A 288,358-nucleotide genomic window follows, 5' to 3' on the forward strand; every position below is an offset into this window, starting at 1 on the left:
AAGTTTTTACCTCCGGGATAATAGAATTGAATGAGTTCCTTATTATTTTCGTCACTCATCTCTTTATTAGGTATCAGACCATTAAATGTTGTTGACAGTTGCATATTTCTTTGTAAATTATCTAACATGGATGTTAATAGTAATTTGAGATTTTTATATCTAAAATCGTTTGGAATTTTTCTAAGCATATAGGAATTCATCTTGTATAAACTTTTGTAGCCAAACTTGCTTAGACGGAAATTTAATACAACCCTCACAACAAAAGGATATTCAGGATATCCTTGGGACGTCCTGGGGATATCGATTTGTTTTCGGCGGTTTGGATATCCCTGGGATATCTTAGAGATGTCCATGGATATCCAGAGGATATCTTAGGGATATCCGAATCGCCAAAAGCAAATGCATATCCCCAGGACGTCCCAGGGATATCCTGAATATCCTTGTGTTGTGAGGGAAATCTAGGATCTATTATTTGTAGGTAGGGAATATATAAGTTCTTTAATATTTTATATATAGGAATTTTCTCTATTTTATTCACTGCTAAACCAAGATAATAAAATAAATGTTTATATGCTTTAACTCAAAATATCTCTGTCATAAAATTTTGGGATATTTCACTGTGTGTATTGTTTTCCTTCAAAGCATGGATAAATACTGCAGGTGTTGAGAAAAGTACTAAAATTATTTCATAGATTTCTTTTTTGTGATATTTATTCTCTAAATCAAACTCTGGTGCAATAGAAACGTAATCACTAAAAGAAGCGTATAGTTTTTCTTTAAGTACAGATCTAACCAATTTTAAACCAGCCATTGCGTATATATAATTCACGTCCGTAATTTGCATATTTGAATCGTCTGGCACAGGAAACATTGGTAGAATATAGTCAGAAAAAGTTTTTATTCTTGACAGTAAATTAAGTTCTGGACTTTGGATTGATCCTAAGCAGAAATCATTACTGACGTATTTTTTATAGAACTCAGTTTTTACAAATTGTAAAAAATTTAAATAAGTTATAGAAGATGTCTTGCTTAATAGTCTTAATAAATATATGTTTATGTTGTCGTAGTGCGAAAAAGAGTTATTTTAATGATGTACTCATACGTTTCATCAACGTATGTCGCATCAAGTTTTTCATTTTCGCCACCACCATAAAGATCACTTCCCTTCAATATAGTTTGTAGAAGCTCAAGTTTTGTCTGAGCTTCATTGTTGGAATCGTCAAGATATTTAAAAAAAGTGTTCAGCACAGGGATAGTTTGATGTTTTTGATTGAATTGAATTAAGCCTTTGTCGTAAAATATAATTCCAAGAGAGGAAATGTAGTGACAAACAGATAAAAACTGGAAATTTAGTGAATTATTAACCAAAAGTGATGCGCCGTTCATCATGAGCCTATTCGTTTAATATTCTTATTTTCACTGCTATATCTCTTAACTTCCTTGGAGTTTTCTACGTTTTTTTAATAAACCTGAAATAAATGTATTTTTATTTATTTATTCGTATAAAAATTGTTTCCGCACCCTACACTCAAAAAAATAAGTGGTAGATTTGACTACTTTTTAACTACCCTGTATAGTACAACAGGTCCTGACCTCAATTTTAAAAGTTGTATTAACTACTAAAAAGTAGTTAAAATAACTAAGAATGTAGTTGATATAATAAGATTTTGCAGTTAGTTTTAAATTCTAACTACATTTTTAACCCAGTAAAAAAAAAGAATTAGGAGTAAGCGAAAAGAATTGGTGGTAACTTAAGCTGAATTCGGTTTGGCGAAAAAACCGAATTGGAACGTTACGGTGAATTATTTTTTTCTTACCGTGAATTCTTTTCTCTTAAACATTTGAATTGACGTTTGTTTATTCGAGTTTGCATTATAAATGAATAAGAATAAATGTTTCGAAGTCTAAAAAAGCCGATTTGGAATAAGAAATATATAATTTTTTAAAAAGAAATAAAAGTGAAATGTGATAGATTTACCGACAATTTTACCATGTGAGTATTACTCATATGGTAAATTTATCATATGAACACGCTTTCATTTATTTTTTTTAAATTATATATTTCTTATTCCAAATCGGCTTTTTTAGACTTCGAAGCATTTATTTTATTCATTTATAATGCAAACTCGAATAAACAACCGTCAATTCAAATGTTTAGGAAAAAATAATTCACGGTAAGAAAACAATAATTCACCCTAACGTTCCAATTCGGTTTTTTGGCCAAACCGAATTCAGCTTAAGTTACCACCAATTCTTATCGCTTACTCCCAATTCTTTTCATTTACTGGGAAGTTAATTGTAAACTATCAAAGTGTGACGGACTTGTCGCACATTCGTAATCAATGCATTTATTAATGGTGTGGGCGCGAATGTATTTTGCGTCCGCATCTATGACGTCAGCGGGCGGGAATGTACTTTGCGCCCGCTCACCCTATCTCTGGGGCTTTCCATTAACCACGTGGTTCCCCCCTACTAAAAATTCTCATATAGGATCTTATATAGGATCTCACATAAATTCATATTAAAATCCACATAAAATCCTATGTGTCATGTAAGAAACTATATAGGATCCTATGAAAAATCATATAGGAAATTGAGACATGATTTGAAGTAGGATTCGATGTAAATTCTTACAAACGTATTCTTAGGTAATAAATTATGTAAATTCCTATGTGAAATCCTACAATTTTTTCTGGTCACATTTTTTCTTTCAATTTCTTATGTCAATTTCCTTCGTGTTTTCTCACTAAAAAACATCCCAAAATTCATTGCTCAATCCTTAACCAGAAATTTTCCTATATCAAATCATACATCAAATCTTTTTTCGATTCTTGAATAAAAAATTATTACAAATAATCTGACATGAAATCATATTGAAAATCCTCACGTGAGATCATATATATGATTGATTTGAACATAAGAAATCATATAGGATTTCAGGTAGATTCTAAAATATTTATATTTAAGATTTCACATAGAATTATATAAAGGAAACAATATCGGATTTCATATAGGAATTTTGAGTTGGCAGACGGCAGTTTATAAAAATTAAAAATTATTTAATTAAAAATCAAATAATATTACTGCAATTCATCTGAAAAGAAAAGAAATTGTGCTTTGCAATACACCTTCTGAGTTAGAGTCTCAGCTTTTATAGTATTCAAGACTGATCTCAACTGTGAGAAAAAAAATTAGCACCATCTGGCGGCGTGAGAGTGGAACTATGGATCATATCAACTAATATAGTAAATGACGAATATTATTATTTTGCTAATAAATTAAAATTATCGATAGAAAAAGAATGAAAACATGTTGAAAAAATTGGAAGAATTATTATTTTGGCTGCATTGTAATTTTTCCATAAAAGAAAAGTTTTAAACTCGTTAAAAAATGCAAAAAATATTGTTACTTCATTCCGAAGATTATTATTAAATATTGTTGACTTTGGATTTTATGTTTCTTGTAATAAAAATATAGAAACGTGAAAAGATTAAAAAGAATTATTGTTGTCTTGCTCTTTTAAATTTCTTTTTTAAAAAAGTTTTGAAATCGTTAAAAAGTTTTTTTTTTAAATTATTTTGCCTAAAGGGGCCGTCCATAAACTACGTTACCTATTTTAGGGGAGGAGGAGATCTAAAAAGTATGAAAAATTGGTAACGTAGTTTATGGACGGTCCCAAAGTAGTTGCAATTATAAAATTAAGTAAATACTTCTTAACGAATTAATATAAGAATTGATTATTATCATAATAATTGATAACTATTAAAGTAATACTAATTCGTTAAAAATTATTTACTTAATCTTATAATTTCCTAGTCTTAACCCTCGTTTTTCAACTCATAAAAACAGTCGAGGGTTAAGAGCAAGATTTTTTTATTCTCTGATAGTTGGTCGAGTAGGTTCTCTGTTAGGGTCTTTGGTTAGTGTCTGTCGAACCCGGGTTCAATTCCCAGTCGCCTCAAATTTGTTTCGAAAATTTTCTCGTTAAGTTTCCAAATGAAAATAAACAGGACATAATTAATAATAATAAACGTCACAAGGATTTTCAAATTTAAAAAAAACAAACAAATTTTTTTTTAATTTAAAATGTATTTTTTTTAAATTGCAGCAACCTTGCAGCAACCTTTCCAGAAGCTTGTTGAAATTCTCCTGCAACCTTACAGCAATCTTTCACGGCAAGTTTGCCTCAATCATTCTTAGTATGGTTGCAGCAATCTTGTAGAAATCTTTCATGGCAAGATTGTAGCAACCTTTCCTGGAAAGCTTACAGCAAGCTTTCACGGCAAGCTTGCCCTGGGTGGGACATTTCGCTAGCTCAGACAAGCTTGCAGAAAGCTTGCGCGGCAAGCTTGGTAAGCTTGCACGGTGAACTTGCTGCAAGCTTGCTGCAAGTTTCCGTGCTATCTGGGAATACATATATAATTAATTTTATAATACCTTTTCACATAACCTTCAGTCATGGTTTTACATCATTATTTCAGTACACTTTTAATTTATATATGCACCTGCAATGTGAATAATCAGAATATTCAAATACCTCCGTGAAAAACCTTTTTAAATGAGCCCGCCCTTTTAGGTCGATAAGTAGGATTACTTGTCTATCAGCAAGTTGTAGAGCCTGTGGAAGATTTTTTTTTCTCAGCCAGATATCTGTAGTGTAGTGGTTAGGGTCTGTCCCTTTTTGGTCCTCGAGCTGAAAGGACATAAAACCCTAAATGGTTAGTCGCACCCGTTATTAACCATTTACGATCACAAAAAAAGAACATAGTCTTTTTTTCGGAAATGTACGGAATAGTCCATACAATATTTTTAATATTTAATTTTTATAATAAAACTACTACTTTATTTATGGTCAATAAAAACAATTGATAAAACTTGTGCCTTAATTGTACACTTAAAAAATAGAAAGACTTCATGTCTTCGCCAATTTCAGTGAACCAATCAATTAAAAGTGATGGTGATCGTTCACAACTTAGTGACTGTGAATCAGTGTCTTCAATAAACAGTGACTTACCTTTAGCAAGTGATAATGATTTATCTACAATTAGTGCGAAATCATTTTTAAAAGATAAAGAAACTAAAATAAGTGCTCTATCTAATAAAAGATCTATACGCTCCAAAAGAATCTTAGAAAAATCGTTGAAAAAACTAAAAACAATAAACAAATCGGGTCAAATTAATGACGATGAAGTTAATAAGATCCTCAAAAAACTCAACATTATCGAAGATTCTTCAAAAGTTCCAAATCTTGTCAACACATCGAGGTCGACATCAATGAACACGAAAAAACAACTAGGACCAAAGGATCCCATAAATCAAGAAAATAATATAATGGCTTCAGGCCAATCCAAAATGGAAATAGAAAATAACACAGACTTCATAGCAAGGATAAACCAACTGGAGATGTTATTAGAAAACCAAAGTAAAATAATTACAGATCTCCAAACCGAAAATCAAGAACAAAAAAAAATGATATTGAAATTACAAAATCAAATTACACAAACCAAAAATGTTAACAGCAAAGCAGAATTAACCAAAGCGCTCCACGAAAACAATTCAACAGACAACAAAACATCGAAATCTCTTCTATCAAAGCAAAACAGCAAGAAATTAACATCAACACCTAAAAAACAAAACCAGTCTGCTTCGGAAAAAAGTGAAAGCTTTGAAACCATGGACTTCACAACACCACCATTCAATACGAAGAACCAACGTCCTCCACCAATTAAAGTAATTGGCCACTCTAGCCAGGTAACAATTAATGCGATAAAAAAAATAACACAATTAACTTATCAGGCTCATTTGTGACAAAAAGAACAGGAGAAAACTCCTATTATATTAAGACAGAAAATATTAATGATTTTAAAAGTATAACATCCCTTTTGAAAAATGAAAACATTAATTTTTATTCAAACACGCCTAAATCAGAAAAAAATCAAATATTCCTTTTAAAATACATAGAAGGAGACTTCTCAGAAGTCGAAATTCTAAACGAATTAAAAAAACAAAACGTTAATGAAGTAGAATTCATCAAAGTAGCGCGATTTAAAACAAAAAAATCCATTGCAGAAAATAGAATCTTACCAATTTTCGTAGTTCATATCTCTGCAAATAGCAAATCAAACCATCTTTCAAATATTAAAGTTTTATTTTACCAATCAATAAAATGGGATAAACTAATAACAAATAACACAATTCAATGTTTTAATTGCCAAAGGCTTGACCATACGTCGACAAATTGTAACCTTCCGTCTAAATGTGTTACATGCGCGGAAAATCACCCTATAAATATGTGTAAAATTGACAGCTGTAATATTGCTTTAGCGGAAGAAAACAAATTAAAATTAAAATGTGCCCTTTGCAATGAAACAGGACATCCAGCCTCTTACAGGGGATGCCCAAAATTCATAGAATTCCAACAGAGAATAAAAACAAATCAAATCCAACAAAAAATTCTAAGAGAAAAAAAGCTTGAAAAAATTAACAGAACCATAAATCCTCAAATATCCTACAGTGAAGCCTTGAAACCAAAAATTCATTTAACTAACGAACATACACATACAATAACACAACAAATTAATAACCTTAACTCCCAAGAAAAATCTCAACTTTCTTCCTTAGAAAACAATATGAAAATTTTATCAGAATCTGTTCTTGCAACGTCACAAAGAATAGAAACTCTAGTAAATATCTTCTTAGGAAACCCCACTTCTGACAAATAAAAAACACCAAAAAATGTCTCGCCGAAACAATCCATCTACACATTTTTCCGAAACAGAACTTCTTTTTATCTCACTAAACATAAATTCACTCAGAACACATCACAAAAGATATAACTTATCACAACTTCTTAAACAACATAACCCTGATTTTGCATTGCTATGCGAAACTAAATTAATAAACAAATTTAACCCTTATTTTGAAAATTATTTCCTTATAAGAACAGACAGGCCAAACTCTACTCTAGGTGGAGGAACAGCCATTTTAATAAAAGAAAGATTTAATTACAACATCATATATCCAAAATGCCTCACCAATACTAAATGTATTGAAGCGACTGTAATAAAAATCAATCTTCCAGCATCACAATCCCTCTACATAATTTCAATTTATGCGCCCGGTAACCAAAAAAAAGAATTTAAAAATGAACTAGGATCTCTCTTTAACGAATTAAATTTAGATGATCCAGATAATTATTATTTGATAGCAGGTGATCTCAACGCGAGACATCAATCATGGAAAAATAAAAAAAACAACCCTCGCGGATCTTCATTAAAAAAATGGGTTGATAATAACTCAGTAAAATATAAAATTAATCTAATGAACTCCGATGAACCCTCCTACCCCGCAGGAGAATCTTACCTAGACCTCTGCTTAGCAGATTGCCGAATAGAATTTAAAAATTTAACAAATAATAATTTACAAACAATATTATTCGATAGCGATCACAATGCTCTTAAATTTAATATATCAATCTCAGATTGCACACAATTCGAATTTAACACACCAAAAATAAACTACAATTTCAATAAAATAAATTGGCAAACATTTAACAAAGCAATTCTAAATGAAACAATAGAAATACCTAAAGATCGTAACCTCTCCATTGACGAAATAGATGAAGGCTTAACATTATTAAATAATGCAATAACAAAAGCAATAACTACAGCAGTACCAAACATAAAAAAAATCAACCAAACATCAAACTATATAAACAATAAAACTAAAAAACTACAGAAACATAAAAGCTACATATTAACACAAATTAACGCACTCAGAAAAGCAGGTTATAAAAAAAATGACCCTCTTCTATGTGATTACCAGGAAACTCTCGCAACAATTAAAATTAAAATTAAAGAAGAAATTAGTAAAGTTATATCACAAAACTGGGGAAAAAAACTTAAAAGTATACCACCAAATGACCCGACCAAATCACTCCCACAAATAAACAGATTATTTAGATCAAAAAAACAATTACCCATTGATACACTAAAAATTCACAATTCAAAACAACACTTAATACATAAAGCTGACATACAGGCTTCAACACTTCACACAGACAATAACAATTTTATCACAATATCAGACCCGATCGACAAACTTAATTTATTAGGATCGCATTTCGAAAACACACATACTCAAAACGATGATTTAGGTAAAGAGGGACACAAAAGAATAATTAACAAACATGTCTCTGTAATAAAAAATAAAATTTTATCTGAAAAAATAAACAACAACACAATAATAACTTTTCCAAAACTTTAACATCTGACAATCCCCAACAAAAGGAAATTAATAACTTCTTCACCTCATATCTAGATTTGGCAAAAATATTCCGAAAACTAAACAACAAAAAATCAACAGGCCTAGACGGGGTCCCAAACATAATATTGAAAAATTTACCACCAAGAATTATACTACAATATACAATTTTATTCAATAACGCACTTAACCATGGCTATTTTCCCAACATATGGAAAATTGCTAAAGTAATTGCTTTAAAAAAAAAAGTAAAGATTCTAGTGACCCTTCGAGTTACCGCCCTATAAGCCTTCTTCCTAATATAGGAAAAGTTTTCGAAATAGTAATAAACAACTCAATATCTTCTTTTTGTAAAGAAAACAGTATAATCCCAAACGAACAATTCGGATTCAGATTTAAACATTCAACCATTCATGCCATCAATAAATTCACCTCGGACATATGCTGGGAACTAAACTCAAACAATTGTGTAGGAGCGTGTTTTATAGACATAGAAAAGGCATTTGACACAGTATGGTTAGAAGGTCTTTTCTTTAAATTATCGAAAAAAATTTTCCCTTTTACCTCATAAAAACCATATGGAATATGGTTTATGACAGAAAATTCACAATTACGGACGGCTTAAATTCATCCTCAAAAATATTTTTCGTAAAAAATGGCCTTCAACAAGGAACAGTAAATTCACCTTTACTACCCTGTTGAAAATTCCGACCTCGTTTACGACGTCGTATTCTAAGTAGTTTGCGACGTAGTAAACGACGTAGTAAACGAAGTAGTAAACGACGTCGTAAATGAAAGCGGAATTTGGGATAGCAAACTACGTCGTTTACTACGTCGTTTACTACGTCGTTTACGATGTCGTTTACTACGTCGTTTACGATGTCGTTTACTACGTCGTTTACTACGTCGTTTACGATGTTGCAAAAATTATTTTAATATTATTTATTTAGTAATTTAGTAAGTCCAATATCCAATATTAAAAATTTTAATAATAATTTAAAAAATCAATAATTTAAAAAAAAATTTATTTTTATTATTTTTTTATAGTTATTATTATTATTTTATTTTTAATATTTAAATTAAAATAAAAAAATGGTCATCAAAATATTAGTGAAACCATTTCTTCCAAAAAAGAATTTGTCTCAAATCCAATAAAGGAGAGACATCGGGCAGAAAAAAATTTCGACAAAAAAAAAATTTTCGATCACTGCTTATATACCAATCTAAAGGCACCTCAACTGCGAGAAACAGTTATGATGTTCGCCCTCCCTGTGGCGTTGAGCGAACTTAAGTCCAGAGCTGAGCCATCAGCGCAGCGCGGAAACATTTGAAAAATTTGATTTTATTAGATATTTTATTTTATTTTAAATATGACAAATAATTAACTTAATAAATAATTAATGTCATAAATAATTATTAATAACATAATGTCATACTTAATAATTCGTTAATTAATTATTTTTAACGAAAATTTGACAAAAACAAAATTTGTTGGCCAAAAAAAATATTACCATTAAAAAATAATTTTTTTGTTAAAATTTCGTAGTAAAAAAAATTTTTTCAAGACAATTATTTGTGACCTAAAAAAATATCACGATGAGAATATAATTAACAAAAAAAATTACTCGTAGCACAGAAAAAATTTCACCATGAGAAAATAATTTTTTTTAAATTTTATTTGTAAAAAATTTATTGGTAGCTCAAAAAAAATATCACGATGAGAAAATAATTTTTTGTCAAATTTTCTCTGTAAATAAATTAATTAACTAAATAACGTACCGTAAAACGGGGTTATTTCGCTCATTGCGGGTAAATTCGCTCACCCACTTTTATGCTTTATTTCAGCTTTAAAATAAAGTTTAATACCTTTATTAGCAGGTAAAAATGTTAAATTTGTTAATAGAAATACTAAATTTTAGTTTTTAATCAAATTTAAAGAAAAAAAATGGGTGAGCGACTTTACCCGCACTGAGCGAAATAACCCTGTTTTACGGTAATTATTATAGTTACTTAATTTTTTACTACGAAAATGTAACAAAAAAATATTTGTAGAACAAAAATAATATCAAGATGAGAAATTTAATTATCTTTAAATTTTCTCTGTAAAAAAAATATTTTGTGGCCTAAAAAAATTATATCACGATAAGAAAATAACTTTTTTGTCAAATTTTCTCTTAAAAACAATTAATTCACTAAATACCGTAATAAATCGTTGATTTTTTTTACTACGAAAATTTACCAAAAATTTATTCGTAGCACAAAAGAATATCACAATGATAAAATAATAATTTTTTTTCAAATTTTCTTTGAAAAAAAAAATTCGTGTTTTTAAAAAAAATCACGATGAAAAATAATTTTGTTGTAAAAATTTCTCTGTAAAAAAATTTAACAAAACAATTATACGTAGCACAAAAAAATATTACGATGAGAAATTTACTTATTTTAAAATTTTCTCAATAAAAAAATTATTTGTGGCCCAAATAAAATATCACGATGAGAAAATAATTTTATTTGTCAAAATTTCTCTGTAAAAAAAATTAATTAAATAATTATATAATAATAAAATGTTTGGTCTGTCTTTCTGTCCTAACTTGAAGTTGGCCTTTTCTGATTTCACGTATTTTTTTGAATATAGTAATCTTATGACGTGTCAAATTTTGACAATTCTTTTTCTCATTTTTGCCAAAATTGTATAATTGTGTTTCCAAATTTCGGAATAAGTTTCTTTAAAATTCCAAATTCGAAAATTCAATTCACGAAGCTGAAGTACACAACGTTTACCAACGAAAATTTTTTTAAAGTTGTATATTGATTCAAAAATTGTATACAAATACAAAAAATTTATAATGAGAAAAAAGATGCGCCAGGAAATTTCGTACAAGATAGTAATTTGAAAAAAATTTATTTTTAAGGTACCAGGGGCCAACGATTACCTATTAAATATTAATTATAAAAACACAGGCCTCGAATCAACTTAAAGACACAAAACAGTCGTTTTAGTCGATTTATATTCCAAAAAAAAGTGGATTTGTTTTTCATTTTAACAAAAATATTTTACAGATTTTTAAATAAAAATTTTTTTTTAATAATAATCCTTTTCGAAGGGTTAAAGTTGAAATTTTTAGAAATAATTAAATTTCAAAAGATATAGTTAATTTTCAAACAATTATTAAATTTTACAGATCTAAAAATAATTTATCAAACAATTTTTGGAAAACATTTTTTAAATTTAATTGAATTTTCAAAGATTTAAAATTGAGATTTTTGAAATTAATTGAAACTTTAAGTGTTTTGTAATTAAAATTTTAGATGATTTCACTAAAAATTTATTAGAAAATGCGGACAAAATACAATAATTTGAAAATCATTTTTAATTGAAAACTTGGTAAATAATTAAATTTTAAATTGAAAATTTTGGATAATTATTGAATTTTAATTGATTTTAAATTAAAATTTCTTGTAATAATAATTGAATTTTAGTTTATCTTGAATTGAAATTTTTAAAAAATAATTCAATTTTATTGTGATATTTTTTTTTAAATTATAAACAATTGTTAAATTTCATAAAAATTTTAATTGAAAAATAATTTTGATATAATTGAATTTGTAATGTATTTCATTAAAATTATTAAAAATAATTAATTTAGTGAAGAATCATTTTAGTTCAAAATTTGTTAAATAATTGAATTGAAGAAGATCTGAAGAAGATCTACATTTTATACCAAAAAAATGTATTTTATTTACATTTTCTTTTCAAATGTAAAAAACAAGTCGCATTTTATTAAAATAAGTTGATAAAAGTCGTATTTTTGAAAAAAGTCGGAAAAAGTCGTATAATCCGAGGCCTGTAAACATATAATTTTCATTATTATCATTTAATATGTTATAATATTCTAATAAATTAAATTATTATTAATAATATTAATCTTTAATTTCTTTATAACAAATAATTAAATCCTCAATTTGGCGCGCTTGCGAGCGTTTAATTTTGCTAGTTAGCTTAATAATAAATTAATTAATTTTTTTATTACGAAAATTTAACCTGGTAATAAATGTATTAAACTTTATTTTAAAGCTGAAATAAAGCATAAAAGTGGGTGAGCGAATTTACCCGCAATGAGCGAAATAACCCCGTTTTACGGTACGTTATTTAGTTAATTAATTTATTTACAGAGAAAATTTGACAAAAAATTATTTTCTCATCGTGATATTTTTTTTGAGCTACCAATAAATTTTTTACAAATAAAATTTAAAAAAAATTATTTTCTCATGGTGAAATTTTTTCTGTGCTACGAGTAATTTTTTTTGTTAATTATATTCTCATCGTGATATTTTTTTAGGTCACAAATAATTGTCTTGAAAAAATTTTTTTTACTACGAAATTTTAACAAAAAAATTATTTTTTAATGGTAATATTTTTTTTGGCCAACAAATTTTGTTTTTGTCAAATTTTCGTTAAAAATAATTAATTAACGAATTATTAAGTATGACATTATGTTATTAATAATTATTTATGACATTAATTATTTATTAAGTTAATTATTTGTCATATTTAAAATAAAATAAAATATCTAATAAAATCAAATTTTTCAAATGTTTCCGCGCTGCGCTGATGGCTCAGCTCTGGACTTAAGTTCGCTCAACGCCACAGGGAGGGCGAACATCATAACTGTTTCTCGCAGTTGAGGTGCCTTTAGATTGGTATATAAGCAGTGATCGAAAATTTTTTTTTTGTCGAAATTTTTTTCTGCCCGATGTCTCTCCTTTATTGGATTTGAGACAAATTCTTTTTTGGAAGAAATGGTTTCACTAATATTTTGATGACCATTTTTTTATTTTAATTTAAATATTAAAAATAAAATAATAATAATAACTATAAAAAAATAATAAAAATAAATTTTTTTTTAAATTATTGATTTTTTAAATTATTATTAAAATTTTTAATATTGGATATTGGACTTACTAAATTACTAAATAAATAATATTAAAATAATTTTTGCAACATCGTAAACGACGTAGTAAACGACATCGTAAACGACGTAGTAAACGACATCGTAAACGACGTAGTAAACGACGTAGTAAACGACGTAGTTTGCTATCCCAAATTCCGCTTTCATTTACGACGTCGTTTACTACTTCGTTTACTACGTCGTTTACTACGTCGCAAACTACTTAGAATACGACGTCGTAAACGAGGTCGGAATTTTCAACAGGGTATTTAATATTTACACAGCCGACTCCTTAAAAGCATTTAATCTTAACAACACCCATAATAAAAAAGCAATCGCATTTGCTGACGACTTACTATTATATTCGACAGGATCTAAAGTACCAGCATCAATGGAAAAAATAAGACTTTTCGAAAGATACTGCCTTAGAGCATGTCTTAATATGTTTAGAACACCTTATTCAAACCATACAAAACACTACAAAAACAAACAATTACTCGACAACGCTAATATCAACAGAATAGATACTCACATTCTCAGCCTTTGTAGAAAACACTTCGCAAAAGCATCTACATTAAAAATAAATGACCTTATATCACACCTCTTCTATCCTCAACAATTATACTTTGAAAAAGCAGCACAAAAAGGCTTCACACCACCAGAAATATTTCCTTACCTCGACAAAAACGGCTTCATCCAAGACAAAGAAAACATACCGATCATTTACCACTTGAAAAGAAAACCCAACCCCAAAACCTTCAACTATATCCCTAAGAACATCCTACCAATAGACCATAATTATTGCACCTCTCTTTCTAATAAGGACAGAAAATGAAATCGACTTAAAAATAAGAAATACTGGTGGTTACAATAATAGCACACTATTACCTTATTTACCCAAATAAACATTGCAGGGGGTACAAAACGTACACTCAGCGCACAAAGCCTAACACTACGACATTGTATTAACGCAATAAAACCCCCGCTTACTACCTGTAAGGATTGAACAAAAATTGCATGTATATAAGTAGGTATGTAAGTATGTGTGTGTACCTATGTATATATGTATGGATATATTTGTATTTATGTACGTAAAAAAAAAAAAAAAAAAAAAAAAATCGTATACATTAACTATAAAAAGTATATATTAATAATAATTAAAACAAAAAAGAATATAAATATAAATAAATAAATAATTTTCTTATTATAAAATTAAAATAATAATATCTATTAACGTATTACGCCATTATAACAATATTATAAACATTAAGAATAATTTTAATTTATATATCAAACCCATTCTCTATTTCTATCTCTATTTCCTGCGCCATTAGTATAAATAAATATTAGCCTTTTTTTTATTATTATACTTCACTTCTTTGCTAAACTTTTTTAGGCCCCTTTCCCATCAAAAAACAGATGGAAGACAAGATTTATTAGATAAACTATTCTAACTAGCTTACTAATCCACGAGCCTGATAAGTCATTATATACGTATATTTACAACAATGTCTTCGTCACATCAACTTTTACAATTGTAATACATCAATCTTCGAGTGCTAACCTAGCCATAGATCTTATACCATTATATATTAAGGTAATTCAACGTTTATACCTCTGTAATTAAGAAAATAATTCTTCGTTATTCTTTGTATATATTTGTATTGTAAATTTTAAATAAACGTTTTTCAAAAAAAAAAAAAAGTGGTTAGGGTCTTTAGCTAGCGCGCGGCGAATGTAGGTTCAATCCGCAGCACCCCATAATTTGTTTTCAAAAGTTCTTGCTCAACAAGCATGCAGTGCTTGATTCAATGTGAATCAAAGCAGAGCAACAATGTTTGTATATTATTTATTTTATTTTTAATCCCAGATAGTAAATTTTTTTATTGATAATAATAATAATAATAAAGATCTATCTATCTATTATTATTATTATTATTAATATTAATAATAATATTAATACTTCTTAAATATTATTTTTGTATTTTTTACAAATATTTTCGTCCAACCTTTTCTGAAAATTTAATTTAAATTTTTAGGAAATGTTCGTCACAAAAATTGACTGAATATTTAAATTAAATTTTCACTCAACTTTCGGTATAAATTTTTAATAAATATTTAATTTAAATTTTTAGTTAACTTTTACGCCAAACATTTCCCGAAAATTTCATTTAAATTTTTAGTCAACTTTTACGCCAAACATTTATTTTAGTGGGACATTTAAATCTTTATGCAGTTTTTATTAAACTTTGCAATTAAATATCCCCAAGATTTCAAGGAAATCTTTACGAAATTTTTAGTAAAGATTGGCTGCTGTGGGGGCGGTGTGAGGCAACACTTAAAGTTTCTTGAACGACCCAGACATACTGTACTGTCTATTATACAATAGATTGACGAATTTGTTAACATGTCTTTAATTTTATTTATATTTCCAATGAAGAATTTATCAGTACATGATACATCAACACGAAGATGTTTATTTGCAAACTCTAATTTTTCAACTCAGAATAACATCAATTATGTTATGAATGACATGTATGGATTGTATAGATATTATTTGCAAATAACTTTATTAACTTACGATAGTGAGCGCAAAGTAACGGTCAAATCAACTTTCGAAAAATTACCTATTATTATAGTCACTAGAATCCTTTTACCAATAATTGCTCTTATCAGATAATATCAGTCAAAAGTCAATGGTTTCCAAATAAATTATTGGATTTAAATGGAAAGGCATTGGAAATTTCTCAATTTAAGTTGGATTATTCTGAATTTGTAAGGATATATACTAATATTCTAGAGAAAGATAGAAACTGTCAGTCAAATATCCATGACTTATTATACGTTTTACTGTCTAAAAAAGATATATGTCAACTATTGTCCGATAAGATGCTAGCTTTTCTTAGAAACCAGTTTTCTAATTCAAATGTTCTACAGTTTTTAAATATAAAAGCTATATTATTCCACGAAATGCAAAACTTACCAATAAAATTGAACTTTGATCAGAATTTTGTAACATGATCCTGGCAACAATGGGAATAGTTGTAGTAATACGAATAACGGTATATTTATTAAAATTCAAATGGCAGACTTTGCATATCATTCAAATTCCCAAGCAGCACGGTATATCCCCTGAATATCCCTTGAATACCACCGTGGAATATTCCCATGATCTTCCAGGAAAATCAAAATGTCCGCATCATGGGAATATTCCACAGTGACATTCAGGGTATATTCCAGTGACATTGAGGGTAATATTAAAGGAATATTCCAGTGATATTGAGGGAATATTCCACGGTTATATTGAATTTTTTTTATGTGTTGAAATAATAGAAATGTGTTATAAATTGTTATTTGAATAAGCAGGAAGATTAAAAACACATTTTAAAAAAAAATTCAATGTAACCGTGGAATATTCCCTCAATATTACTGGAATATTTTCTCAATATCACCTGAATATCCCCTTAATGTCACTGGAATATTCCATGAATGTCACCGAGGAATATTCCCTCAATGTCACTGGAATATACCCTGAATGTCACTATGGAATATTCCCATGATGCGGATATTTTGATTTTCCTAGAAGATCATGAGAATATTCCACTGTGGTATTCAACGGATATTCAAGGAATATACCGTGCTGCTTGGGTTATAATTGAAATGGGTACTGAGAATAAACCCCAGTATTGGTCAGAAAGAATAATTTTCGGCTCACTCTTAATTGCATGTCTTGCCTATTCAAGTTATTTTTACACTATAATTCTTGATATCAGTTTTCAAACTGCTCCTAAAATTTCAACATTCGATGAACTTCTTCAGTCATCTTTGTTTCCAGTTACAAATTATAAAACTCGTTCTTTCCTACCTGATTCTAAAAACTCTGCTATTAATCAATTGTTAAACAAAACATCTGATCATTTCAATGATAAAGACTACTATGAAGATACGAATCAGACAAATACCTTTATAAACAATATTTACCATCTTGGGATTATTTCAATAAATTAATTCTAAGAATTTCAGAATTAGGATTACTTAAAAATCTTAATGAACCTAATGAACCTCCACTACCAAGTAATAATTTTGAACCTGATCTACTTACAAAAGGAAAACTCTTACCCATATTACTTGGTGTACTAATCACTGGATATTCTCTTTCGATAATTGTTTAATTTTCTCCTCGAAATAATAACAGCGAAGATAAAAAGAAAATATTTTAACAAGCCAAGATTTCGATTTGTACTCTAAGAAGATATAAATTTTATTGTGTCTGATAATGAGAAAAAAGAGCATCTTTAGGTGGGTAAGACAATTTTAATTTTTGTTCTATTAGAATCTATTTGTCCGATTAGAATATATTATTAAAAATACATGTAAAATAATTTTAAAAAAAATTAATTTCCTTTAATAAAGTAATCTTGCCCAATATTTTATGTTAATAAAGTAAGTTTGCCGCAAGCTTCAAATGTCCCACCTAACCCAAGTTTGCAAGGTAAGTTTGCCGAAAGATTGCAGTCTAAGGTTACGGCAAGTTTGCACAGTAAGATTATCGCAAGATTGCTCAGTAAGCTTGCACGGTAAGCTTGTCACAAGGTTGCCAAATAACCTTGCCAAACAGCATAGAAGGTTGCAGCAAACTTGCAGCAAGATTGCTCAGCAACCTTATGGCAAGCTTGCGGAATATAACAAAAAAATTTGGGGGGGGGGAGAATTTATTTTTGTACATACATTGAGCACCAGTTGCTGGGAGGTAAAAAAATTTACTGCGCAGCCGTAAGTGCTCATTTTCAATGCAAACTTCTGTGCTGATTGGGCAAGGTTATTGGCAACCTTGCACCAACCTTGCCACAAGCTTACCGTGCAAGCTTGCGATAATCTTATCATGCAATCTTGCCGTAACCTTACACTGCAATCTTTCGCAAATGCAAGCTTGGATTAGGTGGGACATTTAAAGCTTGCCGTGCAAGGTTGGCAATATTGCGTGGCAAGCTTGCCGCAAGGTTGCTACAAGCTTACGTGCTGTATGGGATCATTTAAAAAATAAAAATTTCTGATTAAAAATGATTTTTTCAGATAAAGGGATAAAGAATCCACTTAATAATTATTAGAGAATAAAAAAATGGATATCAGTTTTATTATGGACTACCCCAAGGAAAAAATATAAAATTCAAAGGAATTAATGTGAAATGTCTTTTTCATCATATTTGAATTTTATCTCATTCAAATCCGATTAAAATATATTTATACAGATTCTTACAAAAAAAAGTTTAAAATAAAAATTATCTTTTGAGGTTTTCAAAAAAAAGTTTTATTCTACACTAATTTAAATTAGTGAAAATTTCTACTATTATTTAATCATTGTTTTGCACTAGAAAATTTTCACTGCATTAATTTCAAATCAATGGAAAAATTGAAATAAAATTGTTTTTTGAGATTTTAAAAAATAAATTTTTTTCTTTCCTTTTTATATAAATTTGAGTCATTCACGAATTCGTAGTAAAAATTTTTACAAATGGTTTATATAAACAATTAAATTTGTTTTTTTATTAACAATTAAAATTTTTTAATTTTTTAAAATATTTTTTCCATGAAAAGAGCATCTAAATACGAGTAATTTAAAAAGAAATTCATTCCGATTGGTTAACATTTGCGGAAGTTATAATAAATCAAAAAAAAAATTACAAAAAATTTAAATTTGCAATATTTTAAAAATATTTTGAATTTTACAAAAATAATTCGGATTTCTTATTTTAACATTTAATGAACAATTATTAATTTCATACAAATTTATCAAAATAACTTAAATAGTCGCAATTACTTGACGTGCCGACCCACACAGCACCGAAAATTTCTTAAAGAATCTTACTCACTTTCATTTTTAGTAGGTGCCTTCATTTAATTTTTTTTTAGAAAAAACAAATATTTTACAAATAAAAAAAAAATTTTTTTAATGTCATTTTTTTGAATTCTTAATTTTAATACTAATCAAATTAATATATTGATTCCTCTATTATCGTTATCAAAGTCATCGATCACATTACTGTCATTGTTGATCATGATGATAGTTGAGTAATGTATCAATCGTAGGATCAAAATATGTTTAGTAGCGATTGTTACTCTCGCAGTATTGAAGTATATTTTATTTTCGTTCTTCGTATGTTTAAATCTTTATATTGTGTGTCAAAAATTTTAGTTGTTTAGAAAAATTGCAGAAATTAAAAAAGTATAATTGTATGTTAGCTGAGTGTACTCGTCCATAACATATTCCACTAAATAGTACAATGAATTAACTTTTAATAATTTCTAGAAATATTCGATACTATTAATTCGATATTATTAAATTGAAATTTTGAAAACGGAAATACATTCAAATAACAATGACTGTTAAGGAGTGGATTGTAACATTAAAACCTGTACAATTATACATAATTATGTTTACTACTTTAACATTCTTTATAATAGAAATGAGTGCAAGCTATATTACGCATTCTTTAACTCTTTTACTACATTCTTATTACATGCTATGTAATATTATAGCTCTTACTGGATACTTAGCGTCGACAAAGGTAAGTATAAAATTTAATCTTTCTACAACGATATATAATGACGAATCTATCCTGAGATTTTTATAATTCAAAATGTTATAGTTCTATTATGTCGGACATTTTATAAAAATTCTTTAGTATGAAAAATTGGTTATTTGAAAATTATATCAAATAATAATTTGAATAAATGAAAATTTATCTGAAAGAATAAAATGAAAATTCTATGCAATGAAATTTTACCCAATAAAAATTCTTTAAAATACCTATTATGTTATATGAAAATTCGAGAAAATTAAAATTTGAAGAAATAAAAATTCTGTGAAGTAAATTTTCGGTTATATAAAAATTCTGTAATATTAAAAATCGTTTTGATGCAAATTTTGCAAAATACTAATTCGAACAAATAAAAATTAGGCGCAAAAATAATTATAATAAATGAAATTCCATAAAATGAAAAACTTTGTCCGCTTATACGGTGTTGTTCGAAAGTTATACTTTTTTTGTCCGAATTCTGTACGATGTTATCCGATATAAGTAATCTGACGTTTGTGACTATTAAAATTGACTAATAGAAATAAAGGCATAAATTTAATTTAAGCTCTACTCTTTTAAATAAAAAAAAATTGTGAACGATTTATAACAGTGAGAATTAACACATGAAATTTTAAAATAAATCTTTTTAGAAATCATCTTCTGATAGACAAATAAGAAGCACTTTTGGATGGGCAAGAATTGACATTGTAACAATGTTAGTATGCTGTGTTCTTGTCGCTTCATTCTGTTTCTCTATTTTAATTGAAGCAGTACAAAAATTAATTCACATTGATCATTTAGATGCTATGCATCATCCAATACCAGTTATGTTCATAGGTTTTATTGGAATTATACTACATATATTATACTACATTTTTATTGGTGAATACTCATTGAATCAGGGAATTTACTTACAATTCTCTAAAGCTGGTTTAATTTTGCCTAGGTATGTATAAAGTTTTAAATAGAAATTTTATTTCTAATAAAAGGACAATTCCATGAAAAATGGAATACCTAGATAGATCAATGATTTTGTTTATATATACTTACCCACATAGCACCGAAGATTTAATAAATATTTATTAAATATTTATTTTCAATGTTCGCAGTATTTAGAATAAAGGTTAAGTAAAGCTTCTGTAAATATTTAAATGTCCGCACTTCAGCAAATGTTTAGCGCGAACCTTGAGTGAAGCTTAAAATTAAATATTCGTTAAATCACTTGTAGCTTAAGAGCAAGATTTTTTTTCCAATCATAGTTGCTCGTATATCTCGGTTGGTTAAGGTATTGCGTTTGCGTTCTTCGAACCCGTGTTCGATCCCCGGTCCCCCAAATTTATTTTCAAAATTAATTTCGTTATTTAAGGTCTTTAAATATTGCTTAATCAAGTATGAGTCCCTAAATTTAAGAAATTATTTTTTTTTCATTTTTGAAAACTAAAATTTCTTAAATCAATTTATTCATTAAACTGATTCAAATTAAAGATAAAATTATTTTAATTATATTATTATTATTATTAATACAATTAATACTTTATGATTAGATAATTTTAAAATACAGCTATCTGGGCGAACATTTAACGAATATTTTTTTCAAGCTTCAATCAAGGTTAGAACTGAACCTTTAACGAATATTTAATTTAAAGCTTCACTCAAGTTTCGAGCCGAACCTTTAACGAATATTCAATTTCAAGCTTCACTCAAGGTTCATGCTAAACATTTGCTCAAGTGCGGAAATTTAAATATTTACAGAAGCTTTACTTAACCTTTATTCTAAATACTGCGAACATTGAAAATAAATATTTAATAAATATTTATTAAATCTTCGGTGCTATGTGGGTACTCTGTGTAATTTTTTAGTATTCTTAGGGTGATAAATAACTATATCAAATGATTTTGCAAAAAAAATTATTTTGAAATATATTTAAAAACCAAAAAATAAAATTTTAAAAATAACTTTTTTCAAGAACTTTCGTCTTATTAAAGATTTTTTTTATTATTCCTCAATTTCCAGGCATGAAGACATAAATAATCGAGTTTAAAAAAATTATAAATTTTTTACTTTCAGATGCTTGAAACTGCAAGCAATGCATACTGACAGAGATCTGCGAAAATGTAATTCTCTTATTTTGACCAAAAGTAAAGGAATAAGAGAAATGTGTCGAGATTTTTTATGCTGCATATTTGTTATATTGGATTCGTTAATAGTATATCTTTCTAATTCTTCGTACAGTGCTCGCTTCATAGATCCAATATTTGCAATCCTGTCATCGATCTCACTATTTACCTTTAGTTACTCTTACAGTAAGTAAACAATACATGAATTATTTCCGTATTAATATCGCAAATACATTTTTATCTTTTTATTAGCTGTAAAATTTAAGTGTAACAAAATATAAATAATCAAGCTACATGAAGCTACCCATCACAAAATAAATGAATCTGTAATTAAAATTATATGAAACGTGTAAGAATTCACCTACTGAAAATTCCTATATAAGATCTTACATGGAATCCTATTAAGAATTATAGGAATTCATAAAAAATCGTATGTGAAATTGAGACACAATTTTGAGTATAAATTCCTGAATCTTGTGGAAATTTTCATTTGAGTTTTTACATAGAAATGCATGTTGATTCTTATTTAATTTTTAACATTTTAATAGTATTATAAATTTCCCATGCCAATATCCTTCATAATTACCCACATTAAATCTTACAAAACATATCATATGAAACCCTAAAGATTTCCTTATACATAAAATTTTTAAAAATGTAGGAAATTATGTATATGAGATTCCATGTGGATTCTTTCATATGATTTCACATGGAATTGAACGTACAAATTCATATGGGATTTCAAGTAGATTCTTCCATATTAACCAAAGATTTCACATGGATTTATATAAAGGTAACAATAAACGATTTCATATGGCAATTTCAAGATGGGGCGTTATGAAGACGACAATTTACAAAAATTAAAAAATATAATTAAAAATTGTAACGATGTAAATCGTTACTTATATTGATTAGTATCTGTCAGCGTTTTTACCGCCGTGGCGGCCCCGGCATCAGAATAGGGCCACCGTAGGTTACCGCGTAAGAGACGACTAAAGGGTACCCCCTGCTGGAACGAGAGCGGAGTCCCAGCTAGGGACTGGCAGTGCAAAGGCGTTCATGCAAGTCAAATATTTGTTCGTCCGTCTTCAATGCGATCCGTGCGAGTCGGATAATTGAGAATGCGTCCCAAAAGCCACGGCGATGATAGTGAATTCCCGTAATGGTAAAGGACGGTGGGCTGTGTTATACTTGAAACTGTTATTGTCTGAGGAGGTTTGCTTTAGAGTTTTTCTGGGATCAATCTCGCCGCTGCCAACAATTACCAAACCTGTGTAACATTGGTCAATAAGCATCCCAAAATGCCGAATAGTTCAATCGTGATGTTCCAATAGCCTAATGGTAAAGAATGGTGGCTTCGGCACGTGTTGCCACTTGCCTTGACCTGAAGTAGTTCCGAGTTTTACGGAAATCACTACCTTCCGGTTGGTCTTGGCATATATGTGGTGCATGTTGTCATATTTAAACGGTAATCGACCGCCAGTATGGCCTCCGGTTCCCCGGATACTGGAAAGTGGTACTCATACCTGAGTAGAATGGTACCACGGGACGTGTCTGGAGCCCAGGAGACCTTCGGGTCTCCGCCAGGCATTGGGTATGGATTCGTGGTGGCAGTAGTTACAACCCACATCGCTTGGGGTTAGCGTACGTTAGCACGTTGTGCACACGTCTTTCGCATTCGGTGTGTGAGTTGCATTAACTCAAATCGGGTGGAAACCTGCAGAGTTTCCAGGGATTGGAAAGGTTCCGGCTCTCACCAAGAGTGGCAATCGTGACTTAGGTCGGTCGCATTGTCAATTGGCAGGTGACTGGAAGAAATTCTGCGTCATCGGTGCTGGTCAGGCATTAACTCTTGACCTCGTGTCTCGTGGGGGACCGTGCTTGTATACCTGTACAGGGAGTTCTTGCTCGTTAAACATTTAGACTATGTCTGCGTGCCATGAACATGTGTTCTGGCAGTTTTTCTGCGTGAGGATCTGCGCATGTTCGTGCCGCCTAAAGGCCCGATTATCAACGTCGTTATCTAAGGTTTCCAGGGAGCTGCCGTCAAGGAGCGCTCCCCTCTTAACAGATTAGGAGATCTAGGGGAAGTCGGTGTCAATAGGCAGTCGATTTTAGTTCGTATTGAAAGGAAGACCCTTTCGCGGGACTCATAACTGATTATCGCGTTGCACGCTTAATTATTCTTTAAATAATTGTATGTGTTAAATAAATCTTTATTCGTTGTTAACTAAATGTGTGTTATTTGTCATTATCATATTTGGATTTATCAGCTTCAGGCAACGTCGTCTTAGTGTCAGCATTTCAACGTTGCTGAGTTCTTACATGGTTAATCTTGTTCTGAGATCATCAATGCACCGTTGGTTAGACTTGGTTGGAATCTCCCTTTGGTATTTTTCAGCGTAATTTGAGATAAGTATTTAGCGTTCGATTAATGTGGACGGTGCACGCGGGTTTTTATGAACACGTGAAAGTCCATCATTATAAAATCAAATAATATTACTGCAATTCATCTGAAAAGGAAAAAAAATTGAGCTTTTGCAATACATAATGTGGGTTAAAGTCTCAACTCGTATATAGGGGAGAATGGGGTAAGGATAGTTAGTTGATGTTATGCTTAGACGGCTTGCTCAAAAATCGCGTCATTCATGGTATATTTGCATCTTAATACCAATAGATGATAGTAAAAACTGGAAGTCAATCTGCCACCAATTGCGAAGTCAGGAGTTTATTTTTTTAAAAAGTCTGTTTTGCTAAAATGTCAACGTAGTGTTTATCATATTGTTTTCTATATTAGTGCTTCCGAATATTTATTTACATAAGTGTTTTCCAGAGTGGAATTTCCTGCTGAATACGAATATCGTATTTATTTTCAAATCAATTCACGTCGTTCCTTAAAATTTAGAAAAATCTGAAATATGGGCTCATGGGGCAAGGATAGTTAGAGCTGTTACGGCTCGATAAAATCCTGCTAATGCGACTGCAACTTATAAAAAATGTTTAATTGTTCTTTTTAGGTTGATATACATACTGATGCGTAATTATACGGAAAACGAAACTTATTGACCAAGAAATTGGTGATCATCTAAAGAAAATTGGTTAAATCTTAGATTTTAGTTTAGACGAATTTTAATGCGAGGTTTTCATTGGCCCCCGGAATAGCTGGAGACTCGCAGAACGCGGGGCCAATGAAAGTCACGCGTAAGCCTTTTTGGTCGCCGGCGGTTCAATTGATATTTAGAAAATGTTCAAAACATTTTGTTAATACTTAATATATCAATATTGAATAGTGTAAATCCAATAAAATAAAGAAAACGAAAAATTTACTAATTACTAATTCATATCTCGTAGGGATTACAGTCTACAGCAAAATAATGTATAAAAAAATTATAGCCAAATAACCAAGCTCTCCAAAAATACTACTCGTTTGCAGATACAAATTCAAGTTTGGTCGCTAGATTCAAAAACGTCTTAACTAACTATTCTTGCCCCATCCTCCTCTAGTATTCAAGACTATATTTATTAAGTTTGTCAGATACATTTTAAAATTTAAATAAAATAGCTTATTGCATATAATTCTATACTTTTTCAGTTAGAATTTTAAAGATGCCAGTTTACACTTAAAAGTAAAAAAATATTTAAAATAAGACTTAAGACAATTTCATTTTCAGTGAAGGAATCGGGTCTCATTCTTTTGCAAACCATTCCAAATCATATCAACATTCAATCACTTAAAAGAGAAGCGTTAGAAGCATTTCCTGGTATAGTAAACATACATGATTTACATGTTTGGCAACTAAGAAACGAACATGTTATATCTACTGTCCACATAATTTTTTTGGATTCAACTGTGAGTATCTAAAATGACATTTTATTTGATATTTTCAATCAGAATTATTTATTCTAAATAGATCACTATCCATTTAAAAATTTAATTCACAAAATATTTTAACGGTTGAACGCCCACAACAATTAATGTGTCATATTTGAAATGTTAATTAGAGGAACTTGTGTTTTTTATATTGATTGTAACATAGGTTTCAGGAAAACCACAAAAATTGTAAATAATCGCGGAAATCTGACAGAAACCTATATCTATTATTAAAATTAGGATGCAAAAGTTTTCACGAGACTCAAAAATGGAATTAATCCATTTTAAATTGATTAATTAAAGTTCCCAAGTAATAATAACTCCATTACAAAATTGTGCGTTGTATTTATAATTCTACATTACAGGTGTACAGAAATATCACAGATGAAGTAATATCATTCTTCGCTGAAATAGGTGTAACACAAGTAACTGTACAACCAGAATTTCATAAGGTAAATAAATCTAGGATTATTAATTGGTCCCCCCCTTGCCTACTAATGATTTTTCGATATTTCTTTAAATAAAAATGTTTTAAAGCTATTGTGAAAACTAAACTTTTTGACATAGAAAATCTATTGAATCAATTTAAAACAAATAAAATTCGTTTCAGAAAATATCAAATTTCAACAAATTAGAATGTCTGATCACTTGCAAAGATGATAGCTGCAAATCCTCTCAATGCTGCACAAAGCGGGAAAATGATGATTTTAACAATTTTGTTACTTGTTAGTTTAATTTAAAACTAGCGATGTATTCCTCGCTCGCTAACGCTCCCTCGGTTATAGTTGTACTTATTGTTGTTTACTTACTGTAGTTTATGTATATTATATACATAATTTATGTTTTAAAGTAATATATTATTAATATTGTATAAAATTTATCTTAATTTTGATCAGTATCATTCAAGGATGAAATGACAATTGTTAAATATTAAATGTTTTAATTTATTATAATTATAACAACAATATTCATTATATTATATTATATATTAATATATTATTTTATATTATATTATATTGCTGTAAATTGCCCCACAAACACATGGAAATTTTGCAAAAATGTTCATAATAAATCGAAAAACCTTTTAAAATATCGCTTTTTATTTTTATTATCCAGAGTAAACCTTTATAAAGAGATTTTAAAGGTATATATCCAAAAATTAGTAAAAAATTGCATAAAATTGAAAAATAAACCTTTTTTGGGAAGAAAATGCAAAATAACCCTTTTTCGGGTTAAAATTGAAAAAATTTGTTACAAAAAAAAGTATGTAAGATTTTCTAAAAGCATAAGGCAAAGTATTTTGATTTATTTGAAAATAAGTGAAAATAGATTTTCCAAGGATGGTGTCGAGGTCACGGTGTCGGTGTTGCTTTTGGAAATTAGTTAACTTAATATAATAGAAGATGTTTCGATTAAAAATAAGAAATGTTAAAATTATTAAGTTAAAAACAATTGATTTCAATGACACTTAAAATTAGGCACAATATTATAGGTTCCTAACTAAAAATTTAAAAAACAACAATAAATAATAAAAAAAACCAAAAAAAATTGTTTATAACTAATATTTTAAAAATAGAGTAATTTTAAAGGTATATATCCAAAAATTCGTAAAAAATTGCATAAAATTGCAAAATAACCCTTTTTTGGAATGAAAATGCAAAATAACCCTTTTTCGGGTTAAAAAATTGAAAAAACTTGTTTTTTAAAAAAAGTATGTAAGATTTTCTAAAAGCATATGGTAAAGTATTTTGCTTTATTTGAAAATAAGTCAAAATAGTTTTTCCAAGGATGGTGTCGAGGTCACGGTGTCGGTGTCGCTTTTGGAAATTTCTTAACTTAATATAATAGAAGAATTTTATTAATAAGCAAATAATATAAGTTGTGTATATAGAATTTAATTTTCGAGTTTAAAGAAATAAATTCAGCAAAAATTGTAAATAAAATGTAAAAATTTATTTAACAAACCAGAAATAATATTAACTTATTAATTTTTTTAAAATTTTTTTTCTGCAATATAATTTAGATGTTTACTTACGGCCTATAATAATTACGAAATTTATTTCGAATTTCTAGCGGAATTTAAAAAAAGATTATTAAGAAAATTCGTCAGTAATTCACACAAATATCAAAAAAAAATTTCTACAAAAAAGAAATGATTGAATTTAAAAAGAAAAATTTATAACAAAAATTACGAGAGTAATTCCTTTTAAAAAAACCTACGGAATTCGTACAAAAAATTGAACTTGAATTTTAAAAAATTTACCGTATATATTACGGACAGAATTCCATTCGAATTTCCATGTGGAATATTTTTTTTTTATCAATTCTGTATCCTTTTTTCTAATAAAATTTCACGAATTACGATTGAACTACGAACGAATTCAGTTTCAAAACGACACATGAATTCTTATAAGACTTTAACACAAATTCGAAACGAATTTCAAATTTCGTACGAATCATCCTGGATACTTAATTTCAACTTATTTTCGTTTTTTTAAAATAACTAGAGCTAGCCAAATTGTATAAATATTACCTAAATGATATTGCAAATGACATTTTAGACCATATTCTACAGAACCTGAAGATAAATGAATTTTAGTCGACAATAATGATTTGCATATATCTTCTGTGTTCATGTTTCGAAGTTTTAATATTATTCCATGAGTATAATATGCTCTATAGAGTGGCTTTAGTTCAGTTTTATCAAATTTTACATATGAATCTGAATTAATTTTTAAAAGAAATTCTTGCAAAATTGTGGATGCATGACGATTGAAAACTGTTGGCACACCCAATTTTTTACGAAGTTGACACAATTTCTCTTTTATCTGTTGTTCAATTTGATTTTGTAATTCTGAAAATTGTGTCTCGTGCGTTGTATGAAGCTCTAAGATTTGAATCGGTCGATCTTCGAAATGAATATTAAAAGTAAGCGGTCTCCAGTCCTTATTTAATTTTGGATTACAGTTCAAATCAACTGGTGATATGGTCGTTTGAGTGTTTTCCCAAATCTGAAAATTAAAATCCTAAAGATTAAAGCTGTTTATATTCTAAACAATAAGACAGGGCTTAACGATGAGAATAATGGTAATTAATTTATTATATTATAATTATTATTATTATTCACATTATATAGTTATAAAATTATACTTTTTAAGAAACTTTGAGAAGGCAATGGATATTGATGAGAAAAATGTGCACACGAATATTCTCTTACGTACATTCTCATGATTGATTAGGCGAAAACATTTTATCAATAAATTTCCGCTTTCTCCAAGCTCACTACAGCTTCCACTCTCTGGGTCCCATATAATAGTTTCGTTAGTATCTTCATTAAGAGTTAAAGTAAATGCAGACCATTTTCTTATCTGAGATGAACCTAAAAAAATAAAAAGTGAAAATTCAAGTGAATTTAAATTTTTAAGTGAACAACTAAGAACAGTTTTCAGATTGAAAAACTGAATAAAGACAATTATGCCTTGTGGAAGTTTAGAGTGAAGCAAATACTTGTAAATTTAGAAATATAGTCAGTGGTGAAAGCGAAGAAATTCAGAAGCAAAATTTTTTATTTTATGTAACTTTAAAAATAACACAGGACTACAAATTTTAGACCCAGTAACCAGAATAGCACATTTCCAATGTAATTTATATCACGCTGAATCTAAAAATGACTGCAAAATTGCTCCATCACGTCAGCATTTTGAGATATTCTAACGTAAAAGCGTGAAAAATGCCGTATTTGGCAATATTCGACACTATAAAATCTACAACATTTTTTTTAATCATTGATCCAAATTTCAAAAGAAATTACTATATTTCCCCTTTCAAAATTTTCTTGGCTCGATCCGATACAATTTTTATCTTTAAGATACAGCCATTAGAAATTTACGTTACACGACTTAAAAACTCTAAAAAAAGAAAAATAAAATTGCAAATTACTTTAAATAAAACTTTTTCTTGGTGGTTTTTAAGTTCTTTGATAACGAATCTGATGTCAGATTTTTTAAATCCAAAATGGCGGATCCAATATGGCGGGCATAAGTCATCCATTGCAAATCTAAAGTCAGATAAAATAAGATAACTGTCCGCCCTTTTGAATTTTGAAAAACTTTTATAAGATTTGTTATCATCGACCCCGAAAACTCCAAAGTAACGAGTTTCAAATGAATTGCATTAAATATTGAAAAAGTCACTTGCCATATTAGATCCGCCATTTTGAATTTTGAAAATTTCACATCGTATTCGTAATCAGCGACCTTAAAAACCGTTGAGTAACGAGTTTCAGTGCCAAGAGAATTTTGAAAGAGGAAATATAGTACTTTCTTTTGATATTTGGACCAATGAATAAAAAATTTTTTTTTGTAGATTTTATGGAGTTTCGAATATTTTTCCAAAAACGACATTTTTAACGCCATTAGTTTAGAATATCCTAAAATGCTGTCGTGATAAAGCAATTTTACTATCATTTTTGGATTCAGCTTGACAAATTACATCGGAAATGACTATTCCGTTTTCTGGGTCTGACAAAATCCAAAATTTTGTATAGGCCTGCTTGATAAGTTTTACCTAACAGCACGTATGCTTTTTGACCCAGTCCTTGTAGTAGTGATGTTAATAAAGCTGCTCGACCGTAATAATCAACTTTTCCTAAATTTAAAGATTGCCTTGGGGTAACAAGTCCACGATGAACTGACAACGATGATAATAGCATTGTTAATTGTGACGCTTCTTTGGCATTATTTATTTCAGATATCTTATGAGGTACTGCGAGACAACTTTGAATTTTTTTACATAATTTATCTATACTTCTTAAATCCACTTCATCATCTACATTCATGTTCTCCATTTTCATTAACATGGAAATTCTTGTCGACGATTGTCCGGGACTGGCCTAAACATAAAATATTATTTTGAATCAAATAGGACAAATTTTAATTAGAATATGTATGTTACAGCTTAATAGGCTTCTATTTTTGATATTTTTAATTAAATTTTTTTCTCTATTTTGATTTAAAAATTTTTTTTAAGTTTTTAAATTTAATTGTTATTTAATTAAAAATTTCTTCGTTCTTAGAGTTCCGTTCACGCAGTGAACCGAAACGGAACCCTTATGGTTTCACTCATGTCCGTCCACAAAATCTTGCCCCCCCTCTAAAATCTAGGCATTTTAACCGATAGGGCTCAAATTTAAAATACATACGTATTTTTGCGAGTAGATTAAAGGAAAATTATAGCGAACCCGATTGGAATCGAATTTAATATAATTATAGTACAAAAACTCGAAATTTTGGAAAAAAGCGTGTCTCCCATTCATTTTTACAGTTTTGGAGCTACACGGAGAAACTTTAGTTTGTAAAATTTGATATTATAATACTAAATTTTACAATAAGCCAATAGTAAACGAGGATATAGCGTTACCTTTGTGAAAATTACTATTTAAAAATTATACTTATTGAGTATTTGTAATTTGGAGAAAGTAATATAATAATTATGGATTTACATTTCTCCCTACTAAAAATCTCTGTACAAGATCTTGTACAATTTCCTGTACAGGATCAGCAACTGAACTTGTACAAGTTCTGACCAGTTCCTGTCCAGGAAAATGCATACGAATTTGGAACAAGTTCATGTGTGACATGTTGTACAAGATCTGGTGCAAGATCTTGTATAAGAAAGATACTTGTACAAGAAAATGTACATGATCTTGTACAATTTCATGTATAAGTACTTATTCATGAACACGTTCATGATCTTGTACATGTTAATTCATGTTTTTCTTAACTAAAAATTAAAAACTTCAAAGGTTGCGCAATAGTTTACTTTAACCTTTACAGCTGGGCAATAGTTTTTAGCATGCATGAGTTACGAATCTTAGTGGTTAAAAATTATCAAAATCTCAAATTTTATTAAAAAAAAAAAAAAAATTACAACTATACATGTGCAAGAACATGAACGTGTTCATGTACACGTACTTATACATGAAATTGTACAAGATCATGTACATTTTCTTGTACAAGATCTCACACATGAACTTGTTCCAAATTCGTATGCATTTTCCTGTACAGGAACTGGTCAGAACTTGTACAAGTTCAGTTGCTGATCCTGTACAGGAAATTGTACAAGATCTTGTACAGGGATTTTCAGTAGGGTATATACTTAATACATAATTTAATATTAATTATTATCACCATTGATTTTATTTTTCAGTACTATATATATATATTACATTATGTATATGTAATATATTATATTTATAATATAGTATATATATATATATATATATATATATATAAAGTATGTTTATTAATTATTTATTAATAAATATCTATAAAAACATTAATAAAAGTATATTTATATTCTAAAGAATTCAAAAGTTCGCGCGTGAAATTAACCGGTTGTCGGTAAAAACAGGCATAATCGCTCACCTGAAGCGGTCGAGTATGAGGAAAACGAAAAATAGGCACACCTACAAGAGTAAGCGCACGGTTTATATTTGTGTGTGTGGCCGTATGGAGGGAGGCGCATGGGCGGCATGGTGGGAGTGGAATTGGTGTGCAGCCTGGCATCACTGCCGTGTTGTACTGTTGAAGAGATCGGACGTCTTTCTCCGATTCACATATATTTCTGTGCTGTTAATATTGGCTTGAATTGTGAAAAAGCCTTACATAACAGTTTTGTGTGTATATTCGCTATGAATTTAGGCCACATTAAAAGTAAAGTGTTTCATTTTATTTAAATTGTTGGTTTTGCAACTGTAAAAGTTTAATAGAGGAGCTTGTTAGCCACGTGCTTGCCGGCATTTTAATACATTCTAGTGCCAATTAACTGCAGTATAATTGCTATGGTATCAAAGGGAATTGTGGTTGCTGTCTCGATTCTGAGGTGCTGAAAGCTGGCTTCCCAATGTGATCTGAATGATATTGATAATGTAATGTAATACTTGTCTGAAAGAACTAATTAAATGTGCGGCTACTAGCTCTGGAAGTTTGTTCGAACATTCTAAGAGAGGTCAATGTTCTTGACTCAGATACAAATCATCATAATGAAGGAAAAAACTCTGCCTTTGGTGCAGAGGAGGAAATGAATCCTCAGGATCCTGATATTTCTCGAATGGATGTAGCATTGACCGATTATCTCTTGGCTGCGGATCGTCCTCTTAATGGTGGTTTTAGTATTGATTTGGAGGAGGGTGTCTCTAACATGGGTGAATTTTCAGCAAATTTGCATGCATCTGATCAGCCAGGAAGGAATATGTCCAATCCTTGTTGCTTGCGTACGATCATCTCGCAATCACAAATTGAGAATATGTTTTTGGGGGATAATCCCTCTGGGGCAGTTCAAGGACATGAAAGGGAGAATCGGAGTTCGAATGAAATTGATGTGGTGAACACTCAGGCTATATGTCTTGTACCTGATGCTGATCATGTTGAAGATGTTCCTAGAAGGGATTCGGATTTGTAGATTTCACGATTTTGTCTCTATTCCATGTTGATCCCCTTTTTTGTCAATATTTAGACCAATTGAATTTATTTTAGTTATATCCTAAGTTGATTAACTTATTTAATTTATCGTTGATGGAGTAGTAAATTAGTTGTTGAAATTTTTATACTTATTATTCTAAATATTATTTAATTAATGGTTAATGGTAATTAGGGTACGGTCACACGACTTTTGGAAAAACCATTCTTGTCTTTCTCTCTCCTATTACAGACGCATAAGTTTGTCTCACTCTGCATTTTCCGTCTTTGGGAAATGTAAGAAAATGCAGAGTGAGACAATCTTATGCCTCTGTCTTAGGAGAGAGAAAGACATGAATGGTTTTTCCAAAAGTCGTGTGACCGTACCTTTAGTGGTATTCGTGTGAGGTATTTGCTTGAATTATTGATTTGTTGTTTTTGCATGAATTGGGAGGTTATAAATTTACAATGCGCTCAAAAAAGTTACAATATGGCAATTGGAATACACATAGCATACTTAATAAGAAAACGGAGGTGGAGGCATTGCTTTCTGCATACCGATTGGATCTTCTGGTTGTCTCGGAAACTTGGCTGTCGGATCGTGTTTCTGATTGGTCGATCTATGATTACTATACTTATCGCTGTGATAGGACTGGTAATAATTTGGGTGGTGGTGCAATGATTTTGGCGAAAAGAACCTCATTATCGCGCCAATACAACTGAGTGGTAGATATAGAAATATTATTGATGTGGTAGCAATTCGTGACCGGACTGAGGTGGGAAACGTTGTCTTTGTGTCGATTTATTCCCCCCTCTGGTGTTAATATTCCTCTAGATTATTGGCATGAAGTGATGCAGGACATAAATCCAGCTAATTTGATAATGTGGGGATTTTAATGCTCATGCAATGTCGTGGGGTGGCTGAAATCACTCGATTAGGGGCTGCATTTTTTGGAGATAATAGACACCTATATGAATGACTCAACTCCTACACTTGGGGATATCTCGAGTAGATATCGAAATAACTTAGACCTAGTTCTTGTATCGACGCAGTTGACATGTTTTTCAAGCATTGATGTAACTCAGGATTCGTATGGTTCAGATCATCTCTTGGTAAGTGCGGCCCTTGACGCTATGCCTAAGCATGTCAGAACGCTCTCTAAGAGACTGAAGCTCACACCTGTCTCCTGGGTTGATTTCTGGGGAGTATGTCTGATGTGGCGAACGATTTAGTGGCGGAGTTGGGTAGAGGAGAGGATCCTTGATTCTATGACTAAACAAATTGTCTCTAAACTTATTGAAAGTGGTGCTTATTATCCATCTGATAATCCGGGTAATCGCAAATCCCAGCCGCTGTGGTGGGACGACGAGTGTAACTCTATAATTGAGAGGAGAAGAGGGTCAAGACGAGATTTTCTTTCTGACCAGAGTCGGGAATCTAGTGAACGATATCGTGTTATAGACAATGAGGTCAAAAGAGAGCTGGGAAAGGTTTCCGACCTATTTCGCATACATCGAATATATGTAAGCTTTTTGAGAGACTCATCCATAGAAGGTTGGAAAACTTAGTAGAGAATAAAAATTGGTTGCCACCTAATCAGTTTGGATTTCGGAGGGGACAATCCTCGCTTGACTGTGTCTCGGTCTTGGTTACGGATGTATCAGATGGTTTCTTGGGTGGCGAGGAATTGACTGAAATTGTCCAGGTGGACCTGGAGACGGGAAACGAGATAAAGAATTGTTCTGATCCTAACTCAAGATTTGAAACAGTCATGGGAGACACTTACTCTGGTTTTACAGTTGTTTACACGGATGGGGCTAAGTCACAAGTTAATGGCATTGCTGGTGGTGCTTTTGTTCTTTCTGAAATTATTGATTTTGGTGTACGTATAAACGATTTTTCTACTTCCAAGACATGTGAGGCATATGCAATATTGTCTGCTTTAAAGTATATTTATTTCAATGGTATTGACTGGGCCTTGATTGTCTCAGATGGAAGGAATATACTAACTGACATTGCGGATAGGTTGAGTAATTCAAAAACACATCAGTTGGTGCTTCCAATTATTCTGATGATTGATAAGATTAAGAGTAAAGGTGGTGTACTGAGTTTCATGTGGATTCCTCACATTCTGGTATAAGAGGGAATGAATTGGTAGATAGAGTGGCTAAAGATGCATTAAAGTTTGAATTTTGCAAATTTCGTGGCCCCCGTGTCCTAAGTCTACTTCTGGGAATATATATTTCAGGAAAATAAGCCCTAAATCCTCTCGTCCTTGGTTTAATAATATAATAAATCCACGTAGATACATTAACTTGATCACCCGACTTAGATGTGGACATATCTGTACTAGGGATCATTTTTTACGAATGGGGTGGCAAATGAATGCGTATGTGAGTTGGGTCAGAAGAATTTAGTGCACTATCTGAGGGACTGCCCTGTCTTTTCGGTCGGCAGGTTCGCTCTCTTTGACTACTTGCGCGGAAGAATATCAGATTTCAACCCAGACATGCCTGATCTCTCACAATTGATATATGATCCTGACATACGAGATGTACGTAGATTAGGTAAATTTTTTGAGGGAGGAAGCATCATTGCAAAAAAGTTGAAGTAATCTTAATATTAAAATATTAATAAAAAATAAATAAATAGATAAATAAATGAAAAATAGAAATAATAATAAAAAATGAAAGATTAATAAATTAAATTAATTAGTTAAAGTTTAAACGAATAAATGAATTGGGAATTGATTAACTAGTTGGTTAACAAATAAAAAGAGGCATGCAATTTTTTTTGTTTTTTTTTGTTCTTCTAATAATAATTCTATAAACTCTCTAATATTATTGAATTGAGACAAAATTCTATTATAGGTAGAATTGGCAATATAAAATACCAAATAAAGCACAGATGTGGTTAAAATGTGATAAATATATCCTTAATTTTTCCTAACTAAATTGAATTCTCCCGCCACACTATTTTATACCGCATTCATATGTGACCACAACGAACGAGTCTTGTCGCGTGTGATGTGAACTGCTCTGTTAAAAAGTGCTTAAACCTAACTGTGCAATAAGAGCCGAAGAGTCTTGCTCATGGAACTGGTTGTATTCCGCTGTAACTTGAATAGCTGCTTATAGTGTATTTGACTTTTATACTACGTGAAATAGTATTGGCTATTTGTCCCTATGGGACCAGAGGCCATTAAAGTAAAAGAAAGAAGTTCGCTACAAGCATTCATACCTGTAGTATCGCTTAGCGATTATATTATCAAATAAATTGTCCTAATCTTAAAGTCGTGTCTCATTCTATCCATATGCCTAATTTCTAATCGCTCATTAAGAAGAATACGTGGATTTTAACAGAACGAATGATCCTGCGCAACAAAATGAATTCAGATGGCTCGATAAAAAGAAGAAAAGCAAGATTAATTGCTCAAGGCTTTTGCCAGCAACCTGGAATACACTTCAGTCAAACATTTGCTCCAGTAGCTCGTTTCATCACCATTCGACTGATGGCATCTGTCGCTGCAAAACTCGACCTAAAAATAAAACAATTCGACATCGAATCTGCATATTTCAACGGAGAATTAGATGAAGAAATCTTAATGCAGCCCCCGAAACATTTCAAAGATTATTTACAATATTTGATAGACATCAAAAGAGACAGTGAAATAAAAAAACATGCGAAGAAAATGTTGAGTGATTATAATACCGGTAATAAAATGTGCCTTTTAAGAAAATCTATTTATGGACTGAAACAGTCCGGAAGAACGTGGTATCAAAAACTCGACGGAATCCAGCGGAAGTTTGGTGCCAATCCAACGATGGGAGATCCTTGTCTATTTCAACCCGGAACAGGGGAAGACATTTTGCTGATTGTCATCTACGTCGATGACATTCTCCTGGCCGCTAAAAATGAACAACGAATAAGTGATTTTCAAAAAATGTTATCTTCCGAATTCGAAATTAAAGACCTCGGCGATGCAAAATATTGCCTGGGCGTAGAATTCACTCGCACGAAATACGAAGTAAAAATGTGTCAACAAGGATACGTTTATGAATTACTCGAAAGATTCGACATGACTAATTGCAATCCAGTTAGCACGCCAATGGACCTCGGAACCAAACTCCAGAAAAACGTAAAAGTAAGTGACTAATGAGAGACAACTTCTGTTGTCGCACCAAACCGTTAGATCCCCGAGGTTACCAAATCCAAGTTCCTGGACAATTCGTTGAAGATGGATAGCTTCTTTCACGCACTCGGCCATCCGTGAAGTGCTCCGAAAGAAATTATTCTCAGTGAAATATATTCCAAGTGAGAAACAAGTTGCTGATTTCCTTACGAAAGGACTTTCCAAAGCTAAATTAATGTTTTGTACGACGTCAGCTGGCTTGCAGCAGTTTAAGTAATTTATTTTTTTTAAATATAAATTTGTTTGAAGACTCTCACTCGAGGGGAAGTGTAAGAACTATAAAGTTCATAATATGTATTATTCGAGTTACAGTTTCAAAGAACTTTGAATACAAATAAAAAAACCCGCTCTTTTATTGTATCCAACCAATCAGGAAATTAATAGATAGGTCACGTGTTAAACTAAAATTCAGTACAGTCAGTTCGCTACAAGCATTCACACCTGTAGTATCGCTTAGCGATTATATTATAAAATAAATTGTCCTAATCTTAAAGTCGTGTCTCATTCTATCCATGTACCTAATTTCTAAGAAAATAAATTAATTAACCTATATAAAGTTTATATTTTATTTAAAATTTATAAATTATATCATTTTTTAATTTTTAAAAAAACCTTTTTTCGTATTTTTTAATAGAAATTTTTTCTTCATGTAAATTTTTAATAAATTTTGTCAAATCTGTATTCTTGGCATGAAAACGAATCGATTGATGTATATAAAGTTTACATTTTACCAATATTTATAAAAATGATCGCTTTTTCAGTTGCAATCCTTCTTTAATCTTGAATATAAGTGTATCATGTTGAGGAAGCTAAATGGTCATGAAATGAACACCTTGTTAATAAAGAATATAATATAATAATTAATATATATTAATTATTATTTGACACTACCTACATTTTCACTTAAAATAATTTGTTTTTAACCCCTTCGCTGTGAGGCGCAAAATCTTAAATGTGGATTCAAAATGTTAAGAAACTTTTTTACCATCAAAATTTTTGAAACTGAGTTAGACTTCGAAACATTTATTCTATTCATTTATAATGCAAACTCGAATAAACAAATGTCAATTCAAATATTCAAGAGAAAAGAATTCACGGTAAAAAAAAAAGTAGTTCACCGTAACGTTCCAATTCGGTTTTTTCGTCAAACCGAATTCAGCTTAAGTTACCACCAATTCTTTTCGCTTACTCCCAATTCTTTTTTTTTACTGGGAGTTTAACAGTTATATACAACCCCAGAGTGTACAACGTGGAGGTGTGCGGGAGGATTTTAGACTCCTTATGTTCTTTTCTAAATTTGTTTTTTATTTTTAGATTTTTTTTTGGTTTTTATTTTTTTTTAATAGAAATGTTAAAAAAGAAAAAAAATCCGATCAACTTTAATTTTGTCGTCCGCCATATTGGATCTGCCATTTTGAATTTTGAAAAACTAACATCAGTTTCGAATTCAGCGGCCTAGAAAACCCCCGAGTAACAATTTACAAGCGAATTCGATCAATTTTTAATTTTCCTGTCCGCCATATTGGATCCGCCATTTTGAATTTTCAAAATTTGACTTCAAATTCGGATCAGCGTTGAAAATACCATAAATAACGTATGTGTGATGTAAATCTACTTGTTTTTTGTGTCTTTCATCAATTTTTTTTTATGTACGTCTACAGACGAACCCTCACACTCAAAGGGTTAAAATTGTATAAATGAATCTTTGAAAAATTGATGAAATCAATTAATTTATAATTTAATTGATTATTAAAAACAACTTTTTAATAAAAATGTAGATTAAAATTGACCATCAAATTTTCAAAAATTGATTTATATAATTTTAAAAACAAATTATTTCATGAGAAAATTTGTTATATAACTTAATGGTCATGTGGGGTCAATTGGACCCCACGCAGCAGAACAGTTGTTATTTCCCTTCTACTTAATTCTTCGACTTAATTCTGTAACTGAATTTTAGATGAAGATCTAATCTATAAAATCCAATACTGTTATTCTACATTTAAAATTTTTTGCATATTGAAAAAAAGTAAAAAAAAATTGAAATTTCTTCTTAAATTCATTCATAGAAAATTTAATTCTTAAGAGAAAATAAATACAATTAAGGTTTTGAACTCGCTGGATATTATACTTTCAAAAAAATATGCAAAATAAAGTTAAAAAATTTATTTATTTTTATTAAAAATAATGGTCAATTTTATCATTTTGAACGACTAATTTTAAGAGACTTGGCCTAAAAATTTTTCTGGTGTCATTTTGAACCTATATATTACCTTAACGGGTTTAATAACTTGGGCTTTAAGAATTTAAAGATAAAAATGAGTTTGTAATAAATTTACGAAACAATTTTTTACTTTTTTAAAACATTGTGTTGAAAAAATATATTTATTTGAAAAGAACAATAAATAAGAAATTTAAGAAACTAATAAAATTTTGTGTAAAATTATTCAATTCTTTTTTTTATGTAAAATTTATATCCAAATTTATTTTTTAAAAGAAAAGTTTTGAAAAACGTGATTTTTTAATGTTTGTAAGTTGATAAAAAATAATAAAAATTTAATTTCAAAAGATGAAACAAAAGGAAATATGTATTGGAATATCATGTTCTTGTGGTCAGCAGTATTTTAATAGTCAATATAATAATATGTAAAAACGTGACTTTTTATGTAGCTTAGTTATTAAATTTTAATCTAAAGTTTTAATATACAGCTCTTGAACATGTTATTTGTCCTTTTGTAGAGAAGGATCCTTTTTGTGCTCATCAAATGAACACTTTCCTTCGCCATGGAGATTTTTTGTGATCAATTTATGGTAACTTATTTGATTTTATAATAATAGTGAATTCAGTTATGTACTAATTGATTAGCAATTTATGTACAATGTTACCTTATAAAATGTTTCATAGTCAATTTTCTTTCACAAATAAATTCAACAAATTATCTTGAAAAATTAAAGAAAAACTTCATCTTTAAATACATTTTTAAAAAAAAGTCACTAAACAGTGTTTGAAAGTCCTATATAAATAAAAGTAAACATTAAAATATTTATAAATTATTAATTGGATTTTATTTATTTTTGAAATTTATTAAAATATTTGTTTTTATTTAGTTTTATTCCTGAAATTGTAATGACTTTTTATTTAAAAATGTTCCCTTATTGCATCTTAAGTTGCACTAATGTTACCAATACTGATGAACATTTAGGTTCTTTAATATTGGGAAAAAAAATTATATGACATCGTATTTTTCTTATTTCAATAAAAAGCAACATTTATTCAGTTTTTGTCCAAAAAGATCATTACATTTTCCTTAATATTTATTTCAAATACATATGAGAAAAATTTTATAATTTTTTTTCAGATCATTTTATCCTTATTAAAATCAGCTTCTGTGGCTAACTCAGCTTTCCCCAAGTTGTCAAGAAGAAGATAACAAATTTGAATGACAATATGAAAATAATAAACTTTATTCCTTTTTTGATGACATTTTTGTTGATGATAAACAAGTTTGATAAAAACTTTCGAAAATTTACAATTTTTGGAAAATTCTGCGACAATAAATCATCCGATTTCAACGACAGAAAAGATCACCACGTAGATTTCTCAACACAGGAAATGGATTTGGGACTTGCTTCCACTTCATAATTTTGCAAATTCCTCAAATATAGACGTCATGATGAAAAGGTCTTCTTGCTATACAACAGATGCTCTGATTGTTGTTCCACTTCTAACACTCTTTATCAGTTCGGGAATAAGTATGAGCAGTGAATTTTCGAAATATTTTCTTCGACAAAGTACAAGCATTTAGTTATTAAGGAATCATTGCAACTTGCAATTCCAATTTTTCAGAGAATGATTACAACAGAAATTATCACGAAAATATCAAAAATTATAATGAAACCAGTCATGGCAAAAGTTAATTTTTCTCCAACAGACCAGAAAAATCTCCATGATCGATTCATTTGGCATAGATATCATTTAATAGATAATTCTAATTTTACTGAAAAATGTAATGAGACTACTGCAATTCACATTTTAAAACATTATAGCTTTCATACAACTGCGTCTATAAGGCTTTTTGCAAAACATCTTAAAGATCTTAGATTCGCTCCTCCAACGTTCGATAATTACTGGCTAAATAATCCTAAGTTGTACGAAAAATTAAGGTTTTATTCGTACGTAGAAATTGGATTATTTTGGGGAAAAGCAATTGAAAGTATTGAAAATATTTAAAACCAAGAAGACATGAGTTTAATAAACATTCTCCCAGGACCTGCGTTTGATGACTATATGGCTAATCAACTATTTAACACAATTTCTTTTGACAATTATTATGCGATAAGAATTTTTTTTGTCTAATCCTTATGCTAACACAGATCTTGATATTCAAAATGTTTGGAGACTAAAAAAAGCTATGTACAGTTTAGCAATACGACATTACGATTCATTTACTAATGTAGAAAGTGAGGAAATAATATTGTACTGCGTAAGAAGAGACAACTTTCAGAAAATCATTTCAAGTCACAGAACGATAACAATATATCAATTAATGCATTTTTAGTCATTCATGTGAAAAATATTTATGTTAATTCTAAACATTACATAACTCTTCCTCAAACTAAGTTCAGAATATTTGAGGAAAAATTTATTTTGATTGATCAAATTAATAGACATTTTTTATTTAAGAGGGTTATGGATATAAAGAAAAATGACTGGCTTCTTCAAGTAGCAAATAAAGCTGCTCAATATGAAAATAAAATTAATGGCAAAATATGTCAAGCCTTTTGAGCAAAATATTAAATGTAATATGAGGCTCACAATTATAATAGAAGTTAAAAATAATCTCCTGATTAATTTGCACATGTTTGTGATATCGTTGTAACATTTTTGTTGTACTCTTTCGTTGTTTATTGTATGGCAAAAATTATTTATAGAAAAATATTTTATAATTTTTAAGTATAATAATTTTCTTTTATATAACAATATTTTCACAAATATATCTTTGTTTCAAAAACGTTACTAAATTTTCTTTTAAATTTTACATTACTGCACATTTGTACACTATGACAATATTTTGAAATATCGTGACACTTCCATAATAATTTTATTATTTTATCGCGTATGCTATAACCAATGTATACATTATATGCCGCACGAAGTAATGAAATTATTATAGTAGCTTCACGACTTTTCAATATCATTATTATGTTCTTTTATACTACTGTAAAAGAAAATAATAATATGATACGAATAATGTAAGAATCAGTAAAGCAATTGAAATTTAAGTATCAAAAATTAGATTAAACAAATTATGAATAAATGCAAACTTAAAATTCAATATCATTGTGATACTGATAAATTCGTGTATGTAAAATAATCTCACTAACAATGGAAAATGAAAAGAGAAGGACCCCTAAGGCCTGTATTTCGCCCCCTTGGGATTTTCATTTAAATGCGGTTGAAAACTTTTTCTTAAGGTAGAAAAAGTAAGTTTTTATTGATTTTAGGTGAAACGGAGGTGTTTTGGTCAAATTAACTCTTACCCTAATAACACAAGATATCTTGGGATATATTGATAATATCCCGCAGATATCCTAGGGATGTCCTATGGATATCAAATGGATCTCTTAAGGATTTCCAAAAAATCGGCGATTTGGATATCCTTTGGATATCCCATGGATATCTGAGGATATCCACAGGATATCTTCTGGATATCTCTATAGACTTTCATTAATGTCCTCCAGATATCCCACAGATATTTTCTGGATATTCTCAGTATATCTTCTGGATGTCAAGAAGATATTCTCAGGATACTGTTTTTAAAGTCATTATGAGACTACGAGTGAGAATATTCTGTGAATTAAATTTTATATAAATAAAATAAAATGCAACTTGTTTTTCGAGAAAGTTGTTTAATTTGAAAAATTATTAACTAATGTTTTTCTCATTCGTGATTCATTCCTTTATTCATATGCTTAATATTGTCAGAAAATAAATTGGCTTTAAACAATATAAATTCTTCCCCGCAAATAACGAATAACTATTAATATTAATTATACATTAAGTGCATGAGTTTATTTAAAAACTTTGAAAAATGCGTTTCAAATCTTCATTTAAAATAAATTAGAAGCTCATAAGATTTTTCTTTTTATTATATTATTATTCATTATATTAGCTTAACAATTTTAACCTCAAAAATATATGTTGAGATATTAAATATCGCGTGAATATCCTAAGAATATCCCACGGATATCCTGAGGATATCCCATGGATATCCCATGGATATCCTGCGATATAATATCCAATAGATATTTTGTGGATGTCTTAGGGATATCCTATGGATGTCCTGTTGATGTCCCACAGACCGGCGGTTTGGATATCCTAGGGATATCATATGGATATCCCAAGATATCCTGGGGACCATTCTAGGATATCGACCATTGATATGGATATCCTATGGATATCCTAGGGATATCCTATGGATATCCTAGGGATATCCTATGGATATCCTAGGGATATCCTTTTGTTATGAGGGTAGATTTCAGGGGTTAAATAAATAAGGATATCCCAAGATATCCTGGGGACCATTCTAGGATATCGACCATTGATATGGATATCCTGTGGATATCCTAGGGATATCCTTTTGTTATGAGGGTAGATTTCAGGGTTTAAATAAATAAGGATATCCCAAGATATCCTGGGGACCATTCTAGGATATCGACCATTGATATGGATATCCTATGGATATCCTAGGGATATCATTTTGTTATGACGGTAGATTTCAGGGGTTCCTTTCAAAAAGTGTGTCAAAAAAATATGCAAAAAAACGTTATCCAATTGTTAGGCAATTATTTTGAATATCGTTACTCGGGGGTTTTCGGGGTCGCAAATTGCGAATCCGATAATAGTTTTTCAAAATTCAAAATGGCGGTTCCAATATGGCGGACGACTTTTTGAAAATCTAATGCAATTGGCTTGAAAATCTTTACTCGGGGGGTTTCGGGGTCGCTGATTACGAATCCGATGTTAGTTTTTCAAAATTCAAAACGTCGGATCCAATATGGTGGACATCAATGTTAAAAATTTATTGGATCCACTCGAAAATCGTTACTCGGGGATTTTTGGGGTCGCTGAATACGAATCTGAGGTCTATTTTCAAAAACTCAAAATGACGGATCCAATATGGCGGACATTTTTTAAAATACTACCACGCAGAATTTTTACTTAACCGAAAAATCATTTAACAGAATTTTTAATTAATAGAATTTTCATTTGTCCGAAAAAACAATCGACAGAAAGATTTCCTCGCAATTTTTATAATCAACCAAACAAAAATTATTCATAAAATTGTGATTGGTTGATTTTAAAAATCGCGTCGAAATCTTTCTGTCGATTGTTTGTTCGACCATTTGCAATTTCGAACAAATGAAAATTCTATCAATTAGAAATTCTGTTAAATGATTTTTCTGTTAAGTAAAAATTCTGTAGTATGAAAAATCGGTTATACGAGGAATTAAATCAAATAATAATTCGAACAAATGAAAATTCTATGAAGTAAATTTTCAGTTATATAAAAATTCTGTAATATAGAAAATCGTTTAATGAAAATTCTGCAAAATAGTAATTCAATCAAATAAAAATTCACCTCAAAAATAATTATGACAAATCAAATTCCATAAAATTAAAATTCTAACTAATGATTTTTAGAACATAATCATGCGTTCTCATTAATTATTAAAAAATTCTTGCTGTGAGGCAGTTTCTTTTAAACTTTAGTTTTTCACTCTTATGACTCTACTTGATTATATTTATAAAAAATATTTAAAAATATTAAATTTTTAAAAATTTGTTTTATTGTAATTAATTTTTTTCTTACCTGTACATATCCAAAAGTCAAATATGGACTTTGAAGAGGTGATAAATCAACCCATCGTTCAAATTCTTCATATTCTCCATAACATTCGATAGGAATTTTACATTCGCCCAGCCATTGTAAACCCCAAATTGGATGTTGATCAAAAAGTCGTATATCAATATATTTTTGATCACAAATTTTAAGTACTGGAAAGGAAAGAATTTCATGCCATACAGGAGCTGGTCCATCTGCTGGTGATGTTAATCGAAAAGTATCACCCCATTGAATTTCTACCAAAGGTTCAACTGTTGCCGATTCCTCTCTTACAGGAATTTCAACTCCTCTTAATATTGTAATTGATAGAACAGGCTTTTTATTAATATAACTTCTCGACATTTCTTGAAGTTCCAAAGGTTTTTTTCCCTGTATAAAATTTCGAAGACCAAGCAATGACATATTACTCTCCGATACTGAAATTTGAGATGATTTAGATTGATTTCTTTCATGTATATTCTCTTTTCTAAAAGTCTCTCTAAGTTTTAAAGAAAAATGTTCTAGTAGAAAATATCCTATATTTTTTTTAATTTGTTGAATTGGTCGGAAATAAAATATATTATGACTAGGATCATTTGGATCATTTAGTACAGGATAAACATATGACGTTTGTTCAACTTCAGAATATTGTTCTTGATTAGATGACGATACACTATAAAATATCGTACCAGAAAAAAGATTTCCAAAATCATCATTTATTCCAAATTGTACTTCAATTTTCATATTTTTTTCATCAACTTTTGGCACATATAGAGGAAGTCTACTGTAAATTCCTCCATGTGCATTAACTTGAATTAATAAATCATTGTAATTTAATGATTTATTTTGAAATAACAATTTATGAACTTTTCGATTAAAAGGATATTTTGTTTTACAAATAACTTTATTTTCTAATAAAATTGAAATTGTTGTAATTTTTAAATTACAATCAGTTTGAACTTGAGTTTTTTCCAATTGCACATCGTGAAATGTTATCTCTACTAATTTATTGAAAGTTTTAAATTTTTTTAAAATATTCAATTTAATTTCCTGATCTTGAAAGTAACCTAAAATATTATTTGCCGTTAAATGTTTTACATTTACATAAAATCCATCACTTTTCAAATCGTTATTGTAATTGTCTTTTGGATGTTTATATCTTTTAGCAATTTTTGATACACTTTCATTATTAACATCTTTTATTGTTGGACGAATACAATGAAGATCAAAATTATGTAAACTCGTATTTTTTGAAGTAGTTTGTTCGTCTGTAATTTCTTTACTCATTTTTAAATTTTAAGCTTCATTAAATATTTGTTTATTTTAAAAAAATTACTATTGATAATTCTTTGAATAATAATAATAATTAATAATAATAACAAATTCTTTAAAGTCACAGAACATCACACTATTTTCAATGCAGTTCAAACGCAACTGACATTAGATCCACGTGTATAAACAGTATCAGCGTTTTGTTATTAAGCTATACGTAACCATAGTAACAAGTAGTACGCACAGTAGCAACAACCCTCCTTGGTGGATCGCGCAAACCGAATGCTAACCCAATTCAGTTGACATTGGGTTTGGGGATAAAAATTTCAAAAAATCAATAAAAAATGGTAAAAACAATTATATTGCTAGTAATAAATGGATATTTAAAGTGTTAATTTATGCAATATTTTTGATAAATTAAACAATAATTATTAAATTAATAATGTGTAAAGTACAAAAATACTTATAAATTAAAAAAAAAAAATTATAAAAATATCTCTCAGCAAACGAAACCAAATTGAGATGAATAGAAATGAATTACCTTTTCGTGGATTCGTATTAATTCCATTTTATGATCCGTCAGGACGAATTGAATGGAATAGAAATGAATTACCATTTAAAAATGACAAATTGTATATTTTTAGGGAAATGATACTGAGTAATTATTTCAATAACGTCACCACCAAAAAAAAAAAAGTTCTCGGTTTGATCTGATACTTCAATAAATTGTTGTTCTATATGAAAATAATAAATCCCTAAAATATTAATTCATTAAAAAAAATTGTGTATAGAAAGTAATGGGTACTTTACTCAATGCCGAAAACAGTTTTTTGAAAAAAAAAATTTATCCCCTTTTTTCAAAAACAACCCAAGACGCATGAATATGCACTAAAGCTAATTTTTTAGAATTATATTTTAATTGAATTTTATTTTGTAGAATATTATTTTTGCATAATAGTAATTTAAATAAATTTTAATTTTGCAGAATATTCATTTGTTCGAATTTTTATTTTACAGAATAAATTATTAACTGATTATTAATGTTGCCGAATTTTTATTTAGACGAGAATTAATTAGCCAGAAATTCAATTTAATCGAATCTCAATTTGTGCGAAACGTTGTTTCGTAGAATATTCATTTTGCAAAATAGGTAATTCAAAAAATTAATTATTATGCAGAAAGAAAATTAGAAAGAATATTAATTTAACATAATATTCTTCTGTTCGAATATTTATTTTACAGAAAGTGGAAATGACCGAAATTCATTATCACAGAAATAATTTGTCGCGAAGTTTAAAATTGACCAATCACAATTTTTATGATATTATAAAAAAGCTGAATCAGAATTCGAGGTCCGTTTTACCCCATTAGATCAGGATTTTGAGATAACCTCAAAAAACCAATATGGCGGACACTTTTTCGAAGAATTCATCGAATTTGCCTAAAAATCGTTACTCGGGGGTTTTTTAGGGTCGCTGATCATGAATCTGATGTCAGTTTTAAAAATTCAAAATGGCGGATCCAAAATGGCTAACACATTTTCGAAAAATTCATCGGAATCGCATGAAACTCGTTATTCGGGGGTTTTCGGAGTCGCTGATTACGAATTTGAACTTTGTTTTCAAAAATTCAAGATGGCGGACACTTTTACGAAAAATGACGTCATGGCAGATACACTTAAGAAATTTGTTACGATGACATCTTGAATTTTTGAAAACTGACTTCAAATTCGTAATCAGCGACTCCGAAAACCCCCGAGTAACGAGTTTCAGGCGATTCCGATGAATTTTTCGAAAAAGTGTCCGCCATTTTGAATTTTGAAAAACTGACATTAGATTCGTGATCAGTGACCCCAAAAACCCCCAAGTAACGAGTTTCAGGCAAATCCGATGAATTTTTCGAAAAAGTGTCCGCCATATTGGTTTTTTGAGGTTATCACAAAATCCTGATCTGATGGGGTAAAACGGACCTCGAATTCGGATTCAGCGGCCCAAAAAACATAAACTAGGCATAGTTAGACCCCCAGATCAAAACTTTTTTTTTTTGTGTGTGGCTGTGTAATTTTGTGAATTCATTATTTAGAAATTCTTCAATCAAATTGTCTATAAAGTAATATATCCAAAGGGGTAAGAATTGAAAAATAAGGATTGTTTGTCTAGAATAGAGTCAAAATTTCTCAAACGAATCATCTAAAATTAAAAAATTTAATTTTCAATATTACCTAAATAGTTTTTTATTCTTATTGTGATCAAAATAAGTTTCTAAAACTATTAGAACAAAATAAATATTGTTTATAAAACAATAAAAAATTTTAGCTATCTTGACCTTTTTACACCAGCCGGATGTATATTATGCCCCACTTACAAAAACCAATGTAATTTTTTTAAATATTTATATTTTTTAATACGATTAAGCAAAAAAAAAATAGCCAAATGTTTATGAAAATTGCAAACATCGTAAAATAAAATCAGATTTTATATAGACGTAAATGTCAAAAAAAAAAAAAAAAAAAATTATTAAGTATAAGGATTGAAGATTTTTGAACCACTGAAGACGAATCTGTTTCAAAACTAAAAAAAATTAAAATGGCGTTTCCAAGATGGCATTTAAAACATAAAAAATGAAATTTGTCAGAAATATAATTATGTTAAAAATTTTAAAAATAGAATTTTTGTTTAATATTAAATGTGTAATTTTTAAAAAAAACCCAAAAAAATTTTTAATTTCAAAATTGAAATTTTTTAACTATTTTTGAAAAAAAATATGAATTTTGTTTTTGAAATCATTTTACTCATTTATAACATATTTAAATTTTATTAAAATCAGTTCAGTAGTTTTCGAGAAAAATTGAGTTTTTTCATTTTTCTTTTCCCTTTATAATTCCACAAAAAAATTTGAAAACTACAGTTTCTTAATTTAACTTGTGCCCAATTCTTGTTGGAAAAGAGAATACAAAATTTATTGTTTTATTTTTTTCTCAAAAAGTACACGAGCAAAATAAAAAAAAAAATTTATAAACAAAAATTGTTCCTCTTTAAAAAAAAAAAATGGAAAATTATATTTGTCCTCATTTGATATTTAAAAGCATTCACAAAATTTAGATAAAACCGATCTAAGGTAACAAAAAATGATTCAATGAAAAAGACAAATTATTCTCACGCAGAAATTAGAATAAAATATAATCAACATAAAATAATTGAATAAAGAAATTTTCCAAAAATTTTCATTAAAAAAAACTTATAGATCAGGATTCTTTAATAAAAATAATTTGAATAATAATAATAATGAAAATTATTATAGTGCTTAAAATGGGACACATGAATTGAAACTATAAGAAATTTTGCGTTATTGAATTAAAAATTATTATCAAATTTCTATGAAAGGGAATTACAAATATACACAGTTAGTTTTTAAATTTTTCTTTCAAATTCAAAATGGCGGATTCAATATGGCGAAAATTTTTTTAAAAATGGTCAGTTTTGCTTAAAATTTGTTACTCGGAGGTTTTTGGGTCTAATTTTTAATTTTTTTTGTCCGACATTGTCTTTCCGCCGAAAATTATTTTTTAAAAATAGTTTTATGTTTTTTTTTTTACTTAAAACTAATGGTATATTATTTCCAACACTCTAAGGGACCATTTAAGCAAAAAAATTCTATTTTTTGAAAGTGTGTGATGTTATACCTTAAATGAAAATTTAGATAATTAGAGAATCTGCTTTACAAAGTTCGGCTAAACCAAAATTTTGCAATATAAAAATTCTATTGAGTTTTAAAGTTTATTTTATGAAATTCTATAAAATATAAATTCAATAATTTTTAATTTGACACCTCAAAAATTCAATTATGTTCAATGTGAGGAATTTTCATGTCTCTCAAATATTTTACTTATTTCTTGAAAATTGAATAAAAACCGGCATTTTAAAAATGAATCCTAAATTTCTTATGTTATACTGAATCACACCCAACGTTTTTATTTAGAGGAATAACATTAGTCAACATACGACTTATTCATATATCAGACAAGTAAATTAAAGTACAAACAGTACAACAATCATGAATCATCTTTATAATAAATGATATTTATAATATAATTAACAATAATAAGCCAAATATTATTCTTATGTGTACTCTAATATAGTTACTGCGGCATTAACCAATAAGCTTATCTAAACATAACATTTTTTTTTTAACATGAATGTAATTATAATGGAAGATCCATTTATTTTACAATAAGTTACTGGAATAAGTATCGCCTGAAAAATTCTTTACATATATCAAATTTTCATGCGTACATTTTAATTATTTCTGTTGTTTTCACAATATATGTATAATAAACATAACATACATATGTTTGCTCTTTACGTAATTATACATTTCAAATGTAGATTCGATTTTAGATTTTTTTAAATATATATATATAAAGCTAAGAACTAATATAATAATTTTGCAAATGTCAACTTTTTATACATAAATTAAATTGTTAAATTTAGTCTGCAAAATGCAAAAGAATTAATAAAAATAAAAAATTTTTAATATCCAGCGTCAAAAAAAAAAAAATTGTGTTCCGATAATTTCTATAAAAAATAAAATATTACAATTAAAATCAGGGACGAATGTTATTAAATAATCACAAATAGGTGAAAGATAAGAAATTAATTAAGTTCAACTATAAAAAATATAATATAATAATTTAATTTTGTTCTTAATTAAAAAAGCAGGCTTTGTACTTTATTGCATTTGGTACATTTGTTCTTTATGGCTAAACTCAATCAATCTGATATTTTCTACCTTTTCTTTTTAAATATTACGTAAGTCACTGACTCTAATGAAAAACTAACAAGATACAATTTTTATTTAATACAAATTGCTTAATTTTTATTTTCAATTATTTTTTTTTTTTTATAGAAAAAATCGGAAAAACAGTGTTTTTTGTCAAATATAATATTTTAACTTAATTCCTGCTGGATGCGAAAAAGAAAATTTTATACTATTGCAATATTATTTTTTTTTTACAATAGACGTTGAGTGATTAACATTTTAAACTCACAGAGTTATACACTCTAAACTAATAACAAAAATTCATCCAACTAAGTCGTTATAACAGAATATTTTTCTCAAAAAAGAAAAAAAATATTTTCATATATATATATTGTCTACTCGAGCACATCTGTACTTTATAATTTCGTTAGATATTTAATATTTCATTCAAAATCTTGAAACTTCAGAATGTCTACTTTTTTTCATGTTGATACAAAAAAAAAATTTTTTCCATTTCAAAATATCTAAGAAAATATTTTAGATTTTAAAAAAAATATTGACATTATACTACAGTATTTTCAAATTCGTTGTTTCTTGATGGTGTAAAGACAAAAAAAAATTTTTACAAATATACTTTACAAGAGAGAAAAATGTTTGTTTTTTTTTTTTTATAGAAATAAAAGGAAAAATTAAAAGTAAAATTCATTGCAAAATAAACCAATAAATACAAAAATAACTACATTTTTTTTTCTTATATTTTGCAGTTTCATAACACTGAAAAAATGTTTAACAATTAATTGATATGTTTGTTTATTCATTTAAGCAATTTGTTAAAAAATACTAAAAAAAATTTTTTTAACTAAGAATTAATCGATTTTTTCCTTTAAGCAATTTGTTAACAATATCGCTTGTCGGTTAAAAAAATTAATTTCTATCGTTTTTACACAGATATTAATTTTTTTAGAAAAAGTAATTTCTTCTCGAATGTAAAATATATGTGAAATTTAATGCGCTTTACGGTAATTTCAAAATATTAAGATATCAAAATAAAATTTGGGTTTCATTAAAAAAAAAAAAAAAATTAGAATAATTTTCTTCAAATTCAAATTCAAAAAATTTTCTTCCTCAAAAAAAGTTTATTGTTTTTAAATTAAGCAGATACTTATACAAATAGGAAATTATTCAAGATAAATTAAATATTCCACTATTAGAAATGTTAATTATTTTTAAAGACACATTTATTTTGCCAATAGTCTGAAAAAAAAAAAATTACAAAAAGTATTATCCAAAAATATATATTATCTCTTGTAAAAAAAAAGTATAGTAAAATTAAAATAAAAAGACTATTTAAGAGCAAAATTTAGTTATTCGAAACTTCCAACAATACAAAAATTGTGAATTCTATTCTACAAAAATATGAATTTTTGTATTAAAAATTTTCTATTAACTGAAAATATTTGTTGAAATAAAATTATTCAAATGAAAATTGAAAATTTATTTACATTTACTTTAATTATTAACAATTCGATTTAGAAAAAATTTACAAAATGTAGAAAAAACAATTTAAAAATATTTTAGTAAAGCATAAAAATAGAATTTCCCCAAGTTTTAAGCTTTTGAATGATTATTATATTTTAAATTAAAGAAATTTTAAAAATTAGGAGTGCACCAGTCAACAAAAAAAAAAAAAATACTTTCGTATTATTTACATTACGATTTATATATGAAGCATATTCCAGTGCAATAATATAAAATAAAATAAAATATTTTGAAAAAAATAAAGGTCAAAAGTACTTTAACCCAAAAAAATGCAAAGAAATCTATATATAAATAATTTCAGACTGCATATTAAAACAAATAACATTATTTATAATTATTAATAGTGATCAACAGTAGTTATCATAAAAATGATATTTAAAAAAAAAAACTCAAATTTTAATAATTAAAAAATTGATGATGCATCTTTAATTAATTTCAAAGATATAAATTATCTTACTTCGAGTTCAAAAAAAAAAAAAAAATAAAACAAAGAAACTTAATTATTAAACAATTTTTTAAGAATATTATCAACAAAAAAAATTTTTCGAAAAATAGTTTTCTTCTATTCTTTTTCTTTTTTTTTCGTTTTGAACACATCAACAAACGAAAGTTAATTATTATATTTCTAATTTTCTAATACTACTATGTACAATGACACAGTTTGGGAATAGATGCTGAATTTCTAAACAATATTCACTTTAAGAAAAATAAAAGAAAATAAATTAACCTTAAATAGATCTTCGGCACTAGATGAGCTGCTGTTTGTCTATTAATACAATTATATACATACAGGCACACATATATGTATATAGAATGTATAATAATACTTATATAGTCATAAAAATATACGACTAAATATAATAATAATAATTATTAAAATATAGTTATAAGTGGCGATTGAATTAATAAATAATGCTAATATTTATAATTTCTTCATATAAATCAAACAGCAGAAATTGTAATATTTCATTTCTACAATAAATCATTTTTTCAACAGCTAAATATTTCAGCAAATATAATACGTTTTTCATTCTTGTTTCTTTACACATTTTTTCAAAATTTGACAAAGCAATTAAATATGCAACAAAAAAAGAATAATCTTGCGTTCCAATTGTTAAAGTCCTTTGAAAATAGTGTGCACTCATCTATAGATGCAGAGAACTTTAAAAATTCGTATACATATCCTCTCTCATTGCACGAAATTTTTTTTTTTATTTTTTCATAAATTAGTACTCTGCATTCTCTCATTATATTTTTTTTATCGCCATAAAATTTTAACATGAGTTACTATGAATGATATATTTATAATCATAGGTTTAATAGATTGTTTTTGGATTTAGTGTGTTTGTGTGTATGTGTATGTGGTTTTTTTTTCTATCTCTACTGCGTTACTAAGTCAACATAATTTGCAGGATACAGGCCAACTCTGCCGTCTTTTCTTCCTTTACACCATCCTTGTTCGTCCTCATCTTCTAGTTTTTCAAATATATCCCCTGAAAATTAATTTATCAGTTTAATTTAAAAAAGTTACATTAATTTAAAATTAGAATTACAAGAATAAATTTTTCAATATTTCGCTGAGAAAATTTTTTTTTTTTTTAATTATAACTGAAATTTAATAATTTAAAGTTAAAGATGTGCGCCGCCGCGTTTTTATTCGCTGATGCTGTTTCTGTACACCAATTATACAACTACGAAAATCGATTCTCTACACTACAATTTCATTTATCGATATCTATCGTTGCAACGATCAGCTGATTTTATTCTGTTGCGTTGAATTCTGCTTGATGTTTAAATATTATGTGACGTTGCAAAATTGTTGCAAGTCACAAATTTATATATTTAAATTAATTTTTATTTTGAAAATTAAAAATTTATTGATTTCGTCACTTTTTACTCTCTGGAAGTTACACGAACTTTCCAAGAATGGTCAATATTTATTATTGTATTATTTAATAACTAATTTTGTGAAATTTTGGGGTCATTACATTTTATTTCACCTATAGTCGTTGCGGCCTAATTTTAGAAAAATTTGATATTTCATATTAACGACTTTTAATATCCGTACAATTTATTTTTGACAATTATTTTATGCAATTTTTTTTTATTTACGTTGAAATTTAATTTTTAAGTTGAGTTTCACGGAAAATAGGTTAGTTTGAAAGCTTTGGAAATTTTATAAAAAAGAACAGAAATAATTTAGTTAGTAAATTTTTTTTTCATTGATATTTGTTAAAAATAGTCTAATTTACCAATGTTAATTGATAATTTTGTAAAAAAGGCCAAAATACTACGAGAAAATTAATATTCAAACTTACCTGTAAAATGTCAAAATTTTTCACATTTTATTTATACTTTCCAAGAAAGTTTATAAATATTATAAAATTTATTACTACCTAACAATAAGTACTTTCCATGTACTTTCACATGATATGTTGGCTTTTTATTTTTATAATATTGAAATATGAGAAATTTTACCTTGAATGTTGAACTTTTCAGGATTTTATCTGATTTTGAACACTTATATCTTCGCAGGCGATTAATGAAAAGATCCCATTTTGGTTTTAAAATTTAAGTTTAATCTTCTTTATTCATTTTATCAAAATTTGGTGATGGAGAACGAGCTACTTTTTATTATTATTCACTTTAAAAAATCTACGTTAAAATACGAATTTAAAGGTTAAAAAACAAGTAATTTTATAAAAAACTGAAGTTGGTTTTCTCAATATAGATTTATTTGTATGATTTTTGTTTATTAAAATACTTGTTTTTTAACCTTTAAATGCGTATTTTACGGTGAATTTTTTAAAGTGAATAATAAGTAGCTAATAAAAAGTAGCTCGTTCTCCATCATCAAATTTTGATAAGATGAATAAAGAAGATTTAACTTAAATTTTAAAACCAAAATGGGATTTTTTCATTAAATTAAATAAATAATTTTTTATGAAACCTTGTATCTCGGGGTTTTCCGGGTCGCAGATTACGAATCTGATGTCAGATTTTCAAAATTCAAAATGGCGGATCTAATATGGCGGTCAAAATTTATAAAAGTTCATCGAATTCACTTGAAACTTGTTACTTGAAGGTTTTTGGAGTTGCTGATTACGAATTTGATGTCGGGTTTTCCAAATTCATAATGGCGGATCCAATATGGTGGTCGAAATTTATAAATGTTATTATGTTATTATCAGCGACCCCAAAAACTCCTAGACACCAAGTTTTATAAAAAATAATTAATATTTATAAATTTCGACCGCCATATTGGATCCGCCATTCTGAATTTTCAAAATCTGACATCATATTCGTTATCAGCGACACCAAAAACCTTCAAGTAACAAGTTTCAAGTGAATTCGATGAACTTTTATAAATTTCGACCGCCATATTGAATCCGCCATTTTGAATTTTGAAAATCTGACATCATATTCGTAATCAGCGACCCCAAAAACCCCTAAGTAACAACTTTCAAATGAATTGGTGAATTTTTATAAATTTCGACCGCCATATTGGATCCGCCATTTTGAATTTTGAAAATCTGACATCAGATTCGTAATCAGCGACCCGGAAAACCCCGAGATACCAGGTTTCATAAAAAATTATTTATTTGTACAAGATTTCCTATCACCTTTCATTGAAGGGTTGTTTTTACCCCTAAAAGCAAAAAATGACCTGATCTAGCAAAACGGCCAGACACGGGTATCTTTTTTTTGGTCCTAGTTTATGAAAATCATTGATTTTTTCGTGTGTGAAAAATCGTGTCGGACGGTGTTATAAAAATAAAAAGCCAACATATCATGTGAAAGTACATGAAAAGTACTTATTGTTAGGTAGTAATAAATTTTATAAAATTTATAAACTTTCCTAGAAAATATAAATAAAATGTGACAAATTTTGACATTTTACAGGTAAGTTTGAATATTAATTTTTTCGTAGTATTTTGGCCTTTTTTACACAATTATCAATTAACGTTGGTAAATTAGACTATTTTTAACAAATATTAATGAAAAAAAAATTTACTAACTAAATTATTTCTGTTCTTTTTTATAAAATTTCCAAAGCTTTCAAACTAACCTATTTTCCGTGAAACTCAATTTAAAAATTAAATTTCAACGTAAATAAAAAAAAATTGCATAAAATAATTGTCAAAAATGAATTGTAGGGATATTCAAAGTCATTAATACGAAATATCAAATTTTTCTAAAAATAGGCTGCAACGACTATAGGTGAAATAAAATGGAATGACCCTTTGTCTATTTCGAGTACATTTGTAATCATCTGGAAAGCCTGAAACCTGTTTAAATCCTGTCTACTTTCCTGTTATCCTGAGTCAAGATCCAATCAGTCAATTTCTTCTAGTCGAACCTCGAAAATTATTCGATTTTCTTATTAAGGGGGTGTGACACCTTTGACCAGAAAAAAAATCAATGTTTTTTTGTTTTCTAAAACGATACAATATGATGTGTAGAATAGAAATTATATCAGCAAAAGCGATTTCATATGTTGAAAATTTAAACGCGTTTTTCTCGAAATGACATTTTTCAAAACGGTGGGCAGTCTAGCTCGAACAGTTTTGATCGAATTGACTTCAGCCAAAGTTTTTTTTGATCGTCATTTACTAATGCTTTAGAGTACGTAGCGGATTTTTTATAAGGCAGTCCAACTTGTGCCGTAGCGTGACGTCACTTTTCAAAATGGTGACTGGTTGGAAGACGTCACGCTACGTCACAAGTTGGACTGCCTTATTGGTTTTTTTTGGCAATAGATTTTTTGAAATAATTTCGCCTTAAAAATCGACTTTTTCCTTCAAATAGCTACCAAATTCACAAAAATTAATATTCTTAAAATATCTTACGTACTCTAAAGTTAAATCTATCACAGATTTAGAAAAAATTTAAATTTTTATTTTATATTAAACGGTCTAACCGGAATCTTGCCCACCGATTTGCCCTGCAGAGAAACGAGACCAACTTTAGTGACATCTATAGTCAACAAATTAAATTTTTTTTTTAAGTACAAATATATTTTCGTAAACTTAAAAAGTTAACAAATAAAGTATCCAGAACCAAATTTTGTTTATTTTATTCCTGTGACTTAAAAAAATTGAAAAACAAGTTCAAAGGTGTCACTCCCCCTTAATAACTTTATAAATTTTACCGTTTCCTGCCTTTAATTTTGATTAAACTGTGTATTTGAAGATTCAAAGAAAATTCCATTGTTTTGCGAAGATTTATTGTCAATCTTTGGCTTTCCTATTTGTAAGAATTGGAAAAAATCTAGTAGTCATCCTCCTCTTTTCAAGATATTTTTGGAGCAGAAAAACAATAATTCAACATCTTTTGGACCGAATTGATAGAAATCTTTCATCAATTCAGAAAAATTAATTATTAAATTAAAATTTAAGAAAATTGGAACACCTTTTGTTATTTGAAGCTATATTCACTTTATTTAGTCACTTCCCGAAAAATCTATTTAAAATAAATATTTGAAGATCAAGAATCAACAATTTTTGGTATCTAAGAAAAATAATATTTATTTCATTAAAATAATTGAAGATCAAAAATCAACAAATCTTAGTTGCTAAGAAAAATCTATAAAACGACTAGAAAACAGGACTCGACCTCTTTCGTTTGGTGGCTTTCAGAGAAGAATAGTGTGAAAAAGTTTAAATTAAATTATTTTCTTATTAATAAAATATTTGAGAATTAATTTATTAATTGTGAAATAGAAGACAATTATTTTGTGAATATTCAGGCGAGACAAATTTTGACTTTTAAGAAAGAAAAATTATTTATTTGAATTTTATTTATTTACTTGAATTTTCTCCGATTTAATAATGTTTGTTTAATTTTTAAATTCATTCATAATGTGATTCAATATTGTGATTTATTTGAATTTAGATTTATTATTTTTTTGGAAAATTCGGTCGAAAGAGCAATCCCTATTTTCTTTATTAATCCCCTTTTTGTTTTCATTGAAATTGTAAGTCGAACTCCTCCGCATGTCTTAACAAGATTGGGACTGAGTTAGCCAATCAATAATTTTATTATGTGATTTTATGTTTATCTTAATTTATTTATTTTTGATTCGCAAAGGATCTGGCGCCCGACTTGTTTAAATTTTCATTTTATTAAAATATTACGATCTCAGTAATATTTCTCATTATTTATTTATAGTTTTATATTGTAACAGGATTTTAAATTGACGTAACTCTCTATGAAATTTTAATTATATTATTTTCAGGGGTAGTTAAAAATAATACGCCCCTGGAATGAACCCTTATAGGCGCATGCGTCTCATCAAAGAAATTTGATTAGAAGTGGGCAGACGACAGGGCAAATTTGCCAATGACCCTACCTAAACCCTTTATTAAATATAAAATGCTTAATAATAAGAAAACTTTAATTAAGCAATATAAAAATATTTTTACTATTGAATTTTTTTTTGTTAATTATATTGCTTCCTAATAAAAAAATACTAATTTCCTTAATATACTTAAGTATAAAATAATAATAATAATAATTTTATTATATTTATATCATTATTATAATTATTTTTTAAATAAAATATTCATAATCTATTATTATTATTATCATCAAAATAATATTTATTATTATCATTATTCTCAATAAATTATTATTAAATATCTATGAATGTATTACATCTATATATTTCAAAAAAATGAATCGAATTTTTTTTGTACTTTTTTCCCAATTCAAATTTTTCTCATAAAAAAGTACAAAAAAATTTCGCTAAAGTTTTAAAAATATATATATGTCATATATCATAGACAATTAATAAATAACAATTTAATAATAATAACAAAAATAAATAATATATTACATAATTAATTAATAAATATTAAATTGATAATAATAATAGATTATTAATTTTATAAAAAAATAATAACAATAATGATATAAATATAATAAAATTATTAATATTATAATTATTATTATTTTTACATACTTAAGTACATTAAGTAAATTAATATTTTTTTATTAAGAAGCAATATAATTAACAAAAAAAAATAAATTCAATAGTGAAAATAGTTTTATATTGCTTTATTAACGTTTTCTTATTATTAAGCATTTTATATAAGCGCGCTTTTTTCGACCTATAAGAGAGTTGTCGTAGCGCAAGCGCAGTAGCGTTTAGGTAGGGTCATTGGCAACTCTGCGACAGGGCCTCATTCTTGGATATTGCGTCGTATGTGCCGTCGTATGTATTGAATTTTGAATTGTGGCCACAAAGTGTGCAAAAGGAAAATTTAATATTATAAATCGCAAGAGTGTTGAAATTAGAATTGATATAATAGATCTCAAAGGAAAATTGATATAAATAAATAATTAAATTAAATAAATTAAATGTAAGTAGGTTTCTCATAATAAATTTATAGTTTAAATAGACGCTCTTTGTTTCTAGGTTCACCCAACATCATCCCCTCTGGGATTGAATTAAATTGAATTAAATTAAATCTATAGTAACAATTAAAATAATAAATTAAACTTTATCTTTAATAAATTTTTGTCAACCTTCTGTCGACTGGCGCCTGACAAACTTTAAAGCCAAACATTGAACCCACACAGCTGTGAACCCGGCCGCGTGTGGTGTGGAATTCTTTAATTTAATATTTTCATTAATAAATTAAATTCCTGTTTCAATATTATATTATAAATTATTATTATTAAAAGTTTAAAAATGGATAAAATATTAGAAGAATCGGTAAAAAAGTTCGGAAATCATTTGGACGCTTTTAGTCTACAAAGAAGAAAATCAAAACAAAAATATATTAACAAAATTTATTGTGATCAGTATTTAAAGGATAAAATATATAAATTGAGTTGTGGATCCAAATTTGTAAAAAATGTAATTGATTTTTATGCTCTGAGCGGACGTCCAGGGCGGTTGATTTTACGAAAGGCGTTATGCAGTGAGATGTGTTGAGTCCCTTTTTTATTTACTTTGTTTATTGCGGATTAGGAAGATTTTTTAAGAGCTAAAGGAATCAGGGAAATCTCACTTGATCACCTGACGGAGACCATAATCTTTACTTATGCAGATTATTTAGCCATTTTAGCAGAATCCAAAATAGAAATGAACAAAATTCTTAAAGCCTTGTATGAGTACTGTCAACTTAATAATTTAGAAATAAATATAGAAAAAACTAAAATTGTTATCTTCAAAAAAGGAGGCTATGCGCAAAATAATTATCCAGCTTTTAAGTACGGTAACTCCATAGTGGAAATTGTAAAGAATTATACGTATCTAAGTGTACCGTTTTCTCAATCTTCTATTTTCAATCTCGCTAAGGAAAATACTGTTTTTAAATACAAGATATCTATAACGTCCACGGTTTCTTTAATTCATAGAATGGACTTAAATTCTTGGAATTGTATTGATAAACTTTTTCAGATCCTGGTAGTTAGTATTGTAATGTATGGCGTTTTAGTCTGAGGCATTAGATATCTTGATGATATAAAAAAAATCCAAACAGATTTCTTTAAATTATTATTCCAGACCCCGAAAAATACGCCAAGATACGCAATCAGACTAGAGGTAGGAGCAACTCAAATTTCAACTAAGATTTTTGAATAAATATTTAATTTCATAGAAAAAATACAAAAAATGTTTGATGAGATGCCTTAAAAAATGTTTCAATAGAATGATAATTATAAATAAACAAAATCCAGGGAAACAAAATTGTATTAAGTTTAGTTGGTTGGAGCAAGTGAAAAAATTCTTTAATACAATAGGAGTGGAGGCTAATTGGAAAATACCCCTTACAAAATTAAAAAAATGGCACTGATTAAATCTTACAAAGAGAAATTATTTCAAATAGATCTGGGGAGGGCCCAATCATCATCTTCTCTAATCATTTTCCCACACTTGGAATTAATTCAAGAAGCTCAAAAATATCTAACAATAAATAATCTATCACTTAAAATAATTAAAGGTAAGATAGTGATAATTTTTTTTCTCACAGTTGACATCAGTCTTGAATACTATAAAAGCTGAGACTCTTAACTAAGAAGGTGTATTGCATAGCACAAATTTATTTCTTTTTTGATGAAATGCAGTAATATTATTTAATTTTTAATTAAATAATTTTTATTTTTTATAAACTGCCGTCTGACAACTGAAAATTCCTATATGAAATCCTATATTGTTTCCTTTATATAATTCCATGTGAAATCTTAGATAGATATTTCAGAATCTACATGAAATCCTACGTGATTTCTTATGTTCAAATCTATAATATATATTATCCCACGTGAAGATTTTTAATATGATTTTATGTAAGATTTTTTGTAATAATTTTTTATTCGAGAATTAAAAAAAGATTTAATGTATGATTTGATATAGGAAAATTTCTGGTTAAGGATTGAGCAGTGAATTTTGGTAGATTTTTTTTATGAGGAAACACGAAGGAAATTGACGTGGGAAATTGAAAGAAAAAATGTGTCGAGAAAAATTGTAGGATTTCACATAGGAATTTACATAATTTATTATCTAAGAATACGTTTATAAAAATTTACATAGAATCCCACTTCAAATCATGTCTCAATTTCCTATATGATTTTTCATAAGATCCTATATATTTTCTTACATTACACATAGGATTTTATGTGGATTTTAATATATGAATTTATGTGAGATCCTAAATAAGATCCTACATGAGAATTTTCAGTAGGGAATAGCATCATTCCAATATGGATTTGTTGAGTATAAAAACAAACTATCACCTAATTTCACCGAGGATAATCTTCGCAATATTGGTGATCATTCAATGAATCAAAAAGCCTCGCAAGCTTGGTTATTACTTCGATCATTTCCTTTCTTACTGTGTGAGAAAATAGAAAAAGGTAATAAACATATGAATTTAATTTTGTTGCTTCAGCGTGTAATGGAAATTTGCATGGCTCCAAAACTGACAAAAAATTTATTGCCATAACTCAAATATTTGACGAATGAATAGTACGAATAGTCACGAGTACAAAACATTTTTTCTAGGTGAAAATAATAAATAAATTTCACCACGTAAAACATTATGCGGAATGTATATTATATTCGGGACCAATGGTATTATATGGTATGATAATGACGTTGTGTTCAGAACGAGATCTGTCAAAGCAAACGGAGTTGTTTTTAGATAAAAGAGATTATTTGTTTGCTTGAATGCAAAAGTCACACGGAGAGAAGAGTTTTAATGGATTCTACTTTACGCGTTTAGTAAGCGAAAAAGTAGTAATAACGACTAAATATAAAGTAGCATGTACGAAACATAGCATAGTTCCGTTCATTAGATTCTACTAAACAGCGTAGTTTGAAAGACTTTTTATTTCGTAAGAGTTACTATAGACTGCGCAGTGCATCAATATTTAAAAATGGCGGAAGAGTAACAAAAGTAGTGAAAAGTCAAGAAGACTAGATACAGGAGGGCGATCTCGAGTGGTGGGGGTATGCGAAGATTGTAGGGCCTTCGCTTAGCGTGGTTTCTCAGCCGTGGACTGTGCGCCAATTGACAAATTCTATTCTGCGTATACTAACACATATGCAATGTACATATTAGCCTTCTGCTTTCTTCTTGTGCTGACTCTTTTGCTGATTTTTGAAATTTATTTTGTGTTATTTTCCAATGTTTTTTTTATATTTTTATGTGATGGTTTAAAAAGATTGTGATTATTTGATGTACATTTAAAAATAGTGCGTACTTGTTGTATTGTCAACTGTACGAATAGTGCTGTTAGTGAAAAGGAAAATAGAAAACATTTATTTTCTTTTCCCAAACATGAGATAAGTATTGTATTTGATATAACATTCTTACTTTATGTTTAAAGACACTTTTTTATTTCATTTGAAAATAGATAAGATTTGTATGTTAAATTTAATTTTCTTAATTTGCAGCATCATAAAGAAAGGTGGCTGCAAAGTATTATCCCTAACCTAAAAATGGAAGAAGGAAGGAGTAGAAAATATTTATTTTATTTGCGAAGAGCACTTTTCGGAAGACTGTCTACGTAAAAGTGACATCAAAGTATTAAAAGATGGAGTAAAAACAATTTTACCACGACAACCCGTTACCTTAAAGGAAAGCAGTGTTCCATCTATTTTCAAGGAAGTAAGTTAAATCAACTTAAACGGTATTGAAGATTTCATTTTTAAGTCTCACTCGAAAAGTGTATTTACAATATTAATTTGCAAATTGGTAGCTGCTAATAAATATTTATAAATACGGATCAATTTTCTAAAATAGTCAGAAAAATTGCAAAATTTATATGTTTTAAAGTTTCTTTGAAACGCTAAGCGAAGGCCCCCAATCTTAGCATACCCCCACCACTTGAGATCGCCCTGCTGTATCTAGTCTTCTTGTGAAAAGTATTATTTGTAGAAATGGACATTACAGAACTGTTGTGTAATTGAGAATTTTCACAATATGCATTTGAAGATAGAATTTTGAACGAAATGCATTGCGCTCTAGACGTGTACTCTGAACACTTTTGGGCTCAAAACGTGCAAAATCAGTAATAAGTATAATCTTTTACATATTTTTCGTTTTTTTCTTCAAATTAGAAAATAAATTTTTAAAATAATTTGAATATTTTTTAATCTTGTAACATGGACAATTTTTTAACAAGGCTTAAACAAGATTTGAATTTAGTGCAAATGAGAATGGTAGAAAAAATATTTTCTAACCTCAAAATTCTTATTATAATGTGACGGGAAAATATTTCTTGACATTATTTTGAGAAATAAATGATCAAATATCTTAGAAAAGGGTTAGGGAAAAAAAGTCAATAACTCGCCCCTGTGACCTTACATCGATCTAGGCGCCAATAGTTCAATATATTGGCGCATTACCGAAAATCGTCGGGTCCGTTCCTCACTCTTTGTCCCTACGTCTTGTGTGCTGGACTATATCTCCTTGGTTGTTTGAATTATACTAATTTGTATTGAGTTGTTTGATCTATCGAATATTGGAATTGTATTAAATTTGAGGATCGACATTATCCAAAATTATATATTGTTGAACAAAAGTTGGAAAGAGTCGATATTTGATCATACAAGTAAGTGATTAATGTACCTTTTATTTTATCTTTTGTAATAAATTCAATATTCCTGGAAGTCGCTTAATATTTTATTTTTATATTTTGTATTTGGGTTCACCAACTTCCCTCCCTGTGATCTAAGTCTTTTGTTAATTTTAATTAATAAATTAACTGGCGTCCGCGTGCAATTAAAATCTATTTTATTTTATATTGTCAAATAGAGCCCCAGCAACTCTGAACCCGGTCGCGCTGGGTGAGGAATAATTTTAAATTCGATCATTTATTCTTATTTTAATATATTTCTCTTAATAACAAATTATTCCGTCTCAATATATAATAAATTTTTCAATATCATAAAATATTGAAAAATTATTGGTATCAGGTGACTACCGTTAATATATATTTTATATATCAAAATTATTTTTTGTCACTTACAAAAACGCTTATGCTTTTCTTAAATGCGCCTAAGTCTACAAGTGCGCTTCTTCTTTGGCTAGAGGGTCAGTTAGAAATAAATGATAATTTAAAACAAAAGTGAAGGGATACGGTAAAAGCTAGATATTAAAAGTTAATGAACGAGAAAATTCAATGCACCACTTTGATTAGAAGATCCGGGACATGTTTATTAAATAATAATTTTTTGAAATACCCTTTTTTAAGACAGCCAGGAGGTTATTTTTTGGTATTAAATATTTTTAATAATTAATATTAATAATTTTAATATTTTTTGTAATATGTTTTTAGGAAATAAATCTAAATTCTAATATAACTTCTAAATTCTTATATTTGTTTAAGGGGGGAACACCAGTTGTAACTTTCGAAAAATCGATTTTTTTTTTTGCATTTTCTTAAAGTATACATATTTAGAAATGTGTCTGTAAATTTTAAACTTGATCCGGTGAAAAATAAATGAGATATACAGAACACTGCAGCGGCGCGTCCCGTGGCTTCAGACAAGGTGGCCAGCCATACCTGACCCTAACGACAGATGGCCTTTTCCTATGATTTAGAAACGGCAACCACTGCGGAAGAGTTATTATATGGTCCAGGAATCGATGACTCTTTGTAAATTGGAAACAAAATTTCTTCTGAACAAAAAAAAGTAAGTTAAAACTTTGAATGCGTTTTTCTCAAAATGTAATTTTCCAAGTCGGTGACCACGATTACTCGAATACCATTAAACCGATTTATTTAAAATTTAGTGTGCTTCATTTACACATATAAGTCTAGTTCGTGATCGAAGGATTTTTTTTTATGCAAAACTTTTTTTTATATAGCTGAAAATCGACCGTATTTTTTTAACGAAAATCATACTTTTGACTTTGACAGGTCGCCATTTTGTCAAATTTTTTTTTTTTTTTAAATCCTTCGATCACGAACTAGATAATCTTATAATAAATGTAAATCAATTTCATTTTTGTATTTCAGACGAAGTATACTTGCAGAATGCTGGTCACCGCAATTCGCCTTTTTTCTTAAGGCGCCACTTCAATGGCTCATATCTCTAAAAGTTTTTGTTAAAAAAAATTTTTTTTACTTTTAAATTACAGCTTTTAACATGTACTTTTAACTAATAAATAGTATTCTTTAAAAAGATTCATTGTTCTTTTGGAAAATATTCTTGTAAAAAGCATTATTTCTTGAGTTACAACTGGTGTTCCCCCCTTAATAAATTTATTTTTAGTTTGAGGATGATTTCGTGGACAGGTATCCCGATCGCGAAAGGGGTATTAAGGTAAATTAAGGTAAATAATGTTAATTTTTTAAACACATTCTTCGGTTATTCTTAAATTAAAGTAATGAATTTATTTTATATAGGCTATTGATGCCTGTCAAACGCAGATTGACAGATTACTGAACCGAGCCGTGCAACATAAATTAAATCTTTCACCATTAGCAATCATCGTAGGATCTGATATCCAAAATATTACAGATAGCTACATATATTACATATGAGAGGCTGATAGTAAAAATGATTTAAAATAACATTGGGAGCAAAAGTGGGATAAGTGACTTGGGAGCAAAAACGGGTTAAAATGATTCGTGTAATTTATTGATAAATTCATTATATTATCGATTAAAAAATATTAATTATAATAAAATATGCATTTTTTCCTATTGTTAATATTTTTTAATCGATAATATAATGAATTTATCAATAAATTACACGAATCATTTTAACCCGTTTTTGCTCCCAAGTCACTTATCCCACTTTTGCTCCCAATGTTATTTTAAACCATTTTTACTATCAGCCCCTCATATACTAGACCTATTCGAAACTGGAAGAATAAATGTAAACAAGATCTCTTGTTTTTCAAAAGATATCAATGATATTAATATTAAAACGGCTATGTTAAAAAAAAAAAGAAAACACAACTCGTCAGAACATAATGCGACTTTACTAGGGCCTTAAACTCACACTTAAACACATTGTATTAATTTTTGTTTTCCTTTTTTTCCCCTTTCTGGTTATTCTACTTGTTCTAGAATGTAAAAATTTATAATCTTTATAGGACTGACGAGGTACCCGGGCATCTTTTGCATTTTCAAATTGATGTTTTTCATAATTTTTAAAATCGTATCGACCTAAGGTTTTTTGACATCTCAAATTTATCCATACAAAGTTTTTAAATATTATTTATAATGTACCTTTTTTATTTATTTACTCAGAAATAATAAATAAAGTTTTTTCACCCTTAAAAGGCAGACGAGGTACCCGGGTATCTCCATACATTTCATGCAGATAAATGTAGAAATTTCTATTAAAAAATTATGAAAAATTACATTAAACAATTTTTAATAATTTTTATAGTAATGCACATAATATTTTTTATAAAATATGTAATTTAGTTAGTATAGTTAAATAATAATATTCATAAGAAATCATCAGTTTTTAACTTAATAGTTACCATAAAAGTGAAGTTTGAATAGAATTAATTTGTATTAAAAATGTATTTTAAATAATAAAAAATAAATTTCTTACATTTTTTTATTTGATTTCATAAATAATCTGCCTAAATATGTACCTGTTTTGCAATCTAACAAATAGTATATACACGGATACTATTTAATGAAAGATCAATGAAATTGTGAATATATACAAAATAATTAATATGTAATGGACAGTTTTTTAATAATCACCTAATAATGATAATAGATAATAGCAAAAAAAATCTTGTTTTAAGATGAGTCTTAAAATCAGCGCTAGTAGTTTTAATGGAAATTGCATTCCGTATATTCAGCAAAGCTGCCTTAAAAATGTTGCCTCTGAAAATAAGACCTATTTTCGGTCTTAAAATAAGATTTCTTTTTGCAGTGTATTCATATTATGTGATTACTATTTTCATTGAAACGTCCACTACACTTAAAGTTAATGGAACTGATCATTTTGATATAAAATCTTTAATAAATTAAACATAGATACCCGGGTACCTCGTCCGCCCATAGAAGGTGTTTTTTTCCTCAGTCCCATAAAGAATAATATAAGAATATGTATTGGGGAGTCTGTATTATGCTTTCATACGAACTGGACGGACGCATTTTAAGCTTCATCAACCATTTTTCAAAATGTGTTATGTTTTAAGAAAACTGTTCTAATGTGCTTCAATTGAAATGATTATCAAGTTAAAATAAATAAAAACTTAAAATTATTGAGATATATTGACATTAATACTTAAAATAATTTTTTTTTGCTTAGGGACTTTTGGGAAATCTGTATACAGATACCTTGGCTTCCGCATGTCAAGGTTATGTGGGGTTGGTAAAAAAAAGGAGAACACTAAACAAAATAAGCTGGCGAACTACTACCAGCTCCGACCCACTAAAACCCGTCAACCCTTCTTGGGAGCCCTTTATCCACCCTCAGTACTGTCGTGAAGACTTTTGCCTTTAAAGGTGACGCTCCTACTCTGTCGTGAAGCTACTTCGCCTAGTCCTGCGGACGTCCTGCGTTATCAATTTTAAAAATAAAACGAAAATCAATGTCAAAGCGGAATTAACAGCACACCAAAAAAATGATTTGATGAAATCATCAATCCAGGGACTGGATCATCAGCGCTACCATATTCTCCGGTGTAACTGTAGCGTTAACACCGGTGAACATGGCCTGCCTCTCCAAGTCCCATCTACTGCAGGCAAAGAGGGTGTGCTCTGCGTTGTCCACAGGGAACTGGCAGTAAGCACACTCCTCACTCTCTCTCTTCTTAAAGCGCTGCTTTTCTTCCCTCTCAAGCGCCAAAAGATCTGCTGGCGGGACACTTGCAAGGACCTGCACAGCGCTCGTAGATACTGTCTAATAAGCAGAGACGATACGTAAAGTAATGCATCTCTGCGCGGACAGCATCTTTAAAGGAATTGTGTAATTGTTTAACGAAAGTAAGAAGTTTAATTCATATTAATAATTTGTGAATTCAAATAGCAAACTTTCGCCAAGCTTACACAAAATAAGATAAGGTCATAGAGGATGCAAAAAATAACAAAGTGTGATTATATCAGTTGTTGACAACAATCTTACATCCCTTCTAATTTATATTCCATCTCTTTTTTCTTCTTCCACAAAGAAATATATCCAATGTAAAATAAAAATCCTTTTTTAATTAAACAATTATATTATTTAATTAAATAAAATAACATAGAACTAGAAAATTTAAAATTAACATAATTTAATCTGATATAAATTTTCTATCTTAACCTAACATATCTAAATCTAACCTAATTCACATCCAGCAAAGTAAGAAATAACTGACTAATATGGAAAGATAATTATAATTATTATCTATGAAATTCACTTTAACAAAGAGAAATAATTCAAAACTTGATACTACGCTTAAATATAAAAGAAAGCAAGAATTCTTATTGGACACAATATAGACAAATCAGAAAGATCTGGGCAACTCAGAAGTATTAAAAAGAAAATTATGTCATGGGTTCATAACCTTAGGGGACAACAGGCCAATAAACAAAACCAACCAGAATATTATGTATTGTAGTTGCCCATTTATGGTCTAATTGGATCGCGTGTTGAAATAAATAAATAAATAACAAAAGTGAAGATAAATTTTTTAAAATACCTTGTTTAAAGCTGAGTTCGTCTGCTTCTGCACCCTCATAATCATAAAGTGCTCGTACAGGTACCCCTGGTTCTCCATTATCTACTAATGTTTCCCCTGCTTCTTCATCCCATTCCTCTTCTTCAAAAGGATTCGATTCTTGTTTTGCTTTAGTACCATTTCTGAAAAAAATTACAAAATGCAATTTTATTTTATGTCAGTATTAAAAATAAAAAAAAATTGACAACTTTATTAAGTTTCTACTAGAACTAATTTTTACGCGCTACGCGCGTCCATTTATTCATCTTGAACTACTATTATGAATGAAATAGTCCATACCATCTATTACAACTTATCTATACACCTTCCCTAATCTGATATTATATTCATAATCAGCGTTATCGAAAACCCCTGAGTAATGTAATGAGATTCAAAATGCTTTGGTGATTTTATTAAATTTCACCCGCCATTTTGAATTTGCAAAAACAGACATGACATTCGTAATCAGCGACCCTGAAAACCCCTCTGGAAACTCTTTTAAACGAATCCGATGAATTTTTAAATTTTGGGCCGCCATATTAAATCCACCATTTTGGATTTTTAAAAACGGACATTATATTCGTAATCAGCATCCCAAAAACTTTAAAAATGATATATGATGAGGAATTATTATTACGATAGTTAATTTGCACCTTAAAGAATTAAATAAATTTTTTATTTCTAACATAAAAATTTTATTTTTTATTTCTTTACTCAGTTAACCATACGTTAATATAAAAATTAAAAATTAAAATTTTTAGATCAAGCTTCAATAAAGTTCTAGAAAACAATAGACCCTTTTTCATGACAGTCGACACCCAAAAACTCAGGTATTGCGGAACAATCACAAGAGGGAAAGCCGAAGTCTCTCTCTCATTACTCAGGTATAGTAGGGGAGCCCAATGTGTTTTTTAGGATTAACTCGAGCGCGGCAGATAAACACAGGGAGAGGTACCTTGCATGTTGTTGAGTACCTCTTCCAAGTATTAACTCTTTTTATCAAGACGTGCGTCTAGGACAGCCCATCAGATTAGTAAAAAAATCGATCGTCGGAAATATCGAAGCGCGTCAGATTAAAGGAAGGTGGGTTAATTACTGACTAAAAAGTGTACATTTAAAAAATCTGACAATTTGAGCGTAACGTAAGGGAGTGGGAGGGTTGTAAATTTGCAAAAAAACGTTGTCTTGACATTCCCGAGCGCGGTTAAATTTTGTTAATTTGAAGGAAATAACATAAGAATCACGAATAAAATATAATCTGACGATTTCCAGAAGCCGAAGTAATGAAAATCGTCTATGGAGATTAGCGCGCGCATCTCGAGTACAACACGCATTCCCCATTCCGTGCCTCATCTTCCCTTTCAACTTTTTTCCTATTTCTAACTCTCTCGCACCATCTCGATTTCTGACACTGCTCTCCGTCACCATGACACCATTACAGCTGATCACAAAACAGCTGGCAGATTAACAATATTCCTCAAAATAATCGTCAGATTTAGGGTTATCATGACTGCAGCATCCAGATGAACCATCTGTTTATAAATCTGACACGCTCGACTATTTCAAGATAGCGATTTTTTTTTGCATTTTAAAAAATTCGCTACGAGCTTGCGTCACTTCCGAAACGTCAGTCTTTTGAATAAGAGCATTTTTAAGGTTAATTTAACATCTTCCCTAAATATCTGACGCGCTCGAAAAAAAATTTTTTTTTCTACTTTGTATCCATCCGGAGAGCCAACAGAACCAGGCAAACCGTCAGATGAACATACATATATATTCCATGTAATTGTTTTTTTTTGCATTTTAAAAAATTTATAGACGCTCCCTCCACCACTAAAAGGGAAAACTTTATAGAACTTTTTATTTTCCTAATCATCTAAACTACAAAATATCTTCATCCCATCGACGCTCGAGTAAATCCCCATTTAACATCGTGGGCTCCCCTACGCAATAAATAGGATTGCCTACCTCACTCTATTTTAAGAAAAACAACATAAGATACTCTCTGTCATCTAACGCAAAAATTTAACGCTTTTCTTTCTTTATCTATCACAAGGAAATAACATAAGAATATCTTTGTTTGAAACCTTTTTTCCTCTTCTGTCTAAGGAAAATTGCATAAGACCCTTTTCGTCTAAAAATTTAACGCAATTATCTTCTCTCTTCTGTTCATGAAAATAACATAAGAATGTCTTGCTCTTGCCTAATTTGCATAACTACTCTTTTCATACACGGAGAGAAAAATCTGCCTTTTATAGTATAGAAAGGTTTACATTTAATGCACAGAAATTTTCTATGCTATATAGGCATGAAATTTGAGTAATTATAGTACAATCGTATGTCTTTTTAGCATGAAACTTGTCTATGCTAATAAAGTTTGTCATATAGCCTCTTATTACATACTTATTATACTTTTAATCCAACGGCGCCATGCGAAGATCGCACATAACATCATCCTACTATGTTTGCATAAGTTCTATGCTTTTTCGGGGATAGACTCTTGCAACTGGCGATTAGGCCACGCCCACCTTTACTTAATTGGAACTGCCCTAATCGCCAGTTGCAAGAGTCTATCCCCGAAAAAGCATAGAACTTATGCAAAAATAGTAGGATGATGTTATGTGCGATCTTCGCATGGCGCCGTTGGATTAAAAGTATAATAAGTATGTAATAAGAGGCTATATGACAAACTTTATTAGCATAGACAAGTTTCATGCTAAAAATTCTCAAATCTTTGCTCTATTAGTATGAAAAGTTTAAAGAAAAATAGCAGCAATCTATTTCATACTATAAAAGGCAGATTTTTCTCTCCGTGTAGTAAGGATTGATTATTATTATTATTATTATTATTAATGTCATAAAGATATTTAAGCACACTGCAGGTAGCAGATGTACATTTTGCATGGTCCGCAAGTATTGTATTGTATTGTGTGCCCGGCCCTACACAGAAAAAACTGTACTCAAAATGAGTACGAAATCATACTCATTTTGATATGCAGCAAAAATGATAACGCTCTTATTCATTTTGAGTTTTCAGTGAAAAAATATCAAAATGAACAACGTCAGTTTCATTTTGAGTAAATGTTTAACTATGAATTATAGATAAATAACAAATGATTATTTCATTTAAAATAGTACTAAAACAATTGTTTTTCATAAATAAACACTTTTAAACTAAAAAGACTTTAATTCTTAAAGTCAATTTATTATTATTTATAAAATAAAATAAATCAAGTTTTAGGTTAAGAAACATATGAAACGACAGGCAGTAATACCAACTGCGTTAAAATGAAGTAGAGAAAGAAAGCGCTATTGTCTAAAAACTAAAGGTAATGGCGCCTTATTTAAAAAATTTAAAAGTAAAATATTGTTTACGAAACAAAATGATATTGTGTTAAATTTTTTTCACATTAATTAATAAATAAAAAAAATTTATCTTTAAAAATTTTAACAAATAAATTTTAATTCTTAAAATCACTGTTTTGTGATTAATAAACTAATAAAAAATTATAAATTAAATATATGTGATTGATGTAGTTTTTCTTTGGATCTATAATTTTTAGTAGAAGTTGTTCTTTTTTTTATTTGAAAAAAATTAATGGACGAAAAGCTTTGCTTTTTTTGTAATAAACGAAATAATTATTTTAAAATATTCTAATATTATAAAATTGAGTTTTTATTATTTAAAAATTCTTATGTATAATATATTTAAAATAAAAATAAATTTATATTATTATATAATTAAATTAACTCATAATTATTAATATTATTAATATAATATTATAATATGAATAATAATTATTATTATTATTATTATTATGAACAACTTTAATAATAATGTGATAAAATTTTTTTTTCGATAGAAAATAAAAACTTTAATAATATTTTGAATATTTTAACTTTAACTGCAATGCTAATAATTTTTTTTTATTTAATATTTATAAAAAATTTTAGAGACATAAGTTGTATTTTATAATTTTGGTTTATTACGTTTGAATTACTTTGTTCTTTCATCCTCAGATGGTGCACTATGAAATAGTTCACAGTTAGTACCAACATAATAGTGGTAAACAATTTTATCTAGCATAACCTGACATTTGATACTAACCAGTTTCATTTTGAGTAACGTGAAGTTTGCCGTTTACTCATTTTGATAATTTACTCAAAATGATAAGCAGCAAAAATGAGTACAGTTTTTTCTGTGTAGTTGTGACATTGCCGTGTTTAACATCACGTGATAATTTTCACGACATGCCGGTAAAACCGGCGTGTTCACTCTTGTTCCGTGCTCTCAACAAGTTCCGTCGACAAATATATCATTGGTTAGATAAAATATTATATTTTATGTGTATGTGATAATCCTGATCAGGACGGTGTAAAAAACTATTCTATGGATATGGATTGAAAACTGAATATTGTATCAAGGATATTGTGAGTAGTTTCAATTAAATAATCACCACAATCATTGGAATAATTATTTGCGTTCATTAACCCTCTCCCTGTCCTGGGTTATCCCCACTCTAACGCTATAGAATTTATTTCCCATAGTCCCCACCAGGCGACCGAATTGTCGCTTTTTGTCGATAACGGTCAACTGGCCAGGCAGAGGGTTAAGTTTGTTTGTTTAAAATGTCAAATAATTATGTAACAATAATTCAATTTCAATGTCAATATGGATGCTCAAAATATCAAATTTTAATTTTTGACCTTTTTAGAAATTAAAAAATTAATATTTCACATATTTATCTTCTTTCACAATTTAAATTTTTTCCACACTTTTTTAATGATTTTTCAGAATTTCTCATATGGATTTTCTAAAATTTTAATTTTTTTAAAGAATAAAAATTCTATAATGGTGAAAAATAAAAATTTTGATTTTTTGACCATCTTGTATGTTTTCAGGACTCAAATGATGTAAGAAAAAAGTTAACTTCCTGACATCATTAAAATTTGTTAGAATCCTATTTACAAATTTCGTGCGAGTCACCTATTTTCATATTTTAAAAGCGACATCTTTAAAGTCGTAAATAGTTCATAATTTTTCAATCTGTCAATCACTGGTGATGTCCATGTATCTTTTGTAATTTCTTTACGCTGCTCAATTCAATTTCAGTTCTAACAAAATTTAAAGGTCTTAAAATAAGGGTGGTGACATTACTTAACACAATTTTCATTTAACACAATTTTTCTTCAATCGAATTACAACTTATCCAAATATTTGTTCAAAAGTATTTTCATTTTACTGAACTGACATCCAATAGAAATTATATGTAATACAATTCTCATTTCGAATTTTTCATTTGATTGGAACTGCAAATGGACGAACAAACAACTGACAGAAAAATTTCGGCGCGAATTTAAAAATTGACCAATCACGATTTTCTTGATATTTTCTTATTGGTCAACTTTAAAATTTGCGACTAAATCATTCTGTCGATTGTTTGTTTAGCCATTTGCAATTTCGGTGAACTGAAAATTGAACGATTTAAAAATTCCTTAAAATGACAATTCGATCAAATGGAGCTTCAATGAAAAAAAAATTTTACCATTTGTAAATTGGCCTATTTAGATATTCTGTTAAATAATCAATTCTTTGAATGAAAAATCGGTTAAATAAGAGTTCTATTTAGTAGAAATTCGGTTAAAAATTAATTCAATTAAATAAAATACTGTTAAGTGAATATTTGGATACATAGAAAATATATTGAGAAACAACTTTGTTAAATTAATGTTCTCTTTGTTGAAATTTGGATAAATATAAATTCTATTAAACAAAAAATGCGATGAATGAAAATTTGCTGAATTAAAGAATCTACTTTACAAATATTGGCTAAATAAAAATTTTGCGATAAAAAAATTCCATTGAGTTTTAATCTTTTTCATAAAATTCTGTTAAATATAAATTCGATAATTTTCAATTCGACACCTCAAAAATTTCAATAAGTTTGATGCGCATGATTGTTCCATAAAAATCATTGCTTAGGTACATTCATTCTTAAGTATCAAATTTTTATTTTACATATTTCACTTTATCAAACTTTTTATTTAAAAGAACTCTAATTTAATCGAATTCTAATTTAGCATAATTCTTATTCAATAAAATTTGAAGTGATTCGAATTTTTAAATGTCAGAAATGCCAATAAGTCACCGAATCTTCATTTGTTCGAATTTTAATTTGCACAAATTATTATTTGATAGAATTCCTAAAACATCGAATCTTCATTTGTCCGAAATTGCAAACGACTGAATAAAAAATATGTCGATAATTTTTAATTCAACACCTCAAATATAAATTCTATTAAATAACAATTCGAAGAAATAAAAATTTAGCTAAAAATAAATTCTAACTAATGAAATTCTGTTGAATGAAAATTTTAATAAATTAATTTTCGAGCTTACTCATATGAAATTCGTAAGTAATTATTGTTCGAAATAATGGAAAAAATTGAACAATTTTTTAAAATTTTTAATTATTTTCTAGTAAAATCTAATGTTTCAGTAAAAATTGAAATAGTTTCTAAAAAACATAACTCAATTAATATTTTTAAAAATACTCACGTGATTTGAGAATTCCTATTGACTGAATGATCATCATCATTGTTTTTCTCTAGTATTTCTTTCCTCGAATTAACACCATCTGCTTTTCCTTCTTCAGAATCGGCATTTGTTGATATTATGCTTCCTACAGGTTTCGCTTTAGCTTTGTGACTGGTCGGCAGAAAATCCTAACATTAAATTAAAAATTTCAAATAATTAGTAAAAATTAAATAAGTAACTTTTCTAATTAAATAAAATTTGAAAATGCACATAATCAGAAAACTATTTCTTATAATTTTTATTTAAATAAAATATTTATTCACCAGTATATTTATCCAGTTAAATAAAGCTGAAAATTCTCGTGAATGATTGTAGATAAAAAGAACGTTTAGCACAAAAACGTGGAACAATTAATATTAACACAAACATATAAATGATAAAATGAAAAAAATTTTAAAACATCTCCTACGTGAATAAAATATTAAAAAAAGGAAACATAAGTTTGAAAAAACTAGCGATATCTAACAAGTCATAATTTTACTAGCGGATTGGATTGAAAGAGCGAAGATTATTTTTTTTAACTTTAGAATATAATTTCTCGTTTACACAGGAATCTTTTTTTGTATTAGTATATCTTTAAGTAAATTAAATATTCAAAACAATAATTAAAGAACAAATCAAAATAGTTTTAAAAATAATTACATAATTCGTTGAATTAACATTTTAGGTAAAAAGTATAAGAAAAATTTTAAAAAAAAAATATATTTAAAATATATACCTACAATTCAGAAGTTTAACAAATTAAAAAATAAAAAATATTATTTTTTCATTGAAATCAACAAGTACGAAAATATTAGAAAATAATTTTTTTTAAATCTACACATATAGGATTAATTTAATTTATTTTGCATAACTCAATTTTTAATGTAGTTCTAAATGCATGCATTCGTAAGCTCTTACAAATTCCATCGCACATAAGCATTAAAACACAGGGCAAAATTTAAGAAAAAATTTTTTTTTAAAATCAATTGCAATATTAATTTAAAAATTCAATAAGCCTTCATAGACTAAAGTAAAATAGGCGTGACGACAAAATAGAAATTACATTATATTCCTAATGAAAAACTTTCATAAAAACTCTAAAACAAAGAATTAATCTGATTAATTTTAAAGAAATTCTTTTAAATTCGTGTAAATTAAAGAAAAAGTTTAAAATTTTGAGGTTTTTCAAAAAATTAAAATTTGTTTTTAACAAAAGGGTGCCTTAGGGTCTTAAAAATAAGAACGTATAATTACTGTAAAAGAAAAATATTTTTAAAATGGCAACGCCATTTTGGTTATTTAAAAAAAATAATTTTTTTGACAATTTATGCTGCAAAAATTTTTTTTGAAAAAGTAATTTAATTAGGAGCCGAATTTCAAGAAAAAAAACCCCACTTTTAATTTCAAAAAACCATTTATATGTAATTAACAATAAACAATTGTTCAGTACCATAACAAAAAGGAATTCTTACAACAATTTTCAAATAATTAATAATAAATTATGCAAAATAATTTAAATTCAAAAAACGATTTTTTGATCCAGAAATATTCGAAAATTATTATTTTTTAAAAACAAATTTTCTACTGAATAGTCGAGCAGAAAAAAAACAATCATAAAATTTACAAAAAAAAAAATTTCAAAATAATTCAATTATAAAATTTAAAAATAGGTTTTTATCTAAGAAATATTCAAAAATTATGTACTATTTTTATAAAACAAATTTTCTGTTGAATTGTGATATTCCAGCATAAAAAGAAACAATTAAAACATTTACGAAACATTAAAAACTTTCCAAATAATTCAATTTAAATTTTTTTGAATATTTCTAAATAAAAAAATGTATTTTTCATTTTTAAATTGAATTATTTTGAAAATTTTTTAGCTATAAAATAATAATTTTTTAATAATTGTGTGTTAAAAAATCGTTTTTTAAATTTAAATTTGAATTTTTTGGAATTAATTTATTATTAAAGATTTTGAATATTGTGAGAATTCCTTTTTGTTTTGGTCTTGAACAATGTTTTTTTTTCTTTTTAAAATTTTTGTCCTAATTATTATTTTTTTAACAAAAAATGTTTGTAACACAAATTAGCACAAAATTGCTAATAGAATTATTTTTTTTTTCAAAAACAAAATGGCGTTTCTAACTTCTTGCACCTCCACAAATTTTGATCGATTCACTAAAAAATTGTTGTTATCAACAATTTTTCATCGATTTTTAATTCTAAAAATTAAAATTTGTATTTAAATATGTAACATTTTTTCTAAAAACATTTTTTTTCATTTTTTTAATCAAAGTTAATTGAAAACGGAGTAAAATAATAATTATCAACATTTTTTAATTTTTGTTCATAACTAGGTAGTATTTTTGATATAAAATAAAATTACATATAAAGAAAAAAATTATATAATTATGATAAAAAATATCTAAAGATATGAAAGTTTATAAAATAATTTCATATTAAATTAAATTTACTACTCATGCCGTAAACGTATTAGAAATTCAAATACATAATAATATTAAATTCTTTTTTGTAAATTTAAATCCTCAAATTTAAGTATAACATTTTTTTATTTTTTGGTAGTAATCTCCAAACTCTTGATTGCACTGAAAATGTAAAAAAAAAAACTTTGTTTCTAAAATTCTAGTTTTCTAATTTCAAACACTGTTACCTACAATTAAAGTCAATTTCATCGGGTTTGAATTTCTACAAGCAGTAAGCGTTATCGACAATTTTTTTTAAGATTCCATTTAAAACTAAAAAATATCTATTTATGAAAGCTATAAATTTGAAAAAAAGATGAAAAAAACATGTGCCAAGACTTTAAAACGAACATAAATTAATGTAATATATATATATATATACATATATAAAATATGAATCACGTAACATAATGTAAAAAATTATTTTTTTCCTAAACAATTATAGTAAACAAAAAAAATATTACATGCGAATCCTCTCCAACGGGTCGTTGATTGATGAGAGTGATAGAACCTGCTGGTAAAGATTCCTTTGATTTAGCACCCTTCGTGATGTCTCGGAACTCCTCCGTGTAATCCTGCATAATACCAATGAACACACAAATCACATGCATACATTCCTTTAATATCTAATCTATATGTTAAAGTGTTTAGTTAAATAAAAAATATAAAGATATGCAATTAAAAAAAAATTTTCAGTAAAAAAAACAAAATTAAATAACACGAGCAGGCATTTTAATAAGTATTGTTATATTTGTCAGTAAATTCACTATATTGAAAATTTTTTCAACACTTGAATATTTCCTAAATTCAACTTATTGTGCGCATAATTATTTCATAAAAATCATAATTTACAATTTTCATTTTAAAAAATTCTATTGGATAATATTTATTTTTTAGTCTAATTTTCTTTTTTCAAATTGTCACTTGCGGAAATTTTTTTTTTAAACAAATTTTAACTTTACGTAATTTTTAGTTAACGAATTTTTATTTATTAGAATTCTTATTATGCAAAATTTTTCATTAAACAACTTAACACTTTGCTATATAAAAATTACCTAAAAATGATGTGAAGTACAAAATTAGTTCAAAAAGAAATTCTATATTCAATATTAATTAGAAAAATGAAAATTCGACTGAAAAATAATTAAATCTAATAAAATTGTTTACTATAAAAATTCGAGGTAATGATTTTTAGGGAACAATTGTGCGCATCGAACTTATTAGAATTTTCGAGGTGTCGAATTAAAAATCATCGAATTTATATATTTTAACAGAATTTTATGAAATAAAGATTAAAACTCAAAGGAATTTTTTTATCGTAAAATTTTTTATTTAGCCAAAATTTGCAAAGTAGATTCTCTAATTCAAAAAATTTTCATTCAACTTATTTTTTGTTTAAGAGAATTTATATTTATTCAAATTTCCACAAAAGAGAGCTTTAATTTAACAAAATTGTTTCTCAATATAATTTCTATTTATCCGAATATTCACTTAATCGTATTTTATTTAACTATATTAATTTTTAACCGAATTTCATTCGAACAAATTATTATTTAACAGAATTTCTAATCAGGCGAATTTATAAATGGTTAGATTTTCTTTTTCGTCGAAATAAAAATTCTTTTACATAAAATTCGGATAAATAAAAATTTGTTTTGTATGCAAATTCGATTGAATAGAAAAATCTATTTTTAAAAATTCTGATAAATCGAAATTTGATAATTTTTAATTCAACACCGCAAAAATTTTTATTATTTCAATGTGGGGAATATTTATGAGTTCTACATTTTTTTAAAGATATAGAAAATGTTATATATAAATAGAAAATTGAAAATGCACAACTTTTAACTATTTTGCATTTCATAACTACAATTGATTGAAAAAATTAATTAATAACAACATAAATAAAGTTTACGACTTCTTTCTCCATGTAATCTTCACAATTATTAAAAATCTAATTTACATTTTTTTTTTTGTTAAGTTTTAACAAGTTAAAATTACTGAAAAAAGTCTGATTTTATTTATATTGGCATTAGCTTAAATATAGAGAAATATATAGAGTGGTGAAAAATATATTTAATTAAAAACAGTTTTTTTATCAATATTTGATAGACATATAATATATGTCAAGGAAAATTTTTCAACAAATTTTAAACTTCTAAAAAATTGTATATATTTAGAATGTTAAACAAGTTTTTTTTAAATAAAAAACACCAATAGAATAGTTATGATAAAAATTATGTAAATAGTCTAAATTTTCGCCTAAAAAAGCGTTAAAAATATATATTTTAAGACATTTTTCGCATTTAATTAAAATAAATTTACTGTTACAGACATTATAGAGGTGCACAATTTTTCCATAAAAATAATTAGGTAAAATTTTAATTTTGACAAATTTTATTAAATATATAATTATTGATTAGAGGAATTATCAATTTACAAAATTAATTTTTCGATGGAAATTTTTAATATATATCTAATTATTTTTTTTAACGAATTATCATTTTTTCAAATTAATATATTTGACAGAATTTCTTTTTAAAAGAATTTTTAATTAATAAATTTTTTAGATACCGAATTTTTGATAACAGAATTTTTATTTTACAGAATTTCTCTACAGCCTATTTTTCACTTAAAAAATTCCAATTTAACCGAATATTAGTTAAGCAGAGTTTTCATTCATCAGAAATTAAAGTGATTTGAATTTTTAAAAGACAAAATTTTCAATTCACCGAATCTTCATTTATCCTAATTTTTATTTCCACGAATTATTATTTGATAAAATTCTTAAAATGCAAAATTTTCATTTGTCCAAAATTGTAAATGACTGACGAACAAACGACAGAAAGATTTCGACGCGAATTTTAAAATTAACCAATCACAATTTTCTACATAATTTCTGATTGGTTAATTATAAAATTTGCACCAAATCTTACTGTCAAATTGTTTTTTGGTCATTTGCAGTTTCGTACAAATGGAAATTCAGCGTTTTAAAAATGTTTTCAAATAAAAATTTGAACAAATTAAAATGCGGACCAATAAAGATTTTGTTAATTTATAATTCTGGCATTTAACAATTAGAATCACTGAAAATTCTGTTGAATGAAGCTTTTGATAATATTATAATATATTTTAAATTTTGATAAAATTTTGTCAAGTAAGAATTTGTTTAAAAAGAAATTTTGTAAAATGCTATTTTGAAAAATTCAAATTCGACTAAAAAATAATTAGTTCTAATAAAAAGCTTTAAAGTGAAAATTGATGATTGTAATACAATAGACCCTCGTTTTTTAAAAGCAATTTTTCTCGAAATTAGATAAAATATTGCAGAATAAAAAAATGTCTTGACATTTGAATTTTCATTTGCGAACAAAAAGTAAAAAATCATTTTAAAAAAATATATCTACATAATATGGCAAATTCTATCTAATGTATAAAGATTTAATAAATATAAAAAAAAGTCCATTAGATACATCAGATAACTATGAATAACATAATATTTGTTAACAATTCAAAAAGCATTCATATTCATCCAATAACTATTAGATGAAAGAGAGAAAAATATCTAATCTCTAATTTTACTTAATTGTTAACGAAAAATTACTATAATAACAGTGAAAATAAAATAATAAACATAAATTTTATTTTTTAAAAATAATGCAAACCATATATGGCAAAATATAATGTTTTTTCTTGAAACCCTTTTTTTGTATTAATATATATCTACAAACAATGATATATTAAAATTATAAATAAAATAAATAAATAAATAATAATAAAAAATACTATTCAAAAAAAGTTACGATAAGAAAGAAATTATTTGAGATAAATAAGTATAGCATTCATATAGAATAAATAAAGGCACGTAACTACCATATAGATAAACCCCTCAATACGAGAGGGCCTCAGCAGGAAAGAACTTTATAAAATTAAATGTAAAGAATAAAAAGTTTTTTGAATTTGAATTTTTAAATTAAAAAAAAAAATTAGGCCTCCATATTTTTAGTTAAGTTCCTGGTAAAATCTAACCTTCTTTCTTAAAATTTTTTTAAATGTGGTTGCAGCTAAAGAAAGTCTAAAATTTTTATCTATCACTCAAAAAAAAAAAAAAAAAAAAAAAAAGTGCGATCAAATAATTTTTATTAGCACACAATAATAAAAAAAATTATATTAAAAGGGTCGAAATTATTTCTTCAACACAATCAGACCTTAGATGTATGAAATATGAAATTTAAAAAAAAAATCACGTATTTCTCTAGAAATTCGTTACTTAAGTGTTTTAGGAGTCGTTGATTATGAATCAAACCTCAACTTTTTTTTCAAACTGCAAAATTTTATTTTGACCAAATTTACAAGTGGCCAAACAAAAAACCGACACGCAGGGTTGCCACAAAAATTTGATTTTATTTTCCCCTGAATTTTCTCTAATTTCCAGATAAGATTTAAATTTTGTTATTAACCCTAATAAAATTATTTCAAGAAGTTTTCAATTATAAAAAGTTTAGAGAATAATTTTTAAAAGCAAAAATATGAATTGAAAATTTCAAAAATTATCATTTTTAGTTGTAACACTGCAATAGAAAGATTTCGTCGCAAATTTATAATTCACCAATCAGAAATTATCAAGAAAACTTTCTATTTCGGATAAAAATGGAAATTGAGGTTTTAAGATTTTTATCAAATAAACATTCTGTTAAATTGAAGATTCCCTGAATTATTCTTTTTTTTTAAAAGATAACATATTTAAGCTTAAGTTCAAAACAAAACAATTTTTATTTAGTTGAACTTTTACATAACAGACACTTTAGGTCATCGAATTTTCATTTAACAGAAGTCTTTCTTTAATCGAATTACTACTTATTCAAATATTTACGCAAAAGTATTTTCATTTCATTGAATTTACATTGAACAGAATTTTTATGTAATATAACTCTCATTTACCCGAATTTTTACGAAAAAGAATTTTTATTCTAATAAATTTTAATTTTACGAAACTTTCCTAAAACGGAATTTCTATATAGCTTAATTTACAAAAAAAAAATTTTGAATCATAGTTTCTATAGGAACTGTTGTTTTAAATTTCGTAAATATGAAATCAGATTTATAACCAACGACCATAAGAACCTTAGAAAATCTTATGTCTTAAAAATTGATTTAAAAAAAAATTGGCATTTTAAAAATATACTAGATTGTTTTAATATTTTAGATATATAAATTTTCAGCTTGTAATAATAATAATAATATATTGAAATTTGTATTGAAGAATTAATTTTGTTATTATTTTCACTCATTATCAATTGTACAGTCATCAATGTATTTTATTTTTACACTAACGAGTATTTTAATACTTGCACAAAAGAAAATATTCGTAATAATTTAAAATAATAGTAACACTCACCTCAAATTGTGGCCAATTCATGGCCATATTTACTCCATGATTATTAGACCACCACTTCAAGTCTTTTTCATGATCCGCATTGTTGACTGTGTGATAAAATTCTTCATAGATTTGAGGAAGTCTAAAAAAGAAAAAATTTACTCATATAAAGAAAAAACGACAAATTTTCTAACATGGAAAACTTTAAAATATGTTTTTATATTTATTATTTATTTTGCAAGATTTTTTTTTCAAACTATAAAATTTTATCTATTATTTCAAACTTTGTGAAATAAATAAATTATTATTGCTTTTAATTCAATTATTTTCATTACTGGTTTTGGATTCTTGATTCAAATCAGAGATCCAGATTTCAGGATTAAATTAATCTTAAAACACATTTAAAATATTTACACTTACAATTAATATTAATAAAATAATTATAATAAAAACTTACTCTGGATCTTGAGAAATATTCAAACACTTGTGAATGCCAAAGAGTACGTCTTTGAAAAATTTAAGTCTTTGAGCTTCCATTTCTTGGCATTTCTCAAAGACTTGAGTCATATCCTCCATGTACTTTGGATTATAAGAATTTATTTCTTGTAGAGCCGCTTCGTATTTTTCCTTAGCATTTTGTACTTCACTCTTAGTTTTTTGCACTCTGTCTTGCATCTTCTTTACCTGTTACAAAAATATTTCTCTTTGAAAATCAACAAACTGAGAAAGAAGATAATACGTAATTTCACGATAAAGGTAACAGGCTCAACAGCATAAAAATTGCTGAAAAAAGGGGAATAGGGGAAATTTTGTTTGAAAAAAGGGTTAAAATAGAATAAAATATAAATGTATATTTTCCTTAACCAAAATGCTTTAAAGTTGTTTTAAATTACACTACCAGTGAAAATTTTGAAACCACCCATTTTCTTGATAAATAAAAAACATATTAAAACATAGAAAGTATAGAAACCAACATTTTTTCCAAAAGATGATAAGATGAGATTTCAAGGAGAGATTTTCCCAGTATAGTAATTAATTTTTTTTTTAATGTTATTTTCAATGTTTTATAAAAACTTTAATTACATAAATCTAATAAAAAGAGCTTATTATTGTTTAAACTTATTTTAAAATTAATTTTTCACAGAATGAAAATTTTTTTTCTTGAAAAATACAAAAGAAATTTTGTATTTCATCAAACCGAAAACCGTCTTGTAAAATATACAAAATTTAATTTTATTCGTATTTTTCAAAGAAACTGAAATTTTTAATTTATTTAAATTAAATTAAAAAAAAAATCTTTAATAAATTAGAAATTATACGATGTATTAAAAAAATAATTGTATAAATTAAAATATTACCTGATCTGGTGAGAGTGAACTATCAGCAGTTGCATTCCTTTCAACATTTGTTGCCGTACGTTCAATTTTGCAACTATTATGATATTCCGCCTTAGTTTTTTCCACTTTTTGCAAAATTTTTCCCCATGGTTTCTGAGCTTTCTTAAAAGCATCTTCCATTTCCTTTCGTTCCTTTAATGTCATCATTGACTGTAAAACGATTAATTTGTTAAACACTTTATTGTAAAGTTTTTTGAATTAGCATTTGATAAAATTTCTTTTTATATTAATTTTTACTTAACAAAATTTTTAATTACCCAATTTTTGTTTGTCAAAATTTCTAATTTACAGTCATTTAATTTACACGACTTTTTATTTCAAAGAATTTTTATTTAACAGAATTTTCATTCAATCAAAATTTTATGTCATTCGATTTTTTAAATGACAGAAACTCCATTTCATTTTCAACTCCATTTTTATTTATCCAAATTTATCATTGATAGAATGTTTATGACGCCGAATTTTTATTTATTTGAAATTACAAATGGTCGAACAAACAATTGACAAAAAAATTTCGCCGAAATCTTTCTGTCAATTGTTTATTTGGCCATTTGTAATTTTGGACAAATGAAATTTCGGCATTTTAAAAATTCTATCAATTAAAAATTCGTACAAATTAAATTTCCTTGAATTGGAATTTTTGTCATTTAAAAATGAATGTGAATTCTGTTAAATTAAAATTCTTTTAAATATAAAGTTATGTAAGGAAAATGATCGTAAAATAAGAATACTGTCAAACAAAAATTTGGTAGCTAAAAATTTTGTTATGTAAAAATTTGTATAAAAAAATAAATCTGTGAAATTTGAATTCGAAAATTGAAAATTTGTCGAAAAAATAATTATATAATAATAAAATGCTTGGTCTGTCATTCTGTCCTAACTTGAAGTTGGCTTTTTCTGATCTCGCGTGTTTTTTTGAATAGTACAAGATAGTAATTTAAAAAAATTTATTTTTAAAAATTAATTTTTAAGGTACCAGGGACCAACGAATACCTATTAAATATTAATTATAAAAACACAGGCCTCGAATCAACTTAAAGACACAAAAAGTCGTTTCAGTCGATTTATATTCCAAAAACAAATGAATTTGTTTTTTATTTTAACAAAAATATTTTACAGATTTTTAAATAAAATTTTTTTTTTTTAATAATAATCCTTTTCGAAGGGTTAAAGTTGAAATTTTTAGAAATAATTAAATTTCAAAAGATATTGTTAATTTTCAAACAATTATTAAATTTTACAGAACTAAAAATAATTTATCAAACAATTTTTGGAAAACATTTTTTATATTTAATTGTATTTTCAAAGATTTAAAATTGAGAATTTTGAAATTAATTGAAACTTTAAGTGTTTTGAAATTAAAATTTTAGATGATTTCACTAAAAATTTATTAGAAAATGCGGACAAAATACAATAATTTGAAAATCATTTTTAATTGAAAAATGGTTTCAGATAGTTGAATTTTCAAAGAATATTATTAAAATAGTTAAAAATAATTGAATTTCCTTAGAGTTATAATTGAAATTTTTAAATTTCAAAAAAAAAATTTTCGATGGAAAATTTTAGAAATAATTAAATTTTAGATGCTTTTAAATTCAAATTATTGAAAATTCAATTAATTTTGAATTTAAATTTTTGAGAATAATGAAATTTTATTTGATTTTAAATTTGGAAAATAATTGAATTTCAGTTCATTTTGAATTGAAAATTTTGGGAAATAATTGAATTTTAATTGAAATTTTGGATAATAATTTAATTTAAGTTCATTTTTGATTGAAAATTTGGATAATTAATTTTGAATAGAAATTTTAGAAAATAATTGAATTTTATTTCATTTTAAATTGAAAACTTGGTAAATAATTAAATTTTGAATTGAAAAGTTTGGGAAATAATTGAATTTTAATTGAAATTTGGATAATAATTTAATTTAAGTTCATTTTTGATTGAAAATTTAAATAATTAATTTTAAATAGAAATTTTAGAAAATAATCGAATTTTATTTCATTTTAAATTGAAAACTTGGTAAACAATTAAATTTTAAATTGAAAATTTTGGATAATTATTGGATTTTTAATTGATTTTGAATTAAAATTTCGGGTAATAATTGAATTTTAGTTTATTTTGAATTGAAATTTTTAAAAAATAATTCAATTTTATTGTGATATTTTTTTTAAATTATAAACAATTGTTAAATTTCATAAAAATTTTAATTGAAAAAATAATTTTGATATAATTGAATTGGTGATGTATTTCATTAAAATTATTAAAAATAATTAATTTAGTGAAGAATCATTTTAGTACAAAATTTGTTAAATAATTGAATTGAAGAAGATCTGAAGAAGATCTACATTTTATACTAAAAAAATGTATTTTATTTACATTTTTTTTCAAATGTAAAAAAAAATGTCGCATTTTATTAAAATAAGTCGATAAAAGTCGTATTTTTGAAAAAAGTCGGAAAAAGTCGTATAATTCGAGGCCTGTAAACATATAATTTTCATTATTATCGTTTAATATGTAATAATATTCTAATAAATTAAATTATTATTGATAATATTAATCTTTAATTTCTTTATAACAAACAATTAAATAGTCAATTTGGACAGCGTTTAATTTTGCTAGTTAATAATAAATTATTTTAAAATGAAAATTGTAATTATGTATTTTTATGAGAATTTCATGCTCCCTGAAGTATTGGAAGTTTTTTTTTTCTTTCAAAATTCGTTAATGACAAAAAATTCATATTAATTTCACAAAATTATATCCATTAATTATAAATTATAGATTATTACAGTGACTATATAGAACAAGTTCAGAAGAATTTAAAAAAATTTCCTTTCACTAACCTTGTGATAAGCATCCTTCTGCCAAGTCTTCACTTGTTGTATTATGTCATTGCAAAGATTATCTCTAACTTTTAGATGTAAATCGCATAATCTGTCAGATTCATTTAAAACTCCCTTCCATGCAGCTTCAGTTGTACCATATTCAGGACCTTTTTCAATTTTATCATTCCAATTTTTTGACCAACTTTTTAGTGACTTCGCATAATTTTTCTCTATTTCTGATCTCTCTTGGACAAGTTGGATTAAACTGTCACATAATTTATGACCATCCTCAATTCTTTTTGTAGTACGCTTATAATTCCCAGGTTCCCAAAAGGAATCTGTTGATGCTATTAGCATATTATCATCGCTGTGGTGTGACATACTAACCTATGATGATGAACTAGATCCACCTAAAATAAAGAGATGAACATTCTTTGATATTTTATAATTCAAGATAATAAAATTTGGGACGCATGATTATGTTCTAAAAATCATTAATTAGAATTTTCATTTCATGGAATTTCATTTGTTATAATTATTTTTGAGACAAATTTTTATTTGTTTTAATTAGTATTTTGCAGAATTTTCATCAAAACGATTATCTATATTACAGAATTTTTATATAACCGAAAATTCACTTCACAGAATTTTTATTTGTCAGAATTTTTATTTGCTCGAATTTTCATTTAACATAATAGGCATTTTAAAGAATTTTTATTGTATAGAATTGAATTGCAAAGAATTTTTTTTCAGATGAATTTTCATTTTTTATTTTAATTATTATTTAATATAATTTTCATACTACAAAATTTTTACTTAACTGAGAAATCATTTAACGGAATTTCTAATTGATAGAATTTTTATTTGTCCGAAATTGTAAATGGCCGAACAAACAAATTCGAACTAATTCAAACAAATAAAAATTAGACACAAAAGTAATTATGTCAAATAAAATTCCACAAAATGACAATTTTAACTAATAATTTTTAGAATATAATCATGCGTCTCTTAAATTTTGGGAAAAATTAATATTTCTCACATTGAATTTTTAAGAATTTTAGCGGTGTTGAATTAAAAATTATCGAATTTCTATTTAAGGAAATTTTTTAAAGTAGATTTTATAGGAGAATTCTTAAGCTATGTAGCCAGATTAGAGGAAGGGGGAGATCGACTCTAACTACGTAGTTAATAGAAACAGAAATTAATTATTTTACGATAGTTTCACCGTTTAACAAAAATTTCTAAAAAAAAAATTGTAAGAAAATTTATTAGTATATAAGGCATTCTCTGAAAAAAGCCACCCCAAAAAAGATTTCTGAGATTGACTTAATACTTTGGTAAATTGTTATTCTAGATGAAAGTAACAAAATTTTTAAATATAAACTCACTTTCAAAAAAATTATAAATAGTAGAGAGGGTTAGAGTTATAAGTTTTTAAGTAACACTGTTATTTTCTAATCCGTATAACTTCTACAAAACTTTATGAATTTTAATTTGTCATTAGGGTTTTTTTTTATGTAGTTTTCAATGCCAATTTTTGTTCAAAATTAACCCAACAAAAAAATCTTATTGACAAATTACAATCCATAAAGTTTTGTACAAGTCATACGGATGTAAAAATTACAATGTTAATTAAAAATTTTAAACTTCAACTCCCTTTACATTTCATCATTTTTTAAAAATAGTTTATATTTTAAGATTTTGTTATCTAACTTACTCTTATTCAACCAAATTTTCAGGAAGAAGAATTTTTATTTTAAACAATTTTTCTAAAATGAATTTCTATGTACTTAGCTTAATTTTCAGAAAGCAGAATTTCCATTTCACCAAAACTCCATTTGATGGAATTGCAGTTTCAAAAAACTTTTAAAACGTAGAATTTTTCATTTGATCAGAACTGCAAATAGCCGAACAAACAACCGACAGAAAGATTTAGGAGTGTATTTTAAAAATGACTAATCACAATTTTCTTGGCATTTTCTTAATGGCCAACTTTAAAATTTGCGACTAAATCTTTCTGTCGATTGTTTGTTCAGCCATTTGCAATTTCGATGAAATGAAAATTGAACGATTTAAAAGTTTCTTAAGGGTAGGTCAAAGTAAATTCAATTTTTACATAGAGCTTTAATGGGAAAATCGCATCGACAGTGACAACTCGAATGATCAATTCGGCGCTGACTTTAAAGCAAGATATTTCAAGTTAGAAAAAAGTTAAAGACTTCTAACTTAGATGGTTGGAAAGCTGATAAAATTCTGCTTCTGAATGTATATCAAGAAATTTTTATTCTTTTTTTTGGTTTTTATAACACCGAAAGGATTTCAAGAAAAAATTATGCAATTTTCCTACTTTCGTACTAATGTTTTTGACTTCCGGCATAATCTAGAATAATGTATGAAAAAATTTGACAATTTTACAACATAATCTTTAGGGTCTTAGCTTTAATTTGCATTTTTGAAACCTAAAAAATGTTTTGTGGTTCCTGAACTATGTTAAAAAAGTTCCGAGCATGTTTTTCTACAACTCAGCCGTCAATCATCACACATACTTAAACATTTTTTAACATATTTCAGGAACTACAAAACATTTTTTATTTTTTCAAATTTTAACACAATCTTTAAGATCTTGGCTTTAATTTGATTTTTTGAAACTAAAAAAATGTTTTGTAGTTCCTGAAATATGTTAAAAAATGTTTAAGTATGTGTTTCTACAACCCAGCAGCGAGGCGGCGAAAAGTGATGATTGACGGCTGACTTGAAGAAAAACATGCTCGGAACTTTTTTAACATATTTCAGGAACCACAAAACATTTTTTAGGTTTCAAAAATGCAAATTAAAGCTAAGACCCTAAAGATTATGTTGTAAAATTGTCAAATTTTTTCATACATTATTCTAGATTATGCCGGATGTCAAAAACATTAGTACGAAAGTAAGAAAATTGCATAATTTTTTCTTGAAATCCTTTCGGTGTTATAAAAACCAAAAAAAAAAGAAACATCTCATGAATACCTAATGTCCGAACTCAACGAGTTCTATTCTAAGTACGACGCGGGATATAAATTCATATTGGCAAGCGAATTGGTCAATTTTGCAGGGTGGCCTGTTATCGACAAAATAAATGAACGACATTACATAAGGACCAATTTAATGCTATTTAATACAGGAATAGAAGATGTGTTCTGGGTATATGATGTAAACAATTATGTCCACATTCATGTTAACAAGGACAATATTTTTTACATATTATACACGGAAAGAAATTTCTAGTAATATTTACCGTGCTGCCACCTGAAAGTGAGTGCAAAGTACATTCTGTCAGTTTTTACTATGCTGCACGGTAAATATTCCTAGAAATTTCTCTCCGTGTATAAAATTTTAAATATAAAGAAGAATATCGTTAAACTAGGATAAACAGATATTGTGCCCAATAATAATATGTACTGGGAAAAGGAAATCATTCATAGATTTATTACTTATATGTAAGACACAAAATTTCAATTTCACATAAAAGGAAGAATCAACGATATAAATATGGGGTGGGGGATTTTAAGTAGACTTTGGTCGGTAGATGATAGGCTGATTAAATCACAATTGGCACAATTAGCCCCAGGAATGATGGAAATATTTCCAAATTTTGATGAGATAATAAAAGAAGAGGTTGAAGAGGATGAAGAGAATAACATGAGAATAAGAGCCGTTGGCGCCAAAATATTATACTTCAAAACGATAGATGACATTTATTCATTTATAAAAGTAGAAGTGAATAAGAAAATAAACAGCTGATCTACCGAATAATTATAGGAAAAAGTCCTATAATATGGAAAACAAGCAACAAATTTTCTAAAAGTAAAATAAATATTTTCGCACTGCCGCGCGAGAGCCACACACGTTAAACGGCGACCACCCTGTAGTATTTAATTTTTCTCTGGTATCAGTTAGGTTTTTTTTATAATATAACACAATATCTTATAATGTACGGAGATTTTTAAATTTATTTTTTTCATTCTATTTTACAAAAAGACTTGAAATCATCCAGACTTTTCACTGTAAGTGTTTTATGTTTTCAAATAATATTTTTTCTTCTGCACCTAGAAAGATGCATTTTTTTTCTAATTTTGCAATTTATCTAGCCGAATATAATAAAACATAGATTTGGTGTAAAATTATTAATTCAACAATTGTTTAAACAATTTATCGTTGTTATTTACTAAGTTTTCTTCTATTGCACCTAGAAATACATATGCAGTAAAATACAAAAAAAGTTAATAAATAACCACAATAAATTGTTTAAAACTTCATGCTATTATATTATGATTGTTAAGTTGCCAATTTAGGAAAAAACTGCATCTTTCCAGGTGCACCACAAGAAAGTTAATAAATAGCACCAATTATTTGTTTAAACAATTTATAATAATAGTTATTGTAAATTTAATTATATATTTTATTTTATTTATAACCTTTAAATTAATATCTTCGACGAAAAAGTAAGAAATTTATAAAATTTTGCTACTGTCTATGTACATTTGAGAAAGTTATAAATTATTAATAATAAATTATTTAAACAAATAAAAAATCAACAAAACGTTAATAAAATATATTATTTGGTAACATATAACACGTAATTGACGAATCTGGAATCCATACGGATCCACATAAAGTCAAATCTATCCTCGCATTTAAAACTCCAGAAAATATAATGAAATTGAGACGTTTCATGGGAGTTATCAATCATTGACAATCATTGACACCTTTTCTCCGGAAGAAACGTCAATGGGAATGGGGATCCGAGCAGGCTGAAGTTTTAGAGATTCTAAAGGAACGTTTGTCGACGGCACCAGTTCTCGCCGCGCCAGATTTCACGGTTCCTTTTTGTCTCCAAACTGACGCCAGCCAGTATAGACTCGAAGCGGTTTTAACCCAAGAACAAAACGGGAATGAAGTTGTCATAGCAAGTGCTAGTCGCTGGTTATTCTTTTACGGTTATAACTGACCATGTTTCTTTAAGATGGTTACAAACGTTATCCAGTCCCACTGGCCGTATCGCGCGTTGGAGTGTATACCTTCAACAATTTGATTTTTCAATTAAATATAGAAAGGGTAAATCAAATCACGTTACCGATACGTTATCACGAGATCCGATAACAGACGATCAATGTGAGTGGTACCGAAATTTATTAAAAACAGTGATCACGAATCCGGATCGCTATCCCAATTTTTTAGTGAAAGACGGGTTATTATATAGACATATGCACCATAGTCTAAATTTCACTGAACGGAAAAAGCTTGGAAATTGTGTTTACTACAACCATTAGGACGACAAGTTTTACACGAAAATCACGATGTCACGACAGCTGGGCATTGCAAAAACGATTGTATGAATTTGCTAGCGTTATTATTGGCCTGGCATGAACGGCGATATTTCCAAATACGTCAGGAATTGCGCTTCATGTCAGCAACATAAAATGCTGCAAACTGCAACTTCGGGTAAAATGGGTACGTGCAACGCGACCCAACCTTGGGAATATGTGTCCATGGATATCGTCGGTCCGCTCGTTCGCTCCTCTCGTGGGAATAAATACTTATTGGTCATGCAAGACAAGTTTACAAAATGGGTAGAATTACATCCTTTAAGAGAACAATAGACGAAACCCATTATCCAGGCTCTTAAAGAAAAAGTAATCCTCCGTTTTGGTACCATGCGAATTTTAATCACGGATAACTGAACCCAATTTCGCGCAAAAGATTTTGAAAAAATTAATCCAGATTATAATATTATACACCAACGTACGTCATCGTATTCGCCGCAATGCAATCTCGTCGAAAGGACAAATAAAACTATTAAAACAATGATCGCCCAATTTGTCAAAATAATAAAAAATCGTGGGATAATCTTTTGCCGAAGTTTTAATTCGCATTAAATACCACGAAGCACGATTCACGTAACAAAGTACTCATTATGATCGAAAACGTAAAAATTGGTTACCTATGGTTGGTGATAAAGTTTCAAATCGTGAGCGACCTTTATCTTCTGCAATTGATAACTTCGCGGCAAAATTAGCTCCTCGGTTTTCAGGAAACTATGTAGTATTTAAAATTGTAAGTCGCATCATCGTCGAAATTAAAGATGTCACGGGAAAAATCTATAGAGTACATGTAAAAGACTTGAAACCGTTCTACGAGGCAGAAGATTCAACAACCAATCAAAAAACACGAAGAATTGCCATCACGTCATTGGCGAAGATTTTCTTATCCCCCCATCACCATTACCACCAAAAAGATTTTACCCCACTACTACTACCGGCAGGAAGAATCCTTTTAAAACACATTCATCCACGGAGAATGGTCATTTTCACACTAGCCTGTTTTTCGTTTCTTCATAAATTCTTTTAAATTTCAAAACTTAGATCTAGTTACAGTATCAAACGTTTTTTTAGATCTCCAAACACTGTATAAAGATTTTCATTGTTCTTTTTCGCTCTTTGTAACAGATAATTCAGTATAAAGATGTTTTCTATACTTAACACGTCTAACAATTCATCTATGAAAGTCCAAATGAAGGAGCTTTTTGGATTGGACAGCGATATGGACGGAGATGCATCAATTAACCCTGCTCTCTTTATGTCATCAACTAACTACTCTTATATCACTCATGGTCACGAATGAATTGACGGAGTCTGAAGTTATCAATCAAATCGACCAACTGCTAAATCCTAATCCAGTCACTTGCAATCCACAGTCTCCGCAGAATATTCCATGGTCGCCGTTTGATTCGAGGTTTATGATGGTTCCTGATTTAGAATCGATCTATGATAGCGAGGTTATGGAGCTTGAGGAAGCCTACAACTTCGATGTTACAGTACTTCCTGTTGGTGTTATATTTTAAGAAAGGATGACACTGAAGTTACCAACGTTGAATCGACGAAAAGAATTTTTTTTTCTCAGATTGAATATTTCCCCGCCTTGGTTAAGGATTTTTAGTGTTTAAGGATATATTTTCTTAGATTCTTATGTGCCACCTTCAAAATTCGACCTTCAAACCGCTGTAAAGGTCAAACACTGTAAACAGTAAGTTCCGTATAGAGTACGAAAATGATGGTATATTTAATTTATAACTCTTTGATTTATGTTCAAATTAAATTTAATGAAATTAACATTATACATTATATGTATTAAATATAAATACAGTTTTTAAAAAATAATTTTTATTTTTTATTATTCAAATAGATAATTTCTTAATAAATGATTCTAGAAAATTTGCAATATTTTTTAATTAATGATTTTTTATGTATAAATATATATATATATATATTTATATAATTATATATATAATATATTATATTAATTAATATTAATATAATTATTATAAATATATTTATAATAATTATATTATATTTAAATTAACTATGTACTTGTATAATAGTTTCTGTTGCGGTAATAGAAAATTATTTTCAAAAATTCCGTTCATAATTTCCGACAATTCAAAAGGGCCTCGAAGGAACCCTTTTCTCAAACGTCCTTGCTTTTCGTATAATGTTCCCGATCCCGCCTTTCTCTTCCCTCTCGACCCCGCAACGCGTCACCGCCACAGCCGGTGCCACCTTCATAATCGGCACCTTCGGGAGTTCTAGTGTATATTCAAAATTTACATTTAAACGATAAAAATTCGAGGAACATACATTCATAAAAAAGGTAAAAATGTATAAATTTTTATTTAATTTTGGAAATTCGGTTAGATAGTAATCCTAATGAACCAGACTTTGAATACGTTAGAAAAGAAAAATAGTTGTGACGAAGTAAATCGTCAGTTTTATATATTCTTTAATTTTGCCATTTCTCCCTAGTTGTGCCTTATATTATAATATTATAAGGAGAATTTTAGCGTTTTTGATTGGTCCGGGTGCCGATCTCATCCGAAGGGAATCAATTCCCTAAAAAGCAGGAAGAAGGATGAGGGATCAATCATCAGTTCAGAAATCAATGTCCTCGAGTCAATACGTTTCTGATTATATCATCCCGCGATCACACATTAAAGTCAAATAATATTTTTGTAGTAGTATAAAATATATTTTCATTGGTTAAAAAAAATAATTTATATTAAAGAGTTTGACAATTTATTTATTTGTTTATTCTACGTTTGACCATACAATTAGCAGCTGAGTCCAGTAGTAAGTACTCAGAAAACGTGGTTAGCATCGTCCCGGAATGTTTGTCGAATGTTCCCCCCTTTTTTTTAGAAATTTAAGTAAGAGAGTATTGAATAGCATGGAGATGCGATTAATTACACTGCCCTGTATCGAATTTGCGAATAATAAGGGACATAGTGTTTCCGAACGGATTTTTTGTGCTGAACACGAATCCGGGGTCGAAAACATCCCATTACGTCACGTTTTCGAGAAAATAGGGGTTGAAACCCCTAAAAACAGTGTTTTTGGCCATTTTTGAAAAATTATACAGCGGAAACCTGACGTAGTACAAACTTTGCTGATATCAGAATTTAAAGGTTGGTTCATCATGCCCTTTCAAACGAGCCCTATTCGAAATTGATCGCACTCACCCTTAGAGCAGGGGGTGTGTTTTTGTCTAGGGGTGCACCAAAAAAATGTAAACATAACATAAAAATTCAAAATGGATAAGAATTCAATGAATCATGATAGTTAAGAGGTTTTCGGGGTCGCTGATTACGAATCTGAAGTCAGATTTCAAAAATTAAAAATGGCGGATCCAATATGGCGGATATTAAAATAAAAATTTGATCCAATTCACTTGAAAATGGTCACTCGGGGGTTTTTGGGGTCGCTGATAACAAATCTGAAGTCAGATTTAAAAAAATTCAAAATGATTTATTGAATTGTTAACCATTTTGAATTTTTATGTTATGTTTACATTTTTTTCATGCACCTCTAGACAAAAACACACCCCCTGCTCTAAGGGTGAGTGCGATCAATTTCGAATAGGACTCGTTTGAAAGGGCATGAACCAACCTTTAATTTCTGATATCAGCAAAGTTTGTACCACGTCAGGTTTTCGCTGTATAATTTTTCAAAAATGGCCAAAAACCCTGTTTTTAGGGGTTTCAACCTCTATTTTCTCGAAAACGTGACGTGATGGGAAGTTTTCGACCCCGGATTCGTGTTCAGCACAAAAAATCCGTTCGGCAACACTATGTCCCATGTTATTCGCAGAAAAAAAATTTGAAATTTGCAGGGCAGTTATTCAAATTAATAACCATCGTTATATATTAGTTACTTTTTCTACAATAGGTAGCGGATTTACAAAAAAGTTTTGGTTATAGTACCAAAATATTAAACCAAAAAAAAAAATTTTTTTAATCGTCTTATTGAAAGCCATAACACATCATTTTTTTCATTAAAATCGGCCCAGCCGTTTTCGAGAAAATCGACTTTTTTATATTTTTGTATTTACCCCCAGAACTCCCCTAAAAATTATTTTTAGGGATGTTCTGGGAAAGTTAATAGAGAAGTTAATACTTTGGAAATTTCATTTGCACACAAATAGTGACACTCAGGAAAAATTACAAAAAAATCGGTGCTAAGGCACCGACTTATCAGCTTATCCTGCTATATTTGAAATATTTTCAACAATTCTAAGCTTCGTTTAAAATATAATCGGACAATTAGATTAAATTAAAGATTAAATATATTTAGATTAATTTTGAAGAAGATATGATAATCTAAACTAATCCCTACTAAAATTCTTTTACAAAGATTTAAGAAAGTAAAAATAATTAATTTTTATAAATAGAAAAATATGTTGCTTTTTTAAGAAATTTATTTTTGACTTTAAAAGAAAAGTTTTTATGTTTTCTATTTAAAATTTTTTTGTACTTTTAAAGGACTATGAATGGGACACATGAAAAACGTCAATTTTTAGATTCTCTTTTAATTAAAAACTTTTATTTTTGAATTATAATTGAGGGGCTGATAGTAAAAATGGTTTAAAATAACATTGGGAGCAAAAGTGGGATAAGTGACTTGGGAGCAAAAACGGGTTAAAATGATTCGTGTAATTTATTGATAAATTCATTATATTATCGATTAAAAAATATTAATTATAATAAAATATGCATTTTTTCCTATTGTTAATATTTTTTAATCGCGATAATATAATGAATTTATCAATAAATTAAACGAATAATTTTAACCCGTTTTTGCTCCCAAGTCACTTATCCCACTTTTGCTCCCAATGTTATTTTAAACCATTTTTACTATCAGCCCCTCAATTTTTTATATTATTTACTGTAAGTTAGAACTAATTTTTTTTTTAATTTTTATAATTTTATAATTTTTATTTTAATAAATTAAAAATTATTTAAAAGAAAAAAAAATTGATGAAAATCTATGAGAGATTCTAAAGAATCAATAAAAAAAAGACTGTCAAAAAATTGTCGATAAAAATTTTTGTTGAATTAAATTTTTAAGACCTGCAGGTACTTGTGAAAAAAAAGTTACGACCAATTTAGATTATTAAAATTTAACATTGGTTCTTATGGAAATTCGTTGCTTTGTCATACATATTTGACAACTACAATTTCTTTTTACATTTTATGACAGTAAGATTTTTAATATACTTTAAAAACTTGGATTTGAAATACATCTTGAAATAATTGCAGTTTTATAATTCAGAAAATATAGATATTTGAAAATAAATGTTTCTTATAGTTTTTTTCTGATTAAATTAAAATCTGATATTTGATTCAAATAAATTACAGAGCATAAATCAATTTACAGTAAATACGTTATGCATACAGTTTTTTTTTTACTATTTTCAACTGAAAATAAATAAATCAGTAATCAACGAAATAAGATATATGTCTGTAACACGCATTCTTACTGGTTGAACGTCTGTAATAGAATTGTAAATAAATGGGTCAGAAGTAGCATTATAAACTTCTAGAGATTCACAGCGAATCAATAAATGTATAAGAAATTAACAGTAAAACTCTTAAATTACGAGCATATAGTATAAACTTTATTTTCGATATATAGATAAAATTTATAAATATTATAAAGTAGAAAAAATAAGAAAATTTAAATTTTTTTATCGCTTTACTGTACAATATACAGCATTGAGAATTGACTTTTTCATATCATTTTGTCTCCGAAATGGTCCCTGGCTCATTTATATATGAATAACTTATAAATATATATATATATAATCTAAATTGGATCGTAAAATGAAAGATAATATTATAAATATTATATTGCCAAAGTAGATTATTATATTTAATGGTTAAACCAAACAAATAGCTGATTAATATAATTTATTTAAAGTAAAATATAAATTTTGAGATTATCTTTTTGCAGTTACTACACGGAAAAAATTAATTCAGTATATTTTACAAAACTGTGACGGAGTAGCGGATACAGCTCTTTACGAAATTGAGTTTTGTAAAATGTGATGGATATTTTCGGATAAACTACAAAAATTTCGTTGTTTATACTGAATATTTCTAGAGTTTATCCTGAATATTTAGTGACATTTAACAACACTCAGTTTCGTAAAGAGCTGCATCCACTACTCCATGATAATTCTGTAAAATCTACTGAATTAATTTTTTCCGTGTATCAAACTGAAAATTAATAAGAATTACAAAAATTGAGACGAATTAATAAGTTTTAAAATGAATTTCTTAGAATTTTCATTTAACAGAATTTAATCAATAGAATTTAATTTTAATCGAATCATATTTCTTCAATTTATTATGTTACAGAAAATCCGTTTAATCGAATTTCTATTTTACAGAATTTTTAATTTTATAGACTTTTTATATCATTGAATTCGCATTTGACAGAATTATTATTAAATAAAATTTTCATTAAACAGAATAGTTATTTAAAAGAATTTTCATTTGTTTCAAAATCACACTTTACAGAATTTTTAAAACACCGAATTTTCAAATTTCCGAAATTGCAATTCTGTAAAATAAAAATTTGTCGTTTTAAGAATTCTGTAAAATGTAAATTCAAACAAATGAAAATTTAACTAGAAAATAATTCTTTTTGTGAAATAAAAAATTCTTTTAAATGGCTATTCTGTTTAATAAAAATTGTAGTAAATAATAATTCTGTTAAATTGAAATTTCATGAAATAAACATTTTGTAAAATGAAAATTTTTTTAATTAATTATTTAATATAGAAATTTGATTAAATAGAAATTTTATTGAATAATAATTCGAAGAAATGAAAATTCGGGCAAAACTAAATTGCAGGCAATAAAATTTTGTTAAATGAAAATTCTAAAAATTTATTTTAAATTCTTAATGTATAATTATAATTTGAGTCTTAATTAATTCTTACTGAATTTGAACAATACAAATCTGGTTAATTACTCTTTAAATCTGAATTTGTAAAAATGTTTACTAATTTAAATTAGTGACTCACTTTTTGCTTTAGAATTAGTTAAATTTTACTAATTGTTAGTAAAGGTTACTAATAATTAGTACAATTTTATTAATTGAGAAGCAAAAAGTGAGTCACTAATTCAAATTAGTAAACTTTTTTACTAATTCAGATTTAGAGAGTAGAATTTTTTACAACTGTATTATAATAATTGTTTATTAATTGCTAACACCCTGCTTGTTTTAGATGACTAAAAAAAAATTTTTTTTTAATTGAAAAATTTAAGGTGAAGAAATAACATCGTGAACCTCCTACTTTTGATAATTAATACTTTTAAAGGGAATACAATTTTTACCATATTATTTTAAAAAAAATTTTAATCAAAATCTAATAATGACGTACTAAAATTATTAATATTAATTAAATCAAAATTATTTATCGAGAATATTTTTAAAAAAATATTTTATAAAAACTAATAAATTGTGATATGATTTTAATAAACAATAACAAATTTTTTACGTGTTTTGGTTTCACTCAAATAAAATCTTTCTTAAAAAGTTTTGTATAAATTTTTATAATTGAAATTTTTGTTATGTATCTATTGATTAAATAATTTTAAAGACGATTTTTCAGTTTAATTTTGCTTAGTAATGATAAATTTTTACACGTCAGCCGTAGCAATTTTCTGCACTTTGTAAAGATATATACAAATATGTCGCGAAAATGTGTCTGAAAATAGTCAGCTTTCACGATACAGTCCTTTTAGGGGAAGTCACCGTATAATGAGTGATTTTTTTAAAAAATTGCAAATCTCTTTTATTTTTGAATCAACTGTATATTAAAAAAAAAAAGTTTCTTTGCAATAAAAGGAACAAATGTCCGCCAAGATTGATTAAAATAATAAATTTTAAAAAAAATTTAAAAATCCGACTTCTTTTTATTTAAATATGATTTTATTTATTTCACTCAAATTTCTCTTTATTTACATAACATATGTATTAAAAAAGTTAATTTCGAAATATTTTGTTTTTTTAATAAATGATAAATTTAATACAAGAATAATATTGGAATCAAGAAATACTTATATTTTTATTAAAGAAAATAAAATTTTTGAATTAAAAACCTAAAAGTCAATAATTTCATAATTATTATTATATCTTTATTAGATTTAAATAGCTAGATTTATTTTTCATATACAAAAATATTAAACTAAAATTACTTTAAAAAGAAATGTTTTATAAAATTTTCTGATTTTTGAAACGTTATTATTTTCATCATAATTTATATAAAAAGTTCGCAAATTAAATAGTTACGTTTCTTAATATTTTATTAACTGGTTACCATAGATTTCAGGTTATATAAAAATTTTTAAACAAATATTTTAAAAAAGTCATAGGTATTTAATTTTTTTTATTCTTAAAAAATAAATAACTTTGAATAAAATGTCCGGCAAAAAAAAATTTGACGAAATGTTGTATTTATTTTTTTCAATTCACATGATACAAAACAAAATTCAAAATTCAAACTAATTAAAAAAATTACTTTTTTCAATTTGTATCAATTTGCTTCTTTAATGAGAAAGAATTAATTTAATTTTTATATATTTTTTTAAATTTGAAATTCTATCGAAACATTTTATCGGTAAAATCAAGAAAACGTCATTACCCACGTGGAAAGATTCCTAGGAAATTCCCAGGAGCATTTTCCTAAGAATCTTTCCACGTGGGTGCCATTGGGTTTAGATTTACAATAATTAAAAAAAAGTAGTCAAAAAGTGATTTTTAACTTTTCTATCATTTTATCAACTTCATTTGACAAAAACGTGTATACATAACAAATTTAAAAAAAATCCATTAATATTTTATGAAGTTGATGACTCATATTATTTTGAAAGTAGATAAGATAAATTTATGCTTTCATTATACATTTTTTAAGTTTTACAATATATTACTCTTCATCGATTTTCTATTACTTTTTAACAATTAAATTGTTTATAACATAAAGTTCAAAAAAGAAAAAGTAGTATATATTTTATTTTATATTTTAAAATTAAATAAGAAAAAATTTTACCAATCTTTTTTTTTTGAGTTTATTATTTAAAAAATATAAATTAAAAATTTTTTTAATAAACTTTTCATTCAAATATGTAAAACTTAATTACATTTTCAAGTATGTAACATTCATTTCAATGGAAAAATATTAAAACAAATTTATTTTTGTTATTGCAGTCATCAATGTCTAAAATTAGACACAAGGATTTCCAAATATATCCACACAATTTTTTTTTACCATTTTTTCAAAATTTTAAAAATATATTTTTTGAACAAATAATTTTTACATTGTTTTATCGATTAAATCATTGTTTTTAATTTTTGAAAAATATATTTTTCGTATTTTTTTTTAAATAAGTTTTCTCTTCACAATTTAACAAAATCTATTGAAATTTAATTATTTCTAAAAATTTCAACTATAACACTTCCAAAGTTCAATTATTTTTAATAATTTTAATATTTCTTTAAAAATTTAATTATTTAAAAAGTTTCAAATAAAAACTTTAAAATTGAATTGTTGTCAGAATTTTTTTTTTTAGACATTTGTCTTACGGGACGCATGATTATGTTCTAAAAATCATTAGTTAGAATTTTCATTTTAAGGGATTTGTATTTTCTAGAATTTTCATCAAAACGATTTTCTATATTACAGAATTTTTAAATAACCGAAAATTCATTTCACAGAATTTTTAATTTTTTAGAATTTTTATTTGATCGAATTTTCATGTAACATAATAGGCATTTTAAAGAATTTTTATTGGATAGAATTTCATTGGATAGAACTTTCTTTCAGATGAATTTTCATTTATTCGAATTATTATCCGATATAATTTCGATATAACCGATTTTTCATAATACAGAATTTTTATTTAACCGAAAAATCATTTTATATAATTTCTAATTGATAGAATTTTCATTTGTCCGAAATTGCAAATGTCCGAACAAACAATCGACATAAAAATTTCGGCGCGATTTTTAAAATCAAGCAATCACAATTTTATGTATAATTTTTGATTGGTTGATTTTAAAAATCGTACCCAAATCTTTCTGTCGATTGTTTGTTCGGCCATTTGCAATTTCGGACAAATGAAAATTCTATCAATTAGAAATTCTTTTAAATGATTTTTCTGTTAAGTAAAAATTCTGTGGTATGAAAAATCGGTTATATGGAAATTATATCAAATAATAATTCGAACAAATGAAAATTCATCTGAAAGAAAATTCTATGCATTTAAATTCTACCCAATAAAAATTCTTTAAAATGCCTTTTGTGTTAAAGAAAAATTTGAGAAAATGAAAATTCTGACAAATAAAAATTCGAACAAATAAAAATTCTGTGAAGTGAATTTTCGGTTATATAAAAATTTTGCGATAAAGAAAATCGTTTTGATGAAAATTCTGCAAAATACTAATTTGAACAAATAAATATTCAGCTTAAAAATAATTAGGATCAGTTGCGATAAATGGGGACAGAATCGCTATTTTTCACAAATTACGTAAGTTTCTTCCTTTAAAAGGTAATATTTGCGGATTTATTTTTTTTAAGTTGTTATTTACATTCCCAGGATTAATTTTATGCAGCAGAAAAAATTTAGATAAGCTTTAAACGCATGAAACTGACTGTCCCCATTTACCCCAAAATTTAGAAAATTTCATAAAATTCGGGATAAATGGGGACAGCATAGTTTCTAAGAAAGTTTTAAGAAAAAGGTTTCCTTAAGTATATTACTGTATTAAGGGATGAAAAAGCTTGAAAAAAAATTTGTAGTATATATATAATAGTTGAACCAATTGAAATTTTTTAATTTTTTTTATTTCAGTATTTTGTCTCGCATTTGAAAAAAACAGACTTAAAAATCATACCAAATTTTTTTCTTATTCCTTATGACTTCTATAACAGAAATTCACTTGAATTTTTGATTTTTGTCAATTTGGTTAATAATGACAAGCTGTCCCCATTTACCCCAAAAATTTGAAAACTCAGGGTAAATGGAAATAGCTTGTCATTATTAACCAAATTGACAAAAATCAAAAATTCAAGTCAATTTCTGTTATAGGAGTCATAAGGAATAAGAAAAAAATTTGGTATGATTTTTAAGTCTGTTTTCTTTGAAATGCTCGACAAAATACTGAAACAGTTTGACTTTGATTTTCAAGTTTTTATGCATTGAGCGATAACTTTTTTTATCTTGCTGCCAATTGTCAAGATAAAAGCTTGGCAATACTCAAAACCTCTTGCAGGTGAACTGAGGTTAAAATATTGACGTTGAACTTAATTTTAAAACTGTAAATTAAGCTCTAAAACCTCTTGTCCCCATTTACCCCAACTGACCCTATGACAAATGAAATTCCACAAAATGAAATTTCTAGCTAATGATTTTCAGAACATAATTATAATTTTTAGAGTTTTTTAGAGTTTTTATTTGAAACTTTTTAAATAGTTGAATTTTTAAAGAAATATTAAAATTATTAAAAATAATTGAACTTTGGAAGTGTTATAGTTGAAATTTTAAGAAATAATTAAATTTAAAATATTTTATTAAACATCAGACAATAATTAAATTTTACTGAGTTGATAATAATTTATCAAATAATTTTAAATAACATTTTTTAAAAATAATTGAAATTTCAAAGATTTATAATTCAGATTTTTTAAATTAATCAAAAAATAATTTGAATTTCGGAAGAGTTATAATTGAAATTATTAAATTTCAAAAAGTTCTATATGGAAAATTTTAAAAATAATTAAATTTTAAAAGATTTTAAATTGAAATTTTTTGGTAATTTTTTTTTTTAAATTGTAAACAATTGTTGAATTTCATAAAATTGTTAATTGAAAAATAATTTATGATAATTGAATTTGTGAAGAAATTCATTAAAATTATTAAAAATAATTAATTTGGAGAAAAATTTTAGTTAAAAATTTGTTAAATAATTGAAATCAAGAAGATCTGAAGAAGATCAGCATTGTATACTAAAAAATACGTATTTAGTAAAAAAAAAAAAATGTAAAAAAAAGTCGAAAAAGTCGCATCTAGTTTAACCCTTTGAAGGGCACATTTTTCCAAAAAGTAACCACACGTACAAGAGTGCTGAAAAATATGTACAAAATACAGAAAAAACTAAAAAAAAAGTCGTATAATCCGAAGCTTGAAGTAATGCAAATTTTTTTTAAAAAAATTCAGAATTTTGTAAAAGTTTGAATGAGGGATGGATAAAAAAAATGTTCAGCTAGTTTTTAAAAATAAGATAATTTATGGAAAAAGGGAAAATTTAGAACAAAAATTGTTTTAAATTCTTCTTTAATTTAAAAAAAAAAAAATTAACAAAAAAATTTCGATTTTTAGACATAATTTAATTCTAAGAGATTTTAAATTGAAATTTTTTTAAACAAATTGCAGACAATAATTGAATATTAAAAAAATCTTTAATTAAATTATTAAAAATAATTAACTTGGCGAAGAATTTTAAATAGAAATTTTTAAAATAATTCATTTTTAGAATAATTACAGTCAAAAATTTTTATACAATTAATCAAATTACAGGTGATTTTGAATTAAAAATTTTGTAAATTTGAATTGATGAATTTTTTTTTTTTACAAGAATTTTAGGTAATAACTGAATTTTAGAAAACTTTTATTTGAAAAATGTTTTTAAATCATTTTATTTTCGAAAAATTTCATTAAAATTATTGAAAATAATTAATTTCACAGACATTTTGGATTCAAAATTTCAAAAATAATTGAATGTATCAAGAAATTTTATTCTAAAAAATATTTCAAAATTGAACTAAGAGAAATATTTTTAAGAATTTGAAAAATTTTAGATTCAAAAAAAAAATAGAAGTGATTCACTGGAAATCATCTGAGAATAGTTGATGACGTATTTTTTAAAAATATACTTTTTATATTATATATAAAACTCGAAAAATTTATAAGTTTTTTTACCATAATATTATCGAACAAATTCTATTTTTTTTTTTTTTTTTTTTTTTTTTGGTTATATTATTGATCAAAATTAAGATGTTGACGACGCAATTTCGTAACCTTAAATTTTCCACATTTTTGAAAACGATGTTTAAAATTATTTTGTAAAATAAATCGAAAAAATTGTATTTAAAAAAGAAAGTTAAAAAAAATTCGTACAATCCGATGTCACTATTTTTACCTTTAAAAAAAAATTCAAATTTTGGATTTTTTACAAACTTTTTTTTTTAACATTTTAAAATAAATATATTCTACAGTGAAAAATGAATTTATTTGCCTAAATATTTTATGTTCTTTAAAATTTTTCAAAATAGTTGAATTTATTTTAGTAAAATAAAATAAAAAGAATATAATCAAGAAAAATTGTACAATTTAGTTACTATATACATAATAAATCATTCAACCTTATTTTATAGATTTCTACTTTTAATTACGACTGGTAACCTTATATATACTGTCACATTCTCGGATTAGAAATTGCATCAACAGTTGGTAGTGGAAACCTGACTAGTTAATTATAATTTAATAAAAGTTCCAAAGATAAATATGCAAAACTTATCTATATATCTATATATAGAACTTAGTTTGCAGAGATATAATAAAAGTTAGAAAAAAAAAAAAATACTTTTCTTGTTTTCTTAAACAACTTATTGTGTAATAAAATACACAAAAACCGGACAATTTTAATTAAACAGATGTAAAAAAAACATCGTCTACTAAAGAAACAAAAAAGAAAATAAATATAACAAACTTTATACTAAACCAAAGAGAAACATTTATACTTATATAAATATAAACATTTTATAAAATAAATAAAAGTAATTTTTGCTTTTATACATACCGCAAAAGAATTTTTTTCCAATCAAAATAAATACAACTCGATGATCCCAAAAAAAAAAAAGAAAAAGAATCTTGAAACTCAGACCCAGGCAGTGGTTTTTAAAGGTCCAATTTTAGCTATCCACGTGTTACAGGTTTAATGTAAACTTAAAGTGTCAAGAATCAATTTGCACACGAGTAAATTTACATTCAAAATAATGAATTGTATTTAATTTTCTTTTAATTTAAACTATATATAGTTTAATATTTTACACACACGATTTCACGAAATGCAATACCAAAGAACACATTGGTATTCTGCTTTGAACAAACAATAACTTTTAACTTGATTTCGTTTAATTTTCAAGTTTACTTCTTTTGGGAAATAATCCATCAACTATATTGAAATGGGATATTTTGCCCATGACACAGAGAAAGGAGGACGTGATTAAAAATGTTAAGTTATAAGTCCCAACCTGTGTACCACAAAAAACATGTTCTCTAAAAAGATGTAGTTCTATTAGAAATCACCAGAGGTGCTACTGAATTCAGCCACAGATTAAATAATGATGAGATTGTGACGCGTTACTTTATTTGCTGATATTTGCGTTGTATTTTTGTATTTTAGACTGTGAGTATGAGAAAGATAAAGATATACGTGCGTCATTTTTGCTTAGTAAAGGAGCGGTCACAGTACTGCAAGTTGTCAGGGTACAGTCAAGGCCAAAGCACAATAGCTTCACGAAAGTCGGTTGGTTTCCATTGTTGATTATCTCCGTTCGCCATTTTGTCATAATTCTCGTCAACTACCGCTCCCTGCTGTAGTGAAAATTTAGAGATTTTATTGCTAAAATTAAAAGTTACCATAAAGTTACTAAATTTTTACTAGAGCAGGGTGCGGTAGTTGATGAGAATTATGACAAATGGCGAATTGGGAATTTGACTAGTGAGGACGACAATGGAAACTAACCCGTTCGTGAATCTGATTCATAGGATAGAAAAGGACACAAATTTATATCTGTCCTTTTGTAACGCAAGCATCTCTTTCGCGAAGCTTTTCTGCGTTGGCGTACGTAACGTAACGTAACTTTCAGGATACGGCCACAGCTCAGCTATATGGTAACATATGAAAATGAGAAAAAAGCATGTTCTTATTTCTCTAATTCTTATACGTAACAATGAATAATGATGACTGTCACGTCCTAAATTTCTAGAGACTATATTTCCGTTATATCCATAAAATATAGCCAATGCGGTTGATTCTTATACTTTATCATCCGCTTAAAAGCGGGTACTGAATTTAAATTCAAATTAAAATTGAATTTATGTTTTAGTATTTATTATAAATGAATTGTAGGATATTGAATAAATAAACACTTATTTATTTGGAAAAACCCCTTTCGGGTAAAAAACCAATTTTATTCAGTTTATTATTTGGAAATTAACAATTTATTTAATGATTCACAATATTAATTATTGTAACAATTAAATAATTATTATTTGTCTTTAATTGTTAAAAGATTATTCACAAAAATAATTCATAATTCACAAATAATGTTTATTGTAATTATTATTAACAGTTCACAAAAATAACTAATAATTCACAAAATAATGTTTATTATTATTATTATCAATAGTTCACAAAAATAACTAATAATTCACAAATAATGGTTATTGTGATTATTATCAAAATTTCACAAGAATAACTAATAATTCACAAATAGTGTTTATTGTGATTATTATTATTATTAATGATTCACAAAATAAAAATTTATTGTAATTTTTCTGAGTTAATTGCAATTGGGAACTGCTAAACTACAATACACCATCTGGTGAGAGACTGATCTCTTACTCCATTTTCCTTCTTTGTCTCTCTTCAATTAACATGTTAGAAAGAGGAGAAAAATCAAAATGGAGGGAGAGATCGGTCTAAAGTTACAAGATTATTACTAGACCACCGATTGGGATCGGCTAAACTGCAATACGCCATCTGGTGGGGACCCATTCTCTCCCTCCATTTTCTTTCTTTGTCTCTCTTCAATTAATAGGTTAGAAAGAGTAGAAAAAACAAAATGGAGGGAGAGAATGGGTCAAAGTTACTAGATTGTTACTAGACCACCGTTCCCAATCCCAATACTTTGAAAATTAGAGTTTTAACCAATTTTGATTGGCTCTCTTAGAAATTTTCCATAACAAAGCCAATCAAAAAAAGCGCCTTTAAGGTGCTTTTATACCTCTAGTATTTTGGTCAAGCTATATCGGCTGGATTGAATTTTCACGGAGAATCACTGAATTTGATTGGCTCTAATAATATTCAATTTTCACGGTGGAAATGGAATATTAGTTAGAGCCAATCAAATTCAGTGATACAACCGTGAAAATTCAATCCAGCCGATTGCTTTACCAAAATACTGAGGCTGCAGTCCCATGGCAGCGTTTTGCGTTGCGTTTTGTTACTAGACCATGAGTGTAAGGCTGCAGTCCCATGGCAGCGTTTTGCGTTGCGTTTTGTCACTAGACCCTGAGTGTAAACATAGCAAACATATATCTGCATCTCTTTTACACTCATGGTCTAGTGACAAAACGCAACGCAAAACGCTGCCATGGGACTGCAGCCTAAAAGAGATGCAGATATATGTTTGCTATGTTTACACTCAGGGTCTAGTGACAAAACGCAACGCAAAACGCTGCCATGGGACTGCAGCCTGAAGGTATAAAAGCACCTTTAGTTTCCATTGTCCCCACTCGCCATTTGTCATAATTCTCGTCAACTACCGCACCCTGCTCTGGTAGAAAGTAACTTTATAGTAACTTTTAATTTTAGCAATAAAATCCCTAAATTTTTACTACTGCAGGGAGCAGTAGTTGACGAGAATTATGACAAATGTCGAGTGGGAACAATGGAAACCAATTCAACCATAGAGATAATATAAATAGAGTAGACAAGGTATAGGCGGCTGCGTAAGAGGGAAGTGTCCTGACATAAACAGAATGGGTTGGAAAGAGAAGAAAGATTTAACACCAGTATCTGTCCTTCAATAAGCACCAGCGCAAGAGAGACACCTACTGGTGCTAAAATCGCGTTCTCTTTCTATCAAACGGACGCCTCTATACAGACCATCTCCACTCTATTTATATTATCTCTATGAATTCAACCGCTCCATGTGGCCTAAAGTTGTTGTAGAAGCAGCCTACGAGGCGACATAATAAAAAAGTTGTTGTAGAATCACCTTACAATAGAAATACGCATTCCAACAACTAGAGGGCCATACAATGCCACGTCAAATGTTGCTTCTTGCTTTTGACGTTTATCAACAAAATATACAATCTATGCTTACGAGTTACCAAACTTATTTACATTAAGTCATTGACATTGACATATTATGTGATTTATATGTGATGAATGTATATAGAACCGGGGTTTCGATTCACCTATTTTTTTAACACTCGAATATTCAGAACGAGTAAAATTAATTAAAAATTCATAATGGATTTAGCTAACTTACAAAATAAGGTAAAAGGCATTATTTCTGTTACTGCTTTAGTTTTAAAATTTAATTTAAACAATTTATTTACTAAAATCTTTCTTTTACAAATAACCTCAAAATTTAAAATAAATTATCTGTCAAATAAATAAAAGTAATCTTACATATTGTGGATATAAGAAAAATAAACTACCATTGTATTTGCTTCTTTTTTTTTATAGAATTTTGTGTAATTTTACTTGAAACAATTAAATCATTTTCAATTAAAGTAAAGTAATTTTAAGTGATTTTGTAAAAGTCTTATCGAGAATAAATTTACATATTTAATAAATGAGGAAAATAATCAACATTTAGAAGGATAAATTCACAAAAATTATCTTTACTCGAATTATTATAAATATGAATGATCGTGTATTTGTAACCTTAAAATTATTTAATTCTATACTGTTGTAATTGCAAAATTTATTTCCCTTGTTTTATAATGTAGGCATATTCTAAAAAAAAATTTCTTTTTTTTAAAGTAGGTTCGAATCTGATTTATACTTTGTAATTGAAAGATTTATCAAAATTTAATGGTAGGTACTTTAAAGAAAATTTGTTTTGTTTAAAAAATTTTTTTATTTAATCAATCTCGACCGCTTTGCCCTGCTTAAAATAAGTATTAAAAAGTATTGAATTTAATAAAATTTCTATAATCTAAGAATTGAAATTTCAATCAAAATTTATCAAATACTGAAATTCCTCTTTTTTTTTAAATAGGAAGTCGAAAATTTAATCAATATGTACGTATCAAGCGTTTGGATAAAATTTCTATAAAAATTAATACTAAATGAAAATGTAATACTTTATTATCAAAAGGTTCAAATTAAAATTCTTTCAAAATTTATACGAAAAAAGAAAGTATTTAATAAATATTTCTATTAAATTCTGTTTATTAAAAAATCTAACTATTCTATTAATTTTTTTTATTTTTTTCTATCAAATTTTATCCGTAGGAAAATCTAAAAATTTCTTATCAAAAAGTTTGAACGAAACTCAATCAAATCTTATCTACTGAAAGTTGTTATATTTTTCTATCAAATCAGATAACTAATTTTGAAGTATATTTACGTACCCAATCAGCACGAAAACTTGCATCAAACTTGCAAGAAGCTTGCCGTGCAAGATGTGCAAGATTGTAGTGCAAACATGTAGCAAGTTCGCTGCAAGCTTGCTTAACTACCTTGCCACAAGATGACATTTTGTTGCTATATGTTTGCACTGCAATCTTGCACATCTTACACGACAAACTTCCTGCAATTTTGCTGCAAGTTTTCGTGCTGATTGGGTAACTACAAGTCACAAATGCAAAGAATTTAGGATAAATATCGTAAAATTAATTTGATATTGGCAAAAGAAAATTGTTATTCCAGGTGACTCACAAATATTCATTTAAACTAAAATCATTATAAATTATAATTGAGTCGCCGGGAAGTAAAACCACACATAAAATTCTGACTCCCATTGAATTAACATGGCCGTCAGAATTTTATGTGTGGTTTTACTTTCCGGCGACTCAATTATTTAAACGATTTTATATGTATTAGCTATCTGTGAAACACACTATCACTAAGAAAAACTAAGAATACATTAATAATTATAGATTCTATCCAAATTTGAAAAAACGAGAAAAATTTTGAAGAAACGTGGAAATATTATAAATAACCTTTTTAGAATCGCGTGGTATAATCAGCAATCTTTTGCCTATGTTTTACTGTCACGGATATGACATCAGATAAGAAACATGGGGTCAGAAATTAATTTATTTAAAGCTTTTCTGTAACAATTTTTACGACGCATGATTATATTCTAAAAATCATTAGTCAGAATTTTCATTTTATCGAATTTTATTTGTCATTATTAGTTTTGGGCCGAATTTTTATTTGTTCGAATTGGTATTTTGTATAATTTTCATCAAACCAATTACCTATATTACAGAATTTTTATATAACCGAAAATTTACTTCACAGAATTTTTATTTCTTCCAATTTTTGTTTGTCAGAATTTTTAATTGCTCGAATTTTCATTTAACATAATAGGCAATTTAAAGAATTTTTATTAGGTAGAATTTAATTGCATAGCATTTTTTTTTCTTTGATGAAAATTATACAAAATACTAATTCGAACAAATAAAAATTCAGGTCAAAACTAATTATGACAAATAAAATTCGATAAAATGAAAAGTCTGACTAATGATTTTTAGAACATAATCAGTTTTTAAATTTCGCGCCAAATTACATTAAATTAAAAAAATGCAATGTTGCCATGTTTTACGAAACTTTTGCTGAAATATTTATTTAGTTTACTTTAAAAATCTTTTTCATATATTAATCGACGGTAAAGTATCATTTAAAAATTTTTTACATTATTTTGGAGATTTAATTTATCCAAAAATCATATTGGGATGTCCGTTACTGTGAAGCGCTCTCTGTTGCAAAATTTTTTAACCCTTGAAAGTAGGATGTTTGTCAATTTTTGTCCAGTTTAAACCCATCAGAGTAACTTTCAGACATAGTGGTGAAAAATGGTACTACTGAACGTAGGATAAAATGCTAAGCCACGCCCCTAGCGGACATCCCAATATCTTTACTTCAAGTGTTAAAAGAAAATTATTAAATTTATAGGTTTGGAGAGGTTAACTCTATAAGACACAATGTTAATTTAATTACAAATATTTTCAAAACTAGACGGTAAAAATTGTTCAAACTTTACAGTATTAGGTAAAATTAATTTAACTTTATCATACCGTAAAATAAGATAAAGTGAGCGATTTTTTTAAAGTTTTTCTTAAAAAACTATGAGAAAATCATAAAATGAAACTTTGTTACTTTCAATATATAAAGTTTCGATTCTCTTTTTTAATATTACTACATAAAAAAATGTATTAATTTTTCAGAAAAATATTTATACGCTCTTTTATTGTCGCCGACTTTTTGGGTAAAATCGGCAATCATTTAAAAAATAGTCATTGACATACCAAGAATGTTAGTATAATTAAGTAAAGTCAATTTTTGGAAGTAGTGGATGTGAAAAAGTCAAAATGAATATCTAATAACGATTAAAGAAATATTTAATAGCATTTTGCATTATATGAATGTCTAAGCTCGAGTACATTAAGGTTAAAATTCATTTTTCATATTTTTTGACAAAATTATCCAAATTATACTTTTTTCCTGTTGTTTTCGTTGTAATTTGGAAGGAATATTTCTTTTTTCACATTTTGTAGATTAAAGACAAGTATAAAAGAAAAGTAATGTAATTTTGTTTAGTTTCTTACTGTGGCCGACTTTTCCCCTAATTTCAATAATATTTGTACATGAATGTTTTTTAAAATTCTTGTTTATTTTATCACAATTTATCTTTTTGGTAAATCATGCTATAGATCTTTGAAATAGGTTGTTTAATCGAATTTGTCATATAAAAAAATTTAAATAGTGCTCTAGAATCATGTTTTCAAAACTATTTAACGAATATGTAAAATCAACATTTGTATAAAAATACATATTTCACTAAAATTATCCATTGACATGAATGAAACAAATGTCAAAGTAATGTTTCACGTCCATACAAACTAAAGTAATTATAATTAAAGGATTTTTGGTAATTATATTAGATAACATAAATTATAAAGTATTAAATATTTAAATAATGTTTAATTTATTAATTAAAATTTGTTAAAAATCTGATTTTTTATTTGATTTTTGAAGTGAGTTGTGTAAGCTAAAAGTTAAGGTAGCACTAACCCTTTTTTTTAAAAAAAATATATGAAGCAGTTTTTTTTATTTTGAATTTTTTTTTATAATTTTTGGTGTGTTGATTTGAAAGCCCTAAATGAGCCCTAAATTATGGCAAATACAATTTTAAATATCTAATTATTTATTTGGTTTTTGAAGTGAGTTGTGTAAGCTTAAAGTTAAGGTATATGAAGTAGTGTTCTTCTGATTGTGAAGTTTTTTTTTTAAAATTCTTTCTACGTTCGCTTGAAAGCCTTAAATGAGCCCTAAATTATGGCAAAGTTGAATTTTAAAAATCTGATTTTTTATTTGGCTTTTGAAGTGAGTTGTGTCAACTTAAAATTAAGGTAGCACCAACCCCTTTTTGAAAGAAAAAAAATGAAGTAGATTGTTTTTGATTTTTTCAGTTGTTTTTAAATTCTTTCTATGTCCATTTGAAAACCCTAAATGAGCCCTAACTTATGGCATGGTAGATTTTTTTACTTTTGGCGGTGATTAGCCTTAATTGAGACCTAAATTCTGACACAGGAGATATTTAAAAACATTTAACTTGTGGTGCCAGCTTAATGTTCCCAACCCTGATTAAAACCATTATTATTGTTTGTAAAGTATTAAGCACAATAGAGTCGGCTACGTGAAACGAATACGGGATATGGGCCTCCTAACCTCAAAGTGTATGCAAATGTTACTTATTCTGTATCCGTCTTAAGTCCTCGACTCAATTGTGCTTAGGCCTTAAAAAATTCTTTTTTAATTCTCTCTTATTTAGTTGATTTTATAAACTATTCATCGTTTATTGTTTCTTTAATTATATTTGATTAAAAAATGTATATTATTGTTTCAGAGCGAGACTGAATTGACGCGAGAAGATAAAATAAGGTAAATTTTAATATGAAGCTTTTGTATTTGTATTTTGTTATTTAATATATAAACTCAGCTTGAGTTGCCGTTGTATCGAACTTTTTTCGATCGGGAAAAAATTAATTTCATAAAATTAGGTTTAACTTGTAAACCTTTTTGAGTCTCAAGACTCACACACGGAAAAAACAAATTAACTATTTTAGCACCAAACTGCTTTATCCTTTATTAGTATACAATTTCGTTTACCTATTAAAGTATGAAATAATGCTTTTTTAGTTTAAAGTAAGTTCATACTAAATAAGTATAATGGTTATACTCTTATAGTAATAGTGACGTACATTAAAAGCATAAAATTGATGCCCGCAAAGTACGACATATAGTCTACCTAAAATAGCAAGAGCTTATTCCTTTTTGGTGGATAAATACTTGCAACCTGCGTTTTGGCCACGCCTCCCTCCCTTTCCAACCATCGATATGTCGATATATCGATATAGGCCAAAACGCAGGTTGCAAGAATTTATCCACCAAAAAGGAAGAAGCTCTTGCTATTTTAGGTAGACTATATGTCGTACTTCGCGGGCATCAATTTTATGCTTTTAATGTACGTCACTATTACTATAAGAGTATAACCATTATACTTATTTAGTATGGACTTACTTTAAACTAAAAAAGCATTATTTCATACTTTAATAGGTAAACGAAATTATATACTGATAAAGGATAAAGCAGTTTGGTGCTAAAATAGTTAGTTTTTTTTTTCCGTGCACTAGTGATAATTTTGACTTCGTGGTTGGTTTCCATTGTCCTCACTCGCCATTTTTCATAATTCTCGTCAATTACCCTATCCTGCTCTAGCAAAAAATGTAGAAACTTTTTATAAAGACAAATTTTTAATTCATAAATAAACATATAAATATCACCTGTCAACTTTAAGTATTTATCGATATTGAATTTCGTCTAAAGTAAAAAAATAATACTAAATATTTACTTATTTTTTATTAAACAAAATATTACTAATAGTTTTAATTCGTAAACCTATTAAAAAATGCTTTTTTATTATCTACATATAACAGTTATATTTAAATTTATATTCATTTATTATTATTATAATATTTATATTATTTTTTATCCTGATTGACTTTTTTCCGCATCTTGAAAACAAAAAATCTTCATTTTTGTTGCTCGTCTTCGGATATAATGTCTAAAAATCATAAGCACCGATATTATATTTATTGATAATCAATATTGTGATAAACGTGATATTAGTATTCATGACATTCGATTTCTGTCGAACCAACCGAGACGATAAAAACAATGAAGTATCAAAAATTTCGACAACATGAAGTGTGTTCGAACCGAAAACATTCGAACGATGTTGAGCAATTATCGGTTTGACGTGCATCACTAGGCTTACTCTCTTGGTAAATAGATGAATGTTCCTATACTGTCTAGGAAATAGACTTATTGATGGATTCTTCTATTTCTCTACGACATATACATCCTTCATTTGCTTTTTTTCTTCTTATAACTAAATCTAATATTATGAATTTAAATAAAATTTTACCTTGCATATTTTTTGCAAAACGGAATTCATGGAGATTTTTTATCATTTCATGAAAATTTATCTAAATAGATACGAATAGTTTGAAAATGTAATAATAACAGTAAGTATAGCAACATTTCTGTTATAAATTGTTGCAAGTATTTATAGTATTTTAATTTTTGATACATAAAACAATAAAATGAGTCAAGCAAAAGTATATTATTTCTAACGACTTTATTAATACTTAAGTAAAGTATCATAGTTTTCCTAAAAGTATCAAATTGAGACCAAAAATTGCATCAAATCTTTGCAACGTTTTGATGCACATAAGTTATATCAAAAAGAGATCGTTTTGTGTATCATTTTTATAAGTGATACACGAAACGGTCTCATTTTTTGATGCAAAAAATTTAATCAATTTATATCAATCATGGCCGAATTGAATCGACTCAGAATTTTTTTCAGATATTTTGGTAATAGTACAATTGCGGAGACCATTTCACTATTTAATTTGAAAATGAAAATAACAGAAAATCAAAGACAATGTGCAATTCGATAATTAAAAAGTGACAGCTTATAAACATAACCTAAAATGCATGAGAAAAAATTTGTCGATAAAATCAATATACACGGAAAAAAATTTTCTGGTAATTCTTTAACATCGATTTGGAGATTTTACATGTTCCTAAATCTGTTAATTCTACAGATATTTTCTGTAAGGATTTAACGCATGCGCGAAAACAATGCAGTGATTCGACTTAGGCTGAGTACGATTGAGTGCGAGAGATTAAGGCGAATTTAGTGTTTTTATTATTATCATAGTGTCGGCAAGAAAGTTTAATTAAAAAGGAAACGTCTTAAGTATATAAACATTATTATAGAAATAAATTATTACAAATTTTTTATTTTAAAATTAACTGTAGTGATTAAGTGAGAAAAGTCGTTTGTTTCAATTTCTCGACATAAGAAAAAGTGGATTTATCATAAGTTTTGAAAACTTGCTCCTCATTTTTTTTGTTAGAAAATTATTGAAGGATGAATTTATTTACATAGAAGTTATACTAATTTATACAATAATGTTCCGCGAATTTAATGTATTCGGAGGAGAATATAACTTATAAGAAATACTCTACCAAGTATATATTAGCCCCATATAGTATACATAATTTGGTCACTCAACAGTTTTTAAGAACTGTAGCTCAAACTTGTAGAATTAACAGATTTTAATGCCAATGATTCTACAAATTTCTCTATTTGGAGAAACATCAGTAGATGGCGCAGGAGTTTCTGTAAATTCTACAGAAAATTTCTTTCCGTGTAGCCGAACTTTTTAGAAGGTAGATGGCAGTTTTGCTTTTTATAAAAACGATTCAGAAAAAATTAAAAAAAAAGAAAATAGATGAGTGCTGCCATCTACCTTCTAAAAAGCTCGGCTATATTGATTTTATCGACGAATTTTTTCTCATGCATTTTAGGTTATGTTTATAAGCTGTCACTTTTTAATTATCGAATTACACATTGTCTTTGATTTTCTGTTATTTTCATTTTCAAATTAAATAGTGAAATGGTCTCCGCAATTGTACTATTACCAAAATATCTGAAAAAAAATTCGTTTAATTTTGAGTCGATTCAATTCGGCCATGATTGATATAAATTGATTAAATTTTTTGCATCAAAAAATGAGACCGTTTCGTGTATCATTTATAAAAATGATACACAAAACGATCTCTTTTCGATATAACTTATGTTCATGAAAACGTTGCAATAAAAAAAGATACAACCAAGTTTACTGTGATATGCTGCATATGGAGAAATAAGATAAGTTATTAAGCTTTGTTTTCTTATACAGATGTGACAAAAGGAAATTAATTTAATCTAATTGTATATGTTTTAATTTTGCTTCCTCGTGGAGGAAGCTTTGTAGTCCTTTCGTTTATAAAACTTTTCAAAGTGTCGGAAACAAATTTTTTTCTTTATAGAAACATGTTATATGAGATCCTGATCAATTGTCCGGATGTATGTATGTGTGTGTGTGGATCCCTTTTTTGTTTAGAAGATAACTTTAACAGGTTTTAATGGATTTAGATAAAATTTGGTAGGATCATTTATCATATTAATATCTCAAATCTGACCAATGGATTTTAAAAAATACCCAAAAAAAAAATTTTATCGTCTTTTTTCCAAAAATTTTTTTTTAATCGAAAAAATTTTTAAATAGAAAAATTTAAGGTTATATATAATAAAATTGTATTCCTTACGTCAAGACGAATCGATCGATATATATAAAGTTTACATTTGAGGTAAATTTAAAGAATTAATGAAAGTTAAAAAATAAAAAATTCTCATTTTGGCAATACAATTTTGTGATTTTTTAAATTGAAGTTCATATATGAAATAATTTTATTCCTTACGTCAAGACGAATCGATCGATATTTATAAAGTATACATTTGATGTAAATTTAAAGAATTAATGAAAGTTAAAAAATCAAAAATTCACATTTTGGCAATAAAATTTTGCTAACTCCACGAGGAAGCAAATTTTATTGCTGATCGTAAAGAGGAAGCAAAATGTTCATGTAATGAACATCTGAATTTTCAACTTGTTTTTCATCTTTTTATGTTGTAGTTGTAGTCTGAAACTTCAGAAAAAAAATTTCAGTTTCTTTTAAAAGTCTTAACTTTTACCCGTTGCTAGTGCCTTTTGTGAACATATGTATCAGATAGCTGCAAACTTGTTTTTAACATAACGTGAAATTTTTTCTAATTTTCAGACATTTGCACTGTATGTTTTGTGTGAGATCCTTTTTTTATTATTCGTCAATTGCAATTTTTATGTGCTTTTTTATTATGACTTTTATGATATCTAGACAGTTGCTAGTAGTTATTGAAGTCTGCATCCTAGATGCTTAATATATGCATCCAATTTATAAGCTGCAGTTTTCCAATATATTAAAATTATAGATTTCATACTATCTTTAAATTCCTGGAAGTATTTGTCTTGCTCCAAGTAGTTTACATTAATTGCAGCCACTGCAATTATAATTGTTTTATGATTCTCATTATGTTCCTTATAATTATTCTAAGCATCATCCTTCCGGGCAAGTAATTTGACATCCTTTCATGCATGTATGGTATGTTTGAAAACAGCTCTAGTTAAAATTCCGGATCAATCCAGAATTAGTCCCTAAGGAATCACTTTTTTGGGACCAGAAATAAAATCATACGTTATATAACATATGTTCCAAGTTTATAAAAAAACTATTGAAGGTCTTATCGTATTTGAAAGTTTAAAAACCAATATTATATAAGTCTGGTAAATCCTTGATAAACCTTGTCGTGGTGTTGGGTTTTTCACTTAAGGACTTCCAAAAACCAAGATATATAGTGGGGAGAAATATGTATATATATGTATGGAAAACAAAAGATTGAATAAGGACGTTTAGTTGAGTAAGTTAGCTTATCAGCGTCGAAATCCAGTGACAACAGTGCTGCAGCATTCAATGCCACAAGGAGGATGGACCATGAAGGCACCTGTTTCTTAAGATTCCCCAGGTCCGTTTGGAATGACTTGGAAGTAAAAGAGGAAGTGCTTCAAGCGTTTCTAGTGTCAGCAGAGAAAGAAGTTTGATTCCATCTGACATAGACAACAAGGCCATAAACGAGGAACGCGAAATATGCGTCAGTTTGAGGAAGGAAGAATCTAAGTTCCTTCTAAGGATCGAAAAGGAGGTCGTCAAGATGGTGCAATCTTGCGACATCCAGAAAACCGTTAATCGAACGATCAAGGATGGATTAAAGGTTCTTTAGGACCTTATAAATTTTGCGAAGCAGAAGCACGCATAAACTGATAAAGGGGATGTGAAATTGAAATCCGCTTTAGGCGATGGAGCATGCAATCTGGAGGAACGGAACCAACAAGAGAGAGCGTATTCATGAGAAACGTCTTTAACGCGCGGTCATGGAGGCGCAAAAGAAGAAACGAAGTACCGGCAGTTCGGAAGAGACAAAAGTCGAAGTAGTAAAAAAGAAAAAGGAGGAAACACTTTCATTGAGGAAGGATGTCAAGGTAACGGAGGCATCGAAGCCGAAGCATCCAACAAGTAAGAGGTAAGACGTATGCTGATGTGTTGGGAAAGCTCCGCAAGAAAGTTAATCCTGACATCAGCCACACGAGAGTCTTGGTGGTAAGGCCCAGTAAAAAGGGTGTCCTCTTGATCAGGGTCGGAGGTGACTCGAACAAGGTAGCTTTTACTGCCGAGGTGATCAAGACTATTGGCAGCATGGGTAAGGTGCAGACGGTGGATCAAAAGGTTACACTCTAGATCCGCGACTTGGATATCCTTACTCTTGAAGCAGAAGTCCAGGAAGCGCTCGAAGGAATTGGGATTCATAAAGAATGGCTTTATGATCTGCCAAATAAGAAATAGAGTCCTGATCGTCCGGTGCTAGAGCAGTCCCAGTTGCTTCTTGTACAAAGCGAACTCCGGCGACAAGGTTCCTCTCAACCACGTCGCTGGAAGTGGAGCATGCAGAGTCTTCAGGTTAGCCCTTGAGGAAGCCAAGACTCGCAAGTACCAAAGCCAAGTAGGCCAGTAAGATCGGCAACGGCAAGGGTCACAAAAGTGAGATCCTAGGGACTTTCACTTACGAAGTTTAAAGCTTGCCGACAGTTGCGTAGTGTAAGGATTAGTCCAGCCAAAGGGTGTGGTTTTTAGTGGGTCGACTAGAACAAGAACGGTCATCCTAAACAACCTCCGAGCACCGGGCTCCAGGTATCTGCCTTGGATACCATGGGTTATGCAGATTTTCCACTCCCCTCGTTAAAAAAGAGTAAAGGTAATACTTAAATTTTATGGAATCTTAGACAATGTAGCAGAGAATAGGGAGTCGTGCAACATATTAATATTTTTAAATGGCAATTAATGTGCGAAATTTTAACTATTGTCAAATTCTATTCTCGTAAAAACTAATTTTTTAAGTGCTACCCGTCTTCTTTGCAAGTATTCTTTTTGTCTTTCCAAATAGTGAGTAAAAATTTTTTTGTAGTGGATAATAATAATTAGTAATTATTAACTCAATTATCCAGAAGTACTATTTGCTAATCCAGTTTCAAATGGGAAAACTTCGTAATTCGCATTGGCTCTTCAAATTAATATCGTATTCTCGTTAATACATATTGATATATGTAATATTATCACAATCGTGAAATCATTTCGTTAAATCCGTTGCCCTAATAAAACTTTCGATGATTTAACAAAAAAAAAATACTTTAGCAGGGGCAATAAAAAATTCAATATTTTGCCTGGAAATTGTTGTCCGTGGAAATTGTTAAAATGTTGACACCGCGAGTATTAGAGTTCGAACAATTGCCGCTGATAGTGTACGTCTGTCTGAATTTAAAATGTTCTAAATTTACCAGAATAACATTTTTTTATACGATTCACACAATTTACTGTATAGAGACATTTCATACTTTAAATTTTTGATTCTACAAAACAACATTTTTTTTTAATTATTCAAATTTAAGCTAAACACTGACTTTTCAATAAAAATTGGATTTTTTAGTACTTTCCTTTTGTTCCATTATTTCATTTATAAATTGGTTGACAGCATTGAGAAAATCTAACCTTTCAATTAAAATGGTCATTGTATCATAAGCAATTCAAAAATTATTCTTCGATGAGATATAAATTTAAAAAAAATAACAATTTTTAGCTTCTGACGTAGTTTAAATAAGCAATATCTGTGTAATTGCATAAATTTTATAGGTGTATAATTTTCCAAGATAGTGTTATATTTTTTGAATATTTAGTCTAAGAATTCTTTTTATTTTTTGCTTTTAGATAAAATTCGCGCCCTGGAAGCTGTCAACCACCTTAGCGGGTTTTTGTTAAAGGACGCAACTTCCGACTGCTCTATGGAATTTCCATGACTCTAAATTAGTTAAAAACTCATATTCATTTATGTCAAATATAATAAATAAAAGAAACTTAAATATTATTCAAATTCTTATTATATTCTCCTTTAACAAAAGGATAAGTTTTGCGGACCAATTATTATTATTGGCGCACTTTCGTAGCTTTTCGACTTTTCTTTGATAGGTTTTCACAATGCATGTAGTAAATGAAATTGTAATTATTTAATTATTATTATTTAAAGCATATATGATGTTTACTTGTCAGTGTAGTAGTTCGTGTTTTTTTTATGTCTGTACAAGTTAATTACAGCTAATAGTTGATAAAACTGAATTAAAATGTAATTTTAGATATCTAGTGTAAAATGCAAACATAAGTGAGTATAAGTAGTGTTAATTTAGTATAAAAAACAATAATTTATTGTCAAATTTGGTGTATGTTGTAAATTGGAAAGTGATTTTACTAAGAATATTGCTTATAATGATAGCTGCACGTTTCTCAGAATGGATGGCAGTCTGCCTTTTTTCCACTTTTTAAAATTCCAATTTTTCTTATAAAATACACTTATTTATTTATTTTTACGAGGGAACTGTTTTGTGGGGATGACAGCTCCTCTTATTCTGTTCCACCTACACTTTTAACTGGACTTTTTTTTACCGAACTACCGTTCGGCTTTACACTTCTAAGGAGAAGATCTCTGGGATCTGTCTGTCTTGACCCTTGCCGATCTACTTAGTCATTTTATTTTTTGTTCTTGCGAAATTCTTCTTGCCCTCCATAAGGGCTGTCCTGAAGACTTCGTATTCTCAGCTGCCTACGATGTGGTTGGTGCTAAACTTCCCATTGATTTTTTCTGCAGCCGATTTGTCTTCCCCTTTGCAGTCTCTACCTATATGGTAGTAACTTATTGGTTACATCTCAGGACTAACTAAATAAAGTAAGTTGATTAAAGAAATACACACGTATATGGGTGATTCTCCGCGTAGCGCACAATTTGGTGTCTGAAACTTTAAAAATATTTTTTTATCGAAATGATAAATAAGGCGTTGTCCGCAGTGGCGAGACATTAGGATATTTCAGACAGCTGAACTGACTGTGCTGGCACTTCTGGTCTGAAAGTCAAGTTTTATTGTGCTTTAACTTTTCAATATGATACATACGTTTTTGATGTACGAAATATCGCTATACTGATAATAACAGTTTCAAGATATTTTAGAAGTTTTATTTCCCATCGGTATAAGTGATAATATATAAAAATTTCCGGAATTTTCTGAAGGGTTAAATGTTTTGAGTCTTTAGTATTTAAGTTTCCTTCAAAATTTCCAGAGCACTATGAATTATTGTTCGATGCATAGGATTGTACATCGTCATTACCGAAAAATGCTGTTTCCGCATTGGCGAGACACTTGTTGTCGGCAGTGGCTTTTTAATATCTAATAATATTGTACATGTCTTAATGAATTTGATATAATTTTTGTACGTTTTGTCGACAATATTTTTCATAACTATAGTTTAAATTGAAAAAGATGAACAGAAAGAAAAGCTTATTTGTTTTTAATAACTGTGACATGGATTAGCGGCTCACAATCAGAAAAATATTTGCCTGTATTTTTATGATTGAATGAAACAATATTATGATTTAAAGGCATCAATTATTATACTCTTTCTCTTTGATTCCTTTGTTTTTGTTACGTTTGAACGATAAAGACTCTGATTTTAAGATAGTGTCTCGCCACTACGGACGATTTTTTATGTCGGTAGTCGCGAGACATTATCGTAAATCGGCAATAACTTTTTTTTCCAATATCTGTTCTGTAACTGTATAAGTTAAATTTGCAGTATAGAGTCACACCTGTCCATGGATATATATACAGACTTGATGTTCTTGAAAATGTGAGTGCTATAACAAAAAAACAAAACGTGTCTCGCCACTACCGACTCTCCCTTATCAATACATATTTTTGAAGATAAAGTGTCAAGAAATAAATATCCATGGTGGGCCGGAAAAATTTTGTATAATTTTTTAAACAAATTTTAAAAAAAATTCTTTGCTTGTTAAATTCTATAAAATAGTTGAAATTTGATTTAAAATGTTTATGGGAATTTTTAGGGTAATTCACAAAAATATATATAGCGCGAACGACAATTAAAAATTTTTATTTCGGTAATTTTCGAGGTAATTTATGGAAATTTATGCGGTAATTTATAGAAATTTATTTGGTAAGTTATAGTAAACTTACCGAAGCTATTATAGTTTATAATAAATATTTTTAATTTCGTTTGTTTCATTGTGTATTAAACTTGGACTAGTGTCGGTCGAAATTTTGTGGCGGGTGGAGACGCTGGGGTCGGTCGAACCGGTGGAACTGATGTTAATAATTTTTTTTTTTAAATTATCATTTATTTTTAATCGGTTTCATATGTTTCACATATGTATAGACTAAAATAATATAACTACACTTTATTTAACCTTTATTATTTAATTATATTCTATTTTTTTAAATAATATTGAAGGGTCGGTGGATGCCGGTGGAGACGATTTTGTGATGCCCTGTACAAATTTGAATCTTAAAATGTGTAAAAAAAGGATAAATCAATTAGAAAATTGATTACTTTCTTCATGGATCAACTTAAGGAATATAACTTTTGCTGTTACTGAAGTGGAACTATATTAACATTTGACTTTTATTTAAATAATTCAATGTTTAATAATAAAACGCAGAATAACACACAAAAGTGCAGTCAAGTATAAATAGCAAAAAAAAAAGAATAGTATATTATGTGGCAAGCACGTAAAGTAGTACTTTTTAGGTGAGGATGTAATTTTTAGTACGAGCTGTCGTTAGTGCGACTCACAATTTTTTAAACAATGTTTGTTTACTTTTTTGTATTTTATTTACTGTGAAACGTCTGCTAAAGCTGCGCGCGACGTTTGGAAGTTGTCGTTATTGAGCAGAAACTCATTACACTAGCGTAGTAGAAAGCATGTTGTGCGAAAAGTGAGGTTATGTTGTCATTAAACGAAACGTAAAAATTTCTGGTTATCACATTGAATGGTTTTTAATTATCTACTTTGCAGTAAAAAATCATAAAAAACATTTTTGAAGGATGAAAAACCTCACTTTTCACACAATATGCTTTCTACTACGCTAGTGTAATGAGCTTCTGCTCAATAACGAGAACGACAACTTCCGAACGTCGCGCGCAACTATAGCAGACATTTCACAATAAATAAAATACAAAAAAGAAAACAAACATTGTTTAAAAAATTGTGAGTTGAATATTTTCTCGTACTCTATTATTCTTGTGCGGTATTAAAGCTTGAAAAATAAGGAAAATTTTGATCTTTAAACCAATTTATTTGGAGTTGCAGGAAAAAAGTGAATTTTTAGCATTATTTATTAATGTATTTTTTAAATAAACAATTGTTTTTAATTAAAAAAAGATTTTTTTGGACCTTTATATTAATAAATATTATTAAAAAAATGTTTCATTTAATTTGGAAAGGTTACTCCGAAAAGTGCTAAAAAACTCCTGGAATGGCACATATATATATATATTTATATAATATATAATATAATATATATGAAATAGTATATAAAATAAAATAATAAAAATTGATAAATAAAATAAAAGCAAAACAAAAATTATGCAAAAATTAACAACTGCCTAAAAAAGTCTTTTTTAGGCAGTTGGCCCAAACTGCCTTAAAAAGTGCTACTTTATCTGCCCAAAACAGGCACAAAAAAGACTTTTTCATGTCAATGGCGGAAAAAATAATTATTTTTTTGATCAAACGTTTTTTTTATTCAATTCCACTACAATATACAATACTAAAATAGCAACAGAAATTGTATTTGTTAGTGCACATTGCTAAAAATATTAACTTTTTTGTTTAAACATTCTGTGGGGACAGGGCAAATTTTGACGTTTTCAGCCTTAAAAACCACTTTTTACGAAAAATTATAATGTTAAATACAAAAATAACTATTGGTTTTTGTTTGTAGTCACAGAAATTACCTTTTTACATTAGAATCGAAATATTATGTGAATATTATTTGTGATTTTTCTTTCACAACATGAAAAAAAGCAAGTTGTGCGCTACGCGGACACAGAAAATTAAAAGGCATTAAAATAAGCTGCAACGCTGATTATTTTAATCCAATTTTGCTTATTTTAATCCATTTTGGTATTAAAATAAGAAAAATTGGATTAAAATAATAAGCGTTGCAGCTTATTTTAATGCCTTTTAATTTTCTGTGGAGAATCACCCATATACAGATAAAAATATTTCTTTGATAAGCAAAAAAAATCAATAACACATTTTCATAAAAAATAAAATTCAAAAAATATCACTTATTTGGACTTCTGGATAAACTAGCGCATATAAAGAAAACTGTTTTTATAAAAAACTACCTAAAAAGAAAGAAATAGTTTTTAAACTTGTTTATTTAAGCGGTATCTTTAATTTTCATACTCAGATGTCAAATATGAATTAAGTGATACATTATTGTGAAGGAGTTAAATAGTGAATGTTGCTGTGACCATCAGAGCCAGGTAGGACTTTAAATTAATTCTTAGGATTTGTCATGTCCCCAATAATTATGTTTTTTTAGGTGGATAGAGTTTTGGGATACACGGAGAAAAAGAAAAAGTAATTTTTACTACTTTCAGAGTAAAACTGGACCAACTCGAAGTTTCTGCGCATCTCTGGCAATTTTTACTCCAAAAATAGTAAAATTTATTATTTCTGTAGTAAATTTTACTGTTTCCGTAGTAAGTTTTACTATTTCTAGAGTAAATTTTACTATTTTTGGAGTAAAAATTGCCAGAGATGCGCAGAAACTTCGAGTTGGTCCAGTTTTACTCTGAAAGTAGTAAAAGTTACTTTATAAAAGAAATCTTTTTTCTCCGTGTAGAAAAATTAATTTTGCTAATGAACATGTGTTTTATTATCACAGAATATATTTTTATTTTTAAGCACTTTAGCTGATTGAAAATTCGAGATTTATGTTACTTGTAATACTCTATTATTAATTACCTTAGATCCCAAAATTCTAATGCAAAATAATTGTAAATAAAGTAATTAGGGTAAGTCGAGAATACATGCGACACATTTTATAATTTTTGCAACTGAATGTGAAATTTTATTGAATAAAAATCATGTGTATTTAATAATTTAAAAATTGATGAATAGTAGTACGTTTTTTTAATTATTTTTAAGTGTAATTACAAGTAAATTGAGTATTTTTTACAATATTCACATCGGAACTCACATTTGACTGAATACGCGTCTTCACGGGAAGAATTCACAATAAATTCGGTGATTGACTTACCCTACTCCGCCCGTGTGGAAAAATTTTGTGGAAGTCTAGCGTCTAGAAATAGTCTTACCAGTCATAGGCAAGCCCGTCTAAACTAGTCGGTCTTGCTATTCGCTAAGAAGCGTTTCAATAGACTTAGTCGAGTTCGTCTTATCTAGACCGTTTTTCAAGACTCAGGCCAGCGACTTTACAGCGCTACTTGACAAACGTGTAGGTTATGGTCGTTTGCGGTTGTCATCGTACTTTTACAGTTGTTGCACTTTTGTGAAATTCTTTTCTTTGTAAAATGCTTTTGTAAACTGCTTTTATAAAATACATTTGTAAAATACTTTTGCGAATTACTTTTGTAATTGTGTACAAATATTTTTAAATAATATATTTTTTACAATTTTTACTAATTACAATTTAATATATTTTATAATTAGTAATTAATATTATTTAAATTATATTTATATATTGCTGTTAATTTCAATAAAAATATTCTTTTCTTTTTTTTATAGGGTGCACTTCCGAAAACCCCCCCCTTCCGATTTTAATGAAACTTGGTATACTTACGTAATTTCATGCGCTGATCACGAAAATGATAGTGAAAATTACCGCAAATTTCATTTTTATGGTGAAAACCATAAAAAACACCATAAAATTATGGTTTTTTGCGTTTAACTCGTAAAAAACGCAAAATTAAAAAAAATCGTTCTTACAAAAGTTGTAGAGCTTCTAAAAATGAACATTTTATGTCCTATACATTTTTTACCAAAAGTCATTAGTTTTCGAGAAAAATGCAAAAACATGAAAAGCACACTACAAAAATTACTAATACCACGAAACTGGAATTCCTATAAAGATAGTTTTGAGAGATCGCACATTAAATTTGATTCGTTTGAATATTATATTATTATGATATTATATTATATTATACATATATTATGTATATATAATATATAAGATGTCTTCCCCCCCTCCCCCCCTGGAAGTAGCTCTGCACAGCAAAGAATGCAGAGGCGGGCGAAGCGCGCCATCCCTAGTATCGTTGCTCTCTATCAAAACAGACAGTCAAATTCACATTCTTAATGGTACTGGAAGGTACGGAACCCACCCCGACCCCCCTCCTCCAAGATGTCTTCCCCCCCTCCCCCCCTGGAAGTAGCCCTGCACAGCAAAGAATGCAGAGGCGGGCGAAGCCCGCCTTCCCTAGTATCGTTGCTCTCTTTCAAAACAGACAGTCAAATTCACATTCTTAATGGTACTGGAAGGTACGGAACCCACCCCGACCCCCCTCTTCCAAGATGTCTTCCCCTAAAAGTTCTTTTGGAAATAGCCCTGCACAGCAAAGAGTAGAAGGTTTTTTATTAAAAGATATTGTCCGTCACATAAGACATCTGCCTCTTGTGGATAATAGCTAGAAGTTGGTGATTTTCACCGTTTTTAAATATTTTGCATTTTTCTCGAAAACTAATGACTTTTGGTAAAAAATGTATAAGACATAAAATGTTCATTTTTAGAAGCTCTACAACTTTTGTAAAAACGATTTTTTTTAATTTTGCGTTTTTTACGAGTTAAACGCAAAAAACCATAATTTTATGGTGTTTTTTATGGTTTTCACCATAAAAATGAAATTTGCGGTAATTTTCACTATCATTTTCGTGATCAGCGCATGAAATTACGTAAGTATACCAAGTTTCATTAAAATCGGAAGGGGGGGTTTTCGGAAGTTTATCCTTTTTATAGATTTTTGAAATTTATTTTTTTAATCGAAGAAAAAACTTTGTCACGAATTTATTTATTTTTATATTATATATCCATTTACATAACCTCAAACTAAAAAGTAGTTTTTAACAAAACTAAAAATATATTTAAAATTTATTACACCCAAATTCGACATATCCAATTGTACAATATATATTAATTTAAATAATATTAATTACTAATTATGAAATATATTAAATTGTAAAAAATATATTATTTAAAAATATTTGTACACAATTACAAAAGTAATTCGCAAAAGTATTTCACGAAAGTATTTCAGAAAAATATTTTACGAAAGTATTTTACAAAAGCATTTTACAAAAAAAAAGAATTTCACAAAAGTGCAAGAACTGTAAAGTCGCTGGCCTGAGTCTTGAAAAATGGTCTAGATAAGACGAACTCGACTACGTCTATTGAAACGCTTCTTAGCGAATAGCAAGACCGACTAGTTTAGATGGGCTTACCTATGACAATAAAGGCAATGGATATGGCTTTTATATAAATAGAAATAATTTTATAATTATATTAAAAATATATGTAATTTAAGAATAAAAACATTTTGAATTTAGCATAAAGGCGCGCCAAAAACATCACCGATATTAACAGATTGTCGCCAAGTAGCCAGCGTGGCCCCGTGGTTAGCGTTGTAGGTTTGCGAGTGTTAGGTCGTGGGTTCGGTGCCCAGTGCGAGCGAGATTTTTCAAATTAGATTAGGTGTTATTTCCACAGGTGTTGCTAATTAATCTTAACTGATGAAACAAAAATTGTAAAAAACTTCGGATTAAATTAATTAAATAATAATAAATTTTTTTTGAAATTACTAATAATAATTAAATGAGGAGATAAGTTGTCTTGACTTGTAAGATTCCAATACAACTTATCTCCTTATTATTAATAAATTAAAATCATATTATTAATGAATACTAATGTTATTTTAATTTTATCTATAAATATAATAATACGTAATATTAATAGGATTATTATTATTATTACTATTATTATTAAGAATTATTGAACGCGAGAATCAAGACCTGGCCAGCTTGTCTAACTCTAGACCGTAGCATGGAACTTTCGTTCCACTTCTGATCAGGGGCTCGACAAGACCGTCTGGCCTGGGTCTATAGAGACGTTAGACAGTCTGTCCAGTGTCCTACCAGCGCCCCGAAATTTTTCCACACGGGCGTAAATGTTATGTATTGGTTATTTGTATTAGTTTTTTAAATTGTTATATTGCTTATTGGTGTGCGCAAAGTTACGATTATATTCATTTTTATTCTTATGATATTACTGAGTAATACTGTGAAATTATTAAAATCGCTAATTGACATTGGTCGGAAAAAACTGTATCTGGAATTGTGTACTACTGGCGTCGGCTTTCATCATATACTTACAATTAGTCAATCTAATCGATATCATAGAAAATCTTCTCCTTGAATTATTTTCTTTGGTAAAATAGGCCTACAATCAAGAACGATAATCAATAACTTAGGAATTGATTATAGAAATCCCTTAGCTACATATATACACACACGATGTTCACATTTTACAGTAATCACAATTTAAATTCCACGCTCTATTATTTAATAATTTAAAATATTTAATATAAAATATAATGAACACAAATTTAAACTTAGAAAAAAACATTGAAAAATATTTAAAATCTAGATACATTTTGGCTGTTAGAGACACACAAATATGTGTCAACTCCGGTTATCTATCCACCGGAATGGTTTAGAATGAGGACGAATCGAGTGCAGAAACATATAAGTACATATAAGTACCGACACACAAGTCAGTACAATTTGGTAGCCAGGCAGTTTTGGCCTAGCTGTCTCAAGTAGTATCAATTGAGCAGGGAAAAGCTTTTTCGGTATCGTCTGAGAACACAAGTAGCTGCAATTAAAGACCCAAGTCAAAACAGCCTGGCTCCCTGGTTATAACTACTTGACTTTATAAGATCAACATGACGACTTAAAAGAAAGCAGTTGGAACTTTTTTTTTCTCTCCGTGCACTCTGGAAATCGTTCTTCACAAACTCCCCTGGCGAATTTGAATTACCTAAGTTCGACCCATCTGGGGCGAATCTAAGTCGAATTTGGGACATTATAAAAAGAAAGCTTTTAATTGATGAAAATTAATAAAAATAAGTATTGGGAGGGTAAATGAATATTTATAGAGTTAATTTCTAACATTAACAATCGTATACTTAAAAATCTAATTTCAAAACAAATAATAAAAATTTTAACACGATTTTTATATTTCTATATTCTAGAGACATATATAATTCTTCTACAAAATTAGCATATTTTTTAAAATTTAGCTGGCGACGACTTTCTGTAAAATATAATGGACTAACCTTCATATTTACCACTTTTTAGTGCGTAAAACATTTAGTTGCACAACCTAAAATTGTCAAAAATATACACGGAGAGAACTCTTTTACGAATATTGCACGACGGGCTGTTACTATTTTTCCAACAGAATATGTTTTAGAAATATCGCTTGAGACTGGAGTTATTTTTTCACGAATTTATGAGTTTATAGCAAAACGGTGCTGTGTGAAATATTAGTATAAGTCCACATACTAATTCTACAACAAGTGTATGCAACAAACGCTCCAGAAACATGACGAAAATGCACAACGCCTTTCTTTGCTGCATTTGCTCGAAATCCATGAAAAATCAGCATGGATTTCTTGAAAATCGAGCTGAAAAGTAACGCGCAGGCGTTGTGAATTTCGTCAATGAAAGAAATCGAAACGCATAGGAATAGAAATTCGTCGCGCACGCGCGTTACGTTTTTCCTCGATTTGCAAGAAATCCATGCTGATTTTTCATGGATTTCGAGCAAATGCAGCACACAGAGGTGTGAAACGTTTGTAGCAACAGTTAAGTAGAGAATTTGTACGTGACTTTTACTATTAGCGCATTGAAACTAGTGTTGCACTTAACGCATGAATCCGACCTAAATTAGCAAGGCGCTTCTGTTACGAAAAGCGAATGGCACCTACTTGTGCGTTATTAGTAACAGAGTTCTCTCCGTGTATACATTTGTTTATAAATATTATTTAAATTTAACATCGACAATAGTGTTTATTGATAAAATTATTATCATATTTTACGTCCTACAGCAGGTTATGATAACAATTCTTCAGTTTCGAACTTTTTGAGAGCTGTTTTGGTACAAAGTTATCGAATGCTGCGACCTCCATTGGTTTTCACATTTACTACACATTTTGTGTCAGAATAAAGAAACTCAAACGCACAATTTCACTTTTACCGAGTGTGGTCGGTATAATAGAGTTCTTGTCACTTTTAAGAAAACTGTTTTTTTTAATTAATTACACTAATTTTTTTGAAAATATGATGAAAACTGACAACGACTTAAGGGGGGAATACCAGTTGTAACTCAAAAAATAATGCTTTTTTCAAGAATATTTTCCAAAAGAACAATAAATATTTTTAAAGAATACTATTTATTAGTTAAAAGTACATGTAAAAAGCTGTAATTTAAAAGAAAAAAAAATTTTTTTAACAAAAACTTTTGGAGATATGAGCCATTGAAGTGGCGTCTTAAGAAAAAAGGCGAATTGCGGTGACCAGCATTCTGCAAGTATACTTCGTCTGAAATACAAAAATGAAATTGATTTACATTTATTATAAGATTATGTAGTTCGTGATCGAAGGATTTAAAAAAAAAAAAATTTGACAAAATGGCGACCTGTCAAAGTCAAAAGTATGATTTTCGTTAAAAAAATACGGTCGATTTTCAGCTATATAGAAAAACGTTTTGCATAAAAAAAAATCCTTCGATCACGAACTAGACTTATATGTGTAAATGAAGCACACTAAATTTTAAATAAATCGGTTTAATGGTATTCGAGTAATCGTGGTCACCGACTTGGAAAATGTCATTTTGAGAAAAACGCATTCAAAGTTTCAACTTACTTTTTTTTGTTCAGAAGAAATTTTGTTTTCAAGTTACAAAGAGTCATCGATTTCTGGACCATATAATAACTCTTCCGCAGTGGTTGCCGTTTCTAAATCATAAGAAAAGGCCATCTGTCGTTAGGGTCAGGTATGGCTGGCCACCTTGTATGAAGCCACGGGACGCGCCGCTGCAGTGTTCTGTATATCTCATTTATTTTTCACCGGATCAACTTTGAAATTTACAGACACATTTCTAAATATGTATACTTTAAGAAAATGCACAAAAAAAACGATTTTTCGAAAGTTACAACTGGTGTTCCCCCCTTAAAATCTACAGATACCACTTGCACATATCAAGTGATTATTCATCACTTTAATATTTGAAATTCTTGCCAAAAATTCACTCTATAAATGTTCATTTACCCTTCCAATACTTATTTTTATAAATTTTCATCAATTAAAAGCTTTTTTTGATAACCCAGTCGAAAATCCTACGCTATGTTAAGCTGAACAAAAAGTTGTTTTGAAGTATTGAGATAACCATTAGAGAATTGTGAGACAGTAGATAACTAGCTATAGAAAACTTTCAGGAAGCCTGTTATGGCCGATTTTTCGCTTCCACGGAAAGCTTGAAAATAACAAATTTTGTACGTTTTAAACAAAGCATTCAAGTAGCTTTGAGAGAGTTATCAAAGAGTTGCAGGATTTTGCATATATAAAAAGAAAGCGTTCAGGTGGCGAAAATTAAATGAAGCGTCATGGATGTTTCAGGAAACAGCGGAAAAATGACAATGATCAAAAATTAAATTTAACCTTTCTTTCCATCTTTATTTATCTCGTAAAAATATTATGTATTAGATTATTATATTTAAATATTTTAATAAATAATTAAAATATTTTGTAAATTTTTAACTTTTAGTACATTGTTGTCAACCAAAATTTGTAAATAAAAATACGCTGTTAAATTCATTTTCATAAATTATGAAATTCTAAAAGAATAAAGAATATATTATTTATAAAAAATATTCATAAATATCAAGTATAAAAATAATAATCTTTTTTTTTAAATATTAAATATTTTGTCTTTTTTTAAGAAATTGTATTCATTATTCAATATAAAAGGTTTTCACCGTGTTCGTATTCCTAACCCCAAATTTTGCTCAAGTTATATATAATTTTTTTCGTATATAATTTAAGTGTTTAAAAATAAACGTTTTCTTTGAAAAGTAATTTTTATATAATATATAAAGAATAATTATTAATTGTATAAAACGGATTTACAAATTACTATAGAATTTTTATAATTTTTCGATTTAGTTTAATTTAATGAAATTATTCTAGTTTTCAGGAAGTGTAAAAAAGGTAATTAAATTACATATTAATTTGCAACTTGTGAAAAGCAAATAGAATTGCTTTCTTACACATTAAACCAGGCATTAGGAAAGCATTCACCAAGCAAACTGGTAGACCTTTTGCTAGAAGCTGTCCACAGATAATCAACAAGCTGTAGAAAAAGCTTCCGGTTAAGAAGTCAGAAAGCAAATATCACAGAATTTTAGGTCTAATGTATAAATAGTTGCCATGAAGCTTTTGAAACCTTCATAACAGTTACCTGAAGGCCATGTGAACCCTTCAGGGAAACTTACGATTTTCGACTGGGAACTACCCAAATTCGTTTTAGATTCGCCCCAGCTAGGTCGAACTTAGGTAAATCAAATCCGCCAGGGCAGCTGCATCTAGGTCCCTTTTTGCTGCCTTTTCCCGGATTATTGCGATTTCGCACGAAATATATTGAGATTATCAAACCGAATCATAGAGTATTAGAAATTAAAATAATACTAATATTCAAAGCCAAGGAAAGAATATTGGTTCAGTGCAATTTCGGGGTTGCGAAAGTTGATATTAGACAAAATGATGGGTAAATTTCTGAAAATTGAGTAGGGGAGTACAGTCAGGGTTGGACCCTCCACTATTTTTTAAATAACCTTTAAAATGATAGCAAACCACCGGTGCAAAGATGAGCCAACGAGATTTAAATGAAAAAGCGACTTACCAACGTTGAAATTGAAGACAATAATACGACGCTGGCACAACGCTGATTATTAGAAAAATGGATAAAGCAACACCCAACTTAGTTAAATAATAAAGAAACAATCACTTAATAGTCCAGATGTTTTTTACAATGGTGATAAAATGAGATTCTATGTAAAACCTCAAAAGCGTCAAATTTTAGAGACTGTATCTCGGAAACTATTGGAGTTATTTCATTGTTCTTTTTCGCAAATTGTCAGGAATTTAGTCAGCTTTAACTTTTATGTTGAACATTTTTTTAAAAAATTATTTGTTTCAAAGCTAGATTAAAAAAACTGAAAAATACCGGATTTTTGCTAAAATCACGAAAAAATGGGTTTTTTGAAAAAGGTATATCTCGGACAATTTTTGAGCTACAGGGTTGATTTTTTTTAAATTACACAGAATTTTACACACTTTCATTTCCCTCTGAACTATTTTTACGCTAATATGAAATGGGAAGCAGCAATTTGCAAAAAATTGATTTTTTGCACCTATTTTGCAAAAAAATAGGTTACCGAAGGAGTTCGTTGTATACAATTTAGGTTGGGGAATTGTGTCTAATATGGCCACCTAAATGTATTTACTGTTACTGTATTTAAACAATAATTTTTTAGAGTTAAATAACTATGAGAAAATATCATTTATATTTAATTTAACTATTTCAGGTATTCAGATTCAGTTAGAAAAAGTTTAAATAAAAGAAAAGTAACCAAAAAAATCGTCGCCACTGGCCATATTAGACATACATGTGTCTAATATGGCCACCCAAATTGAAAATACTTTTAGAGTTTAATACGTGGTTTGAAGATAAAAATTTTACAATAAGTAAAATTGTTAAATTATATTTCGATTATTTTCTTCATATAACCATTCAATTTTTCATAAATTTTATTTTATTGTGTTAAAAATATTATATTTTTTATAACCTATGAAATCGTGTAAATTTTGTAAAATTATGTGAATAATTAAACATAGAAACATTTCTACTTTAAAAAGTAAAAAATTTTAAGAAATTTATTTCTTTTACATAAATTTGTCTAAAATATTCGTAATTTATTTTGAATTTGTAAAAAAAGGAAAACATAACCTCAAACTTATTTCTTAATCTGACATAACACATTTTTGAACTTAAAATACAAGAGGGTTTAATTAAATTTGGCAAAATATATATATTCAAAATTTTGAACATTTATTTCGAATAATCTTGGTTAATATTTTATATTAATCTTGCTAATATTGAATCACTTAAGATCGAAGATCACAGGTATTATAAAGAAAAATATCAAGTAATATAAAACTTAACGCAGAACATTAACAATGTGAAACATTTGTTATTAAAATCACTTTATAACTTATACGCTTACAAGTATAATTTTAAATAAAATCTTTTTTAACATAATTACATCAATTAAACTCAAAAATTTTAATTAGTCTCTTGTTACAACACAAGCAAAACACGTAAAAAATGAAACTTGAATGATAGCTAGTTAAAAAAATGATAAAATTTAGAATTTCTTAGTAAAAAAATAATTGACAATATTGCTAAATTATGTTATGAAAAATGCTCTTAAAAAGCAAACAAAAATTCTTTTTTTCAGACGTAAAAACGATTATTACATTTTATTTAAACAATTTAATTACGTGAAACAACTTGAAAATAATAAATATTATCTTTAGAGATGAGAATGTAATGTCAATTGTCATGGATTTTCAATCAGAAATGTTCATATTACCCGACTAGCCATTTTAGACACAATTCCCCTACTTTATTTTGACCGCAAAATGATGGGTTTAACTAAAAAAAACTGAGTTAAAACATGATATGCCTTGTTTTTCGTCTAATTTGACTGGACTATAATAGTAACCCCAACAGAAGAATGGTACTGTATTGAAACTGAGGGCTCAGTACCAACTTAGTACTTATTTGGTGCAGTTTGGTACTGAAATCAAACTGTGAAATTTACCTGCGAAAAGAGTCGAGTTACCGTTAATACTCTCATAAAAGTGAAAAGCTAATGGTTTTTTCAATATGTTTAAACTAATACTTTATATTTATTTCAATATTATATTTGTTTGTCATGAATGCGATGGGCAATTGTCAACTAGAAGTAGAATTTTTTGTTTTTTTAACTCACGATCCAAAGAACGTACCACCTCTTTAAAAATTTCTGCCGTCATTCAGGCTTTTCGATTGTTTTTATAATCTACTAGTAATGATCGCACATTTTTAAAACACCGGGGTTTCTGAGATTTTCCTATTACTAAAAGCTTTTTTTAATTGTACCGCTCATGTTCGTTGCAACTATAACTGTTATTCTTTCTTATGATAGCTTGCCACCCGCACATGTTTTACTTTTAAATTTTAAAGTTTTGTCTAGTGTTAATCTAAAAAACAACTCGGTCTCCACGGCATTAAAGATTTCATCGTTCGTAAATTGTGCACGCAAATTTGACCCCACTTTTTTTAACCAATCACATACGTCACTTTGATTAACCGACACAGATTCTCCACTTATCTTACCGGCGACAATATTATTTCTAATTTTAAATCTATTAATCCAACTCGGTGTACACACAAAATCTAAAATGTCCAACTGCGCTGCAAAGAAATTCGCCTTTTCCTGCAATATAGGTCCATTCACAGCAATCCCTCGGTTTCGTTGTACTTTGAACAACTGCAATAAAGCTTTCTCGATTTATTCGTGTGCAGATGTCCTCATGCGTTTTATTTTAAAAACATTTGCATTGATCGCAGATTCAAATTTGTTTTCATTCTTCAAAATCGTTGACATTGTAGAGTGATATACATCAAACTCTTTTGCAAGGGATCATAGAAAATTAAAAGGCATTAAAATAATAAGCGTTGCAGCTTATTTTAATACCTCATAATTTTCTGTGATGTATTAGACTCTCTTCTCCTATAATATATGAATTATTACACTTTTTTCTTCAACAAAGATGCACTTTCAATACACCGTCCATGAACCAAAAAAAAGTTTGACTGAAATGGGTCCAAAATCAGTTTTTTAGGGATCATTCTACATCATATCAGAAGTAAAAATCCGTTGAGATCAAAATCCTACCTGCTCCTTTTTTCGAGATATCGGTATTTTCGTTTATTTAATTTTGCGAATATTCTAAAAACACTCAGTTTGGAACTTGTAACTACATGTAGGCAAACAAATCTTACAAAAAGTATCTTAATTATATTTTTTATATGTAATTACATGTACGAAATGAATTCAAAAATGAAAAATATCCATTGAGACTTATGCGAACAATTGTCGAATTTTTATGTAGTTACTTTTCCCACTTGGAAAGATTCCCCGGAAAGTGCCCCCTGGAGGTTCTATCAGAATTCCGCCGGAACTTCCAACGTAATTCCGTCGGAATTCTGATAGAACCTCCAAGAGGCACTTTCCAGGAAATCTTTCCAAGTGGGTTAAGTGAGTTGTATTATACTGATTATTAAAGTTCATGCAAGATATCCATTTATATACATGTTTGTTTCAAAATTTTAAATCTATTATTTAGTTTGAAAATTATTTAACTTCTTATTTTGCTTATGATATTTTACGAATATCATACTCTACCAGTTGTAATAAAAAAATTTGTTTCGTTCTTTCTAATTCATATAAATTAATTTGTTGTGCAAAAAGTATTAAAATATAAAAAATATATTTAACATAAATCTAAAGGGTTTGGAAGTTGGTATGACCTAAAATATTAAAAAATTCAAAATTGACTCTTACTTGAGCTCAGTATAAAAAAACCTAATATATTGACAAATATTAACCAATTTTCTTCATTGAGTTTTTATTTTAAAGGTTTTTACATGTAATTACATATAAAAAATATATTTAAGATACTTTTTGTAAGATTTGTTTGCCTACATGTAGTTACAAGTTCCAAACTGAGTGTTTTTAGAATATTCGCAAAATTAAATAAACGAAAATACCGATATCTCGAAAAAAGGAGCAGCTAGGATTTTGATCTCAACGGATTTTTACTTCTAATATGATGTAGAATGATCCATAAAAACCTGATTTTGAATCTTGGTTCAGGCATTGTGTGTCAACGCTTAGGCATCGACATTTTCGCGCGTGTTATTAATGAAGTTTCTTAGTTAATAGTCAATACGAAAGTGATTAAAATTCTATAACTTAAATAATGATAAATACAAGAGAATAAGGAAAGTACAGTTCATACATAGACATTATTTGTATACAAATCCTAGTTTATTAACTTGATTAAACGGCTCCAACAGCAATTTTTTTGTATAGAAATTTAGAATATGTCGTTATAACCAGATGAATTTGACCAATTTCCAATAAAAATACGTCGTTATAAACGAAGTCGCTATAAACGGACGCATGTCTATAATAATTTCAATTTAAACTAAACTAAAGAGTTCGAGTATGTCGTTATAACCGGACAGTCGTTATAAGCGAAGTCGTAAAAGCGAACTCCACTGTAGTATGTTTTTTTTGCTGTTTTACACGCATATCGTGAGAGACGTTTTATTGATCTTACATACCCTTAAAACTATTGTTAAAGTACTTTAAAAATGTCTTCCGATGTGTATTCAGGTAGTGGTACTAAAGTGGAACTCAAGCCAAGTCCAATTAAGTACAATTCCAGTACCACTCTTTCGGTTGGGAATAAAGATTTATTATAACTTAAACACAAAAACAAACTATAAATGAAATATTAAGCGTATAACTCGATAAATTTACTTTGAGTACTCGAGTAGGGTCTTCCTATTGACACAACGAGGAACCATTTTCAATATTGTCTGTGAGGGGTCCTGTAATAGAATTTAAAATTAGCAATAGTTAAATACAACTAACTATAGAAATTTATACATGTGCAGATCAAATAGTTGTTAATACCACCAAACAGTTCTATTGTTGTAAATAGTGCAATTAATATGACAGCAAAAATAAATTTTTAAGTTTTGTCAACGTTCTGCTTTGGTTGTCCAGTTTTTGTTCCATGTACCATCTCAAATCCCCTTAAATTCTCTAGCTTGCAAAGTAGAAACATTATCTTTTCTATTACTTTTTTATTACAAATTTTTTAAAATACCGTAGGACCTAATAATGTACCTGTTAAACATGAATATTCTAACTGTTTTCATTTTATTTTAGATACCTGCCTAAATTTCTTGGAATTTATACCTCAACTCGGCATCTTTTCGCAGTAATTATCAAGGACGGTCTATATCTACTATATATGTATAATTCACTTGTTAATATTATTTCCGCTAGGTGGCTACCTCTGAACACGTTTTCGCTTGTTGCTCAATATACTTTTTTAAATAAATTTTTCCGAGTTTAGTTCGGTTTGAGCGTTTTCGGTCAATCTGGTTGTTTGTTTTGGTGCCTACAATTTGTTACTGTTTTTACTTATTTTGTCTTCCTCTTAATCATTGAGGACCGTACTTATAGTTTCCTAAACTCAAAATTGATTTTTATATAAAATGTGTGACTCGAAATTAAATACTGGTGATAACTTTTGTGTTCGTTGTGGCAAAAAAGTTGTAGGCGCTATTAAAGAGTGCATTGGTTGTTATGCTCCGTACCACTCCTCATGTGCATCCAGGTCAGTGCTGCTAGGAAATGGTTCTTTTTCGCGATGTTGTGGCCCACCACGTGCGAATTCACCCAACAGCCTTGATGTTCCCCCCACTCATCTTCTCAAGTGCAAACTGCAGTTACTGTATCTGATATTGAGCGAATAGTGAGTAATGCAATGTCTGCTTTAAACAATAAATTAGACACAATGTCTGCCTCAATAAAAGATATAAAAAATGATATAGGAAACATCACTTCTGATGTACATGATATAGTTGAGGATCTGAACGCCTTGCACACTACAGTTGGTGGCACTGTCAAAAGAGTTGACAATTTGACTGGGAGAGTTACGATTATTGAAGGTAATTTACACGATTTATCGAATAACACGTCTACAAAATTAGATCGTTTTTCTCAAATTAATAATTGTTTATCTGAACTTGAGGACAGAATAAAACGAAAATGTAATCTAATACTGTTTGGGCTTTCTGAATCAAGTGTCACTACTTGTGACAATGATGATAAAAAAACTGACGAACTTAATACAGTCAAACTTATTTCAACATTTTTCGATTCTTCCTCAATAGCTGGTACTAATATTCATAGAATTGGGAATTTTAAACAGGGCAACCAGAAACCAAGGCCAATAATGCTGGTGCTGAAAAACGAAATTTTAGCGAAGTCACTGCACAAAGAATTTATAAGAGCAAAGAAGGCTGCACTGGACAACACACTACAAGGGATATCACTGCATCCAGACAAAACGAAAAACCAATTAGAGGAATTGACATCACTGAAAAAGCAGTTGGAGCATCGAATTTCCCAGGGAGAGAAAGATCTCCATTTAATTTACCAACGAGGTGTACCGGTGCTAATTAAACGCACACTGCCAGTGATAGTAGATCGAGCGTCTATTCTCACTTCGCAAGCAGTGAACCAGCTGGTGACTCCAGACATACAGTCTCCAAATGTGTGAACTATTTAGACAACAGTGTTATTAACAGAATTTGTACTAGAGGTAACGAGTACTGTCACGCGTTAGACTTCTTTGGTATATCTTTAGGCAAATTCACAAACGACCTACGAAAATTAATTTTGTATTAGTCTATAAGTCACCTACATGATTTCGTCATTCTGTGATTACATTCATTATATCTTTTTATAATATTAAGTGCTTTTGCACTAAAGGGCATTTTTAAATTTTTATTTGTAAGCCCGTACATTGTAATTAAATAAATAAATAAATAAATATTAGTTGTGAAAAAGGTATGTTGAATAAAAATTTTGTAATAAATAAAAATATTTACACTGAAATTTGTTTCATAAATTTAAAATTGTTTCTAAATATTTACTTTACTTCTTTTATTGTTTCGTTTAAAATTTAAATAACTATTGAATTTTTGTTAAGAAGTATAAATATTGAATTTATAGTAATATTAAATATTACTTAATAAATCCGTTAATCAAACTGTATAAAAAAATCATGTAAATATACAGAAATCTGAATGTCAACAATCGGATATTCATAATAGGTCGAAGTTAAAGTTAAGTTTAATTGTCATGCTTCAAATCTTAAGAACATGTTTTGGACGCGTTCAATTCTGATTATATCAATTACATAAAAAGGATACCCAATTATAGATGCATATCCAATTATCGTTCTGACAAGTGTAAGGTATAATGTTCTAAGAGTTTCCATGTTACAAAATACCGATGCATTTCGCATCATGACGCCCAGATATCTTAATGCTCTAGAGAGCATTAGTAATAATCCTGCAGAGTTGCCGCAAGTCAGAGAAAAACTGGAAATCAGGGAAAAGTCAGGGAATTTTGATTCAATTCTGTTTTTTTATTTAGACGTTCTTGTAATATAACTCATTATAATGGTGCCTTCAGATTTTTCATTTTTCAAAGTATTTACTTTTTAGGGTTTCGTGGCCCAGTGCCGCAAGCCTTACAGTTTCGTTTTGCCGTCCGTCCGTCCTTCGTACACTAGTATGGTTTCCATGACAACCGTTTCCATAACAACCGTTTCCATGACAACCATTACCATAGCAACCAATTCCATAGCAACCATTACCATAGCAACCGTTTCCATAGCAACCATAGCAATTCACAAATAATGTAATTATAAATTATTTATTATATATTATTATATATTATATATTATATAATAAAAGTTTTAACTATAATAAAATTTGTTAACAAACAATGTTTAATTGTCTTATCTTTTCCTTTATGAATAAATTTGTTACTTAAAAAGCATTATAAAAATTTCAATCAGCAATGCAGAATATTAAATAATTCAGAATCGTTTAAAAGAACATGAATCCTTTCGGCAGATTCTAAACGTTCTTTAATCCACTTCTTCATTATTGTGAACAATCTTTTTGTAGTTGCACCTTCCTCCGCCCCGTCTGGATCATTGTCGGTGAAAACTTTTTGCAAATCCCAAAAATGGGATAAAATTCTTCCAGAATTTTCTGAATAATATCTTACAAAAATGCAAAAGGTTTTTACTGATGAAATATACGTGGACTCATCCACTAAAATAGAAAACTTGTTTTTCTTTAAAACTAAAACGAAATTTTCTTTTTCATCTTCACCCAATACATTCATTATCATTCATTTTGTTTTTGTTCTTTTACATAAAATTCCTTGATTTTCGAATAAGGGAATATATGCTTTAAAATGTCAACTAGATGATCCATTTTTAAAAATGCCTCATTGTGCGCAGCAAAAAAAACCACATAATTTCAGTACTGCGTACTTCACTTGCTTTTCTAACTTCATAGCTTCTTTATTTTCAGTCTTATTTGCAAGGAATATTTTTATAGGTTGAGCATTTCTCGATTTAATTAAATTAAAGCTGGCGATGTGACGATCCGATTTGGCAGGCCTTTCTATGTCGTTTCTATAAAAAAAAATACTTTAGAACACATTTAAGGGGGATTTCTCATAAAAAAAGTCGGAAAATAAACATTTTTGTTTTTTTGAATTTAATTTAATTTTTTAATTTTAGAGTCAACTTCACCACATTATAACAAATGCTTAATTCAATAATTTAGATGTAAAAATACTTTTTTTGTTTTAAAAATACTTCAATTTTATTTTTGTCTTCTTGGAAGGAGTTTGTTTTTTGGTTTCTTCAGGCTGGTTTTCCTGATCTTCATTACTAGATGATATCATGCTAATAACCTACAATAAACATTTCTTATTGGTAAATTTTAAAATTGGCACCGAAATATTTCTGCCGTTTGATTATTCGTCCATTTGCAATATAGGACAAATGAAAATTCTAAGTTTTAAGATTTCTATTAAATGACATTTTGTATTAATAACAATTCGGACAAATGAAGATTTGTTTTACTGAAAATTCTGGCATTTAAAAATTCGACTCAGGCGAAATTCTGTTTAATAAGAATTTTGATAAATAAAAATTCGTGTTAAGAAAAATTATTTTCAATAAAAAGTGTGCTAAATGGAAATTATGTTGAAAGAATATTTTGTTAAATAAAAATTTGATTACTTAAAAATTCTGTTAAGTATGAATTCTGGTTAATTTAAATTCTATTAAACATTAATTCAAAAAACACAAATTCGAATAAAGTTAACATTTTCTTATAAAATTCTGTAAAATGGAATATCTAAATGATTCACATTAAGGAATATTCATGCGCCCCCATTTTAATTGTCTAGTTCACATATATTAATTAATCAATTTCATTAATTTAAATTTACATCTTTAAAACATGTGCTCTTTTAAATGTGTCAGCATAACCTTATTGAATATAGCAAGTTTACAAAATATTTGTTTATTGAATTTTATTACCCACTTTGAAAATAGTAAATTTACAAAATTTAAATTTAATTAATTAATTAAAATTTACATTATTAGAACTTGTGCTCTTTTCAATTTTTCAATTCAAATCTTATTGAATATAGCAAGTTTACAAAATATTTATTTATTGAATTTTATTTTTTTTTGTTTAATAAATTTAATAGAAATTAAAAACAGTGTTTTTAAACTTACTTTGAGATTGTCCAACTTTAATTATTATTAGCGTATGTGGAAACTGGAAAATAAGTCTGTACAATGTACAACTGACACAGTCAATTAATCAAAGAGAAAGAGATCAAAGACAGATACGTCACCCTATTAAAAATCCCCACATGGGATCCTATATATGATTCCATATAGGTTTTTTTATAAAAACAGTTAAGAAATCGTAGGTCCACATAGGAATCCACATAGAATTCCATGTAAAATCATATATGAAATTTGGACATGATTTGGTGTATGATTTCATGTAGGAATTTATGATATTGTTTCTACATTGAAATCTATGTGAATTCCTACATTATTTCCTCTAATTTTTCTGGCATATTAATTTTGTCAATTTCTTTCTTAGTTGGTTGTCCACAAAAAAAGTCGTTTAATTTAAACTACGTACAAAATATGGAAAGAAATGAATCCAATCAAAATTACATATAATTTTTTTGTTTTGGTAGTCTATCGTCAAAATGCGGAATTTTTCGTGATCCGCATTTGTCAATGCGGGTTCCGTATGAAGAGTTTAAATTGCGGTGTAAAATTAGGAAATGCGGTGTATCTGTCAACACTGCCATCTTCACATAATATGGCTCCTTGACCAACATTTGCGGCATCTGTGGTAAGGACAAATTCCTTTTCAAAATCGGGATATCTTAATACTGGTGCACTGCATAGCGCATCATTTAATTTATCAGATGCATCTTGGCTTTCTTGGGTCCAAATAAATTCTTTAGTATTTTTGGTAAGTTCGGTAAGCGGTTTTGCTATAGTCGAACTACGAATAATCTTTTATGAACTTACGATAATAACCTGAGAGACCTAAAAATGACTAAATATTGGTGGCGCTCTTAGGTTTTGGAAAATCTAAAACGGCCTGAATCTTTTTTGGATAGGGGTTAACTCCTTCAGAACTTATCACGTGACCCAGATATTCTAGTTCCGGCCTCAGATATTCACATTTGTCGGGTTGTACTTTCAAACCAGTTTGTCGTAGTCTGTCAAAAAGGGTGACTAAATTTTTATTATGTTCCTCTATAGTGGATCCAAAAACTACAATGTTATCTAAATACACTACGCAAATTTTATGGATTAATCTTTGTAACGAATGTAATGATAAAATAAGTGTTAGATTAGCTCGCCGGATCAGGGTTCGTTTTTTTAAGCGACGGTATTACATTAAATTTACAGACAGATATAAAAAAAATAACGTTTATTTACAAAAAAGAACGATGACATAACCTAAAAAAATTACATACTTGACAAATATACTACGCGATTACAATATAAATACGAAATGGTCAAAATACCGATTGCATTACTCCACGTTACGTTACTTTACGTTCCCTACGTCGGAGGAATGAAAGCGACGACGAACAACTGCGCCAGGGGTTACGTACAAAACGGGAACGCGAGATCGTGGTAAAACCGCTTCGATGTCTCCAACAGGTAAAACCTCGTGGAGACGAGAGAAATGCTCTCTTTACGATACTTCGGAGTAATGCTCCTTAATACTTGGGGAAATGCCCTCACCGACTCTGTGAACCACAAGAGTCTCGATTTCCTGCGGGAGTGCAGCTTATATAGCCGATCGGTGGCCGGGACGCTTGCGAGAGAGCTCGGCGGTATAGCTCTCGCGGCGCGATCGGGTACTACGATATACTTCACAATCGGTAACATTTTATCGACATGGGGTATATATTTTTATCGACGTGGGACAAATATTTATTACAAATATTTACCCGCGAATTTTCAAACAATCTTTACACCTTTTCAGGGCGTTATTAATCATTCGGTGAAATGTGGCGAGAGCGTTTTTTAAACCGAACGGCATGCCTTCGGATTCGAAATATCCCTTCGGAGTGAAGAAAGCTGTATATTTCTTTGAGCTTTCGTCCATGGGAATTTGGAGCAATCCAGAACTAAGATCGAATGCAGAGAAAAATTTAGCTTTTCCAAGGGAATCAAGAATCTTTTTTATAACTGGTAACGGATATGAGTCTTGATCAGTAGTCTCGTTTATCTTCCTGAAATCAATTACAACACGCCGTCTCTTCACCGGAAGCAAATGCCTTTTTTGGGACCATCCATACTGGAGAATTGTAAGGTGACTCTGACAAAGTTCTATTGAATTACGCAAGGAATGTCGTCTACACCACTTTCTAAAGGATGAAGTTCCTGCCCCTTTTTACAGTGAAACTAAAACTACAGGGACGTGTCACATTTTCGTGAAAATAAATATTTTCCGACATAAATAAACACATAACATAACATGTTGTTAAATCAAGTTTATTAAAGCATTTTTGTCTCCTTTATTGGCGGGACAGATTTGTAACTGATAATAGAAATAATGTCTTCTGTGGATCATTCCAAGGATCGATGAATTCTCCACTACACGACCTCTTTCGTATTTTTTACGATCGATTTTACATTCGCCGACTTCGCCCTCACCTCCATGTTTCAAGAAACACATCTGTGTTAATATGACCACACTGAGTACTTTGCGAACAAAGTTGAGTTGGTTCAATAGACGAAAGTTTTTAAACAGGTATAACGCGACGGTCGGCGCAATGTTTTATTTAGATATTTTCTAGTTTTCAGTCCGTTATGTGCTCCGAAATGTACAGCAAAGGCACAACTAAATCTTTCAAATTTGACGAACAATAACACTCCACCGATTTCTTTCTTTTCGCTTCTTGACTTTCAGAATTCTTTCCATTTGATAACTCTGACGCATATTCCACACACGCACATTTATTGTGTTTACGACACATTGTTGGTCGTGCATTAGGTTTAGAATTTTCATTAGGACGTTTCTAATTAATTTTTTAACTTTTCCTATAATTTGCACCATTGTAAATTTGATCACGAAGAGTACATACTCCATTTCCTACTATTCCCCTACCTACTGAGTCACAGAGGTATCTGGATATCTGTTGCAAATAAAAGCAGAGGATTTTTTTGCTGTTTTACACTGGTGCGCAATTTTATTGTCATTGCAAGCCTTCACTAGGCTGTCTAAAAAAAGCAAGTATTCTTCTAACTTTAAACAGACTTCAATATCAACGTCTAAAAAAAGAATTATCTGTTAATATATAGTTATTATTTTAATTAAAATTCATTGGTTCAAGTAAATTTTTAAATTTGAGAAACAATCAAATACAAATCAAATTTTCCAAGTACAACTTTTTTAAGATAGTAGTCCGGTGTGTGAGGGTCAAAAAATCGAGTATTGACTCGCTGACAGTAGCTTTTTTGTTTTTTTTACAGCCGCTGAAAATGATAATTTTGAGGAAACAGAAGGCTTACTCTACGCACCAGTCATATTACCAGGCAAATTACTAAAAATGTGATTGTACCTACTAATTATTAATCAATATTTAGTAATTAATAATTATTCATTTTTATTTCTAAAAAACATTATTTCTCAAAATTAATAAAATTACTATTCATAAGTACTTTTTATTTGTCAAACGCATAAAATCTAAAAAAATTTCAATTTCCTTTTTATGTAAAAAAATACCAAAATAAATTTTACTTACTTCTAGAATGTGTTTATTAATTGTAACACCTTATATGTTATAACGAAATTATTTAATTAATTAATGTTATTAATTAATAACCCCTCTTAATTGTTACAAAAGAAAACCCAACGTGATTATTGTTAGACGCCAGCCAATTTTTAGATGGAATTGGCAAACCAGAAAAATCACGAAAGAACCCCAAAACTCAAAGTAAATCAAATGAAATCTCAGAGGAGATTCTGTTGAAAACGAAAGTCGCAAAAAGGGACACGACCCTTGAGACACGACACAACCAAATTGGACTTACCCACGTCGACAAATTCACAAAAAGACACTCTGGTGATCCTTCCAAACTCCTTGAATCCAACAAGTCGACCAAAACCCCGCTGTTGTGATGACTCGAAAAGGACAGGAATCTCTTTGGGATCTGCCCCAAATAAAAGAAAACACCCACACTCACTTTTTACTATTTCCTTTATTTTATCTACACACTGTGTCACACGACACTTTTCTCAAAAACACAACTCCAAAATCTCTCGACACACGCTATAGACTCTACACGCTCTCAGTCTATCTTACATTGATTTTTACTTCGATCGCCTTCGTCTCCGACTCGTTCCATGAGTGGCCGCCGCGATGGCGCCACCTCCTGGACTCCTGCGTTGTCTCTGCTACAAATCCCCAAACGCGCGAAACCCAACCCCAGTCAAAAATTGCCTTGTGACGAATTACTTCGTCACAAACACCCCTCCCCTAGGCCGTTACTACTCCCAGCAGTAACGCCTAACCACAACACCAAACCCAAGTCGAAAATTAATCGTCCCTTGTCGACAATCTGGAGGACTACATTTTGTCCATGGTCCTTCGCCTCTCTTCAATCAACTGTCGAACCGCCAAATTGATTGTTTCAACTGGTAACCCGGTCATCATTCGAGTCAGTTGTTCAATGGCGCTGACCAAGTCCATAGCAGGAACCTCCTCTGTCGCCACTAACTCCGAAGACGACGGTGTGTTCTTCTTCGGTGGTTCCGTTTTCTCTTCTGCAGAGACCACCGTTGGTTTACGAGGTGTCACGTCGTAAAGAATTGGGACTGCTGCTACATGTCGGGACTTCTCCGGTGTTTTTGGGCCCGATGATGAAGGATCAACTCCTGATTGGGACCGTCCTCGCGCTTTCTCCAACTTTCCCCTGTCACTAATTGTTGATGACTCCTTTTTCTCCAGAAACCGTTCGTGAGCCTCTTTACATCTGGGGCAGTTGATTAGGGTGACATATTTCCTGCCACAGTTATAACAGCAAGATTCTGTCACTTTCTTGGGACACTCCTGGCGTCGATGTCCTCTCAACCAGCAGTTCTGGCAAACATGGGGAGGGGGGTCGACTGTTGGGTCGGTCAATATTGGTTTTAATCCATTGAACATAACCCCGGTCGTCTTTGTAGGTAACGGTCTGGATCGATTTCCCCCACCCACATCGCCCCCTTGTCGCAAATTTCCGGTCCCAGATTGGCTCTCATTCCATTTGGAGACAACGGCTGATGTTTTAGATCGATTAGGAGGTCCAGGCGGAGTGATTGGCCTGGGTGGGATTTCCTTCTCTTCCTCCTCCCCTGGGTAGACCAAGTCTTCCTTCCTAAAAACCTTTCTCCTCTTTTCCTTCTCTTCCCGTTGTCTGTCCCTCAACTTCTCCAGCTCCATCGTCGACTTTCGAGGCTTGTCCTGTATGAACCGCTCCAGTTCGATCATCGACAATCTTGACTCGAACTGCGCCCAACTTTCGCCCGCGCGTTTATGCGGGTGATCGTCAATTGGTTCGGCCACCGGTAAGGACTTTGGTTCGATGACCCTATCCCCCGAACGATCATCGCTCAATCCCCCAGTCGCTAACAGCGGCCGTCTGACAGCCCCCAATTCCCCGGTCGTCATAGGATCTGGATTTGGAAAGTCCAAAAGTGAAGGTGGGACCGACAGGTCTCTTGGTGGTTCGAAGGTCCTCTCTGGGCGATGGAGTGACATCGATCTTGGTCGATAACGATCACTTCGCCGTTCATCTCCTCGTCGACTATTCCCATGTCCGGACATCCTCTCTCTCCAATATGGCCCCCGTCGCTTATCCCTCTCTCTCCGTCTCTTACTACCCTCGTCAAAACTCCTCCTCTGATCTACAAAAGAAATAATCATTAGATATGGTCACTAATTTCGCGGAGGAAGGTATCGTTTTAGGTCGGAGACATGGATTTTAGGGATACGACGACTCTCGTTATCACTTAAGACAAAAACCGTAGGTGATAATTTCTCCACGATCTCGAAAGGGCCCTCATATTTCGGTGCGAGTTTCGTCGCGAAATTCCGTGTACCACTCGACAATTTGTGTGATTTACGGAGTACTAAATCACCCACATTAAACAACCCCTCACGTCGATTACGGTTATAGTACTCGGTCTGTCGATCACGTTCTTTGTCGATAAATTTCGCTACCAAGTCTCGCAACGCATCCAACCTCTTTACCCTGTCTACCCAATCTTCTGGCGCAATTCTCCTAACCTGGTCTCGTGGTTCTACCTCCCGTCGCAAACTTTTAACCGGTCGAGGATGTCTTCCGTAATTCAAAAATGCGGGAGACGTTTTAGTCGCCACCTGTGTCGCAGTGTTCATAGCATGGCGAAACTCGTGAACATGAAGATCCCAGTCGCGATGATCATTCCCTATGAAAGTCGCAATCATGGTCTTCAATGTCCGGTTACTCCTCTCCACAGGATTAGCTTGCGGGTGGTAGGGTGGTGTGGTGATGTGTTTGACACCATATTCCTGAAGCGTTTCCTTGAGGAACTTGTTGTCGAACTCCTTCCCATTGTCTGTTAATAAAAAGTCAGGGGTTTCCCAGCGAAAGAGGACCAATTCTTCAAATGCTTTGGCCACCGACTTTCCATCAGCTGATCGCAATGGTTTCACCTCAACCCACCTCGAGAAAAGATCTTGGAACACGACAAGATATTTACACCTACTCTTGCTTGGTGGAAACTCCATCGTGTCCGCTGCCACTACAGCCCAAGGTCGCTCAACTATCCTCTGTCCCATTAGTCCTGCCGGTCCTGCTTGTGATGCCTTGTGAAGCTGGCACTGGGGACATCGAGTGACATACTGGTGGACATCATTCCAGATTCCTTGCCAGTAATATTCTCTCGCCACTCGATTGTACGTTTTCTCCACCCCCAAATGACCTGCCGACGCCAATCCATGGCCGTCGTGGAGAACTCTCTCTCTGTACTCCTCAGGTACCACCAGTTTCCAACCATCCTCGTCGCCAACAATCGGAAGGAGTAACGGGTCACTCCTATGTCGATAAAGATGATCGTTCTCAATTTTCCATCCAGGAAAACGCTCCGGGAATTGTCGAACCAAATCTCGTCGCTTAAGGTACCATTGATCCATAATGGTATCAAAGGCATCGATCATCTCTTCGTCATCCTCACTCATCCTGGACAATGCATCTGGGACTTGGTTCAATGCACCTCTCCTGTGAATGATTTCAAAGTCCCACACCTGCATTTCCAGGGCCCATCTCGCTAGTCGACCACTCGGGTCTTTCAAGTTTCTGAGCCACTTTAGGGCACTGTGATCTGTGATCACCTTAAACTTGTATCCCTCGATATACGGTCGCAACTTCTTAATCGCCCACAACAACGCTAAACACTCCTTCTCCGTGACGCTATAATTCCGTTCTGCCCCTGTCAGAACACGGCTGATATACATCACCGGATGTTCACCGTCCTCAAACTCCTGAGTCAACACAGCTCCAATAGCAAAATTACTCGCATCACATTGGATGGTGAATGTCTTACTAAAGTCAGGACGGGCCAACACTGGCGCTGTCGTAAGTTTGTCCTTCAACTTGTCGAAAGCCTCTTGTTGCTCCTCGCCCCATTCCCAGTCTCGACTCTTCTTGAGCAATTTAAGAAGAGGTATCTTGATTTCGCTATCGTTTTGGATAAATCTCGAATACCATCCCACCATGCCCAAAAATCTTCGGAGTTGTTTGACGTTCTTTGGTGCTGGATAGTTTCTCACTGGCTCGGTTTTTTCGGGGTCTGGTCGCAATCCTTCATTGTCGAGAAGATACCCCAAGTAGGTAACCCTAGAGCACCCAAACTCACATTTCTCTGGGTTAACCACAAATCCCGCGTCTGCCAACTTCTTCAAAACTATCTCTAGCCATTTCACGTGTTCGTCGAAAGTATCTGTCACAATTATTATATCGTCGAGATAACCAAACACGTGAGGTTCAAATTCCGGTCCGAAAAGAGCATCAATTACTCGTTGAAAAGTCATCGGCGCGTTAGTCAAGCCGAATGGCATTCGTCGATATTGCCACAGTCCTGAGCCGGGGATGGCAAAGGCCGTGTACTTTCTGCTCTCTTCTGCCATTGGAATTTGGTGATATGCCAGTTTCAAATCGATCTTCGACAAGTATCGCGCCTTCCTCAACTTGTCGAGTATGGAGTCTATCGTCGGAATTAAATAGGCGTCCTTGACGGTAACCTTGTTGACATCCCTATAGTCCATACACATTCGAAAATCTCCATTCCCTTTTCTGGCAATCACCGGTGCACTCCTCCAGTCGCTACTTGATGGTTCGATCACGCCTTGCCCATGTAGTTGAATCATGTGTCCTTGAGCCCACGTGATCATAATAGGTGACATGCGTCTCTGTCGATGCTGTACTGGTGTCTCGTCTGTAACCCTTATATGGTGTTCTGTCAGATTTGTCACCCCCAGTACGTCAGATTCTGGAAGAACCAATCGGTTCACCATTTCTTGAATGATCTCTCTTTGTTTGTCCGTCAACGCAGAGATTCCAGCGCATTCAGCGTAGATCGACTCATCACTCTCAATCCCATCCTTGACGCCAAAAACATGCCAGTCGCCATTGAAAACTCTCCATAACCCCAGTCCCAATTGTACCTCCATATTCCAGGCTTTACAGAAATCCACACCCAAAATTATGTCTTGTACTACTGAACTAAGGACCTTGACGCTAAACGGTTGAGAATGGCCATCCACCTCGATGTTCAAATTCAACAATCCAGCTGTCTCAGTTACTCCTCCAATGGCGCTTCTTATCGATGTATTGCAAGGCTGGATGCGGCTCTTATAAGGCTCAGCTACTCTGTCGCTAATCACCGAGATCATCGCTCCAGGGTCGAAAAGTGCCTCATAAGATTTGTCGCCAATGGTCATTCGAAAGAAATAACGATTTTCCATACGACTGCCGTCTACATCCTTGTCGAATAAGGGTTCTGGGTCAGCTGTGCCCGTCACAGCCTCTCCCCTCCCCTGGACTATTGGTACTGACTCCATTTCAGTATCTTTAGTCCCATCTGTCACTAACACGTTTTTGAGTGAATGCCTCTCCACTCATTTGGCTTTTTGGTACCTGTGTCGCAAATTTAAATGAATTCTCTTCATTTAATTCGTCAGTACCAACTCTCTCATCACTACTGTTTGAGTGGTCTCTTTCCACTCTGTTGCCCACTACAGGATGCACCCTCGTTGATGGGGAAAAAATTTAACCCTCTTGGTTTACTCTCCTTTTCCCCTGAACCTTCTCCAACCCTGGTCGCTACCCCGTCGTTAAGAATCGGTTTTAAGGATTCTTCAGTGGGTTGGAGGGGGGTACAGACCCGCTCTGTGCCCCCCATTGTCCGTTTCCCAAAGCGGCCCTCACTTGGACGCAATTCGGACAATTAAGGAAATTCACGCCAGGCGCTCGACAAACAAGGCATGACTCTACCTGGACTCTAGCTGGACACTGTGCCGCGAAATGACCACGCTGTTGACAAACAAAGCATGTCCTCATGGGGCATTCCGAAACTTTGTGTCCGACCATTTGACATGTGAAACATGCCCCCACAAATGGCTTCGACCCGCCCGTCGCAATTTGTGTTGTATGTCCGGTATTTCCAACTCCTTGTTTTGGTGGAAATTGGCGCTTGCCTTTCCCAGCGGTCACTGTCGCAAAAGTAGGGTTAGAAGCCCGTATCGGAGTCGCGGATGGCTGAGGACTTGATTGCTTAATTGCATTCACCTCTGTAGTCCCCTTCTCAGAATCAGTCTTCTTTGTCTTCTTCGACTTTTTCCCCTTACCCTTCTTGTCGACCACCTTCTCTACCTCGCTACCCGTCGCTGACTCGTCTTCTAAAGCCGCTATCTTCTTGGTCTCTTTAGAGGAAGATGGCTTTTTCTCATCCTTCTTCGCACCCTTATAAGCCGCGGCGGGAAAACGCATTTTCTCTTTAGGGGGAGGGGGAACGTATCTGTCGTCGAGATCTTGAACCTTTTCGAACTGTCGCAAATTTCTCTCTAATTTCGAGAGTGATTCTAACCCCGATGAATCAACTTGTTTCCGATAAGTGGGGGTAAGTCCCTTATACGCGATTTTAACCTGTTCCCTGGTCGACAATGGTTTCCTAAGGTGCCCCATTATCAGTCGCAAACTGGTTATGTAAGAGGATATTTTCTCCCCTTTCGCTTGGGTCCTACTCCTCATCTCGTCTACCACTTCGTCGTCATCAATGGTCGTTAAATACTCTCGTCGAAAAGCTTTTTTGAATGACCTCCACGAACTAATTTCTTTACGAATTGTGCGGAACCACCTACTCGCATTACCCTTAAAAATGCTGGGGAGTGTTTGGAGGAGATCTTCGTCGCTTATCATGGCGCAATCTCGGCAGTCTTCAATCCTCTCTAAGAGCTCTTCAGGATCTTCTCGCTCTTCACCCGAGAACTTAATATCCCAATCTTTAAGAGTCCTATTGATTTGAGTTAATCGAGAAGCTAAACGATAGTCTCTTCGCCTCTGAGTCCTGTCGCTAACGTCAGTCTCGTTATCAGTTGAAGAATTGTCGAAAAGTGTCCTCCTAGCATCAACCCGTGGTGTATTTTTGGGGGTATGCCTTCGGCTGGATTCCCTACGTTCTTGACGACTCCCTCCCCTAGTCGAGAATCTGTCGCTAACTTCTGATCTCACACTTCTATTGTTGCTACCTAACTCGCTGGGTTCGCTCTTTACGCCTGAACCCCTTTCTCTCTTTATGTATGTGCGCCTACTGTCACATACTTCCCCACTCCTAATCCTGTTTTCACCTACTGTCCGGGGGGTTGGGTTAGGGATGGTGTTGGGACTCTCTCCTCCTGATTGGTCCTGATTAACAGAAGTTATTTCATCCCCTTCCCCAGTCGCAAATTCTACTGGATTTTGAGATGGCCGGTGGAAATTGCTATTATCCCCCACATTCTGACCCATTCTAGCCATTAAATGGTTATTAATACGGATCAGCTGTTGTAGTTCTGGACTCAGGGTAAACTTGGCTACAGACTGTCGCAAGCTAATCACCCCGGGCGACATCGTCGCTGAAACCCTCATTGACGGGGCAGAATTCACGGTGGTCGTTGGCGCAGAGTTCATAGAATGAACGGCTGACATTCGTGGTGGGGAATTCGTGGGGATCGACGCTGTGGACATCACCGGTGGTGATTGTGGAAGGGGCGGTGGAGGGGTTGGAAAGTCATCGGTGGTCGGACTTGGTCTGCTGTGCGATGCTTCACTTCCCCCCCTTTTTCTAATGGCTCCTTGACTTTGTCGGTCTCCTAAATCTCCCAAGTCACGAATCGACCGTGAATTTTTCTCCTCGTCGCTACTCGTATAATACTCGCCTCCTCTTTTAAGATTTACGTTGGGCAATAAACTCTCTTCCGTGAATGCCTCAAACTGGAAAACTTTGACTGAGTTCCCCTTATCGTACTCGTCGCAAAAGGGCACGTCAGTTTCTGGGGGGAGCGCGAGTTTCAATTCTGCCCGAAACAGTCGTTCGCGCAGAACTTGTAAAGAGCCACTAATACATAATTGATTAGTCAGCAGGCTCGTTACCACTTGTCCTACCGGCATTCCCAAAATCACTTGCCACAATTCCTTCGCCTGTGGAATTGTTAACAAGAGACGCATCCTTTCTTTGTAGAAATGCATTCGTTCAATTGCCTCTGCCATCTTGAACGCTTGAAAAATTTAATTGTCGAAAAACCCCAAAAAAAAATTTTTTTTTTTTTTTTTTTAAGGGGGCCCGTTCCCTACTAGATACGGCACTGGTCAATAAAAAGAAATTCCGTTAAATAATCGAGTCGCCACAAAGAAAATTTTTCTCCCTTAAAAATTTTCACGCAAAATTGTAAATTAATTTTTTGAAGGGCCCGTCGATCCGTTGACACGGCCCTGGTCAATAATTTTTATACACTTGCTTGACTAGTCGCAAAGGAAAATTTTACTCCCTAAAATTTTTCAGTTATTTTGGAATTCTAGAAATAGGGGTGCCAATTTTATAGGTACGGCCCTGACAATTAAATTCAAGTTAACACAACTTGACTTTTCACAAAAATAAATTGTCGCAAAAATTAACCTGTCGCAAAAATTAAATTAAATAAAATTTATAATTTTTGGGGCCCGCTAACTATTAGTCACGGCACTGGTCACTCGTAAAAATTTAATTTTATAACCGGGTCGTCATTAAGAGAATTTTTCCCATTAAAAATTCTCACGTAAAATGTCAATTAATTTTTGATAGGGCCCGTCGTCCGTTGACACGGCCCTGGTAAACAAAAAGAAAATTCAACAATTACTTGACTTGTCGTTAAGGAAATTTTACCCACTAAAATTTCCAATTATAATTAAAGAAAATTTTTTTAAGATGACCGTCGCGATAATAATACGGTCCTGGATTAATTTTTGTTTATTTAACAATTCTCTTTTTTAAAAGTCACACTAATCGACACTCAAATTTATTCTACACGTTTCATTTAAAATTTTCAATTTCTCCACTCATTGAAAATTTTACAAGTCGCAAGATTCCCTACTGCGCAAGTCACAAGTGTTTGAAATTTCTATCTTCTTCCAAGTCGAGAAGCATGGCTCAAATTCAAACACCGAGATATCACGTAATACGCATGCGCGACGAATCACATGGTATAATTAATACGCCGGCCACGTGGGAAGCAATTATTATTAATAAATAATTTTTTTTCAAAATTTAATCACGCACAAAAATCCAGAAAAATTCACTGATTCCGAGAAAAATCGATTCGTCAAAATCGGTCGAGAAATGTCTCTGAAATTAATTCTTGAAAATTTCTACACGTGACTATGGCGGACGCTATGCATATTAAATTTACCTGGGAACACTCGCGAAATTGTCTCACTTTATTTGCCCGAACACAACTCCTCAACCATGTCGCAAATTATAAATTTCAGGGCAGAAACAATAAAATTCATTACATGAAAAATTACAATCAGCAACAAAATATTTTCTGTCGAAAATATCAGGTCGAGAAAGTCACAAAAATCAAGTCACAAAAATTTTGTCGTGTCTCAAAGTTTCTCAACGAGGCCCCACGTTGGGCGCCAATTTTTATAACGAAATTATTTAATTAATTAATGTTATTAATTAATAACCCCTCTTAATTGTTACAAAAGAAAACCCAACGTGATTATTGTTAGACGCCAGCCAATTTTTAGATGGAATTGGCAAACCAGAAAAATCACGAAAGAACCCCAAAACTCAAATAAATCAAATGAAATCTCAGAGGAGATTCTGTTGAAAACGAAAGTCGCAAAAAGGGACACGACCCTTGAGACACGACACAACCAAAATTGGACTTACCCACGTCGACAAATTCACAAAAAGACACTCTGGCTGTCCTCTCCAGCTCCTTCGAATCGCAACAAGTCGACCAAAACCCCGCTGTTGTCGATGACTCGAAAAGGACAGGAATCTCTTTGGGATCTGCCCCAAATAAAAGAAATCACCCACACTCACTTTTCTACTATTTCCTTTGATTTTATCTACACACTCTGTCACACGACACTTTTCTCAAAAACACAACTCTCAAAATCTACTCGACACACGCTATCAGACTCCTACACGCTCTCGAGTCTATCTTACATTGATTTTTACTTCGATCGCCTTCGTCTCCGACTCGTTCCATGAGTGGCCGCCGCGATGGCGCCACCTCCTGGACTCCTGCGTTGTCTCTGCTACAAATCCCCAAACGCGCGAAACCCAACCCCAGTCAAAAATTGCCTTGTGACGAATTACTTCGTCACAATGTATATCAATATTTATAATTTAAACCTATCAAAAATTTAATAGACCCCTTAAATGATAATAATTAAAATTGTTTTCAATTTCGTTAGTGTTGAGAAATATATTTTTATTATTACTAGAACTCTATTGAAAATTCCTACAAAGTTTCCCGCGTGTGATCCTTTAAAACGAATCTATTAGGAATCCTATTAGATCCTTCGTAAGATTTTACGTGGGATGCGTTTAAGGAAGCTCCCAGACAGTATACGACATTACTGTACGAATTTGGATCAGGCAATGTTACAGGAAACTGTATAGTTCTCTATGTAGGGAACCGTAAGGGAAAATACAAAGTTACGTTCCCTTACGGTTTCCTACATAGAAAACTATATAGTTTCCTATAACGTTGACTAAATCAAATTCGTACAGTAATGTCGCATGTTGTCTGGGAGTTTCCTTAAACGCATCTCACGTAAAATCTTACGAAGGATCTTATGAGGATTCTTTATAGATTGGTTTTAAAGGATCACACGTGGGAAAGTTTGTAGGAATTTTCAATAGAGAAGTGCGACTCATATCAAAGAAAAAAAACACAATTAGACAAACTTACCGTAGTTAAAAATATACAGCGTTGTATCTCCAATGTCGATCAATTTCTGTGAATAAAAAAATAGTTTTTTTATATAATGCTCAGCACAACACAATTAATAAATAATTGTAATTTAATTATTAAATATATTTATTTGTTAATACTAGGATTTCTTTTCTTAATTTTAATCAATTAAACCGCCACAGAATTATAAAGTTCAAATAATACAAAATAGTGATCAATTTTTGAGAATAACATATATTTAATTAAGAATTGAAGATGACTATCATAAAAATATTAATATATAAATGAACTGCTCTGTTTTCAATGAAAATCAATTAATAGTTAAACATTAAGTAATATAACAGGAAATAAAAACAAAACAAAAGAGATTAGATCATGTTTTTAGATAAATGGCTGGCTTATTTCATATAAGATAATGAAAATGATCAGGCATAAAAAAATCAATACTCATCCAAGTAAATCGTGGAAATACGTCAACTTTCCGAAGAAATGTTGAATATCTCTATGACTATGGAGCGACTATATATTCAATAGATCCTTTTGACCATTCGAAAAACACTCAAATTCCATCAATAAAAACAAAAAGATAAACAAATTCGCACTGATTATCCTTCTTTTATCCATCTGACACTTTCAATAAAACAAATAAACGCCGAACTGTAATAAAACACACAACAAAAAATAAAAAAAATTTCACACAAAAACACTAATTTTCTTTGATATAACTAAAATGATTATATACCTCGACGATTCTAGCCAAAACCTTTGAGAACAGCGCAGTATAGATCGAACATGATCACAATGAGTGATCGAAATTTTATTAATTCCGAAATTTCCCTCAATTTTATCACAGCAGGTGGGGATTCGATTCTGACCATTAAATTATATGATATAACACAGAATATTCGCTTTAAGTCTCTATCTTTTTTCTAACTTAAAATTATTTAATTCTAACTAATTATAATATTTAATATTATGGTGTTACTTTTTAGTATATTTGGTTACAATTGCGGAACATTTTGTCATGATAACGATTTTCGATACTATTTTTAAGAATGATTGAGATTAAAATAAGAATATTTAATGTAGTTGGAAAGAAAATTTGATATAATATTTACGAAATCTGAAATCTTTTTATTGAAACACAAAAATGTCAAATTTTAATAAGTTCTTTATCAATTTTTCTAACCAAATATTTCAAATTTCGTAATTAGAATTGTATAAAATGATATAATTATTTCAGATTTTGATATATTTGATATGAAAATTGAAAAAGAAATTTCAAAGTTAACGAGATTCGACGAAATTTGCCGAAGCCCCTTTTTACCATTATCTTGATACAGACCTGAATTTCTTTTAAATAATTAATTTCGAAGATTTTACAATAAATCAGTAAAAAAAATTGTTCTTTAAAAAATAATAAAATATTTAATTATTTCCCAATAAATAATGATTTTTATTTATATTTTTAAACATGTTTTGATATAATTTCACCTTTCTCATAAGCGGTGGAAAATATGTCTGGTTAGTATATAAGAATGGTCACATCAGTTTTTCACATTAGCGTAAATTTGTATATGAAGCATTGTTCTGCGAATGTTATACGTATTATCGTTAGTATAGGTTAGGAATAAAAATAAGCCAATCGATGTAAAACAATGCGGTGTATGTGTGTGTGTGCATTTAAAAAATCATATCCTCGTCTATCCTCGAGATGAGAAAGAGATAAAACTTTGGCGTAGAATCTATTGGTGTTTCTGTCGTCATCTGTCACGACTGAACCACTTCGAATTTTTAGTATAGTTTTAACAAATTTCGAAATAATCTTTCCAAATTTTCATATAAATTTAGTAAATAACGAAGTGCGCGTCGGTTTAACTTACTTCTGGTTTTTCGTATAAATTTATCAATTTACGAAATAATAATTTCAATTTCTGGAATATATTTACTAAAAAGACTATTGGTAAAAATATACCGATTTTCGTTATCAAACCTAAATGTTCCGCGTTTTAAAAAGAGAATACTAAAATTTCCTATCAGATTTATCAAATATTTATCACATTTCTTTCCGTGTAGTGTAAGAATTAATATTGCTGTCCTGATATAAACATAGACAATATGTAATTTCATAAAAGTATCTAAATATCAAGTTTATGTGTAATAAATGCTTACTTTTTATAGACTGGAACATTTAAAGATGCACGAATTGCATCGGGGTCACGAAGCAATGCATGCAGAGATGCTGTTTATATTATTGGGAACATTAATAGTAGCCCAAATTGCACTAGTTGAATGGAAAAAAAGACACTGTAGATCATATCAGGTATGAAAATATAAAAATGTATGAGCTACACTTATATACTTTTTTGAAACAAATTAAATTAATAAAATTTTTTTAATGTTTTAGTTTGTTACATTAGTTGCAATGTGGATCATTCCATTAGGAATATGTATTCAAAATTTGTGGTGGAGATTTATTTTTGTGTGGCTAGTCTTTTCCTGTATAACAGGCCTTATTATGAGGAAAGCTTTGCAGCATCCTTTACAGAGGAACACTCCAAGGTTGAATATTTTTTTTATATTTTTATTAATATTTGTATTACCAATTATTGTAACTTTCTTGAATTTATTAACTTGTTTTTTATTTTTCAGATTAGTGTACAAATGGTTTTATTTTATATATAAACTTAGTTATGCTTTCGGCATTGTTGCCTATTTTGCAATGCTTGCAACATTCTTTGGTTTAAATTTCATTTTCAACATGAAACCACAAGTTTGGATGGATTTTGCTTTACTGTGCTTATTTTATGGACTGTACTTTGGAGTACTGGGTCGAGATGTAGCTGAAATATGTGCAGATAAAATGGCATCGCATGTAGGGGTAAGTTCGTTTGTAAACTCTTGCTCCAGCAAATCTTAATTGTTGATATATGTAACAATACGAAATTTAATCAAGTAGTAAATTTCTAGTCTTTTTGAATTTACACTGGAAATTATATTAATCTATTTGTATCCATAAATTAATGTTATTTCTAATTTAATTATTTATTTAAATCTATAATACTTTTTATGTTTTATAGTATTATACACCAGGGAAAATGCCAACTAGAACGTTAGATAAGCATGTTTGTGCCGTATGTGGAAACAAACTTCTAATTTCCGAACACGAGGAGGGAGTTATAGAGAACACATATAAACTTAGTTGTGAGCACGAATTTCATGAATTTTGCATCAGAGGTTGGTGCATTGTGGGAAAAAAACAAATTTGTCCTTACTGTAAAGAGAAAGTTGATCTCAAGAAAATGTTTTGCAATCCGTATCCTTTTTGAAAAGTATATTATATCATTTATATTTTATTGATTACAATATTAAATATTGTAATATCTGTGATATTATAAATGTTAAATATCGAATTGGTGCCATGAATTTTATTACATATATTTCATTACGCACACTCGTTAAATTAATAAGGAGTGAATTTCTTGGAAAGATAAACAAATGAAAACTCCAAATTAAATCATTACTCAACATTTAATAAAAATACTTCTAGTCGTCAGAACGATCAACAGCAGAATGGTTATAAGGACGGTTTTCTGAAATATTATAAGGGTAAATTATTTGAAAAACTGGTGGGATGAAGAGAGATAGAATTTAACTAAACGAAGAAAGACATAGAATTTATAAATTTTTAAAGGTTTTGAAAGATTTCTCATTCTGATATCTGTTTTACAACTTAATCCGGGTGTCAAGAAGTACATTAAGTTTATTGCTGGTCGATGTACAAATTTGTTTTCATATATCTTTATGTCAGGATCTAAGATGTATTTTTAAGGATTAACAGAAAAACTTTAATTTTTAAAAACATCTGCTTGACAATATTTTCATGATAAGGATTATAAAATTTAAACAGAATGCAAGAATGGCTTTTTCAAAAATTTCAAAATTGCGGCCCTATATATTATGTACTAGGCATGTGCGACTAACTGGTTAATCGGTTATAGATCCGGTTATTCTCTTAACCGGTTAATCAGTTATGAAATTTTTGAACAAACAGTTAACAGTTTTCTGGTTATTTTAGAATAACCGGTTGAATGAAAGTATCTGTTTATTTGTAAATAACTGGTTTCTCGGGAATAATTTATTGTTTTAAAAAAAACGGACTTTTATTATACCCGGTTATTTAGTTACAAAAGGCTAATCAGTTTTTGGTATATATTTTTGAAAATAATTGGTTATTAAGGAGTCACCTGCCCATTCGCTCCGTTAGTTCAGTTAAGTTGCAGTTTGGCAATTGGTGTTGGGCATTGACCATTAACATTACCTGAGCCAGCAGAACAAGAACTTAAATTTGTTTTATTTTAAAAAATATTTTTTTAAATATACATTTTAAGTTTAGTTCTTTAAAGAATATTTTATTTATTTATTAATATTTCTTACGCAATTAAAAGAGGTGATCAATGATTACAAATAAGAAGCATCAATTGTCAGATTTACAATTTTCAAAATGTCGAATCCAATATATATTGGATCATATAAAATCGTTTAAATCATTTAGATTTGCTTGAAAATTGTTATGGCGCACTCACACCTTTTTGGCTGCATGTCTGCCTGCAGGTTACCATGGCAACGCACAAGTGTGAGTGAGACAGAAAATTTGAAAATTCAAATTTTTAAATTTTCTGTCGCACTCGCTCTCATGCGTTGCCATGGTAACCTGCAGGCAGCCAAAAAGGTGTGATTGCGCCTTTACTCCAGGGTTTTTGGGGTCACTGAAGTCAGATTTAAAAAATCCAAACTGGCGGATCCAATATGTAGACTTAAAATTTAAAACAATCATCAAAATCGTTTTTAACTTGTTACTCGGAGGTTTTTGGGGTCGCTTATTACGAATTTGAAATCACACTTTAAAAATTCTTAATGTTTCATTCAATATAATCAGTTTGTGGCCTTTAAAAAGACCAATTTATATAATTTATAAGTGTAATCATTTGGTAGTCTTGAAAAATACTGATTGTTATAAATTTTAATAATTCGGTGGCTTTAAAAAAGGTACCTTGAGTATTACACAATAATTATTGCACCTTTCTTAAGGATACACTGAAAAAAATAAAGGAACTCTGCTGTCTTTGTAGAGAGAGTTGTTGTCTTTTACGCAAGAGGGCAGCGTATTTCGCCACAAAGAGAGCTGCTACCCTCAAAAAAGCGAATTTTTACTCCTTTTAAAGAGTAACTGCTGTACTTTGACTGATTTTGACAAGTGCCCCTAAAAAAAGACAAATAGCTATAACAATCAGCATTTTCCAAGACTACCAGATAATTACACTTTAAAATTTATATAAATTGTTGCGTTTTGAAAATTAGATTTATTTTATTTTTGATTTTAAAAAATTTACTTGTGTCATTATTGCTAAAATTCAAATCTCTCCGGTTCAAATAGCCAAGTTAAACTTGTTTTTTTTAATGTGGAACGTTATTCCCTTTTCTCAGATATCTCTCGCGAATTTAAAAGATCGATTTACAAAAGAATTAGGTAGCCGAGTTATGGTGTAAATACGATTAATTAAATTTGTTCAATTCTTTTACATCTGTTTTCTTTATTTTAAGGATGAGAATGATACACAACAATTCTTTTTAATGAAGTGAAAAATGAATTAATAATATACATTGGTTGGAACGATACAAATATTATATATTCTTACCTATTTCTCTTATAGGCTCTTAATTCTACCGCCCCAATCTCTGGATAGAAGCGGGCGACGAATATAAAAATGTTGTTTTTCACCCTCGGTGAAGTAGATTAAAATTATTGCACCATTATTATTATATGGAATGATTCCCGATCAACCGTAATATAATAATAATATGTGTTCTTTTTTTAAATAAATTCTCTTCTTTTATTGTCTTTAACGTCCTGAACCAATTGAAAAATTTAATAACTAATTAATTAATTTTCGCGGTTTTAATACAAGAAAATAAACAATAACTCTACGCTTGTGAATAATTCATTCCATTATTATTTTTATCTTTACTACTTGCCGTTTTAAAGAAAATAATCAAAACTTTAGTTATATTTATCAAATTGTAAGTCGAGACGGACAGTCTCGTTTAAGCAAATATTCGCGATCACAAGTTTTTAATTCGTGAAATAATAACTCGCGACTCGCGACGTTAATCTGTTTGAAACACTAGAAAACTGCGATTTTTGATGTGTTTCATTTGGTTTTTATGGACACTGGTTAATTGTCACAGGTGGGGAATTGTTGTGCAATAAGGGTCTATAGTTTCGCAACAAGTCGTTCAACTTATTGAACAAATGCAAGCTTGCAATTTGTTAAAGGCATTGAACTTATTTCTCCTTTTATTTTTGTAGAATATATATCTTTTTTTTTTAAAAAAGAGACCGTTTTAATAATTAAGTTCTTTCCCTTTTCTATATTTATTGGAAAATCCTTTTTGGAATTTCTTTGGAAAAACGTACATTCCTTTTTCTGTTTTGAAATTGTAGAAATAATCAGCCTTTTTATTTTTTATTTAATATTACAATTTTTGCGATAATAATTTTGGAAAAATTTCTATGGAATATTAGGAGTGGAAATTAACCTATGTCCATAATTTTGAAATTGATTTTAGTAAGTAAGTTTTTCCCCTTTTTTTCTTTATTCTCTTATTCAGCGAATTATTTCGCAATATTGTGAATCTCACAGGCGTAGAGCTCAATTAATTATTAGTCCTTGATTTAATTTGACAATCATTCCATTTGATAATAATAATGGTATTCACATTCTTCCTTTTTTTGAATTTAATATAGTAACAATCATTATTCGTAGAATATACTACTATTTTGAATCTATATAATAACAATTTTTTATTTCCCCTTTTAATAACAATAATAATAATTGTGTCGATATATACACACATATATATGTATAGTATCAATTGAATCTATATAATAACAAATATTTTATTTCCCCTTTTAATAACAATAATAATAATTGGGTTACTACACGGATAGAATTTTGAGACGTCTGCTGTGCGGACGCTTCGAGAACAACGAGGCATGGGATGTCCTTTCACTGCACATGTGGTGTGCATTTTCGAGACATTAAACGTTCTGGTTTCGGCGCAACTGTTAGTTCGGGCCTATGCTCACGTGGTGTCTTTCTACTCGGTGACGCAAACGCACGATCCTCATGCGAACGAAACTTCTCTTGTCTTGACTTATGCACATGAGACGTGCATTTTTTCGAGACAAGTGATATCCCCCACTTTCATACATCTGTTCGCGCGATTCCTGTATATCAGGTGACTGGGACTAGAAGTACAACTCATGGGAGTTCTAACTTGGCAGCGGTAGTGACCGGACGGAATATGTTCCGGCACTCCATGCATTTTTAATCGATTTTGTTCTACCTATTATTTTTTCAAACAAGTTTTAGTTCATCTTAGTCAAGTTCTGTGTAGTAAATACTAATGATTTGTTCTGCTTCTGAAAGCAACTATATAACCTTTTTATTAAAACGTTCGTTCTACCACGTGCTCTCTGATGTGTTCTTCGAAGTTTGTTCTAATCCTGATCAGTTCTGAGTTTTGTTCTATAAGCGAGTGTGACTTCTACCCTCGCTCATCGTAACCTTTTGTGAAATATCTAAAATTTTTGTGTCATCCTGAGAATCTATTTTATTACTTCATTCTGTTCCGCGTGTTCTTTCATAAATTTTTCTGGTTTTATCTGAGTTTGAGACGACTCACTGTTATTGTGCTGTGACCTCTGCGGTTTACAATGCTTTGTAGATCTATGTAAACATCTTTTGTATATTTTTGGTGTCACCTTGTAGTGTTGTGGTCTTCGACAGTTTAATATCTTAACTGTATACCCCTTGTTCAAGGTTTAAGTATATTTAAAGTGTTTGAAACCCGGTGTTGACATTTTCCCGCGCTACAAGTACAATTGATGTTTCTCTCTCAACTTGAGTTTGTCTCTCATTGCTTTGCCCAGAGGGAGCCTGACTGCGGTAGTCTTACTTTAAGCAACCATTGTGTTATTTTTTCCGATTGAAACTTAGAAATTGCTATTGAGATCAATTATATATATCAATGTATGGCCTATACGCTTTGAATTCAATTCTCACATGTATTCTTCTCATGGGAGTTTATTATGATTCATGAATAGATTCAACGTATGGCAAAGTCATTTTCCTTGTACTCGACTTGTCCGTTTCCAAGCGAACAATATATTTGATTCAATCTTAATTTCCAATAAGCTGGATTTACTTTGCTGTTGTCTAACCTGTATTACCAACAGTGTAGCATATAGTGTATTCTAGAACTTTTTCGTCTTCTAAGTTTATTGTTTTGACAGTTGGCTGTGCCTCAAGTCATTAAGAAGAAGAAGAAGAAGAAGAAGTACAACTCATGGGCGGTAAGCGACATAGCAGACGACTCGAAATTCTTTCCGTGTATACATAGCTATGTATATATAGTACTTTTTGCGATTTTTATATAATGTCAATGTTAGTATTTACTCCTTTGCTTGAATGTTGAAATAGTAGTATTCATTCGCATTCAGCGAATTTCCTGAGCAAGGGCCCATTCCTAAAACATTGCAACAGAGTTGGTTGTGTTGCAATGATTTAGAGAAAAATTTAAAGTAAACTTTATCTAAGTTCAATGAACTTTTTGTTAATTAATGAATATAGAAGGGTTCATTACATAAATTTCACAACATTAACTAAAAAATTTACTAGCATTAATTTATCTTTTATAGGCATTTTATTCTATTTTCCTTACAATAACTATAAAGATGGGAACGACCGCATGTTCTTTATGGACAATTATTAGATTGGATCAGGTGGTTAGTTGCGTGGCAGCCATTAATTTTGTTCCTAGTACGTGGTATCAATTGGGCCTTGGGCCTTGAGTAAGTAAATTGTTTTGATATGCATCAATGTATCATCAAATCACTTCACGATTCTCTTTTCTAATATCGAAAAGCATTGAGAAATTCGAAGATCGACGATAGACATATTATTAACTCTATAATTTTGCGTTATACAGTACTAATTATCTTTCAAAAAAAAAAATATCTTTTTGTGGCCTTCGTAAAAACATTTCATTAACATTAACATGTTTTGATGGCTTTTTATCGAAAGCTTTACTTATGTTGAATACTTCGAGATTAATAATTTTGATGTAAACTGATAAAATGCAAATTACTATATGTTAATGTACGATTACATTTTTAAAAAAATAGATTTTCCTATTTAAAAATTTTATGTAAATAAACAATTTTTTATCTGGATTTAACAGCGTTAATTTATTTTGGCTTTTTCACACCAAATTTTAGATAATTTTCCAATTTTAGCGGATGTTACTAGAATAGTTCGAAATTTTTCTAATGATTCTAAACCTTCTACTAATAAGAAGAAAATTACATTCAAACATTTTATTTCAATTATTCAAAATTCATTTTAATAATAATGATTTTAGTATCGAGAAAAAGGGTTCTCTTTTTAAACAAAAAATTGACTTAAGCTTTAAAAATATAACATATGTTTCTAACTAAAATAATGTATGGTGAAAATTAGTTTTAAAAATCTAACGGATAATATATTTGTGTCGTATTAATTTTATTTTGTCAAAAATAAATTTCTGTATATATAAATGTTAAATTGAATTTAATCGAACCCTGATCCGTTAAGGTAACCAGCACTTATTTTTCATATTTGTTACAAAATTACTGTTAAGAAAAGTCTTTTCAGGATTTCATGGATCCATCCATGCTAATGTTACGAAAATACTTCGTGTTGTAAATATATTATTTTAAACGTATCAGTTCAATGTATAGAAAAATAATTTCTAACTTTTTGAAAATTTCTATTATATAAAAATGTGTTTTTTAAAGAGGGTCTATTTTTTAATCTACTTCGAAAATTACGCTATTACAATCTGCTACAATAAATTTTTTAATCTAATCATAACATTTTATTCTGTAATATATTTTTATGCAGTGTAGCCTTTTATAACAATAATAAATTACAAGATTTTTTTGACATTTTTCAGATATGTTCGTCAGTCACCAAGTTAAGCTGCAGATATCAAGGCAGCATTTTCTTTGATGTTATAAATAAATTTACGTTATATAATTAATTTGTTGTGAAATGAATATTTAATAAATGTTTTCTTCTACATAAATTATTAGAATATAAAATATCTTATCTTCATTTTTATAAATACTAAATAATAACACCTAAAACTAATATAAAAAATTTGTTAAATTATTGTAATTTACAGAAAAAACATGTTAAGTCAAAAAATATTAAAAATAATATTTAAAACTTTAAAAAGAAAAATTATTCATTCCAAAACTAATATATTGCCCTTTTTTACAAAACATTATTTAAAATTCATTTATTAAAGCAATTTAAATTTTAAATTACTTGGTAAAAAATATAAAATTATAAATATAATTATAAATATAGAAACATATAAAATGGTCATAGCACCACAATAGGGTCGGTTAACCCTTTAAGGGCAGGTCAAAGTCAAATCAATTTTTACATAGAGCTTCAATGGGAAAATCGCATCGACTTTGACCTGCCCTTAAAGGAGCACTTACACAGGCAGCAGACGTTTTCCAGATTCTGGCTATGAGCGCTCAGTTAGCACGAAAAGGTTCTCAACCTGTTTATAAAAGTATAGTTTAGTTTCATTGATTAAAACATTAAATTTAAATTAAAATTAACATTAAACATTTAATTTCAACATTTTAACATGTCACATTAAATGTCATTGGTTAAAACATTGCAATTAGAAGTGCACGTAAAACAGGTTACATTGTTTCATGTTTTTCGTCAAAACAGGTGTGCTTGTTCTGTTGTTTTTTAGAAACTTGTTTTGTTAACAACTTTGTACTGAGTAAACGACTGCATTTAGGGTGTTTTCGGGAGTTGCTAACAGTATACTGACAGTAAAAAATTACCCAATCAGAATAAACATGCTGATGGATCAGCCAATCACAACATACTGACAGTATACTCACAGCAACTCCCGAAAACACTCTAGACGGCTCTGGCAGTGCTAAGAATCAAATGGCTTAGCACGAGTTTCGATAAAATTTACTGAGTACAAAGTTTTAAACAAATCAAGTTTCTTAAAAAACGACAGAACAATCACCGACCTGATCACATTCTACTCTTTCCTCCACTGGACGGATCATTTCTTACTCTTGCTTTTACTGGCCTGTTCATTTTCTACTCTTGCCTTTACTGGCCGGATCATTTCCTACTCTTGGCTTTACTAACAGATTCCTTTGTACTTTTGCCTTCACTAGCCGGATTATTTTCTACTCTTGCCTTTATAGGCCGGGGTATTTCCTATTCTTGCCTTTACTGGCCTGTTCCTTTTCTACTCTTGCCTATACTGTCCGGATCATTTAATACTCTTGATTTTTTCTGTCCGAAGCATTTTGTACTCTTGCCTTTAATGATGACTGGTAATCAGCGACCTAAAAACCCTCCAGTAACAAATTTGGGTGCGCATTCATATGTAATTGATTGAAGGAAAACTAGGAGGTAGTCAATTGGTTATAGGATCAGGTATGTACCCGACACTCTTGCTTGTTGTGTACTAGGAACATCAAGGAACATCCTCGAGAAAATATCTTAAACCAAGGGCACCCTGAGTGAAAGATACGTTCCTGAGCATCGCATCCAGAGGACAGTGAAGCTCCTCTACTCACCAGGTGGCGGTGAATGTGAAATGATGTACTCGTCTCTGCGTCCTCCCGTGGTGGCTCCTACAGAGAAGTAGCAAGGGTGACGCACTAGGTTCGAGGTAGGTGTCTATCACGATCTGTCACAGAAGCTCCTAACAAAAAGTCCGTGAAGACGAAGTGGTTACCTAGCCGTAGAAGCTCATACAGGCTGGAGTACAGCTCCTTCTAGAAAGTCGAGAGGGTTTTGGTGGTCGCTGAAGCTCCTACAGACGACCCATCCAAACGACAGAAGGAAGGAAGGCTTGGTATTCAGAGAGAATGAGCATCAGGTATCCAGGAGTGAGTCGCTTCGCTTCCAGTTGGCTACACGGAGAGAAATCTGTTATTAATAACGCATGAGCAGTCCGTTTGAAAATAGCACAGACACAACCTTGCGTAAATTGCAAGAAATCCATGCTGATTTTTCATAGCTTTCGAGCAAAACTCGCATATAAGCTGTGCATATTAGCACAAGCATGTGCGATATTAGCAAACGAAGCTCATGAGAAAAGCGCACGCGTAAGTCCTGTGAGCTAATCGTAACACATTTCTCTCCGTGAGAGAAAGAAGCGGTAAGTCGGAACTCGACTGAGGAAAAAAGTGCGAGACGAAAGGTATATCACTGGCAGCTAGATGACAGCAAGTGGTGGTGGAAGGGAGTGACACTACTTTTCTCATTTCGCCGGGCGACTATACTACGATACTCTATCGTTACAATATGTGAATAAATTTTTTAAATATTTAACAAAAATTAATTTTTTAAATTTAAGTTTAACTTTTTACTATTTTTTTTAGTCTTGTATTTTTAGTGGTAGATAAGTTTACTTTCAACCGTAGTCATTGGAAAAATTAATGGCACTGTATTTTTTTAACAAAAATTTTTTGTACTTTGATATTGTATTATTATCTAAAACAGTTGTAAAATTATAATTAGACGGAAATTTCATTTAAATGTTCAGGAAAGTTTCACACTAAATATTTATTTAATCGGGACATTTAAATCTTTACACAATTTTCATTAAACATTGCAATTAAATATTCCGAACATTTCAAATAAATCTTTAGGAAAGTTTTGGTGCTGTAGGGGACTCTTCTTTAAAATGTTCTTCGCATACTACATCAAATTTGCTTTTTAAAAAACCTTTTCTTGTAGTAATCACCTTCGAACATTGCATAATCTTTAATTAACAGTCGTTAGACGTACATATAAACAATTAAATGGACAGATGAATATTTAGATACGGATAAAAAAACATTGCTGGTAAATATGGCAACTAATTATATGAAAATTATTATATATCATATTTCTTTAACAAATTGTAAGTCAAATTAAATTAGATAAACAATGAAAAATTGTTTATAACGTGAATGTAAGTTCTCAGTATTTTATTTGTTAAATGAATTTTTCTTTAATTTAACGTACGCAGTGTTTTAATTTTTTATTACTATTGTTAACTATTATTTCTATACTATATAAATTAATTATTATTTGTAATTCATTGTTAATCCAATTAATTACAAAAAAATTCATCGAACAAAATTGTACTTTTGCTATACACTCGTGGCTAGATATGCCTACACATTTTTGTCCTTTCCTAACTCACGTGTTGTCATCGCAACACGTGCGTTAGAAAAGGACAAAAATGTGTACGCATATGAGGCAAAATTCATCACGTGTCACAGGTCCAAAAATGAAGTTTCTTGGATCTGGCTAAGATTTTCAGGAATTGTTGTCAGATTGGCTAAGACTTCAGATACGGAGTATATTTAAGTTTATTCAAAAACTGTGTGATGTGGAGGGGGTTGAATTTTTTCATTTTTGATGAACATCCACTTTTTCAAATGTACTGTAACTTTTAACAAGTTAACATTTTAATAAAAAATCAAATTTGGCTTCTAATTCATTTGAATCATATCCTGCACACTGTTCCATCTTTTCTTGTGCGAGCTTCCTAAGAATCCTATGCAGGATATTGGAACAGGGATCCTGTACAGGAACATTAGTTACCTAAGGTTCCTTTGTCTGAAAGTTTAAAACAAATTTTTAAATAAAAATTCCTGTACTTGAACCTCCACATGATCCCATGCAGGAACCTTGTTCCTGAATGTTAACAACTTTACTTGTTGCGCAGTTAAGTTAAGTTTGTTTAACGTTGGCATTATACTGGCTTGCGCCTGCGTATATCTAGCCATGCCCTGGTGAGTGAATGTTGCTTAAGAGTAAATATACGTATGTAAACGCTGAGAACGTAAGACTGATAAAATAGACGAGCGGTAAATTTGAAATAGAAGAAAAGAAAGTTAATTTAATAAAGAGGAGGGAATCCAGAGAGTAGTTTGCCGAAGGGAACCGCAACTTCAAGTTACTCTACTGTTCACCCAGAGGGAAAAGTTCCCGACAAAACTTTCTCTCTGGAGCTCCTGAGATGCAAAGTAGGCAAAGAATAAAAGCAAATTAGAAAAAGTTATTAAATCAAATCTTTGTATTTATCCGCTTTAAAAATCTAAACACATGAGAGACAACTGTGGGAGTAGGGTTTGTGAGAAATTGAACTGAGCTGAAAGGAGGGAAACATTTTACAGCCCTAGAAAGAGCTTTTATTAGGTCCAGCCGATATGAGTTATACCTGGGACAAGACCAGAGAATGTGGTCAAAATCCTCTTCGACGTTGGGACAACGAGGACAGTCACCCGATTTAATATCACTTTTTCTTGACAAGCTGGCATTTAAGTTATAGTGATTGGATCTTAGGCGACAGATTGTAGTGATCCATAGTCTGCGAGCTTCAAAGTTCACAAACCATGGTTTCTTTCTGGGTTTATAGTAGTATTGGGTGTATTGAATACCTTTGATTTTTCCTAGGTGTAGGAAGTGTGAAGTACAACTATCTGATAATTGTATACGCGCTCTATAAAAGAAGTCAAAAAATCCTAGTGGAATGTTAACTTCGGTGGGATTGGTTGATGATTCTCTAGCTGCCCTATCTGCCTTCTCGTTACCTTCGATTCCCGCGTAACCGGGGATCCATACAAGAGTTGTAGGTCGTTTTAAATCAGAAAGAATTTTTAAACGGTTTCTAATAGTAAAGATTATGTAAGATTTGATTTTGTAAATACTTGTGGATTTTAAATTATTGAGAACACTAAGAAAATTTGTGCAAATAATGGTGTTGGAAAGGTTAGAGTTGATAATGTAATCTAAAGTGAATAAAATTGCGAATGATTCTAAAGAAAAAATTGAGGCATGATTTGAAATTTTGAAGTTAGATGTTAGGTTTAAAGAGGGGCAGACTAGAGCGCAACCAGCCAAATGGTCTTTTTCTGATTTAGAGCCGTCGGTGATATAACGTTAATATTGAACTAATCAAACTTTTATTAATTAACCTCCCCTTTTTATATGTTATAAAAAGAAACCCAAACGTGAATCGTTAGACGCCAGTCAATCTTTATTGGAATTGACAATTCCCTAAAAAATAATCTCAAAGGAGATTCCGTCAAGACCAGTCAAAAAAAGGGAAAAGACCTTCTGAGACACGACAGAAACAACAAAATTCCACATACCCACAGCTCTCGTCACAAATCGATCAACTCAAAGATCTCCGTCAGGTCAAATTAAATAAATTGGTCGATATTTTCGTCCACTTTTTCTTTATTCTCTACCAATTTACAACGATAAGCCAAATCTTTATAACAAAATTAAACTGTCGAACTCTCGACCACAAATCTTACTTTACAAAAAAACTCTCTCTCTCAAGACACTGTCTCGACGCGAACATGTGCTTTCGGCGTCCCGGCGCACAGTGGGAAATAAATGACCCTCTGTGGACAAAAATCTACCGACAACACAAATCTTAACCGATTTTAATATTTTTTTTTTAAAATACTCGGAGAGGTTTTTCCTGTAACGCACAACTGCGATAAATTTGATTTATTTCAAAGTAACCTTAAAAATGATACCTATATATAAAATTACGTTATTAGGATGGTTTAAAAAATAAAAAAATGATTAATTTTGATATAGCAGAGAGTATTGTGAACCCTTTTTGATCACTGAATGCGAATTTGACATTAAAATTGCAAAATTTTAAAATTCAAAATGGCGGGTGCAATATGGCAGGCAATGTTTTATAAAAGTCACCAAATTCACTCGAAAGTTGTTATTCAGGGGTTTTTAAGGTCGCTGGTTACGAATCTGAAGTCAAATTTCAAAAATTCAAAATGGCGGATTCAATATGGCGGATAAGAAAATCAAAAATTAATTGGATTTGCTTGAAAGTTGTTACACGGGGGTTTTTTGGGTCGCTGATTACGAATCCGATGTCACATTTCCAAAATTCAAAATGGTGGATCCAATATGGCGACCAAAAAAAATTTGAGATTCACTATATTTGCTTAAAACTTGTTACTCGGGGGTTTTCGGGGTCGCTGATGACGAATCTGATGTTAAATTGTCAAAATTCAAAATAGCGGATATAAAATAAAAAATTAATAATTTTTTAAAAATTTGATCGCCATATTGGATCCGCCATTTTGAATTTTTGAAATTTGACTTCAGATTCGTAATCAGCGACCCTAAAAACCTCCAAGTAACAACTTTCATGCAAATTCAATGAGTTTTTAATTTTTTAATCCGCCATATTGGATCCGCAATTTTGAATTTTTGAAATCAGACTTCAGATTCGTAACCAGCGACCTTAAAAACCCTGAATAACAACTTTCGAGTGAATTTGGTGACTTTTATAAAACATTGCCTGCCATATTGCACCCGCCATTTTGAATTTTAAAATTTTGCAATTTTAATGTCAAATTCGCATTCAGTGATCAAAAAGGGTTCCCAATACTCTCTGCTGTATCAAAATTAATCATTTTTCCATTTTTTAAACCATCCTAATAACGTAATTTCATATATAGGTATCATTTTTAAGGTTAGTTTGAAATAAATCAAATTTATCGCAGTTGTGCGTTACAGGAAAAACGTCTCCGAGTATTTAGAAAAAATAAATATTAAAATCGGTTAAGATTTGTGTTGTCGGTAGATTTTTGTCCACAGAGGGTCATTTTTTTCCCACTGTGCTGCGGCCGCTTTGATTTATTTCAACTATTTGGTTAGGGAACCCTACTGAAAATCCCCACATAGGCTCTTATATAGGAAGCCATATGGTTTCCTATACAAAATCGTATACGTAATTGGAACAGGAATTTGAATAGGAAATTAACTAGGAATTATCATATGAATGCACATTATATCTTAATATTATGCGCAGTAGTTTTCTTCAAATTTTTTGGCTGCGCAATAAATTTTTTTCATCTCTGTAGTCTATCAGGAACCTCTACTATTGAAAGATATATATCTTAGAGTTGAAAAAAAAGTTCATATTATAGGAATTATGTTTCCCAGTAGGAAATGCTGTATTATCTGAGTCTAGCCTACTTCATTCGAGTTATTTTTAATTTTACTTTTTTATAAATATGAGTTTATTTTTAATAAATTCAAATTCTTCAAATTATTATAAAATATTTACAATATTATTTTTCCGTTTGTAATAAATAATAATTGTTTACACAATAATAATGTTAAATTGTAATAACAATTCGGATTATCCGAGTTTTCGCCTTATCCGAGGTAGGTCCGGTCCACATTAGCTCGGATAACCAGAGTCCTACTGTACATTCATCACAAAATTAAATTTTTTTTTATTTTATTTAAAAAAAACCTTGGATCCTACGTAGGATCCTCTTATGGTTCCTTCAAATGTTCCTTAGCATGAAAAGAAATTGAAATATTTCCCTTTAGAGGATCATGCGAGTGTTCCTGTATGGGAACCTTAGCATGAAATTATTTTTATACATTTTCTTGTACAGGAATCTGCAAAAGAACTTTAGTAACTAATGTTCCTGCACAAGTTCCTTTACAAGATTTTGTACTGGAACCCTGTTCCAATATCCTGCAAGGGATCCTAGTGGGATTCCGCGTAGCATTCTTAACAGGATTCCTCAGAGAACCTTTAAGGATCCTATGTAGGAACCTCTAAGGATCCTTCAAGGATTTTGTACAGGAATTTTTAGCTGGGTAGTTCGAAAGCTAAGATTTTTTCCCAAAAAATATGTAATTTCCAGGAGGACGTTTTTTTTGTTTTCAAGTAATTAAAAAAAAAGTAAAAAAAAATTCACCTAGTTAGTCACGCAACTGATGTGTCCTGACGGTTATCTATTCGTTAATTGTTTTCGCTTTAATTTTTTTTTGTGATACCCGTTTGTCTTTTTTTTGAATGAACTAAAATATGTTCTTGAACACTAATATTTATTTTCCACGTAACAGAAAATGAAATTTACTAATGCAAATAGATATTACAAGACACATATTGTAACAAATAATATTTGATGAAATAATTTAAAAGTCTCACATAAAAAAGCTGCACTGAGAGAAGTTTAACGCAACATCTGCATTTTTTGAGGGACAGATATTGTACCTCAATCATGTGCAGACGCAGTACTAAAATCGAACAGCAGCAGCGCCAATTGAGTACAGATTCTGACTTAACTTGTTGGACAAACGATTTAGTACAGTATCTGTCCACCAAAAAGCGCAGCTGCGATACAATTTAGAACCGATGCTACTCGAAAGGTTAGGTACACTATCTGAACGTGTGTTTAGTACGAAATCTGTGTTTAACTTTTCTCAGTGTGGGTATAATTTCTTTCCTCCTGGAAATTACATATTTTTTGGGAAAAAAATCTCAGCTTTCGAACTAAAATATTTTCAAAAAAATAAAAATGGTCGAAAGTTGAAAAAAATGAATTTTTAGTTCAATTTTTCAAAAAAGGGGTCAAATTTTGATTTTTTTAAAAAAATTTTATTATCATCAAAAAGTAGGTTAAAAAACCTAAAAAAAACATCTGAATGAAATTTTTGTACATATACAATATATATATATATATATATATATATATATATATATATATATATATACAAAAGGTAATAAGTTACAGAAGATTGAAAAAGTGGATGTTCATTAAAAATGAAAAAATTCAACCCCCACCACATCCCACAGTTTTTGAATAAACTTAAAAATACTTCGTGTCTGAAGTCTTAGCCAATCAGACAACAATTCCTGAAAATCTTATTCTAATGAAGATTGAAACATCAGTGGTTTGTATTTTTCATTTATTGGGTAAAATATGTAAAATTAAAAAAAAACCACGGGAAAGAAGCCAGCACCATATACATGGGAACTTGGAGTCCGATTAAATTTCTTGCAACTTTGTGATTTTGTAGTTTTTGACCTTCTGAACAAAAAATGTAAATGGCAAAATTCATAAAAATGGACAGGTTTTTTAATAATTAAGGTTTAAGTTAAAAAAAATGTTAAAAGCGAAAAAAATCAAAAACTAAATAAACTTTTTTAAAACTCGTTACTCGGGGGTTTTTGGGGTCGCTGATTACGAATTCGACAACAGTTTTTGAAAATCCAAAATACCAAATGCAGTATGACGAAAGAATTTTTAAAAATTATTTTTATTTACTTAAAACTTGTTACTTGACGACTTTTTAAGTTAAAAAAAAACTATACCCTACCGGAAGGGTGGTACTGGATTGGTACTGGGAAATTGGAACTGAGATCTCAGTACTAATTTGGTGCATTTTGGTACTGAAATGGAACTGGGAAATTTACCTGCGAAAAGGGTCGAGTTACCGTTAATACCCTCATAAAAGTGAAAAGCGACTAGCTTTTTCAATATGTTTAAACTAAAACTTTATATTTATTTCAATATTATATTTGTTTTTCATGGATTTATATTATTTTCATACATTATTATGCATATGATATTTCCTTTGTCAGCTAAATTCAAAAATGATATCCATTTTTTTATCAAACTTAAGGTATACGAGATAAATTATAACTTTTTTAAATGTAATTATTTTTTGATAAATTTTAGATATTCATAATCTGGAAATATTAATGAATCTCAATATATATTTTTTAAAGTTGAGTTATTAAAATTACAAATTTTTTAAGCAATAAAACTCGGGTTAAAATTTTAATCCTTCAACAAAGGACCTAGGGATCTATTGTTCAAGGAGGGATTGCAATATAATTTCCGAACTTAACAGAAATTTTCTACAAACTATTATGTTTTTTTTTGCTGTTTTACACGTATATCGTGAGAGACGGTTTGTTGATCTTATATACCTTTAAAACTATTGTTAAAGTACTTTAAAAATGTCTTCTTATGGGTTATCAGGTAGTGGTACTGAAGTGGAACTCAAGCCATGTCTAATTCAGTACCATTCCAGTACCACTCTTTCGGTAGGGTAGTAAAAGCAAAAACATTAAAAAATGACTAAAATCAAAAGAACTATATAAAGTCGCTTGATACTCGTCACTCAGGGGCTTTTGTAGTCGCTGATTAAAAATCCGAAGTCAGTTTTTCAAAATCTAAAATGGCGGATCCAATACGGCCGACAATTTTTTTAAAATACATTGAATTCACTTAAATCTCGTTACTCGGTGGTTTTCAGAGTCACTCATTACGAATTCGATATCAATTTTTGAAAATTCAAAATGGCGTATCCAATATGGCCGACCAATTTTTTTAAAATACATCTAATACTTTTGAATCTCGTTACTCGGGGGTTTTGGGGGACGCTGATTACGAATTCGATAACAGTTTTTCAAAATCTAAAATACGATAGTCTGGCGGAAGAATTTTTAAAAATTATTTTTATTTTACTTGAAACTCGTTACTTGACAACTTTCTAAGCCACGGTGATTAAAAATATGATTTCGGTTTGTATAATAAATCTATTAATATAATAGACAAATAGTTTTTCTTCAAGTTCAGAAAACTAGGGGTTTTTTGGGGTCTCTGATTAAGAATATGAAGACAGATTTTACAAATTCGAAATAAAATATAAGTTTCAAACAAATTCGTATTTGATATTTAATATTTTCATCTACCATATTGGATTTGCCATTAAAAAAAATCAGCAACCCCAAAAATCTTTAAGAAAGTTACGACTTTTTTTTCAAAGTCATATATATTTCGAATTATTGATTAAAGTAGCAAAAAATTAAAATTGCAATTATCTCAAAAATCTAACGTGTAGTGAAATAATGGACTACTAATTCGAATTCAGCATTAAAATTTACCTTAGAAATAGATTTTCGTTGCTCGGGTCCAAAAACCTTGTAAACCTGTGTAATTAAAGATTATTTCAAATAATTGAATTTTAGAAGAACTTTGTTAAAATTATTAGAAAATAATTTACTTGACGAATAATTTTAATTGCGGAAATTTAAAAAATAATTGAATTTTAAAAGAGCTACAATCAAAATTTCAATTTCAAGAGATTTTAAATTTGAAAATTTTTATTTTTTAAAAACCTAATAATTGAATTTTTAGAGAATTTTAATGAAAAATTGTTTTAATTTTATTGAATTTTCAAAGAATTTCATTAAAATAATTGAAAATAATGAATTTTGCAAAGTGTTTTAAAATTTTTTAAAATAATTGAATTTTACATGAGCTAATTTTTTATTTTGTTTTTAATTGAATAAATTAATTAATTTTAAATTTTATTTTGTGATATAAATACAATCAAATTTTGATTTATAATTCATAATTGGAGTATGTGGGAGATTAAAAAAATGTAAAAAATACGGCGTGACAAGTCTTTTTCGATTTATTGAGTAGTTTACTATAGTACAAAAAATTTGGGTTTGTTGTATAGCATAATTTTTAAGGTAAAAGTAAGTAGATAGTAGGATACTATACAAAAAACTCCCCTAGCAGAAATTCAGTCTAGAGCTCAGCTAGTAAAATAGCCAGGTTTTTCCATTTTTGAAACGGAAAAAAAAATGAACAGTGGTTTCAAAAATTCGAGTTATTTTTATTTTAAGTAGCAGTATCATCAGCTTCATGAAATGTATTTGAATTGTTAATCTGCCGAAATGTATACATAATTAAATTAAACTTCATTTTCTGAAAACTGTACATGAAAATGTTATGCTACGTGACTAATTTTTCTATGTCAATATAATTCTAATAATTGAATGTCGAAAAAAAATATATTTTTTAAATTAAAATGTTTAAAAATAATTTTTCTTTTTGTAAGCTATTGTTTTTTTTTTTAAATAATTGGCCGAAAATGAACATCACAAATTCTCGTAAGATTTTTAAACAATTTTTTCAAAAACCTTCATTTTTTTTTTTTTTTTTTTTTTTGCAGATTTATCAGTGTAAATAAATCATTAAAAATTTTTTAATATATTTTTCTCTAATGATTTTATATTTCTTGCCGTTAGTGTACGTATATTATGTGTTTATTAAGATGTCTGTTAATACACTTTTTCGATTTTTTTTATCACCTACTATTTTCTAATCAATGTACAGAAAAAAAGTTTGTACGAATTGGAATCCATTCAATTAATGTTAACATATTTTAGTAAATGATGATGAATTTTTTAAAATAAAGAGCACTGTTATCATTTCGTCCTAATTACCGAGTGTATATTATTAAATATTATTTGAAATTTTTTGCAAATAGAAAAAATTTAAGTGGCACATTGAAAAATATTTTAAATATCATCAATTTTAAATTAAAATATTAGATATAAAAATTATCACATTAAAATCAATTACTGATATTAAATTGTGAGTTTTTTCTTCAAGTATTTATCTAACGTTTATAAAAGTTTTAACAGGGAAGGTTTGATATCAACAATATAGGAAGCACATCAAATGCAATATATAACTAAGAAATTATTCGAATAAAGCTAATTTTTTTTAATTTCTAAAAATAAAAATTCCTCTAAATTTTTGTATTGACGTTCTATATAGGGAATTTCACGTGAGGTTTTCATTGAAAATTTTTATGAAAAAATTCATAATTTTTTGATTTGATTAAAATTATGAAAATTTTGCTTTTTTTAAATTTAATACCATTACGTTATTTTTTACTACAGATTAAAAAAAATGAAGAAAAATCGAACAAATTTTATATTTAATATTATTTTTTATCTGTTACTAGGACAGAGAAAAACGCATTTTAAAAGTATTCGGCTTCTGACAAAGTTAAAATTTAAAAAAAATCATAACTTCAATAATTTTTATCAAATAAATAAATAAAAAATTACATATTTTCTTATTTTTCATAAACATATTGAAAAAAATGTCCTAGTCAAAAAAAAATTTTCAATAAAAATCTCACATAGAATTCCCTATATCCCAAATTGGAAAAATTTAGAAATTTAATGTTCTTGTTAAAGATTTTTTTTTAATTAATTATTTTTCGAGTGGTATTGCTAAATACAAATATATATATAAATTTCATGTATGTTTTATTCTAAATATAAAATACAAATTAAAACAAATTAATTTTTTTCATTAAATGAAAAAAAGCTTTAAAAAAAATAAAAAAATTAAAGTAAAATATTGTAATAAAATTTTTTCAACTTTTTCCTATAAAAAAACATTAAAAACAACATTCTGATTCACAATTAATTTTTGAACAGAACAGTAAAATATTATGATTATAAAATATGTATGCAGTAAATAAAGTTAGTGTATAAAATATAACAAAAGTAAAAAGATTAAAATTTCAGATATATTTTGACAAACTCAACTTAATAAAATAACGTTTCAATAAATGACTGACTTGGAAAATCAATTTATCAGTTAATAACTAAAACTACATTTTTAGGCCTTTAAGATAATTTTGTCCATTTATAAAATAAATCAAATTTTTTTTGCAAAAATTCTGTTAGAGGGAATGGAAATGTAAGTACATTAAAAATAAATTAATTAAAATGTGCTTCCTCGAGAAAATTTGTTTAATTAACGATTTACTGATAATTACTGCTTACTACTATTTAGTAATAATTTAGTAATTTTTAGTAATTTTAATAATATAATAAGTAATAAAAAGTTTTATTTTTAGTGAATTAAACTATACTTATATTTAAAGAGAAAAAATTAATATTTTTATGAAAAGACGTTCCAAGTCACAGATGTCTATTTTTTTAAATTGAAAATAAAAATTTTCAATTTTTTAAGTTGTCCATTTATGAAATCTTCAACATTTAATATATTATATGATTGAAGAAAAATCTCACAAATGAATTTATAAAATTTATTGTGACTCTTTTTAATACTTTAAAATATTAAATTAAAAAAAAGGAATTTCTTATTCCTTACTTTAATTATCTTAGAACACAAATAATAACTACTTCTAAGAGAATTAAATCTAAATATTTAAAACTTTAAACACATTTCTAAATAAAATAAAATTATTTAAGTTGTCTAGCAACATAATAACTAGAAATATTTTTAACAGATTGATTTTAATAGAATCTTCTTTGTAATAAAAAATTTTTTTTTTGTTTTCAAGTTCACTATTATGTCAAAAAAATTAAAATTTTTATCTTAACCCACGAATGGATTTTCGATGATTAAAAACACAAAAAATAATAATAATAAATGATAAAATATTTTAAAATACAATATTATGCAAATAGTTACCGAATTATGCGACGAATTATCAAATTATGTTGCATTGAAAATTAAAATTTTACAATTTTTAATGCTAAAAAATTGAAACTATTTTTGTTAAATAGTAATTTTTAATGCAAATTTTAATTGAATATTTAATTATTTTTTTTGGCGAATTTTCATTTTTCCAGTTGAGATTTTACAGAATTTTAAACACAATTTTTAGGTACCAAATTTTAATTCAGTAAAATTCTTAAAACGCCACGAATTTTTATTTGTCCGAAATTACAAATAATCGAATAAACAATCAACAGAAAAATTTTGTCACGATTTACAAAAATTCGCCAATCACGATTTTCTCTGATAATTTATGATTGATGAATTTTTGAAAATTGCGTCAAAAATCTTTCTGTTTATTGTTTGTTAGGGTATTTGTAATTTTGGACAAAAAAATATTCGATAATCTAAAAAATAAAAATTCGTTTAAAAAAGAAATTCCGTCAAATGATAAATCAAAAAATGAAAATTTATTTAAAAAATTAATATTTAATAAAATTCTTTAAAATGTTTTATTATGCAATATAGAGAACGAAAAATACTTGACGAAATTTTTGTCATCTTATTTTTTTTTTTTTTCCGAATCAATGTGCTCTTTTTATTGAGAAAAAAAATTCAAATCGATTACAATTCAATTGTTAACATTAATTGATTGTTTCGTTAAATTTTATAGAAAATATTCTTCTACATTGATTCTTTAATTGCATCAAAAAATGTCGAAAAAACAATTTTAACGGACACTTTAGTGTTTATACAGCAGAATGTAACAGAACTATTCATTTTTTTTTTTTTTTTTTTTTTGGAATAATTAGTTACGTTTCCACTGTATATATGCACTACATGTTAACATTCTTTAGTATACTATTATGTATATCGAAGTATTTACATTTGTATGTAAGTTTGACATTACACATTTTTTCATTCTGCATTTAAGAAACATGATTACGATTGTTATTAGTCAAAATTCAACTTTTAACTATTAACATTCGTTTTCATTCGTTTCTTTGTAAAAAAAAATCTTTCTATAATTGAGTGGACTCACACATACAAATTCTTTTTTTTTATATAAAAAAGCGTTATCGATAGTTTCAGTCAATCTGAATTCGCTGTAGTACCTACTTTTTTTTCCCATTAATAGCATATTTACAATCACCTACATGTTCTCATCAATATATTCATATAAATTGTTAAAAATATTTTCTGTGATTCTTTGACTTCGTTGAGTGTATCTCTCTCATTTATGGACAAACACTTGCACTCATCTGAGAAAATTTTTTTCTTCTTTTTAATAATTGATCGCAAGTCCATGACCCTGTTCAGGAGTATTGGTTTTTTGCGAGTGAGCAATCTTGTAACAGAATGACGCGCGCTTTTTTGGACGACGAAAAAAAAAAACAATCATCTTTCAATAACAAGCATTTATAATAATTACCTCATTATAATATGCGACTAGTTTAATTTTGACACTGCATATAACCGCTCGTTTTTTTCTCTTCGAGAATACGACGGAATCATAAAATATGGCACTTATGCTGTGTGCTGCTCTAAATCAACGAAGATAAAGAGTGCTTATTTATTATTTTTTTTTTTTTTTTGAAAATAGCGCCATTTGGTTTAAAAAGGCGGTTTTTTTTTAGGCAATTTGAAATTTCTCAAATCAAGAATCATGATTTCGATTTTTGTTGTGACGGTTTCCACTTTTTCGCCTTTTACGTTTGGCGTCACGTGTAAAGGCAACATTACCGGGATCATCGGCGAGTTGGGGATAACGATGAACACTGTGTATGTCAACACCCTCGTAACCATCGACAACGCCATGACTTATTAATTCATCTTTCTCTTCCTTTGACCAATCGCCACGTCCTTGAAATTCGGCAATAACCAATTGTTTTTCAATTTGCCATGCGCGTTCAACGGCGCGTTTATGCGCATGCTTCAATATTCTATGACGTTCTTGTTCAGGATCAGCACCATATTTAATGATAACAGCTGCATCTGAATTAAAGAGCCTTAATTCTTTCCATGTACCCGAACCATGTTCCGTTGTCTCATGTGTTGAAACATTAAACATACTACCTAAACGACGTAATTCCTCCATATCGTCTCTTATTTTAAGTGCATTGTCTTTTATAAAATAAAATACATCCTGATCGTGTATTGTAAAATGAAGTGGCAAAAAATATGAATTATTGAATACTGAAGTAACAACATCGTGAACAACACTATTAACACCATCGACAACATTAACCAATGCACGACCACTTGCACGTGATAATAATATACCTTCACCAAAAACAGCGCGACGATGCGCAACTCTTGGCAATAAATTTCTTGTTTTTGGCTCAAGTTTAAGTAATGGTTTTGGAATAAATCCTAAATCGGCAAATTTATCATGAACACGATTTGCAATACACTGTAATCCAGACATAACACCAAAATCAGGTGTTAATTGTGGTGATGTCACTGTAGCGCTTGGTTGAAATATCATTTGTTTTGTATATTCCGAGCCGAGCATACGATTTGTTTCATAGCCATATAATTTTAACCAACTTGACAATTCTGTCATATATTCAATGTCCTGTTTCAAATTAATTGGATCGTTATTTTTAAAGCGATAAATAAAAATATCCGTTGGTGTTGTTAATTTATTGGCCATTTGCTCCCAAGCTGGTGTCATCCATTGGCCAACAATTGGATCGTACAATCTTTTATTGAGATATAATAATTTTGTATTTGGATCAACGAGACCACCATGAAAATCAATTGGTAGATAAAAATCTGGATTTGTATCACGTATTATTTTACCAAATGGCGTACGACCAATTTCCTTGTAGAGATTGCCATTTATATCGAATAGTGCCATTGGCGAACCATTTTGATCTGTTACGGCATAAAATCGTTGTTCTGATGTCTCGACAGTTATTAGAAAATCACGTGAATCATACAAAAAGCGGAATGTTTTTTGTAATTTTGGATAATGTAAATGTGTTATTAGATCTGGTGTTTTTGGATTTGTGTAGAAAAATTGAGTTATATTTTCTCGATCATCATTCCATGCTATTAATCTTCCACGATCATCGTAAAAGTACCATATTTGGAATTTTTTATGCTCCAATGCGTGAATCAATTGACCTCGCGAATTATATCTGAAACATTTTTTTTAAAACAAAGTTGTATCAAAAATTTGTCATTACAAGTTTAATACAATTAATTCTCTACAAAATAATATTTATTATATATTAAATGATATTTATAAATAATTAAATATTAATAAAAATTATAGTTTATTGGGAATAATTTTAAGTCATTTAATTTTTGTTAACGATTTTCTTAATAAGATAAAGAAATTATTTTATGCTTGCTTTAACAATTAAAATAACAATTTGTTCTATAATCACTCCAAACGCAAGGCAATTATGGAACAATATTTCAGTTTTAACAAAAAAAAAAACTTATTTTGTTAATGAAACTTTTAGGAAATCTTCAGAAGAATGTTCACAATATATTTAAATGGTTAAAAAGAAAATTTGTTTAACAGGGTTGACACAAAAATATTATTTTTATATTTCTTGACTTTTCCCTGATTTTCAGTCAAAATTAAAATTTTTTCCCTGATCCTAACGAAAATATTTCAAAAAGTTTTCAATAACAGGCCTCGGATTGTGCGACTTTTTCAACCTTTTTTTTTTTATTTCTTAAAATTGAATTATTAATATATATATATATACCCAGATAACCAAGCGTACTAATCGTTATTTACGAGTACGAAGTACCAGTATTATACTAGTTTTATACAAGTACAAAATAATTATATATGTCGTACCAGTACGGTACTAGTACAATAAAAGTATGTCGTACTGTTAGAATTGTAAAATATGATTACTCGATAAAAGTATAGTACTAGTACAATACCAGTACGTCGTACTTCTGAAATAAGAAGCACAACATACTCGTACGATACAAGTATAATACTGGTACGTCGTACTGGGAATCTTTGCTGGTAATGCCAACCCAACCTCACTTTCTTGACAATTGTCAAATATGAACGCGTCACTGAAAACGGTGCATTAAATGTTGGTGAAAAAAGTCGTTTATGATGCAGCAAAAGAGTTTTAACGTTTGTAACTTGTGCTTCTGTACTCATCTTGAATATCCGAGATTAAATTTATATTAAATTATCGATCTTTATAAGATTTATATTCTTTTACTTTGACATGGTGCCATGGTGTTATTTCATTGAAAAACATCAAAATCTTTTACATTTATAATGAGAAAAATTCATAAATTCGGTCTTGATCATATTGATATATTTTTAAATTCAATTGTGTGTTATTTCGTTATAGTTTTTCTTATACATATAACATATTTATAGGTTAGGATGTGATAATATGTTTTTCAAAGCAAATTTCAAAGCAATTTATAACATCAAGTTTAAAATTCTTTTGAAATAATGTTTAAATGTAAAGAAATAATCAATTAATATTTGATAAAGTTAAGTAATTAAAATAATATAAAATACCAGATATTTTAAGATAAGTGAGAATACAAGTTACATATATGATGTAAATAAAAAAAATGATTCAATAAAAATGAATTATTATTATTTCAGTTCTCCCACAGATTTTCTTTTGAATAATAAATGAAAATAATGAAAATACTATTGTGGGAAGAGAAAGGGGAGGGTATATAATATTTTATATTGTACATCATACTAGTATTGTACCAGTACAATAACAGTACGTTATACTAAGTCACAAAAGTTTTCAGTACGTCGTACTCGTATAGTACTCGTATTCTACCGATATTGCATACCGGTACGCCGTACTAGTACAGTACCTGGTACCGTGCGAAGGTACATGGCTGGTACAGTACTAGTACGTCTAGTACGTCGTACTAGTATTATACTACTACCGTACTAGTACGTGTGTTATCTGGGTATATATATATCAATTTCAATTGTTTGCAAAATCAATTATTTTCAATAATTTAAAACAAATTCTTTGAAAATTATATGATTTAAAAACAGTTTTCAATTAAAAATTCACTAAAATTCAATTATTGTTTAAAGTTTTTAAAAAAAATTTCACCAATTCAAAATGAAAGTTTCAATTAATAATCTTCTGAAATTAAATTATTATTTCTCAAAATTTTAACTCGAACTCTTCTAAACTGCAATTATTTCTAAATTTTGTATCTAAAATTCTTTGTTGAATAATTAAATTTTAATAATTTTTATAAAGATTTTCGAAAATTCAATTATTTAAAACATTTTTCAATTTTAAATTCTTCAAAGATTAATTATTGTTTAAAGCTTACAAAATATCTACAGAAATTCCAATTTATAAAAGTTTTAATTGAAAATCTCCTGAAATTCAATAAGATCAAAAAATTTTAACAATTGCTCTTCAAAAACTCAATTATTTCTAAAATTTTTAAATTCAATTAATTATTTTTAATAACTTTAATCAAGTTTTACAAAAATTCAATTACATAAAACTTTTTTTAAATTATTAATTCTTTAAAATTAAAGTTTTGTTTATACCTATAATTTTTAAAAAATTTTAATAATTCAAGTTTATTAAAATTTTAATTGAAATTTTCGAAAATTCAATTTTTTAAAACATTTATTAATTAAAAATCCTCTATAATACAATTATTTCTAAAAATGTTATTTAAAATTCTTCGTTAAATTAATTTTTTTAATTATTTTAATACAGTTTTTCAACAATTCAGGGAAATGAAAAGTTTTTTAATTATAAAGACTCTAAAATTCTATTATTCTTTAAAGTTTCAAAAAAAATGTGATCAGTTAAAATTTATAAAAATTTTAATTTAAAATTTTCTGAAAAATAATTATTTCTAAAAAAATTTAAACTCAAATTCTTGCAAATTCAATTAGTAATTGAATAATTAATTGAATGTTAATTTAATTGCAAATTTTTTTCCCAAATTTTTATCTGTATAATTCTTTGTTTAATTTATTATTTTAACAGTTTTAATCCAATTTTTCAAAAATCCAATTACTTAAATCGTTTTTGAATTAATTTTTATATTTAGAACAAAATTATAATTTTTGAAATCTCAAAAAATGCAATTATTTCTAAAAATCCTAACTGTAACTCAATCAAAATTCAATTATTTAGAACATATTTCAGCTGAAAATTCTCTAAAATTTAATTATTGTCTGAAATTTGTAAAAAAAATTTCTTTAATTCAAATTAATAAAAGTTTCAAATTGGAAATCTCATGAAATTCAAATATTTCTAAAATTTTTAAATCATACTATTCCAAATTCAATTATTTTAAAAAATTTAATTAAAAATCTTCTGAAATTCAATTATCTCAGAATTTATCATTTAAAATTAATTTCTTTTCAAGAATATTTTAATCAAATTCTTCGAAAATTTAATTATTTAAAACATTTTTGGAAATTCTGAATTCAAATAATGTGTATAAATCAGAATTGAAAAATTTTCTTTTTTTAAAAAAGTTAACTTTAAATTATTTTTCATTTGTTCTGAAACTGAATTGAAATCCGGAATATTTGTCTCAGTTTAATTCGTTGGTTTAAAAAGAAAAATTCTTGAAAATATTTCTTTAAAACATTCTTATTAAGGAATTAATAAATTTTATTTAATTTTTAATAACAAATTGTTAATAATAATAAAATATTTATCAACTAATTAAATTTATTTATTGAAAATAAAAAAATGGAGTTTTTAGACTTTTTTTGATAATGTAAATCGACTAAAATAACTTTTTTTTTTCTTTCAAAAGTCAATCCGAGGCCTACAATATTATAAAAATGTAAGACAATACACGGTGCGCCAGAAGGAGGTTTAAATAAAAATGAGTTAGCACTTTAAATTCTTTTTGATTATGGTTCTTAAATAAATAAAAACCATTTTTCAATAGGTTTTAAAATCAACTTACGTGCCAAATTTAAAAAAAATTGAGTTTTAAATATATAAAAATAGTGTTTTATGAGGAACCAGAATTTATTTAATGTATACTTATATGCGTATAGATAATAGATGTTTTAGATTTGGGTTCATATAAATTTATTAACATTGAAGTTATTTTCTTGTTTTGTTTTTATATTTATGCATTAAGAGTGTCGAACGGTATCTGAAATTCTTTAGCAAGAAGAGAGTTTTAATTATCGCTCTCAACGTGAAATAGTATTGATTTTAAATTACTTTTTTCTCGAAACAAGAACACTTTTAACAAAATCAGCCAAAATCCTCATCTTATAAATTTCCTAAATCCAAAAGACGGTACGAATCCATAGAAAAACATGGTTGCAAAACAAAAAGTAGAAAAGTAATCTAATAACAGCTGCGACTTTGTGCGCCCTGCATGCTGCTGCCATCTGACGGCGGCAGGAGATAATGAACCTGTCATTATATTACTTTTCGTTTTGCAATCGTGTTTTTGTATGGATTCGCATAATCTTTCGGATTTAGGAAATTTATATAACATAAGAATCTCTAGCTGCTTTTGTAAAAAAGTGTCCGTCTTTCAAGAAGAAAGTATTTTAAAATTAATGTTTATCATTTTCACGTTTAGTGCCGTTTTTATAGGGCGATAATTAAAGCTCTCTTCTTGCCAAAAAATTTCAGAGACCATTCGACTCTCTTAAATAAATTTTGTCCCTCTTAAAATAGTTCTTTTAACATTATAATTTAATTTTTTAAAATCGGAAACAAACACTACAGCTATATAATTATTTATATGTAAAATTAAAACTAAGTAATTAGGTATTTTATCATTTATTACAGTATTTATTAGATTAAATAAATTCTGATTCTCCATAAAATTACTGTTTTTTATATAAAAACTAATTTTTTTTTTTAAATCGGGCACGTAAACTGATTTTAAAAACTATTGAGAAATGTTTTTTATTCATCTAAGAATCATAATCAAAAAGAATTTTTAAGTGCCAATTCATTTTTATTTAAATTAAAAATTTTTTAAATTATAATTTTAGTAGCATTTTTAGAAATTTGATATTTTTCCAATACTTTTCATAAAATTCCCTTACTTTTCCATAAATTTCCCTGTCCCGTGGCAACCCTGTTTAACAATTTAGATTTTTGGTAAATAAAAAAATTGAAAGAAATCGCATTTTTTGTTTCATAATTTCTTCTGGTTGACTGTAGTCTTTGCCTTGCAAATAAATAAATAAAATGAGAATTAATTTTAAGCTTACCTATATTTATGTTCCCCGCGTATTACAACGAATCCTCTATCATCATACAAGTTAAATTCAACATCACCATATTGAACAACACGATCTCCGCTATCATATCCTAAAGTAATTTTTTCATTTTGTTCGGTTACTCCAATAATGTTACCATTTTCATCATATGCATATTGCCAATTATTTTCATTATCAGCAACTTCAAGCACATGTCCATCAGCATTGTAGGTGATTTTTTCAATTTTGGAATATTCATTTTTCTCTAAATAATCTTTACCCAATGTTATTTTTCGCATTTTAATACGATTACGATTATCATAATCCAATTCCATTCGAAATATATCCATTGATCTAACATTCATTACAATTGTTTTGACACGTCCATGATCATCATAATCCGTAATAGTGAAAAATTGTTTACTACTGTCTTGCATAAGTGATCGATTAAAAACATTTCTGTAAATTCTCAAGTCATTAACACTTTCCAAAACTCCTAAATTTTGATTGTATTTAAGTCGTATTGATTGAAGTTGTTTTCCATTTATGTCAACGTCAATTCCAGAAATGCGAGCATTGCCATCGTATTGATAACGATAGTGAGCATTATTTAAACCACTTTTACTATTAAACTTTATTTTTTCATCCTTAACAATACCAGCGTGGTATTTGTATTCAAAACGCATTTCAAAATTTGGTTCATTAACATCAATACTGCGAACCAAACCAGTTGATTCTTGATAGGTATAGTGAATAGAAGAAACACCTGAAAAAAGGGAAAAAAAAGGTATCATTCTAATTTTCAGTTTAATATAAAATTTGTCGTATTAAAAAATTGTCGCAATCGTAAAATCTTAATATAAAGTATGTCTAATTCCAAATTATTGTTATAAATTAAAATTAACGTTCAGCAAATTAGTAATTTATTAGCCTAATATGGTTGATTCTCCAGAAACTAGTCATTTTCGAGGAAGAAATTTTTTTAACTGGAAATTCCATTTGTTTTATTACAGAGTGTCTAACAGCTAGGAAAAAAATTCCCTGACTTTTCCCTGACCTAAATTACACTAAAAAAATTTTATTTTAATCAAATAAAATTTATTTTGATACAATTAAATCATTTACCTGTCTATTATCCACTAAATTCGTATGTATTTCAACCAAATAAATAATGTTTCGTAAAAAATAAAATATTTAAGTGAAATAAATAAACTAATTGGGGACGTATAAATATTCTCAACATTTAATTTAAAAGAATTTTTACGGCGTCGAATCTTAAATTATTCAAATTTTTATTTAGTAAAATTATATAAAGCAGATTTTCTTGAACATCGAATTTCAAATTAATACAATTTCAATTTAACGGAATTTATGTCAAGAAAAATTGGATAAAGAAAAATTTTATTAACAAAATTTTTATTATAGTAAATTTTGATTTATCAAAATATTTACTCAATAGAATTGTCATTGAATAAATTCACAATTAATAAAATTTCTATTTAACAAAATTCTTAATTAACAATTGTTATCCAAGTTTAAAAAATCATTTATTAGATTCAATAAATAGTAGTAAATATAAAATATATCACATGCTTAATAATTGAGTGTGAAGGCCAACTTTTGCTTCCTCGTGGAGGAAGCTTTGTAGTCCTTTCGTTTATAAAACTTTTCAAAGTGGCGGAAACAAATTTTTTTCTTTATAGAAACATGTTATATGAGATCCTGATCAATTGTCCGGATGTATGTATGTGTGTGTGTGTGTGGATCCCTTTTTTGTTTAGAAGATAACTTTAACAGGTTTTAATGGATTTAGATAAAATTTGGTAGTCTCATTTATCATATTAATATCTCAAATCTGACCAATGGATTTTGAAAAATACCCCAAAAAAGAATTTAATCGTCTTTTTCCCAAAAAATTTTTTTTAATCGAAAAAATTTTTAAATAGAAAAGTTTAAGGTTATTTTTAATAAAATCGTATTCCTTACGTCAAGATGAATCGATCGATATATATAAAGTATACATTTGAGGTAAATTTAAAGAATTAATGAAAGTTAAAAATTCAAAAATTCACCTTTTGGCAATAAAATTTTGCTTTCTCCACGAGGAAGCAAATTTTTTTGCTGATCGTAAAGAGGAAGCAAAATGTTCATGTAATGAACATCTGAATTTACAACTTGTTTAATTTGCATTTGCTTTGGGAAAAAAGTAAAAAAAATTTTGAAACTAATAGTTACTTTAATTTATTTATTAAAAATTCCAGAAAATTAAAGGAATTTCCTGACTTTTCCCTGACTTCCCTAACCATTAGACATCCTTTATTAATTTCTATTTTTATTGTCATGAAAAATATTGTTATACTTAAAGAGAACATGCTAAAAAATTATTTTACAGGCATTAAAATCCTAGGTCCACATAGGAATCCACATAGAATTCCATGTAAAATCATATATGAAATTCGGCAACGATTTGGTGTATGATTTCATGTAGGAATTTATGATATTGTTTCTACATTGAAATCTATGTGAATTCTTACATTATTTGCTATAATTTTTCTGGCATATTATTTTTGTCAATTTCCTTTATAATCAATTCACATAAAATCTTATAAAAAATATATCAAATTCTAAAGATTTCCTTATATAAAATCATTGTGATTTTATGAAAATCAGTATTATTCAAGAATAACAAATATTTTTATGATTAAGAGATTTAATTTATCAAAATATTAATTTTTTCCTTTGATACCTAATAATGTAATTAAATTTATTTTATTCTTTATTCTATTTTATACTGAACTTTAACTTTTATAGCGCCTACCTAGATTTAGTTAATATTTTATATTTTGTACTAGCAAAATTAAACGCGCGCAAGCGCGCCAAATTGAGTATTTAATTGTTTGTTATAAAGAAATTAAAGATTAATATTATCAATAATAATTTAATTTATTAGAATATTATTACACGATAAATAATAATAATGAAATTACAGGCCTCGGATTATACGACTTTTTCAGACTTTTTTCAAAATTACGACTTTTATCGACTTATTTTAATAAAATGCGACATTTTTTTTTACATTTGAAAACAAAATGTAAATAAAATACATTTTTTTATTATAAAATGTAGATCTTCTTCAGATTTTCTTCAATTCAATTATTTAACAAATTTTGAACTAAAATGATTCTTCACTAAATTCATTATTTTAAAAAATTTTAATGAAATACATCACAAATTCAATTATATGAAAATTATTTTTCAATTAAAATTTTTATGAAATTTAACAATTGTTTATAATTTAAAAAAAAAAATATCACAATAAAATTGAATTATTTTTGAAAATTTTCATTTCAAAATGAACTAAAATTCAATTATTACCCGAAATTTTAATTCAAAATCAATTAAAAATACAATAATTATCCAAAATTTTTAATTTGAAATTTAATTATTTACCAAGTTTTCAATTTAAAATGAAATAAAATTCAATTATTTTCTAAAATTTCAATTCAAAATTAATTATCCAAATTTTCAATCAAAAATGAACTTAAATTAAATTATTATCCAAAATTTCAATTCAAATTCAATTATTTCCCAAAATTTTCAATTCAGAATGAAATGAAATTCAATTATTTTCCAAATTTAAAATCAAATAAAATTAAATTTCATTATTCTCAAAAATTTGAACTCAAAATTAATTGAATTTTCAATAATTTGAATTTAAAAGCATCTAAAATTTAATTAGTTCTAAAATTTTCCATCGAAAATTTTTTTTTGAAATTTAATAATTTCAATTATAACTCTAAGGAAATTCAATTATTTTTAACTACTTTAATAATATTCTTTGAAATTTCAACTATCTGAAACCATTTTTCAATTAAAAATGATTTTCAAATTATTGTATTTTGTCCTCATTTTCTAATAAATTTTTAGTGAAATCATCTAAAATTTTAATTGCAAAACACTTAAAGTTTCAATTAATTTCAAAAATCTCAAATTTCAATCTTTGAAAATTCAATTAAATTTAAAAAATGTTTTCCAAAAATTGTTTGATAAATTATTTTTAGTGCTGTAAAATTTAATAATTGTTTGAAAATTAACAATATCTTTTGAAATTTAATTATTTCTAAAAATTTCAACTTAGACCCTTCGAAAAGGATTATTATTAAAAAAAAAAATTTTTTTTTAAAATCTGTAAAATATTTTTGTTAAAATAAAAAACAAATTCACTTGTTTTTGGAATATAAATCGACTAAAACGACTTTTTGTGTCTTTAAGTTGATTCGAGGCCTGTGTTTTTAAAAATTAATATTTAATAGGTATTCGTTGGCCCCTGGTACCTTGAAAATTAATTTTTAAAAATAAATTTTTCTCAAATTACTATCTTGTACGAAATTTCCTGGCGCATCTTTTTTCATCTCGTTGGTAAACGTTGTGTACTTCAGCTTCGTGAATTGAATTTTTTGAATTTGGAATTTTAAAGAAACTTATTCCGAAATTTGGAAACACAATTATACAGCTTTGGCAAAAATGAGAAAAAGAATTGTAAAAATTTGACACGTCATAAGATTACTATTCAAAAAAACACGTGAAATCAGAAAAGGCCAACTTCAAGTTAGGACAGAAGGACAGACTAAGCGTTTTATTATTATATAATAATTGTTACTTACGTAACTATTAGAATTTAGGAGTACATTTGTACGAAAGGGCCTGTCCCGTCAATAAATGAAATAAAAATGAAATGAAAATCTTACATACAAGTTTCAATATAGGAAACCATATGGGACCTATAGTCAGACTCATAGATTCGAATTCTTCTTGATTTTAAAATTTTGCGAGGACGAATTTTGAGGTTTTTTGAGGTTATGTCAAATACCTGACGTAAATTTCGACGATAAAAATTGAATATTTTTGAGGAAAAACTATATAAAAATATTATTTGATTTAAATTGAATGAATTTGAATGAATTTCAAATATTCTGTTTTAATACCGATTTTAAACCGAATGCGATTCGATTCTGATAATCTTTGAATAAAAGCAAAATTTTGTCATGTTAATTCATGAAATATGATTAAAAAAAATTATTACTGATAAATTATGTTTAGACTAGGTAAATTATGTAAAAATTGAGTCAAATTAAGCTCTAATTAATTTGTAATTAATGTGTAAAGTGCAGTATTCACCTGTATAATAAATTAGAGCTTAAATTGAACTCAATTCTTGCACAATTAAAGTAAACTAATCACAATTTATCAGTATTATATTTTTTTATCATATTTCATGGATTAGCATCAAAATTTTGCTTTTAATTAAAGTTAAACAAATTCGAACCGCATTTATATTTTGCTAAATTAATACAACTACACTTTGTTTAACCGAAAATATTAATAATTATTGAATTTATTGTAAAATATGTGAAGGCATCGCCATGACGATTCTGTGATTCCCAATGTAAAATTGGTGCTTTAAAAGACGTAAAAACAAAAAAATCAATTATAAAATTAGTTCCTGCCGTAATTAATCCACTTGGAAGGAGTTAATTATTGCTTCTGCTAAAGTATAACTAAGTTTTGTTTTGATTTTTATGAAACAATTCAGTTTTATTAAAAGTCTTCATCATGACGCACAAAACTGTGGACAAAAAAAATCGAAAAAAAGATTTTAAAAGAAGTAAATTTTTTTTAACAAACAATTTTTTTCTGAATTCTACAAACTTGAACATTAAAAAAATGTTAGCAATAATTATTTTTATTATTGTATATTGCTAAAAATAGTTATTTTTGTTTCGTAAATGACGAAAGGCTTCACCATGACGATTTGGCTTTTTAATTTTCATTTTAAAAATAATATTTAATTTTATAAATTACAGTGGCTATATAAAAACCCTAAAGTTAATTTTTCTGTTGGTTTTTTTTAAACTAATCCCTAAGAAAGAAATTATATTAATTAATTTTCAATAAGAATTAAGAAAATGTTTCTTACCAGCAAGTGCAGTTTCGAGCTTTCCATTAACATCATAAACAAAGACAACTTTGCCACTTTGATGAGGATATATTATGGAAAGAATTTGACCATCGTCATTGTATAAAATTTCATAAGGATGTCTATTCATCGGTGAATAATACTGATATTTATAAAATCCAAGCGATGTTTGAAGTGAAAATGCATGTATATGACCTCTTGGAGTTGTGAGTGATTGAAGTGCACCAGCTTCATCGTATTGAAGAAGATAATCACTTCCACGTGGTGTTGTCACCTTTAATGGAAGGCTACTAAATCTATCTTTAAATGCATAATTCATGGACGTTCCATCACTGTATTTAATTTCAAATAATCTTCCATCACGATCAAATCCATAGGTTTCACTAAGATCACCCCATGTCCAACTAATTAATCTACTATTTCTGTCATATTCTAATTCAACACCAGCAAATATACCACCCTTTGGAATCCATTTAATGGGTCTTGCAGTGGTATCATAAGTTACATTAAGCAATTCAACTCTATCATCCATAAATACTGCTACTGTATTTGTTTCTCTATCGTATTCCAATGTTAAAAGTACTTCTCCATTCACCTTTAATTTTCTTCCTACTTGAGCAATAACTTTTGCATTACCACGATGATTATTACCTTGTACTTTTCTTAAAAAGTATCTCCATTCAAATCTATTTGCTAAATCGCCGGCAATTTCAGTTCTTTGCTTCGCTGGAACTGGATAGCTTTCACCTAAAAGTGGTTCAATTTCTGCCATTATTGAATATGGCATTGTATCAGTACTAATTGTATGTGACCATGGTGTATTTCTTTCAACACTTCCATCTGAAAGAATAGTTGTCTTTCGTTCTGCATCACCTATTTTTGTTATTACTGAGGAACCTCTAATTAACATTGATATTGGTTTACGATTATTTTGCACAACTTTAACTGTTGCACCTTTTAAATTAAGATCAAATGTTAAATTAATTATTCTTCCAGTTGGCGTTATTGCATGTGTTAATCTACCAAATTCATCATAATGATAAACATAACTTCTACCTGTACTGTCAAGTTTACTTTTAAGTAAACCAGTTGGCTCATAATAATCAAAAGTCACATTATAATTATCAGGTGTACTAAGCTCATGAAGCATTTTCATTTTAGTCATTCGTAATCTACATTTTTGACCTTTAGTATTTTCAATAGAATTTACAAGTCCTCTATTATCTCTAAGAAGAAATACTTTATTACCAGCGGTGTCTGTAACTGTGTTCAACTTTCCATTACTAGTATTGACATTATATGTGAATAGATAAATGTTTTCGCCGGTGAGAATATTTTTTGTCGCAATATGTTGACCAAATCTATTGAATATGAAAATTTCCTGTGTCTCGGGTGAGTAAATTTCATATTCTTTTGCATTTGTTATCATATTTGCATCAGGTATACTAGCCATGATTGATCGTATTCTATAGTTGGCTTGATCTCCAATGTGAACGATACTGTCTGGTGAGACGGCAACAGAGGAAATTGTATTAAATTTAGCAGTAAATGCTAAATAGTGATCGGCCTCAAAACAATCACAACCTTGCTCCAAACAATTACATTTTGATTCAGCGCCGGCGTAAAGAGAAATTTTCCCATCAGTGCCAATCACTCGAATTCTATTTATCCTTTGTGAATCACTTTCAGCGATGAACAAATCACCAGATGGACCAAAAGCAATGCTTTGTGGCATTACAAGAGTCGCGTGTGTCGCTAATTCTGAATCAAAACTTGTTGAGGGAGAAGAACAATGTAATGGTCTACCGGCAACAACTTTTACTCGACCATCGAGTGCAAGTTGCAAAACCATGTGATCATCAATTATATGTAAAGAATTGTCAAGGGGATTTATAGAAAGTTCAGTGGGCCATCGTAGATGAACTTCTTCTACATTTAGTGTACCTTCACAGGGAATTGGTTTCCAATGTGATTTATGCATATGATTACCAATCACTGTTGTTATTATTCCATCTTTGTCAACCATTCGGATATTTGTACCGTCGGCAAAATAGAGAATATTGTCAGCTGAAACTGCAACACCTTTAGGATAGGCAAGTTTTGCATCACGTGCAAGTGCTCCATCACCGCAATGCGCCTCATCGCCAGGTAAACATCGTTCACCTGATCCAACCACTGTCTCCCAATTAGGATCCGAATTATTATCACCCAATGTATCACGTACACGAATAATTTGATGTGATTCCGGATCAGATATATACAGAGATCCATCCAAAGGACTCAATGCAATGTGATAGCGATATGAGACTCGAGTAGCACTGAAATAAAAATTCAAGAATTAAACACCAAGCAAAATCTTAGAGGATTGTAAAAACCGGATCTAGGTAACCAAAAAAAAAAAAAAAACTTACTTTAGACGTAAAATTGTTTGAACAACTCCATCAACATTAATTTTTCTCACTAAATTAAAATCTCCAACATAAATTGAACCATCGGATGCTGCTGCAAGTGCAACGGGTGCCAATAATCTTTGTTTCGATGCTTGACCATCACAATCGGAACAATCAAGTGGTCGTTGATGTCCATCTCCCATTGTTGTCAATATAACTTTTGGTTTGTGTTTCAAATAAATATTAGAACCATCTCCCTTTTGAAGAATACCCTCGTGAAAATTATATCTATGATGTATATCGAGATTCCAACCACCAATTTCCGATATAGACATATCGTGACCACTTAATTTTGTCGTTTGTACATCCCATATTATGTCTTTACAATCGTTGTATTCATATCCAACTTTAATAACAGCCGTAGTGACACCATAAACACGTTGTCGAAATATATTTAATCTATTCCATGCGTATGTAAACTTTATTATTGGATCGGCTTCAAAAATTTTCTCAAACAAAATTCCCTCAATTGTTATTCGCAAATGAATTAAACTCAATGTTGGCGCTATAACATCAGGTGTTAATTGCAATTGAATTGTTGATAAATAACCAGCGGCTCTTGAACTATGATATACAAGATTTAAACCAGTTCCAGGTATTTGTAAACTTTCCTGTACAACTTGAGATTCTGCAAGTACTGCACTTTTATTCGGACAAGCACCTTGAAATCCATGTTTCCAAGTTGCAAGAATCACTGGTTTCATGACATCATAATCGTGTGCTGCACAAGTATGAGTCATGTATAAAGATGTTTTCTCATCGGATGTACTCATGATAACCTTGTCTATAATGACAACCTATAAAATAATAAAAATAAATAAAGTAAAAAAATCAAATCAAATACATTTCCTAACACAGGCCTACAAATTTTAGGATCCAGAAATAGGAATAGTCATTTCCGATGTAATTTGTCACGTTGAATCAAAAAATGACATAGAAATTGTTCCATCACGTCATTTTTGAAATCCAAAATGGCGGATCAAATATGTCAGACACTTTTATAAAAAATTTACCGGATTCGCTTGACATTTATTACTCGAAGATTTTTGGGGTCGTTGATTACGAATTTGATATCATATTTTTGAATTTTAAAATGTCAGATCCAATATAGCGGACTATTTTAGAAAATTCACCAGATTCGCCTGAAAATAGTTACTCGGTAGTTTTTCCGATCGATGATTACAAATCCGATGTCTTTTTTTTTTAATTTCAAAATGTCGAACAAAACTTTAAGATTTCATTGGATTCGATTGCAAATCGTTACCCGGGGATTTTTGGAATTGCTGATTATGAATTTAAGGTCAGATATTAAAATTAAAAAAAAATCCAATTTCAATTTTAAAAATCAATTAAATTTCATTTGAAATTTGCTCTATTTTAGTTGGACGTTTCTAAGTCATCCATTGTAAATCTAAAGTCAGATATAAAATAAAATAACTGCGCCCTTTGGAATTTTGAAAAACTTTTATAAGATTCGTAATCATCGACACCGAAAACTTCAAAGTAACGCGTTTCAAACGAATTGCATTAAATATTGTAAAAGTCATTTGCCATATTGGATCCGTCATTTTTAATTTTGAAAATTTTACCTTGGACTCGTAATCAGCGTCTCGGAAACCTCCGAGTAAAACGAATTTCAAGTAAATTGGACTGATTTTTACAAAATTAGTTCGCCATATTAGATCCGCCATTTGGAATTTTGAAAATTTTACATCGTATTCGTAATCAGCGACCTTAAAAACCCCTGAGTAACTAGTTCAGTGCAATAGTACTTTGCAATTTTCTTTTTTAGGGATTTTAGGCCATGTAACGTAAAATTCAAATGGCTGTATCTCAGTAAAAAAATATCGAATCGAGCCAAGAAAATTTTGAAAGGGGATTTCTTTTGAAATTTGGACCAATAAAAAAAAATTTTTTTTGTAGATTTTATACTGTCGAATATTTTACAAAAAAGCGGCATTTTTCACGCCTTGAGGATAAAAATATAACTTAAATTCTGACGTAATAGAACAATTTTGCTGTCATTCTTGGATTTAGCGTGACAAATTACATCAAAAATGACTATTCCTATTTCTGGGTCTAACAAAATACAAAATTTTACAGGCCTGTGTAATTATATTGAGCAATTTATTGCGTCAATTACCTCATTCCAAGGAACGTAAACAATGTGACTTTGTGGTTTAAAAGGCGAGCGACCAAATTGTAAAGTTACAGCACCTCCACCATTAACCAAAATATCAAACCATCCATCATCTCTCGTTAAAGTGAATCCTTCTAAAGTTGTTGTGGTGCTAACTCTAACGCCCATCAAGCTCATTCCCAAAGATGTCACCACTTGACCACGTACAACAGCTGATCGACTATTATAAAATACAATTTATAAAATATTTATGATATTAAATATTATGCAGCTTCATTTTATTAATTTATTTTTTTACTACCAAATAAAACCAGAATCTATCGTATCATCTAATTTGAAATTTCGTGTTTAAAATGAAAACGCAAAAATATGAGTTTAATAGTGTTTTAAATAATGAATTTTTTTAAAAATGTAGGAGAGCCTTGTTAAATGGTTTCGATTGATGAAAGTTATTTCAAAATATAACAAATGACCGTATAATGGAATAAATAACTTAATATTGTTTATTAAAATCCATAAGTAATTCAGTAAAAGAAAGTTGTATTTAGCAAATTTATTTGGAATGATAGAGCAAGCTGTCTGCAAGTTCAAATATCTGGATATAGATAGAATATTTATCTATTATATATCTATTAAATATATAGACAAATCAGTCTGAATAAGTTCAGAAATTGTACGAAAATAATCCGTAAATGATCTGTATTAGTCGGCAATTTGTGTGTAACGAATCCGGATTTAGTCAGGTCTCAAATCTTCATTGAAAATCTGTATGTAAAAAAATTTAGTATTAATCCACAACAATGATGATTTTGTACATATAAATTTCGTATTTTTCCGAACTCATTTCGGTTTGAGATGATATACTAGATAAAGACCGGATTGTTGCTGACTAATACCGAATTCCTTCCATACAAACTCCGGATCATTCTGGACTCATTGTAGGTTATGTTTTTTGATCTATATACCTTGAATCGAATTATTAAGGACTAATTTTATATAAGTTTCAGATTATTTCGGACTTATTTTATATTTGTCTTTTCGTCCGCACTAATTTTGGAATATTTCATATCATTTTCAGACTGATTTCGTACAATCTAGATGGATTCAGTCCGTTTAAAAATCTGCATCTGCATGGCAAGGATCGCGAAAGCAAGATGCCAGGGACCTTAACCAACAAAGTTTAAAGCTTGACGGCAGTTTCGAAGTGTGAGAATTAGTCGAGCCAAAGGGTGTGGTTTTTAGTTGGTTGACTAGAACAAGAACGGTCATCCCCACATAACCTCGGAGCACGGACTCCAGGCATCTGTTATGGATTATGCAGATTTTCTACCTCCCTTGTGGAACAAATAAACATTTATTTAATATTTATTAAATATCCCTGTCTATAGATGACTGATAAGAATCTTTTAAATTCTTGGTAGACTTAGTTGTGGTGGCGCGGCTTTTCACTAAAGGACATCCAAAAAAAAACCAATATGTAAGATAAGGAGAAAAATAGATATGAAAAGCAAAAGTTTAAGTAAAAATGTTTACGGTGCAGGGGAAGGTTACCCCGGAGACATAGCTACTGAAAGTGAGCAAGTTGACTTCCTCGAATCGAAATCCAGTGACACCTTGGGTACTGCAGCATCCAATGCCACAAGGCGGATGAACCATGAGGGCACCTAGTTTCTTAATGTTCTTCAGGTCCGCTTGGAAAGAATTCGAAGTAGAAAAGGAAGCGATTCTAGTGTCAGCAGCAAAAGAAGTTTAATTCCGTACGACCTAGACAACGAGACAATCAAAAAACAATGCAGGAAGTATCTAAAACTTAGGCAGGACCAAGCTGAGTGTCTTCAGAGGAACAAACAGAAGATCGCCAAGATGGTGAAGTCTTGCGAGATCCAGAAGAATGTCAACATGACTATTAAGGACAGACTTAAGACTCTTCAGAATCTTATCAGTGAGGCAGAGACAGAGCATATCCTGGCTGATAATGCTGATAGCAACCATGGTGGCGCTATAGGCTGTGCAGAAATAAACCGGGAAGAGCAGAACAGGAAGAAAGAATATCACCATGAGAAGCGGCTTTGGCGCAGAAACGAAAAAGATGCTCTGGCAGTCTAGAGAGGACAGGAAGTAGAAAAGTAACGGTACTAGAATCCAACCAAAGAGGAATAAATTTCGCGGTTGTAGTTACCGAACCAGAGGAGGCGGACCGGCCGAAGAAATTGAGACGCATAAGGATTGGCTTTTTGTGTTTCCCAATGAAAAGAAGGGTAATGGTCGTTCTGTGCCATGGTTACCTGGCGTAAGGTCATATAGGAAGAGTTTTTAGGGCGGCAAACAGATCAACTGCGTGTTTCAAGTACGGTGAAGTCGATCATAAGTTTGCAAACTGCAGTAGAAGCCCAAGCTACTTTTTATGCACAGAAAAGTATGGCATCAATTTTAATCATCGTCACCGAAAAACACGGTTTCACGCACAGGATACATTGATGCTAGGCCGATAGGTTAATTTTCCATAACGTTCACTGGTTAATACGGTGCCTACACTGTGATTTTAGCTGTTACATTGTACACCTGGTTTATAGGTGAAAGAAAGAAAGGCGGCCTCACCTACGAAGACTGAAGCCGAAATGTAATTCCGTACATGAGAAAATTATCCAAAATTAATTATTTGAAACAAATAAATATTTATTTAAAAACAGCCATGAAATAGAACCTACAGAATTTGGATTTAGTTGAGGAATTTGAAACCCGAAATGTCGGTTACCTAAAAACTATTTTGGATGATCAGGATTTCAGTGCCAATTACTATCTTTCTGTCTGATTCGGGATTTATACATTCAGCAATTACTAAGGCAGAACCAGCTCATTAATTTGATGGATGCCAATGGTCTGGAAACCCTGTGACTTAAGTACATAAGTTGAGCCTTATGGGTTATGACCTACCAAATTAGATTCGATTTACAGATTTACAGACCTGGGAGAGATTTATATTAGTTGAATCCCTGGGCACATTGGTATTGTAGACAACGATATTGATGATGATTTGGCAAAAATAGAAGCAGAGTTCTTGGATTCTAACCAATCGGTAATTCGGTATGAGGCTAAAGATACAATAAAACATTCTCATTATTACTGTGGATTGCTCTATTGGTCCTGTGGACCAACAGTGGATCTCTTTAATTAGAAAGTTCTAGTTCTAGAACGATTCAACAATTTCTCGACTTTTTGTCTATAAAGGCAATAAAGATAAAACAGATACGGTGGTAAATCTGAAAAAGTCAATTTCGCAAAACTTTGCCACCGTCAATTCCTAAAATAAGCAATTACAATTTTTCCCAACTGTAAAAATAAAAGTATTTTATTTTAACACTTAAAATTATATTTAAGTAAAAACATTGAACTTTGTTTATTTAAAACATAAAATTAATTAAAACCAATTTACAATGATTTTATAAATTAAATAATCATCTCAATGGAACTTATATTTAACGCAACTCCCCTACAATAATAATCGTTCTGCATTTCCAAAAAGAAATAAATTATTAAAAAAATATTTTTCGCAAAAAATGTATTGAAAATATATTTTGATTAATGGATGAGAAATAGTAATTTGATATAAACTCGTCTTTTCAGTCTTAAAAGTCATGGAAACAATTATGATACAATTATTCACAAGTACGAGCAACACAATTTTCATATGCTTGAAACAAAAATGGGACAAAACACAGCATAGGAATAATAAAATAACTTAACCATGCAACATAATTTTTGTTGAACAGTAAAGAGGAAAGATTTGGATTTTGAACAAAAAAAAAAAAATAAATAAGCCGTTATAGAGAAATTTAGCTAATAAATTTTCTACATATAATAGTTTAAATTTTTGCATATATATCTTATGAAATATTTTCTTTTCCAGTAAAAAAAAGATTTATTGAGCAAGTCATTTGTCTAAATGACTTCAACACTGTTTGTTCAATTATTCAATTGATTATGCCTAATCATTTGATACGTTTTTCCTGGCTAAAAAAGAATTATAAAAATACTTATAATTTTCATAAAGCAACGAGTTTTACGAAATATTAATTTTCTACTATATCAGTTGAAAGGAATTAATTTTATTTTGAGTTTAATATTTACTAAAATCATTATCTTGTTTAAAGTAAAATTTTATATTCTAACACAGTGAAATACTGTACATGTGGACTCTGTCGAAAAGGAATCTTTTTTACCGACTTCTAATATTTACTATTTGAAAATTTATATTTTTGAAGAAGAAAACAGATAATACATATGAAAAGAAATGTAATTTTAATAATTATATTAATTTAAATTTTTTAATCTGTTTCTTTCTTCAAAAATAGAAATGTTCAATTGGTATATATCAAGAGTCGGTAAAGAAGATTACATTTACCTACACAATCATATGTACAGTGTTACACTGTCAGTACAAAAATAATATTTCATAAAACTCGTTGTTTCTGAAAATTACATGTACTTTTATATTTTATTTATCAATATTTATCTATTATTATACATTTTTTAAAAGTTTTTGTAAGATTAAGTAGTTTTTTTAAATTTTTTTAGCCAGGGAAAATATATCGTTTCGACTATTGAGCAAACAGTTTGTTCCATTATCCAAACGGCTGGCTTAATAAATTTTTTTACTGGGTCTCTATTGTAACTAACTTATAAAATTGGAACCAACCAAAGAAATTTTAATTAAAAAAAAAATCTATAATGCAATTTTTAAAAAAAGTATCACCAAGAAAATCCCCATTGGTTATTGCATGAATATATTTAATCAAAATTGAGTGTTTTTTTTTAAATTATTAAAATTATTTTTCTATTTATACACCATTTAGAATTTGTTGTACAAGACAACAGATTTTCGTTGTGAACTGCTTCATCGATTCTTACCTTGTATTGAAGTGGTTCCAGAACACTCTGATTAAGCAGCAAAGACAAAACAGAGCCCAATTAAAACGATGTGTTGAAAATAAATTGACAAGATAGAATTGATACAAAAGAGAAGGTACATTCAAAAAACGTTTCTCATTATATAATATTCATTTTAAACATAATGCATTTGTACATAATAATTTATGTACATACACAATATGTGAATAGTACTCTACTTAAGGTATCAACTATCTCTGTCTTACTATCACAAAAGTTAAGTATGTACAGCTGAAAAAGGTTTTTATGATGAACATGAAATACAGTATTCATACAAGCTTTTATTGGAATGAACAATATTAAAATAAATGCAACAGAGAAATGGACAGACGAAATAGTGATAAAGGATGATGATTGGGAAAGGTGGTGTGAGACATACACTCGCACACACATACGAAACATGTATAAAATTGTGGGGATGTGATTTCACACGGGTCACAACAGCGCAGATGTTATTTATAATCGTCCACGTCTCAGTTTTCTTTTTGTTTTAGTGATATTAATTTAAAGAACGTCAATTAACTTCTTTTAAAGATTTTTCAATATTCTTCTTTTTTTTGAGGGATTTCATTAACAATTCACTTTAGAGTTTGAAAATTTAGCCTTTGGAATTATTTTTCTCTACAATAAACTCAGCTGAGTTTCATGAACTAATTTAAAAAAATCATTAATTTCATTTATTAAATTGTTTAAACTTTCTAATGAAACTATTTTTTTCCTTTATTTTTTTATTATTAATTATTAATACTGTATTATTGAAAGCATTTATCTTTTAAACATTGGCTATTAATTTTCATCCTTCAAATATTAATTGTACTACAATTCCAACAGTAAAGACAAGTAATGTCACTATCAATTTCAATCTAAATAAAATTTACATTTTTAGTTCAAATTAAAAAAATATATTTTAAACAAAAACTGAAATTTATTTGATTTAAAGTGAATCTGGGAAATAATTTTAAATTAGTAAAGAAGTAAAAATTCTTCCTAATTATTAAAATTGTTAAATAAAAAAATAAAATAAATATTTATTAGTTTAGCCTATATATTTGTTGTAAATTGATTTAACAAACATGTTGAAAATACTTACGTTTCATTAAACGTATCTTGACGAGCATAGTTTTGAAGACTACCCTCATCTATAAGAAATTTCATTTTTTCGAAAAAGGAAGCAGTAATAGCTGGTGACTGTTTTCTAAGAAGGACATCAATTGGATTTGGAGCGGAAACACAAAGTTGACTACTACGACAGATGTGATTAGAACAACATTCTGGATCCGCACAGTCAATAAGACCATCTGAAAATTTTTCAAACGTCGTTAAATTCGACATTAATTAAAAATTTTAATCATCCTATAATGAAAGTACTAAATAAAATTAAAAATATTTTCTTTACTGGACGCGTTGGAACTGTGGAAAAGCAATGATTTTATATTGTTAAATAAATGTAGCACATATATAATTATTTTCTAGAGATTTGTTATATCAGTTCTAAAATCTCAAAACTTTTTATAATTTGCGTTGAATTTGGTGCAAAATAAAAATATTTCCATCAAATGCTTACCTTTATCGTTGTCACGACCATCATTACAATTCTGTTCAAGCATAACACTACAATCTTTGCCATCCCAACCATCGTAACATCGACATTCCCATAAAGCGTCTGCGTTCACTTTACATTGTCCATGACCAGAACATGAATAAGGACAACCCTCCATTGTACAGTGTTTACCATTCCATCCTGTTACACAAAGGCATGTGCCATTTTTACATTGACCATGTTCGTTACATCGTGAGTCACATTGCTTAAGATTGCAAAGTTCACCAGACCAGCCGAGTAGACAATCGCAAGCGTTATCCACACAATGACCATGAAGTCCACAATCTAGATCGCACAGTTCTAAAAAAGTACAAATAAATGGTCATTCAAGTCTATGGAAATTGAAAAATAAAACAAACTTCAAGAATCATGTTTTAAGTCAGTGATGCCAGGCTGCACACCAATTCCACTCCCACCATGCCGCCCGTGCGCCTCCCTCCATACGGCCACACATACAAGTATAAACCGTGCGCTTACTCTTGTAGGTGTGCCAATTTTTCGTTTTCATCATATTCGCCCGCTTCAGCTGAGCGATTATGCCTGCTTTTACCGACAGTCGGTTAATTTCACGCGCGAACTTTTGAATTTTTTATAATATAAATATTGTTTTATTAATGTTTTTATAGATATTTATTAATAAATAATTAATAAATATACTATATATATACTATATTATAAATATAATATATTATATATACATAATGTAATATATAAATAGTGTCTGAATCCATTTCAAAACGTACAGGCCGACCACCTTCAGGTTGTAGATTTTTCTGTCGATGAAATATGTTATTCTCAATGAAAAATAAAGAGACACGTATTTTTTTATTTTTCATAAAAATTATGTTTAACGAAGTTATGGTCATTTGAAGTTTGAGTGGTAAAACTCGAAAGAACAATGAAAAAAAATTGTTTCGTCTGTAATTTTTTTTCTAATGAATGCAATCAAATTATTTTTCTTGGATCTTGTAGAGGGTATATTCCTCTTTAAAATCCCATTTGAAATTTGAAAAAAGATTCAAAATTAACAAAACAGGAGATGATTTTCTAAAAATCATTAAAGTCAATTTTCTCAAAAACTTCACTTTTTTTCTCTCTCAAATTTTTACCATAAATTCTTACCAATATGAAGAACCAATACTATGAGTTTCAAGCGGGCTAAACAATCCTGCTAGTAAGGAGAAATTTTTTTCGAAATATTTTTTTACGAAATTTGAAATGGCTGACGTGCAGTTTCAAGAACAAATGAACTAACTGAAATGAGTCATTATATAACCAGTTATAATGTATGTATAGAAAATAACCATAAAATCACTTTTTTCAAACAGGTTCTAAACATCAAAAAATTTATAATTTGACATTTTAAGTATCGTTAAGACCAATAATAATCCCAAATATATAATTAATAAAAAGGTGAAAAAAGAAAAAATATTTTTTATAAATATTGTGATTCTTTCAGTAATATACTCTTGAAATATTTTCCAATTCAAATTATCATTCAAAAATTTTTTAAAAAACTTAAAGTTTTAATTTTCAATTTGGAAATTAATATTTGCAAATTTCATCTTAAAATAAATTGATTAAGTAATAGTTCAAGATAGTTTATTTTATAATAATTCAAATATTAAAAAAATATTTTTTTAAATTATAAAAAGTTAAATGAAACTAAAACTCACTCAAATTAAATCCTGAAACGCTGCAAATTATTATTACATGAAATCAAATACATAAATACTTAGATTAGATAGGAGTGTTCTATTTGTCAAATTACATTTACTCCAACCAATAATTGTTGGTTATAAAATGACTCACTTCAGTTAGTTCATGTGTTCTTGAAACTGCACGTCAGCCATTTCAAATTTCGTAAAAAAAATATTTCGAAAAAAATTTCTCCTTACTACCAGGATTGTTTAGCCCGCTTGAAACTCATAGTATTGGTCTTCATATTGGTAAGAATTTATGGTAAAAATTTGAGAGAAAAAAAAGTGGGGTTTTTGAGAAAAGTGACTTTAATGATTTTTAGAAAATCATCTCCTGTTTTGTTAATTTTGAATCTTTTTTCAAATTTCAAATGGGATTTTAAAGAGGAATATACCCTCTACAAGATCCAAGAAAAATAATTTGATTGCATTCATTAGAAAAAAAATTACAGGCGAAACAATTTTTTTTCATTGTTCTTTCGAATTTTACCACTCAAACTTCAAATGAGCATATTCGTTAAACATAATTTTTATGAAAAATAAAAAAATACGTGTCTCTTTATTTTTCATTTAGAATAACATATTTCATCGATAGAAAAATCTACAACCGGAAGGTGGTCGGCCTGTACGTTTTGAAATGGATTCAGCCTAGTACTGAAAAATAAAATTAATGGTGATAATAATTACTATTAAAATAATTATACCTAATTATAATCACTATAAGTAAAAAAAGGTATTTTTTAAAATCATAAGATTATAATAATGTAGTAGACGATTGTTATTATTATTAGTAACTGAAAAATTTTTAACTTTTTTTATAAAAGTAGTAATAAAAATTTATTTTTTAACATTTAAACATATAATTAAAGTACACTAAAAAAACAAATTTATTGTTTCAAATAATTGATTAGTTGTTTATTATAATGAAAGTGTTTATTTGTATTGAATAATAAATATTATTTTAGCGAATTAAATTGTACTTCTTTCAAATACGGAAATTATTGGCTCAAATATAATTTATTTTATTCTAACAATAATTATTTTGTTTAAATAAATAAGTATATATATTGAACTTTCCAAAGCAAACTTCTAAAAATTATTTTAGAGAAATATTGGCTGTGAAAAGTACATTTTATTTTTTCTAGTCTTGAAAACATTTAAAAGATACAATTTTTCAGATTTTGGGGATATAACAATAACTTTGTACTTTTTACAGCCAATATTTTAAAAAATATATTTTTGTACTGATAGTGATTATAATTAGATATAATTAATTTAATAGTAATTATTATCACCATTAATTTTATTTTTCAGTACTATTTATATATTACATTATGTATATGTAATATATTATATTTATAATATAGTATATATATATAGTATATTTATTAATTATTTATTAATAAATATCTATAAAAACATTAATAAAAGTATATTTATATTATAAAAAATTCAAAAATTTGCGCGTGAAATTAACCGGCTGTCGGTAAAAACAGGCATAATCGCTCAGCTGATGCGGGCGAATATGAGGAATAAGAAAAATAGGCACACCTACAAGAGTAAGCGCACGGTTTATACTTGTGTGTGTGGCCATATGGAGGGAGGCGCACGTGCGGCATGTTGGGAGTGGAATTGGTGTGCAGCCTGGCATCACTGTTTTAAGTTGATATGAAAATTAATACATTTTAAATAGAAAAATGGTTGCACAACATGGCAGATTGTATTAAGCGAATGGGATGAAAAAGGACTTAGAATTTAATATATTAATGAGTTATAGTTATCCGCTACCAAAAGTTTTATAAATTCTTGGTTTTTCTTGGTGGTGGTGGTGCTAAAAGCGGAAGGTCCGCCTTCCGCCCGATTCACTTCGATGTGGATGATGAGGCGATTCTCGAGAAGACTGTTTAAAGCTTAGAAAGGAGGAGGCAAAGTGTCTCATTAAGATTGAGAAGGAGGTTGAAAAGATGTTGAAGTCGTGCGACAATCAGAGGAATGTAAATACGACGGTGAAGGATGGTTTCAAAATCATCCAGGTCCTCCTAAGTAAAGCAAAGATTATTCATGAAAAGGCTCATAAGTCGGATTATGACTTAAAAACGACTCTCGGTAACGCAGAGGACAACCGCGAAGAGAGAAAGAAAAGACGAGGGCGTCATTTGAGACAGGTTGCCAATGATACCCGGTAAAGAGGAAGAAGCTCTAAACACAAACCGAATTTTCAAAGAAAATTACAAAAGCGGAGAAAATGGTAACGGATGTTACAAAGCCAAAGAGTTAGAGAAAAGAAGAAAAGGAAACAAGAGAATCGATCATGGTCGTCCGAGTGGCTGCTGGGAAGTCGTATGCTGACGTTCTGAGCAAACTTACCAAAAAAGAAGATCTCATTAGAATCGCAGGCGATTCCAATAAGGAGGCTTTCGCAGCAAATGTGGATAAGGTACATTCGAAAAGTTACGTTTAAGATTCGCGACTTAGATTGCCTTACTCAGGAAGAAGAAGTGTAACAAAAGTTGCAAGAAGTGCTCGAAGAGCCAGGAAACAGAAAAGTGACGGTTCTAGAACCCAACAAGATAGAGATGAAGCTCGCAGTTGTTGTCACCTATGAAGAATAGGCGGACAGGCTGGAGCATTTGGGGCGCTTAAAGATAGGTTAAAGATAGATCAGCTGCGTGTTTTAGTTGCGGTGAAGCTGATCACAAGATCGCAGAATGCAAGAGAAGCCAAATCTTCTTCTTATGCTACGAGAAATATGGTGGTAAGGTGAATAACAACCATATCGCCGGTACAGGTGTTTGCAAGGGCAAGGATAGCGAAAGCGAGATCCCAGGGACCTTCACCAACGAAGTTTAAAGCTTGACGGTAGTTCCGTAGTGTGAGAATTAGTCGAGCCAAAGGGTGTGGTTTTTATTGAGTCGACTAGACCAAGACCAGTCATCTCCACATAACCTCGGAGCACGGACTCCAGGTATCTGCCATGGATACCAAGAGTTATGCAGATTTTCCACCTCCCTCGGAAAAAAATAGTTATTTAATATTTATTAATATCCCTATCTATGGATGTCTGATAAGAATCTTTTAAATTCATGGTAGACCTAGTCGTGGTGGCGGGGCTCCTCACTAAAGGACACCCTAAAGAACTAATATGCAAGGTAAGGAAAAAATAGATATGAGAAGCAAAGGTTTAAGTAAAGATGTTGACGGTGTAGGGGAAGAATACCATATAGCCAGAGTTGCTGGAAGTGAGCAAGTTAGCTTCCTAGAACCAAAATCCACTGACACTAGTGCTGCAGTACTAGACACCAGGGTGCAGCAGCATCCAATGCCACAAGGAGGATGAACCATAAGGGTACCCAGTTTCTTGAGGTCTGCTTGGAAAGAATTCGAAGTAGATGAGAAAGCGCTTCAAGCATTTCTAGTGTTAGCACCAAAGAAGTTTAATTCCGTCCGACCTAGACAACGAGACAATCAAAAAACAATGTAGGAAGTATCTAAAACTTAGGCAGGACCAAGCTGAGTGTCTTCAGAGTAACAAACAGGAGATCGCCAAGATGGTGAATTCTTGCAAGATTCAGAAGAATTTCAACATGACTATTAAGTACGGACTTAAGACTTTTCAGAATCTTATCAGTGAGGCAGAGACAAACCATACCCTAGTTGATAATGCAGATAGCAATCTTGGTGGCGCTATAGGCTGTGCAGAAGTAAACCGGAAAGAGCAGAACAGGAAGAAAGAACGTATCCATGAGAAGCGGCTTCGGCGCAGAAACGAAAAAGATGCTCTGCCAGTCTAGAAATGACAGGAAGCAGGAAAGTGACGATCATAGAATTCAAACAATGTGGAATAAATTTCGCGGTTGTAGTTACCGATTCAGAGGAGGTGTACAGGCTGGAGAAATTGGGACGCATAAGGATTGACTTTATATATTGCCCAATAAAAAGAAGAGTAATGGTCGTTTGGTGCTATCGATGCCTACGTACGGCCACATAAGAAGTGTTTGTAAGGCAGCAAACAGGTCGACTGCGTGTTTCAAGTAAGGTGATGTCGATCATAAGTTTGCAAACCACACTAGAAGCCCAAGCTGCTTCTTATGTAGAGAAAAGTATGGTATCAGTTTTCATTCATTTTACATATTATTTCTACTCACTATAAATGTGTGACTTATTCGTCGCACATTTATAGTTTGTCATCCGTAAATTAATTACTACACTAATGAATTTGAATTCTCATATCACAGGAACCATTCAACGAATATCTTTTAGGAATTTACACAGCATTTCTCACTCTATAGTTTGCTGTGTTTCACTAAAATAAAAATATCTTGAAGATTGTTGTAATTTTCAACTAGGTAAACAAGATAGTTTCTTTTAATTAAATTAAATTTTTATTTAAAAATATTATTATTTTTACCGAACAATCAAATTTTAACTTTAATTCTACCGAAATAAACGGAGTCTTTAAAATATTTTTGGAGTCCAATGTATATCTATTATAGATTTTTAATTATTATTTAATAAAGTTTAATTGTTTAAATTCAATGCCTTTGAGCTACGCTGATTTGATTAAAAAATAATCAATTCTTGATAATAGACTCAATACTCAATTCATCATACAGTAAAAAAATTAAGATACATTAGTCAAGAGTAATCTTATTAGATTGAAATTAGTATAAAGTACGTAGGTTTGTAATCGATTTAGAATCCGTTATTTCGATAGAAAATGAAATTATATTAACACAAAATATAGTAGTATAATTTTTTAACTTACCTTTTGAGCAGTCATCTCCAGAATAATTTGGTTCACAAAGACAAGTTTGTGTTTCCAAATCAAAATTACCGTGTCCGCTACAATCTGGCAAACACTGTAAAGCTTCCTTGTCCATTTGGCTACAAGCAGGACCTTTCCAGCCTTTTTTACATATACAAGATCCTTCAGCGCAAAAACCATGTCCTGAACAAGTTGGATGAGGGCAGTCTATTGTTTCACAGAATTTCCCTTTATATCCTCTTACACAATTACATTTTCCATTAATACAATGACCATGTCCATTACAGTCAGGAACTTCACATTCATCATGGCGAAGGGAACATTCCTTTCCCTTCCAACCTGGATTACACTGACATTCGCCATTGATATATTCACCTCGTTGACTGCAGAGAACCGGGCAAACACTTTCACTACAATCTTCACCTCCAAAACCTGGATTGCATTGACAGTGCCCTAATAAACATTCTCCTTTACCACTGCAACCATTCGGACAGTTATGTGTCATATCTTCAGCTATCACAGCAATAAACGACACTTCTTGAGGATCTCCATCGTCATTGTATAATGAAAGAAACCAGTGTCCAGGTTCCATGTAATGTGTTACTTCCTTCTTCATTGAGGGCTTTTGAATAATAAATTAATTTTTAGAAAATCAAAAAAAGAATAAGATACAATTAATCTTTGAGATTTGTTCAATTCACAAATCGTTTATTAATATTTATGTAACAGATATGTGGAAGTGTTATTTTTGTTCATTCAAAACTCATACATATTTTATGTATTATTTAATATATAAATAACACCAAATTAAATAAATTAATAGTTAACTTATTTTTATTAAGGGTAAAACAACATTAGGAGGTTATAAAAATTAATTTTTGTATTGCGCGGCAGTTGAGATGAAGCACTCGTTTTTTTTACTTATGTAGCCTTGTAGAGGACTTATTTTATGGTGCTGGAATTGCTACTGACCTCTATATACCTCTGGATAGGTAATGTTGTGGGAGGAACATGAGACATAGCAGCCATCTTGGATTGTAATATAAGTACAAATTGTGGAGCGCAAGTCATGTGGTTAGAGTTTTTACTTAAAAATTATTCAAGGTTGTGTTCAAACCGTTTCGAAGAAAATTGTTTTAATATATGTTCGAAAGTAACTTTAGAACCAAGAAGTATTTCTTTACTTTAAGGAGTCTAATATATGTTGAGGTACACAGGTCTTCATTTATACAACTTGGTAAAATGTTGCAGTTGTAAAATTATTTACATTTTTATGTAATTATACATATTTAATTAATTCATATTTATTTATTGTCAAACAATATTTAAATAACAATAATATTTTAATTTATTATAAGTTTTTGTTATGTGTACCCATACAGCACCCAAAATCCCCTGAAACTTGACAGAGCATCACACGGCAAGGTTAGGAAACTTCAGTGGCAAGGTTCATACAAGTTTGTGTCGATGTTTAAATGTCCACATGAAAAGAATATTTACACGGAACTTTGAGGAAATATTACACTATAAATATTCACGTGCAATGTTCAGTCAATATTGAAATTACATTTTCGCCTAGTTATAAAAATTTCATTTACTAATATAATAAGTATAGATGAATATTGACACAACATTGACTGAACATTGCACGTAAATATTTATAGTGTAATATTTCCTCAAAGTTTCGTGTGAATATTCTTTTCATGTGGACATTTAAACATCGACACAAACTTGTATGAACCTTGCCACTGAAGTTTCCCAACCTCGCCATGTGAGGTGTCAAGTTTCAGGGAATTTTAGGTGCCGTGTGGGTATAGATAGTTTTCAAATTATATTTAAACTATAACCATTTTGATATAATTTTTAGGCTAAAATAATTTTCTTTATACATCTAATAAATAATTAATCAAGATTTTTGGACAAATATGCAATTCGATTTGCGCGCCATAATTTAGACCTACTTTTAATACATACAAAGATGGCCGCCAGGCTTTCAACATATCCCACGTTAAAATGGGTTTAAAAACTTACAAACCTTGTTCAAAACAGCAATAAATTAATGTAGAAATGTCATTAAATTCTAATTAATACTTCCCACAAAAAATCTTAAAAATCCATAAAAATTTGCCTCTTAATGTAGTTTTCCTCTTTTAACGGCAGAGTTATGAAAAAAGTTTATTTTCCATGATAAATTCTAAACTTTAAATGAATTTTGGCTCATATTCATTAACTTGGAAAATTTTTATAAAAAATTCTGTTATAAATTACAACATTTTAATAATTGAACAAATCGTAAAGATTTCCTGTAATTTATTAACCCTTTAAGAGGTAAATTTAGTCTTAAATAATAACAGTTTTTTCTATTATAAAAGAAACTAGATAATATTTATAAACGTTTAGATATAAAATATAATTAAATCTGATTCCAAATTAAGAATGTTTTATTCTTTCTGGAAAAATTTTTACCTTGTTAAATGCAGTTATTTTATTAGAAAATAAGGTTTATACCTTCAAAACATAATTTCAATTTTTCTTGTTATTAGGTTAGTCGAAGTTATCACTTGATGAATAATATATTGAGGAAGTAGAGAATCTAATCTGTACCGCTTTCAGTTTTATATCTCCTCTGATATAAATTAAATTACTAGACAAAAAGTATAAGTTGCATAAGTGTGTGTGTGTGTGTGTGTATGTATGTATGTGTGTGAATATAATACTCTAATATATTATAAATAGTAAAATTTCATTAGGCCTTCTTGACCAAAAGAAGCGGGCGTTAAAGTACTTTAACGCCCGCTTGCCTAACCCCGAGCGACAATGAGATACTTTGGGCCCGCTTTAAGTGCCCGAAATGATATACTTTTCGGGCAGGTAGGACAAAAAGAAATACGTGTAATAAGTGAGTCCATGATGCTAAATGGGGATTTACTTCTGCGTAATCGGGACGAAGTTTTTCTATTCAATGGTGCGTTATGCTTATACAAATTTTCAAAAATGTAAAAAAAAACAACTACATGGAAATACTTAAGCGTGTCAGATATTAATAGTTTTGATATTTCAACGTGTCTCTGATACCAACAGGTATGTTCATCTGCCGGTTTGCGTGATGCTGGTGACAATCTGGAGGGATACAAAATAGAAAAAAAAATTTGGTTCCAGCGCGTCAGATATTTAGGAAGGATGTTAAATGAACCCTAAAAATGATCCCATTCAAAAGACTGAGGTTTCGAAAGTGATGCAAGCTCGTAGAGAATTTTTGAAAATGCAAAAAAATCGTCATCTTGAAATACTGGAGCGTGTCAGATTTTTGTACAGATGATTTAGCTTGATGCTGTAGTCATGATAGTCCAAAATCTGACGATTATTTTAAGGAGTATTGTTAATCTGACAGCTGTTTTGTGATCAGCTGTATAATGGTGTCATGGAGACGGAGAGCAGTGTCAGGAATCGGGATTGTGCGAGAGAGTCAGAAACAGGGAAAAAGTGAAATGGAAGGTGAGGTACAGAGTGGGGAATGCGTGTTGTACTCCAGTTGCGCGCTCTACTCTCAATAGACGATTTTCATTACTTTGCCTTTTGGAAATCGTCTGATTATATTTCATTCATGATTCATGTGTTTTTTCCTTCAAATTAAAAAAATTTAACTGCGCTCGAAAATGTCAAGACAATGTTATTTGCAAATTTGTAATCCTTCCGCTCCCTTACGTTACGTTCAAATCGTCATATTTTTTTAATGTACATTTTTTAGTTAGTAATTAACCCACCTTACTTTAATCTGACGCGCTTTAATATCTCCAAACATCAATTTTTTTTACTAATCTGATGGACTATCCTAAATGCACGTCTATATAAAAAGAGTTAATACTTAGAAGAGGTACTCAACAACATGCAACATCCCCTGTGTTCATCTGCCGCGCTCGAGTTAATACCAAAGAAACATTAGGCTCCCCTATCATAATTGATAAGTTTAATGTAAAAATCATAAAGAACTGCGTAACAAAAAATTGTAAAAATTATATTCATCGAAAAAGGTATAGAGTTCACATACAATCAATTAAACATTTGTTTTATTTTAATGTATACAAATTTTTTTAATGAAAAATGATGTTCTTACGTTCATAGATTAACCGGACAATAATATTCTCTACTTCCTCAATAATTATCAAATTAATTTAGAGAGTTAATGGCAATTGGAGTTAGTAGTAAATTTTTTGGAGACAAAAATCAACTACAAAAAAAATTTCCTTAGTATTAACTCCATTTGCTTCAACTCCAAAAGGATAGAAACTTTATAGAATCCAATTGGCAATTGAAATCTAACTTTTTTCTACATTGTAAGGATATGTAACAAAAGTTGTTAATTGTTTAAAGTAATTTTAGAAATAAAAGCTTCTAATATTATACTCACATGAGATGCTCGAGTAGTACGAGCTTTAAATCCAGTCAACACTTCAAGAAGATCGTATTGCGTATGCGTTGGTAGAGCATTTCTCCTTGCATAAACACCTATACTAGCACCACGTGGAATATTGTAGTCGAATCGAACGTACGCTGCTTCTGATTGGTAAAATTGCATATTCCAGTAACTGTAGGGTGCAATTTGCTTGTTGAGACGCTGCCCAATTCTGATTTGAGCAAAAGTTGTAGCATCAGGTGGAAATGATCTTGCAGGAAAAGTTTTTCCTCCTATTCATAAAGTAAGTATGTAAAGTATTAAGTTATTAAAAAGTCAATATTTTTTTAATATTAAGACCGTACTCAAAAAATTAGAACAGGATTTGAACCCTCATTTGAAAATGTTTTTAAAGACCAAAATAAATTATTCAGCTTTTTGTTAAAAAATTCTATATCTGGAACTTTGTGTTTTCAATATTCTTTTATAATTACGCCCTTTATTTGCCAAATACAGAATTAATTTAAACGATACAAAATTATTAAATTTTTTTTTAAACGTTCACTATATATTTCGGATAGATGGAACTGGCTCCTTTCACATTACATTGGATTTCTAATTTCGCTCGTAATCGAAAAAATTCAGCACTTTTGTTTTATGTGGCATTTAGTGAGTGAGATAATCTGCCCTTGACTGAATGCGGTAACAAGAGATGGTGGTTTATAGCAAGGTTGCTGTGTAATCAATAAGAAAACACCTCCCTAAACATTTTAAAAAAGCGATTTTGTTTCTATTTCGTACAGGGGAACAGATAGGGAAAATACCTTATATTGGCGATTCAAACAGCTACACTAGCGCCACAGTTGAACTAATTTAGGCGTGACTCGCTCTGTAGCACTCCATGTGTTTTAAATTATTTTTTTTTATTTAACGCTTAAAAATAATTTTACAAACGCAATAAAAATATCAGAATAATTAAATAATTTGAAATAAACTGTCAAAACAGAGACTGCTTTAGAGCGAGTCACGCCTAAATTAGTTCAACTGTGGCGCTAGTGTAGCTGTTTGAATCGCCAATATCAAATATAACAAACATATTAAAAGAAAATTAATGCTAGCTCGATTTAATAAGGAAAGAACGGAGAGGCGTGGGGTAGGAAAATTACCAAAGTCTATTCCCACACAGCATCGAAAGTTTCCTAAAGCTGTATTAAAGTTGTAGTGCCACTTTGTCAAATTTTAGTGGCAAAGCTTAATACAGGTTAAGTAAATGTGTAAATGTCCGCATTTGAGTAAACGTTTAGCGTGAAAGTTGCCTAAAGATGTAAATTAAATCTTCAGTACATGTTTAGCTTAAAAGTTGTCTGAAAATTTAAATTAAATCTTTGGCAAAGTTTTAACGCGAAAGTTGCCTGAAGATTTAAATTAAATCTTTAGTACAAGTTTAGCTTAAAATAAGTTGCTAGAGAATTTAAATTAAATCTTTGGTAAATGTTCAGTACAAAAATTGAATAAAGAAAAATATTTATTATTTACAAATAATATATTTTGTTAAATTCTTATATTTATGTTTATTAAATTGTTAAATTTATATATATATTTTTTTTCTTATTGAATTTTCAGCGGAAATAACTTTTCTTTTTTTTTTAAAAAAAAAGGAATTATATAGAAAAAATATTAATTGTAAATTATGCAGTCAATTATAATAAATAACTATTTAGAAATGGAATAAGTAATTGGAACTTCAAAATTAAATGAACACAAATATATTTATTGATATAAAAATTATTTGACAAAATAGAATAGTTAACACGCGCCTATTCTTAAATTTAGAATCCTTTGTAATAATATCTGAAAAAACAAATGCTCTTGTTATTAATTTCGAAAATTAGAATTTTTTGTTTTGAAAGCCTATATTTCAAATATTTTTCTAAAATAAAAAATATTTGTTTTAAAATAAATTTTATCTCTATACCTTTTTTCAATTTTTGTACTGAACATTTAACAAAGATTTAATTTAAATACTCTGGCAACTTATTTTAAGCTAAACTTGTACTAAAGATTTAATTTAAATCTTCAGGCAACTTTCGCGTTAAACCTTTACCAAAGATTTAATTTTAATTTTTAGGCAACTTTTAAGCTAAACCTGTACTAAAGATTTAATTTAAATCTTCAGGCAACTTTCGCGTTAAAACTTTACCAAAGATTTCATTTAAATTTTCAGGCAACTTTTAAGCTAAACATGTACTAAAGATTTAATTTACATCTTTAGGCAACTTTCACGCTAAACGTTTACTCAAATTCGGACATTTACATATTTACTTAACCTGTATTAAGCTTTGCCACTAAAATTTGCCAAAGTGGCACTACAACTTTAATACAGCTTTAGGAAACTTTCGATGCTGTGTGGGTTTAAATTTGGACAAAAATCAATGGTTTGAATACAATATTTAGAATTTAGAAAGTCGAAAATCTGACAAATAATAATTCCAAAAAAAGAGAGACTCGCCGTTAATTCTACGCCGGCCTTTTAAAGAATCTCGGCCTGACATCACAGAATTTTACAAAATTGCACTTGATTTATTAATTCAAATTTTTTTTTTTTATTACAAACACGTTCTGTGCACATCAAAATTTAGATTTTAACCGTGCGTTGTGCTGTAGTACATGATGTACGCGACGTCTATAATGAATATGGCTGCCTCTTATTGTTTTGACAGAAAGAAAATAATACAAGGTCTTTGTCTTTCTGGCACTCTTGAATAATCGGGAATCACTTCTAATTATATGTGATCGAAAGATATTTCCTTGTGGAGACGGGACATTTAATCGTCTTTGATATTTTAAGTCGTCTCAATAATTGTATCGTATAGTAAATGCAATTTTAAACAAAGTGAAGCAAAAATAAACCGAGAGTTATAGAACTTATAAATCAAACGAATTTTTTGTCGATGCTCTGACGAATTAGTGGTTTTGACCCCAAGTTTATAAAAAAAATTAAATAAAATGAAGTGAATAAGCTGGGAAGGCTTGATTCCCGTTTTGAAGTATCCTTTTCTTTAACAATTATCAATTTATACACTATTTTCAATTAAACGAATTAGACGTTCTATTAAAAACGTATTCGAACAATTAGTCCAATCTGTTGAAATTTGAAATCAAAATAATAGATTCATTCAACCGAGGTCCACACTGAAAAAGTCTTAAGCGATCAGCAGTTCCAACAGTGGAAATGCAGTAGCTCTTTGCTTTGTACCTCTATGCTAAATGTTGGGCGAGCAGATGTTCCACGTTATTGTTATTAAGATTTGGCGATGCTGCAGCATCAGACTTGGGCACTCAGAGCACCCAAGTTGGGAAACAGTTAGCCCCACAATGAAGTTGTGCAGAATCTCTTTATTTGGTGCTTCTCATTCATGCGTTGGGAATTCTAAACGCCCAAGACTTTTTCAGTGCAATCTGTTTTTTCTCGGTGACGCGCTTTAAAGAAAGGGACTTAAGAAGCAGGTGATGGCTGCGAAAAGAGGAGACCTGAGCAAAATCGGAGGCGACTCGAACAAGAACGTCTTCACCGTCGAGGTTGACAAAGCAGTGAATGGCATGGGTAAGGTGGATCAAAGGGTGACACTGGAGATCCGCGACTTGAATTGTCTTACCGGCAAAGTAGAGGTCCAGGAAGCCCTGAAAAATACTCAAGAAGCCAGAAAACAGAAAGATGACAATCTTAGGACCCAATCGGATAGGATTGAAACTCGCAGTTGTAGTTAAGAACCTAGAAGATGTGGACAGCTTGGAAGAATTGGGATTATAAAGCTGAGAGTTTCCATAGTGCAATAGCATCTCAAAGAGTTTATTATGAAAAGAGCAGTCTGGTGACAAGGCGAACATTAGCCACGTCGCAGGCAACGGGGGATGCAGAGTCTTCTCATCAGTCCTTGAGAAGGCGAAGAAGCCTCTAGCAAAATCAAGACATAAATGGGCAAAGGCATGGTTCCTCAACCGAGATCACAGGGACTTTTATCTACGAAGTTTAAAGCCAGACGGTATTGCCGTAATATGAGGATCAGTGCAGCCCGAGGGATAGATTTTTAGAGGGTCAACCACACTGAAAAAATGTTGATTTCTCTGCCATCTCAGTCCTCTTAGCGATGCAACTCTTTTCTTTGGGTAGATTGCTATCTCATTTTTGGAACGTTGTTTTGCCAAAAGTGATAGCAGCGATTCTGATAATTAAATAGTTGCTGGCTTTTGACATAAGACGGTAGTTATTCCAATAAGCGGATTAGAAGCTACACTCGCTTTATGATATAGAAATTTGATTATTATATAATGATAAATTATATCCAATCGATCCCAACGGGTACTTCCATTAAACCCATAAATAAATTAGAAGCATAAATATATTTATGGCGAGTAACAAGAATCTCCATTGTACCACCATCTGGTTCCTTCTTTCGAATTTCGAATTTAATTAGTAAAATTTAGTAAGCTTGTTTATGGTATTAAAATTTTTAACTAAACACATGAATTTTAGAAATACCCATACAATTATTATTACAAATTTTTATTTCAATAATAATTAATAAAAAAATTTGAATTAATTTGAAGGTATTTTTTAAAACTGTCTTATGTTAAAATATTTTAATTTTTATAAAATATAACTTCCACGATACTTTCACGGTATGGCACGCTAAGGTGATATTTTCCCCATATTTTCCATTATAGAAGCTTTTTTTAATTCACGCATAAAAAGGTCAGTTCCAAGATGTATTATTGTAAAATATATGAATTTATTGATTTAAAATTATATTTTGGTCTTCTCTTGTTCATAATGATTTAAAAATAAATACAACCCTAACAATACCGGAAATATCTGGTGAGTGACACGATTTTTTTAAAAATATTTTCATAAATAAATATTAAATTTTATTGTCTTATTATTTTCGATGAAAATAAAAATAAATTTTAATAAGATACATAAACGTGCAAAAAAGCTGTTAAATAAATGCAGAATAATGTTCAAAAAGCAGAAATAAGCACAAGAGATAAAAACTATTATAATGTTAAGTAAAAATATAACAAAATAGAAAAACGATTTTGAAAAATATAAAATGTAAGTATAGGTAAGTCTATCTATATTCTAATACGTTCGATTTGGGTTCATTAAATATTTAAAGCTAAAATTTCCTTCGAATTCTGGGTTCAGCAAAAAACCAAATCTGGCTTTTTTTGAAAGTATTTTATCTAAAAATTTCATACATTTTGATTTTTTTAAATTTGTCTTCCGATTCGGAATAAGTCAGACAAAAAAACCTCAGAGTAACAGGTCGTTGATTACGAATCCGATTTTTAAAATTCAAAACGGAGGAATTTTTTTTGAAAAATTATGAATTTTGTTTGTTTTTCTCGTTGCACACCATTGGAAAATAACGATAATAATAATAATAATAATAATAATAATAATAATAATAATAATAATAATAATTTTATACGCAATTGTTTTTTTAATGAATGTAATTTGATCTTTTGAGTAAAATACTCGGAAAAACACATCGTCTGAGATTTATGACCTTTTGTATCTATAACTGCTTCAACCATTTTAAAATTTTTAGTTGAATTTCAGACTTTTATAAGTTAACTTGAATAAAATATTATTTTTAAATTTAATTTGTTAAAAAAAATTCCTTTACCTAACAATAAATCTGAAATCATAAATACGTAATCAACGACTCAATTATTCCCAATTGACAAGTTTCAAGCGAATCTGAATATATTAATGTGAGATATTATAATTAATTATTAAAAAAATTTTTTTACAATATTTAAAAAAATTTCGTGCAACTGAGGTCGAATGAAGTCGGTAACCTTCTTAATATAAACTAGATTTTGCATAAAGTTGATATTCTAAATTTATATTCTTAATTTTAATTATAATTTTTTACTTATAATAAAATAAAAATATACTTTCATGTAAAAAAAAAAGAATTAGGAGATGCGCAATTCCGCATTACGAGTGTTAAGTTGCGAATACAAAATCCGAGAAATACCGCACTGAGTGTAATTGTGAATGCGGAATTGTAAGACTCTTAATGCGATGAAAGTTTTAAATTTGACGAAAAAACGAAAGGACGCCAGAGGGATAATGAATAAGTGTAAATAATATAAAAGCCAAATGAATGAAACGATACGAAGTACAATAGATAATTATTTCATTATTAATAATTGTGTTACCCGTGTGGAAAATTGGCAATGGCCCCGTGAGGGGCACTCGTGGATTGCCCTCGTGCCGCATGGAAACCATAGGGGCAATCCACGTAGAGCCCTCAAAGGCGTGACATGCTTTCTCTCATGGAAAATCCTCGTGGATTCCATATGGATTTTCCATATGGTGCCCTCACGGATTCCATTAGGGGCCATTTTAAATATCCTTATCGTTTCCTATACTTTTATTATTATTATTTGTATAATTCATGCAATATTACATAAAAAAGTATTACGAGGTTGTAATTCGTTTATTAAAATTTATTATATTTTATTTATAAATTTTATAAATTTATATTATAAAAGTTAATTAATAATAAATAAGCTTAAGTTATGAATAAATAACATATTTATTTAATAATTATTCAATTTTAAATTAAATTCTTACTCAAATTGAATTTATTAATTAACGTTCTAATTAATTAACTGTCGGATATAATTAAAAGTAATAATAAATTAATTAATTAAAAAATTAAAAAATATGTAATTTATGCATACTATTAACGGATATTTTCATTTTTCAATTAATTCATACATAGAATTAATGATTAAACGCAAACCTGAGAAATAAATAAATCTAACGCATGGGGGGAATCGAACCTACGACCTACGGACTATGAGTCTAACGCTTTACCAACTACGCTACGCACGCTACTTCAAAACGAATGCTAACTTCTTGATGCTATTTAAACTTCAAAAATACCTAACAAAGAAAAGTGCTTAACATCATTTAGTTAAAGTTAAGATATTAAATTATATTTTCCAATCAAATGCAATTTATAAAATATAATTAATTATATGCTTTATGATTATTATCACGAATCATCTCAAGTGAATTTTAAAAAAAAGTGTAAATATATTTTTATTAAAAACGCGTTTTTCGTTGTTCTGAATCATTGGAAACATTCATCTTTTGTTGATGAAAAAATATTTGAATTTTAAACTTAGAAAATTTTGCTAATCGATCATGAGGGCGATCCATGCGGGGCCCCTACGTTGCCCCTCATGGATTCGCCATATGGATCAGCCCTCATGGGCCCCCACCGGGGGCCCCGAACTCTTGAGGGCAAGATCGTGGCTTTTTCCATACGGGTAATTAAAAAGTCTATTTTTTATTATTTCATCCTTTTTTAAAATAAATAATAATAAAGAATTCAATATATGATTATAACTACTAATTTGTAGAAGATAATTTTCAAGTTAAATAATAAATTAGAATTTAATAAAAAAAAAAAATATCAAAAATATATTTTTTTAATATACTTAAAGAGATAAAATAAAACTGAATAGTTATTATACATATATTCCTTTAATTGAAAGCATTAATTTTAAATTTTATTTTATCTTTTTAAGTATATTTTCCAAAATAAAGTAAAGAATAATTTGAATTTTATCTAAAAGTTTTATTAAATTTTAATTTATTATTTAATCTGAAAATTAATTTCAATAAATTATTATAATCATACAGGAATTATTGTTTATTACATTTGAAAATTAATAATAAAAACATTTTTTAATAAATAATTAATTTTTTACTTAATATATTTATTGTGAATTACTAAAGAATACTTCTTTTATAATTCTATATTTTAAAGTTCCCGCGCTAAAAATCAATCGACCGTCGGTAAAACGCAATAGTGCTCCTATGCGTCTACTTTTTTTCAGAAACTTTAAGTAATATATTTATTCTTTGAACAACTATAACAAATTAATACAGTATTTCTGTTGTTGTTTTGTTTTTATAAAGCAATTTTACATATTTTCAAACGAAATTTTTTCTAAATGAGAGACAATTTAAGGTTATGCATCGGGAAATATTTTGTTTCATTAAAATCGTGCAGTATATTTATAAATAAACATTTTATTAAAAAAAATAATTTCAAAATAAATATGTGGTTTTTTGTAAAATTACTCAAATTCCATCCCGTTGTCCATAAATTGAAAAAGAAATTTTATTAATTTTTTTTAAAAGTAAATTTGTAACTTGAAGTATCGTTTCATTCTTTTGGCTTTTATTCTATCTTATTTACCCATATTTATTAACCCTGTAGCGTTATTTTATTTTTGTAGGCTTATAACTTTTTCCGCATTCACCATGGTACATAATGCGGTATTTTTCAAAATTCCACAGTCGCAGCTTAACACTCATACTTAATATGAAATTTCACACTTGTTAATTTTTTTTCACAGGATTCATACTATTTCAAATTACGTTATCATGATTTTTTGTTTTAAATTTATAAAAGTTTTAGGTATAAATTATTACTTAAAATCTATTAGACTTTTATTGGGTCAAGTTCCAATTTTTTTTAGTTATTTAAATATAGTTATTAAAATTGTTTTTACTTAAACTACTTTAATTCAAATTCGTCTAAAATATTTAAAATTAATAAATATATACTCGCCTACTGTGCAATAAAACACTTACCTTTCTTGTTAGTACATTAATTTAAAAGCAATAATAATGTTTAGCACGAATAAAACATGCAGTGTGAAGTTTAGAGTGTCTCTTAAAAATTACGTTCTGGTATTTATTTGACGCCATATCTGAAATCGAAAAGTATTGTTTGAAATAGAATAACAATAAGAGGTTTTTAAAAATTAATAACATTTTTCTTATTTTTCCGTCAAATAATAATTTTGTACTTTTGTATATGATAAATTATTATGTGAAAAATTTTTCAGAAAGAAGATATAAAATGATAATTATTTTTGAGAGTAAAGAAAAATTTTTTTAAAGCAATAAATATATTTATAAGAAAAATATAAAAATTTTGATATTATTTTTAGTTCAAGAGATAAAAGCATAAATATTGAGCAAAAATTATTTATCAATGTAAAAAAGCTGAGTCTTTTTTTGCGGATTTATATACTTTAATGCACAATATGAAAAAATTAATATCTTTGGGTATATCTTTTATTTTTATAATATATTGCAGATTAAGCCACATATATTATTCTTCTAATCTTAATTTATAAAATATTCATTTGATCAAAAATTCAGTTAACCGAAAAATTTATCTAAATTAACAAGTCGTACATAGGTTTAAAAAGAGGACACCTCGAATGATTGTGACCAAGTAGAAGGGTCAATTCTGTAAACATTACTATATAGTTTAAATTTATTTTGAAATAAGAAAGTTGCTATCTATTGTTAATTCTCAGAATTCAATGAAAAAATTATGATGATGGAATCGGTTAAAATTAAACTTCTTATTAAATTAATATTAACTGGGACAAAAAACCCTTAATTAATTGATATATATTTTTATTTTTAACTTAACAAATGTCACGAATATATTAAGAAAACATATGTATAATTAAACTTAACCGTTACTATGGTAATAATCGATAATAATACATTTAATCGATTTTTGATTACATAAAATTTCTTTTCGATTATCTGTACCTGATATTATATTAGAGCAATAATTAGTGGATTAAATATTGTAAAAGGAATTATTCAGATTATAATCTGTTTTTCAATAACACTAATCGTACAATTTATGTTTCTCCCTAAATAGTTTTTATTTCGAAAGTAATTCTTTCAGTGTAAAATATTATTTTCACTAATTTAAAATACAAAAAATGTTAAATAATAGTTTCAATTTTCGAAACGGATTCAAAAGTCATTTGAAATGTTATTTTTTTTTATAACTTTTTTGAAACGGCTCAGTTCTATTCTCCTAAGAGACGAAATAGGAATAAATTTGACATAACCGAGGCAAAGTTTGACGTTTTAATGGTAATAATAAGCCACAAAGATTAATTCCTCAAACAAATAAATTTAATCTGATAATGGAATACTTATACTTCATGTGTCCAAAATCTCATTCTACAGTTTTTTTATATATCCAAATTTTCATTGCTTACAGAGAATAAATCGATATTAAAAAAAAACTTATCGTAAAGCAAATTTTATCGTTAATATACCAAAGATTGAAATGTTAATGTAAGTTTTTCAGGGAATTTACAATTTCCTAATTAATTATTATTCGTAATTAAGTAATAATTAATAATTAGATACAGGAGAATTAAAAAATTAATAAAACCTCAACATAACTCCGAATTTTCATTATGAAGAATAAAAATGAAATTTTGATTAAATGAGAAATCGGTGGTTTTATAAGTATGTTAAATGAAACTTTTGTAAAAACGAAATTTCTCTGTAATCAAAATTTAGATGGATACAAATTTTGACTAATGAAATTTTATCAAAATAAAAAAAAACAAAAATTGAATGGAATTTCGGATTAAATATCGGATGTAGATTATTCGGTTAGTCGCATTTTGATTCTGACTAATATTATTAATTAATATTTTGACTTGATGTTGCATACAACGTTAGGTCAAGACATTAAGTAATAAAAAAAAGTTATGACACCATGTCCGTGAAAGTGTACTAAATCTGTGCTAAAATCCATTAAAACTTTAAGATGGTACGCGCTAATATTAATCAAATGAATTGTCCTTTTGCATAGCTCTTTTTTTCACATTTTAGCATAAATTCCAGCTGGTGACCTAAGAAATTCTAACTTTCGCAAAAATAAGAAACACCTTAATATACATATTATATATACACTAGGGTTATGATAAAATAAAAACTTTCTATGTACTCGTAAAAAATGGTGAAAGAAGTTAAGTAAAAAGTTCAAGATATTTCAAAAATATATTACAGATTTCGAGAAACAAGAATAAATAAAAAATTTTATTTCAGACAATAAAATATACACCTCTCTTAAATATCAAATCAATATTATTTCCTTAATTGATGCATAATTTTGGTTTTTTTGAGTACATAAAAATATTTTTTTACGATAAGTGCACCTGTCTTTCAACCATAATAACTGAGTCATAATAATAATAATAATAATAATAATAATAGTTTTTAGATTAAGATTTTTGTATCTTTTCAGAAATTATTTGTTATATCATGATTTAGAAAACTTATAGAATAAAATCTAAAAAAACAACATCATTATTAAAACATTACAAAAGTTATATATAATTTTTAAAGATTTTCCAAAATATCACTAAAAATGAAAAATGCTGCAAAATATATCGCTTATTTTAAATATTTCCGAAACTCATTAAAATAAGTTTTTTCCTCTTGAGTGAAACTTTCTGAAGTGGGCACCTAATTTGCAAATAAGTCATGAAATTTGAAATTAATGTCATATTTGTATACTACTAAATAAATGCTACTATGGATATAAATTTTTTAAAAATATTAAACAAAAATGTAAAAATTAATTATTTTTATAATTATTCATTTAATATTTATATTTTATTATTATATTTTTAATTATTTATTTATAAATTATTATACTTATTAATTAAAAGTTGTGCAAAAATTAATTTTTCTGCAACATTTTAATATAAAATTTATATCTGCTTTTTTTAATTGCTTGTAAATATAAAACTATTGTGTATAAAATGCGAAAAATTACTAAACAGTTTTATGACGAAGTGTTCCGTCTTTTATCACATTTTAATAGTCATTTGAATTTTACCCTTCTCACTAAAATATTATAATCTCTCTTACATGAGTGATTCTCCAGATACTGGTCATTTTAGAGGGAAATTTTTTTTTAAAATTACTGAAAATTTGATTTCATTTATAAATTTCTATTTATTGATACTGAAATATTTATCTTCTTCTAATATTTGTTTTTAATCAAATTATTTACTTTATTTTTTTTCGTCCATAAAAACGGCACTGAACGTGAAAATGATAAACATTGATGTTAAAATACTTTTTTTTCTCAAAACACGGACACTTTTTACAAAAATCGTCCAAAATACCAAGGATCCTTATCTTATAAATTTTCTAAATCCGAAAGATTGTGCGAATCCACACAAAAACGCGATTACAAAATGAAAAGTATGAAAGTAATATAATGACAGGTTCATTACATCCTGCCGCCGTCAGATGGCAGAAGCATGCAGGGAGCACAAAGTCGCAGCTGTTATTATATTACTTTTCTACTTTTCGTTTTGTAATCGCAATTTTGTAATCTTAATCCGAAATGGGTCTGGAAAAATTGAAAATTAATATCTACAATATGAGCAGTCGCAGTCTGAACAAAAATCTTAATCAGAAAAGAGTCCGAATTAGTCGTCAATCTGTGTGTCAATACGTATTTAGTCAGGTCTAAGAATTATGAGAAAACTTTTTAACTATAGATGTATTTAAAATTATATTCAAACTTTACATTTCCAAATAAAAATTAATTTTATTAATACAAATTTTTTTTTTATTTTGTAAATACTTTGCCCACTGATAAATCAAACATAAATTCAAAATCAATTTTATGGTAAAATAATTATCAAAATAACAACAAAAATGTGTATTACATTGCGATAATTTCTTACGTAACTTTTATATTAATATAACTTTAATTAATTCCTTAAATGATTAGGCGAAATATGTTTTCTAAAAAGAAACATAAGTACACGTACACTTCACGTAAGGCAAATATCAATTACTTTAAAGTTCAATAAAATATGTAAATTTGCCTAAAGTTAAAAAGAATTACAAAGTTATAAAAAAATCAACTATTTTCAATCATATAAAAAAATTTACTTGTTTCGATAGATTGAAAAGAAAAAAATTTTTAGTTTACAAATATTAAAATATTTATTAATTAATAAATTTATTATTTATTATTATTATTAACTTATTTGTAAAAAATAATTGCCTTTATTTACCAATATTAGTCCATTTTTATTATCCAGCATCAAAATATACCTAAATTCAAGTTATGTTTTTCAAAACAATATGACAGCTAACAGATCAAAACAAATACTTCTTGACATGCGCACGTTGATGGTATCTATCTGATTTCTTTGCCACCTATGAGCAAGCTGAGTACTTGTCTTAGCTTACGACGAATCTTGACACCAGTTTAGTGAAGTAAATGCATGGGAGATTGGTCTCCTGTATACTATTCTCCATGTTCTACATATAAATTAAGAATTTTTCCGGACTTATTTCGGATTGAGATGTTATATAAGATTAAGACCGGATTGTAACAGGTTCGTACCGAATTAATTACATACAAACTCCGGACTATTCTGAACTAATTTTAATGTTAAGTTACAATTTCGAAATGTGGAATTAATCCGAAACAGACAGCTTTAGAGTTGGGTTTCTATTATCCGGAATTAGTCCTGAATAAGTCCGAAATTAGTATTATTTGTGTGACTAGTAAATCCGGAATCAATCCAATCTAATCTGAAATTAATCGGAACATACACTACTAATAAATGCAAAATTACTTCTATTGAATCTGAAATTAATCCGGCCTGTGTAATCAGTAAATCTAGAATCTGCATTCTCTGTTTGATCGGACTGACTTCGGATTAGACCCGATTAATTCCAGATTTACCAGTTACACAAAACTTTCAAATTTTGGATTTAGCCGAATTAATTCCAGATGACAAAAACCTGATACTAGACTGTTTCGGACTAATTTCAGACTAGTCCGTAAACAGTCCGGAATTTTTACCAGGGATACACAGTGTATGATTTTGTCATTTTTTTAGTCAAAAACCTAATATGTCTTGAACAAATGGACCAAATTTAATGATCCTTGAATGAAAATGAAGCTAAATAAATTTAGAATAGAGAAAGTTATAGAGAATCCTTGATATCATTTAGTGGGCCTGACAGACTTCAACGAAGTTGGTCATCTTTATTAAACAATAACAAATTGAAGTGTACGAACCGGTAAATCATAGTAAAATTAAGAAAAACATATTTTCCTAAGCATTTAAGGTCGCTGATTGCGAAAATAATGTTAAAATGTTGAAATTCAAAATGTCTAATTTAAAATAGTGGACTAAATTATTTAAATTTATACAGAAGAGAGAGTATATAAGAATATAAGGAGAGTATACAGAAGCGATTTTTGAAATTTTTAGCATTTAAAGCTGACGGGTTTTATCCTTCACGTGGTTCTGATTACTACTGTTTGTGTAAGCGTTTCAAAATTCGCCCCATAGCTGAAAAAAGAATTTTGTTTGCTACTCTCTTTTTATTTAAAATTTTGAACTCGCAAATTTATGCACCGAACTTGCTGGCAATGATTAATTTTAGAAGTCCTAGAATTTCGTCTCGTAGTTATATACCTTTTTATACTGATATACCTAAGCTTTGAATCGGATATACAGCACCGATTTTTTTTGTGTGTAAACACATTAACAATGTTTTTTCAAAAATGAACCCAGACTTAGATTTGTTTTTTTCTTCAGTTAAAGTTTTTACACGCACTATGGAAAGTTATCTTTATAACCTTGAACGTGGCGATTGATGAGCTCGGCGTTAAAATGTTATAATTAATTATTTAATGTTTTTCTATTATAAATTATATATTGTTTACCAATTTTAATTTTATAATTTTGTATTCTTCTATACATCTTTTGTTACCCATTTATGGTCCAAGATAGACCGCGGGATCGTTGTGTAAATAAATAAATAAACAAATTCATTGATTTGTTCGGAACTTGGTATTCAAGTGTTTTTGTGGTCACTAAATTCAAATATAACAGTTAAATTGAAAAATTCAAAATGGTGGATTCAATATGTCAGACAAAATTTTTTTAAAATACTTATCAATTTAATAAAACTTGGTATTCCAATGTTTTTATGGTCGCTGAATTTAAATATGGTGGTTTAATTAAAAAATGCAATATGGCAGATCCAATATGGCGGATTAAAATTTTTTAAAAATGCTTGGATTTGAACAAAACTTTGTATTTAACCGACATATTTTAATTTAGCGGCCTCAAGAATAGTGGAATACAAAGTTTTATTCAAATCTAAGTATTATTAAAAAAGTTTGTCAAATATTGAATCCACCATTTTGAATTTTTCAATTTAACTGTGACCTCAAAAACACTTGAATACCAAGTTTCGTACAAATCAAAGAATTTTTAAAAATTTAAGGAATTTAGTCCGACATTTTGAATTTCGAAATTTTAACATTATTTTTTCAATCAGCGACCTTAAATGCTTAGGGAAATATGTTTTTTTTTTAATTTCACTATGATTTACCGGTTTATACACTTCAATTTATTATTGTTTAATAAGAATGACTAACTTGGTTGAAGTCTGTAAGGCCCACAAAATGAGATCAAGGATTCTCTATAATTTTCCTCCATTCTGAATTTATTTAGCTTCATTTCCATCCAAGGATCATTAAATTTGGTACATTTGTTCAAGACATATTAGGTTTCTGACCAAAAAAAAGACAAAATCATACACTGTGCGGATAACATGAAGACATGAAAATGCCCTCTTTTTAAAGAATCACCCATATAATATAATATAATATAATATAATATAATATAATATAATATAATATAATATAATAATAACACAGGCCGACAAGATTTACTTTCCAAGAATCAGACAATACTTTTCCGAAGGTTTTCGACGTGCTGAATCCGAATATGGTCTCAGAATTAACACTACACCATGAAGTAGTATAAGGAGCACTCACTGCTTCACCAGGCCCGTTCAACTCCATTGAATAGAAATGGCAACATTCAGCGCCTCTACAACCAGCGTAGCAACTAATTTTTACTCAGCTTGTATATCTATATCTATTGTATGTATAGATATGCAAGCTGAGTAAAAATTAGTTGCTACGCTGGTTGTGGGGCGCTGATTGTTGCCATTTTCATTCAACGGAGTTGAACGGGCCTGCTGCTTCACACTGCTTGTTATGGAGCTTCTACAATAGCTCCGTTTGGCAACTCAAACTCCAAGTCAAAGTCGGTTAAAGTTGGTTGCGCACGCATGGTGTTGCCAACTGTCGCCGAGTTGAAAATGAAAAAAAAATTATGCGTGATCTCGTGCTCACGAAATAGTTGAGGTTATGTATCTTTGAAGCTGTAAACACGTTGTAAAGTTTAATAAATTATTTGTTGTTGTCGATGTTGCCGCCGTCTCATTGTTTTTTAAAAGGTAAGAAAAATATAAATTATTAATCTTTTAATAAATTTTTCTTTTATAAACAATACCTTTTTAATATATTGTAAAATCAAAATGATGAAAAACTTTTATTATAATGTCAATAAAAAACATAAAAAAATTTTGTATTGACAGTTCATCTTATTTATTGTATATTTCTTTATTACCATATTTATATATTACAAATATTAAATTCATTGCATTTGTGTATTATTCGGGGAAAAGAATTTTGTTATTTATAAAAGAAAAATTTATTAAAAGATTAATAATTTATATTTTTTTTACCTTTTAAAAAACGATGAGACGGCGGCAACATCAACAGCAACAACAAATAATTTATTAAACTTTACAGCGTGTTTACAGCTTCAAAGGTATATAACCTCAACTATTTCGTGAGCACGAGATCACGCATAATTTTTTTTTTTCATTTTCAACTCGGCGACAGTTGGCAACACCATGCGCGCGCAACCAACTCCAACCGACTTGGACTTGGAGTTGCCAAACGGAGCTATTGTAGAAGCTCCATTAAGCATATAGGCCCCCTGCTTGAGAATAAATCCGAAATTACATATCTCCGATTATGACGCCTCTAGCGGAAAGGCTCTGTACTTAGAAGTTTTCAAAATATGGCTGCGCCTAGTGACAGCTGTTCTCAAAACAGTGTAAAGTGATAGGATATAATAATTTTAGAAAAAGTGTACAAATTTTTGATCTCAATAAAACTATTTGACTTCATTTGTAAAGAAAGAAAAAAGTTACACACAAAAATTTTAAATAAAACATAAATTTTTTTTGAAAATATATCTGAAAATTGGTAAGTTTTTGCTTATTTATATGCGAATATATAATTTAGATTTTTAAAATATTTGTTTTCAATTATGTTTCATAATTAAATAATAAAGGAATTGCAATAATTTGTTGTAAGTTATAGGGGAGGATGGGGCAAGGATAGTTAGTGGCTCTAATACAGAAACGGCTCGTCAAAAAAACGGGTCATTTATCATGTACACTCGTCTTAACACCAAAAGATGACAGTAAAAATTTGAGCTTGCGGGGATACTATTTGTAGAAGCTACGTGCCCATTTGTGTTACATCTCAGTTTTGCTAAAATATTTTCACCTTATTTTTATTATTTAATCTTATTTTTGCGGATATAATTTATTAAGTATATTTGGTTGCGTAAATGTTTTCTGGTGTAAAATTTTGTGCTGATAACGAATATCATATTCGTTTTTTAAAAAAAAATTTTTTTTGTACTAAAAATTTGTGATAATTTGAAAAAAGCGCTCACGGGGCAAAACTAGTTAGTGCCTTGTTGTAATACTTATGACAAGGAAATGTCTGGCTAACACAATTTTTTAATTGCAAACGAAATCCTAATTGCTTTTTATGGATCGCGATGTAATAATTTTTTTGTTTTTCAAAAAATTCACAAAAAACATGTTTTTTTTTATAAAAATGATCATCCTTAACTGCTAAGTTGTATTAAACATGATTCGATTTAATTAGAACAATAATTTTTATTGTTATTTCTTGACAAATATAATTCGATACCTTGAAACAATGGAAAATCAAATTTCATGATTTTTTGTATCATTCTTAGTAAAAACAAATTTTCAACTATCTTTGCCCCACTAGTGGGGCAAGGATAGTTAAAAATTTTTTTTTACTTTTCCAATATTATCTCGAAGGCATTGCAATCTACAAGAAAACAATGTATAGCAAAATTGTAGCTAAATAAACAGGCTTTCCAACGATAGTATTCTTTTTCCGATGCCAGTTTAAATTTCACGGCTAGATCCAAAAATATCTTACCTAACTATCCTTGCCCCATCCTCCCCTATAAAAATAAAAAAAATAATAAAAATATAAATAATTTTTTTTCATTGTAGCCCTATATATTTCAAACGAAATTTCTTATTTTTTTTTTATTTTTAGGTTATATTTACATGTAAACAAACAAAATATAATGACAAGTTCAAATACATACAAAATAATTTGTATCAAGTAAAAATGCCTGTGTTAATGCTGATTCATTAATCAATTTAGCAGCCTCATTTTTCCCTTTTTTATTTATAATTACACAAAATTAACTCATCGCATCAAACACATTTAAAAAAACGTCAACTGACAGTTATACACAAACACTTATATAACAATGTATCACGTGACCTATAATTCCTCGCTTTTCCGCTAGGGTTGTTGGTATCGGGGATATGTAAATGCTTCTATTAAATCTGGAAAGGCTGAGGAAGAATTTTCAAAAACGGCCTATAGAGTGAGTTCTCCTTATACTATTCCATGCCCTACACGTCAGGTTATCGAGATATTCTAACCTTATCGTGCAAAAAACCCGTTTTTTAACTGTTTTTGAGGTCATGCAACATCAAGAGATAATTTTTTCCCCAAAAGGTCAGTATTGCATCTGAAAGTGCTATTCTTTCCCTTTAAACCCCATTTTGAAAATTTAAAAAATCCTCATTTGTCTCTGAGTAATCGTTCATTCAATTTTCTGACTATGGCGAATTCTTCGATATTCCAAAACTGAAAAGGAACAGATAAAACTTTGATAACAGAGAAGAATATAACTATAAACATCTAAATTTCAAATAGTTCTGCAGATTTTCGGTATAACTGAACACGAATTCGATGTCAGATTTTCAAAATGGCGGATTCAATATGGCGGACGATTTTTAAAAAATTGACTGTATTTGCTTGTAATTTCCCGGTAAGAAGCGAAGAATCGAAAAGAATTCAGAATCTGAATTCCTTTGAATGGGTGATTTTACGTTTTTATTCAATTCCTCGATGAAGCAAAAAAAAGTAGAAAAATCTATTCTTCTTAATTGACTTGGCCAAAATTTATACTCTAAATTATACATGTAACCTGACGCAGTCAATTGCAAGGCGAAAAGATACCTCATTTAATCTACAAATTTTCTATTCCTCTAAATACGCTCCTGATGTCATGACACAGTCAATTAAAAGGAATAGACATATCCACTTCACTCTCCAAATTTCTTATTCCTTTCAATGCGCTTCAGAAATTTTGATACTGTCGATTGAAAGGAATAGATATTTAAAATTTACTCTCCAAACATTTAATTTTTCTCTATTCGCTACCAAAAATTTAAAAATATTAAACTTTGCGCATTAAGAAGAATAAGAAGTCTGAATTCTTTTCTATTGACTTAATATGAACTGGGAATAGAAAAAAATAGAAAAAATGATTATTCATCTCTCAATCTTGGATTTTCCGACGAGTTGACTCTGAGACTCGAACCCTCGACCATCATATCTCTCAACCGCACTGGGAGCGCCTTAACGCGCTCGACCAGGGGAGGTTATAAAATTTTTTGAGAAAATGTCTTATAATGAACACATTAAACAGATACATATATTATTTTGTTAAGTCATCAAACAGCTTTTCAGATGTTCATTATTACAAAGAGTATATTATCGTATATATATTTTTATGAACATTAATGATATTAATTAATAATTTTGTCAATTTAAATAGTTTTAAATGATTAATTGTGTTAATAAATAAAAATTATATATTTTTTTTTCTTAAGCTTAAGCTTATGGAAATATTTCCATATAATATAAATAAATAGTTCAGGTCTCATATATTGACTAATATTATTAAAATTCTATTTTACAGAATATTCAAGTATAAAAATAATTTCCCGGTAAGAGGCGAATAATTGAAAAGAACTCAGAGTTCCAATTCTTTTGAATGGGAGCATTTACGTTTTTATTCAATTCCTCGATGAAGCAAAAAAAAGTAGAAAAATCTATTCTTCTTAATTGACTTGGCCAAAATTTATACTCTAAATTATATACATATTATTCTTAACAACCTGACGCAGTCAATTGCAAGGCATAAAGATACCTCATTTAATCTAAAATTTTCTATTCCTCTAAATACGCTCCTGATTCCTCTAAATTCCTCCTTGACACAATCAATTAAAAGGAATAGACATATCCACTTCACTCTCCAAATTTCTTATTCCTTTCAATGCGCTTCAGAAATTTTGATACTGTCGATTGAAAGGAATAGATATTTAAATTTTAGGGTACGGTCACACGACTTTTGGAAAAACCATTCTTGTCTATCTCTCTCCTAAGACAGACGCATAAGTTTGTCTCACTCTGCATTTTCCGTCTTTGGGAAATGTAAGAAAATGCAGAGTGAGACAATCTTATGTCTCTGTCTTAGGAGAGAGAAAGACAAGAATGGTTTTTCCAAAAGTCGTGTGACCGTACCTTTACTCTCCAAAAATTTAATTTTTCTCTATTCGCTACCAAAAATTTGAAAATATGAAACTTTGCGCATTAAGAAGAATAAGAAGTCTGAATTCTTTTCTATTGACTTACCTCTACTGGGAATAGAGAAGAATTCATTTTTCTGATATTTTGATGTTCAGTGAGGAATTGGGTAAAAACGTAAAATCGCCTATTCAGAAAAATTAAAAATTCTTAACTTCTGCTCTATGTCTGCAAACTTTCAATTTTTCTCTATTCCTCGCTTCTTACCGGGTTGATACTCGGGGGTTTTTGGAGTCGCTAAACACAAATTCGATGAAAGATTTTCAAAATTCATAATGGCGGATCTAAAATGGCGGACTTTTTTTTAAATATCGAAGAATTCGTCATACTTAGAAAATTGAATGAACGATTACTCAAGAGACAAATAAAGATTTTTAAAATTTTTAAAATGTGTTTTAAAAGGGAAGAATAGCACTTTCAGATGCAATATTGATCTTTTGAAAAAAAATTATCTCTTGATGTTGCATGACCTCAAATACAGTTAAAAAACGGGGTTTTTTTGCACATTAAGGTTAGAATATCTCGAAAACCTGACGTGTAGGTTTAATTCTGAAACCGGATTCGGATTCAACACGTCGAAAACCTTCGGAAAAGTGTTGTCTGATTCTTGGAAAGTAAATTGAATCAAATTTTGTTGGCCTGTGTAATTAATAGGGGAGTGTTCCCGGTTGTACAGCAAGTTTCGTTTTTTATTCATAACTTTTAATTGGATCATCCAATTTTGATTGTTTAGGTTTCATTTTAAAGCTAGTGTAAATACCTAACTTTTGCTCAAGGAACTTGATTTTTTTTATTTTAAAACAGAAGAATTATGAAAGAATTTCAAAAGGTAGTGTTTTTGGACCAAATAAAATTTGACCTCGGTTGTGTAGCACTTCCAAAAATAACTTAAAAATTTAAAATATGAAGAAATACAAATATAAAAGTCAATTTTTATATTATTTAATAATATTTTTTAAAAGCTTTTAACATTTACAGATTTTACAAATATTTATACTTATTATACTTTATAAGTGTTTAACATTATATAAAGCTTTAAAGGCACATAAAATTGGATATGAAATTCTCTATGTTGATGTTATTTTAATTATTTGATTATTACTTTAATATCCGTAAAATTCAATGAGGTGCATTTTAAATTACTTAAAAATAAAAATAAAGTCGATATTTCATCATAAAACTACAAAAAAAAAAAAAAAAAATTTGTTGGGTGCTGCATAATCGGGTCTGGGACAATTTTGCAAATGACCTCATAATTTTTTTCGATTCAATTATTTTACAAAAATTCCTTCTGCATCATAAAGTAAAGGACTAAAATTGAGTTTCTACATGTTGTCAATATTTTTCAAGCTCGTTAGTTTTGCTTGATAAACAAGTAAAAAAATCAGTTTGTTACAAAGCGGGAAAAATCATTACAGCGTTTTTTACACATAGTGCTCACAAAAGTTGACATAAGTTTCATATCAATAGATAAAGAAACATGAACAAAATGACAAGAGCTGCAGAACCGGAGCTGGGGAAGCATGAATATTCCCCAAATTAGACTTGCCGGAATTTTTGTGGTGTCGAATTAAAAATTATCGTATTTATATTTAGTAGAATTTTAAAAAGGTAGATTTTATAATGAGCCCAATTTTAATACCGAAAAATTTCTATTTAACAAAATTTTGATTTTGTAGAATTTTTATTTAACTAAACTTTGATAAAGCCGGTTTTTTTAACACATCGAATTTTCAAACAACACAATTTTCATTTAACAAAATTTATATCTAAAAAAATTTTTCAAAGAACAGAATTTTTTTATCAAAATTGTTCTTTTGTTGAATTTCTATTTATCCGAATATTTACTTATAAAAGTATTTTTATTAACAGAATTTCAGTTAAAAGACTTTCTATAAAAAAAATTCTTATTTAAAAAAACTTTAATTGAATTATCCTTAAATTATCCTTAATTATCCTTAAATATCTATTTGATTTAATTTTCATTTAATAGAATTGTCATTTAACAGAAATTCTACTTAGTTAAATTTTTAAGACAGAGATTTTCTATTTCACCGATATTTCATTTGACAGAAGTTTTACTTATCAGAATTTACATTCGATAGAATTTTTAAAATGTCGAATTTCCATTTTATCGAACTTTCACATATCCCATTATACACTTGGCAGACACATATTTCAGCGGGAGTTTTAAAATTAACCAATCACAATTTTCTTGATAATTTTTGCATGTTGATTTTAAAATTCCCGCTGAAATGTTTCTGCTAGGTGTATGATCTGATATATGAAAGTTCGATAAAATGGAAATTCGACGTTTTATACAATTCCAGAGATGGGTAAGTATCATACTTCATGTATGTTACCTAAGTTTGCTACGTATGTTACATGTGTATACAACTTGTTCAGTTTGCTACACAACGTTTGTTACATTTTATGACGTAGGCACTCGTAATGGTCAAAAGCAAATATAACCTCAATCTAGTTGGTTCCCGCTATGTGTTTAGTTTTTGAATATTTGTTTGATTCGTTTGATTATTGCTTTGTGGACATTCTTTTTAAAAATGAATCGAGGTCAACATTTTATTATAAATTTTTTTAAAATAGAATTACTAAGAGTTTTTCTGGTAGGCGGCGAGTAATTCGGATTTAAAGTTTTGACAAACTTTTTAAAAAAATTGGATTCGACAACCGCGAATGGAATAATAAATCCAAAAAAGAACATCCCTAGTTGAAGATCATTTTCTGCTAAATTCAATATCTTCGAAATTTCATCCGCTTCTTCCTGCTGTTTCTAAAAATCAAAAAGATCTTTATTTAATTTTTCAGAAGAGTAAAGAGTAAAGACATATAAAAACACTTATTAACTTAATAAAAATTATTAAACTGAAGTGCAATAAATTATTATTTAAAGAATATTTCATCTCTTTATATTTATCAGTAGATCTATTTATCTGAGTTGCCTGAGATATTATAATTTATCTGTTATTATGATGATGACTGATGAGGCGAGTTGACATCCGAAAAGTGAGGTTATATTTATAATATGGTTTGCGACGTTTGCGACAATTTGTTACGTTTACTACACATTTTAGGTATCATACGTAGCAAACCTTGAGTTTGCGACATTTACCCATCCCTGTACAATTCTATCTAATGAAAATTTGGATAAGTGAAAATTCGATCAAATAAAGTATCGGTGAAATAGAAAATCTCTGTCTTAAAAATTTAGCTAAGTAGAATTTCTATTAAATGACTATTCTATTAAATAAAAATTAAATCAAATAAAAATTTAATTCAATTAAAGTTTTGTTAAATAGGATTTTTTTTTATATAGAAAGTCTTTTAACTGAAATTCTGTTAATAAAAATACTTTTAAGTAAATATTCGGATAAATGGAAATTCGACAAAAGAACAATTTTGATAAATAAAAATTCTTTTTTTATGAAAATTTTTCTAGAAAAAAATTTTGTTAATTGGAAATTGTGTTATTTAAAAATTCGATGTATTAGAAAATTTGCTCTATCAAAGTTCAGTTCAATAAAAATTCTACAAAATCAGAATTTTGTTAAATAGAAATTTTTCGATATTAAAATTAGACTCATTGTCAAATCTACTTTTGTAAAATTCTACTAAATGTAAATTCATTAATTTTTTATTCGACACCACAAAAATTTCGGCAAGTCTAATTTGGGGAATATTCATGCGTCCCACAGTGAGAAAAAAATGACCCTCTGTGGACAAAAATCTACCGACAACACAAATCTTAACTGATTTTAATATTTATTTTTTCTAAATACTCGGAGACGTTTTTCCTGTAACGCACAACTGCGATAACTTTGATTTATTTCAAACTAACCTTAAAAATGATACCTATATATGAAATTACGTTATTAGGATGGTTTAAAAAATGGAAAAATGATTAATTTTGATACAGCAGAGTATTGTGATGCAATATGGCAGGCAATGTTTTATAAAAGTCACCAAATTCACTCGAAAGTTGTTATTCAGGGGTTTTTAAAGTCGCTGGTTACGAATCTGAAGTCAAATTTCAAAAATTCAAAATGGCGGATCCAATATGGCGGATAAGAAAATCAAAAACTAATTGGATTTGCTTGAAAGTTGTTACACGGGGGTTTTTTGGGTCGCTGATTACGAATCCGATGTCACATTTCCAAAATTCAAAATGGTGGATCCAATATGGCGACCAAAAAAAATTTGAAATTCACTAGATTTGCTTAAAACTTGTTACTCGGGGGTTTTCGGGGTCGCTGATGACGAATCTGATGTTAAATTGTCAAAATTCAAAATAGCGGATATAAAATAAAAAATTAATAACTTTTTAAAAATTTGATCGCCATATTGGATCCGCCATTTTGAATTTTTGAAATTTGACTTCAGATTCGTAATCAGCGACCCTAAAAACCTCCAAGTAACAACTTTCATGCAAATTCAATGAGTTTTTAATTTTTTAATCCGCCATATTGGATCCGCAATTTTGAATTTTTGAAATCAGACTTCAGATTCGTAACCAGCGACCTTAAAAACCCCTGAATAACAACTTTCGAGTGAATTTGGTGACTTTTATAAAACATTGCCTGCCATATTGCACCCGCCATTTTGAATTTTAAAATTTTGCAATTTTAATGTCAAATTCGCATTCAGTGATCAAAAAGGGTTCACAATACTCTCTGCTATATCAAAATTAATCATTTTTTTATTTTTTAAACCATCCTAATAACGTAATTTTATATATAGGTCTCATTTTTAAGGTTAGTTTGAAATAAATCAAATTTATCGCAGTTGTGCGTTACAGGAAAAACCTCTCCGAGTATTTAAAAAAAAAAAATATTAAAATCGGTTAAGATTTGTGTTGTCGGTAGATTTTTGTCCACAGAGGGTCATTTTTTTCCCACTGTGCGTCCCCCGGAGCTGCTACATAACAGGGGATTCTTCTCTATAATATAATAATTAATATAATAATAATAATATGTTCTCTGTGAGAGTGACTATTATCATAAACCGTAAACGCTAATCCGAAATAGTCGGAGCTTAAAAAAATATTTATCATAAGACGCAGAATTTACAGCTTTACAATAAAGTTTGAAAATTTTCTTATAGTTTGAATTGTCATAGTTAAAAGGCAGATGTGTTCTTTAACAGTATTTTATACTGTTTTTTTAACACTTACCAACATTAGTGTATATAATTTTTATTCATAAAATATAATATAAAATGATTTAATTTTTTCATATTGGCATTATAATGTGAAAACTAAAAGAATGCGGAAAAATATTTAAGGGACACTCTAGTGGAGTTTATTTGAGTATAGCGACATCTTACCTTCTAAAATCAATATAGTGGGTTCAAAGGGCATAGGATTTCCAGAGCAGTTTGTCTCACTAGTGGATTCTAAGTGATAAAATTTATGTGTTGAATTACTTTCCTCGGTTGAGCTGTCTGAAGAATTAAGAACATCAGTTGTTGTTTGCAAGTCAATTTTTTCAGTGAATGATTGAACTGAATATTTGTCGGTCATTAATGTAGTTGAAGAGCTTTGCCATAAAGAATCATCATCATCATCATTAATATCCATACAGGGACAAGAACACTCACATTCACCACCAGCCCAAATTGGCGGTGCTAAAGTTTGTATTTCAGATGGTGAGGTCAATGTAATTTCATCATGATCAATTAAATTTTTATTTCTTAATTGTTCTGATTGATGATGGCTATTATTAATATTTGATGTTAAATTGTTAGTGTCATCTGCTGTTGGCATAGAAAGGGAAAAACTAAACATAGACTTTGAAGGAGATCCTTTATCTTCAATATTGATAGCTAAATTTACAAGCATCTTGGAAGATGAAGAAAGAGTCATATTAGGAAAAAATAGATTAATTTGATTATTTATTGAAGTGTTAGGTGAAGTAAAATTAGTTGGAAGTTCATTTTTAGAAATATTTTTCTTTAATTCAATTTCTTTTTCCATTGAATCTTCAAATGTTGATTTATTTTTTAAATTATAGAAAAATTTTTTATTGTCATTTTTTATTGTTGGTGTAATTTCTCCATCGTTTTGGATTATAGTTTTTATAGTTGTTTCCTCTTGTAGTTTTATAATTTCTATTTCTTCTGCTTCATATAATGGTCGTGGCAAATCTTGTTGTAGTAATTTGTATCCTTTAGTGAAATTTTTAGAACTATTTGAAAAAGAGTTCATTGTTTCTGCCTCTTTCCACAATTCAAAAGACAATTCGGAATTTATTAAATTGAGTCGATTTTCAAATTCTGCAGTAGAGTTTAATGCATTAGCGATAAATGAATTTTTATTCAAAAAATTTATTATATCTTTTGCAATAGAATTAGCTAATGAGGAATGTGAGGAAAAAGTTTTCACATAGAAATCATTTCGGAGGGCATTTCCTTCATTATTGATGTCTTCTCTCTTAGGATCCTTATTTTTATTGTCTTCTAAGTCGAGCATTTTCTTGGTGAACATGTCTTTCATTAATGCTGTCGCCTCTAAATCATCTTTCAATTCTGGTGATTTTGTGGAAGCAACAGTAACTAATTCTACAGACGACAAAGTTTTGTGATGTTGCAAACTATTTAATGGGAGATTAAACGTGGTGGAAGGTGAAGGTGAGCTTAAAAAATTATTGTAACTAGAATCAGTAAAAGTGTTGCTTAAAATATTTGGAAAAACAATTGATCTTCTTGATAATTTATTTGTTGATTTAAATTTTGTTTTCTTCATTGAATTATGATGAATTTCATTAATTTTATTAACTTTAGTAAATCGTCCCGCATTATCATGCACAACCTTATCCAAATAATCTTCATGCAAATCATTTAGCTGTTCCAATTGAACGTATGGTTTTCCAAAATTGACCTTAGACTCAGATGGAACAACTGCTTGGTGTGAGTCATGCTGGTTAAAAGTGTCTCTACGCTTACGAAGAATGATAGGGTCTACAAGATTACCATTAAAGGAACTCATACCTCCGGAGGTCGAAGACTGCTGCTTCGTTTTACTTAACGATGTCGATGAAGTTGATGTAGTTTTATTCGTTTCTGAGGACATCGATTTTGATTCTGAATTATCACCTACCAAGACGGTGCACGCCTTTGTACCTTGATAGGACCAATTTACTATGTTTGAAGCTGAAAATAAAAAAAAAAATTTAATTTAATAAAAATTCCAACATAAATTCTTTAAATTACAATTGTCATCTTGAACAATTAATGTGTAACTTTAGCTTATAATATGTTTTTACTGACAATAATATTATTATATCTTATTAAATATTGTAAACAGACCTGCTACATATGTAAGTGCCGCCGTAAGACAAAGGGAAACCATTATGACAACTATTGCAATTAGCTTCCAACTGCACCATTTTATTCCTTTTCGAAACTGACATCGTAGACTTTGCCTCCGTTGCATAGGTATCATTGATGGAGCATGAACGTAACCTGGTAAAGATACCCTAAAAACATTTATTGATTTTAATTTCATTGCATAAATATCATTATTTTCAATAATAATTAAATTTATTTACTTAAAATCTTTTAGCATTTCTATTAAAATATGAATTAGTAGACATTTTTCACTAATTCGATAAGAAAATTTCTGATGATTCAGATATTTTTTACAAGTTACCAATCTAAATTGTGAATATTTACTTGTAGTGAAAAAAAGGAATTAGAATTTAAAAAAAATTCAATTAAAGAAACCCTAATTATAATAAAAATCCCTATTTAAAATCCCTGTACAAGATCTTGTACAGGGATTTTCAATAGGGATTAATATGTTCTAATGTTTTGCAATATTTTTTAAACCAAATGGTGACATCTAAAGGTAGTAGTATAGTTATAAAAGAATAATAGAACTTTCCATTTAAGACAGGAAATTGGAGTTACACCATGACATAAGGCTCGATTCACAATGTTTCGAGCAACTTTATATGAAAATGTCAAAAAATTTGTTTGAAAAACTGAAAAAATGTATTCTAGAACCCAAATAAATCTTTAAAAAGGTGGCGAAAAACACAATCTGCGAATTAATTAAAATTTCATGAAATTTTCACGTTTTGAGGTGTCCTGAATCGAAAAATCATGGGCCCGGCAAAAGTGTATGTATGTATGTATGTCTGTCTGTAGACACAAAATGTTGTTGACAATAACTTTTGTAAATCGAAGCGAATCGACTTGCAACTTTGCACACACAAAGTTAGTGTCGAAATACAGGTCAACTTGGTTTGCCAGTCATTTTCATCAAAAAATGCAAAAACTGCAGGATTTTCAAGATTTTTAAATTTAAATTTTTTTCGCTACATAGCTTTATAGTTCAGGAGAAAGCAAGCAACTTTTTTCTGTAAAATTTTTTAATTAAAATGAAATTGTAAAAGTTACAGTGGTTTAAATGTCAAAAACTATCAAAAAACGCCAAAAAAAGACATTTTTCAATAAAAATTAAATTTTATTAAGGGGGTGTAAAAATCAGTCCATAAAATTGACACATTCTCATCACAATAGATTCAGAAAATATGATACAAGTAAAGAAAATAGCAATTTGGCAAAACACCACTGTATATATGGGACGTTCCACCTCAACGACGACAGGCTTCTGCCCAAAAATGGTTTTGACGGATTTCAATGTTCTAGGACTTAAAATATTTGTAAATTCCTATACTTTCGAATGCCGAGTGACGTTTTTCAAAATTTTAAATGGCAACTCCAATATGGTGCATAAATGGCAGTAAGTTCGAAAATTTTAAAATAAATTCGTGAATTAAACGACCAAAAGAATTCCATTGAATCTAAAATACCTCATATAACAGTTTTCGGGGTCGCTGAATACAAATATGATGTTGGTTTTCCAAAATTCAAAATGGCGGTCAAAATTTTAGAAATCGATCACAATGGCTTGAAACTTATTTCTCGGAGGTTTTTTAGGTCGCTTATTATGCATTTGAAGTTATTGTTAAAAAATAAGCATAAGTAAAATAAATTCCAACATGGTGGATCCAAAATGTCGGACAAAATTTTTTAAAAACTACGATAATTAATTGAATCTTTATACTGGGGGTTTTCCTGGCCGCTGATTACGAATTAAAAGTTGTTTTTTAGAAAAAAGCAAAAATAAAATAAATTCCAAAATGGCGGATCCAAATTGTCAGACAAAAAATTTTAAAAACGCTCGAAATTGATTGAAACTTTATTCTAGTAGGTTTTCCTGGTCTCTGATAACGAATTTGAAGTTGTCTTTTAGAAAAAAACAAAAATAAAATGAATTCCAAAATGGTGGACAAAATTTTCAAAATCGATCAAGATGGCTTAAAACTTTTTTCTCGGGTGTTTTTTGGGTCGCTAATTATAAATTTGAAGTTATTTTTAAAAAATAAGAAAATAAAATGAATTTTAAAATGTCGGATCCAAAATGGCGGACAAAATTTTTTTAAAGCGACGGTAATTCATTGAAACTCTATTCTGGGGGTTTTCCTGGTCGCTGATTACAAATTTGAAGTTGTTTTTTAGAAAAAAGCAAAAATAAGTTTCAAGCCATTGTGATCTATTTCTAAAATTTTGACCGACTTTTGGAATCCGCCATTTTGAATTTTGGAAAACTAACATCATATTTGTATTCAGCGACCTCGAAAACTGTTATATGAGGTGTTTTAGATTCAATGGAATTCTTTTGGACGTTTAATTCACGAATTTATTTTTAAATTTTCGAACTTACTGCCATTTATGCGCCATATTGGAGTCGCCATTTAGAATTTTGAAAAACGCCACTCGGCATTCTAAAGTATAAGAATTTACGAATTTTTTTAAGTCCTAGAACATTGAAATCCGTCAAAACCATTTTTTGGGCAGAAGCCTGTCCTTGTTGACGTGGAACGTCTCTATACATATTATTTATATTTTGTACATTCTCATCATATGAGAGGGTATTATAATTGGTCGAAAATTGACTTTTGCTAATTCCATGAAATCTTCACGTTTTGAGATGCTCTAAGTCGGAAAATCACTTGTGACCGTTGTAGATCCATGGTCAATAAATAATAAAATTTTGATTCTCTCACTTGGTAGTATTTAATAATATAAGAAGATGATATCGATCATTCCGAGTCAAGGATTAAATAAAAACTTCTTATATTATATCAAATAATAATTCGAACAAATGAAAATTCATCTGAAACAATTAAATGAAAATTCTACCCAATAAAAAATTCTTTAAAATACTTATTATGTTAAATGAAAATTCGAGGAAATAAAAATTCTGACAAATAAAAATTCTCTGAAGTGAATTTTCGGTTATATAAAAATTATTTAATATAGAAAATCGTTTTGATGAAAATTCTACAAAATACTAATTCAAACAAATAAAAATTCAGCTCAAAAATAATTATGACAAATGAAATTCCATAAAATGAAAAAACCAACTAATGATTTTTAGAATATAATCATGCGTCCCAATTATGTTGACATAAAATTCCAAATGGAGGTTGAATAAAAATAATGACGGTAATAATGAAAATAAAATTATTGAAAAGATGCATATTGACAGTGAAAAATTAATTAGTCAATCATTTATAGTTTGTGTGCGAACTAAAGACAAAGATCGATTTTTCATTACTTTAGACAATAAGATATATCTGATAGTAAAACTACCTATTAAGGCATTTAAATTTAAACGTATTTCAGAAATTGAATTATTTAGTTCAAAGTGTTTTGCCTCGATATTCTAATATTACAGAAATAATTAATATACATTTATTTGATATTAAAATAATAAACAGACTCAATGGTCCTTACAGTACTATTAATATAAAATCATTAAAACGATATAAGTATTAGACAACGCCAAGGTGCTATAAAAATAGTTTCAGAAGTCTTTAAAAAAATCAATGTTGGTAGACATAATATACTGTTTCCTTCTCTATAGATTTCATTAATAATTGAATTTTAACCATAATTAGTTCTACCAACTGGAATATAAAATAAAATTTAATTTAAAACTTCGGTGACATTTAGTGCGCCAAAAAAAAAACATTCCCGATTTAAAAGTGGTGGTCAGATTAAGGATCCGTAAATAATTCTGTAGGAAAAAATAATAAATTATACAAGAAAACTTATTTAAGACGCAATATTTTTAAAGGGTTATATCTAGTTGTCATGCAAGAAAAACAATGATTTTTTTCAATTTTTTTTTTCATTAAAATAATTTTTTTCTAAATAAAGAAACATTTTTTTCAAAAGTTTATAGGGATAAATCTATGACACCGAAGAATTTAACATTATACCTATGAAAAAAGTTTTAATTATAGATTCATAGATTTTATTTCTAAATATATATGTGTTCGAAATATATTCAGGAATAATAGACTTTCAAATAAAAAGTGTCGAATTCAAAATGGCGTCCCTAATGTGACAATTTTTTCAAATTTTTTTTGCTGTCTCAGCAAACGAGTGTATTAATTATCTTGAGAAAATCATTGTAATTAGTTTGGGGTCGCTGATTACGAATCAGAAGTCAGATTTTGAAAAATCAAAATGGCGGATCCAATGTGGCGGAAATATTTTTTAAAAATTTAATAGATTCGCTTGAAATTTGTTACTTGGGGGTTTTTAAGGTCGCTGATTACGAATCTAAAGTCCGATTTTAAAAATCTTAAATATCGCGAATCTCATATGACAACCAAATTATTCTAAAATTGATATGATTTGTTTAAAACTTTTTTATTTGGGTTTTTGATATTTTTCTAATACAATCTATTTATTTGGTCGTCATAGATTAGCTATTTATGATTTTTAAAATTTTTACTTTATATTTGAAATCAGTGATCCCCAAAACCCCCGAGTAACAAGTTTGAAACAAATGCATTGAATTTTTAAAAATATATCCGTCATATTAGATCCGACATTTTTGATATATGGAAATTTGACTTTATATTCGTAATCAGCGACCCTAAAAAATTCCCGAGTAACAAGTTTGAAGCGAATTCGTCAAATTTTTTATTTTGTCTTCCGCCATGTTGGATCTGCCATTTTGAATTTTGAAAATTTTTTAATTCTAACTTTAGATTTTTTATCAACGACGTGAAAATTCCCATAAATATAAAAATTGTTTTTATAATAAAAGAAAAGTTTTTTAAAAGAGATACCTTTAAATAAATATATATTAAATAACTGAAATTATTTGGGGCAGCTATTCTTAAAAAATCTTCTATTTTATTATCCATTTTAGAAGTTTACAAAATTAAAAAAATTTTCTGACCTGCGACATTTCACTGTCATTTCTTATATAAAATTTACTCCTGAATCAAAATATGAAGTCAGATATTAATTAATTTGTAAAATAACAATAAATAACAAAAAAAAAATCATTAAAAAATTGGTAAAAAATATTTTTTTTAAACCAAAGATCAAAGAAGTAATTTTGTGACAATTTTGGTAATACTGTTGCATTATTAGACAATGTAGGAACATTTAGAAGTATTATTATCCGTTTATATTCTTATAACTAGATTATTGGACACAATTTGTTAGTCCATTGAAAAATATTGTGCAATAAAAAAGTCTCTCTTTTTTCGTCAATATATTTTAGCAAAAATTGGAGTTAAATGGATTTTTAAAAACGGATTAGAAAGATTATTTAATTTTGCATATACAATTAGAATTAATACAAAGAGTTTTAATAAATAGTGACGAAAAATTAGTGCGAGTGAGAAACAGCTATCACATATACTCTAGAATAGATTTAAAAAAAAAACCTAAATATTTTATTTTATCGTATATCAAATAAATAGTAATTATTTGTATATCAAATATGAATTACTTAAATCAAATAAATATTGCTTTAAATCAATTATGCGAAAATTATTTCATTCGATACTGCATGATTTTTAATTCAAATAAATATTTATTTGCATGAATAAAATATTTTTTTTGAAATAACTAAAAATTTTCTTCAACCAAATATATTCAATTATTTGACATGTGTAATTTGTTTTAATTGAAACTAAAACCTCTTTAATTGCGACAAATAGTACTTTATTTGATTCAAGTACACAATTTATTTACATAAAAACAAAAAATTTTTTTCATCCAAATAAATCAAAATTTGACTTAAATAAAAAATTGTTTAATTCAAGTTGTTCATTCAATAATAAAGAAAAAATATTAATTATTATATTTATTGCTTTAATAATTATTAAAATAAATCATCGTTGTAATTACATTTCTTTTTAATATTACAGCAAAAGTAAAAAAGGTTTTAGAAATATTTATTTTTCATAATTTTCACATATAAATAAACTATTTATTTAATCCAAATATTTTTTTTATTTGTTTAATAAAATAATTTATTAGCATTAAATACTGCGTTATTTGTATTAAATAATTTAGTTTACTTGAATCAATAAAATTAATTTATTGTATCAAATAATTTTTGTTTGTATTCAAAAATTAAATATTTGAGCGAAATAAATAAATGAATACTTTCAAGTAACTCATTATTTTCTTTTCAATTAAACTTTTAATTGATCGAAATATTCTTTACTTGTTTTTATAAAATAAAATATTAGTATTAAATAATACATTATTCGTATTAAATACTTTAGTTTATTTAAATCCATAAAATAAAATTATTGTGTTGAATAATTTTCATTTCTATCAAAAATTAAATATTTGGGTGAAATAAATAAATAGAATTGTTTTAAATAATTTATTATTTGTGTTAAATAAATTCATTTATTAGATTCAGTTAATTATTTACTTGAACCAAATAAGATTTATTTAGTTCAAATAAGTATGATTCAAATAATTTAAATTATTTCAAATAAATACATATTTTTAAGATCCATATAAGAAATATTTGAAACAAGTAAATATTTTCCAAATAATTGGAATTACTTGAATCAAATAATTTTTTTCTAGTTTATGTATTATAAACTAAAATACATGAAAAATTCTTACCTGTCCATGTTATTTTGAAGCTCAACCTTTATTGGACTATTGCCAGTCGATTGATTTTTATTGTACTCATTTTTTGGTATATCTGAAAATGAAAAAAGTTCATAATTATTATTTTGTGATACTTTTGCAAAAAAAAATGAATCTTTTTCTATTTTTAAAACATTTGGCTTATATTCTGCAAACAAACATTTATAGAAAAGATAATTATAGTTTTTAGAGTCGCTTATCAGGATTTTGAGGTTAGTTTTTCAAAATTCAAAATGTCGGATCCAATATGGCGAACGAATTTTTAAAAATTTGTCAGATTCACATGAAATACGTTACTCAGGTACTTTTAAGATCGATGATTACGAATTTGAGGTCAATTTTTTAAAATTGTAAATTAAATAAACATTTGTTTATTTAAATGTAAGTATTCAAATTTTTTTTAAAATGATATTAATAAATAAAAACTTGTCTATATATTTGAATATTATGTGTCAGTTTATCTCCATGTAATTTAATTATCATATATAAAAAAATTATAAATTAATTATAAATTATATATATAAAAAAAAATTAAATAATCTCAATGTCAACACCAAAAGACAGAAAAGACCATTTTATGTGACTGAAAAAAACTTATTGAATCTTGTCGAAAATAATTTAGAAACTCAAATACTGAAGTTTTAAAGTTTAATAATTCAGAAAATATTAGTGAAAATTGAATAAATGTCAATAACAGAAATTATTTTATATATGCTGGCAAAAAAAATCTCAAAAAAATATTCTTCACATGATTGAATAATTAAATATTACATTTGACGTGTACAAAAATATAAACTTTTGAAAATTAATCAATCACTGGACAGTTTCATATCAAAGGGTACTGGTGGATCACTGATTTTTTATACTTTATAATTTTTTGTAATACTTTTTTTATTTTGCAAAATATTTACAATTGAAAACATAAAATTTTTTAAAAAAATTTGAGAATTTTTATTTTTGCAAACTATTGATTCTACAAGAAAAGTTATTTAAATACCAAATTTAGAAAAAGTAAACATGTCAAATTTTTATAATATTAAAAAAATTTTTTGAGAAAAATTAATTTTCTAACAATTTGTTCAGTCAATATTTTTTTTTAAATTTTGAACCTTTCTAAAAAATATTAAAATTTGCAGAGAGGTTAAAAAAAATAGTTAAACCAATTAAAAATGTAATTGGTAGAATGACATTTTGTGATTGAATTAACTCAATTTAAAAATGTTAAAACAACTCAAGATGTAAGTAGTAGATTTTACTACTTAAAGTGGTTCAATAGGCTTTAAGATGAGTTAGATGTTCTAATATAAATAGTGATTTTTTTAGTAAACCAATAGTTACAATTGGCGGTGTAAATGTTGATAAATCAATTCTAGTTTCGCCAACATAACCGCCCCCACTTGAAATGCCGAGAAAAATTAATTATGTTGTGTCAATTATTATTAAACTATTCTTTGTCACTTATATGTATACTTGTATACGAAAAGGCAGAGATTGTTGGGATACAAGATATTACTGACGAATGGATTTTCTTATTGACAGAATGTATATAACGAGTAAGATCATTTTTTTGTGAATTGATAGTAAAAAAATAAGATTTTTAAGTAAAAATTTTAAAATATAAATATTAAAATTTTAGAAATAAATATTTTTGATAAAGTCAATGTTCGATGATTTTTTATAATCTTTCAAATTACAAAAAATTAGTTTTGTTAAATATTTTTTTGTATTTTCTATAAATATTTCGTTGCAAATAAAAATTTTAAATTTATGTTTTTTTTCAAAAAATTTAATGAATTGATAATTAATAAACGTTAAAAAATTATGTAATCAAAAAGAAAATTAAATTAACTGAAAATTATTAATTATATTTTAAAAAGTATTAAGCAATTAAAAAATATTTAAAAATTTTGAAAAAATAAAACCTAAAAAAAACTTTGTAATATTTTAAACTTTAAATTTAAATTAAAATCAAATTGAAAATTTTTTAAAAAAGCAAACTATTTTTATATTGTTTACAGATAAAAAAATATAACAATTTAATCATTAATAATAAAAACAGATTAATAATAATAAATTTATGAATAATAATATATAAAAAAATAATAATGAATAATGAAAAAATAATGAAAGAAATAATAATTATAAGTTAAAATATTCTAATTATCTGTAATAATCATTATATAAAAAAATGTATATATAATATAATAAATTTATAAATAATAATAAAAATTATATTATAATTGAAACTTTTTTTTCTATAAATACCAAATAGGAAACAATATTTTTTTTTTTTTTACTTTAAACTGTCTAGTATATAACTTAATTAATGACGATGAATAAAAATATCCGTCGCGTTAACCATAAAATATTACAAAATCATTAAGAATTGTCAAAATTTTAGAAAAACAAAAGGAACAAAATACGACTAACATTCAAGTGTGGACAGACAGAATGAATGAATGAATGAATGAATGAATGAATACGGAAATTATTATAGTTAATTTACTACTAATTAAAGAAAATAATTCCTTTTACTATACATTTCATATAACTGGTGAATAGTAGTTGGATTTACTACACTTCAAATTTTGAGTTGACTACAATTCCACTTGTTTTTACTACCTTTAAGAAAGTTAACTTTACTACCGACCTGTATTAGTTGTACTTTAACTACATATTTACGTAAAATCAACTATTACTTATTAACTTCTTAAAAATAGTTACATTAACTACATCAACATGATTAGATTAACTAAAAAAGTAGTTATTTTAACTACTTTCTAGTCAACTACCCAATGATAGTAGAATTTCTCGGCAACATTTTTTTCAGTGTAGAAATAAAGGATTGGATCAAGAACTTTGAAACTTTATTAAAAATAATGTTATTTCTTAATAATAATGTTTTAACGTCCGGGAAGTATGTATTTGAAATAAAAATTCTTGAAAAAAGTATTTTTTTTTTTAAATTTTAAGTTTTCAATTGCAAATATTTTGCAAAATAAAAAAAAATACTACAAACTTATAAAGTATTAAAAAAATCGGTGATCCCATTGATTGATTAATTTTCAAAACCATTCGTTTATATTTATCCACGTCAAATGTAATATTTAATTGTCCAGTCAATAGAGTAATGTTTTTTATATAGAGGTTATTTTTTCCAGCAACTACAATAATTTCTGTTATTGACATTTAGTCATTTTCATTAATATTTTCTGAATTATTTAATTTTAAAACTTCAGTATTTATTATGTTTCTAAATTATTCTCGACAAGATTAAAATATACATTTTTATTTTCTTTATAAATAATTTAACAATTTGTTTTTAACTTTTTTTTTTTTTATAAAAATTGTCTTTATTAAAATTGAGAATTACAGTAAATATATAAATTACTTTTTTTCAGTAATAGTACAAATCGTAATTTATGAAAAATGGTTGCCTATATTAAGGGGCGAATGACCCCGAGCCTGAAAAATGATAACCCGTCCGAAATGTGACTCGAGTCATAATTATGTATTTTTTTTCTACGGCGATTATTTAATAATTTAATTTAACTATTATTAACTATTAATATACCTATATTACATAATACTTTAGAATTTTTACTTAACCGAAAAATCATTTAAGAGAATTTCTAATTGATAGAATTTTCATTTGTCCGAAATTGCAAATGGACGAACAAACAATCGACAGAAAGATTTCGGCGCGATTTTTAAAATCAACCAATTACAATTTTATGGATATAATTTTTGATTGGTTGATTTTAAAAATCGCGCCAAAATCTTTCTGTCGATTGTTTGCTCAGCTATTTTCAATTTCGGACAAATTAAAATTCTATCGATTAGAAATTCTGTTAAATGATTTTTCAGTTAATTAAAAATTCTGTAATATCGAAAATCGATTAGATGAAAATTCTGTAAAATACTAATTTGAACAAATAAAAATTCGGCTCAGATGTAAAGGAGTTCATTACAGTGTATTGTAAATTTTAATTTATAAAAAATGATTTTATTAATTTATTAAATAAATTATTTATTGTATTAAAATAATTTTATTTTTTATAAATAAAAATTTATAATATACACTATAACTAACTTCTTTACAAATTTAATTCAAAAAGTCTAAAATTAAATCTTATTACTGTTATAAATTATTTATAACTAAAATATAGTAAAATATAATATAAAATATAAAATGATTGATTTGTTATTGCTTTTCGATAGCTTTACAACAAGTGAGACACTTATTTTTCATGGTCTTTCTATTGAATATGCAGCAACAAAAATATTTAGACTGAATTTGTACATGAAATGAAAAAATTTCAATATTAAAAAAAAAAGTTCAATGGATTATTCCATTGAATAGACATTACATAGCAGAATTTTCATTTTACAGAATATGAGAGTAGAAAAACTTTTATTGAACAGAACTAAGACATTTTTTAAATTATAAATAAGCGAGTAGGGTTATAAGAATAGATTTCAAATAATCAATCTGATCTATCACATAAGAAAAATTTTGATGTAAAGACAGAATTGTATTTCCATGTCACGGCAGATGGTAAAAGAAGCATTTAATGGCATTGGAATTATTTTTATGAGAGAAGACACTATACATTCCAAATCAAAAAATGCTGAATGCAGAGAGTATTTTCAATTGAACCAAACAGTACACTAAGACTACTCAGTTTTTTTATTACAGCAGTCAGCAGCATGATAGAGTTAAACGATCATTTATTGTGAATTGTGACATTTGAGAAACAGTTACAAAAATATTTAGATATTCCAATGGTTCTGAACCAATTATATATGTATATATTTGAATAATTTAATCTTAAAATAGTTTTAATTGAATACAAACAATTTTAAAAACCGCTACTAAGTTGAAGTATGAACTTTTTGTTAATTAATTTTATGAAAACTTTGTTTTCTATTAGTGAAAATTTTTTGGAATCAATTTATGGTAACTTATTTACTATTCGAATAATTTTTGAAAAGCTGTTGAGTTGCATTTTTTGGACGTATGCAGAGATAGATTTTTAACATCAATAACTTCATAACAATAATAAAAGGTTCAATAATAGGTCAATTGATTCGATTTTAAATATTCTCCAAGTTGTTCATAATAATTTTAAAGTTACATAAAAGTTTTTTTAATAAATAAATAATGCAAAGGGACGCATGAATATTCCCATCATTAAAATTGCCGGAATTTTTGTGGTGTTGAATTAAAAATTATCGAATTTACATTTAGCAGAATTTTAAAAAAGTAAATTTTTTAATGAGCCCAATTTTAATATTGAAAAATTAATCCTATTTAACAAATTTCTAATTTTGTAGAATTTCTATTTAACTGGACTGTGATAAAGCAGAATTTCTAATATATCGAATTTTCAAATAATATACAATTTCCATTTAATAAAATTTATATTTAGAAAAATTTTCATAAAAAACAATTTTTATTTATCAGAATTGTTCTTTTGTTGAATTTATATTTTTTAGAATATTCACTTAAAAGTATTTTTATTAACAGAATTTCCAATTAGATATTGTATAGAAATTTTTTAAATAAAACTTTTGTGTCAAACTGACTGCCCCCATTTACCCCAAAATTTAGAAAATTTCATAAAAATTCATCAAAAATTCAAGTGAACTTATGTTATGGGAGTCATAAGGAATAAGAAAAAAATTTGGTATAATTTTTAAGTCTGTTTTCTTTGAAATGCTCGACAAAATACTGAAACAGTTTGACTTTTATTTTCAAGTTTTTATACATTGAGCGATAACTTTTTTTTATCTTGCTGCCATTTGTCAAGATAAAAGCTTAGCAATACTCAAAACCTCTTGCAGGTGATCTGAGGTTAAAATATTGATGTTGAATTTAATTTTAAAACTGTAAATTAAGCTCGAAAACCTCTTGTCCCCATTTACCCCAACTGACCCTATAGAAATTCTTTTAATTGGAAATTTTGTTAATAAAAATACTTTTAAGTGAATATTCAGATAAATAGAAATTCGATAAAAAAACAATTCTATTGAATAAAAATTCTTTTTTATGAAAATTTTTCTAGATATAAATATATATATAGTTAAATTCAAATTGTATTATTTGAAAATTAGATATATTTGAAAATCTGCTTTATTACATTTTAGAAATTAAAATTGGGCATAAAATTAATTAAATAACCGATCAATAATTATTTCATATTTTTAAACTTATAAGATCCCAAATCTAAAACATTATCAAATAGTTGTTTCAATAATTTGTATACCTGTATACCCATTTGATTAATAAATTACAAATTTAGATTAAAATAGTATTCTTATTTTAGAGATTGTCATAGTATATGATCGATGGACATTGACCAATATTTTTTTTAAATAAAATAAAAAAAAAATGTAATAAACACTTTTACTTCTTTTAATTTCCATTAAATTTAATTTCGACTCAGAGTGGATCGTAGTCAATTCTACACTATTGAAAATAATAACTAATATTGTTAGTTAATTAAATGATTAAATTATTTGGGAAAAATTCTCTGAATATATCATTGTAAATAAATTGATATAATCATATAATTTATTTATTTATTTATTCAAAGCGAAATTGAACGCTCAAACAGTTTCCATAATTATAGTGCAGTATGCATAAATACAATAAAATATAAACTAGAAATTAGAATACATAACTTCTCGGAGGATATAAATCAAATTTTCGGCAGTAGTATTTATCAATTATTTCATTTTTTCAATACATTCTTCTGTAAATTGAAAAATAGTAGAATTATAATATAATATTATAATAAATTATTTATTATTATTATTGTATAAAATTATTTTTAAAAAAATTTTTTCACTTGTAGTCCAAGATGGCGGGGATGTACAACATTTTCAAAAAATGGTCATTTTTTCATGGGGGGATCGATTCTGAGATTTCTACAACAGATAGACATAAAATAAAAAACATTTTCTTCGTTAGATATTTCTCTATGGACGAAACCTCAAAAACGGGAAAATACCTTTTTCCTTTCTTTTCTATAACAGAAATTCTGAATAAAAACATGTGTTTTTTATTTAAGCTTTGAAAAAAACGTACCCTAAAAAAAGAAGGGGACGAAAATTCCACTTTTTTCTCACTAAATAAATGTCATGGTTTTTTTTATAGAAATACATCCTTAAAAAGCATTCTTTTTCCCCATTTTGAACTGGTATGTTCCCTCAAAGAGTGAATTAAATGACTACAAATTAAAAATTCTGTAGCTACAAATTTTGCTAAGTAAAAAATTCTTATAAAAAGAAATTCTGTCAAATGCTAATTGAAAAAATGAAAATTAGCTTTAAAAAAATAATTATTTCCAATAAAATACTTTAAAATAAAAATTTTAATGAATGATTTTTATGAGAAATACATACGCTTCTTAAAATTCACCCATAAAAAAATTATTAAGGAAATTGTTAAATGACAATTCTGTTAAATAAAAATTAGATCGAATATAAATTTTTTTGAACAAAAATTATCGTTAAATAAGAATTATAATATAAAGAAATTTTGTTAAATCAGAATTCAGTTAATAAAAATAAATTACGCTATGAGCTGACATGGGATCTGACATTCGTACACATGCCATCTGGTGTTGAAAAATGTAACTAGTTTTGGATAACTGTTTGTGTCACTTGCAATTGTAGTTCCGCTATCATTGTTAATTATTTTATCATTATGAATGAAGCTACATTTTTACCGCGTGAGAAATCTTCCTGCAGAATTAAGTGTTCTGTGAGAGGCTGTGGCAGTACTGTAGCGAAAAATTTAAGCGTAATTTTCCATAAATTTCCGAAACCAAAACAACGAGTAGTGGATGTGAAAAATACGTTCGATAATTTTGAAAAAGTCGATCAATTAAAGGCCTGGAAAAATGCTTTAAAAATAAACAGTATAAAGCCTTCTATGAGAGTATGTTCTCTGCATTTTAAAAGAAGTGATTACATTTTGCCATGTAAGTTTAAGATTTAAAAATTTGGAGGTTATATAATCTTTCATATTACCCGTGCATGTGAACATTTTGAAAGTTAATTTATCACTGTAAAAACGGATAAATAAATTTTTTTTTCACTTCTTGTTAACAGACTTTTACAATGAAAAATGAAATACATACATTTATAAATTTTCATATAATTACATGAAATATAAAGGAAAATACAATACTTTTCTTGCACATGTATCGCTGGATTTGAGAAAATAATTTGTATAAAAATAAGATTTCTTTTATATTTTTATTCATGTTTGTAAATAGGAATGTAAATAGTAATTTTGTATTAAAAAAATTCACTTATACATTTATTAAATTAAGCAATATTTTTTAAACGATTTTAAAAACGATTTTTAAACATGCATCCCATGTTATTCCCATGTAAATTCACTAAAAGTGTTACCCAATTTACGCCATATTACTTTAGGCCCCGCCCCCATGTCAGATTTCGAATTTTTGAAAAATTTACTTGATATTAATATAGCTGTTAAACTAACCACAAATTAAGGGAAGGAAATAGTAAAATTTAAAAATTGCCCAGGTGCGAATTTCGGTCGGCTGCCAGAGATGGTTGGTTGGCCCATGGTCGGCCCAACTAGGGCACCCAAAGGTGGCCCGACTATGGCTGCCAACGTCGGCAGCCCTAGTTGGGCCAACCATGGTTCCCATAGTTGGGCCGACTGTGGGGGATAATGGTCAGCATGACTTGGGCAGCCATAGTTGGGCCGACTGTGGTATATAATGGTTGTTTAAATAATTAAAATATAGATACATGATAATTTAAACGCAAAATTTATTTCAAATTGACTAATTTACTTATCTAAATATGTTTTATTTTTATAATAATTTTTTGTCAACGCCAAAGTGATTCGATATAAAATAAATTGTTCATTATTATTTTATTATAAAATAGAATATTTATTAAATAATTTGAAATAGGTAATTTTTTTGAAGAATTATTTTGTTAATACTATAATATTAATTATTATTATATTAATTTATGAGAATTAAAATTTTAATTCTTATTTAAAATTTCTAAAAATACAGTCGGCATAGTCCCCCATAGTCAGGCCAACTTCGGCTGCAATAGTTGGGCCAACCATCGGACACGACGGTCAGCAGCCCTAGTTGGGCCAACCGTTGGAGACGACGGTCGGCGGCCATAGTTGGGCCAACCTTGGTCGCCCAAGTTGGGCCGACTATGGGATCGTCGGTTGACATGACTTGTGATTCAGCAATCACAGTTGGGAAATATTTTAAACAAAATGGTGATTAATAAAACTGTGGCAGCCAAAATATTAAGAAACCAACTTTTTAAAGGACTGTCGGCTAAATTTCTTTGAAGATGACTAACTTTTCCTTAGACTCTCATGTAAGCGTAGGGTAATGGATAGCGTGTTAGATTTCGGTGCGTTAGGTTGCGGGTTCGATCCTTGCGAACGATAAATATTTTTAAAATGTATGTATGTATGTATAAGATTGCGTTTAGTGTTTAAATACCTAAAATAATTGTATGACGAAATTTAGAATAATTACTAATACCGTGGATGTCCCAGTTGCCGTCCACCTAAGACCTAGTTTCCGTCCAGTTTAATTTTCAAAATAACATTAAGCTGGACCAACTTTCCGACCATCGGGCCAACCTACACCCAAAGTTTGGCCAACCAAACTTTTTGAGTCTTTTAAAGTATGTCTCCCGTAGTTTTGCCGACGGTTAGTCCAACCTTCACCCAGAGTTTGACCAACCATAGCGTTTAAGTCTTTTAAACTACATTTGCCGAACTTTTGACGATGGTCGGGCCAACCTTCACCCAGAGTTTGGCCAACCATAGCGTTTAAGTCTTTTAAACTACATTTGCCGAAGTTTTGACGACGGTCGGGCCAACCTTCACCCAGAGTTTGGCCAACCGAAGCATTTAAGTCTTTTAAACCATGTTTCCCGAAGTTTTGCCGACGGTTGGCCCAACTCTGGTTTAAGTTGGGCCAACGGTTGGCTTTACTCAGCATGCCATAGTTGGCATGCAAAGTTGGCCCGACCTTGGTTACTTGTAAATACCCAGGTTGGACCAACTTTGGTTACCAAACTTCGCTTGCCAAAGTTAGGCCAACCTAGGCCTAACCATCCAACTCTGGCAGCCAGCCTAAATTCGCACCTGGGTTTATAAAAAAATTATTTTCTTTTATTTGTTTACTTAAACTAATAAGTCGATTGTGTGCCAAAAGGAATAAATTATTGTTAAAAAATAATTTAAATTACTATACGAGATATTTGTAAAATGGACGGATACTGGGACATGGACGGTAACTGGTACATCCACGGTATATGTTATTCGTATAAAAAATTTTTATTTTTTATTGGTCGGCAAAAATTTTAATGCCAAGGTTGGCCAACCTTTGGCAGCCATAGTTGGGCCAACTGAGTCGACCATAGGTCGGTTGACGTTATCAATTCTCTAGTTGGGCCAACTGTGGCTGCGTTAGTTTTGCCGACTGTTGGGGCCGACAATCTTTACCATAGTTGGACCAACTATGGCTGCCGACCGTCGTCCCCAACAGTCGGCAAAACTAGCGCAGCCACAGTTGGCCCAACTGTGGCTGCCGACCGTCGTCTCCAACGGTTGGCCCAACTAGGGCAGCCACAGTTGACCCGACTTGGGTACCCATATTTGGGCCAACCAAGTCGACTCTAGGTTGGTTGACGTTATCAATTCGCTAGTTGGCCCGTCCTCTGGCTGCCCAAGGTGGGCCGACTGAGCACATGTTTGCCCCAACTTGGGGCTGACAGCCAACTCGCACCTGGGTGGTAAAATTGGTAAATTTAACTTATCGAAATTATGTTAACCCTCTAGGTACGGGTGGGACTTGGGCGTCCCATAGATTTAACAATTTTTTTAAACAATTTTACTGCAGAAACAAATATCTAATACTGTGACGTCCCGGTATGTCAAAACCTCACACTTTTCTTTTTTTTGAAATTTGTCTTAGGATGAGGGATGCAGAATGTCCTAATTTAAGATGTAATTATATTTTAATTATGTATTGTTGTGTATGTAAGAATGTTTTCCCCGTGTAAAAGAATGTTGTATGAATGAATATTATATTTTATTATTTCTACTTATTTTATATGAATATCATTTTACTCAATTTATTCTTTTATACAATTTTTACACATCTTTAGAATTTCAACATTTTAATTTATTATTCTGCATAAAGAATAAATGTTCGACAATCTGGTTCCTGGGTTTTTCCGTTCACATTTTCAGGAAACACGCAAAATCCTTTTCTTTTAATAAAAAAATACCATAAAGCTGTTTCATTAGAGAAAACGCCTAAACTAGAAAGAGTATTGATACACACAAGGATCTTAATCCCTAAATTTTAAGATCTCAATAAATAAAACATCTAAAACGAACAAATGCAATAAAGGATCTTGCATTCTCAGAAATGACAATTTTCCTTAAAAGTGTGCGAGTTAAACCTTGCAATAAAATTACAATTAGACAAAACAGCAAGGGGCCCAACTCCGCACATAGCGTAAACATTTGTTGGCCAAATGTTTTATTGCACCTCCACCTCAGCGTGTACCTGGTCCACGTGGACTCTAAGGGTTTTTAATACTCAATTTCTATTTTTAGGGCGTGATTTTTATGTTGTTTTCGGCAAATCAGAAACCTTAATTTTCTCCTTTTTCCAAAATTTTCCCTCCACCTTTAACTTTTTGCAAGTTTTCCTGAGAGTGGGAACGAACGACGCGGTTACCCGGAGCGTCGTCTAACTTCTTTTAATCAGTCTCTTTTCGGTCCCTGTTCGCGAAATTCGGAATTGGTTCCCTTCCTGAACCAATAATTCCTCGAGGTTCGACCTTAGGATTTTCAACGAGATTTGGACTGAAAACGCGCTCTCTTATCACTGTATAATTCCTATTTGTTAAAGGTTCGAACTTAAGATTTGTAGCATGTCCAAATCTCAGTGATCTCCTATAACTGTATAAATCCTTGGAATTAATATTTGGTTCAGGATAGGATCTAATCTCCGGTTTCGTGAATATACCGTTTACTTTAACTTTTAAAATTCATTGAAATTTTATCTTGTCAAATTGTATTCTTTTTAACCTTATTAATTTTATAATTTTTCCCTTCTGATTTATAGATTTTTGTAGTTATCAATAAAATTTTTAATTGTTCTTATATGTGAATTTTGTGTATTAATGTGTTTCGTCGAGAAATCTCATTGTGTGCGTAAGTTCGGTAAATAAACAAACAATTTTAATTCAACCTAACCTATTTTCTCATTCCTTCTATTTTATTATTTATTCCTCTAATAACATTAATAAGGCGAGTTTCAACTCTTTGTAAGTAACAAGATCCCACAAATTCTATTTTTTTGCCGCTCGAAGAATAGAATTCAGTATATAATAAAGGATATAAATTTAATTGTCTAAATTTTGAGGTTAAGTTCTTAATTTTTCTTTAATTATTTTTTTATTCTTTATAATAAATTATTTATATGTTGCGAAATCAAATTAGAAATTTTGGTGACAAACTTTTAGTTTTTCTTTTAACCTTTATTTCCATGCCGTGACGTAACAATACTTACAGTAGGTTTCAGTAGGTAAAGAAGAGTGTTTCTGTACTATCGAAAATCGTTATTCAATTGTTTAAACATTAAAAATATTATAATTGTTAATAAATTTCAAGATTAAGTGAATTTTTCAAGTTTGATGCGATAATTTTTTTAAAAAAAAGTAAGTGTTAATAGTTTTTATGGTAAAATAATTACATATATTTTATATTGATAATATTTCAAATTAAATTTGTGTTCAGTAACTTTGTTTGATTTTATTTTAAATAATTTATATAATCCCACACAGCACCCAAAATTCCCTGAAACTTGACAGAGCCTCACACGGCGAGGTTAGGAAACTTCAGTGGCAAGGTTCATACAAGTTTGTGTCGATGTTTAAATGTCCACATGAAAAGAATAATTTACACGAAACTTTGAGGAAATATTACACTGTAAATATTCACGTGCAATGTTCAGTTAATGTTATGTCAATATTCACCTATACATTTTATATTAGTAAATGAAATTTTTATAACTAGGCGAAAATGTATTTTCAATATTGACACAACATTGACTGAACATTGCACGTGAATATTTATGTGTAATATTTCCTCAAAGTTTCGTGTGAATATTCAACAATTTTCCTCAAAATCCGAAGCATAAATTAGATAAACTAAAGCCTTGAAAAAATTTTATGATAATTTCTAAACACCCTCGGCATTAGAGAGTTAAGGGGGTGTCAATTTTTTTTCTGGTATTATTTGGAATCTAAAATTATTGTGAATTATAAAAATTGAAAAAAAACATTTTTTTGTAGGTACCATTTTAGAAATTTTATTTTTTGAAAATATAAAAATTTTTAAAAATTCATATACGATTGATTGTTCAGAATATCATGAAAAAAGGGTATTAAAAAATCAACAATAAAAAATAATAAAAATTGCAACAGAAGTTTAAATTTTTAGTTTTTGAAAATTTTGAATTTTATTTAAAAAATTATTAATGAATTAATTGTTTTTCAATTTCCCATAATACATTACAGTTTCAAACACCTAATATTGTCAGAAAAAAAAATTGACAACCTTAAACAGCCTTAATTTCAAAAGGTTGGAATTTCAGCGTTCCATACACCCTTAATGGAAATAAAATATACTTACTTGGTATGTTGTAGAAATTTCCAGATGGTGAGCGAATCAAGCAAGATGGTTCTAAATCAGGATCACGTTCATGATCACTGGTAGTTTGATTTCCTGGTAACCTCCCATTTAGACGGCTCATTGTTGGATTTCGGGGGGGTACGTTGGGTGGTCCTCGTGACGCCGTACTGTCCAACATACACCCTGCAAAATAGTTAAATATAATTAATATTTTACAAATTTTATTAAAATTAGAGGCCTCAGATCGCCTTTAAGACACAAAGAAAGTCGTTTTATTTTATATTAATTGTAAATAATTTTTAATTTTAACCTAAAGATTCACATTTTATTCTGCAAAATAAATACCGTTTTGCAAGTCCTGCTGTTGTGGTAATTTTTACCTTAAAGAATAATAGTATAAGGGGCCATTCATTAATTACGTTAGGACGATTTTGGCTAATTTTGACCCACCCTACCCCCATGTAAGGATACATAATATTTTTCGGACCCCCCCCCCTCAACCCTTCTTACGTAAGTTTTTAACAATATTAATATAATTAAAAAATTAATTACAACAATACAAATAGAAAATACTTGGCAAAATCTTACGTAAGATTAGCTTCTACCCCCCACCACCTAACGTAAGACCATGTAGAGATTTTATAAACCCCATTCCCCCTAAGGACCCTTACGTAATTAATGAATGGTCCCTAACCTTAAATTTTTAAATCATAATACTAAAATTTAAAAAATTTTTGAATGTCACTGCGATAGTGTAATTCCATGTATTTTTTGTCGCTGAATCCGAATCCAAATTCAGAATTGTTAGATTCGCTCACATTTTTGAGATAATTGCAGAAAAACGCAAGTAACAAAAAACTCAAAATACTCAAAATCAGTTTTTTAGAATTATCTTCAAAATTTGAGCCAATCTGTCAATTCTGACTTCGAATTCGGATTCAGCGTGAAAAAATACATGGAAATAGACTAGTGTAGTGTCTCGGCCAAACAGCTTTTTATTTTTTGTGTGCCTGTGTAATTCTTTAATTATTACAATATTATAGGGATATTATAATATATAATAATACATAATAAAGATGATAAATTATTATAATATAATCTTTAAAAAAAAAATTTATTAAAAGAAATTATTTTCAAAAATGTGTTGAATATAATTATTATGATTTTTATTATATATTTAAATATGTTATTTAATTTATATTGAACGTATATAAATAATTACTCAATACAATTGTATTTTATACAGATAATAATTAATATTGAATTAAGCTGGGAATATTAAGTCGAAAGTTGATTCAAGCTTGAATCTAGACTGGACTCCTAGGCTTTGCTCATAAGGATTCAACTAAACTTGAATCCAGCATGAGACGAGCATTGGTAACCAATCTTGAACCAATTTTAATCGACAGTGGTATAAAGGCTGCTTTCAGTCTGGGTTACCTACGCTGGGCGTTCAATCTAAAATCAAGCCTCAATCCATCGTCAGCATTGGTTTTTCGCGCCTGGGTAACAATTCAAATTTTTGAAATTAATTGAACAATTAATTGAGTGATTTTGAATTAAAATTTTTTGTGATTTCTTTTGATGAAGAATTTATTAGAAATTGCAGACAAAAATTTAATTTCAAAAGTTTTTAAGTGAAAAATGCTTTTAATGAATTAAATTTTTGAAAAATATTATAAAAATCATTTAAAATCATTAAATTTTTGATATTTTTAGAAATAATAAAATTTTAGAAAGGTTTTAAATTAAAATTTGTGAAAATAATTGAATTCAAGTGATTTTAAATTGAAATCTTTTGGTGATTTTATGTTGCTAAAAAATTTATTAAAAATTAAAGAAAACAATTGAACTAGAAAATTTTTTAATTGAAAAATACTTTCATATAATTTATAATTGAATATTCGATTAAAAATAATTGAATTTCGGAAGAGTTATAATTGAAATTAAATTTTTAAAATTTTTAGATGAAAAATTTTTAAAATAATTAAATTTTAAAACGTTTTAAATTGAAAATTTTGGTAATTTTTTTTTTTAAATTGTAAACAATTGTTGAATTTCATAACATTTTTAATTGAAAAATAATTTAAGATTATTGAATTTGTGAAGAATTTCATTAATATTATTTAAAATAATTAATTTTAAGAAAAATTTCAGTGAAAAATTTTTTAAATAATTGAAATAAAGAAGATCTGAAGAAGATCTGCATTGTATACTAAAACAGACTTATTTTGTTAAAAAATTTTTTAAAAAAATGTAAAAAAAGTCGAAAAAGTCCAATCTTATTTAAGTAAGTCGAAAAAAGTCGTATTTTCGAAAAAAAGTTAGAAAAAGTCGTATAATCCAAGGCCTGAATTTAGTGTGAAAAATAAATAAATTTTTTTTTATTCTTTTGACTGCGCGGCTGAAAAAATATTAAATTTTCAAAATCAATGTAAAAATGACTTAATATATTATCTATTAATGATGTATTCTACTAAAACAGTACATTGATAATAATAACAAGTAGATTGAAGCGCAAGCACGATAGTAAGGCTGACTTTAACACTTCCTGCATCCCACAATGATAATTTTTTTTTTAAATTTTACACAAATAGAAATTTAATTAGAAAACAAAAATATTATTTGTGTAAAAAACAGAAAAAAGAAAAAATTTCAATGATTCCTTAAAAGCAATTTTTTTTTTTTTGCATGAACTGATTTTTACAAAACAAAAAATTCTCGGTGTGTACGATTTTGACTCAACTTAAAAAAATAGGGTTTAAATCTGTATGAAATCTGCTAAAAAGTGAAGTGGGAAAAAATGTCTATTGAAAAATAATAAAATTAGTTTTTTTCAGAAAAGCGTTAATTTTATTAATTCGCAGGATTCTATTAAAAAAAAATATGTTCGTGTTAAGACGCTCTAAATTTCCGTTTTTTAAAAAACAAGATTGTAATACAGATTTTCAATAATTTTCTATATAGTTATAGTTTAAAAAAATATTAACAAATTTCAAAATAATTTCTTTGTTTTATTCTTGTATTTCCGGGTGTGTGCTTATCATAAAAACGGAAATTTGATGCATCCGGTAAGAGGATACACTATTTCCAGGATATCTCCATCATACTTCCTCTTGAAATTAAAAATAAGTTTTCCTACTTTTCAAAACATATTCATCAATTTTTCAAACTAGAAATTTTAATATTCAAATTAAATTTAAGTATTACTTTTTTTTATAGAAACATTTCTATATGAGACGCACGCACGACTAATGCATAAAATTAATTTTTGTTTGAATTTTTATTAGATAGAATTTCATTAGATTGAATTTTTTTTTTCAGTTGAATTTATATTTATTCGAATTATTATTTGATATAATTTCCATACAAACGATTTTTTATATAACTGAATTTTTAACTTAACCGCGAAAATTCATTTAACTGAATTTCTACTTGAACGAATTTTCATTTGACAAAACTTTATTATTATGCGAATTAATTTCAGTTAAAAATTTTTGGGCGTCAATTTCAAAATTAACTAATCAGAAATTACCCAGAAAATTTTGATTGGTTAATTTTAAAATTGTCACGAAATGTTACTGCCAAATATTTTATTCGAATAAATAAAAGTTCTGTGAAATAAAAATTTTATCAAATTAAAATACAATTAAATAAATTCTGGATTAAATAAAAATTCTTAAATATGAAAAATTGGTTATATGGAAATTCTGTTAAATAATAATTCGAATAAATATAAATTCAATTGAAAAAAAAATTCTATGCAATGAAATTCTATCAAATAACTCGTATCAAAATTTTTTGTGGAATAATTGCAGTAAATTATCCATAAAATAAGTAGTACAAATATTTAATTGAACATTAAACACAAATATCAATTATTTTTAATTAACTATTAATAACGCCACGTTGAAAGTATAAATATCGAAGTGAGCCAACGTATAAATAAATAATTTAAAAATACAAAAACCAAATTCCAATTAATTAAATGAAAATTAAATGAAAAATTAATAAAAATACCTACACTGTGTGACAACCATACAACACTTTTTATCAGACCTACTAGAGGTTGTACTTAACAAAAAACTAAGAAGAATGGTATATTAAAAATTTCCCTAACACCCTCAAATTTTGATTTTAAAGCCAAAAAATCGTTTTCACGGATATTTATGAATATAATCCCAACCAAAAATTTCAGTATTATACCAGAGTTTACTATTGACGCAGTACTAGTTCAGTATTGGCTGCTAAGACTGGGCAGTCTGTACTGAACCAGTACTGGTATTTTCATTGTATCAGTACTGTTGCAGTACCACCCTCCCAGTACTGGAAAACCAGTACTGAGCCGATATTGAGCCAGTACTGGCTCAAATAGATTTTCTTTTTGATTAATAATAGTTTACAAAAAGTTCTAGAGTGAATTCCTGATGAATCTTTTTGTTTAAATATTTTGTTTATAAAAATTTTTTCACCTTGATTTTATTTTTCAAAATTAAAATGTATTTTATTTTGCTTTTTTGTGGGTATAATTATTTAAACAAAAAGTTTCCTGAGACCAAGCCTAAATCATTTTGCAAGATTTTCTTATTGTTTTCAGATATGCAATAAACCAAAAAACAAAATTTTAAACGATCAAACTAAAAATAAATAATGTTAAAAATCAAAAAACAACTTTTATTTTCTTAAAAAATTTTTTTCAAAAATTCATTTGATGCAAATATATGTATATATATGTGATTAAAAATAGATATTATACTTTTGAAAAAAACTTAAATTTAAAAATTTTTACTTTTTTTGATTTTTTAAAATAATAATTTGCAATATATATTATAATAAAGAATAAAAATTCTTGGTGTTTTCGATTTTATATAATAAAATATTAATTAGTTAGTTGACTAATTTAATTAATATTTAATTTGTGTTGGGTTACTAAAAATTTCAGACACTTTTCCCTATAAGTATATACCAAAAAAGTATTACCTGGAGCAGAGATTTCACTATTGCAGTGAAACTTATCTCTGTTGCAGTTAAAGCTTTCTTTTCGTATACAAGAAATTATAAAACTGCCATTACTCGGCCAGTACTGAACCAGCAGTGGTTACCAGTACTGGTGCCAACTCTGGTAGCCAATACTGGTAAAATGTTATCATCCCAAAGTTACGCCAACTCTGGCGCCAATACTGGCTGCCAGTACTGCGCCAGTACTGTGCAGTAGTAAATTTTTGATTGGGATCCCATGTAACTTTTTTATTTTTGCACCGATTTTAAAGTTTTTTTCATTTTGAAACTAGGAAAGAAGGGCTTTTAAACCCACATAGGGTTTTTTTGTTAAAAGTATACTATAAAAAAAGGTTTTAATTTTACTATTTAAATAGTAGAATTACAAGATTCTGTAACAAATTTCGTTACAGAATTATGTGATTTTACTGCACTCAGTTTGACAATATTAATGATTTTGAGATTAGAAATTTTCTTTAAATTTAAAAATTTGTTTACTTTTGCATTTTTTTGCCTTATTTCGTTTACTAAACAACAGTTTTAATAATCTATTATAATTAAATTAATGTCGTTTTGTATGTCGTCTTTTTACATCGGGTGCATCGAATCACAATTATTAGTCAAATTTATTAAATTTACAACTTTTAGTAATTTTACAGGCGCTAGTAAATCCACATAACCTCAATGTACAGTTACTATATCGTGTAAAAATGTCCCACACAGTGTAGATTTTTTTCCTCACATACACTGTATATATGTAAAAGTACAGAGAAATTTTTTACAGTGATGATAACACTGCTGGGAGGGAAAATAACACGTTAACATAACTTCAAAACTGAACAATTGTTTATTAATAATTTAACGCAAACAAAATTATGATTAAAATTAATTGCAACCAATTTTAGAAGACCTTGTTAATGACAAAAAAAAATTATGTTGATTCAAAATCTTTTTTTAAAAAATTATTTTTTTTAACATTTTAATTTTTTTTCTTTCAGTTCACAATCGGATGAAAATAAGTTATCTTATTAAATAAGACCTTATTTTATTGCAATCGTTTATATTTTAATATTGTTCAAAAGTAAGTTGTAATAAAAATATTTACTGAATAAAATTTCAATTGTTTATAATTTTTTTAGCCATATAAAAATATAAGCGATTGTAGAGAATGTTTTATTGAATAAAATAAGCCAGTGTTTATTAAAATTTGATAAAAACTGTGATTTTTGTCTGAGCTGAAAAAACACATTAAAATTTTGAATCAAAATGGTTTTTCTGCAAAATTCATAACAAGATCTTCTAAAATTGGTTGCAATTAATTTTAATCATAATTTTGTTTGCGTTAATTTGTTACAAAACAATTTCTCAATTTTTATGTTCTCCTACATGAAAATTCGGTAAAATAAGAGTTATGCTACTCTCTAAATCTGAATTAATAAAAATGTTTACTAATTTGAATTAGTGACTCACCTTTTGCTTCTGAATTAGTAAAATTTTACTAATTATTAGTAACTTTTACTAACAATTAGTAAAATTTTACTAATTCAGAAACAAAAGGTGAGTCACTAATTCAAATTAGTAAACATTTTTACTAATTCAGATTTAGAGAGTACATATAAATTCTTTTGAATGTACCTATAAATTATCTGAAATAAAAATACTTTTAAATAAATATTTCAATAAGTACAGTAATTCGATTAAAGAAAATTCTGATAAATAAAAATTGTTTTCTATGAAAATTCGGTTGAATATAAAATCTACTTTATGAAATTCTCTTAAATAGAAATTTGATAATTTTAAATTCAACACCCGCAAACATTAAGTTATATTATGTAAAATAATATTTGATAAATAAAAGTAAAAAATTCTTTAGGAAAAATAATTTTTGGATAAAAATTCATTGTGAAAATAATAGTTTGGTTACTTTTAAGCATTGAAACGCGTTTATCTCCCTATAACGCTGCACAACAACAACAAAAAACGTGACCTACCGATTATAATAAGAATCGCCATGGGCGGTTATTGTACTGCCAAGGCAGCATACATGCTTATCCCGCTATGCCCTTTTTATTTGTTTCAACGTTTTTAAAGATGGCTTATTTTAATCGTAATTTTATTTATGTACAACAGAAATTATATTTAATATTTACATAAATTTTATCTTTTAGAAATTGGCACGCATTAAAGGGGAGATCCATAAACTCATAAAAAATTAATAGTTAAAATTTTAATTTTAAATAATTTTATTAGATTTCATAATTATTTGAACCAATTTTAATTCTTCGAATTAGTATTTGACAGAATTTTTTTTTAAACTAATTTTTACTTAACAGAATTTTTAGGCGCCAAATTTTTATTTTACAGAATTTCTATTTGTCCAACATTTTTATTTTAAATTTCGAGACATCTTATTTTGGTCTAAATCACAAAAGATCAAATTCCATAAAGTCGAATAACCATTTTATTGAATTACTAGCAAAATTATATCAAAATCATTTTTCAATTAAAATTTTTATGAAATTTAACAATTGTTTATAATTTAAAAAGAAAATATCACAATAAAATTGAATTATTTTTTAAAAATTTCAATTCCAAATAAACTAAAATTCAATTATTACAAGAAATTTTAATTCAAAATCAATTAAAATTCCAATAATTATCAGAAATTTCCAATTTAAAATTTAATTATTTACCAAGTTTTCAATTTAAAATGAAATAAAATTCAATTATTTTCTAAAATTTCTATACAAAATTAATTATCCAAATTTTCAATCAAAAATGAACTTAAATTAAATTATTATCCAAAATTTCAATTATTTCCCAAAAATTTCCAAATTTAAAATGAGGGGCTGATAGTAAAAATGGTTTAAAATAACATTGGGAGCAAAAGTGGGATAAGTGACTTGGGAGCAAAAACGGGTTAAAATGATTCGTGTAATTTATTGATAAATTCATTATATTAACGATTAAAAAATATTAACAATAGGAAAAAATGCATATTTTATTATAATTAATATTTTTTAATCGATAATATAATGAATTTATCAATAAATTACACGAATCATTTTAACCCGTTTTTTCTCCCAAGTCGCTTATCCCACTTTTGCTCCCAATGTTATTTTAAATCATTTTTACTATCAGCCTCTCAAATCAAAAAAAATTTCATTATTCTCAAAAATTTGAATTCAAAATTAATTGAATTTTCAATAAACTATAACAAAGCACTGATGAAGATCCACATAGAAACTTCTGAAATAATTATAAATATTGATTATTTGTGACGCGCTCTGAAGAAAGGGACCTTAGAAGAAGACGAATTATAGGTTATGTTTACAATAGTTTTATCTTGATTAAAAGTTTTTAAAAAAAATTTTTTAATTTAAAAATCAGGTTTTATTTAATATTTTGAATGAAATAAAGACTTAAAAATATCAATAATTTGTATTTAGAATTGATTCTCATTATGTATTTTCACTTAAAAATTTCAAAACATAACCTATAATTTTTTTTGCGTTTAAGGTCCCTTTCTTCAGAGTGCGTTACATTTTATTAGATCAAAAAGTCCAAAAAAAAAACTATTTTATTCAAAGCATCAATAAATAAAAACAAAAAAAGAATTCCTATAAACAAATAACGGAGTTTCCGATATTTTTTTAGTATTAGCTAATCTAAAATTTTATAAAATTAATAATAAAATCAAATTTTTTGCTGAATTGTACTCGTCTAAAAAGATAATTTTACTTTTGTTTATAATTGGAATATATTTTTAAAATTCGAACAATTGTACTTGTTATATTAATAATTCAAAATTTATTGATTTTATTTTTAATTGACAGTGTATGAACTAGTGAAAAAATAATTATTAGTTTTTAAAGTAAAAAGAAAAAGTAATAATTATAACAAATATAATTCTTTATACATATACAAAAGTAGGTATTACTTTTATTTCACTGTTTATTAATTATAATAGCAGATAATTAAATAATGCTTCTGTTAATTAAAACTGTGAAACATATATATATATATATATATATATATATATATATATTTCCAAATTTAAATATAGATATTCGTTAAAGAGATATCATCACAACCAACCAGTGAGACGTGCGCAGTTTCGTTTCTCTAACAAGTAAAACTACGGAAGTGTAAATCACTGATTTTAATGAAACTTGCATGTTTGTAGAGCTTAAAAAAATAATATTATAGGCACGTATTTTTTTAGCTGTCGTGATCCACTTTAGGAGCCATCCATAAACTACGTCACCAATTTTTCATTCTTTTTAGATCCCCCCCCTCCCCCTTAAAATAGGTATACTATATAACCTTGAAGTTATGGTGGTGAACTGGTTTTTCGAGATCAAAAAATATGTATAACCTCAACGAATTTTAACGGAATCTTTTTTTTCAAATTGAATCATTATTCTAATAAAATTAACTAATAAATAAAATATTAATAATTGAGTAAACTCAAAGAGAAAAGTTTCTTAAAAAAGATACAAAACATTAAAAATTTCTTATATTTATCAATTGGAATTTTTTTTTTTTTTTGCATAAATTTACATTTACGAATTCACTTAAATTTATAAAATTACTAATCACCAACAGGCAATCAGTTTCAGAAATAATCTATTATTAAATTTATTTTTGATTTTTTTTTATAGGAATTTAAAATTCATATAATAGATATATGTATACATAAATTAAGTAATGAACAAGTTTTATATTTTCATAAAGATAAAATATAATGATTTTATCAGAAATTAATTTATTTATGAATAAGTGATACTTTTGAATAAGTTTTTTCTTAATAGAATCCAATATTATTAATTTTTCAATAATAAATTATATCTTTAACCTTTACCTTAAGTAATGTTAAAATTAAAAATTCGATTTTAATCATCTTGAATAAATTGTATACTGTTTTCTTGATTGATACAATGTCACTTATTATATTACTTTTTACTTTAAAAATTTATGAGTTTTGTAAAAACTTATAATTTTTTATATATCACTTAATTAAGGGGAAAAACTCGTGTAACAAAAAATTTGTTTACAATTTTTTTTTTTTTTTTTTTTTTTTTTTTTTTTTGCTTTAAAATTTAGTTTAACTATCTGCATTTGATGCTACCAAATGTCATGTATTGCATGACGAGCTGCTTTTTTAAAAAAAAAATTTTAAACAATTTTTTTGTAGATTGTTAACAAAAAAAAAATATTGATTTTTTTCAAAATGGTACCAAATTTTCAAAAAAAAAAAATTTTTTTTAATTTTCTCTTCGTCATGCAAAATATATTTGTGTAATTGAACGATAAAAATTTAATTTTTTTTATTTTGGTTGAGATTTGAGACCTGTAGGTTGCACGGCGCAAAACCAAAGATCTAACTTTAAACGCCTATAACGCTGCCATTTTGCAATATTTTTAATTTAAAAAATTATTATACATAGCTTATATTGTACACTTTAAGGTATGCTTTAGTTCAATTCCATAAACTTTACTACTTTTTTGCAAAAAAAAAATCTTAAAAAACGTGCATTTATACACACTAAAAAAAAAAAGTAGAATTTTTACCCCAAAATCGGTATAAAAATTAACTGCAACAAATGTTATCCTAGTTGGGGGCGCCACCGTCTATGAAAATTAGCATTGGTTAAAATTATCCGCAACAAAATTTATCCAGCGTTTTTTCTATGTACGAGTATCTCCCCTTACCCAATCAAAAATTTACTACTGACGCAGTACTGACAAGTAATGGTGCACTACTGGCACTAATTCAGATTTAGAGAGTAGCATAACTCTTATTTTACCGAATTTTCATGAAGGAGAATATAAAAATTGAGAAATTATTTTGTAACAAATTAACGCAAGCAAAATTATGATTAAAATTAATTGCAACCAATTTTAGAAGATCTTGTTATGAATTTTGCAGAAAAACGATTTTGATTCAAAATTTTAATGTGTTTTTTCAGCTCAGACAAAAATCACAGTTTTCATCAAATTTTAATAAACACTGGCTTATTTTATTCAATAAAACATTCTCTACAATCGCTTATATTTTTATATGGCTAAAAAAATTATAAACAATTGAAATTTTATTCAGTAAATAATTTTATTACAACTTACATTTGAACAATATTAAAATATAAACGATTGCAATAAAATAAGCTCTTATTTAATAAGATAACTTATTTTCATCCGATTGTGAACTGAAAGAAAAAAAATTAAAATGTTAAAAAAAATAATTTTTTAAAAAAAGATTTTGAATCAACATAATTTTTTTTTGTCATTAACAAGGTCTTCTAAAATTGGTTGCAATTAATTTTAATCATAATTTTGTTTGCGTTAAAGTATTAATAAACAATTGTTCAGTTTTGAAGTTATGTTAACGTGTTATTTTTCCTCCCAGAAGTGTTATCATCACTGTAAAAAATTTCTCTGTACTTTTACATATATACAGTGTATGCGAGGAAAAAAATCTACACTGTGTGGGACATTTTTACACGATATAGTAACTGTACATTGAGGTTATGTGGATTTACTAGCGCCTGTAAAATTACTAAAAGTTGTAAATTTAATAAATTTGACTAATAATTGTGATTCGATGCACCCGATGTAAAAAGACGACATACAAAACGACATTAATTTAATTATAATAGATTATTAAAACTGTTGTTTAGTAAACGAAATAAGGCAAAAAAATGCAAAAGTAAACAAATTTTTAAATTTAAAGAAAATTTCTAATCTCAAAATCATTAATATTGTCAAACTGAGTGCAGTAAAATCACATAATTCTGTAACGAAATTTGTTACAGAATCTTGTAATTCTACTATTTAAATAGTAAAATTAAAACCTTTTTTTACAGTATACTTTTAACAAAAAAAACCCTATGTGGGTTGAAAAGCCCTTCTTTTCTAGCTTCAAAATGAAAAAAACTTTAAAATCGGTGCAAAAATAAAAAAGTTACATGGGATCCCAATCAAAAATTTATTACTGGCGCAGTACTGGCGCAGTACTGGCACCCAGTATTGGCGCCAGAGTTGACGTAACTTTGGGATGATAACATTTTACCAGTATTGGCTACCAGAGTTGGCACCAGTACTGGTAACCACTGCTGGTTCAGTACTGGCCGAGTAATGGCAGTTTTATAATTTCTTGTATACGAAAAGAAAGCTTTAACTGTAACAGAGATAAGTTTCATTGCAATAGTGAAATCTCTGCTCCAGGTAATACTTTTTTGGTATACTTATGGAAAAGTGTCTGAAATTTTTAGTAACCCAACACAAATTAAATATTAATTAAATTAGTCAACTAACTAATTAATATTTTATTATATAAAATTGAAAACACAGAAAATTAAAAGGCATTAAAATAAGCTGCAACGCTTATTATTTTAATCCAATTTTGCTTATTTTAATCCATTTTGGTATTAAAATAAGCAACATTGGATTAAAATAAGAAGCGTTGCAGCTTATTTTAATGCCTTTTAATTTTCTGTGAACACCAAGAATTTTTATTCTTTATTATAATATATATTGCAAATTATTATTTTAAAAAATCAAAAAATAAATATAAAAATATGTTTAATATAAAACCAAAGTTCTGAGAAAAAAGCAATTTTTTGTAGCTTTATAAATTTTCGGGTAAAAATTTTTAAATTTAAGTTTTTTTCAAAAGTATAATATCTATTTTTAATCACATATATATATATATATATTTGTATCAAAATGAAGTTTTGAAAAACTTTTTTAAGAAAATAAAAGTTGTTTTTTGATTTTTAACAAGTGTTGTCAAGAAAATTTTTTTTTAATTTTTATTTAAAAAAATATAAATTTTTTATAAACAAATTTATTTATTTTTAGTTTGATCGTTTAAAAATTTTTTTTTGGTTTATTGCATATCTGAAAACAATAAGAAAATCTTGCAAAATGTTTTAGGCTTGGTCTCAGGAAACTTTTTGTTTAAATAATTTTACCCACAGAAAAACAAAATAAAATACATTTTAATTTTGAAAAATAAAATCAAGGTGAAAAAATTTTTATAAACAAAATATTTAAACAAAAAAATTCATCAGGTATTCACTCTAGAACTTTTTTTAAACTAGTATTAATCAAAAAGAAAATCTATATGAGCCAGTACTGGCTCAATATCGGCTCATTACTGGTTTTCCAGTACTGGGAGGGTGGTACTGCAACAGTACTGATACAATGAAAATACCAGTACTGGTTCAGTACAGACTGCCCAGTCTCAGCAGCCAATACTGAACCAGTACTGCGCCAATAGTGAACTCTGGTATAATACTGAAATTTTTAGTTGGGTAACTATCAATTTACAAAATAAAAAGAACTTTTAGGTTATGTTGCCTTCTGATTTCCCTGCTTGTAAATTTACAACACTTAAAGTTTTTTTTACAGTGGAATAGTAGTAACTTTTTTCAAAATCCGAATTGTAAAATAACCCTGGAATTTTTTACAGTGTTCTGAAATTGTTACCAGATTTTTTCTGTGATATTTAAAATCGTCGATTTATACTTTCTTACCTTAACTTGTAAGCTCGCTCTTAGGTTATCTATCAACAGCAGTTTTCCAACAGAATCGATTCATAACAGCATGTGACTGATAGGTCACGTGATCGCCATAATGTTAATTTTCAGAACACTTTTCTCGTAAAATATTGAATGAAATGAGTTTATATATTTAATGGAGAAGTCTAAAATATAATGAAGGGCAAAAATTGTTAATATTTTCGCAAATAATTATTTTAAAATAATTAAATATAAAATAGTTAGAACATTCGAACAGTGACCAGTCTTAATCTCTAATTTTCTAACAATTTCCAAAAAGATTTTATATAATATATTGAGGTAATGTTGCGAAAATATTTTCTTATCTATCCTTGCGTAGTAGTTCTGCCTACGCTTTGATAGCATGTCGTTCGCCATTTTGGACGTCTAAATGTATATATGTAAACAGTTGAGACGTCACACTATTGATTTTTTATTTTCGTAATGTTAACATTATATTTTGATAGTTTATAATTAATGATTTAATTTTGCTTTCTCAATTTAGAGCACTAGGAAGTTTAAAAATAAATTTTATCCTTATCCTGAAGAGATAATAATGAATTTTGATAAGGAACTTTTTAGGTGCTTTTGTTCGAGTTTTTGGTTAAAAAAAAAAATAGAACAGACGTCAATATATGAAATAAGAATGGAAAGCATTTTAAAAAATGATAAACCTATTGAAAAAACTGCTTATGATAATGTTAGTTTAATATAGAAACAACAAATAAACACAAATAGAAGTAAAAGAGATTAGTTAAAAGAACAATAAAACCCCAAAAAATATAGATAAACCTATCGAATAAAAGATTGCTTATTATATTATCAGTTTTGTAGAAATAACAAAATGAACAAAACTGGAGAAATAAGAAGAACAAATTGTTAATTCAAAATTATATTAATTACTTTTTACAGGGACACAAAAGAAACGCCATAAAAGCAGAAAAACGAATGTACATATTTTAAGTGTTTTCAATAATTTTATTTTTCGTACAAATTTTACTTTTTTACCGATAAATAAATTTATTACTACTGATTTCATGTAGGTATGTATATTAAAATTTTGGCGCATGAATTTCCCATTTAAATCATCAATTAAAATTTTCGTTTTAAAGAATTTGATTACATATAATTATTTTTTAAACGAATTTTTATACTTCGAATTATCATTTGACAAAATTTCTTCTTAAATGAATTTTTACTAAACATCATTTTTAGGTAGGGGAGAATCCCCTGTTATGCAGCAGCCCCGGTTGTGAAGTACTTGTCATTTTGTTCATATTTCTTTATCTATTGATATGAAACTTATGTCAACTTTTGGTCACGTTATAAGGATGTTTTTGAGCAAACACCGATTTGTCAAATATTATTTAACCTTTTGTGAGCACTATGTGTAAAAAAACGCTACAATGATTTTTCCCGTTTTGTAATCTCTAAATATGAATCAGTGAAAAAATCACTGGTCTCAAATCAGTGGCTAAATTCTAGCTATTTGAATTAGTGGTTTTCACTGACAGTTATAGTGACATTTCACTATGGAGAATCAATTACTTTCACTGAAAATCAGTTACTGATTGAAATGTTACTGATTCAAATAGCTAGAATTTAGGGACTGATTTGAGACCACTGATGTCCAATTTTATGTGCCTTTAAAGCTTTATATATAATGTTAAACACTTATAAAATATAATATATATATATATATTGTATATATAAAATAATATTTATAAAATCTGTAAATGTTAAAGGCTTTTATAATAATTAAATAATATAAAAATTGACTTTTGCTTCCCCGTGGAGGAAGCTTTGTAGTCCTTTTGTTTATAAAACTTTTCAAAGTGGCGGAAACAAATTTTTTTCTTTATAGAAACATGTTATATGAGATCCCTTTTTTGTTTAAAAGATAACTTTAACAGGTTTTAATGGATTTATATAAAATTTGGTAGGCTCATTTATCATATTAATATCTCAAATCTGACCAATGGATTTTGAAAAATACCCCCAAAAAAAATTTTATCGTCTTTTTTCCAAAAAATTTTTTTTAATCGAAAAAAATTTTAAATAATAGAAAAATTTAAGGTTATATATAATAAAATCGTATTCCTTACGTCAAGACGAATCGATCAATATATATAAAGTATACATTTGAGGTAAATTTAAAGAATAAATGAAAGTTAAAAAATCAAAAATTCACATTTTGGCAATAAAATTTTGCTTTCTCCACGAGGAAGCAAATTTTTTTGCTTATCGTAAAGAGGAAGCAAAATGTTCATGTAATGAACATCTGAATTTACAACTTGTTATATTTGTATTTCTTCATATTTTTACATTTTTAAGTAATTTTTGAAAGTGCTGCACAACCGGGGTCAAATTTTATTTGGTCCAAAAACACTATACCTTTTGAAATTCTTTTATAATTTTTCTGTTTTAAAATAAAAAAATCTAGTTTCTTAAGCAAAAGTTAGGTATTTACACTAGCTTTAAAATGGAACCTGAACAATCAAAATTGGATGATCCAATTAAAATTTATGGATAAAAACCAAAACCTGCTGATGTTTGAGCGGGGACACTTCCCCCTACTGAATTTTTATTTTGCAGACTTTCTCTTTACTCAACTTTTTATTTAAAAAATTTCAATTTTAACGAATATTAATTTAGCAGAATTCTCATTTAACAGAATTTTAAATGATTTGAATTTTTAAATGATTATTATTTATTATTTATATTTTTTAATGAATTTTATAAGTTTGAAATTTCGCGCTATTATTTAAGTTGTCAGCATCGTTTCTGCTGTCAAAACACATGTTTTAATTTTTCTAATCTAAAAACATATTTCATTTTATTACGCGATTTTTTTTCTGTGCAACAATGAAAAATGGGTATCAAATGACATTGACTGTATAATATAAATAAAAATGATGATAAATTTTTTTTCTGATATAAAAAAATTAATTTTTATATTTATATAGAAAATCAGACAAGTTGTTTTTTATATCGCCTTGAAAAAACAAAAATTACTTTAAATCGCGAAGTAAGAGTAAGTAAGATCAATCTTCGTAGCTGACGTACAAGAAAAACTGTGACTTGTTTTTCAGACTAAAATTTGTTGAAAAAGGTGAAGCGTGTATAGTTTGGCAAAACTATATAGTACGTGATACTTTTGCATGAAAGTGAAAAAATGTTAGTTAAATATTAACATTAACGTATTAAAAAAGATGATAATTAATAATGTTGAATTGGAAATAAATGAGAAAATTTACAAACCTAATTCGATTACGCTAAATTCAATGGCGTTAGTTATTTTTCAAAATATTCACCATTTAAAATTTTTTTTTGGTCCCTTACAATAACACACTTTGTTGCTAATAAAAAAGGGCATCAAATTCACTTAAAACCTGTAACTCAAAGGATTTTTGTGTCGCTGATAACGAATTTGATGTCTGTTAAAAAAAATTCAAAATGTCGGATCCAATATGGCGAACGAATTTTTAAAAATTCATCGGATTCACTTGAAAGACGTTAATCAGGGGTTTTTATGGTCCCTGATTACGAATTTGATGTCAATTTTTTAAAATTCAAAATAGCGGATCCAATATGGCGGAAAAAAATTTAAAAATTGATCAGATTTGCTTAAAACTCGTTTAAAAATGTGATGTCAAATTCGTAATCAGCAACCTCAAAAACCCCCCAAGTAACAAGTTTTAAGCAAGTCCAATTAATTTTTAATTTTTTCATCCGTTAAATTGGATCCTCGATTTAAAATTTTAAAAATCTAATGTCAGATTCGTCATTAGCTATTTCAAAAACCCCTAAGTTACGTGTTTCAAGCAAATCCGATCAATTTTTAAATTTCTGTCCGCCATATTAAATCCGCCATTTTGAATTTTAAAAATCTGAATTCATATTTGTTATCAGCGACCCCAGAAACCTTGAACAAAGTTATGACTTTTTTAATAAGTAATATAGTTTAATTAACAATAAAAATTTTGTTAAAAGCATCAAAAATTTAAAATTGCAATTATCTCAAAAACCTCACGTGTAGTAAGAAAACGGACTGTGGATTTGAATTCAGAGTTAAAATTTACTTTAGGAACAGGTCTTCGTTGCTCGTGTCCAAAACCGTGTATTCCTGTGTTATTAGTTCAATTTTGAAAAACAGGATTTAAAAAAAAGTAAAAAAATGCGTTGCACTTATAACGACAAAGTTTCAAGACGTGAATATTTATGATAATTTAACATTATTTTTAATTGAACAAATTCAATAAATTGCAAAGGAATATTTCCGTTTCATTGATTTTTATATTATCAATAAAAATTTCAGAAAAAATTTATATAATTAACAAAATTTATTGATAAAGTACCAAAATAGTTTTTTTTTTAAATATTTATTAATAATATTAATTCATTGAAATGCATTCAATGTCCTTTGATTAGGAACAAAGTGTTTTTTTTTGTAATGAACCAAAAAAAAAAAAAAAAATTGAAAATGGAAAATTTTTTTGAAAATTATTATTATATTTGTTTTTTTAGCATTGATACATTTTACAATAGTAAAATGACAATTTATAAGGAAATTTCAAATTGTTTCGGTATAATCAGCAAAATGTAATGTGTAAAAACAGTTATTTAATTTTATTACAATTAGTTTAATACCACTCAGACACTTTGAATAATAAAAAAAAGGATTAAAATAATTAATTGGTTCTTTACTAAAATAGATAGATTTGTGTGAGTAACATATGAGATCGACCGGTTCTGTGGATTAGTCCATATATATGTATATATATAGTAAAAATAGACCATTGCAACATGTGAAAAGTAGAACTGATACAAAATCTAAAAAAATGTAACTGAATTTTTATATTAGGAACACTCTTAAAAATTCCAATAAAATCTTCACAGACTGAATTATAGAAATAAATTAATTAATTTTAATTAAATCATTTTTAAATTAGATTCTGATAATAATTTTTAAGCACACACTTTCCGTCACCAATATAAATAAAAACTACAATATTTATCACCAATAAATAAATTTAAAAAAAAATTAATAATAAAAAATTCTTTTAAGAGGTTTTTCTAGGTTAAAATTGACAAAATTGTTTGTTTTTTTTAGTATTTTTAGTTCATTTTACCAGCAACAGAAAGCTGCCTTTGAAAAAATACCTTTTCAAACTAACGAGTAATATTTTTTTTTAAAATCAACTTAATCGATTTTAAAAAAACCAAAAACGCAATTATCCCTTGAAGTTTCATAAACCTAAACATAATAATAAGACTTTTTTACAATAACATTTTTTAAAAATTGTGTTTTTTCTCAATTCTAAACTAGAAAATCTCATTAATTATTTTTAAACAGAATGAAAAAAAAAATTTCGTTTTCTTTAAATAAACCCGTTAAATATAAAATTTATATATATTTTGAATTTATTTTTATATATAGATTCTGAAGAATCATTAAAAAAGTATGTAAAAAAAATTGTCGAGAAAAAGTAGTTAAAATTGTAAAAGAAGTTCAATATTTAAGAGGACAGACCAATAAAATTGCAATTCATTTTTT

General features: G+C 28.5%; 5 protein-coding genes across 10 annotated transcripts in view; 2 read left to right on the top strand and 3 right to left on the bottom strand.

The window, feature by feature from the left end:
- Positions 1-19,303: 19,303 nt before the first annotated feature.
- Positions 19,304-26,868, top strand: LOC127287606 (zinc transporter 1). Of its 2 annotated transcripts, XM_051314618.1 has the most exons (7): positions 19,304-19,442; positions 19,519-19,777; positions 20,440-20,735; positions 21,858-22,093; positions 25,579-25,757; positions 26,144-26,230; positions 26,389-26,868. In XM_051314618.1, exons 2-7 carry the CDS (start codon positions 19,589-19,591, stop codon positions 26,506-26,508), a joined length of 1,107 nt encoding a protein of 368 aa, XP_051170575.1. In that variant the 5' UTR covers positions 19,304-19,442; positions 19,519-19,588; the 3' UTR covers positions 26,509-26,868. The 2 variants fall into 2 exon arrangements, with proteins under 2 accessions (XP_051170575.1, XP_051170574.1); XM_051314617.1 differs by having other exon boundaries at positions 19,336-19,777.
- Positions 26,869-26,984: 116 nt separating this feature from the next.
- Positions 26,985-47,230, bottom strand: LOC127287605 (uncharacterized). The gene is made up of 4 exons (XM_051314616.1): positions 45,303-47,230; positions 30,345-30,669; positions 29,000-29,157; positions 26,985-28,789 (listed from the first exon to the last, which is right to left on the bottom strand). Exons 1-4 carry the CDS (start codon positions 46,599-46,601, stop codon positions 28,259-28,261), a joined length of 2,313 nt encoding a protein of 770 aa, XP_051170573.1. The 5' UTR covers positions 46,602-47,230; the 3' UTR covers positions 26,985-28,258.
- Positions 47,231-51,044: 3,814 nt separating this feature from the next.
- On the bottom strand, positions 51,045-108,498 carry LOC127287609 (protein kinase C and casein kinase substrate in neurons protein 1). The gene is made up of 9 exons (XM_051314626.1): positions 107,919-108,498; positions 88,702-89,093; positions 85,817-86,005; positions 84,916-85,142; positions 84,480-84,600; positions 79,546-79,656; positions 76,575-76,741; positions 69,998-70,158; positions 51,045-54,376 (listed from the first exon to the last, which is right to left on the bottom strand). The coding sequence occupies exons 2-9, from the start codon at positions 89,062-89,064 to the stop codon at positions 54,264-54,266; spliced, it is 1,452 nt and encodes a 483-aa protein (XP_051170583.1). The 5' UTR covers positions 89,065-89,093; positions 107,919-108,498; the 3' UTR covers positions 51,045-54,263.
- Positions 74,289-170,630, top strand: LOC127287610 (RING finger protein 121). Of its 3 annotated transcripts, none has more exons than XM_051314629.1 (8): positions 74,289-74,446; positions 115,999-116,033; positions 162,621-162,762; positions 162,847-163,001; positions 163,092-163,320; positions 163,520-163,755; positions 169,240-169,356; positions 170,499-170,630. In XM_051314629.1, the coding sequence occupies exons 3-8, from the start codon at positions 162,637-162,639 to the stop codon at positions 170,521-170,523; spliced, it is 888 nt and encodes a 295-aa protein (XP_051170586.1). In that variant the 5' UTR covers positions 74,289-74,446; positions 115,999-116,033; positions 162,621-162,636; the 3' UTR covers positions 170,524-170,630. The 3 variants fall into 3 exon arrangements, with proteins under 3 accessions (XP_051170586.1, XP_051170584.1, XP_051170585.1); XM_051314627.1 differs by lacking the exon at positions 74,289-74,446 and adding an exon at positions 111,210-111,410; XM_051314628.1 differs by lacking the exons at positions 74,289-74,446; positions 170,499-170,630 and adding an exon at positions 111,211-111,410 and having other exon boundaries at positions 169,240-169,737.
- Positions 170,631-184,837: 14,207 nt separating this feature from the next.
- Positions 184,838-288,358, bottom strand: part of LOC127287608 (teneurin-m) — a 122,103-nt gene continuing 18,582 nt past the window's right edge. The window contains exons 2-15 of one of the 3 annotated variants that reach the window (XM_051314623.1): positions 269,240-269,422; positions 255,469-255,550; positions 248,806-248,975; positions 246,826-248,649; positions 220,928-221,205; positions 216,520-217,141; positions 210,019-210,354; positions 209,545-209,752; positions 208,416-208,442; positions 203,511-203,727; positions 201,329-202,164; positions 198,918-201,235; positions 192,953-193,706; positions 184,838-187,886 (exon numbers count right to left, since the gene is read on the bottom strand). In XM_051314623.1, coding sequence (XP_051170580.1) covers positions 186,398-187,886; positions 192,953-193,706; positions 198,918-201,235; positions 201,329-202,164; positions 203,511-203,727; positions 208,416-208,442; positions 209,545-209,752; positions 210,019-210,354; positions 216,520-217,141; positions 220,928-221,205; positions 246,826-248,649; positions 248,806-248,975; positions 255,469-255,550; positions 269,240-269,422 — 9,344 coding nt within the window. In that variant the 3' untranslated portion in view covers positions 184,838-186,397. The remainder of the gene's footprint in view (positions 187,887-192,952; positions 193,707-198,917; positions 201,236-201,328; positions 202,165-203,510; positions 203,728-208,415; positions 208,443-209,544; positions 209,753-210,018; positions 210,355-216,519; positions 217,142-220,927; positions 221,206-246,825; positions 248,650-248,805; positions 248,976-255,468; positions 255,551-269,239; positions 269,423-288,358) is intronic. The other 2 variants (XM_051314625.1, XM_051314624.1) reach the window with 2 other exon arrangements.

The sequence above is a fragment of the Leptopilina boulardi genome, unplaced genomic scaffold (genome assembly GCF_019393585.1).
Source record: "Leptopilina boulardi isolate dan_hultmark-lab unplaced genomic scaffold, ZJU_Lbou_2.1 LbouV2_371, whole genome shotgun sequence".
Taxonomy (NCBI): Eukaryota; Metazoa; Arthropoda; class Insecta; order Hymenoptera; family Figitidae; genus Leptopilina; species Leptopilina boulardi.

Excerpts from the sequence above, each read along its gene's own strand:
- LOC127287605 (XM_051314616.1), bottom strand. The coding sequence starts at position 46,601 with ATGAGTAAAGAAATTACAGACGAACAAACTACTTCAAAAAATACGAGT. Across the intron at positions 30,670-45,302 it reads TGACTTTTGGATATGTACAG|GCCAGTCCCGGACAATCGTC; the intron begins GTAAGAAAAAAA and ends TTTTATGTTTAG. Across the intron at positions 28,790-28,999 it reads GCCTAATCAATCATGAGAAT|ATTTGGGAAAACACTCAAAC; the intron begins GTACGTAAGAGA and ends TTTAATTTTCAG.
- LOC127287609 (XM_051314626.1), bottom strand. The coding sequence starts at position 89,064 with ATGTCACACCACAGCGATGATAATATGCTAATAGCATCAACAGATTCC. Across the intron at positions 85,143-85,816 it reads GTTCACTCTCACCAGATCAG|GTAAAGAAGATGCAAGACAG; the intron begins GTAATATTTTAA and ends TTTTTGTAACAG. Across the intron at positions 79,657-84,479 it reads TGAATTGGCCACAATTTGAG|GATTACACGGAGGAGTTCCG; the intron begins GTGAGTGTTACT and ends GGTATTATGCAG.
- LOC127287610 (XM_051314627.1), top strand. The coding sequence starts at position 111,384 with ATGGATTTAGCTAACTTACAAAATAAG. Across the intron at positions 111,411-115,998 it reads TAGCTAACTTACAAAATAAG|AGCGAGACTGAATTGACGCG; the intron begins GTAAAAGGCATT and ends TTATTGTTTCAG. Across the intron at positions 116,034-162,620 it reads ACGCGAGAAGATAAAATAAG|ACTGGAACATTTAAAGATGC; the intron begins GTAAATTTTAAT and ends TACTTTTTATAG.
- LOC127287606 (XM_051314618.1), top strand. The coding sequence starts at position 19,589 with ATGACTGTTAAGGAGTGGATTGTAACATTAAAACCTGTACAATTATAC. Across the intron at positions 20,736-21,857 it reads GCTGGTTTAATTTTGCCTAG|ATGCTTGAAACTGCAAGCAA; the intron begins GTATGTATAAAG and ends TTTTACTTTCAG. Across the intron at positions 22,094-25,578 it reads TACCTTTAGTTACTCTTACA|TGAAGGAATCGGGTCTCATT; the intron begins GTAAGTAAACAA and ends TTTCATTTTCAG.